The sequence below is a fragment of the Nipponia nippon genome, unplaced genomic scaffold, assembly GCF_047370975.1.
Source record: "Nipponia nippon isolate SJK-2023a ecotype South Korea unplaced genomic scaffold, ASM4737097v1 scaffold_1, whole genome shotgun sequence".
NCBI lineage: Eukaryota > Metazoa > Chordata > Aves > Pelecaniformes > Threskiornithidae > Nipponia > Nipponia nippon.
Genome location: NW_028262290.1, coordinates 65,518,444 through 65,799,813, shown reverse-complemented (window position 1 = coordinate 65,799,813; position 281,370 = coordinate 65,518,444). Strand labels below are relative to the sequence as shown.

Here is a 281,370-nt window from a genome sequence, read left to right as displayed (position 1 = left end):
CATCAATGTGCCACTCTTTACAGTCACTTCTTGGACGGGGGCTGGAATAACCCTTTTTAACCTGAACCCTTCAGAAGGTTAACTGCCACAGGCGGAGGGAGGAAGACAAGGGCTATCAGAAACATTTGCACAGCAATAGCAATATCCAGCCTACTAACAATTGTTAAAGCCAGCTGGCAGAGCAACTCACGGTGTTAGGCCAGCCTGCCAATCTGGAGTTTACCTACCCAAGATAGGTGCAAACAGATAGCTTTACAGCTCAAATAGGGTACGTGTTTTCCACCTTGTAAGCACTTCAGGAATGTCCCAGGTAGGGGACACGCATCCGTTTAGCCATCACCTTGACTTTTGATAACAAAGTCCAAAGTATTTTCTTAATTCTGCAGAGTGGTTTCTGATTTCAGGGGTTTGGAAAGCCAAAATAAAAGCAATTCTCCATTAGCACCCCCAGTGGGTGAGGACCTGCAGCCTGCATTTCAATACCTCTCCCTGGTATGGGAATGAGAGGTCAATCCCTCGCTGTAGCTCAGCCATGTCAGGAAAAGCACCTATGGACAGACGGCAAACTCTCCAGGTAGCTTCTGCTTTTGAACACCTGTGCAATCATAATGGTTTCAACAGGGAATTACATATTTAAGGACAGAAAGCACCGTCAGAGCTGACATGCTGAATAACACAGACCATCCCATCCCATCCCATCCCATCCCATCCCATCCCATCCCATCCCATCCCATCCCATCCCATCCCATCCCGTTATTCTTCTGCTGAGCCAACTAGTGCAGGTTAGGGTGGTTCAGCTCTAAATTAGAGCTTATTATCAAGGCATGCAGACTGACTGTATTCACTAGCTATTAATTGCTTGGGCAAAATCCAACATCGAATATTTACATTTAAAAATAAACTGGAAAATGTTCCGTTTAGGGAAACGATGAATTAAAAGTAAGGAGGAACTGGTCAGTAGGTGGCACAAGAACAGCACAGGACTGCGCTGCAGTATGAGAGCTGAGCCGCCGGGGTTGTAGCCTAAGCCATCAATGCTGACTTTTTTCCCCCCCTACAGTATTTATAAACCCTGTTACCCAGTGATTTAACTGACTGAATCATTGCACTGAAGCGCACGGAGTGAGTGGCTTAAGTGGAAGTTCTCCTCGAAACGGTAGTTACTCCATAATTGAGTGCACCGTGTGCTCTTGACATCCACTAACATCACTATACCTTATCAACTGCTTTCAATAAGATTGACTTCCGCTGTACATCAAAATAGACTTCTGACATGTTGAAGTACAATGCTCCGACGTTTAGCAGGCTTGTGGCTTGCTAACTTGAAAAATTGTTGCTTATATTGCAATCAGGGCATCTCGAAGCCTTTAAGAGACACGGGGGGAACATAGCCCCACAACAGATCCCCTCTGCTGATGGAAAAAGTTCATTAACTGTGTTTATTTATCAGCAGCATGCTAGGGAAAAAACTAGTAGAGCTACATGTCCGGGCTTGAGGCGCCAATCTGTGGCCATCACTCTATGTGGGAGGTCTCTGTCTTTCTAGAGAAATAGCAGCAGCCTCTAGAAAACCACATTGCGCTGGAAGGTCAGTGGCGAGCATCAGATTGAGGGCTTATATTTAACCTTGGAAACTCTGCGATAACTGAAGGCTGTTGCCTTCGTTGGCTGTTGCCAAGGTTTTTCTTGCTGGTTGGAGTTACAGGAGCAACATGACTGGGTGTGAACTGGCTCAGTGGTTCCTATTTCTACTGCGCAACTGCACGTCTCTTCCTCTCCACCGAGATTTTGAAGTAAAATGCAGAAAGACACATGTACTGGGTGCCCTGCCTTATGACTCTGACATGTCATCATTCATTTACAGAAATTAAATGGAGGAAAACTGAAGGGGGGGTGTAGAAAATGACATGCATAATTAAGCTTTTCTGAACGTCTCCTTTGCACTTTGGTGTCAGATGACTGCATACAAATCACCCAGAGTGTTATGAAGAAAATAATAATGAATTGGAAGAAACAAAATGTAAAAATGATGACTTCTGCCTACTCTAAGGTAAAAATATATCTACAAACACCTTATTCTAAGCTTAGGTGTGTTTGTGTTCAAAAAAAGGACAAAAAAGGAGGAGGGCAAACATCAAATGCTGAAGAAAACAGCTATCATCAGCACAAATATACTTGTCGTCATAATGTATTTTCCTTAAACAAGCAAAATTGAATGCTACATAGCTAATCTCTTACATTATTCTTATTTATTTGTCTGTACGATTCTAAAAAGACAATTATAAGCTCTATTTAACCATAAAATACACCAAAGCTGTCATACTTTTCTCATTTCAGATCTAATTTCTACTTCCAGCCCACACATACCTGCTGTTATATCTCATTTATTGCTGTAAATTATGTGCATCAGAGTCACTGCAAGTAACTGGTGACACTGAGATCCCAGCTGTGCTGAATTCTAATCAAACAGCGACTCTTCACCACTTAAAGTTCCCTCAACCCGTATTTCCTTATTCCTCAAGTAAAAGAGGGGAGGAAGCCTAATTCTGAGATATAATTTATTAAAGACTGGAAATATACTGCAATTGCCTAAGGCAGCTGGAGACTGGATGTGGTGACCCAGGAATCCCTTCTAGTCTGGTACAGCAATGGTTTCAGCGGACCCAAAGCATCATACGATGGGTCCTTCTTGATAGAAACAGAAATAGGTGACGGTGCCCGTTCACGTACCAGAAGCATGTCGGTGGAGAAAAAAACATGAGTTAACTGCTCCCTGTTACGCCAGCAGTGCTGTCCACCACAGTATGTGGCTAATTCACTCTGGTCTCAGAATGAAGTTATTGCACAATGACTCAAGACTCAAAGCAAATTCTTCGTGTTTTTCGAAGTGTTTCTTCACCACCCATTACTTTCATTTCTGATCAGCCCCAAATGAATAATCTGACATGACTGATGTCTGGCAAAATGTCATGGGGGTCTGTGGAAGTTCATACCTTCCCTTGACAGTGATTTGTGGGTTTGGTTTTAAATTTCCAGACTGCTTGGCGTTGTTATACTGAATATTGTGTGAATTCCCAGTGTGGATGAGCTACACATGGGCTTTAACACAAACTTCAGGGGCAAATGTCACTGAGTTTTTTACATTCCCAGTAAGGATTCAAAATACTACTCTTAGCCCAGACTGGGATGAATCCAACAAACTTTAAAATGAAGCTCAAATGCATCTGCTGGGTTTTATGTATCATTACAATGAGAGCGCCAAGATCTACCTGCCTACATCAGACCAAAAAAATCGAGGACGGCCCTTTGGATGACCCTACTGTGAGATTCAAATGGCAAGGGAACCCGAAACCCTGCCAGCCACCGCTCTCCAGTTACGCTGGTGCATGTGGTAGGGCTCGTCGCCCTCCTGTCCAGCCTTCAGTGGTCTCCCAGCAGGACCTGCCGTAGGGAAGGGCTTCGGGGGTCCTGCCGGGCAGCATGCTGCCTGTGGGTGTGCAACACAGCTCATGTGCTCCAGACCCACTTCTTAGCTTTGCTCTTGCCTGGTAAAGGGTGTGCTGGGGTGGTGGGGGTGTGTACGGTAACTTCTTTCCTGAGAGGCAGGGAATATTTAAGGTAAGAAATACAAATGTATTTGCTGAGGCAAAGCTTATAGGTGTATGATCCGGTGCCTAAATTGTCAGCTCAGTGGTGGAGAGGCCATTTTGTCACGTTACAGAACAAGTGCCTCGCACAGCAGTGACAGAATTATAAGTGGCACTCTGCAGATTACCGTAATACCAGAAGTGAAATTAGAATATAAGAAATGCCAGCCACCCCTACCAGGGCAGTACTGACATGGACACGCTACAGCTTTATTGCGCTCAAACACTCTCAGCACCCCTGTTTCCTCACATTGCAGCAGCGGGGCTGGGTTTTGAAACACAGGCCATGGTTTTGTGACTGGAGTGCACATGGGTTTCTACAGAGCATCCTAATAGTCTTGAACCTCTTCCCGCTCTGGGATCCACACGGAGCGCAGCACCTGTAGACGTGCAGATGGATGAACTTCAGCCAATACCACAGAGGCTGAAAAAGGCCCTGTTTCTCCGACGGGCGCCTTCCCCCGCCACAGGAGCACTGCACGCTCCTTGCCTCCCCCTGAGCTCGCTCTCTCCAGGGACCGATGGCGTGGCTCCTTCACGTCGCAGGAGCTCACGTACACACCGGGCGCGGGGAATCAGGATGAAATTACGCACCGTCACCTTCATGCATAAAACATGGCATGGAGACGGAGGGACGGCAGGGCCTCGGCAGCCGCCCGCCGCATCTTCCCGGCGGCCCGGGGTTGCCGCGGGTTTGCCCAGTGGGGAGCAGGGCGTCCTGGGTGGCCCCAGGGACGGGCAGCCCCTCGAGCCATGGACCTGTCCCCGTGCCTGCACTGGCTGCGGACACGGCTCTGGCGACACGGTGCCAGGCGGCGGCGGTTCTGCAGTAAGTGTTGCGTCCGATCCCCCTGCACCCCTTCCCCCTTTCCCACCCCTGTGCCCTCGCCAGCTTGTACCCATCCCGCCACATGGATGAGGCCAGCACGGACGGGGGCCCCGCAACCCCCCAGCACCCACCCTGGCTCCAGGGCTCTTTGCTTGGCCTCTGAGGGCACTGCAGGAGGGCAGGGGCACTGCCATGGCTGTCTGTCTGTCCCCTACAGCCCCAAGACGGGGGAGCCCCTGCTGAGCAAAGCCCTGCAGCCGTGTACCACCTTTGGGAGAGGCTGGTCTGAAAGGGTCCCTTCCTGACACGCCTAGGCACTTTTTCTTGATTCTAATAGGGTTTTAAGAGGGAGTGGTTTGTGTGTTGGAAGGGGAATATGGAAAAATGCAGAATAATACCCGCCCCTCTTTTTTTGACCAGCTGCCTGAATCAAAAAAGTTTGATTGAAAGAAACATAACCAAATGGGTGGCTTGTGAAACATCACAGTGCAGACAATGTCCTGAGCCTTCCGGCTTTTTTGACTGGTAGGAGCTGTGTATATCACTGAGCCTTATATATATATATAAGCATATATATAAGCATATATATAGCCTTGCTGAAAGTTGCTGGGGTATGTTATTCACCATTTCACCATGGTTTTACTGGAGGGAGTTCGCTCGCCTTCCATGACGGAGCTTATATACTGCAGCGGGTGCCGCTGTATGAAGATCCAGCCACTTCTAGCTGATTTATTCAGGCTCCCTTTCAGCTGGCATCTTGGAGAGAAATGGTGCCAGTGGTTCTGCAGAGACTCAACAAGGGTAACGCATCTATGACAAACTGGGGAAACAGAGGGGATTTCTTTGGTTCAGGCAACTATAGCATCTAATCACTCCTGAGGAGATGCAACACAGTGGCTTGGGAGGATGGGCTGGGTTGGCTGGCAAACTGAAGCATTCCTCTCCCCTATCAAGGGGGTGATATATTGTAAAAGGGATCTTGGAATGAGAATGCCGTTCAGACTACACTGCAAAAGGATAAATATGATAAAATGAGCATGCTGTCTGTCAACACCTCTGCCCAGAGCTCACGTCATTTCACTATCCGAGTTTATACATGGAGATACCAAGGTCTGTTTGAATTTTTCTAACTCATAGCGTTGCAGCATAGACACCCAGCTCTCACATTTACCTTCTTAAATATTGTTTTGTCATGAATTCAACTCCGGTTTGCCTTTCAGGTTCAAAATATTACTGGTAGATGTCAGAAAGTCTGATTTTCCTAGTTGTCGGTTGACTGTGCTCAGTTGCTCACTGGTTTTTGATGCTTGCAGCTTTGTGAGTATTTTGGTGTGCCACAGCTTTAGGATCAATTTTCTAGTTGTTAATGAAGTAGAAAAAAAGAAGCAGTTCTGTTTCATGTCTACTTAGGATTACATTTACCTTTTACATTTGAAGCTCCCTACAACATGCATGTGGCAGATAGTTTGGGAATATATATGGAAACTTCTTACCACAACATTCACTTTAGACATTAATTATCCTATGAATACATATATTCCTTACTTGGGCTGTCCTCTGAGTTAATAAGAACTACTGCCAAATGCATGCAGCAGCACTTAGCTCAAGCTGTAAGAATGGGAAATTCGAGAACAGCAGATACTCTGAATAATTGAAGGAGGTTTCTTTGGTTGACAATGGTGCTGTTTTTGCACATCCTTCCCAGCCTTTTTATTATGCCTCTGGCTTAGGGAAGCATTGCAGAAAAAAGAAAAAGAGGGATAAAGATTTTTTTTTTTTAATGAGTCTGAAAAATACTAATTGGTTAGAAGAGTGTTTGTTGGCTTTGTTACTAGAAATAACTTCTGGCATCTTTAATTAGATTGCTTTAGCCTGCGTTGGTGAAGGAGCACGGCTTTCTGTGACCTGGCGTGGCCGGTGCTGAGGCCAGTCGTGAGGGTCTGCTCCTTGCAAGTTCCTCGTGTCCAGACTCAGCTTGTCCTCCCTAGCTGCCTTCTGCTGAGGCACTGCAGCAAAACTACTGCTATTACTGGAGACGTGCTACTCTTCTGTTGAGAAATGTGCCGCTTAGAATTAAAGGAAGAAAAAAAAATCTAGCAAGGAAACTACTGCTGGCTGGTTTCCGAAGTCGCTGTGAGCATAGGCTGTCACTGTACTTTCTTGTTAAAGCAGTCATTCAAAGGAACAGCCAGGGGACTTCGCAGTCCTTCTGTGCCTGCCCTTGTGGGCCGATTTTACAGCCGAGCCCCTGAAGGAAGCTCCCTGCAGGCACGTGTGCTTATGGCTAAAATGCTGCTTTGAACAAAGGCACGTTTTCAAACGGAGCACAACGCTCTCCTCGCTGCCTCGCTGGATGTGGCTGTCCCTCTGGCCGAGGGAAAGCAACTGCAGCTCACGCCGGAGAAGCCCTCTGAGAAGCTTTCGACATCATTTGCAAAATAGACTCTCCGTTTTCACCTCGCAGTGAGGGCTGGTTCCAATACTGTGGGAGACACTGGACAGAGATCATAAGTTCATGATACTGCTGTAAAAACTGATAGTGGAACTAATGAAATCTTCTTTCCTGCTGGATGCTCCCGTGTCCACGCAGATGAAAACCGTTGTGAAGCTTTCCTGGAGCAGGGTATCCACAGCATCTCCCTCTCCCTGAGCTCTCTGGGGTCTCATACAGGTTGACCTGCTTCTTTTGTTTCCCTTGGCCCAGACACGTATGGTTCATGAACCTTGTAGGAACTTGGGGTCTCCAAGACTGCTGCCTGGCTGCTACATTTGATTGAAGCTGGCCAGTGGGTTCAAAAATACTAACGGAAAGACTGATCAGAGCATCGTCACATGTACAATGTTTCCTTAGGATAGCAGGCTAAAAGGTCCTGCTCATGCCAGGGTTGGAAGCTGAGTTTGAATCATGCTAATAACAACTAACTGCATGGAGCAAGTCTTAAACCTGCATCAGGAAGAGTCTGAAAAGCAGCTGTTTGCTGCTACTCCCCAAAATGTACTTGGCTTCTGGCCACCAACACATGTTAAAGCCCTGGGGATCTGTGCGGAGGAGGTTTCACTGGGTTCTCCTGAAATTTAACAGATGGGGTTTGCACAAAAAAGGTAAGACTTCACATGGAGAAAAAGGATTGTATGTCCCAGATGCAGGACAGCAAATTGGGAAATTCCGCTGGCTGTGTGGCTGAGGAGTGTTTTGGATGGCTTTTGCTGGCTTGCCATGCCAGCCTGGTGCTCAGAGGTTGCGAGGTCCCTGGTCTTGGGAGGTCTCTGAAGCTATTCTGCTGGGTTGGACCCATCCGTACCACTCCATGTATCACTAAGCATTTGGTGAAAGGGAAGAGGTGGGGAAGCTGCAGCAGAAACATTAAGCGACTTGTTTAGAGCCATAATCCCAGCTGGGCCTGTGAGGCAAGACACAGGGTGCCCATCCACACGCTTGTCCCATGAGCACCGGCCACCTGCGGCACTGTGCTGGGGCTGGGGCTGGGTCTGGCTTTGGGTCCAGGTCTGGCTCCAGCCCTTGGCAGCACTGCCTGGCACCACCACAAATCCATCCTGGGGCATTGCCAGGTATCAGGGGTCTGGCTGTAGCGTTTGCCCAGCAAGGGTGGGCCTAAAAAGCTGTATCCTTCTGGTGCTAATGTAGCTTTCACAACCTGTAATCTTTGGGACAAGGAATCAATGGTGAGCTTTGAGCAAATCTCATTAAGTATTCATCATTAGGCACTGTTTCTCCTCACCAGCAAGACCTACTAGAGTAATGTTGTGAGCAGCCTTTTATTATTTCTGCTCCAAACTGGCTGTGCAATTTAGACAGGAAAATGTCTGCTGTGTATTTCAATTTCTTTCCAAGTGAAAAAAAAAAATCCATTGCCACCAAAAGTCAGAGAAAAGCAAGAAACCAGGAGCAAAAATGTCACCTGGAAAAGAAAAATGGCAAAAGCACAATTTGTACATGAACCGCATAGCCTCATACAATATCAAAACCTACCTCATTTCATGGTACATGTAACAGGTTCATAGGGAAAAAAAAAATTATACAAGTCACTGGTGTTAGGGAAAGCCATACAGAAATATTGTTTGTATTTGTAAATGGAAATAATCTTCTATAAGCTAATAGATGGCTTTACCCTTAAATGGCAGTAAAAAAGAGTGCGCTGTTTGTCCTACTCATTCTTGGTAATAATGTAGTTTTAAATGGTGGTTTTGTTTTGGGAAGGGAGGATGAGATTGCTTTACTGCAGAGGAGTAGACTTTATGCAATATCCGATACAAGAGCTATATTTTGCTTCTTACCTCAGGGAAATGTTCTTTGGAAAACATACTGTAACGTACCCGGAGGCATGACGCCCCGTGCAGCGCTGTGATACTTGCGTGGGCAAAAAGCCTTTCCACTCAGAGGGGTCCATTCAGGACCGATGGAGATTGATGGATCTCAAAACCATCCAAGGCACGGCTCTTTGTCTTCTCAGACCTTTGACGTGTGGAAAGAAGAATATGCAAGTATGACTAATGTTCACCCATTGCTATGCAAAACTTCTTCTCACCGAGCCTTTGTTAGCACTGTACCTGTGTGATGCTTAGACTCGATCCTTCAGTGACTGGAAAATCATAATGGGTTTCTAGGTACATTTTGAATACCAATTAAAATACTGAGAATTTCACATCAATAAGTCTTTGAAAACAACCTCAAGAACATTTGCATGCCTCGTTTTGTTTTTCTTAATATCAGCCCCCAACCATTCATTTTTAGGCGCGTTTCAGAGAAGCTGGAACTGCTTTGTCATTACTCATTACAACCAGGGTACCTGACAGCTTAATGATGAGGCTGCAGCAGACCCCTGGCAGGGCAGTTGGCGATGAAAATGTAGTAGATATGTTTGTATAACATGCAATGATTCACAGGTGCCAATATTAAGAATTGCTAGGAAACAGGTGATAATTGCAATTGCCTAAGCAAGACAGACAAAAACTTTTGTAACTTAAACCAGTAGCAATAGTTATTTTGTTTGTTATGTTTTTCCTCCTCCTTTGGAGGGCTACACTCTGCTTTATAATTATAGACTTAGCATATAAACCCTCCTCCATTTCATCCTTTTGGATACAACAAAACTTTAGCAATTTTCAGCTGAATTATCAGCAAATCTGATAACTCTCACGCAGAGTGATAGCAGTCTCATGCTCAGCATCAGGTAAAAAGTATCGTGCTGATGCAATAGCCCTTGTTGAGACAGCACTACTGCTCCTCACTCTCGTACAACACAAGCTTACAGGTATCCTGTGAAGCCTTGTCAAAGATGCCTTGATCTTAGGAGACAACTGCTGAATGAAAGGAAGGTGTTCGGCCACCAAACTTCTCCCAGCACTTGTGGGACTTACGATGAATTTCATCTGGGCATAAAAGAATACTTGCCAAACACTAGGGGCAGTGTAAGGAAATAACTCTGTCCAACAGCCAAATGTTTCCCTTTTCTTTTGCATTAAAACTCTTATGTTCATAAAGTGAGGACTTCACCGTTCTGCTGAACATTTGGAAAACCCACAAGCCCTACATCTTCAGAGCAGGCTACATTACCTTGTGCGAAATAGCTTTGGTAAATGCTTACATAAAATCCAAAGGAATTAAATCCCCAAGTGGGCCTAGGGCCAATCTCACTTAAATCCCGCTTAGACCGTACTTTGAGGAGGTGCGTGAGCCTTGCACTACACAGGGGAGACGGGAACTGCCCCACAGCATCTTCTCCCAAGCAGAGGGCGTAGCATAGCCTCCGGGTCTGAGCGTAACACCCTCAGCTCCTGCTCTGAAGACAAAGGGAATGGAGCAACATAGACATTTTGTATTGCTATACCACTGCCTCCTGCTGAATTACCCTGCTGCTGATCCTCAGTTCCTCCTCTCTCCTCCCCAAGAACAGTATGGGCTTAAGCTAGTCCCAAAACTTTTAGGTGGATAAAATTAGTCAAGATAAATCCCACTTGTAGTGATCTTCTAAAGAGGGCTTCCACCCTAACTTTTTTTCAAAATAGGTAAGGATTTAAGCAGTCAGCTGAAAAAAATAATGAGCTGGTCCAAAGCTGGTCATTTAAACAGAGTGGTTACAGCGTCCACAGCATAGGCACTAGCAAACCTGTGCCAAATATAATGACTGCTTTACTTAAGCTTTTTAGCTCTGTTAATCCTTTTGATCTGAGTAAGGAGTGACATGTTGGAAAACTAAGCTGGAAAGCAAAGAGAAAGTCATGGAAAGGAACAGCAGATTATGGCTGCGCAGAGTGAAGGACACCAGGGCTAAAGAAATGCAAAAGACACATAAAAGCCTTAAAAGCATTAGTACAGTCACCAGGCATGGAGTGATCACTACCCTGAGCATCTGGTTTGAGAAGTCCAGATAAAAGCATGTAACTTGTATTTTAAAAGATGAGAAAGAACCAAATTTAGGTCTTGTCAGATGAAGACTTAAACCCAAGCAGGATAAATATGTCATTGGGGTAGACGCTATGGCACAGTGTTTATGATGAAATGGTTTTTAATCCCTTGATTACAATCCTGTGCCATAGGCAGCAGTTGCATTTGTCAAAGCTTCCAAGTGCTGGTGGCAGCTTTCCATCAAAGCCACCAGACTCTGAAGTCCTTTTTGCAAGTCACCTCAAAAGCCGGCGTGGGCTGTAGTCGCCCACAGCTGAGCAAAAGCTGGGTGTTTCTCTTAAGGAGAAACCGAATTACAGAAGCATTTGTAAAGCATCTGTACTAAATAACGGAAAGCAGCTCCTTTCCAAGTGATGGACAGCTATAGGGAATATCAGTATGCATCACACAAATTCTGGGGGGAATACAGACCTCCAGTGAAATATTACCATTGCGCTATTAAAATTGAAAAATACTTTTTGTTTTACTGAGAGTTGTCAAGTGTTTTGAAGTGAGCTCTTCACTTCTAATTTTCATATCAGTTATTCTCCCACATACCCACCAAAAGGTGCTTTCATGTTTGCGACAAGCAAAACTCTCCACTTTCAAAAATGTTACACCACTTGCTCTGATGCAGAAGTCAAATTGCTGGGGTAAATTATCTGGATGCAAACTAGCATATTCAAAAACGACAAAGAAAGTAAGCTGAAATTTCCAATTTTGTTTTTTGTTGTTTAAATACAGATTTTAGACCACTAAGACAAAACTGAAAAAAGATTAACATATTCCAAGTATTAAGGAAACAGTGTGCAGTAAAATAATAGCAATAAGCTTGTCACCAAGCAACTTTTGCACCAATTTTGCAAAACTGCTTAGCAGGAGCATCTGTTACAGACTTTTGCATAAGATGAACAGCCTTATAATGGTTTCACACAACCATGCTTCAGTGAAACTAGGCGCTCTTATTTAATATCAAATCTGAGATAAAACTTGAACCCTTGTATTAAAACAATTCACCAAATCTTGGCACAGTAGTGGATAGACCCACAGGTATGGAGGAGAGCTCTGCAATGCAGAAGTGTCTCCGTTTGCTGCCCCTGATCATCCACCGAGTGTGAGGAGATTGGCCTTTCCCAGCAGGAGAAAACACAGCCAGGGACCTGAGAGCCCAGCCAGGTCAGAGGAATCGTCTGATGGAAAATATGGAAGATAAAGTAGCTCCCACAACCAGCTTTACCCTACTTATCCTTTCTATTTAAAGCCTGTGCTGAAGAGAGTTCAGGATCTGAGAGGGTTTAGTTTTGGGAAGGGGTGGGCTGATGCATAATTGAATTGTTTCTTGTTTGGAGCGGCAGTACAAAGCCAGGCTCCCACACTGAGTTCCTAAAGTCTAACCCAAAAATGTCAAATCACCTTGAAGTGGAAAAAAACTTCTAAGAAGAACAGAGACGGAGCAATTCAGTTTGCCTGTAATTGCTTCTATTTCCTTTGTGTTCCTAGTACAAGAGTGCTGGATAAATCCAGTATGGTTTAAAACTTAAGTAATTAATATTTTACCTACACATGCATATGGGGTCTTTTTAATATACCCAGATGCTCTTTAGAAACACCAAAGTATTTCAGCAAGTTTTTCAGCAGGAACGGAGAAACTGCAGCATCTTCTTGATGCTGAGATGAACATTAGCTGATGATATCTCTCTAATGAAAATTGGCATTGTATTAGAAACCCACTCCTTTTTAAGCACATGAGGTAAGCCCACAGCTCTTGAGTGAACTAATTATTGCTCATTAACACTCTGCTTGTGGTAATAAGCTTGGTTAAGCCATTTCTGATTGCCCTGTGTACAATTTCATGAACGTGTCTGACTGCTAACAGGGACTAACTTAGGAGCTGTAAGCTGTTGGGGGGAGAGGATAAGGAGAAAAGCATCACGGAGTTTTGCCAGCTATGTGGACCCCCCTGCACAGTGACCAACAGCCACAGGGAAAGGCAGGAGATGTGCAGGGAGGAGTCCCTGGGAGAGATGCTTGGTTCCCAGTCCGGAGCGGTCCTATGTGAGCCTGCCATGCTGCCCTTCCCTCCTGGCCGATGGGCCAGCTGGTGAAGGGGAAGGATGAAATTCTCCAGGAGGTACCACTCCTTGCTCCAAAGTGAAATGCCGTCTCCTTAGGTCATTTGCTAGGAAACGTTTTTAGCTGCATACAAGGTGATCCTCTCCCCTTCTTTGCTATGCATTTCTGCAGGCTGTGGGGCAGGGGCAAGAGGACCACTCGGTGCTTGCCAGGAACGTCTGTACTGACACCTCCTCAAGCAGCTCATAGCTTGGGCAGATGTTGCTTGGTTACACTCTGTGAATAATTTTCACAGTTTATGTTACAGTCACAAGAGTAAGAGATTTTGAATACATATATAAATAAGAGTTGAGATTGCAGAGACCAAGTTGGTAAATTTTGAGACAAACAAATGCATATGAAACTAAGTCCCAGCCAGCTTGAATAAGTCCCAACTGTGATATATGAATAAACACTTGTAACTTGTTTAGTGAAATTTTCTGCAGTTCCAGGCCTGATGGCACAGGTGACAATACAGCTGAGCTGATCAAAGCCAGCCACTACTCGAAGCTGTGAAGAGAAACCACATTAGCAGGTTTAGACCCTCAACAGATGTCAAAGTACCAAAGTCCCTTTGCAAATACCAGCAGAAGGTACCTAAATACCTTTGATGAGCACGAGTTTGCATGCTTCCCCTTCTTGCAGCACTCGGTAATCTAGGCAGGTCCCACCAAGCACAAGTAAACCATGTATTTAACATCATATCGGGGATGTCCAGAAGCAGAAAGGCTGCCTTCCCTCTCAAACTGAGGGCCAGTTGTGTCCTGCCTACCCTACTGAGCCCTCAACTGCTCAACTGCCCCTGCAGATGTCCATGTGTGGAATCCATGTCACCCCCACAGCCCCGACTCAGGACAGGGGCCCAGGGAAGCCAAAAAGCTTCCAAAAAGCCATAAGTTCATCAAGAAGAGGTTTCCTTCAGGGCAGGAGACAGTGGTGATCCCCCTCCCATGGAGCGAGGGGCTCCTTCACAGCCACTCCCTGCCTCCTCTGCTGTCAGCACATCAATATTTCACATGAATACTCTGGAAGCACAAATGAAATGGTAATTTCTAAAATCATGCACCATGTTCAAGCATTATCCTGCTGAAGAAAGGGCAGTAAAACCACCTCTCTCTGCAGCAGGTCTGCATGGCTTCTGAATGTGGGCCAGAGATGGAGCGGGAACTTGCCCAAGCCAAGCCTGGAGGATCAAGCACCTACAAACAGTCCTTCTTGTTTCTCATTTCGGTATTTCATAATTGTATGTCTTCAGTGCAGCCATCACCTGCCCCCCAAACTCCAGCTGAGCAACAGAAATATCGGTTCATGTCACTAACATTTTCTATGTTGATTGGCAAAGTAAGGGCAGCTTAAGTTTAAGTAAGCATTGGTAACATACATGCCCTTGGTTTGGTTTGCAAAGGCTGTATCAAATCCAGCTAAAACAGGAAACTAACTTGATGACTTCAAAAAATTCTACTCTTGTGGTTTTATTTACCCTTTCTAATAGTCCTTATCGCTGTGTTTGTTACGCCTCATCATTGTCTAAGGAGAACATAGCCACCTATTATTTGTCAATATCAGATCAGTCATTTGAGATCAGTCATTACTACTGGGACTAATGTCACTATTTGAAAGATACATTTTTAAAAAAATGCTTTGGTCTTTGGAGCATCTTTAACCTGTTGCAGTCAATTTGATACATGAAAATGATGGGAAAACTTCGCTTTAAAGAATTTGGGTGCTATTGTCATATTGCCATTTGTATTCAAATTTGTCCATTCAAGTACCGATCAACAGAGTCTCTGAAAAGGTCAGAGGGACGTCTGGTAGACTAAAATCAATCATTGCCACTGTGCTACCCTGCTGAATTAATCAATTAGAAGTGTTTTCCAGGATCTTTTGTGCCACTTCCAACACTTGTGTATTGCTAGACTATAAATTCAAAGTCATGCTGGATGAATTAGCTTTCTTTTATTCTTAAAAAAAGACTATTTAGTTGGTTGCAGGAAATCAGTCTTGTCCGATGAGTGCTTCCCTGAGTAAATGGTCGAAGATGTATCTATATGAAGGCACTAGGCAAAGGAAACCCATACCAACAGAATTACAAATTTTGTTTTAAAATACAAGGAAGATTTGAAAAACAAAAGAAAGCGAGGAATGTGAGATCACTTGAAGCTGATTCTTTGGCCAATTGTGTTGCAACTCTAAGAAAAGGGACTGTTGCGATCTCTCTCTGCATCGTTATTTGACATACATAGTGTCCTGCACCATACATCAAAAGCTACACAGTTCTCTCACATATGCACGTTGAATTAAGCCCTGTAAACGTATTAGTAAAGCATTCTGGAGCTATGACTGGAGGTCATAATCTTATTTTTCTGGCACGGAGAAATATGTGCATTATTTTTGTACTATGACACAATTATTTTGGTATTGCTTTAATTAGCAGCCATCATTGCTAATTAAAATGAAAACAAGGTACTTTGTGTCTCAGGTATTTTCATTAAATGTAATTTACTTTAAAAAAAAAACCTAACAGTGGCAACAACAGATTTCATGTATCTTCTATGCTTAAGTTTTCTTCCAGCGTGGGCTTGGTCTGTATGTATGACAGTAACGTGAGCGAGGTGGACGTGCTGGCAGCAGGCACTGTGTGTGCTGGGGGGCTGGCAGGGTGCTCCGGTGGCTGCACGCATGGGAAGGGGTGCTCTGGGAGGGCGCTATACCCCCCACAGGAGAGGAACGGGAGAGCTGCCCTTCTGCACAGCCCCAAAGAGCCCCTCTCCTGAAATTGCTCTCTACTCTGTAAAATAGCCCACCCTGCAGCCCACGCACCCGTGGAAGGCTTTCACTCTGATTTTCCTCCTTTTCCAGGTTTTTCTCTTGCTGTTGTTGAAAAGCAGAAGCTTAAAACACTCTTGCTGTGGTGGCAGATGGCATTTGGGGGGCATTTATTCCTTGAAGGCAAAAATGTGTGTCCAACTTATGATTTCGTTCGTATTGTAACCTTACAATGTGGCTGGAACAGAGATGCTGAGTTGATTATGCCAGCCTCCTCTAATCAAGCTCTTCATAGAAAGAAAGTGCCAAAAATAAGGGGCAATTTTTTTTTCTCCATTACTTCATGAGGGTTGTTCAGTCACATAGAAACAAAGTATGTCTGAACAGAAGTATTCAGGTTGGTATTGCAAATATCCAATTGGAGGCAGGATAAGGCTCAATAAATGCAAATAAATTGCATGCCTGATAAATCTATATGTGCTGCTAAATTCACTTGCATTACTAACACAATACAGAGCAAGGCCAGTGGTCACAGCTCTTTGGTGGCACATTTTTGATACAGCAAACACTTAATCAGGGGTTTGAGTGGTCCATGCCCCTGCCCTGTCAGATAAACCTGTCTCCTCTTCCTTCCAGACCCCGTGGGTCCCACCAGAGACTGTGACTGCTTATTTTCCCCAGGAAGGGGTGCAGAGCAAATACCTGCAGCCTGTCCTGCCCTCCCTGCAGCCATGCAACCCCCTATACAGTGCCCAAGTCTCCTTTCCCAGCTGCTGGGCGTGAGGACCACTGATGGACTTGCAATCAGTTCAACAAAGATGCAGCACAAAGTCCTAAAATCTCCAAAGGGAAAGCTTCCCTCTAGATCTCCTGAAGAGAAGACAGTACTCTGGAGGCTGGGGCTTTCAGCGAGGTACCTCTGATACTCAGCTGCCCCCAAATTATGCAGAATTAGGTACAATTTGTCAGGCATTTATGTCCTTTAAAGGGAAACAACCCAAAACAAAAAAACACCCTGTAAAGCTGAGGAAGAGCGGTGTAGTTCTCCTGCCCTTCGTTTAGATGAGACCATAAAAGGACTAAGGACTAAAACATCCTTCTCTGGCTGCTGAAGGCTAAGTTGCTGTGGCCTCCTTAGTGATGATCACAGTCATCCCCTTTGAGGGAGTCTGTGCATCGAGCCCACCGACAGCAGAACCAGATCTTTGCTGAGACGAAGTCCTGTCTTCAGTCTATTATTGCCAAGGTCTCTGCACTCCGTTGGGTGTATCTCCTGTGCAGCCACATGAAATAACAAATTAAAAGGAAACAACCCCTCTCTCAAAACTCACATAGACTGTCCTTTCAGCTGTAGGTCTCTAAGAGAGATCACCGAAGTTTGGCTCCTACAGAGAGCACTTTCATTACAGGCTCACCCCCTGTTGGGCTCAAAACACGTGCCCACCTCCTCACAGATGGCGTGTCCTCCCACCCGCTAATTCAAAGGGACAAGTTTGTCTCTGTGACACCCTTCCCAAGCCGTTATGTTGGGTCTAGAGAAACAGGTTTTGGGAAAACAAGAGGACAAGCCATCAGCAGCCTTACCAACAGTAAGCCTCTGAGCTACTCTGCCTGGGCGGACTGACTCCAGCTCCCTCCACCGAAGTTTCCTGATTCTGCAGAGAAAAAAGTCCTGCCACATTCCCAGTGCCTTCATATTTGCTTGCTGCAAGAAAGGCAGCTGACCATCATCGCAAAAGCATTTCCGCATAGTATTTATTCAATGTTTCTGTAATACACATCATAATGCGACTGCTTTCTGCTCCTAAGCATTATGTGGTCTAATTTAGATGGAAAAATTAGCACAATTATCAACTGAAGCCGAAAAAGCCATGCTGAGATGCTGCAGCTCATAAAATTAAAATGCAAGATAAGATAAATGAATACATTTTTATTCAGATAATGCGGCAGCCTGTAAGGAAGGCATTTCTCATCTCATATGAGATGTTTTTCCGAGAGCTGTGATTTTTACAAGATAACAGCTCCCCGCTGGAGCAGAAGCATGACTACTCCTGGTAGCTGCAGCATGGATGCTCTGTGCTGGCCCCATACCCATGCAGGCAGGCAGGCAGCTACCCCCTGCCCAGGGACTGCTCATGTCCAGGCAATACTCATTTTCAGAAGGCGAAAAAGCATGAGGGAAGCAAAGCAGATTGCTTGGAGCAGTGAACAGCACTGGGTACCGGGGAAGGGTCACTGGTCTCCTGTTAGCACTGGCCTGATCCTGCACAGGGAAGAGCTTTCTGCAGAGGTTGGAAAGTAAGTGCACCAAGCTATGCAGCTGGAGGGTTATTTGCACTAGTGCTCCTCCACATGTGTTTGATTTGTGCCTCCTTATTACTGTGGTCAAGCTTTGGCATGATCTGGAGGAAGCTGACTTTGGTCTCATTACCTTCAGTTCCTGATTTCATGCTAATTAGCCACAATAGTTTCAGGCAAGTTTTAAATGGTCTACCCTCCTCCTTTTCCTGTCTTTTTTTGTTATTAACTTACCACTGTTGTCCCTTTGTTAAATATTCAGAGATGTTATAAATAGAGATGTCGAAAGAAATTAATTCTTTAGTGTGTTTGAGTGATGCTAAGTATCCATGACACACATTAACACCCAGCTACATTCCTCTTTACAGATGGGGCTGCCGGCACCATCCAGCATTGTCTGCAGGCACCTATAGCTATCGTCTAGAAGCACTGAAAGTTATTTTGAACTTGTTGCTAATTAAAGCCCAGAGCTACAAGAGGATTTAGGTGTGGCCAGCATCCCTGACAATCATAAATGTTGAATAATAAAGTGACACAGCTGTTTTGTGCTGTGCCAAACCACACGCTGGTGCGTATGTCAGGAGCACCACGAGCACACCCAGAAGACCCAGCTGCTCAGGGGAATTTTTTTGTAGGTTAGCTTCTCCTGACTGAGCTCCATCAAAGGGCTCATGGTGGGAGTAGAGGAGTGCTGGTGTCAACAGCAGGGTGGATGGGACCACCACAAGGCCCACATAAATGCCTTTATCCTGTGAAGGAGCTGCCTCCTGCTGCCAGGGGACACTGGGCTGCTGCCCTGAAAATGGTCTCAGGTCTGAGAGGTGCTGAGATATTTGGTACCCTCCCTGGGAGTCAGCAGTGAAACTTTGGGGGTGTGTGCTTACTGGTGAAAATTTTTATGCTTATGACCTTTGAGGAGCTTTGGCTAGTTTGGGTCTCAATGCCGCCGGTGGACTGAGGTGGACAGGTTCCACTAAAGTTGCACTGTGGCTGCAAACATGCTTTTTTCTTTATTGCTTGGGTTTGGAGTTGGGCTTTTTTTAGCCTGTCCATTATGCACAAGCACACAGGACCACACAAGAAAGCAGTTGAAATTCTGGTTTCACAACACTTTCTGAGATCTTTGTGATAGGTTTCCACTGCGCTTCACTCACTGTCTTTTTATGTGTCCAAACTTATGTTTGTAACAACTCTTGTAATTCTGGAAAATATTGTCCCTCCTCTTCGTTCCCTCTGCAACTTCATTAGCATTGCAACAATAGTCATGAGGGCTTCAGGACTGGTAAAACTAACTTTGGAGCCTCTTTCTCTTTGGAGGATGATATAAGACCAAAGGTTTGTTTTGGATTGGAAGGCATCCTGCTGGAATATCAATTACATGTGAGTAGTTTTACTTGCTAACTAACTGCTGGCTTTTAATATTTAGCAATAGGAATACTTAGGAAGGAGAACCTGGAAAAGCTATGAAGCTGTGGTACACTACTGGAGTCCGTGGAACAGCCAGATGCCAGATACAAAGTACTAAATTTGTCTTTATGTCTAATTATATAAACTGTATAATGGAGGGGTCAGGAATATAACCCAGTTCTGAATTCCAGCATCTTCTAAGTCTGTTCTCTCACTGTGAGGTAGTCGCTCTGTCTGAAGTAAGATTCCTCACAGGAGATATGGACACACACTCACTCACCAGTTTCCACATTAAAACTGTTCAGAGCTAGCAATGATGCTAGTCAACAGGTTCAAAAACCTCTGAGGTTAGTGAGAGAAAGTAACAGATTAATAGTTGCAGGGAGACAAGACTGAAAGGGACCTTCTCTGGGTCAACCTACAGACATAACTGAAACTGCAAAGACATGCCTTTGGCCACAGAAGCTCTTCTTCAGGTTGGAAGCAGCAGACTTTCATGCCAAGTCACGTGTACTGGGAGTTAAGTAATAGCTTCAGAAAACTGCAGAGTTTGTCCTAACAATGCTAATCATTTGGATACCTGAAGAGAAGAGGTTGGCTTGTAACTGTGGAGTAATGGGGAATGCTAGACAGAAAAAGGGTGATGAAGTCATTAGCCCCCATCATACGGACAAGAGAGAGGTAATTATCACAGTAAGGCATTAGCTGGGATAAGACACAGATGAATTATTATGTGCCATGAAATCAATTTCTCTGTTGTATTTATTACTTTTTAATATTAGTAGAGTTAGGAATTTTAGTTCCCAGTCTAGTCTTTAGAAATATTTTGTGGCTCTACCTTAATTTTTTAGATTTAGGGTATGTCGTGACATGCAGGAAGAAAGACCCTGCAGGATGAAAGCAGAACTCAAAAGCAGAGAGTGATGATATTGCAGTGTTGGAAAGAATAACACACCACCTTTCTTCTGTGCCCTGGGCAGACACAAGGCCTTTGGGAAACTTCTCGATTTTAGGTGATGTGGTGGGCACTCACAAGAGAGGAACTGATAGTGCTAACTAACACCCAGCAACCTGGTTTCAAGAACAAGCCAGCCCACAAAGCAAGAATAGTTCCTGCTACGGCTGCATCTTAAACATCAGCCTCAAATGTCCTCAACTCCAAAACTATCAGAAGTAGATCATTAAAACCAAGTTGTCCTCTCCAAACTTGAAGAGGTCACTGCATGTCACTGTCTGAGAGCCCAGAACCAGTGAAAGGTGTGTGCTAAATTAATGGGATTGACTAGGAATGAAGAATACTGAGAATTTACATAAAAGCAATGGAGGAAAGCCTGTCAGACTAGTTAGAGCCCAAAGAAACCATCACTGGCTGTGACAGTCTTGAAGAGAAGTTTTTCTAGTTGGCTACAACTGGGTTTCTGTAAACACAGATTGTTGTTTGATGGGTTCAGAGAGGAAAATGGTGGTAAGGGAAGGAGTGCTTGTCTCCGAGTATTGAATTCTACCCTTATGTATCTTTAAGCAACACAAAGATTTCCTTTTTCCCCCCCTTTTTTTTCCCTTTTCTGTAAAGAGGGTGTTGCCAAGGGGTGTGCTATAACAGCAGCATCCTGCAGTATGTTATTTGCTTCCTTCCTAATCAAAATATTATGGAGTTGTTATTGCATATCCCTGCTGTAATTTTGGAAATGTAATCCCCAGCATTTGGGGGATCACACTCCTCCCTGCCATGTAAAATTCCTAAGCAAATTCTCTGCCTAGCTTTCAAGTGTTCCAATTTCAAGTTATTTTGATCTTATCTTCGTTGTGTTTCCTTATGGTATCTTATCATTAAAGATCATAAAAAATTACATACAATTACACTCAGGCTCTGCGAGCACAGGGCATGCAGTCTGGAGGTCCCACATTTAATGAAGACGGAGCAGAAAGTTACCTGGCCTGCTCCAGTAACTCGGTTTGAGGAGAGGTACAGACTTCTAGGTTCAGTTTGAACTGCTGGAATTTGGCTCACCTAACTTTAACAGACCATGTGTTACACGTCTAGATGGCCCCTCTAACTTCAGCTAGTTTGGAGTATAAATCTTACTAAAGATTGCTAGATTTTTCTAGTCTAAAAGCTGCAAAGTTCTGCCAATAGAGCTGTGCTGGCACAGATAAGAAAAATGAAGAAGTTTGGAGTTGTGACTAGTGTCCCTGGCACAGGTTGCCCAGAGAGGTGGTAGATGCCCCATCCCTGGAAACACTCAAGGTCAGGTTGGACAGGGCTCTGAGCAACCTGATCTAGTTGATGTCCCTGCTCATTGCAGGGGGGTTGGACTAGATGACCTTTAAAGGTCCCTTCCATCCCAAGCTATTCTATGATTCTATGAATAACACAAACAGGTAACAAATGTCCCTTCCTGATTCCTAAAAGCTTTCTGTAGAGGTAGGGTGGCCTGAGGGAATTCCCCCGGCAGCTGCTTTTCAGCAGTTGTTGAAATGCCTGCCATGCGTAGCAAGGGCGTTGATGGTTTGAACTCCCTTCACACAAACTTGCCCGTCAGTCATCAGCTGCGCTGCTAAAGATGGCTCCCGTTGGTGCCTCCCAGCCGTGCGGCTTGGAAGCACCAGCAGCAGCTCTGGCACAGCTGTGCTGCCTTCACTGCTTGCACACAGATTAATTCAGAGCCAGAGAAGAGCATGTAACACCCCCAATCTTTATGCTGATCCTGGGGCTGTTCTTCCTTAATGGGAAAGAACTTTGTGTAGTTTCGGATGGTTCCATATTTGATGATTTTTTTTTTTTAAAACATCTTTCCTGAACCGCCTGCTGTTCTGACCTCTTTTGTGGATATGAGGCTCTCGCACCCTGATGCTCCTGCAGCAGTACAGAGCATTGAGTGGCACTGGGAAGCACACTCATCTTGGTGAGACTCAGGCGGTGTAACCCAGGTATTCATTTGCACTCACACACTTGGAGACTTATTTTCACAGTCTCTGCTAAATTCAGGGATTGGCATACTTGTTAGGAAGCATACCTTCTAGTATGGCTGTTTAGAAGCATTCATGGCATATCTCAGGTCAATGAAACACTTCTCACACCAAAATGATGTATTATGCACAAAGTGCATTTGCGCAGATGTGTTCAGGTAGACAGAGGCAAAAACTATAACCAAGAAACTTATGGAAAATTGGCTTTAGGAGAAGAGCTTTGGCACCTCTGACCATCCCACAGAGCAGGTAGGAATGGGGGGTGCTAAGGTCCCAGACAAAAGCACACAGTAAAAGCAGAGTGCTTCATTTATCTACCTTGGAAGCATTTCAGCTTGCTGCTCCAGAGTGCTGATGGCACTTGGCCGTGGCAAGGTGAGCACCACATGCTCAGCCAGACACTGAACGAGAGGCTGAAGAAAATATTCATACGCAGTAGGACATCTGTAGCTCCACTGTACCACACGCTAGTGAGGAAAAACTACTCACATCCCTCACAAAAACTGGGCATCACACCCTCATGAAGCAAGCAGCAGCAGAAACATCCACATAGTTGTTCTGAGTCCTGCCTCTTATTGCCATACAGGAATGGCTTTTCAATGTTCTAACAAACGTTTTACATCAGCTACAATCTTGATAATGCACAGAAAGACTCTGTTTGTGTCAAAACCTCCCTGTGATACTGAGGAGGCAAGCAAAACATTCATTTAGGAGAGTTTTTCTTCCCTGGGGGCTGCTGGGGTTGCTGGACCATACTTTGCAATTCGTGGGTGAGCGTTCCCTTGTTTACGCCATCCTCCCTGGGATTTCAAACCCTGTGCAAAACAGCGTTCTCCTGCTGGGACTGTCACGCAAATAAACAACTCGCTGCTATTTTATAACTTTCCTTGATTTTCTCAGTGAGACATTTCTAAGCAGCAATTAAAGAAAGAAATACCACATAGCATCATCTATTTGCGCTGTTGGCTGGAGTGCTGTAGTGCTTACAGCTGGGCACTGCACATTCCTGAATGTGTGCTGACTTAGATATGAACCTCTCTGCTTTTCATTTTCTCTATTACTGGTTTTAAGAAGCCTTTACTTACGTAAAGTATTTTGTTTGCTTGTGAAAGCTACCAGCGACAGATGATGTGTGATGCTATTTAGAAAACTACCAGCGACAGATGATGTGTGATGCTATTCAGCTGAATCAACCCATTCATTCCCCACCACAAGTAACACATTTTTTGCCCCTCTTTGTCATGTACAAAAAGAGCTTTCACACCAAGACCAACTCAAAGCTGCTTCACCCAGACACGGCTGCTCTCCATCTCTCCCTGTACCTCACAGCAGCTTGCATCCCTGTTATACCTCATGTACGGTGCGATACCAGATGCTCGCTAGCATGAGTGGCCAGCAACAAGCAGAGCTGGACCAGTGCCAAGTACGAGGGCTGCAGCAACGCTTAAGCATCTGAAACCTCCCCTCCTGGCAGCAACAAGTATCAGGTGTGGTTCAGTCTTCTCATTCAAACCCAGCTGTGAGGTCAGGGCAGGACAGTGCGGGAGGAGCCCCTGGCAGGGCATGTAGAGGCGCTGGGGACGGGGAGAGGTGCTTGTGGGGTGCCAGGCAGCTCGGGGCTGGGGGACCGGGAGCAGCCGTGCCTTGGTTTCAGCAAGGGGTCCACTCACCCACAGGAATCATCCTGCTGCCCACCTGGTTGGGGTCCCAGAGCCAGCCACCCCGCAGCAAGCCTGGCCGGCCAACCCATCGCATCCACCCCTTGGCAAAAGCCCAGCTGTTTCTGCTCTGCAGCCCGTTAGTAGTGTAAAGTTGATGGTGTGATATGAAACCGCAGCATTCATTTCACTTCAGAAAGGGGATGTTTGACTCAAAACCATAACTCTTTTTGAAATGTGAATATTTTTGTTTCCTGAATCCATTTTTGCTCTTGTGTCATCCCTTTGACAAGTGACTGCCAACAAGGAATTCAGGGGAAAGGCCTGAGATTATTGTGAATAAAGGCTTCCTAAATATCTTGCTCAAGAAAAGTAAAGAAAAAATCCCTAATCAATATATTTCCTTTAAAACGCACATAAATTTGACGTATTTGCTAAACAGTAAATATTGCATTGATGTTTCGTCTTAAACTGCAGCAGGACAGAGCTAGGTTAGACTTTAGGCAACGTCTTCTTGGGTGGAGACTGTGGAGCAGTGGGACAGGCTGCCAAGGAAGGCTCAGATCCCCGTCACCCGAGGTTTTAGGGAACAATTTAGCCAATATCTGTCTAGAGTGGTCTTGCCTTAGGGCAGGAGAATGAACTTCTGCAGGTCTTTTCCAGCCCTATTTTAATTTTCTACACTTCTAGATTTTTCCTCTGTACCGCTGTCCTTAGCTGATGTCCCCAGTCAGCGTTGGGTGGCAGCCACCAGCAGCTCCTGGCCCGGTGCCGAGGGGGGAGGCGGGTGCCCTGCAGGGCATGGGGGGAGCCAGGAGGGGAGCTCCCAGGTGCTCACCTCCTCCTTGAGCCACAGGGATGGCGATGGGCACAGAAACACCATCTCCCGCTGGGGAGACGCGGCTGGTCTGCACCACGCATCGCAGGCTGGGAGCCCACCCCAGCCAGCACCGAGCGGTGTCTTCACCGCCTGGCTGGGCTGCTTTTATAATCAGTCATTTGTTGTGCTAAAAAATGAACACAAATACAAAACCATTCTCCTTTTAAGTTATTCCATGAATAAGATGGTCAGCTTTTAGTGGCACTTTATTTTCCTTGGCTGCCAAAAATCTGCTGACAAGGAAAAGAGCTGAGGGTTTATTTTGTGACGAGAGTGCACACAATGTAGAACACACTCTGGGATTTTCATAAGGTGGCTGAGCACATGCTGCAATAATTTGTAATTATTTTACTGTGTCATCTTTCAATATTTTTCCTGCTCATTAAAGACTGACTGACTGTCAGGAGGAGTAAAGTGTTTTCCATGAGGCAGAGGACTTGTTGTCTGACAGGGGCCTCCTGGCAATTGTGCTACCAGAGATGACTCTCGGCCATGGTCAGGTTCTGCCCTGAAAGGACATTTTGCCAAGTAGCTTCAGCAAGAAATCATTCTCTTCCATTTGCTACCATGGATTTGTCTGATGACTGTGGGTAAACATTTTCCTGGTCTGTGCCTGAGTTTTCTCAAGTCTCAAATGTTCACAAGAGAGTTATGTGGCTGCTGAGTGTTTGCTGGTGAAATGGGCCCTACCAACTCCACACACGACCACAATTTTCATATTGAGTGGAAATTATACCTGATGGTCATTTTGGCTCTACCAGAAGCTGCTTAACTTCACTGAGATGGTTTTGCAAGATACAAAATTTCCTGTCAGACAGTTACTGGGGATCTTCTCCAAGAAAGAGATTTTCAACTTCAGGTTAACTTTAACTTTCATTTAGGATTTCAGCATCTCTTTCTGGCAGGAGTTGGCTCTCTGAGGTCTCCTACCCAGCTGCCAGCTCTCAGCTGGGCCAGAGTCTTTATATTTAGCTGATGCTACATGACTAGTTCTCCAAATTCATTCCTTCCTTGTCCCTTTTCTCTTCCTCCTTTCCTTCAGGGGAAAAATCTGGCACAGATGTACCCACGGCTTAGCTGGGGTACCCATGGGTCTCACCCACTCTCCTTGTGTCATTCTGTAACCCCATCACTTATCTATAAATTATGAATTGTTTTCTTGACAGCCATGTTTCCAGCCCATCATCAGATTAAGTGATTGCATAGCCAGTACGGGCTGGTGTTTGGCTAACGAGAGCGCGCTAACACAAGAAGCTGCGCTCACAGTTTTCCTCTGCTGGGACGCTCCCCTTGCCCACAAGCCTGCCAGAGCTGTCGGCAGGGCTCATAGCCTCCCTCCGAGGTGCCGTCGCTCATAAAGCTGCACAGCTGGGGCATTAGCAAAGCTCTGCCAGACTCCCAACTGTGAGAGCAGGGCACAGTGATTTAATGGGATTTCATGGGATTTGCATTCGCTCTCCAGCACAGTGGATTTGTTTTAGTTCTGTCACAGGCAGAAACAAAACCCTGAGTGAGAACGTTCCCAAACCAGGCGATTTTGAACTCTACATTGCCTGTACCCAAACGTAATGTCTTCTAACACTTCATTTGGATTTGGGCAGTAGATAGTAGACAGGAAAACAAACCCAGGTCTTTAAGGTAAGGATCAGATTAAATCTTTCATTTTATATTCTGTGCAGATTTTATCTCCTAAATATTTGATTTTATCCCTTAAATGCATACTTCTTGGCTCTTCATTTTGCAAGGGATGAGAACAGAGCTAGTCTAGCAACTGTATATCTTCTGAACAGATCACACTGTATGCTTGCGCTGGCAGTCATTGCTTCCTGGATGGAGGAAATGAAAGAAATCAAGTTTTTCTCCATCTTGGTGATAAGAGAAATTCAATACCTTCATTGCCTACGCAAGCAGAGAGTTTCTTTTTAATCACATAGTACTAAAAGCAAATGAGTCTACCTCCAGATCTCCTACCATGGATTCATAACACCTTTCACATTCATCACATAGAATGATGAATAAATAATGTATGAAAAATGCCTCCTAGCTATGAGTGGCATCCTTATTACAGGAACACATAGCATTTCAGACTGGGGAAGTCTGAGGAAACTCACTGAGATGAGTTCTAAAATAGCTGCCATAAAAATTCACAGAAGGCTGGTATGAAATAGAGATGGCTTTTTCCCACTAGAAACATTGCCGGGCTATTAGCAACGTGGAGAAAAGCTATTATAACTATCACAGAAATAGCAGGAGTAAGAGCCAGCCAGTGCTGTGAGAGCACCTCGGCTGCCGCTTCGCTCCCGGCACTGCCGGTGGATTCACTGGGTGAGGGGTACGAGTTCACCCTGTTCCTGCAGCTGCTTCAGTCCTTGCTGGGAGGCAGCAACCTGGCCACTGGCTGTCAGTCATGCAGTACTTAAACCCTTTATTACTACATTTTAATTACAGTATTCTCTGTAAAGGGGAACCTCCCCATCTCTAATTTCCACACCCTCTGGATAAAGCGGTGAAGAGATGCCAACCTCACGTGAAATCTTCCTGGCTTTAACCTCAACAGTGGCACCAGGAGCTGGTGCACCTGGCTTTTATTGGTATTTTTAGGTTGTGGCCTGGGTGCTAGGCAGCTGTTGCAGCTTTCTTTTGCCTCTCTCCAGCCCCTTAGACAACAAGGGGGTCTGCCCTTCTCCAAGTACTGCCGACAGCTGGTCTGGTGGGGCAGAGCCAAGGAAGGGAGCTGCAAGGAGATGCTGTGGGCACAAGGAAAGGCTGCCCTGTGGGCTGCGCCTCTCAACCCACTGCTGAGCTACTGCCTTGGCAGGGTTTGCTAGGAATGACAAAAAAAACCCAGTCGCAAAAGAAAGCTACATTAATGCGCTGCTTAGGGTTATTCATTTATCTGCTGTTGGGTTTTGAGCAGTGAAATTAATAAAGGTAACAAATGAAGAGTAAAATGTAGTATAGGTGGTTTATAGGTCATTCAGTCAGAATCCTATACACTGTTGTATGCGGAAAAGTACTCATAGTAACGAGTCTTGTAGCACTTTCCTTGTTCGTGAAGTTTGTGTGTTTCTTTAGAAAATAGCTCCTCTTTTGTTGGTTCATCTCTTAAACTAGCTATGCCATATAGGCATCTTATGTTCCTGACACAAGCATAACTGCCTTGCTGCCGTCTGCCACCCACAGTGCTCATGAAAAGAGTGATTTGTCCCCAGCTAGAGTTATTTATTTGTCCGAAGACTGAGTCCTTCATGAGCTTCTATTTGTATTTTGGTAATTCATCAAAGAAATTATTTAGCTGTTCACAATACATGAAAAGTAGCATCAATACAATATATCAACCCTTCCTGCCTTAATACACTTTAACTACTCAATTTCCCAACTACCAGCTGGCTGCATATGAGAAGGGAGTGACACCACAAATGAGCAAAGAGCTCACTGCTGATGGAAACGAGTGGGATGATCCTCTGGGCTGCTGCAATTCTGACACTTTGGCAGACCATTTCTAATTGCAAAATAAGACAAAAGGACTGAAAAGGGATCTGCTGCTTGGTGAAGTCTGTGCTACTGTTACTGAGAAATAGCACTGAAAATTGCCTTTGCTCCCAAACGGAGTCAGGATGTCACTGCATGGGGATCAGCTCGTGTTGGCTGAGCCTCTTTCACAACAGCCTTTGGACTGAATGGTCTCAGCTTTTCACTGACATACTGTGAGAATCCAAAAGGCTTTTTTATGTTGTTCTGGTTGAAACAAAATCTTCTCCTTGCTGAAAATTAATTATTGAGCCTTCTGCTGCTTTATAATATATTTATGTGCTCTTGGGAACCTCTTCCTTTTAGAGCACAGAAAGCATCATCTTAAGCACTGTTCAGGCAAGAGAAGTGCTCAGCTCTGCCTTGCGATGCCTTTCCTCCAAGCAGTTCAGGAGATAATGCTATCCACAGACAGTGCTGTTATGCCCGGTACCAGAGCTTCTGAGCGTTGGCTATGAAATGGAAGATAACCCTGATGTTCAGGATGGGCTGCTACTCTTATGCAAAGCGCTTTGCTCAAAGGGCTTTCCTCAAATTCAGGTTAAGCGAGCACTGTGCAAGCCTGCAAGGAGCTATATTCCATTTTCTGCTGAGGTTCACGGCTGGGCTCGTGCCCACGGCGAGTGTGCCTTTCCAGGGGCGTGCCAGGCGGCGTGACTGGCATCTGCCATAGCTCCCTTATTCTCTTTTCCTGTCCCCAAAGGGGCAAGCGTGTGCAGTGGAGCGTTTTGTTTTGGTGACCTGTTTGCTTCCGGCTGTGAGGGTTTTTTAAATGAATGTAATTATACTGTTACGTGCGTGTTAGGAAAGGCCAGCTAATGATGAGCACTTCAGGCGGGCGACTGGGTCAAGAAAGCTCGCCAGCTCTTGCAGTAGTCCTCTCGGTCGGCGTGGGGCAGCCGCTGAGGAACCTGCGTCTCTGTCTCAGACAGGTTCTGCTCCGCTCATTGGGCTGTGGAGCAAGCAACGGAGGGGTGGCAGCTCACCCACAGTCAGGTCTGAGGGGTGGAGGCTGTCCTGCGCAGCCCAGCTCTGCTCTGCCTTCCCTGTTCTCAGAAAACAGGGCTTGAGCAAGCAAGGGTTGCTCACTCTTGCTTGCTCAAGCTCACTAGGGCCAGGCGGAGTCACTTGGCTGTGACTGAGGGTGCGACTGAGATGAAGGAACAGGAGAGCATGGGCTAAAAGCTCAGTGTATTGCTGTTCTGGTAGCTCCCAAGAGAGAGAAAAGCAATTAAGAAAGTAAAACCCATAAATTCACAGGGCTGGGTCAGTCCTTCTGTTGCTGTTACGCCGTTAACATATTTTGTGATCCTCCTACACTGAGTTACTCTCTTCTCATACTTAACCTTGACCACTAAGGAAAAAAAAATCTGGCAGCTTCAAATTTGGTGATTCATTCGACAAGTTATTGCATCTTCTAAAATGCAATCTACTCTAAAAGCTTAATTGCAGGCTTATTGCCTGCCTCAGAAGTTTAATTTTGGCCTTGAAAATGGAAGCAACCTTACTCCGGCATCCTTACGGAGCTAGGCCTGCAAGCGCAGCAGTGATGGATTGCTGACCTAACTGCTGACGTAAGTGGGGACTAGGGGGGATTTCATTACAACCGTCAAGACAAGACCATTTGCCTTGCTTTAATGGATCACAAGTCCCCAGATGGTGCAGGGACAAGCGGGCACTCTGCAAAGAGGTGTTTGGATGAGTTGACGTCAGGCAGCGTCCCAGCCGTGGGGAGCAAGGAGAGAAGAAAAAGAGTCAGGCTGTCAGTCGGACAAGGCACTCGGAGGGCAAATCTCAGTAAACGTGGAGAAATGAAGAGGAAAAACTCTTTGGAGACTTCAGTTTCCTAAGCCCTTGTGTGAGGAGGCCCACAGGTGTCTCCTTCCCACCTCCAGCTTCCCTGCCGCCCCCAGTGACATCCTCCCCGCACGGCGATACCTCGCCTTGTCTGCTCTGTTCGTCGGCTGTGAGTTGGAACAGCAAACTTTTTGGGTGGTGATAACATTGCTTGGATGCTAAGAGGAAAAAAAGCCATCGTCATTTGCTCCTAGGACGGAAAATACAGCAAAAGCAGAGGGCTTGGACTCACTTGATTCTTTATTCAAGACACAAGCCCGGAATATCAGCTCCTGAGTGTAACCAGGTTTGGTTCCTGGCCAGCTATGTACGCCTGGCTGTGTTCCAGCAGGGGGGCTTTGCCTGCTCAGCCCAGGTGTGAGCCCCACACAGGAGGTCTGTGGGGCTGGAGGGGATCACCCCACGTTTCCCACAGCAGCCTCCAGTTTCACAAACAGCTTCCCAGGCACCACTGGCCACACCTGGAAACCCTAACATAAATTTGTCTGCCTAACATCTTTCTTTAGCCTCTTCTAAGTCTTAAATTTACCGGAAAACTTGCTGGCAAGTTTCAGAGACCAGATTGAGATTAATTTAAAATTTGGCCGACGAAAGAAGGCTCAGACGGAGCCAGCGCTGCACTGAATATGTCACCAGCTGCCTTTCTTCTCTGCTCCGCTCCGCTCTGCTCCAGAAGACAGTCTATCTACTTCAAACAGGCAGCCTTCATTTTCCACCTTTCTCAGATGTTTTTGAGCAACCTATTTTCACTGGAGAGCAGTCCATGGGGGTTGGGGTTTTCTCACTTTGAAAATGTGAAACCTTCTGGGCATCAGCTACCAGGAGCGCGCCAGTCACCAAAAGCAGGCAGTTTTGGACAGTTACCAAAGCTGCTGCGGAGGCAATTCTCCATGGGGAGGAGAAAGGTTCACAAATTGTTCTCAGCCAGCTTGGTCCACACGGTGAAACCCTTGCGAAAAGGAAACGGGCTTCCTACGTGTCAGTTTTGACATCGCCATCCTGTTTCTTGCCTGTATTTCAGCATGCTAATTGCTTGGAAAGGTGGGGGGTAAAAGATCTTATACTTAGATCTTCGTGTAGGTGCTGTTGCTAAGATGCACGATGAAAAAAAAAACCATAAAACCTTTTTTCTTTTGACTTTGTATTTTATTCCCATCCTGGCCAGCCCCTGCAGAGGAGCAGGGAGGAGGGGTACCTCCCCTGTCCCCCACCAGCTCGGGGTCCAGCGGGAGGGCAAGGGTGCCATGGCGGGGGGCAGCCATCCGCTGAGAGGTGGGGAGAGGTTCTCCCCGGGGCTCTGCCTCACACCTCAGTGATGGCAAAGGAGCCCGTGCCCGGGCTCCTCCATCCCTGCCGCCCTCCCCGAGCGGTAACACCACTCTGCCTGTCTCCAGAACTGGGTGGGCAGCACGAAGTCAACTGGAGACAAAATATACTCTTCTCCCCAACTCCTCCAAAGCTTTTTCACAGACTGTAGCACTGTCTGTGCAGAGAGCATGAAGTAGGGCATGCTGGTGTGTCTTCCACAATAGCTGCTTTGTCGCTCACTGTAAGTCGCCACTTTGCTGTCACCAATTTCTTGTCCCTTCTGCAACAGCGAAGCCTGTACCGAGGCTGTTAGATCAACCACAGCACCGTTCCATACTAGAGCAAAGAGTCTGTCCACGGAGATACGCTAGTTTGTTTCTGATTTTCCTTTTGGCCAGCTCATGTTATTTTCTATCAACCAGCCATGAATATTATTTCTGAACTGCCTGTTACGTAAAATACTATAACTCATTAACACTTGTACTTCAGACTGAACCATTTTTTGTTTACTTTGAGAAGCTAACTGTTCCACTGCTGTTTAGGAGAGCCTTTCACTAGCCTCAATATGTGTGTGTGGGGGGGTGGTCTCTACACAAGAGTTAGGCTTGCTACAGAAAGAAAATTCAGGAGATGCAGACAGGAAAAAAGTAATAGCACAGAGTGCCACATTTTGCTGAAACTCTTGTTGCTATTTTTGTTTTTCTGTGTTGTTAGGCTCCCTCTGAAGTAGCTCTCTCAGCAAACAAGGCCAGGATGAAAGACAGGCTGATTAACAAAATCAAGGCTGCTGAAGAAACACTGATGCAGTGGGTGGTGATCTTTTCCTGAGCCAGCTAAGTATTAGTGCAGCAATGCAGCAGGACGGAACCAAAATCCTCGCCACGTACAGTCAGTGGAAGGCTTTAGGTGCACTTTACAAGTGAAATTTGTTCAGGATACCATGGTCAATAGCAGCCGACTTACGTACATGCTGATCCATCATTTGAAGGTGGGAAAGCTGTTCTTCCCTTCCTATCTTAAACTACTATGCCTTTGTGGGGTTGAGAATTGCAGATGCATGTAAATGTTTGCAGGGATTTCCACATTCTAAGATCCTCTACAAGTATTATCATTGCTTGTTCACCCAGCTGCCAGAATTTCTTCCTGGAAGGTATGAATCTACATTCATTTCACTTCTTTCTTTTCATGGGCCCCAAATCCACGTCCCTTCTTTTGACCCTCTGTGCTTTGCAGGGGAGGGAGGGAGGAGGGAGAAGTGTTACTCTTCAGTTAAAAGCAAGCAAAAACACAAATGCCAAATCATTCTGCTGTGGTCATTACACAGTTTCTGAGCTGCTAATCACTTCAACAAATCGCAGAAAGTGAGACCCTGTGCTAGGAAAAAAAAAAAAAAATCCTCTTTCCCCTACTTTGTAGGAGTAAAAATGAAGCAATCCCTCCAGGAGAGCTATTACCAGCCCTGTGCACATCCAGTCCCCGTGCATGCCCTGTGTCGCTTGCTCAAGGAGGAAGGCAAGCAGGGTGGGGATCCCTTGCGGTGAGATTTCCTTTACCACAGGTTCCGTTCTCAGCTATGCTTTTATTCTAGGGCTTCAGAAAAAGGAGAAGTAAATCCTGCTGTTGCAATTATTTGGAGAACTCGATCCCAGAGTGGCATCGATGTACCAAGAGGTTGCAAATACAAAGCGGGGACATTTTTCAGAAAAAGTTCTCGAAACTTTGCCTGAAAACCAGAAGAGAATAGGCCCATCTCAGCTCTGCATCCTTAATAAAAAAGCTCTCCTCTGCTATGACATGCAAAACAGGCAATATAAGACAGTTTTTCCATCATTCAGAACTGTTTGTTTATTTTTCTATAACCAGGATGCTCTGGTTTTAATGCAACCTCACAACTAACTGTGCCATGGTCACCTGCAGTGCATAGGTCGGAAAAAGCAACTGGGGAAGGATCAAAAGCTTGAGTGTTGGCATTGCCGTTAAGTTTGGACTTAAATGCTCAGACCCCCCCTGGGACGTTGGCACCAGATGTGAGTGACATATGGCCTGGGAGAGAGCACTTAAGTCAGGACCGGTATCAGCAAAGGTTTCAGAGAAACAAGGCTGGGCTAGAAACCAAACTACCTCACTGGCGTCTCCAGCCTGTGGTGAAGCTGGTGTCACATCAGCTTTGCAGTTACCTGTGTGAGCTAGACTGAAATGGTGCCTTTCTGCAATGCAGAGGAGGTTCAAGGTTTAGGGTTGTTCCAGCTCTTGCAAATAGAGAGCCTGACAGAGGAAACCCTGCCAGAGAGGACCTGTGGTGTTTGAGCCCTCTCTGTAATGTGGTTTGGAAGCAGAGGCATGGCCTGAATTTCGTACTTCTGCCTGGAACATTATTTGCAGCAGCAATTCCTGATGTCTGCCAGGCCCTGCTAAGTGGTGCTCTGCAAGAGAACTGCAGAATCGCATTAAACAGGAATTTATAGCATTTCAGGGACTGAAGAAAAGAATGCATTGTGGGTGCAGGGGAAATGCTGAGACTTGACAGTGTCCTGGTGATGGAAGTGGCTGAGTCAGGCTGTCTTAGAGAAATGTACGCCTGCTCCTTTTGCAGCTGCCCCAGGCAGGGTCTGAGCCATCTCACAACTGAAGCTGCCCATCTTACCCACAGTTTGTGGGAATATGGGAGAATGTCTTCAAAAATTCCTTTGGCAGAGAAAAAAAACCCCCATCATTGTCTTGCAAAATGCCTGGGGTCAGTACTGTCAAGAACCATCTCACACCATCAGAACGAACACTGTGCTGGTTGGAGCTGGAAGAAGCAGAGGAGACAGGGGGAGAAGGCCGACTCCTGAACTCCTACCAGCAGCTGGAGAAATTGGAAACGGTGTACACAGCGAAGAGCCCCAAAACTGCATAGTCTACAAGCAGAATTAATTTAATGTGAAGGAGAGGCATTCATCTACAGGCACCATTTGTTTGACAGTGTGACCTGGGAGTCTAAAATAAATGACCCAGAGCTCTCACTCCATTTCTAATAGTCTACCTAGAGGGAAAGAAAGGGAACTCACATCTTTATGGAAATATTACTGAAATATTGCTGTGAATCAGCTTGCAATATACTTTGGCTGGGATGGAAGACGTACAGCTGAACAATGAGATGAGTTTCTTCCCTGTATTTCCTCCAACACCCAAGAAAAATACTATAGGGGAAAAAATGTTTGATTAACAAATGCTATGGTAGAGAAAACTGGGAAGGTCTTGCAGCTTTGGCATAGGCATTAGGAGATGGCATAGACCTCTTTTGTCAATTTTAGAATTTGTTCAAGTTGGTAAAAAGATCATATAATTGATGTGTAGCCCTTAAGGGTACAAAGGTAACCCTTAAGACATAAGGTTTTGATGCTTAGCAGGATTGAGCGTATTTGTTGGTTATGCTGGGGATAGCATCAGCTAGTTTGTATGTATGCAGACTGCTTCTCTGTAACAATTTATGGAGACAATCTGAAATACTTCTGAGAGAAACCCATGGGATTTAATCATCAAAGGATGAAAAATCCATCATCTGTTCTTTGCTGATGACAATGACCTCACTGGATCACAGAGGAATAGGTGTGAAAATAACTAAGAAGAAAGAATGAAGGCAAAAGCAACCAGATGTGAAGATTTCTTACAGAAGGACAGAGGTGGTAGGGATACTTAAATTGGTTGAAACAGCGGAGATATTCCCATCGCAGCCAAGAGCCACTGGAATGTGCTGAACCCCTCAAGCAGTGGGACAACTTAGCACTCAGCTAAGTGTCACTAAGAAATAAATCCAACAAGTAGAAATCCAGCATTACTCAATAGCTGCTCTAGCAAAATAGCATTGAACCTAACCTCAAGAGATCCCCTACTCCCACCACCCTTCCCTAAGGCAAAATCTTCTATTCTTATATTATTCCCAATAGCTACTTGTCTGCTCTGTTCTTCAAAAGCTCTACAGATGCTTTGTAAGTCAAAGCAGCACTCTGATTCACTCAGCACTGACTCACCCAAGTACTCACTTTTGCTGCTTCACTGTCTTGACTTTCTGACGAAAGTTTTTTTCCTAACTTGCTTCTTCCTAGTTTCTGCTAGTTTGCTACTTAATTTGTTTCCTAATTTGCTTCCTCCATTCTGCAGCCTAAGTCTTGTGCACCACAGAGGTGGAGAAGAAGGCTTGATGGCTGCTTTTATCTCCTGTCTTGATCTTGTCTCCCTCAAACAAAGTGGTTCCACTTCCTCCTACCTTTTCCTTAATTTCTTGTTTGCTAGCCTTCTGAACAGTCTTGTTGCTCCTCTCAGGACTGTCACCAAATGGTCTCTATCCTCCTTGAACTGAGATGCCTGAAAGCTGTGTCCTGCCTTGGCAGAGGCCTTGCTAACCCCCACCACAGTGAGAGAATTACCTGGGGTCTCTGCCTTCAATCACACCTGATGGCATGTTGTCTGCTGTTTTCAGGTGTTGTTGCTGACTCACATTTGGCTGCCTCCAGCCTCTTTTCTGAAAAAAGTGCTACTTAGGCAGCCATCCCTCAGCCTGCATTTAGGAGGTTGATTGTTCTTGCTTGAGCACAGTACTTCACAGCTCGCTCTTTTGAACTGCATTTAATTTTTTCCAGACCACTTCTACAGTTCGTCAATATTATTAGCTTGAATTTTCATTCTGTCCTCCAGTGCAGGTACACTCCTAGGCAGCCTGATATCTGCAAATGTAATGAGTGTGATCATATCCATCTAGGATATTAAAGGATATATTGAATAATACCAGATCCAAGGCTAAGCCCTGCAAAATCACACATCATAGAATCATAGAACATCTGAAGTTGGAAGGGACCCATAAGGATCGTCAAGTCCAACTCCCTGCTCCTCGCAGCACTACCTAAAACTCTTTTGATAATGAACCACTGGGAACTACTTACTGAACGCAGTTTTCCAGATTATGTTCATTCTGTAAGGATTTCATCTAGGCTGGTTTGCTTCTTCCCTTTGAATTGAAACAGTATTTTGGTATTAGAAGGTAATGATTTACTTTCATAGGCCAAGTGATATTGGAATGAAAGATGATGTAAGAGAGTAGAAGAAAAAAGCCAAAGTGACCTCTGATGGGCCTGGTAGGATGTGCTAGGTATTGTGGATTCCAGTGACACACCTGAATTGACACACATAACACTCACCTCCAGGGTATGTGATGGGTTCACGGCATACAATATGGCGGGGAACGTGAAGGGAGACAGTACACAACCAACAACACGTGTGTCATCGTTCCTGCTCACTGCAATGTGCACGTCTGCTGCGGCATCGACTGTAAGGCCACCCGCAAACCTCTCCCCAGGCCCCCAAACTGAGGTGTCCAAGATGGGTGTGGGCACCAGCTGGGCTAGTGGAGCCAGCCTGCAGTTCTTCAGCCACCATGGCTTTTGCATAGCTCAAGTGCATTGAGCTACATCCCAAACTGGCACCATAACCTCCCTGGCACAAGAGTTCAGTTTTCCCAGAGGCCAGCTCATACACCCTGCTCATCTCCACCGTCTAACGCAGTACAGGGTCCTCGGGAACCACTGTCCTCTCCTCTGGGTGAACGGTTCCTGGACCCTGCCCTTTTTCAGCTCTCCAAAATACACAGCGTGTATTTTATAGCCTCACAAAGATTGTGCACAGGGCTCCTAAGGTCTGTGAAGCTGTGTGGAGTGAGTCATGTCTTCTACCATCCTGGCCTGCTGATTCTCCTCCCAGACAGTAAGAAGGAGAATTTCTCCCACGTTTTCTCTGGAACTGACTATCCCTGTCAGCCTAGTTTTTGGGGAAAAAAGTGCAAAAAGTTTCAAGAGTCTGGCGAAGAAAAAATTATACTAAGCTCAGTCAGTCACTGACACAGACTGTATAAACATAATCTAAGTCCCTGGAGTCCCTGCAACTTGCAAATGAGTTAACAACTAGACAAGCTATTATAACTCTATCCTTCAGGTTTCTGAGGAAGATGTTTACCGGGAGAGCTGAAACTGCAGCAATATCCAGAACAAAACTTTTACAAGTGCTCCAAATCCATGTGAACACTCCCTTTCCCAAACTGACCAGTAACTGGTGTCAACCACCTTTTCCTAAGTCCTTCATACTGTATCCACCTTAGGGTCATCTGCCCTTCCTTTATCTCTTTTTTTTCCTCCTTGTTTTCCATGTAGGTTATCCCCCAAATGCAATCTTCACCCCCAAAATAGCCACAGAACAAAGCAGGGCACTAACTAACCCTCTGACACACAACTCTCTGTATCCTGGGAATCCTCCTTGTGCTGGAGCAGGAGGAGACGTCAACAGAGCAGAAGCTAAGACACCTCCCTTCTGCACCAGCACAGCAAGGCAGAAAATTGCCAGCTTGTCTCTCCTGCTGCTTGTGGAGGTGTTGATAATTTAAGGTAGGGATGAATTTAAAAAACCCCATCCAACACTGCTAAATGGCACAATTTTTTACACTTCTTTTTCATAAAGAGTGTCTTGGCTTTTAGTCCTGTATCTGAAAACACCAGAACACTTGATTTTTCTCCTGGGTCAAAAATTCTAATAAAGTAAGTTGCAGGGGAAGAAGAGTAAGGTTGGGGTGATTTAAAGGAGCTGTTCTAAAAGCTGCCTCTTCTTGCTTGATCCGCCCTTGTTTTTGACGTTTCCTCAGTCTCCCCCACTTTTTGTTGACAGGTTCTTAGAGGATGGGTGGTGGCTTTTTCTGAGAGCAGCATCAGATGTGGTTACAGGAAAAACACACGTGAGAGCTTTGCAGTGACTGAAAAAGTGATTTGGGGTTTGTTTTTGGTGTGGAGTGGGGCTTGATTAGCCAACAGGTGAAAAGAAAGGTTACTGTGTTTTGGAACAGCTCAAGAAGAATGAGATAAAAGTACTTCTTGTGGGTACAGAGGGCAAAAAAAAGCTGAGATGCTGCAAAATAAAGCAGGGAGGAAGTCACTTGGCTAGGCTGGATGGTTGAGATCAGTAAACAGCAAAGACACAGGCAGGCAAACTGGCAGGGCAAAGTTATGCTGTCCCAAATACAAAGATGGGGCAGGGAGAAGGGGGGCCCAGGCATCCATTCGAGGTGGGATGTTTTTGTCCGTGTTAACTTACCCTGTTTAGAGAAAAGATCACCGTGCTCCCCTGGGGGACAGATTTCTAGAGGAACGTCTCATGCTGCGGGCGATGTAGGTAAGGCTGCCGTCAAGGGACGATGGGGCAAGCGGGAACGAATCAAAGCGACTCCTCTTTGTGCATCTGCAATGGAGGCTGAGTCATTACCATTCATCACCAGCCCAGCTGGTGTGTTCATTCTGGTGACAGTTGCTTTCAGGAGAGAGGGCAGCTTTTGATGCCTTTTAATTCCCGAAAATAAAAAGAAAAAAGGGCTGTGAAGGTAACAGGCATCCGGAGATGCTGACTGAAAACAGCGGGTAAGGAAATAACTTTAAGTCCCAGGGAAATGCTGTACAAAAGGGAGCTGCCACAATAACCAGGACAGCGTGGCTTGCTCCTTCGTGTTTCTGAAGGAAGCGGTAAATGGCTAAAACTTCACATGCTTGATTTACAAATGAGCTCCCATTGCAGGGCAACACAGGAAAGTTAGCATTGCTGTTGCAGGGTATTTTCTCCGGGTTTCTTCCTGCTAGGCTGGCTATGAATTTTCAGTCATTCACCTCTGTATGTGTAGCATTGCTAATCTTACATCTGACTCAAATCAAGACCAAAAAACCTCCTCGGCAGGAACAGCAAAGCCTCTTTTGGCCCATGCCAGCAAAGCCTCTTTTGGCCCATGCCAGTCGTCAGAGACTGATGTGCTCCACAGCACCCATTGACTTTACAAAGAGCTCAAGATTTCTCCCATCCACCTCCTGCTATTTCAAGGAAACAATACAGCAGCAGCTGCCCATTGCCAGGAGCCCCTCTTGCCGGGAAGTTTTCACACGAGGTACGCCCTGTGGCTGCCTTTCTTTCAGCACTTCTCCTTTCCCTCACCCCCGGCAACCTTCTCACATGTTGGCCCTGCCAGGCTCTGCAAGCTCAGCGGTTTCCATCTCTGGCCCTGGGTGTGCTTTAGGAGGTAGCACCCAGGGAGGTGCCGTCCCCCTGCGTCAGCATCCGCTCCCTCCAGATCAATGCTTTTCCTCTGCAGCTTTCATGTCTCCATCTTGTTATTCCTCTTCTCACACCTCTCTCCTTTTCCTTACTGATCCCCTCTTCTGCTCTGTTTCCCCTCATCACCCCGTAATGGTGTTTCTCTCTTTTTACCACTGTCTTCATCTACTCACCACCATGGCAGGAGGGCCTTACTGAGGCAGAGGGACTCTCCCGTTTAGTGCAATAGGGTGCAGCTACCACCTAATCAGAGATGGTCCTCGCCTGAAGAAATCACTTCAAATAAGCAGGGCAGAAAAAGGGGCGAGGGGGAAAATCTAGAAAGGGGAAGTGACTTCCCCAAGCCTGTCCAGTGGGGCCAGAAACAATTCCTCTCTCTTACCCCTTGGGCCAAACTGTTGTCTTTACTCCACAGGGACTTAAGCAAGTGTAATTTTAAAGCAAAGCAAAGCAACAGAGGTGCCTCCTAGGAGCAGAGTTCCTCAAGGAGTCTTGCTGCTGCGGCAGAGGAACAACCAGGCAGTCAAGCCCCACCGCCCCACCAAAAACCAGTCCTAGGAGGCTCTTGGTGTCAGCCACATCCACCTAGCAAAACACAGCTTCCCAGCTCCGGCAAGGCAGCAGCCCCCAGGTTGTGCAGCCGAGACCCCTGAGGTGAGAGCAAGGGAGAGGCATGAGCTCCGTGGGATGCAGTGCCACTTTCCATGGACCAGGAGGCACCTTACCCTGCATCCACGGGAAGGCTGTGCTTGAGCTGGGAAGGGGATTTTCAACTTCCTACGGTGACCAAAGTGCTGCCACAGGATTTGCTACAGGAGCTAATGAACACAGCTCTAAGGCCTGGGCCGGGATTAGGTCAGGTGCTCCAAATGGACCTGTCCTGTCTTCTGTCTTGTCTTCTCCATCTGGACTAGTTCAAGTTGTGCACTGCCTAGGAGACTAGCTGTCTTCTTTTTTCAGCCCTGCAGAAACCCACTGGTAAAGCTCTATAAAAAAACCCGCAGTAATTAGAGATGAGCTCATTATATCTGCTTGTGACTCATCTACTAGAAGCCGTAGTGAACACCGCTGCTGGGCTGGGAGTCTCGCTTTCAAGGGTGTGGCGACACATGCAATTACTAGACTGAGTAATCAAAACTCGGTACAGGTTTGCTGTCATTACACACTAATTTCTGGTAACAGAGATGTGAGGAACTACCGGTGTTAGGCCCCACACCTGTATGTGCACATGAATATTGCCCGAGTGGTCCAATGAAGTCAGCAGGACTATGCAAGGCTCAGGCATGACCTGAAGCCCAAATGTATTTTTGTGCAAGTCTAGAGTCAGTTAGTCTGTAGGCGTGGTCCTCTCATAAACTGAGAGACCTGGCAGAAGGGAGTCGACTTGCTTTATCCAATTCAGAAAATGCAGTCGCTGAAGGGACCAGTGTGATGCAGAATCAGTAGTGACAGGGATACTAAAATAATATGCCTATTAGTGACGGAAAGCAAGTTTTACTTTGATGTTCTTATATTGTTCACCTGATCATCAGGAAGGTACTTTGGTTTGGTAACGCACCAGACGGTGACTCAGGAAAGCTTAACTGCAAGGATCATGTCCCTGCTAGTGCACCTGCCCATGAGACAACTCGTGCCACCTATGGCTTTCCAGCTTGTCCACATGTCCCTTGTCATGGGTCACCCCAGCGCGGGTGAGAACGTGCTGTCACTGCTGCCGTGCTAAGTTAAAAAAAAGTCCTGTGAATACATGACACTGAAAGAGCCCTGGGGGGTGACTCTGGTCAATCTGTTCCTCGGCTGAAAGCGAGCTGCTCTGCAGAGGAGAAGGGCGAGTTGTTCCCCGGCTCTACCTCTGCCACCAGAAAGGATTCACATTCATATGCAAAAACCCTACACCCCAGGCTGACAGGGCTGCCGCTGCGCTGTGGCATTCGAGGCAACAGGGCAGGGTGCATTTCGAGCCTGTCCTGCCTTCCTCTGCTCTCAAAATCAACTTCCCTCTCAGCAGTAAGAACACCCCACCTCCAAAACTCATCTCAAAGGCAGTCCGTAAAAACAAGAAGCGGTATTCATATGAATGAGACTATTTTCATAAGTGCAGATGCGGAAGCTGTTACCACCACAATGTTTAGGAAACCGGTGAAAGGAAATAGTCGAGCTGTAGCGTAGGAACCAGTTCAAGCACTTGGCTCTGGCTGCTCCCCGAGCTGCGTCCTCACCATGATGCAGCACACCCAAGAAGATCCGACTGCACCCGGAGAAGAAGATGATGCCTTTGGGGAAGGTAAAGCCATCTTTTATTAAACTAATCCTTCTCCTACTCAGACTAGAGACTGATTTCTAGCTTGGGTGGTATTTCTTGGGTAAATCTGAAGTTGTCTATGGGCTCCAAGGTCACAGGGTGACCAGACTTCCTTTTTTTCCTAAGAGAATGGAGAACAAAAGCACCCCAGATACAATAAAAATAACTTTCACAGTGGTTCAGCAGCTTTCTTCCTCAGCAGGGAGGTTACTGCAGAAGAAGAAAGCTGGGGGGACACCAAGTGTGTTTTCTACAGTGGCTGCACCACGCAAAGTAGCATGTTGGGCATTCAACACTGCCAGTGCAGCTGTCGTTAAAGTAGTAGGGGCTCTTTACAGGGGCAAAAGGCGACTTGCTACTTAAATTATCTGAGCAAAATTAGCTACCTCCTCTCTGACTGCCACAACCCAGGGCACAGAGGCAGTGCCATAGCTTCTTGTCCCTAAAACTTTCTGCCGGAGCTTGATTCCTCGCTGTTTGCATCCTGTGCCGTTGTTTATGCATGTACTGAGAGCTACCTGGTCAAAATAGCAGAGAGGCAGATGAGATGACCCAAAGGAGGAGGAAGAATCTGGCCCGTGGTGTCTAATTTCTGCCATTGCTCACTGCTCCCCTTTGCACTCGAGCAGGGGCCAGGGGGGAGAACTTGCTCATGCAAATCTTCTCCCGGCCCCCAGCCCTCCACAGTTTCCAAGGGAGTTGAAGGCACAAAGAGCTGCCTGGATCCGCTCCAAAGACCGTGAACCTTTAAACTCACTTTCAACACAGCTTCAGCAAACCTCATTTAAACAAAGCTCAGCTGCGGTTGGTATGGAAAACTTAGCAGTGAATAGTGCCAAATCGAGTTATCTGAGCCTCAGTGAAAGCCATCAACACAGGAAAGAAAGCAGCTTCAGTGATGTACTGTCTGTATGCAAATACATTTCTCACATATATACGCCCCCAGTCCTCACCCTGTGTCCAGTAGGGCTCAGAAGGGCAATGGATTTGCAGAAAGGAGAGGTCAGAGTGTTTGCGTTCAGGAAAAAATCCTGATAGTCCAGGGAAGACCTGATACCACTGGGCAAATCACCTGGCATTGAAAGTACCCTGTTGCGTTCCCTGCATCCTGCCCTCAGACAGGTGGATGCTGCTTCTCAGGATAACCGCCTCGATACGGACATTTTTGAGTGCTCTGAAGAGCCAGTGGGCTTTAGGCTTCCTTGCTGTTTCTGAAACCTCTAGCCTATGTTCTTAATCAGAAACGTAGGAGGGAAGGAGAGGAACGTGTGCAGGTTATTCGACATTTATATTGAATTATCTGAAGGGAAAGATACAGAAATCCTTTCCAGCTTCTCAGCTAAGTTGTTTCTGGCAGGGCTGATCCAGCAACGGCTAGAGGAGGCTGGCTTTTCAAAGGCAGGAATGTTTTAAAAACCTCTCCATGACCCTCCTTGGAGCAGGAGGTTGGACTAGATGACCTCCTGATGTCCCTTCCCACCTGCGTTATCCTATGAGCCTATGAGTTGGTGACAGCCTCTTCAATTCATCTGCGTATAACCGGGAACAAATCTACCCCAGCTGCTCTCTTGGCCAGAGGGTCTGTTGGCTCCCAAACCTGCCAGCTGGAAAGCCCAAACAACATAGGCACAGTCCTAGCCTTCCCCTTCAGCCGCCTCTCCTCTGTCTTGAATGGGTTAGCCGGGAAGCATTAACTTTTTGGCTGCTATTTCTGGAGCAGTGTTGACCCTGGACAACCCAGCGCACTCCCCGGGGCTGGGTGGGATGCGAGCGGGGAGGAGCAGCTCCTGTCTCGGTCTCAGGGCAGCTCCCACCCCGCTCACGCTGCAGAGACCCAGGCGCCGGCCAAAACCGAGCTGCAGATTTTCAGGCCAGATGGAGGCGTGTGTCAGGTGCTGAACTCCAACTCCCAGCTCCGCACAGAGCACAGCTCTCAGGGCGTGGGCTTTTTTGGGTTTGTTTTCTACATGGGGCTTGATTTGGAAAGCGGTGATGGCAGATCTCCCGTCCACCTTTTTAACTTGTCGCAACGGTTAGCTGCTCTCACAGTTGAAGACAGCTACATCTGACTTCTTCTAGTGTTGCTTGTCCAGTTTTTATTGGAGTTTGTTGCCCTCTTGTCCAGGAGAGCAAAGAACTCACTATTGCTTTTACATATATATGTATGTCTCATATAACTATCCACAGACTGTATTCAGACCGCTCTTACCCTTTGCCAAGCAGACTGTTACTAATGACTGTTTCTTTATAAAATGTGAGGTTTAATCTTTTAAGCATTTTCATGGTTCTTCTTGGGACCATCCCCCTGGAGATGTGGACACCAGCATGGAGCCCTCCTCTCGAAAACTTATACCAGCAACAAAGCCAGAAGTTATATGATCTGTTCACTCATAGATATATATATATATCTCAGGATCAGTTCAAGGATCAGCTAATATGTACAAAGACTGCTTGAGTCCTTTTGGGTCCCAGCATCACATGAGGGTCTCCTCTTCATCAGATTTTCCTCTGTAATCCTCAAGTCTTTCAGCGGCAAAATTTCTCAGAGCAGGGTCAACACTATCCCATAATTATGGCCCATCATCTCCTTTGCTCCCAGCTATGCCTATACTAAAACCAGATAAATCAGCCCACTTTCTCAAGTATCCTGTTCTTGGAGTGATTTACCACTTCCCCAGACATTGTGCCATCTGCATAGTCAGTCACTATTTGAAGTTCCCTTTCAGGTCACTGACAGAAAGAGTTAAATCCCATAGGGACGGAACCAATCTGTGCAGGTCCTCACTAGAAACTGTCATCCCTGATGATTCCTCAGCTGGGTTACCTCTGTTATTTGGACTTAGTGTGGACTCATTCAGCATGTCCCAAACTGATCTACTCCATTTCAAGTTTCTTAGTCAAGGTCTCATGCAGTACCAAGTCTTATTTCTTACAAAAGTCCAAGTACACTATCAACACAATTACTTTCTATAAAACCCTAATGAGTGCCGCTGATTGCATTCCATCGCCTTTAATTTTGCTTATATGAGTCCTACATCAGCTATTCCGTAACGAGGCCAGGACCACTGCCGGGCTATCACACCATTAGTGACACAACATTAACTCATAGCTCTCTGGAAATCCTCTGGTGTTTCAAGTTTTTCGAAAAAATCAACAAAGAGCTCCTTGGAAACCTCTTTTGAAAGCTATCGTTTAAAATCCTCCTTTGGGAAAGATAAAGGGAAAAAATATTTTCCCATTGATACAGACCGTAAGCTGGCACTGATATTTTCCCCCATGTAAACAAAAACATTTGTTGAAAAAATCAGTTTTCTGCACCTTTATTGATAATTCCACCATTTTCATCTACTTATGCTCCAATAGCATCATTTTTCCTTATTGTGCATTGAAAACCCAGGTCACAGAGCTGGGTGTGACAACCTATAGTATACATACCTTCACAAAAAATCAGGCTGACTCTTGCAATAGCTATTCAAAGCCTGAAAGTGTTCGTCCTCAAAGGAAATCTATTAGTTCACTTTCTTGTTTTCTGACAAGAACCTTGCACTTACATTGTGCCATCTCCTTCAGAGGATCTGCGGAGACTTTGCGAATGACTGGTTTCCTGAAGCACAACTCCCTCTCCTCTGCAGCGTGGCCACCATTTAACAGGGCACAGCTGTAGTATGCGAAAGTTTAGAGAAGGAACTATTTTAGCCTCTTGAAAGTACAGGCAGTGTTATGTTTTGTTTCTTTTGTGGCCTTACTCACTGTGTTAATTCAAGGCAAGTGACTTCAGTTAGTCTTACACTTTTGTTAGGTCGAAGCACCTACTTTGGGGAAAATGCTTTTTAATTTTTAGTGACTTTGAGTGCCTGAGATTCTGACGTTATGTTTTGTTAAAAAGAAATCACTTCCACCAGCACAAGGCTTCCCCTCATCACTGCAGCCAAACAGGCGTGGGTTTTCCTTGGCTGTGTCTAAGCTGAAGATCCAGGAAGGCTCCTGCAGCTCCCAGGCCCAGGGAGGGAGGGAGATTTGGGCACGAGTCAGCTCTCTTGGCAGACCCTGGTTTCCCCCGGGAGGAGAGCTGAGCGCTCACACGGAGGCATGACGCCACTGCCCCAGCACAGCCTTGGACTGGGGCCGGGGGCTTGGCACAGCAGGAGCTGCCAGATCGATGCAGACACATCCACGCACAGAGTTTGCAAGCGCTCAGCAAACACAGCAAGCATATGGGTCCAGGCATTTCGTTAGCAGTGATCAACATATCCAAACTGGGAATGCACAGGAGAAATAGAAATTAGACTGTGATTTATTGCAGACCTTTTCATACAGCTGATCCATGCCAACCTCTCCTCACATCTCCATCCCTGCGGTTGTACCCGCGGTAACCATGACCAGAGGCCAGAGCTGACACAAAATCCCATCCGTGTTGCCAAAGTATGGGGGAAAAAAGCAAAGCTGTCTTTTTCATAACATTCCATAAGTAAGTGGGTGCTCCAGTTCAGTAGACCAGAGCCCGGCTGTAGATGGTGCACAGCACGGTGTCAGAGTCCCAGGGCCCTTCTCCTTGCCCAGGACTGACACGCTGCCAGGGCACACAGACACGCTCCAGCACTGCCACCCATCGAGGCTCCCAGCAGAACGGTAACGGCATCAAACTTTTAAGGCATGCTTCAAAAAAGTACCAGATGCCTTTACATCCCTGTAAAGCCTGCCTGTCCTTTTTAAGAGAGAAAAGAGTTTTAGCTCTGGGGTTTGGGATCAGCTCTGAGGCTTAGCTGAAATGAAAGGTAGCTACTGTTCATGGTTATGTGCACCGCCTGGTGTATTGTAACATCGCTGCTGATGTTAGAGAAAAATGAGGATAAAGTCTTGGATGTTAATTTAAAGTTGAGACATGCTCTTTATTCAGCAACAACTCATGTTAGGCAACCATTCTCTTCCCCTAAAGCCATACAAGACACTATGCTTTCCTTGGACATAGAGCTGCAGTGACTTGTCTAAAAGTCACACGGGAACATCACCCGCCACCGCCAGCCCCGCTTTGGTGAGAGCCAGCTCATGTATGTCCCCTCCCCACGGAGCGCATTAAACTGATGCAACTTTAAGCAAATTAGTCTTCTAAGGATATTTATGTGTACATATCAGTACGGTATTCCAGCAGATGTGTAGCTCAGAGATATACAGAGATACCATTTGTCCTATGTTTTCACCCCAAACAGAGTTTGACATATCTACTTTTTCCAGCATACGAGTGCCTAATTATCTGCGAAGGCTGTAGTAAAGATGAGCAGCCTTGCAATGGGAGCTTCTCCTCCCCGACTGCTGGGAGACCACGGATCGTTGTCCTGAAAACATTCACAGGTCTCGCCAGCCCTACCTGTCTTTTCAGTTTATCTTGCGTTCCCCGAGACGGAGAATGCGAGTGCCATACTCACTGCAGCCCAGAGTAAGAGAAGTCTCATCACTTCATCACCAAGGCAACAGTGTCTGCCTCAACCAGATAGACAGATCGTAGTAAGAGATGTTTGGCCTATAAACTCAGATTGAAGCACCTTTCTCCAAGAGCATGGGCAGACCCACTTAGCAGGCTGGACAAGGGCGGCGTGGAAAACAGGGTGTGCTTTTATGGAGCATTTTTGCTTATTCCTGTTTATGTTAAATGCTTTGCTCACCTGCTTCTCGCAGCTGCTTCTTTTTGATTGCGGTCCGTGGGCAGATACAGAGTTAGGCAGATGGGTGAGAGAGCTTTTTGTGGTCGGAGGAGGCAGTGCGAGGCACCCGTCCCCACCCTGGGCACCCCCGCACCGACCCACCCGCAGTGCTCCGGCCCCTCGGCTCTTCCAGCTGTCCTGGGCAGCTGGAGGGCTATTTTTAACAGGGCATCATGCTCCATAGTTGAAGCAGAAATGATTGAGTCCATGAGGCCTGAAATTAAAAAAAAATTGAAATGAGAGACACTTTATGCTTTGTTGTCTCCCTGTTTTTTAATTAAAGATCTTTGATCTTTTTGTTTTTTCCTTCTCCGTGTCTTGAAGGCAACATGTTTGGTTTGTATTTGTCTACAGTATTTCTAGATCACTAATAATAACAACAGCGAGTGGAAAAAACAGGTCAAATAAACAAGTGGCATTTAACCAGCCCTCAGAGAAAAGAGGAAGGTATGTACAAGCCGGAGAGAAACCACTGATTAGGTGTGCTCAGGCCACCTTCTAGGCTTTCAAAACAAGTGTCTCACCAAAGGCTGAAGCAAAACTTCCTTCTTTTGCCCCCTCTTTCCCCCTCCTGTTTTTAGACAGTGTCTTTACAAAGTTCCATGAAACACAAGCTTCTTGTCGTCTGGTCCCATCATTAAAGTCACAAAATAAATGTGGCTTGGCTAGCATGAGCTGGTGGCATAAACAACTTCACCCCTTTAACAATTCGAGGCACGGCTCAGCTGCCTCTGAAATGAGCTTCCGCTTGCCTGGATGCTAAAACCAAAGCCTTGTGGTTGGTGTATCAAGGGTGTGACAGTCGCAAAACAACCACGTCAGGAAGTGCAGAGTTCAAAGGCGAGGAGTGAAAACAGCCTGAGAACATGAATTAAAGAGAGAGAGGAGAGTAGTCAAGCACTTGACAATGTCACAGAGGCACTAAAAAGTCGATGGTGGGATGATTTCCCCGTGGTAGGATTTCTCCTACATCTCACCATCGCTCGTGGGGTAAGGGGTGTTGTCAGGCCCCATGGAATTTTAAGTCTTGATCCGGCATCTAAGAGCAGGGAAATGGTTTGAAGAGGGGTCCCCCTCTGGCTGCCACCTAAGCAACCCTTCCTCGCTGCTGAAATTCACAGCTTGACCTACAGACCTTCTGCTAAGGGGGGGGTGTGCATTCGCACACCCAAAAAAGATCGGGTAGGAAGGGTGCAGGAAAACATTTATGGTGCGAAGAGCCACTGATATTCCTGTGTCTTTGGCAACTGGATAACAGGTGAAGCAAAACCGCTATGGAAATCCAGAGCACAATAGGCTTAACACTGCATAACTTAGGGGGGCTGACGTTGACTTACTCTGGTTTAATTGCAAGTAGTCTGGGAATTGGAAAGTTCAGAGACCCAGAGCTTGGAATTGATGCCTAGAGTTTAAATAGTTGGTGAAAAGATGGAAAGACAAAAAGTGAGGTGGAAAGAAAGGAAGCCACAGAGAGAGAGAGAGAAAAAATAAAGTGGGATGTGGGGGAAAGTCCCACTGAGACCCAGCCCCTGCCTGAACAAATGGCAGGGGATAAACACAGCTAGCTGCACCCAAATTGGGGCAGTTCGAATCACCTCTATTCCAACCTTCTCAGATAGTTAGGGTCCTAAGTCCTCAAGCTGGCTTCCTTAAGTTCCCCTTATAGTCAATAGTAAGTGCATGTGTTGTGTGTGTGAGAAGGAGGGAGGGCAGGGGCGAGAAACAAGAAGCCCTGCTAGGTGCCAATTCAGAGTATGGAAATGGGGATCCTTTCTTTAATTACCTGCTAGAAGAGCCTGGCTCTTTCCCTGCCCGTGGCAGTCCCCTGCTGCTAGCCTGGCAGCACTGGGCACAAGCATGGCTGGTGCCCATATGGCAGCATGCATGTCCATAGGGGTGGCTGGTCCCCAGGCAGGGCAACGGAAGGCAGATCCACTGCAGGAGCCAGGTAGCCTCATTTTTGTGGTAGCACGTCCCAGCTAGGAAGCCCTGCGGCAACCGCTTACGATTAAGGTGATGCTCTACTTGTAGTTTGCCTCTAAATGGGGCTCAGTAGCTAGGGTATTGCCTATACAGGTCCAGGGTTAGGTTCCCCCAGTGCACAGCAGTGCTTTTAGTTTCACCCCACGAACTGCTGGGAAAACTGCCTGCGCTTGGTGCTGCCTTGTGGCACTGCCGTGGGGGAGCTCATCGCCCAGGTTGCTCTTGCACCATCACTCACCAGACCTGCGCCAGGGCATCGCCTGGCCTTTGCTGCCCATGTCACGGCATCACATGAGCCTGCCTATAAGTAATAACAATCCATCCCACAGAGAAGAAAAGACACTGAAAATACCTCAGCCCCACAAATATTTAAGCCCACAATACCCTCCCCGACCTAGGTGAAATGACCGCCCTGGGAAGCAAAACCCAAAACTGCCCCAAAAACTCAAGACGAAACTGTAGCACGTGTAGCATCGCACACAGAGGCTTGCAACACCTCCCCTTTCATCACCCCAGGCTCCTCGCAGGGCCAGCCCTGCCTTCCTGCCCGCCCCACGCCCGGCCGAGGGGAAGTCGCCCGCAGTGACGAGCTTTTGTGCAAGTGATCCTCTCTTCATGCCATGCAACACCGGAGGGAGAAGCTCCCTGGGCTCCCCGCAGGAGCACACCTATGGGTCAGGAGCAGTGGTGACCGAGCAGTGATCCAGGAGCTTCCCTGGAGGGGTGTCAGAGCTGCCCGCGGCAGAAGAGAGAGGGACAGCCTCTCTGAGGGGCTCGGCAGGATGGCTAAAAGCTCTGTGAATATATCGTCATTACCATAGACATTAAGTTTTCAAGGACTCCTCCTCCTCCCTCTTGAAGATGAGCTTATAACATCTTACATCTTTGCCCTACGGCTCTCTGAAGTTTGTGATTAAGATGCCGGTGGCTAATGAGGCTGGCCAGCATTCAGGCTCCACGGCACAAATGGAGCTTCATTCGCATCCTTCTCACTTCGTGGTAGCTCGGGGCAGTGGAAGAGCTCTGCTGTGAACGTGGATGTGACCTAAAAGGCACCGTGTTCATTTTAGCAGGGTGGTTGTGACTATAGAAGTGCAGTTTGCCAACCGAGAGCTCCCTCTAAGTCTTGGAGTCCCGCTTGCTGGGTTTTCTCACTCAAGAAGGAAAAAGAAAAAGACAGGACAGGGCCCAGGTCGCGTCACGGAGCTAACAGAGGTAGCACCGAGCAAGTGAGATCTTTTTCTGTCTCAAATATTACCCGCCAACCAGAGGTCACTGCAGTTTCTTAATGGTGGTGATGTAAAGAGCAGAGAGAGCACAACCTGCTTCCTCTAGGGATTTCTTGAGTTACGGGGGTGGCATCTGGAGAATCTGCCTGGTTTGTAAACTGGGTGATTTGGGGAGTTTGGGTTACATCAGGACTGATGGATCAGGTCATAACGTGCAGCCCTCACACTGAACTAACAGATTTCCTTCTCCTGAGTGTCTTGGAGAAAGGAGAGATTTTATAGATGTAGATAGATTTGAAGCTAGATAGCGTCTCTGAGATCCTCCTACAAACACATGCACGGAGTGCCACGCTAGCAATACTAGCATACAGTTAACAAGCGAAGCTCTTTTTTATTGAGAGGGGTGGGGATGTTGAAGAGGGTCCATATAAAAACATTCTCAAAGTGAAACAAAGCCACACGAGGAGCAGAGCCCTCCAGCACTGCTGAGCTCAGCTCTGGAGTTGGATGGCTATAGCGTTTTTTTAATTTTCCCATGGAAAAGCCGGCAGCTCGGGAGGTCCCGATCTGCTCTGCCTCTCCTGTCACTCTGGGGAGCTTCCTGCCCTTTCTATTCCTGATGCCTGTTGTGAGCCAAGGAAGAGTTAGCTTAATCAGCAACGCCAGCCACCGATTAGTGCCAAGCTGTTATCATTAATCACTTCAAAAATCACTGCACTGAAAATAGTACCCAGGGTCAGATGTTCAAAAACCGGCGTGGCTTAAGCGGTGTCATTTCACCTCAGCCACACCCCTAACGAAACACTATTTCTTTGCTTTACATTACATATACATTTGTGATTTTTTAATTCAAATCCACTCACAGCCCCGGCGACGTGGCACAAAAAGCTGCTCTTCACCTTTCCTAGAGGAAATTACTGCTGCGAGTGGTTAAACACCTCCAGGTGAAAGGCAGGATGGACCAGCAAAGCAACCTGTATCCCCCCAAAAAGATGCATAAGGGTCCTGGCCTGAGGGTTTGGTCGTGACCTTCTCCATGCTGCAGACCCCCCCCTCTCCTTTGGAACCTCCATCCAAATATTTGGCAGATGCACTTGGGGCTCATCACGTTACAGAGGCAGCAAGTTGGTTGCACTCCCCCGAATGGCATTTCGTGTGCGCTGCACTTGTTTTCTATTTGCTACATTTAAGCCACAGAAATATGCGCTGATGAGGAAAAGAGGGCTGCGGCGGTGTCTTGGAGGCAGGAAGGGAATGAAAATCATTTCTCAAAGCTGCAGTCCTCTGTGCAGAACGGTGGCCCAGGAGAAGTAAAGAGGAGCGCGGTCAGCTCGGGTCGCTGGCCACACTGAGGACCCGGCTGGGTCACCCATACTGCTGTCCCTCTGGAAATGATTTCAGGGCAACTCTGGTTTTATACTAGCGTAACTGAGGATGGAAATTGCTTGGAGCCTTTGCCCCAGGGGACTCGTCCTGGGTTTCTATTATGAAACCACCATGTTAGGAACATGCAGGAATGTGCAGCACTGCAGGGTTCGTACATGGCACTTGATTTTGAAACATGTCTGGTGTTATTTGCTCCTTTCCCTCCACCCCAGCCTTTGCATCCTTCTCCTACCTGACCATCCTTTTCTCCAGACCATGCTCTTCATCCCTGCAGCTCCTCCCCTTCTTGCCGTGACCTGTGGGACACGCGGAGCAGGAGGAAGGCAGAGGCTGTCTCTACGCTGCTGCTGGAGGGCACAGCAAGGCAGGCCAAAGCCCTGGGTGCTCCTGACCTGCTCTTTCAATCATGGACCTAGGATACCTTTGGTGGTGACTAACATGTCCCACAGTGTCTCGCCCCATATAATAACTGTCCTTTGTGATCCTTGGTCCTTCCAGGCCAATTGCCTGCTTCATAGCATGGGGTGGACGAGGATGGGGCTGGCCCAGCCATGCCGGGACTGCTGATCAGAGTGTGCTTGGGGCATGTACAAAGAAAGGCTTTCTCCTCCTCTGTGCTTCAGAGCTTGCCTAAAATTTGCCTCTCAAGTGCAGGTGAGGCTGCAAGGGGAGTCTGGAGGTGAACATGGGCTGGGTCCACATTTGTCCTGCAGTCCTGATGCAGCGAGCAAGTTTCAGCAGCAGGCATTACTGCCTGGTCACGTGGGTAGAGATGGCATCAGTCCCTAAGAGACACCCAAACACAGCCTGCTGTTGTGATGGGAGGTGAAGTTTGTGGCAGGGAGACAGGTCTGGGCACTTGAGAGCCAAGAAACAGGAAAGAGCCAAAAGATTACTTAATCAAGAGGATCCCAATGAGGAAGCTGGGATCAGATCGACTTTCCGTCTACAAAGCCGAATCCTTTCCTAGAGATGGTCTAACAGGGCCTTCTTGATCTTATACATATTGGTTGTACTGGGAAGGGCAGCCCCAAGCAGGTATCTCACATGCTGCAGACCTGTGGGAAGCACTGCGTCCCACTCTCTGCACTCATCCGGGCAAGGCGGGAGAGAGGGATTTGAGGCTGTCCAGCAGCGGGACTTCAAGCCAGCCCATCACCAACAGCATGGAAGAGGCTGTCTGACAGCCATGCTCCCAAAAAGCAGGCTGACAGAGCCATACCTGTCACTTCAGATCTCTGATCACTACCATAGCTTTGATCATCACATTGCGTAGCTGACTCCCAGCTGTCCAGGAAAGCAAAAATAAGTTTCCAGCAGTTTTTCAGGCGCCTTAATTAGAAAACAAGGAATGCTTTTCAAAAACAGGAGAGGGGAAAAAAACAAGGCTAGAGCTGCCGTACTAGACATGCCATCCACACACTTGGCGCGCACTTAAGAGCGGCTCAGCTGGCCCTCGTTGCTAAGCAGTCTGAGAAACTGGAATGTGGTGCTCCCTCCAACCCTCCATGAACGTTGCCACCCAAAACCTGCCCAGAAGAGGCATCAGGGCTGATTTTGAAATGGGGACAGTTCTGGGGGAAAAAAATGCAATCAGTGGCTCCTTTGTCCTGCTCCTCAAGTTATATACGTGAGGGCAGGTAGGGTGTATGCTTGTGCATGTGCCTCCTGAAGTTGCTATCTTCAAATGCTGCCAGAGACACAGGCTATCGGTGGGAAGCGTTCTTGCTCTGACGGCAGGTATCTCAGATCACCACAAATGCAGCAAGGTGGGACAAAGAAGAGATAAAAGAAGGATTACCTATGGAAAGCATTCTCTCTTGCAGTACATTAAAAGCTAAAGGCAACTCCCCTTTCTGTCTCTAGCCCTCTCCCTCGACACCCATAGCTGTTCCTTGGTATACCAAGTATGTCCTGACCACCATGACACAGGGCACAGCCATTGCATTATACTTCAGTCCTTCCCAAAGATCCAGCTGTGCTGAGCATCTGGCCAGAAGTCACAGAAGATTGAGTCTGTTCCTGAATCACTGCAGAAGATGAGCTCAAGTAACTTTTTCCCACAGAGTGCCCCAAGAGCTGCAGGTGGAAAGCTTTGCAAAAGCGACATCAAGAGAAATGAGGAACTTGAGGGTGGAGCAGCAACACAGTGATGGGAAGTAAAAGGGGGGAAATGGTTGCACAGTGCTTAGAGGATGTCAGCAGTGAAAAACAAGTGGGTATGAAACTCTCTCAGAAGGAGAGCAAGAAGTGTTACAGGACGACGATGAGCGCAAGCCAGATGTACTGGGCCGGCTCAGCTGACAGAGAAGGTATAAATATCGGAACAGAGTCAACCCCAAGAGCAGCATAGGCAGGGTATAGAGAGTAGGAGAGTTGTGGTAACACTTTAATATGTTTAGCTGGAAAGAGTATTGGTGAACTTGCATACGGTCGGCAAGTTAAAGCTTGCGTCTTGCCAGTTGCTCATGGCAGGGGTCAGGCTCCTGTCTTTTACCTCTCCCCTAAAAGCCTTTCCAAGGGATGGTTCTGGCACCCGCCATGCTCCCCACTCTCAAATATGATCATTCACCTCTTTTTTTGGACCAAGGTCCCCAGGTAAGAGCACTCAGGTTTGCTACTTGTGTTCCCGCAGAAGGCTTGCCTGGGTGTGATACCTGCTGGAGACACCCTATGAGGTGTCCGTCAGCGATATGAAGATGCTACGTGCTCCCAGGCACCCCCTTCTGAGCAAGGGAGTTCCACAGAAACACAGCAAAGAGGAATTACAATGGAAAAAGCCCATCTTCAAATTGTCTTCCTTAAGGCTAGGGCAGGCCTGATCTACCTCACACAACCAAAGCTCAAAGCCATGGTCTGCCCACCTGTCCCCCCGCCTCTGTTGGCCTCTTGCTGATCAGAACATGCTAACGAGAGACCTCCATGCGAATTGCTACCTGCATGGTCTGCTGAGCATCGCCACCCACCATCAACCCTTGCTTTCAGGTGAATGAAGTCACCCAGGACTGGGCTAAGTCTTTGTATCTGCGTAACAGACATACATTCCCACAGTCAGCAGGGAAATTGCAGTAATATCCCACATTTTCACAGGGGTCCTCACAGAGTCCTCTCGCGGAGCATCTTATGGGGAAAGAGGGTTCCCCCCAGACCTCTGTCCAGACTACCGGGTCCTGCTCCCGCTTTCCAGGTTTCTCTAGACACATCTGCAACGGACCTGAAAGCCAGGTGGTCCTCATGCTCTGCTGATCCGGGGGATTCAGCGGGCTGGAGCCTGTAGGGCGATGGGAAAAGTGAAGTACTTCTCATTATATCCACCCCCCAGAGCGATGTGTAACTGATGCATATCAGCCAGAAAATCCTGCTCAGCCCTTGTGAGAAGCCTTCCAGGTGCCTGGGAGGAGCAGAGCATTTAGGTATTCTCAGACTATAATCTTTTCTCTGATAATCCTGATTTACTCTTTGGCCTGGGAGCAAAGGCTAACAGAAAGCAAAGTGCTCTGGCAAAGCCCAGCAGGTAATTTAGGAACTCTGGCTTAGTTGTCTCAAGTATAATGTGGGGTTACCATTGCTGGGAATTAGTGTTTGTGAAGGTGCACTGGAGCTGGCATGGAGATGGAAGTGCAGCATAACTGGCAATTACTGGTTCGGAAAGGTCACTGTTTTCTGGAGACAAAGCTAGAATCAGCTGTTGTCACTTAGAAATTTCACTGGGGACATTCATGCTGACCTATTTTTAACGTAACAGCAGATTACACTGCAATACAGTGAATAATTTATAGGAGTAGTAGCATGATCACAGCCACAGTACAACGGCAGCTTTGGTTCCTGCCTAATTATGGACGGAGGCAGAGCTCTCTGGTGTTTTCCACTGAATTAGCAAAACAAGACACAGGTGGAATGACCGAACGGAGCCTTTCAAAAGGATGTGTGTCAGGATGAATACATGTCCGGAAGGACTAAGTGGGGCAAAGATTTTTATCTAGAGCCTCCGTAAACCTATTCAGTCTCCGGGCAGTTTCAGCAAGCTACAGCACTGGGAGCAGGGAAGTGGGAATGTGTGTAGGGTTGGGGATGATGGAGAGGAGGAAATTAGCTTTCTGCCTTTACTATGCAAAACTATATTGAGAAACCAAGAGAAACAGCTCATACATCCCTGGCACATGTATTTGCATAGGATAGAGAATATTTCCTTGAAAGAGAAGGCTGCAAATGAATGAGCTATTTGCATCTGCAACCTTAAGTTCAAAAAATCTTCTGCAAGATAAGGCCAAAAGGGCCAGAGGGAATTTGTAACAGGGGTTACACATCGAGTAATTGCCAAGAACTACTGTAGGAGGCCCAAGGTTGAAGTAAGATGCTGCAATTAGTATATGGCACTGAAAACCTTTAACAAATTAACCAGGCTTCCACAGTGAGAGCTGCCACCCCCTAAAAGGCTGAAATGGACTCAAAAGCATATTAAGTATGCATGATGAGACATTTATAGCTTTCAGCATTGCCACAAATATTCCCTCTCCTCTTCCCCTGGCATTCCATAGCCTGAAGCGCACAGCTGCTTTTTCCAGAAAGCAACTTCTCCGCCTTGGCCTCTGAGTTCACATCCTATGTGAAACACATGAAACAGGGGCGTAGTCGATTCAGTCAGAGACACAGAAAGGTCACCCTAAAAATTTCGCCTCACAGCTACAGCGCTAGCACTGTGTCGGCAGCAGTCCCTACATTTTTTCCAGCGCAGAAGTGGGTGCCTCTGGAAAAGCCACTGCCGTGATTGCTGTAGAGCCCATCTGAACTCAGAAACCTCGGGGGCAGCCCTTAGGCCCCAGAGCTCTGCACGCCAGCGTGAAGAGCATCCTTTTTCTGCTTTTACTGAATCTGGAGTCGTTCTCTCTCATTTCTACTTCTTAAGGCTACAGGGTGCTGTTTATTTTCAGCATACAATATAAATAACACATGTTCGTTATTACTGCTGAAAATTACTTAAGATGATAGGTCAGCTGGAATTGGCAGCTTGGATTTTTTATTCAGTGAGGGGTTTTTTTTCCACGCACAATGCTCTGTGAAACCCCAACTGTTATTCTTCATTGTCGTTTCCTAAACTGCTCCATACAGTATCATCCTACAGGTGACAGGTCTGTGTGCTCCATGAAAAACATTTGCATTTGAAAGGGTGAGTCTTCCTATCCTGACCCAAACAGGGAAAGATACAGGCATGTAGGGAGAGTATCAGTATTGCCTCCCCAAGCTCCCTTCCAAATTGTGTCCATTTACCAAACCCATGGACTTGCCAGGGGTTCCCTCTGCCCCCCAAAAAGGAGCACTTCCAGCTGTTTCAGAGCCACAAGGGAGAGCTGGTTGAAGGAGCTTTAAATGTTGGAAGAGGGACAGCAAATCATATAGAAAATACAACATGGGCGATGGCTGAAGGAAAGTCCAGCATGAAAAAAACCTGCAGAAGAGAAATGGAGAAGTCCTAAGGCCAGCAATAAATATATGCAGAGTCCTGACCTCTATAGAGAGATGTATTTATAATAACTAGGACTACATATTTTGGAAGGAAGACTGAATTTGAAGGAAATACCCCACAATCCCTGGGAAAATACAGCTTTCCTGCCTTTTTATCCTGCTCAGGGTAATACAGGAAAGATGCTCAAAGGAAGAAACGTAAGCTCCATTCATTGCAGTGTTCGTTCATTTATATTCATCTTTAACTGCTGTCTTCAGCCCTCCCAATATCCCAATTTAGAGCCTGCTTTCGCACACGCTACGGAAGGCAACGGAGGCTACAGCGAGTAGCCCGCTGGCCACGGGGAAGGGGAGCGGCAGTGGCAGCCCATTCCCTGCACCCTTCCCCCGGGGTATTTTGCGGATGTCCCATCTTTCGGCCAAACCGCAACAAGCGTCGAATGAAAAATGGCAGAGCCCCGCCGCCAACGCCGCTCCCAAAAAAGGTGCGGAGCCACCGGCAGCGCCGGCTCCACTGCTTCCCGTCGGGGCGGGCTTGGGGGGCCGCCCGCGGGGGTCCCGCACCCCTCCGCACCCCTCCGCACGCCTCTGCACCCCTCCACCCCGCACCGCCCGCGGGGGTCCCGCACCCCTCCGCGCCCCTCCGCCCGCGGGGGTCCCGCACCCCTCCGCACCGCTCCGCCCCCCACCCCCCCCTCCGCCCGCGGGGGTCCCGCACCCCTCCGCCCCCCTCCGCCCGCGGGGGTCCGCACCCCTCCGCACCCCTCCGCACCCCTCCGCCCGCGGGGGTCCCGCACCCCTCCGCCCCCCATCGCGCCGCACCGCCCGCGGGGGTCCCGCACCCCTCTGCACCCCTCCGCACCCCTCCGACCCCCTCCGCCCGCGGGGGTCCCGCACCCCTCCGCCCCCCTCTGCCCGCGGGGGTCCCGCACCTCCCCGCACCGCCCGCGGGGGCGGGCCGCGGCCGCGCAGCGCCGCGCAGCAGCAGCACCAGCACCACCAGCAGCAGCAGCGCCTCCTCCTCTGCCTTCTCCTCCTCCTCCTCTGCCTCCTCCTCCTCCCTCCCGCAGCTCCGCAAGGAAAAGCCGGCAGCGGCTGCGCTGGCTGCCAGAGCGGCGGTGCGCTGCGATCGGGGACGGGCTGCCTCCCCCCTCCTCCTTGTTTTGTTTGTTTGTTTGTTTTTAATTTCAAAATTTTCAATTGCTATTTTTTCGATTATTACTAGCTACTATTAGTTTTCCGGCTGCCGCCGGGGATGGGGGGCCGCGGGGCCCGAGGAGCGCTGGGCAGCGGCGGCGGCGGCGGGCGAGCGGCGTCCCGGGGCGGGCTGTGAGCCGCGGCGGCCGCGGGCAGCCCCGCCGGCAGCAACAGGTACCCGGCCGCGCTCGGGGGGGCCAGAAACACGCGTGGGGGGGAAGGGGGGGCTCCCTGCTCCCCCGGCGGGACGTGGCCCAGCTGAGCCCCAGGGCTGCGGGGCTGAGGAGCCGCTGCCACGGCGGGGGAGGCTCCCGTCCCCTCTCCTCTGCCGGCGCTCCAGGTGTTTGAGGAGGGAAAAGGGGCTTCTGGGGGGCTGCTTGCGTATGGTTTTTAGGCTGGGAATGTGAAGGAAATCTTGGTTGCGGGTGTTCGCTGAGGGATATGAAAAGCTGTGTGGGGGGAACTGGTTTAATGTTTTCTCATAGCGCGTGGAAGTGTTTAGCCTAGTTTCCATAAAAAAAAAAAAAAAATCTCGGCGTTTCCTTAGGTCTTGTCTTTCTATTTCCAGTGAGCTTTTATGGTATTACTGGTTGGAGGAAAGCTTAGACCCTCTTAAGTTCTCCTTTCAGGCTCTGGCTCATTCCCAAGAACTGATGCAAACATATTACACGCTGGCATTGCACTGCAGTTTACCTTTGAATGCCCTAGTTACAAAAGGTCATCCTAATCCTATGACTGATCTTTCTGTTGCTGTGTTAACTGAGCATTTCGCTGTCTCCCATTCAAACTTTCAAAAAGCTTTCTGGAAACTGTGTGTGTGTGCGCGTTTGTGTGCATGTGGCCATTCTGCCTTCGCTCCCTTTTCATACATCTCGCTGAGAAGAGCTGAATGTATTTTCAGCGTAATTTCTGCGTTCATCAAGCTGGCCGTGCATTCTGCCACGCTCATCTTAATTACCGTCTTTGAGCTGCTGTCACGCAGCTGGAGCCCGGGGCAGGGAACACGCTCCCAAACAGAAACATTAGCTTCATCTTCTCCAGTGGCTAATTAGCTTTCAAAAGCATCCCTCTCCTTCTGAATAAACGAAAACCGGGAGCAAACAGGGGGCTTGAGGAAGGAGGCAAGAGGAAGGTGTCTTTCCTGGAAGATTTCTCTGCTCGCTGGGCAGCCGTCTCTGAGATCTTCACACACTGGGAAGAGAGATGATGGGATCTGGTTTATTGTGGCCAGATTCGAGGAAGGTATCCACTGGGATGGGTTAGGAGCCCTGCTTTATAACCATAAGGGGCAAACATGACAGGTTGCTCCACACTTAAGTAAGTATGGGTGGGTATGTATTAGACAGTGGGAGTCTAAAAGCAGCAAAATCGATCTTTCCTTCCGTAAATACAGAATTTTCTCAGCCACTTAAGATGGTGTCTGTGCTGCTTGTAAATGCAGATAAGCACGTGTGCAGTGGGGACTTTTAAAATCCCGGCATCAGTAACCTCATGCTGGTTTAACTTTTGACACCCAAGCAGCACTTCTTGACAAGGCGTGGGCTTTGGGGCCGGTCGGTTGGTTTGTTTGTTTTTCTTTTTAAGATGCAACAGGTTGAATTTCTTTCCAGATCCTACCTAAGGAACAGAGCAATTAGCTTTTCCATGTCTCTCTACTCCTGTCTAGAATGACAGTACGGTTATATCCTAGAGGTATTTCTGTAGCAGAATTAATATTTCTTAAACACTTGGGAATGTGTAAGGGGAGAAGTGTATGGTTTGTGCAGGAGCATCCCTAAGTGAGAAGGTTGCTTTACCTCCTTGTGGTCTCAAGGCACATGACCATGTTATTCATCTGTATCACAGAGCAAACACTCAAGGTAAGAGCGGTACAAAGCACGGCCTCAAAACTCACAGCATCACGTTCACATGCCGTGCGGGGTTACCTTTCGCTCTTTGATATTTTTAAACCCAAGCAAGAGAAAGGTAACTTCCAGACAAGGCATGTGGCTGGGAAAGGTCTGGTTCTGGGGGAAGCTGCCTTGCTTCCCTACTGGGAAGAAGTGGGAGCAAGAACTAAAGGCAGCATTGGCTTTTTCCAAAAAAGGGATGGCTGGTCTGGCTTTTTTTTTTTTTTTTTTCTCATGCTATGCATGTGGCAGTGACAAGCTGCTCATGGACAACCCACTTATTGGGGTAGTTTTCATCAGTCAAGCTAAGCTGCAAGCGGGGGGAGATCGGCAGCTCATGTCTGAGGCCATTCAAGCAGCGCGGAGCATCGGCTGAAAGCAGACAGGGAAGGAAGCGAGGAGAGCGATGCCTGAACGCACGCTCCTGGCACGGGCTCATTAGGGCCGGGACGTGAATTAGTATCGCATAGGGGCCTGTGGCATCACTTCCAAGCTATGTGATTCCTGGATGACTCTATTAACAAAATGGGAAGAAACCTGGTTATTTTCCCACTTGGCAGGAGCTTGGAGGTCACTGTTTTGTTCGCTCAGCTTCCAGTGCTCACTGCTCTTCTGGTGGCAGGGTTATTAAAGTTTCTCAGTAAGAGATTTCAAAATTAATCAGCAAGAGCATGCACTGAATATTTTTTTTCCCTGCCAGTTTTGCACAGGTTGTGTCACTCACCCCAAGATGTGCTTGCCCTTTTAGAAGGCAGAGAGAAAGAATTGGGCCCATTGTGAATTTAAAATAAAATTTCAAGTCTTTTGACAGCAGAAGCAATTTTGCCTAGGGGGACTTCGCAACCCGTGGTGGCTCCACTTTGTATGTGCAACAGTGTAAACAAGAATTTAATTTCTTCCCTGTAGCAGTTGCCAACATCTTCATTTCCCTCGCTGTCCTTCAGAAAATTTAGTTTTGCCAGAGAAAGGCAGGAGGGCCGTCTGTGTGCAGAAGAGCTGCGCCGCTGCCAGAGGAGGAATGGCGGGATGGCCTTTGCCAACCCCTGTTAGAAGACGGGGAGGAGAGCGGCAGCGGGAGCCAACCCTGGATGCAATAAACCAGATCATGTTATAGCTCTCTGCGTAACATCAGGCATGGCTTAGCTCAGGCTGGGCAGCCAGCTCACTTAGAGCCCCACGACCATCCTTCCCTGCATACCCTGGATGAGAGCAGCAGCAGCGGCATTCTCCTGCCGCATCTGCTCAGCAGCTTCATTTCTGCTCCTCGGTGCAAACGCTGCTCTTGGCCTTCGCTTACCTGCACCCGGGTGGGCTGCGCGGCTGGGCTAGGGCTGGCTCGCCCCTGTCCCGTCCCGCCCCGCAAAGCTGGTGCTCTGGTTCCCGCTTCAGGCAGGTATTTCAAGGGGAAAGAAAGCAGCGGGTACTGGGTAGTCCTCTCCCGGAGCTGGTTTTACCCCCCATTTGGCAACCTAGAGACAGCTGCCATGCCAAAACCTGCTCGAGCATCCTCCTGCAGGCGAACACCACTTGTTTGCTCCCCGGAGCACCTTGTGCTCTTGCTTTATTGCGAGTGGGCAGCAGTTTTATCTCGACTTTGTGCCCATACAGCCTAGGGCTGCATCCAGGGGATTTGGGTTCAATCCCCTGAGTTTTGGCTCTCCAACCCTAGCTTTTAAATATCTTTGCTGCTGGGTCTGGTGCTACTGGGAAGAAAGAGGACCTCCCTCTCCGACCAGGTCCCAGTTAATTAGGAAGCGACAGTGATGCTCCAGGAACCGGCTGTATCCCAGCTGTGATCAAAAAGCAGGTCCCAGTACGCGCTGCCCTGCTCACTGGAAGGCACGGAGAAGAGCAGGCTTCTTGGTGCTCTTGAGTTGCTTTTTGGCAGCCACAAGCACAGATCTTGCCTTGGTCTTCGCATGCAGGCTCTGCACCTGGTGGCCTCAACAGGAAGCGAGTCCTCTAAGTGTGACGCAAAAACTAACTGGGTTTTTTTTTCCTAAAGTTGCCTTTTTCTACTGTGTTTTTATATTACAAGGATATCCTGTAATTTTTACCCCCCAACCAGCACAAAAGAAACGAGGGATTAGCACAGAAGTATGCAAGCATCTTTCTTCTTTTCAACAGGAGGAACAAATTGAAGCTGACAGTTCCCTGGAACCAGCGCAATACATGAAGTAGTCACAATAACACATTTTCTCTTCCAGCCCTTTTAAAGCATCAGAAGCTCTCCGGTCTCTGATGCCTCCAGTAAGCTGACCTTGGCTGGCAGAGCCAGCCACCTCATTACTGCTGTCCCACTGCTCACAGCCTGCCCTCTCTCCCGGCCCTCCAACAGCCCGATTAGCTGCAGCAGCTAGAGCTTCCCAGGTCAAGCAGCCTGCTGGTAACCCTTCACTGACACCAGATCTGTTTCAAATAATCTCTTCTGCAAGAAACCACTTTTTTTTTTTTTTTTTAATTCAAAAAAACCCATTTAACTGCAACACCCAGAGATTTGTCAGACTAGATTTTGTCCTGAAAACATCACTGACAGGAAAACTTCAAGCCATCCATCAACTCCAAAAAGCTTATGGACTTGCAGCAGAGAAAATCTATCTAGTCGTCATTGAGGTTCTGGTTTTAGCTTGTGCCTTCATGTCTACAAAAGACCAAGCTAGACTGACCCTATTTATTACTATTTAAACTTTTCTATTTGAGCTGACCAAAGGAAGGAACTCAATTACAGCAAAATCTGTTGGAGATAGACAGGCAAATAAGCACCTGTAAATAGCTGCAGGAGGTTTGTGTTTCAACAGACTGGGCAAGGTTGAGCACCGCAGCTTCCTTTCTCTTTCCCCAAATTATCGTCCCGCTGTCTGAGCAGCCAAAACAGCTTGATTTCTCCCTCAATGAGGCGTCTTTCTTCTTTGTCGAATTTATCTTGCATTTGCTAGAAGTCTGAGGCAAAACAGAGGTAATAAACATGGTTTGTAGTGAAGGTACGCCTTGAAGTTGCCTCAGAAGCCTTGGGGACTGGGTCTTGTGCTTGGGACGGAGACGGTGGCGCTGGGCCATGGTGCTGCCTCAGGTGGGACGGTCGATGTAGCTCTGCGTTCAAAGTCCGACTGGCATTTTCTAATCGTGTAACATGGGGGAAAGGGCCTTTTCCATAATTAAGCAACTTGACATCCTCTGTTGTTATTTAATTTAAAATTGTTTAGTTTTAAAACTTTAATTGTGGCACAGAAGTAGGGACATATGTTACATCTTTGTGCAATAACATCCCCGCAAGTAGTCTTTGGCCAGGGAGTCTCCCCAGGTGTGGAGACACCTTTTTCTCCACTCATTCCTGCAAGCATCACTGGATTATGGTAGCAACACCTATCCCTGTGCACTTTCCCAGCCATACAGGCATGTCTGTGGGTGACGATGCTGTTGAAAAAATGTCACTGCTCAATTAAGTGTATAATGTGTCAAGTCCTGCATGAGTGACTGTCCTTTCCTTGTCTCATTCGGTACATCCGCAAAATACCATTTTGTTAGTTCAAAGGAGGACTTGGGTTTTTGCACAGGGATGATTGTGGGATAGGAAGCAATTGGCTGTGAGATGCTCTTTGAACCATGAGGCATTTTCCTGAATTCAGTGTAACAACTCTCGCAGGCCATATCTACTTAGATATACACAGAATCTTATTAATAAGAATAGACGTCTGCTAAAGTAAACAGAGATGATTGTTTAGTTTATTAGATGTTCAGGTTAATAAAACCAAGAGCTGGAAATGCTCACTAAGTCTTCTGTGCTACACAAAGCCAAATCGAAGCCATATTAAAAATGCTAAGACTTCAGCTGAGGCTGGAGAATAATCAGCTTAAAATCCTGCCTGCATATACTAAGGTTTTACTTTCTTTGAAATCAGAGGGAGATGTTGCCATCATCTCCCCAGATGGCAGCTGGACCACAAAGCCTTGTTTCCATGCACGCAGGTGCTGGACTGGAAGTGCTTGCAATATATTTGATTTCCATGCCCTATGCTGAAAGCAGAAGCTCCCTGAAGGTTAAATGGCTTTTCATCTGCAGTTATCCAACAAGGGGTTGCTTTTTCCCCGTTCTTTCCTAGCTCTACCTTTAAAAAGAAAATAATCCTCCTTCTCCCTGGTAGAGAACAAGGCACCGCTTGATCCAGCGTAACAGCTCCTATGTGAGCATAAACCGAACGCTGTATGCATGCTTTCTCCAGTATTTCTTGTGGACGTGTCGTGCTGCCGCCAGGGGAGGAAGACAATTGCTTCCCTTGGCAAAAGGACAAAACAGTTTTCCATCATCATATAAAACCATTATATCCTCCTTTTCCTATACCCAGAATGACGGTCCATTACTATTATGTGAATCAGAAAATGCAGAAACCTCAACAGTGAAGGAAAGGAGAAAAGAGTGGGAGGGCAGCGGAGGACAAACTGTGGGGTCATTCCTATAAGCTGTTCATTAGCCTGCGATGGCCCCAGTGGGTTTTTCCTCTAAATGGCAGGCTGTGCAAAAGCAGGGCTGTGCCGAGATGTGTGCAGCCTTAATTTGTGCAATGAAAAGTTACGCAAGATAATTACCTTGTAGTTCAGCGACAATAAACGCTGTCAGATCTGTTTAATCCACGCTCGGTTTATCCGTAATGTCTCTGTATCTAAAAGACTCAGGTGGTAACTAATCCTATAGCATTGCTGGAGCGTATGACATTTTAAACTCAAGATCTCTTTTTTTAACATTCACTACAGATTAAATTTACCAATTTAACCTGACTAGATCTACTTACCATCTATTTAAGTGTTTCATCAGGTTTGCATTGGCTGTGTCTTTGACAGTAAACTACGGGCGCTGGGGATTGATCTCAGGCAGTAATGGCAACAGGCACAGACCAGCCTGTATCTGTGGCAGTAAACTCCCTTGTCCTCCAAAAGAGGGAAGCACATGGAGACTGCTTTGGGAATGGTCCTTGGCCCACACCACTTCCCAAACCATGCCCAGCTAATTGACCCAAGTCAAAATCATGCCAGCGATTGCTCAGACAGTGTAACCTCCTTTGCCCCAAGGGGCAGAAAGCCCTTGCAGATTCGAGAGGGAACAGCTTCTCTATAGAGTCTTCAAAGTCTTCTGAGACATTTGACAGCTACTGAAATTAAACATGGTTTCAGAAAGTGGGGACAAGGAGAGCGGTTCCCCATAAAATTCTAGATATTTTTTCAAGCGGTTCCTTTAAACACTTGGGTGTCTATAAAGCTGTCCTGCTTTTTGCGCTGGTGGGCTGCGACTGCTCCATGTAAAACAGCAGCATGGGGACAAGGAGCTGGGATACCTGAGCCTTCTGGCAGTCCGCACATAGCAGTAACCTTCCTGGTTTTGCTCAGCTGCCCCCGTTAGTCGCCAGATCTCTTCTCCAGTACCAGCCTCATTAACACAAGCTTTTCCATCCGGTACTCTTTACCTAACACAGACTCCCCTTAACCCTTTATCCTGCATCAAATCTCTTTCAGCTGCTTTTCACAGCTCCTTTAATGATCCTGGCTAGAGAAGATCGTGGTGTTAGATGTGCACTGTTGTCTCCTACACCTTTGAGAGTTTTTAAAAGTGAAAAGATTTCAGCCAGAAGAATAATAACCTCTGCCATAACTTTAAATAAAAGTTTTAGAAGTCATATATGTACGATCTTCTCTAGCACAAGATTCAAGTTTTGAATTTAAATCAACTGAAGCCAAGAGACAAGAGAGTTACATGAGAGCACGCAGCCTCTCTTGATTGCGCATGGACGGCATTCATCCACTTCATGTACTAGAAGAAAGCTTCAGACACATGCTATTGCCAAATATAAATGAAGTAACGCAGGACTTTTATGGCAATGCTCTTGAAATGGCCACACTTGTGAAGTGTCAAAAAGATTAAATAAATATGTTGCTGCAATATTCGTATCTGGGACAAGAATGTCCAGCTTTAAAGATGTTCTGTCCTAAAACATGTAGCGATGTGTCTTCAACAATATTTTAGTAAGCAATGTGCCATTAAGACACACCTTGAAATAGAAGGATCGTATAAACATGCAAGGCATTTTAAGTCACCCTAATCCCACTATTTAAAGAGGAGCAGCAAAGCCTTTGTATCTCATTAGCAACTGAAAGGATTTGACAACAATGATGTTTTACTTTCCTTTCAGGGATGAAATGCCTGCCTTATTTGTTTAATTTAGCTCACTCCTGCTTATATTAGAGTGTACCTGGAGTGGATACCCAGTACAGCTACAGTTTGTCTGTCTTGGCCAAAGCAAAACAACTAATCTCTAGAGCAGCCCACTGGTTACCCAAACCATCCTACACGTGTTTACTTGATGCATTTACTTTCCTGCAGATGCAAAGAGGTAGTAGCCTCGGCTCGCTGTCCTTGCCTGTGCTGCTGCCATCTGCATGAAAGGAGGGTTGTAAACAGCAGAAATACTGGTGCAAAGTAATAAAAGAAAGCAGCGTTCTTAAGGATGATTTTATATGAAACACTGCTGGGTCATTGCTCTTCTTTCCTGCCAGTGAGAAGGTTTTCATGTTCATTGCTTACACAGTCTAAGAAAGTGAAGTCACTCTACTGCTTACACTTGACACACAAATCTAGGTCACTGCTCACAGTCTCATGGATTTTGCCAAGAGACTGCCACCAGAGTTGCATCTATTGCCATCAGGGCTGACTTACCCCACGTGTTCTCAGATCTTACTCATGGGCTCATCCAAATGTTACTGTTGGTCAGCAAGGGACAAGGGACACCACCAGCACCACTCATGGTTTCCTAGGCTTCCCCTACTGCTGATGCTTGCAAAAGTGCAGAACAGGTTGATCACTTTTTGTGATCTGAGCTGAGAAATTGAAATTCCATCCAACGCGTGTGGAACCCAACAGGGCAGTGTTCAGTAGCATATGCCGAAGGAGGTAGAGAAGTAGCCAGGCTGCTGCTGCTGGACAGAGTAATTCCCACAGCCCGTTTTGCACCCTGCTAGTCTTACTACTTCTCGCAAGATTGCTCCTTGTAGTTTATCTCCTAATATAGGGATAGATAACAGAGCTGCGTGGTCTTCCACGTTTACTCCCGTGTAGCGCTGCCGAAATGACAGCGTGATTCGTTATGTGCGCAGGTCACTCACGCTGAACCGCTGTTACGGATTTGGTGCACGGTGGGTTTAAAGCACGAGACGATCGTTCTCAGTTGATTTTCAGAAATGCTTTTTCTTTAGATTATTTGCTGGCACTTGAACAGCAGGGGGGCTTTGTTTTTAATTAATTCTTTAATTGATATAAAGAATAATCAATGATGAGTAGAATTAGAGTTGACTTCTAATCAGAGATAATTCTGCATACCGGGGTGGGTTTGAAATTAATAGAAGTCAACTCTAATTAGACGGCCGGATTCTGATTCTTCAGCCACGCTCATAGGTGCTGTTACAGACCAAATTTTGCTTATCCACAGTAATACCAGCTGAATACGATTGCTCTGTATTCCTAGTGCTGTAAGGGAACGGCATTAGGGAGGGCACCGCGTGGGGTTCATACGCACGCTCACTCCAGCTGCCAGCGCAAGACAAATGGTGGAACTGAAAAAAATGAGGTCAGCTACCACGAACCCATCTGTTGTGTGCGGGAGCCATTTAAGATCAAATTTATTTTCCTTGGGTTTATTACAGTGAAATAACTCATTTGCATTTCCCTCTCCTTATGTTTTCGGCACGTGCTATACCAAGGGTAAGGAGCGGTGCTGTAGGTGTTTCTCTGAGGGGAGGTTAAGCAGAGGAAAGGGCACTTTGTGACTCCCCGGCCAGGGAAACGGGGCAGGTACCAAGAGCTCTGGTGAAAGGGTAGCTACAAAAAGGGCAGGAAGAAAACTATTTGTGGTACAAGACAGAAGGGTGCTGCTTTTGCCTTAGCCACCGTCAGTCAGTATTTTTGTGCTAGTGAGGCGATGAGAGTTAGAGCCAAAGGCACGTTTTACAGTAAAAATAAAAGATGAAGTTAAAAGTCCCCACCTTGACTTTGGCACCTAGACTGGTGTGAAAGACGGACGATGCTTACTGAATTTATGGAGCTATATTGCGGTGGGATCAAGTATCAGGTCCTATATCTGTGACTGTATACAGTCACAGATCCCTTTACCATTTTGCTATTGACCTGGATTGTTAGCTTTCTTCTTATTACTATTATTATTGCTTTTTGGTTTATGTACTTCATGCAGTTTGGGTAGGAGGAGCAGAACAAACAGCATGAGCTATTCCAGATGGTAGACAACTTGTGTTTCTGCTTAGGGTGTCTAGTGATGAACTAGCAAATACTGTAACATTTGAGTTGAAAATGTCCTTACATCCAACATAAAAAATGTTCTTAGGGATATGAGACCATAAAGTACAAGTCTTGCTATTAGTACCAAGTCTTGGGAAAAATATTATTTGAAACAAAAGCTAAAATTTGGTACGGAAGTACCCAAAGCTAACATTTTCATTTATTAGAAACAGTAACAGCGCCTTGTGCTCACTCGCAGGGATTTCTGCATGACAAAGTAAAGCTCCCAGCTACGGGCTTAAGTAGAGCTATAAAAGATGCATGACTTACATAAACACTTCTTTGTGCATTGTAAAAACTGAATCCACCCAAACTGAAGGTATTGAAATATGACTAATAAAAGAAGGAATCACTGCAGGTGGCACTGACGCAGATAAAGCCGTCAGTGAAGAGAGAGCATGAGCCTTCAGAGAGATCCCACTGGATAGTCGATGGCATGAGAGGCGAGGCTTGGATGTCCATGATGGGGGAAGAGACCCATCTCAGGCTGCCAGCGAGGGCAGCACGAGCTGCCGTGGGTTAAACTAAGATTCTTGTTGCTGCAAGAGATGGGGCATAAGTTTGCCTCCATGTTCTGGGGCAGGAATACGTGGGTACCAACGGCTTTGATGCCCACCCAAGCAGGACCTGGCTGCTCCCACCTCTCCCATTTGAAGGAGAGGGAGCCCTCTCCGGTATAGCTCCTTCTCTGTGCAATACTGCTCTCCGCAGCCATGCTGGTAAGCCCACGTGGCTCTTTTTCTGTACGCTAAAATTAACGTTTGAAGCTCACAGATCTGCTGGCCTTTCACCGGCTGATGTAGGCTTGGGAAGTGTGCTTGGCAGTATAGCCATATGCTGCTATTTAGGAATATCTTGGACTTCGATGGAACGAATGCACATGATTTTGTTCTGGCAACCAAGAATAGTTCTTCAGATGGAGCTCACATGTCTGTGCAACTCTGGCAAATGCTACCTCTCACAAGGAAGGAGCAGCCCAATCACTGGGAGCATAAAATGGGCCATGAAAGTCTTAATTCATGTAATCCAATGACCAACAGAAGACACCCTTCTACAGGTGCTTCCAGGAGATCCCATCCCATGGAAGTGTTCCTGGCGCATTCAGGAATTATGAGCCTGTGCACTAATGCCTAAGAGTTTTTGTCCTAAAAGTGTAAAAACTCTTGTGAGAGAATTAAATTTCTTGTGAAAGTTTTTATAATGCTCCTGAGCGCTCTTACCCATATATTATTCTCAATTTTTTATATTAAAAAAACATCCACAAGAATGTCTACATTATCATCCAAGATGCATACCTCTGTGCCTTCTAGGAGTCTAGGGAACATGGAAACCATAAATTCCAGGTGCTTATTTGGGCTACTGGCCATGCTGGCCTCATATCGCCAGGGCGATTCAATTAAGTCAGAAAGAAGAAGTTGGAAAGTGAATATTAAAAAATGACTACACTTTAAGCTACAAAAGCAAGTGACACCAGCTGAAGGTGTACTGAATGAGCTTAGAATTGAACTGAGCTTGAGTAAGTTTAGAACTGAATTGTGCTTTTTGGATTTATAAGTGCAAAGCAGAAAGAATTGTCTGGCTGGGAGGAGGACGTGACTTCTCGTGTATCATCAGTTTCTTCCATTATTGGATTTATTCTTTTGGAGATGCATGCTTCTAGATGGATCTTATTGCAATAAAAAGTTTTTACCTTTGTAAGTTGGCCAGCTAGTCTGATAAGCAGAACATAGACCTTGCCATAGATGAGAGATGAACATATTCTTTTCTTTCATTATTCAAGAAGATACTAGTTCATTTGTTAGACATACCCCAGGTTTGCAGGTGAGAAATGTTCCTAGCATGCAAAACAGAATCAGTTGACTTCTGTAGCCGTCCACTCGCATCAGTTTAGTGGACGCCCTCAGCTTACCTTAACCTAAATAATTATCACCAACTTTTAGCGGACAGCCTTCAGACCACAAATCAGCAGAAGGAACAACATACAAACCATCTCACTATAAGGATTGCAGCTCCTCAGATTCAGAATGGACCTTGAAACATGTGTCACACAAAAAAATAATATAGGAACAAAGGATTATCAAGGGTCCCTTCAGTCCTACCCCCCATTCCCATTTCATCAAGGGTTACACATAATCCCAAAGTGTCCTTGAAGCCTCTATTCCATGAACCCGCAGCTGCAGACTGCTCCCTAACACCCTACAGCAAACCCTAGGCCCAGAGCCATAACCGTAGCTGCTACAAGGAGAGAACAGGAGGAATCAAGGGCCCCATCACCACTGGTACATTTATTGCAGCTTTACATGGTTGCTAGCACATGTATAGCAAAACCAACTTCTCCTCATAATGTGGTGAACAAAAAATATTGGTCATGGGGAAAAAGCAAACAAAAAAGGACCGTGCAAAAGTCAGTCTAGATTTAGCAAATGTGTTTCTGACTGAATTTCCCCTCTCTTAGCTTGGATTGAAGTCCACACTGTTTATGAAATATTGCAGCATTATGGGAGGTGGAGGTCCATGGTGAGGGTGATGAAGAGAGGGCAGCCCTGTGGAAGTGATGGGCTCAACGGTCCCTTCCCCTCTCATTAGCTCAGGCTCAGCTGTTTCCCTGTTTCCAGACTGAAAGGAGAGCTGGGAGAGGGGACTTTTATTTCCCTGGGGACAGAGACATTGTCAATTATATGCCAGTCCCTGCTGCAAGCTGTCAGTGAATAGGGCAGAGAAAGAGTACTGATGGGATTTCACCTTATCCCTCGATTCTGCTGATGGGCTCATCATTCAACTGCCGTGCACTTAGCACGGGCAATACTAATTATATTACTTATGCTCCTACACAGCGCGTGCTTATATTATTAGCATTAAGCAGACTGGTGACTTTTTAAAATGAAACACCAGTGGTTCATTAGCTATATAGATTTAAAAATGGAAGCGTACTCATTGCATCCACTGCTGAGGTGGATCTCTTGGAGCTGAAAAGCATTTAATACCATTTTAGATGTGCAATATGCTTTATATTGAGAGCAAAATGCATACTGTATCTAGAAGACAGTAGCATTGTATTAGGTAACTACTAAATGCAGACTTAGAAACTTAGTCACTGCATTGGAGTAGCACCAAAATCCCCTTAGTAGTGTTCATCTGTAGGGATACTGGTCAGGCAACAAGAGATCTGGGTAAGTCCCTGTGGCCTGAGCCTTGTTGAAATTATACTAGTGACTACATCTATGTGTATAATCAGAATACAACTGTATTATTAAATTCAGAGGTAGATTTATTTAGTCGATAGCACAGAGGCCTGTGAATGGTTTAAAAGACAGGAAAATAAATCACCCTCTACAAAGTATATGACAACAAACCGTGACAAATACTCATCACTCGAAGTGTGTTTCCTAGATGTAGATATCATAAATAATCCATTGATGTGGTGCCCATATGCAGCCACTGTCTGTGAATCTGGGCTATGGGGCTGCTGCTGCTAGGCAGAGTCGGTACGATTTTGAGAGGTCAGTTGGAAGTATCTGAGACGTCAGCAATGTAAGTTTAAATCTCGAGAACAGTGTGTGTTTGTACAACGAGTCAAGCTCTAACCTAACAAACTGAAAAGTAACTGAACAGAACTGGGAGATTTCATCAGTTCTGATTCTGTTACCTCCTTTTATCACAGTTTTCTTCTGTACAGAAATGAAACATACATTAATCACCAAGATTACATATAATACATATAGAGAGAGCACAAGCCTATCTGACCTCTGAGTTCTGACCATTTTATGCAAAAGCAAAGCAAAAGTAGCTCCAGGCAGGTCTTCAATTTGCGTTTCAATTGCACTTCTTCCACATTTCCTTCTGATATCTTGAGGAAAGTCGTAGCTACTAAAGCATTACAAAGCCATCTGAGTGCTTGAGCAAAATAAATAAGTAAATCCTTTTTCCAAAAATTACTGGTTTTTTAAGTAAGTTTCCCCAAAGCAAAAGAAAACCTAAGCACTTCCACTATGTGTGCACATGGTCACACATGGACATAAAGATTTTGTTTAGAGCAAAACCCATTCATCTTTCATTCACATTAATACAGAAGATATTCATTGTGTGGAAGTTGTTAGCATTTTGACATGAGTTTTGAATCTAAAATAATTATGTTTTTATAGCCAATGTGGTCATGACTAGGACCCAACGTCAAGTTTGTTTTTATTCCTCTTATGTTTTGAGGAATGGCTGAAGTTTATGCAGTTAAACCTCCTCTGACTGTCAGTGTTGTTTAGCTTCTGCCCTCACAGGTCTCCAGATGCTGTCAGTGGGGGTGTTAATCAGGGCAAGTGCTGAACACTTGCAAGGCATTTTCTGCTCCTTGGCACTCTGGACCCAACTTCTAATGCAAATCCTTGTATGCAAATGGGAGCATACAGCACGCAGCGTAACCGTCTTAAGGTTATTTGCAAAACCAAAGGGAACTTGCTGTGCGGCCCCCCAGAGTACTGTGATCGGGTGGTTTCCACTTTGTCTCTTGGGAGCTGGTTCTCAGTGGGGTTTGAAGTGTTAGACGGCAGCTGGCATGGGTAGACGCTGTACCATCTACTGGGATGCAGGGTTTGACCCTGGAAGCTGCAAAGTGGCTTCTGCCAAGAGCTGGGTATCGGCAGGCCTGAGCAGAGCTCAGCCCTGCAGAGGTGTGCTGAGAGCCTTGGGGAGCTAGGGGTGAGTGTAGGGCCAAATTTGGGCTCTCATTGACTGAAGACTCAAGTATCTCCAGCTATGGCTGGAGCATGTTTATCCCTGTGCGAGTTAGCCGAAGCGAATCCTCACTGCAGTTTCTCCTGAGCCTTCAAGGAGCAGATGCTCCCGAACCCCTCCTGCTCCCACCCTCTCCCTTTCCCCCATCTCTCCTGGCCGTGGGTTTCTGCCCAGCATGGGTGCTCATGGCCCTGGTCTGGCCGAGAACAACTTCTGCGTCCCAAGGGTTTGTACTTGATGTGGTTAAACTGGCTCAGTCCTGAGCTGGCCACGCTGCATCCAGGCTCAGCTGGGGACATGAATGGTAGGGCACTGTTATCTGCTGGCCACAGCGGAGGAGAAAACTGGCCTTAATTGCAGCCCAGGTGGTATCTCTGAGGGCTGTCCAGACACAGGGGGCAGCCCTCCTTCCGAAACAGAAAGATGTACACTGTTTTGGTTGTGCAATAGAGAAAACTTCACATTACCAGTAGTGCTGGGACTGGAAGAAGTATTTCTGGCAGAGCTCTTGCAGAAATATTCCTGACAAAGCAGCTCCTCAGGCAATGCAGTCCTCTCCATGGAGAAGCAATAGCTCGCCATGACATCTACTGCCACCTCAGAGTATTTGCCCAGCTTAGCACTACAAATTAAATATAACTGGACGGCGCACAACGTTTCCCCACGTATTTGCTTTCTCCAGTGAGTGTTTGCCGTGCCGGCACCATGTAGCTCTGGTGCTTATCTTTAATAAATATGTTTGGTTGCTAAGGCTTACATTGCAAATCTGTGGCCTTCACAAGTGGCTGCTTTTTTGGGCGCTCGTGATCATTCCTCATCTGTGGGGATGAGAGGGTGGTTTAGACTCACTGTCACCCCCTCAGCCCCATAGGTCACGGTTTCACAGAGCATCAGCTCCGTCGCCTGCAGGCAGCTCCAGTCCCTGCCACGCCGTCCTGCCTTGGCACCAAACTCACCCCTCAGCCCAGCTGTTTGAGTGAAATGAACTGGGGGCATGGGGCATGCCAGGTCCAGCTTTTAAAATAAATGGGGAAAAAAGTATTAAAAAAATCCCTTTTTCATTTTTTGTCAGGTTATTTTTAAGCTGGCCTAGTTTCTCAGTCCGCTTCGCAGCACAGCGGTGTTAGCAGCCGTGCTGGCACCCCGGGAAGGAAGGAGGCGGTGAGAGGACAGGTCCTGCGGGGTGGGGGAGCTGGTCCCTGGCAGCATCCGCTGACCAGTGCCCTCTTCTCCAGCATCCCGCTTCCCCTCCCGCTCCCTGCCCTGCTCTCTGGTCTCAGCTGGCCGTGATACTCAGATGGCTCGGTGAGGCTATTCACCTCGCCAGAGCAGCACAAAACCAAGGCCGCGGAAAAATCTGCTTTGTTGTCTGCCGAGGGCAGCAAGTGCTGGGCGCGAGACAAGTAAAACAGCTGATCAAAGAAGAAAGGAAGAAAGAAGTGTCCCCCTTTCCGCTCATGGCAGCAGCAAGCTGATGGAGCTGTTGTGAACCACGGCACTTGTTCGCTATTTCTTTGTGGGTGGGTTGAAATCATCTTAGTTGGGTGCAGATGCCGAGCTGAGCATTGAAAATGAGCACACAGGCAGAGCAAGGGCTTCTTCCCGGGGTGCTGAGGCCACCCCTGGACACATGAAATGCACAGCATATGGTGCCTGGAGCTTGTTTACTCATCTCTTGTCATGGTGGGGAGCATCCCTCTCTCATCACGGCATGCCGTGGCTGCACGTACACCCACCGCATCTCCTTCTCAGCAGCCAGGTGGGAACAGCCATGGGGAAAACGAGCAAGGATCAAAGGGGAGCTGCAGAACTTGATTCATGAACCCTCTTTTTTTTATTTTATTATACATAATAACACTCTGCGGTCATGGTGAGTGCCCCCTAAGAGCTTTGCACACTCCCAAAATAATCTCCGGGGCACCCTGATGTAGCAGATGGGGACACCAGGGCTGGGGGAGAAGCATGCCAGGCATGGCAGAAATCAGGGATGGCATTGGGATTATCATGCTGAAGCATCTGGTTTCTAGTCCCACATCCAGACCCTCTGTGTCTCTGGCACATTTTCAGTAGACCCTGGGCCATAAGTCAGAAGTGAAAATAGGGCCATTTTATTTTTGAGGCGGGACAATTTGGCAACACAAACAGATTCATGCCCTGGCTCGCGGCCCCTCATGGGGTTCAGTTGCCCCTTACCATGACTGACGGACACCAGACAGTCCCTGCCTCACCGCTTGTCTCTTACCCTCCATCATCACTGACCTGCTTTCTGTTGTTTTTCAGGAATATCTTACAGGCTCCCTGAAATCATGTCAATAGGATCACATTCATTCTCTCCAGGAGGTCCTAATGGGATTATTAGAAGCCAGTCCTTTGCTGGCTTCAGCGGGCTTCAGGAGAGACGCTCCAGGCAAGTGCTGTGCTCTCTAATGGGAATTTCCAAACCAGACCCTAAGGGAGCCCTGGGCTTTAGGGGGTGAAGGTGGAAAAGAGGCGAGAGAGGACTGCCTTTTCTCTGACTTGTCAAAGAAAGCTTTCTGGGCTAAAATCTCTCTATGTATTGTTTGTATAACTAAGCTGTTACCCTCTGCCTTAGCTACCAAGTGCCTGTTTGCCTCTCCCCCATTAATGCAGGGCTTCCTCACATGCTTCAGAGCTGTGAGAGAATTTCAGAGAATCATTTTAATTTACTAACTTATGCAGTGATCTTTTCAACATGTGAAATGTGCAGGAACATGTTACACTTCCCACCGCCCCCAGTTTAAGACTGTTGCTACCTAAAAGACAGTTTTCTCACTGCCACGCTGCTATGAATTCAAAACAACTCTGTTTCCCTTGCAGGGCTGCCTTCATGTCCTGCTGGAGACAGGGCAGAGCTTGGCTGCAGAGCCTTTCCTTGCACAGCCCTTTAGCTAGGCAGGACTGAGGGCTTTGAGTCAGGCACTTACCAAGTCATCCAGTCCCTGATGCCCCCAGAGGCTACGTTACAATTAATTTTAACTTGTGTAAAGTCTCCAAGTACCAGACCACCAGATGACAATCGAGGAGGAACGGCAGGCAAAGGGTCGCCTTCCATCATCAGCTCAAGTCAGTGATGGTTGTGAGATGCTGACCTACCCCCAGCAGAGCCACCAAAGAGGCACCTGTATGCAGCACAACCATCCTCCCTTTGCCATACAGAGCTACCTATGGTCCCTGCTCAAGACCAGCAGCGTGATGCTGTCCTCCTGACATGCTCTTAACCGAGCCCCAGTCTTCCTTAGGAACCCCCAGGCTTTATGCCTGAGATTAGCTGGGCTCCCCTTTGTTTTTAGCACCTGGATGTGGCTCAGCCCTTTCATGGCTGTGGCTGAGCAACATGAGGCAGGGCAGGCATGGTACATAAGACAGAGAAACGTCTGATGAACCTCAGACTCAGCCCGGTGTTTCCAGACCAGCATTCGTATCTCGGCAAGGCAGCTGGCACATCAAAAGCTGACAGCGCATGTCCCAGGCTGCTCAGACCTCTTAACCTGTAAACAAACGCAGTCCTTTAACGGGCAGGCACAGAAGCAGATTCGTTTCTGCTAGCAAAGATAATATCAGAAGATTTCTTCAAGCTACAAGCTATGCTCCTTTGAGATCATTGTGATTTATAGGGGTTTCCTCTCTTTAATGTTCATTTTGCAGGTGTAACTCCTTTATTGAAAATTCCTCTGCCCTCAAGAAGCCCCAAGCAAAGGTGAAGAAAACGCATAATTTGGGCCATAAGAACAGCACCACGCCCAAAGAGCCCCAGCCTAAAAGGATGGAAGAGGTTTACCGAGCCCTGAAGAGTGGCCTGGAGTAAGAGCCTTTATCCTGCTTGCTGATTGAAGCTTTCTGTGACATTTTAGAGCCTAGAGAAACATCTCTCACAGGAACAGGGATCCTTAATGATTGGAGAGGAAAATATACCTCTTGGAACCTGGATTGTAACACCTAGGATCTGAAATATTTGTACAGGAAACAGGGCAGAATCTCATTTCCATTCAGATTGCTAGGAAAGCTCCCAAAGTCTGGGATTTCAACATCAGATTTTTTTTTTCCTCTGAATTTCCTAGTGTTCTGTCATCGCCCTTAAGATAACGTCGCAGACGATAATGGGCTTTTACCAGCCAGATACAGGAGCAGCGATTGGAAGGCACCAGCCCCCAAACTAAGCAGCAGATTAGCTTCCTTGAAACTGGTTGTTCAGTGTAAGGAGAACACCGAGCTGTTACACACAGCTAAATAAGTGGTTCCTATTTATTCCCCAAAAGGCAGCAGGGAGCTGCTTTTAGGACAGATCAATGTAAATGACTGTTTGTCTGAAAACAGATCCAATGAGGAAAGCCATTTGTTGTCCAGATTTTCTTTTAGGATGGTCAGCAGCCAGCTCGGTATGTGCTACTGAGCTCATGCATCCCTTCTCTGGTTTGTGTTTACAGCGAGTATCTGGAAGTTCACCAGACAGAGCTGGATAAGTTGACTGCTCAGTTAAAAGACATGAAAAGAAACTCACGCCTGGTACGTGTCACACTTTATCATCGTGCAGATGCACAGTAACCTTCTCGAGGTGCAGGGGCAGCCACGGGGTGGGAGCGGGATGCAGGGAATTGGCATAGATGCTCTTCTTCCCTTCCAGCCCTGGTCCTGTTTATGATTTCTATTGACTGACACACATTACTTTCTCGTGGTGCTGTTATGTTGCAAAATTAATCACAGTTTTATCTTCTCTGTTGCAGGGAGTCCTGTATGATTTAGATAAGGTACGTTACCTCCTTTGACACTGGTTTTGGAAGGAAGCGTTAGTATCCGTATGGTGTACGTAGCTGGCATGGGAAACCTCTCTCAGCCGGATCTACTACCCAGGCCAACACCATCGAGGGAGAAGTTACCTGACAATTTGCACTTGCAAAGGAAGAAGTCCTGCTCCCCTCCTCTTCCCAGGGGCTCTGGTATTGCCCAGCGCCTCCGCCAGCCAGCTGTGCTCACTAACCCGGCATCAGACGTACCCCATCAGCCCTTCCCCAGGGGCTGTTGAGTTAAACTGGCTCTGGGACAGGCACAGGGAAGGAGGCAGACCCCTGCCAGGGGTGGAGGGAGGCGGAGGAGGGAGACCTCCTATTTCTGTCAGCTGCCAGCCGGTGAATCCATCGCCTTGTGCGACGTCGCCCTGCCAGCTCCAGGCGGGTGGCAGGCTGGCAGGGGCACGCTGGGGGTGGCTGTGGGAGCCAGGTCAAACCCCAGCTCATCCCTGCTCCTGCCGGTTCTGGGGAAGAAAAAATTGAAAATATTTTTCCCTGCAGGAAAATTTGGGTGAAAGAAAAGGAAAGCTTTCAAAAACGTTTCCTGAACAAGTCTGGCTTTTTTTCAGTCAAAATGCCAAGCTTGGTTTTGCTTTCAAAAACAGTTTGCTGAGGAAGAGAATGGATTTTGAAATGCAAAACCCCATCAATTTTAATAGGGGTTTTCAGAGTACTGGGAGTACTATATTGTGAAATAAAAAAGCTCAGATCCTTTTTTTTTCCTTAAGAATTCAAAAAACCAGAGAAATCCCATCAAAGCAAAACTTTTTTTTGTTCAAAAATACATTAGGTACAGAAGTCAGTGAGCTCCATTGTCAGCAGCAGATTAATGGTAGTAAGGTGGGACAGCTAACTCCAGATTCACGGGCAACAAAACCCTGCATGTTTTAAGGAGGAGGTTCTCAGCCTCATGGGGACCTGAAGACCCGAGCAGAGCTAGCGTGGTGATGACTTACTGATTTATTTAAATCTGCCTCACCCTCTGCCTCTTGCTTTCCTTCAGCAAATCAAAGCGGTTGAAAGATACATGAGAAGGCTGGAGTTCCACATTAGCAAGGTAATGAGTGCTCCTATCATCTTTCTTCTGCATCTGCTCCTATGTTATTAGGAAAACAAACCCTTGGCCTCCTGCTACCCCTCCACTCTGGGGAGGCCGCCTTGATGAAGCCTCTCCCAGATTCAGTATTTTTACTGCGATGGGCTGGTGTTGGAGCCAAAGAAAGGGTTTCCATGTGTTTTGTAGCGCCTGAGGTCCAGCTGTGCCACAAGACACTCCCGCCTGGCTTTTAGGTACAGAGAGAACACAGGGTCAGGCGCTTGCTGGGAAACATCTATCTCATTGCATGCTTATTGTTAAACTATAGGTAGAGAGAGAGTTGCATCTGAAAGTAATTTAATTCGGCAGTTGTCTCTGCTGTATGCAGCAGCTAGATTGGATCTGTTCCTGGATTTCACTGCTAACGCTTCTGCTGCGCGGTTTGGGGCCCACATCCACTTGATTACATTGGTGAGAATAGTCAGTAGAGGTACTTGTGATTTATACTAATACATTTTAGAGCTGGACAAAATCCATGGCATGTATTCTCTTACTTATAAACATATCTGCTAGCGATTAGTTGCTTTTCTGAGCCTCACAAAAGAATGAATTATTTTTGACGGATGAAATGTCTTTTGAGTGTCATTTGAAAAGCGTTCACGCAGCTTGAACTGCTCCAATTATGACAACCCATCCAAACCTTTTAATTTCAGTCTTCTCTTACTCTTGGAGCTGAAAAAAGAAATATAAATCATCAGGCGATAGACTGAAATTTTGTTCCCCAAACGACCTCCTCTCTTGCTGGCAACATGAATGGCAAAATTAGTGCTTAAAGAACATTTCCATTCAAGTCCTTCCCACTCCATCCTGCTCAGAGCTAATGGTTTCAGGGCTTATAATAGGACTGAAAAGCACCGAACACAAGAGGTAATGCTGGTCAGTATTACTCAAGCTTGCAGAGTACATTAGTTCATTTTCCGTAACCCACAGCAACAGAGACAAAAGGAACCGAGCTGTGCTGCATTAAAAGGTACGGGCTTGGGCAGGTAAAGAAACATCTTTGTTTCCCATGATAGAGAACGTCTTTTTCAGCTGTAGCAAATCAGGGCTGTAGCGATGCCTTCTGCCGACTACCCGCCGGTGCTCTGTAGAGGAAGCAGAGCAAGGAAAATAAGACACGCAGCAGCAGACCCCACGTATTTAGGAGGGCAGATGAGTGTGCCCTAGCCGCGCTCGCATGGGCAGGGGCAGGACATCAACCCTGGGCTAACGCTCCACCCGGATGGCAGAAGTAAATACCAAGTGACAGCTATTTATAGTAGCTGTCTTTAGCTTGCTGACTTGCAAGAGAAATAGGAGTGGATATGACTCCAAGAAGCTTTTTTTGTAACTTTGAAATGGCAAAATGCTACCTGTGCCTCCATTACCCTTTGCTGAACTCTCTCACTTTGCAAAGCAGTCCCTGTTTTGGTTAGGGATCCCTCAAGTCAGAGGCTTCGGCCACTGGGTATCCAAGCTGGCCTTGTAAAAGTCAGCCTAACTCTTTGAAGCTGTCAGGAAGAACAGTCCAGCTCCAGGCAAATAAGCAACAGCAAGCATTTTGTTAGAGGTTAAGCAGGCTTGGAAAATGGGATTTGGAACACACCTGGATTGTCACATCAGGCTCATCTCTAATGCAGCAACACAAAGCTGTAGATTGAGGAAGCCAAGGTGCTGGAAGCTTTCATAGAGAGAAACTCTGCTGTGAAAATCCACTACTGAGCAATAAGCACCATGGGGCACAGGGTGATGGCTTGATGTCAGAGATGATAACAAAGGAAAAAATTTATTCTAGGTAAAAAACAAATATCGTTGTATCTTAGCAAGGACTTTAGAAGCAGAACGAAGAGACCGCTTCCTCTATTCCTTTCCTTCTCCTCACCCTGATAAAGTCAGATTAGAAAACCTACATCTCCTGTATCTGGCAGATTAAGTTTATGTAAATATATACCACTATATATAGCTGGTATATATACATAAATATACGCACCAGCTATACCACTGTAGACTCCCACCAAACAGCTCAGATGGAGTAAATGTATGCATTCAGTGCGGGGATCAGAGGGAAAAGGGAAACCAAAGCATGAGACACACGTAAACCCGTTGCACTCTGAAGCTAGATCCGGGTGAGACTTTAAACTGTGTGTGAGTAGGTTTTGCAAAACTGCCAGAGTGCTTACGAAATGTTGGGTGCCTGAGTAGCGCTGAAGGACTTTAAGAAGATGACTAGGAAATTATGTGAACACCTGTGGAGCTGGAGTTCAAAACTCTCTTAATTTGACATCAGCTGTTTCTAAGTCCTTTACTTGTGCTGATTCTGACTATGACTCCCAGTTTCTGGAGGACGGGCAGTGAGAATTAAAAAAAAATCACTCCCTGCTTCCAATATTACCTATTAGTCAAATATTGCAACAGCCTTGATCCACAACTGGCATTAGCCATACAGGAGATATTGCTGGCCCTGTTAAATGTGCCATTTATGGCCAGTCCCCTTTGGCAGTGTGGATGTTGCAGTTGCCTTTGAAAGAGCTCTTCCACACCGATGTATTTGACAAGCTTGCTGCGTGCCTGCCCTACCGTTATGATTGTATGTAGCCCGGACAGGGGGGAAAGGGAGTAGCAATGGTTAAAAACATGCAGGGCAGGCAGGTGAATTGCTGGCGGCATCTGGTGTTGCTGTCATGAGATTTTTACAGTGCAAGTTATTTTTAGCTTGTGTTTCTTTTTCATAGACTGTAACAGTATCGCAGCTTCATTTGCTCACCCCTTCCAATGGATCTAACAGTTTGGCTTAGTTTTCTTGTAATGCAAATGACTTCATTGTTTGTTAGTTTTATTTCGTTGGGTTTTCTCAGGTTTTTTTCAATGCACCCTCATTGTTCCCACTAGGTGGATGAGCTTTATGAAGCCTATTGTATCCAAAGACGTCTCTGTGATGGTGCCAGCAAAATGAAGCAAGCCTTTGCAACATCTCCTGCCAGCAAAGCAGCTCGAGAGAGTTTAACCGAAATCAACAGGAGTTACAAGGAGTACACAGAGGTACATCCTCATCAGTTTAGTCTTTCGCTCTCACACTGTTTGAAGGCCATGGGAACTTTGCCACTGATTTCAGGGAGAACTTCATCCAAGTAAAAGAATTAAAAGCAAACTCAGCAAAGAAGAATTATTATTTATTTGTTTGTCTTCAGGTGAATACCTGATGACTTACAAAGACAGGTTACATGGGCCCAAAGAGTTCCTTGAAATAATGTTTATGTTCGACAAGAGCAGGGTTATACCCAGGAACTGCTGCACATGAAAAAAGCCTAAATCTGCCCCAAACCTATATGTATTCTAACTATGTCTTTCCTACCCTGCAGATTTTGGGATGGTAGGTTGGCTGGAACCCATATGTCTACAGACATCTGCTGCACCCTATCCAGTTTTACGTGCTGTGATCAGCATCTATGTTATTAAACAGGCAGTAGATGAAGAAAGGTCTAATAGTGTTGCAAACATCCCAGCACACAAGCTGTGATGGCCTTCTGAAATCTGAAGGAAGAACTAGAGAGGGTCTGGTACCTGTCTCCCACAGTCTTTTTTTTCTTAACGTAGTCCATGTTTCTTGAGAGATGGAAAACATACTGGGAGCCGCTTTGGCATGGAGCTGCTGCTGGCACATGTCCCGACTGGAGAGGACTGGGACAGTGACCAGGTTATGCTTCAAGGGCCACAACTGCCCTCTGCCAACAGGAGGATTAGAGCACAAAGAAGAAGAGCACGGGGTTACATTCAGCTTCGGTGCGAGCAGGCATAGCTCAGCTGCCGTTTTTAGGGCCAGACCTAGCTAAACAGCAAGGATGGCTCTGGCAGATTGATTTCATTGCAAAATATCTTTCATCTGCATAACAGAATCTTTCCTTCCAAATAGACCTTAAAAAAAAAAAAAAAAAAAGAAAGAAAAGAAAAAAGAAAGGCAGAAAGAGAGTTTGTCTGACCTCACTGTTCTCTTTTCCGACACAGAACATGTGTACCATAGAAGCAGAGCTGGAAAACCTATTGGGGGAGTTTTGCATCAAGATGAAAGGTAATTGCCTTTTCACCTTGCTCTTCTTTCTCCTGAACAGCAGCAGTTGCTGCACACCTTAGTGAGGGCATTGAGACATGCTAGCGTGACGTGTATTTATGATAGGTGTGGGTTTCCCCTACCACACCCATTGCTGAGCCTTCAAACCCCCAACTTACACCCCTGCCCAGTGGAAACGATCACAGAGCCAGGAACATCAAAGCTTACAGAGAGACTTTCTGAGATACTGCTTCTTGTTTTCAAGGCTAATTACCTCCCTCAAACGCTCCTCCCAACAGCCAAAGCAATTCCATTTCGAAGGCTGCTGTACCTTTTGCCTCTATGACCATAATCCTTTAAGAAGATGACTGGGAAATTATGTGAATGCCCACGGAGCTGAAGTTCAAAATACTTTCTTAATTTGACATTAGCCTTTTCCAATTCCTTTACTTTTGCTGATTCTGACTGCTACTATGTTTGAACAAATGTAAAAAAGCAAAGAGCTGGGGGTAGTTTACCATTTAAACACCTAGATAACGCAGTGGTGGCATTCACCTTTCCATTTTATTCCTTGTCTTTATGACAGGGAACTTTATGGGTTTGAATACAATGGAATCAATTTTACCTGAAGCCTCAGTGAATCACCAGGCATTGCAAATACTGTTATCCCTTTAAGACTCAATGTCTTAAAGAAGAGATTGTGGGGGGATATCTTTTTTGGATCTTCAATCACTGGCATGAAAATAGTTCTATAAAACAAAATCAGCATCTGAATATTCATGCACTCTTAAGTCTTCACTTGAAATCTTGCCATTTAAAAAATCCACAGTATTGCTGGTGGGGTTTTTAGAGCTCACAAATCTCATACAGGGTTTGGAGTCTGCCTGCCTGTGAGTTAGTTGTGTCCCGTGGTGGCACTGCATAAGGCATGATCTATCTTAGATTAAGTTAAAATAGTTACTCCATGCTCCCATATTAGAGAAAACAAGTGCAGCAGCTGTTAGGGTTCACCTAGCTGCATCCCATAGCACCAAACCTCAGGTTTTGAAGCCCCCACTCTTCAGTACTGGAAAGGCAGCCCAAGATGCATAGATGTAAAGTTACAAGATGGACACACAGAGCCTGAGCCAGATATTTCTATACAAAAACCCACAGCAGAACCACAGCGTGGACATGCTGAAGGAAACACGAGGTCATGCAGTGTAGAAAGGGAATTGCATCAGGCCAGGTCCCTCGAAGTGTTTCCTTACTTGCTGTAAATGCAGTGCAATGTACAGTTCCTGACAGCAGGACATGTTGCAAAGGTGTCCGGGCATCACAAATGACTGGGCTGAAAAGGTCTGGCCCCTTCTTTTTTGTATGCCCAAATCCTCCAGCAAAGCTCAAGGACTGGAGGAGCCAGGTGCGGCACTCACATGTGGGAGCAGAGCACAAACCCCAAACAAAAGCTACTTCTGAACACAGTTCTCATAACGTAAAGAAGCCCAAATTAGAAAATTGCTAAGAGAAATGGTGTATCATTAAGTATTCTCTAATTAGGACAGCTAAGATTTCTATCGAGATAGTTTTCCCTAGGAATAGGAATCCAATAGGACAATCCAGCCATTGCTATTGCTAAAGCTCACAACAGCTCTAGCACAAAAGCCTACAGATACATGCAGCAAGCTTCCCTCTTATGTTATACTGCAGCATATCCAGCTAACTTTAGGATCTAATTTAAAATCAAAGCATTCTTCTCCCCAAAGCTTATCTGTTCCTAGCCATTCCAGTGAAAGTTATTTTTATTTTGTGCCCTCTGTCACTTACACTGAAAGCAAGCCAACCTACACAGTGCTGTCAGGAAGCAGGGGACCCACACTGTGCTTTTATGACTGATATTTTTAAAAAAAAAAAAAAACCTAATCATTTTTCAAAATAAAGATAATAAACTTGCCAGCAGGCTTTGATTACTGCTCAGGATTAATCAGCTGTTGAAATGAAACAGGGAAACCCAGTGTGGAAATTTAGGAGTCCCTGTATGGAATCTGCATGTCCTCTTATGATGTATAGGGAAGTGCCCCTATACCTGTTGGAAGTGCCAGGACAGCAGGAGGTAAAATGCTCAGCTGTTTCACCTGGGGAGAGCGATAGGCTGACCTGACGTACCAGGGGCTCTGCAACATGGAGCCCAGCACCAGCAATCACCATCCACGTGTCCAGCATCCTGCACCCGAGCAGAGGTGTACATGTTGCATGAACTTCAGGTGGCCCTCCCAGTGAAGAACGCTAGTGTCCTGCCACCTTACCACAGCCACGCAATGACCCTATCCCCTAATTACTTACGCTGACACCCCAGGAGCAACCTCCCATCTGACCTGCTTTACAAGCCCAGGACAGTGCTTTTACAAAGGCGTGACATTTGAAATGGCATGATAGAGCCATTGGCTGCTGCCATACATTTAGTCCCTGAGAGCCATTCAGTTACCAAAAAGTTGTTTCCTCTGGAAGTACCTATCCCCTGTAATCAAGTCAGCACTTAGCCCCCTCTTCATCAGGCTGAAGAGGCTGGACCAGTGCCTACCACTGCAGGAGCTCCGTTCCAGCTTCACCTCTCCGTGTTGCTGCTTCCTTCCGTGTCCCTTGGCCCAAAGCGGTGCCTGCTTGGGCCAGTAGCTGCTCACAGCACTCGACTCCGGACAAGGTCCGTGTGGCGTTTTAAGCCGTGTTCCCCCTCCCACCCCATCCACTGAGCGAAGAAAGGACCTTTTATTTTCCTCAGATACTTTCAGAGATGTCCCAGCAGAGATCAAATTCACTTATAAAAGCGTGCCTGGGGAGAGAGAAGCAGCAGCGGAGTGCTAGTAAGCTTAAATTATTTATAAACAGTAAATAAATTAGAAAGGAAATGGTAATATGAGCTCTGCGCAAGGACCTCTCTGTTCTGCTAAACAGTAAGATGAGTGAAGAAAATGCTTTTCTGGTCAAAGAAATGGAAGAGGAGGATCAGCAGATCACAGGGACAGGCCATGACTGCATGCAGGGGCCTCGTTGCTCCTACAGTCCAGCTAGCAGAACTAATTCAGCCCAGTAGATAAAGCCAACATTAGGGTTTGTCTTACTTGCCTTGATTTTAACACACCCATGTATGTTCAACCACGGCATTTTAGGATAAATGCAGCCCAAAGACCCTGGAAAGTTTGTTTTCATCCCTTTCTCTGCCGCAGGCTTTGTATGTGTCCTCAGACTGGTTTCTTTGGGCGTTGCAACACTAGAGGCATAGTTTTAGGCTTACCCAGGCAAAGCTGAGTAAATTTTTGTACCAAAACAAGTGCAATAGCTAACTACTGAGGAGATCTGTGAGAAAGGGGAGGTTCCCTCTGTGGAAGCAGAGGGCTAGATTAGTGAAAACCAACCAGTTGCATCCAGTAGAAGAAGAGATCACAAGGCCAGGAGAGGGATGGTAATGTTCTTGGGATTTCAGGATGGTCACAAGCGTCAGGAAACTTTCCATTTCATATGCACGGTGCCAATATAGAAATAGCATCATCAATTTAAAAAAAAAAGAAAATCAAGCCAACATATACCACAAGTGCTTTGCTGCACTACTTCTCCCCCTCTGGGGAAAGATGGGATAAATCTCATATTACAGGTGTCAAGTCTTTTTCCTTGATGCACTTACTAGGATTGTATGGGAGCGATAATGTTATGGAAACGCCAAACAGAAGGAGCCCCTCCTGTGTTTCTATTAAGATGTACTAAAAAGGAATCTGTGTTAAAATGTGTAGCTTGGTCTGATTAGTGTTAAGCAGCAAGAACTACATGATAATCAGCAGCTCGCCTACACATCATGATAGTGAGGGTGCTAAGCACGGTTTCTGAAGCCAGATGACGTCAGGAAGCTGTTTCTTCTTTTTCTATAATTATTATAGAGTAATTCGTGCTGTTGTGGCAAAAAAAGCTAGAAAGTTCAAATCTTTGATATGCTGGAAACCACAACCCACCTAATTGTATACAAAAAAAAAAAGAAATGAAAGAGAAAGAAAATTAATATTGGGGGGGGGGGGGTTAGTCTTGGTTTGGAGGGCCCTAAGGCAGCAGCAAGAGGGGGGTCAAAAACACCTCCCGGGGGCGGCCCCGGGGCACCCCACTGCCCTCAGCTGCCCAGGCCCTCCCACAGCCCCTCTGTTTCTTTCCTTCTCAGGTCTGGCTGGCTTCGCTCGGCTCTGCCCAGGAGATCAATATGAGGTATGTCTGGGTTGGTTTATGGTTTGTTTAATAGCAAAAGAATCAAAAGGAAGGCAGATTTCTGCTGCTTTTTACATTGCAATGAATAAAGCCTTTTCACATCAGCACCCCAAGAAACAGCTATTATTTTTCCTGTATATGCTCTGAAAAACCTTGAAGTTCTCTTTATGTCTGCCTATGTCAGGGCATCTGTCAGAAGCTGCCAGAAGACCTGAAAATTATATTCAGAGCACTGGATGATATCTATTCAAAGAACTACAAGCTATTTTTTTTATTATTTTAAAAATTTAAATTAAAAAAAAACCCACAAGCAAAACCCCCTTATTTTTAAGTGTCTCCTAGAATGAGGGCATGCTTCTCCCTGTCTTATTCGTGAAAAACATTTCTAATTCCCCTAGAAAAAAGCATATGTCCCATCCCATGCATGCAGAGCAAGTCAAAGAAGTCCTTGAGAGCATCCTTTACGGAATGTTTAGACTTTACATCATCATAAAGCAGAGTAGCAGAAAGGCACAGGATAACCATTTCTTGAGACCCAGATGTTACCTGCTGTAAGGCTGTGTCTGGATCTCCAGTCACTGTGGTCTGCCAGTGGAGAACATCAAGAGCAGGTTAATTGGAGATGGATTAAAATAAAAGCCTCCAGCTCTATCCAGAACAGAGCTAACCCTCCAAGAAATTCACAGTGATAACGGATCCCCCCAACCTGTGCTTCCCAGCTGTCTTGATCATCAATTCATTTGTTCCCACTCTCATTCCCTGTGACAAATCTCTTCTGCTGCTTTCACACCTGCAAGCAGCGTATGCTTCCTCTGCGGGGGCGATGCAGGTCTCTCCTAGCCGGCCCTGCAGCCCAAAATGGGCTTGCTGCTCTTACCACTTCAAATTGTGTTACTGCACTGTGGGTCTCATTCATTTCCATCACCGGCCAGCCAAAGTCTTGCAGCTGGGGAGGCCTCTGATGGGAGATGGCCAAAAGCTCACCTACCCTCTTCCCTGCCTGGGAAGGCAGCAGAGCCAGCAAGCTGTAGGTGTTAGGAAAGGCCATGGGGGCTTTCATCCTGCCCTCCCAACTCTTTCCCCTGCCCCCCACTGCCGCTTTCCCTGTAATTAGAGTTAAAACTCCTGCAGCTTCTTTGTTATGAGTCATCCAGTTATCTGAAGGCGAAAGCTGGGGTGAGGGGTGCCTTACCAAAAGGAGCGATGAGGAGAGCAGAGAGGCAGAGATCCTGCAGGACAGACCTTTTCCTTCTGGAAGCAGAAGGGCAGCACCTACACCACTAACTCTTCCAACCTACTTCAGACCCTGTCCCCAATTCTGTTTCTAATATTTGTGCATCAAGAGAGCAGACTTCTCAAGAAAATAAGAGGATTTTTCTTTTTCAGATTTTCATGCGTTATGGTCGCCAGCGATGGAAACTGAAAGGCAAAATAGAAATGAATGGCAAGCAAAGCTGGGACGGAGAAGAAATGGTTTTCCTCCCTCTCATTGTTGGACTGATCTCCATTAAGGTATGCATGCTAACTCCTTTGCCTGCAAGCAAGGCAGGAGTCAAGAAGCTGCCTTCTCATGCACCATCAGCAAAAACGCAGCAGCAGATCATTAAACTCTTTGGAAATGAGCCATCATTAGTATTTCCAACACACCTACTAGAATGAAGTGCTATAGTATTGTCCAGTCTAGATGCTACAAGACTGTAATCAGTTTGGGAGTCCTGTGGGAGCGGTTGTCCTAACTCTCCCCAGACTGGCGGCATAGCCATACGAACACGACCCTTGCCTCACATCGCTCTCCAGCAACTCAGATGATTTGCACCAAAGCAAGGGAATGGTAGACACCTGTTTGCTAACAGTATTCAGGAAAACAACAGCAATGAAAAACCCCAAACCAAAAAATCACATTACTGATGAGTAATAAGAGAGATAAGAGAGCAGCATCTGCTGATCTGGAGAAATACATAGGGCTCTCATTTGAACACACACAGGGCCATCTGGGCGTAAGCTGGAAGAGTCCTGAGGTCCAGTGTCACCACCCTGCGCAGCACAGCAGTGCTATGCTGTCAGGTAGCAGCGCTGTGAGGTTTCTGCTCACAGTGAGATGAGGGTGCATAGAAAAACCACTCCGACTTTTTGGCAGCTTCCTAGAGCACAGCAGTTCCCAAAATTTCATAATGAAAATCCCTCTGACTCCATGCCCTGTCCCCCAGGGAAAGAACAACTTTTGCAACTCCTAGCAATCAGCAGCAATCCTCCTAAACCGGAGTCTTTCCATCACTGCTCCATCCCCTCGTTGCCCCAGAGTTACACGAGACAAATACATAGTATAGGGCTCCCTTGGGAATTACTAAGTAGGCCAGCTACATCAGGAGATTGCCTGACATGAAAATTGTCAATTGCTGAGAGAATATTAGACAGGAAAACATTCAATATACTCTCCCTGTTCCTACTCTTCCTTTGGGATCTGCTTATGGTCACTGCAAAAGACCACATACAAGGTCAGATAGCCCCTTGGTCTCAGCCAGTATGGTTGTTCTCTTCTGACACCCATAAAAACATAAAGAAAACATAGAAGCATATCATATGCAATTATGCATTTATTAAAAAAAAATTATGAATCTGAATTTTCCCCTAAGTTATGAAGGTGCAACAAACACAGTCATACTTCAGAAGCCTTTTAGGAAGGGGTCCAGGCCAGAAAATCAAAACCATTGCCTTGTAATTAAGGATTTCAATGCCTCGTGTGGTCCTAGATATCCTGTTCTTGTCTCTTACAGGTCACAGAAGTTAAAGGACTTGCTACTCACATCCTTGTGGGAAGTGTTACCTGTGAGACAAAAGACCTGTTTGCAGCTCGGCCCCAGGTGGTTGCAGTAGACATTAACGACCTTGGCACAATAAAGCTGAACCTTGAAATCACCTGGTAGTAAGTAGAGTTGGTCGGTCGGTCATGCCCGCACGCACGCACGCACGCACGCACGCAGTTGTAAAAATTCAACCAAAGAGAAAAGGTCCACATGATCTTTCCTCTCCTTTTTTGCTCCCTGCTGAGGCAGATGGGGAAGGAATTGTGGCCCAAGTTTGGGAGATGAGAAATAGTTCATGGTCAGCCACAGTATTCCTGTATTACCTGTGGCGAATGGGGTTGTACCCAGTTTCTTAGTTGTGCCTATTTCAGCTGATACAGTAGGCCTGGTGAGCACTGACATTATGAGACATATGAAACAGATCGTGATGAGAGATCATGGAATTGACTAAAGTGTATAATTCTTCCCCAAGCTCAAGAAAAAGATATGACTGAGTCCATACATATTCATTAATTTTTTTTAATATTAGTGTCAAGTTCAGTGGGGTTGCCCTGGATTTATGCTACCCTAGCCAAGATCAGAAGTTGGCCCACCTTTAAAAGCTGGCTTTTATGGGCTTTGTACATGGCCTGAGGGTGGTGGGAAATCTCCTAGCGTTGTCCATCTGTATTGCTGAGCATAGGTAAGCTGGTGGCATTAGGATTCAAACCCAATTCTCACAGCACTTTAATAAAATCGGTAACTGTCATTTCTGAAGAAGCATTGATGCTTTTAGCTTTTACAGTCATGTATGCTCTTTCTTGTAATGCAACAAACGTGAAGCCAGCAATAACAGCTACTGGTTTCCTTTATATGCAACAGTTCTATTAATAGTAGAGCACCTTTCTCATTAGTATGTGTGACACTTGCCAGCTCAAATCCAAGAATACTTTTCATGTGAGAAGAATAACATCAGACTACGCTACATAAATGATTTCTGACAGTAGAATACTTTTATCAGAACCGAAAACCACACTTCTGAGCCTGCTGTCTAATTAACAACATTTTCCTTCAAACACTTCTGTTAAAAAACTTGCTACCTCTGGGTTTTGATGTGCTAATAAACCACCTTTTCAAAAATCCTTTACATGGACCTGAAATTCCTTCTTGCTCAGCCTAACAACCATTTTTTTTTCCTGCTTGTGTGTCTGTAGTCCCTTTGATGTTGAAGACTTGACCCCATCCACTGGAAATGTGAGCAAGGCATCTGCTCTCCAGAGGAGAATGTCCATGTACAGCCAAGGCACTCCAGAAACGCCAACCTTCAAGGACCACTCATTCTTTGTAAGCTCTCTTTGGCTTCATGTTTATGTAATGAGAAGCCCTAGAGCAGTTCAAACACTGCAAACGCTTCATTGCCTTACATGTCTAAGCTTTTTTTCCCTGGTTCCAGCAGGTTAGCCTTACAAATACTTATAAAGCAAGTGCATTCCTAGCTGCTAATCCTAAAAGGTGACTATGATCCTGGCATCTTTGAAACTACGTGGCCAATTATTGCATACCTATTCTTCTTGCCTGACTGCTATAATACTTGAATAATCATTACGGAATGTGTGTTCATTTTGTAACAGTAACAACCATTATAGCACTAGTATTTTTAATGCATCCCATGGTCAAATTTGCCACTGTACCGAAGATATTCACAGGCTGCTCTTCACATTTTGCATGAATCAAATTCTGAATGCTTAATCAGGACTGTGTATTAAGCTGAATAGGCCATCTGTACAGATATGAATTTTACAAGTGCTGCATCCCATGCCTGTAATTTAGTACTCTGCTACAAAGCATTCCTTTAACTTGCCCTTCCTCACACCCTGTTTGCTTTAACTGTTGAAGAAATGGCTGCATCCCCTGCAAGACAGGCCAAAGTTGACAATCTTAGATGCTCTACAAGACACTTTCTTTGACAAGCTTCGTCGCAGTCGCTCTTTTAGTGACCTGCCATCGCACAGGCTAAGCCCAAAAGCAGGGCTAGAGCTATATGTGAGTCCTGGTTTTCGTCTGGTGAAGGATTTTTTTCAGTCCCTGTGTGGCATCTCCATTCCCATGCATGCTTCATGTGTTGCTCTCTGTTGCAACTCACTCGTTTTGCTGACTGTTTAGAGGGGAGAACATGACTGTGAGAGTCCATGCTGCTCACATTAAATCAAAGTTCCTCTTGGTTTCTACAGGGATAATGATCAGAAGCCAGTGATCTGTGGGTGGAGAGCAGGGCAGGAATACAAGCCAACATGGTATTCTTAAAAGCGGCCTGCTACACTGATTGATGTTATACATTTGCCTAGTAACGTGACTTTGAGATGCTAAAAGTACACCCATGTCGGGGGAAAGAAGAAATGAACCTTTCAATAAATTATGTTTAGAGAAAAAAGCAGCTAATTGTGCTGGGAAAAAAAGATGCAAGTTTTGGACACTTTAACCTTATGCACCTTACCAACATGTGAATGCCTACAGTTCTTTCCAGGAAATTGTCAGCAAAATAGTGGTTGCCTTTCATCTGTGCTGTGCATTTCCATGAGCTGACCACATAACAAAGCAAGATTTGTAGGTCAGATAGGCAGGTTGTGACTCCTGCAACGATTTTTCCCCATAGGTCAGTCAGAGTGATGAACATATGTATATGCTGTGATCATTTTTGCATCTGTGTACACTGGTTTTGCTTCCTAAATGATCAATGTCCCGGTCAATACACCACTACACAAATTCTTCTGTTTCATTTTTGCAGAAACTCGTGTTGAACAGGACTCCTATGTAACTTGTGTTCAACAATTATTAGAGATATCCATGCCACATGCAGAACATATACTTTCAGCAGAAAAGAAATAGCATAGCAATATCACCATTAAAATGCCATAACACTAGAGAAACTTTTGGGGCAAACTGTGTTAAATTTTAGGGATTTCTATTTTAGAAGTCAGAAAATAAACACAACGGAAATCTATAATGGGTATGAAAATGCAGCCAAGGTGGCTTAAGTACAACCCCATTAAAAAGAGACATGCCGCAGGAACTAGAGCAGTGCAGTGGAAATGCTGTCTGAGGGAATCTGGTAGGACGAGCAAAATTCAGGTCTCTGTTCTGCGACTCGCTTCCTAGAGCTCTCTGCTTACCAAAGAGATGCTGAGCCCAAGTTTTCCAGCAGTTTTCCCAGCAGGGAAAAATCAGGAGCCATGCCAGATGAAAGCAGAAGTTGGATTTGAAATATTTTCCCCATCTCTCAAGTCTTGAATGCTTCTTTAATCTTTTTCCTTGCATTTTTCTTTCCTGGGCACATACTGTATTTTTTTTCTCTTTCCAGTGCTACATGAAAAACATTTTCTCTCTTTCACTATTATCTTTTCAGTCAAATTTGCCAGATGACGTCTTTGAAAATGGAACAGCAACTACCGAGAAGCGACCTCTTTCTTTCACTTTTGGCGACCTGCCTTACGAAGACCGCACGCCCCCTGCCAACGCAGCAAAGCCCTCTTCTGCTCATGTCAGCTCCAGCCCTGAGATCACCGCGACCCCCACCCAGCACCGAGCTCTCAAGTCCTCCAAGAGCTCAAGCCTGGACTGTAGCAGCAGTGACTCCCGCAGAGACTCTGTCGCTGAGCCGAAGGACCTGCCATCCCAGGGAGAGGGAGCAGCGGTTGAGAACAAGGCCACCCCAAGGGCAGCTCCTGAAGTTTGCCAAAGAAACTCCGATGCTGGGAGCGATCGTGTCTTTATAGAAACAAGCGTCCCGGTGTCTCTCCTGCAGGACACAGATGAAGGTTCAGAGCTCAAGCCTGTGGAGCTGGATACCTATGAGGGCAACATCACGAAGCAGCTGGTAAAAAGGCTAACGTCAGCAGAGGCACCCATGACCCCAGAGAGGCTGCAGTGTGAGGGATCGATCAGTGGGGAATCAGAAGGATATAAGTCTTATCTCGATGGAAGCATTGAAGAAGCCTTGCAAGGGCTTCTCTTAGCTCTTGAGCCACATAAAGAGCAGTATAAAGAGTTTCAGGACCTGGACCAAGAAGTGATGCATCTGGATGACATCCTAAAAGTGAGTACGTTTTTGGAAAATACTACCCTAAAGAAAATCTAGCAGGTAGAATCTCCTCCCCTGCCTCACAAACATCAAAGCAGTGTTTTTGGAGCTCAGTAAAATTCCTTAGTAGCAGTCGATTTGCTCCTGCTTGGAGCATCCTTTCACAGTGTTGCATTTTTAAACTTGTCTGGAATGCACTTACCGTAGCCTTGTACCCTCAAGCAATGGATCTTTTAATCTATTTGAAACCTGGGGGAAAGAGAAAAAGGTGCAGTGACAGAGGGGTAATTAAATTATACCATTCTGTGAAGAAACCACTTGTGAACCCGTTGCTTGTGCCATACTGGAGATCAGATTGTATCTAGCCTTGTGTCTTTAAAATCTGTGGGTCACATCCTCAGTGGGTGTGCTTTAGCATACTACCCCTGCACTCCGTGGAGCTGTGCAAAACTATGCCAGCTGAGGATCAGGCCTTGTAGCCATACAAGCTGAATTTTCTAAATTGCCAAAGAGATTTAGAAGCACAAGTCTCACTGAAGGTTGCCATCCCCATATCGCCTAAGCTTTTTCCAAACCTTTTCCGTTTCCCCCATCCATTTTAAAAAATGAGAGACATCCTGTCATTACACCAGGATGGACATAACGTTGAAAATTAGAAAGAAGAAAAGGGTTTTGCATGTGTGTTGTTAATACGTTTACTGCCGATCACTGTGACTCATGTCTCTCCCATGAATAATAACTCATGATGCATTACTGTGCAAAGAGTGTTATATGGGAAATAATCATTTCAAATGCTTCATATTCATATGCAAGTTGGTCTGCTAGTTGTTTAAGCCTCATCATTTAAAAACATGGCTGAGGAGGAAGGAGGGAAGCATTTATACTTCAGCATTAGCTTTTTACAAAGAAACTTTGTTAACATCTGTGTTTCCATTGGTGTTTGCAGCTGCATGATATTTTCCCAAATTAAGTGTTTTTTGACAGCCTGCAGCCCCTGTTTCTTGCGCTGTTTCCCAAGGAGGTTCAAGCAGGCAAAGCTACTATTACTATTATTTTTTAAGTTCTTGGCTGCTCCGCAGCTTGTACAAAAGAGGTCAACTATCCAAACAGCAGAGGGACAATGGAGACTGTTTATTTACACTCCTTTTATCAGAAGTCACAAAGGGACAGACGTGGGATGGGGGGAAGAAAGAGGACGGACGTGTGCAGACAGGATTCCTGCACACTGGAGAAGGACGCCTTTTCCAGATCTCCTTTATGTCTGTGTGCCGCTTATTGATCAGCTTGCAGACCAACGCTCAGCATCGCCAGCAGCCGTGCCGGGCTCCCCGTGCAAAAAGGTTGAGCTGGAATCCAACTGTGGCTAAAGAAATCTCTCTTGGCAATATCAGACGGGCACAGAAAAGGAGAAGCCCACGTGCTGCTGTTTGCTTTTGCCTGAAGAAACTGCACTACCAGCCCTGAAAGAAATGGTTGCTAAAACCATTGGCGCCGCAGAGGAAGCAAGATACAGCAGCCACGTCTGTCACAGAGGTGTTGGGAAGTGTGTTTGATGAGCTAATGACTGTACGATCAGTTTAAGGTGTCAAGCATCATAAGTGCTAACATATGACCATTATAGCATTCATACTGTGTGCAAATGAATTGGAAACAAAACTCCAAGCCTCCTTAGCTCTAGAGGAGCTGGTACTGAGTCTGAACTTGGAGGCCAATGCATTTCTTCCTACAAACCGAGACAAAGTCCTGGCTCCTGCCTGGGACTGGACGATGTGGCTTGTGGAACAGCACCGGTGGCTCTTGGCTGTTCTGGTCAAATAATGACATAGTGTTAAAGGTGTTGAAGAAGTCATTGCACAAACCAACGGAGGTGATCCCTCAAGTTACATCTGATCCTGCAAGGTGACTCTGGAAACAACTCTATGAGCGCATCTGGATGAATGGGCACATGGGACCAGGGCCTTTGATACGTCCTACAGCAACAGCAGGGCTTCAGTTGCATTTCTTCCCAGTGGTGAGACAGGATGGTTTCCCCCATCTCTAGCACTGTTAATTTTCGAGTTACAATACTGCCTTTCTCTGTCACCTAGGAATGTGATGCCTGATCAGCTTTTCCTTGATAAGCCATGTGGCTTCAAAGGCCACAAACGTCCCCTCATCCCGTGAATAAATCTGCAGATACGGCACCAAATTTATTCCTGGCTAAGGTCCGTTGGAGTTACATCTGGAATAAATCCGATTGTGCCATTGGATATGTATAATTTGGCTTCTGTAGCTAGAACAGAGATTACAGAACGTGCCTTCCCCTTTCAACTTCCAGTGTGTGAATTGCCGTCTCTCCTTTTGGAGGATGCTGAAAGCTGCATCATTTGGATTCAAGATGTACTTCTCGTTTCTATAAAACACATCGAATTTTGCCTTTGAGGGTTTTCCTTTGGGGAAGAGAAGGGGTAGGATGGGGAGGGGAAGAGGAAGGGAAGGGTTTTTCCAGTTCTCAGGCTTTGATTGTATATGCTATGAATATGAAGGTTTGAAATGAAACAGCCAATAAAATGAAGTTTTAAAAATAAAATTAAGAATTTGAAAGTTTAAAGCTTTATCCTTTTTTTCTTTTCTTTCAGTAGTAGCTAATATCTGGGGTTTTCATTGGTTCGTTCTGCCTTTGCAGTGCAAGCCAGCAGTAAGCCGAAGCAGGTCCTCCAGTTTAAGTCTAACAGTTGAAAGTGCTTTAGAAAGCTTTGATTTCCTGAACACCTCTGACTTTGATGATGAGGATGGTGGTGGTGTGGAGGTTTGTAATGGTGGAGGAGGTGCAGACTCAGTATTTTCAGACACTGAGATTGAGAAGAATAGGTAAGTTTGTAGTAACTGCCAGCTGTGCTTACGCCAAACTGATACCCTAGCTCTGTGTCGCTAACAGGGGATCCCGGTGCACACATTATTCAAGGAAGACTGAGTAATCCTTGATGAGTTTTATAGGGTCAGAGTGTTCCCCGTGGCTGCTGCATACAAAATCTTTAGCTTCCAGGATCATTTTTTTCCTGTTATATACGCAATCTGTCCTCCAAAGGAGAAGGGTAAATTAAATTAAGTTGACATCAATACTGGCAGAGCCTCTTCCTTGACATAGGTTTGGACCTGGCTTTCCTTGGATGTAATTACTAAATCCTCTGTTGTTTTTCCCCCCCCTCCCTTTGTCTTTTCTCTCTAGCCAAATGAGTCTTTGCAGTGGATTAAGCTTGTCAGTAACAGTAACACAGGGCCAGATTTAAGCAGCATGGTGTAGGTTTCCTTTGGAATGTAAGAGTGATGACTGGTACTCTGTTCATGGCCCTGCGTGTTACCTGCCGTTCTTTCATCACTTTTGGTCTTTCTGAGAGGAAAAAAAAAAAAAAAAAAAAGCAAGCTGTGGTGTTTGTGCCATGGTCTGTCATTGTCGTGTGACCTTAAGATGCTGTGTTTCAATCATTAGATCCTAAAAGCATGTTTGCATCCTCGGAGCTGACACGATGCCCGGCAGGCATGTAAGCGGCTCAAGAGCTGGGAAAAAAGAAAAGAACATGGTTCCCTCGCACCCCATGCTTTCCAACCAGGGAGCTGTCCTTCTTGCAGCTTATCATGGCCTGTTTAAAACAATTTTGAGTGCAAATAAGCAACCACCATGCAGTTCCCATCGTCTCACTGCATATCCTCTTTACAGAATAAGACTTGGTGGGAAGAAAAACTTGGAGAATTGTGTTGCTTGCTAAATTGGCACTCTGAGCTCAGTTCAGTCTGCATTGATTTAAGGATCTGGCTTTAACCAGGCACGTTTGCATAAATTTAAGTTAGTTATAAGGTAACTTAGAAAGCAACTAAAATCTTTTAAGTTAAAGTAGAAGTTAAAATTTCCTTTTTTCCCCTCTGGCTCATCCCCAGACAGTGTAGATCCCCGCTTCCATTTTTAGATGTGTAAGTAAGTGTGTGACTCAGTGTAAAGATTGCAAGTGTTGAAACTTCCGAACTTGCAGCCAAATACACTTGCCATCTGGGGACTGACCTCGGCCTTTGCATTTAAACACAGGGAGGACCATTTGGACAACAAGACAATGTTGGAAATAATGATTTAAAACACAGTGAGACTAGCTTTACGCTCTTACAGAAATGATTGGCAAAGTAAGCTGTACACATTGTGCCTAAAACAGCGTATGAAAACATCATGTCTCTTACTCCAGCAGTGGTTTTCGTCTCCTCTGCGATGAGCATTAAAGCTGGCGGCAGGAGGACACCAGAAGCACTGAGCTGTTCCTAGCAGCTCGGTGCTTGGGATGGCACAAATTTTAAGGGGGCTTAATCCAGAGCGACTGGGGAGATGATTTACCAAGAGATGGGAGAAAACACTGTCACCACCAAGCGACAGTAACGGGGGGTTAAAAAGGCTTGCTGGTGAGGGCATCGCATCGCTCAAGGCAAACCAGTCAGGGGCCAGGGGGCTGTACCCACCGAGGGGACAGCCCAGCCAGGGCAGCACTGCTCCTTTGCGATATGATGTATTCATCGCGAGGTTTCTGGCTGCTTTCAGCTCTTCTGCCGTGCTCGTTGCTCGTCACCCTGAGTGAGCTTGTGTGCGTGTGTCTGCCGGGTCGGCAGTCGGCCCCGCACTGACCTCCCTCCCTCATCCCTCCCCAGTTACAGGACGGAGCACCCAGAAGCCAGAGGCCACCTGAGCGAAGCTCTCACCGAGGACACGGGTGTGGGCACCAGCGTGGCCGGCAGCCCTCTGCCCCTGACCACAGGGAACGACAGCCTCGATATAACCATAGTTAAGCACTTGCAGTATTGCACACAGCTCATTCAGGTACCGGGCCTAGCTCATTTAGGGAGTGTGAGCTGGAGAGATTGTCTGCAACACGCACAGGGAACGCAGTGCATGACAGCCCCCCCGGACATCAAAATTCTCTGTTTGTGCTCACAGCTAACTAGCACAATCTTTTAGAGGTTTTTTTTCAGAGCCCAAGCACAGCAAATGTGATTTTAAACCTCCAGCAAGCCACCCGAGCAATGGAGGGCATCAGGGTTTTCCTGATGAGTCAAATCATACTGCAGCTTCCTCTTTGCAATTACTTGGCTTTTCCATCTTAGATGTAATTAGCTTTATTTTCCCAAAGGCCCACTGAAGCAATACAGAGCGAGTCTGATTCCAGCACCCTTAGTGCTGAGCTGGACACTTTGCTGACTCACAAGTATGAGAAAAAGGAAGGTTTTTGGCTTAAGTATAAGAGTACACAGTAAATGTGCAGCTGGGGGAAGCGAGCTCGAACTGTGTCCGCACACGGAGCAGATTTGACATGAACAATATTTATGTGGACTGCTGAAGAAAATGCAGCAGCAGGGAGTATTATCAAGGAAAAAGCACCAAATTAATAAAGACAACTGAGGAGTTGATCAGAGCTGAAACGGAGTGGAGAAAGAGTGACCTGTGGTCTGCCTCCAGGCAGGCATGTCCTGGAAGTCCGCGGCCTGTGTTATGTGAAAGTCAGACTAATATTCTTTTCTGGCTTAAATGCTTATGATGACGGATTCCTTTAACTTTGCAGAGTGTATAAATCAGAAATTACTTATGCTAATGGCTGCTTGGATACTCAAGTGCCTGGATCTGGGTGTAGATCTAAAAATATAAGCAACAGTGCATATCAACCAGGATCATAAAATATCCCAGAGACAAAAAGCTTTTGAAGTTAAGGAGATCCCATGGTTCCAGGCAATGAATTTGCCATTGCACTTCTTCAGATGCCAGGTGTTTTGGAGGTTTTTTGTTTTCTTCCGAGGTTTTTTTTTTTTTTGCTCAATGACTCCTTTTCCTCTCTTCCCATTTTTCTTCACCAGCAAATTGTGTTCTCCAGTAAAACACCGTTCGTGGCAAGAGACCTCCTGGATAAGCTGTCCAGGCAGATCCTCGTGATGGAGAATATCGCAGAGATCAGCACTGAGAACTTGGGAAACATCACCTCCCTTACTGATGGTAAGAGGCAAGTTAGAGGGTTTCCTTCTGAAAAGGGTTTGTTTGGGCATGTGTGCCTGCTGAAATAATCGCTGTGCAGAGCTCACCACCACTGCAGGAGATGCCACCGTAGTAAGGTCGACCCACAGTTACCAGCAGATGTAGCAGTCACCAGGGTTGGTCAGGGGCCTTGTTCTATCTTCATTGCTGACATCCAGAAATAAGCAGGTGAGAAGAGAAAGGACTTATCCTTGTCCTGCTTGATGTGCAGAAGATGCACAGAGGTCGTTGCTGTGGTGGGGTGGGGATGCTGCCACTTCTGAAGAGCCAAAATCTTCTACTTCTCTTACCTCAGGAAAGAGGGGATCTGCCTTATACTATCAGAGGCATAATACATCTCCTTGAATGGTTTATCCCAAAATACTATTTTTTGTCATCTCTGTGGAGAGCTATTTAAATATTTGTGTTGTTGTTGTGTCTATTTTAATACCTTGGAAGAGTTTGACAAACACTTAGTTACTCACCCTTGTGAACACTCTGGCAGGATAGGCAAATATACCATGGTGTATTTACTTTGGTTATCAGAAAACTGAGGCAAAATTGAGTGACTTACCCAAGGCCACAGAGCAGTGCTAGGACAGGGACCAGTCTTGTGCGGACCATTTGCAGTATTCCCCTAGTATTTCGTGGTATTTAAAAGGATGAGACATCAGTGTCCAGAACTGAATCAGGAGCAAATTTTCTCACATTCTACCATGGGAAACAGAAAAAAACACGTTACAAGCTTAGGGTGCGCACATGATCATGCTCTGTGAAGGTAATGGCACAGGGCGACCCACCAAACAGTAGTTGTCCATCAGTGGGCTGGGTGAGATTTCCTCCACTTTTACCATCTTTTGTCTTCTGGAAGTCGATGCTTCCAGCACAGCTTTGTTTCATTGTTCATTTTGTTTTCTCCTCCAGCAATTCCAGAGTTCCACAAGAAGCTGTCGCTGCTGGCTTTCTGGATGAAGTGTACTGGCTCTTCGGGAGTGTATCACACATCTGCAGACAAGATGATGAAGCAGCTGGATATCAATTTTGCCACCACAGTGAATGAGGAGTGTCCAGGACTTGCAGAAACAGGTACGAACTGATGCAAAAAAATTGTGTCAGTCATCAAAATAGAGAACGGTGGTATACTGGGCTTTACTCAACCTTCATTGCTTTGTTTTCCAACCCCTTGGAGGTCTGTTTGGCCATGGCTCCAAGATCTCATGTGAAAATTAATGCTACAACTCTTGAACCAGTTTTGGTCCAAAATAATCAGATCAGAATAGGAGAAAAGGTGAGGTGAGCAGAAAAGAAAATATTGTTTTAAAGTTTATGAGCTAATGGGAAAGTAAGTCTATTCCCATATACAGGTTTGTGAGTGATTCAGTGAAGTAGGAATCCTCTCACTTAATTTTATGTGTCCGTATAATGTCTGTACCCCATTACGGTTCACTGGGATGGAATTAATATGCAGCCAAGTGAGTCTATCTGAATATAAGTTCCTATTTGAAGTGAGATGTACCACATTGACTAGCTCTCCCTGGGCTAGAACGGGGATGTAGTGTGACTTGCTCAGATGTGGGCACCCGCATTGCAGATGCCTACCCAGGGCAGTGTTTTTCCTCCTGCTCCACGCTACAGCTCTCACAGACAGTGCCTCAAACTAGCTTTCTGCAGGCCATGTGCTCACGCAGGAACATGAAAACAAGCAAAGCCAAATCCTGCTTCTGTGCGCATCCCCCTTACTTCCGTGGCATCGCAGAGATGCAGCTGCCAGTGCATATGGATATGTGTTTAGCAATGCAGGGTATCGTTTGGGTAGAAAGAATGCTGTATCGGGTAGGAAACTGCACTAGCCATCCGTAAACTGGCAGAGGTTCATCATTAAAAAGATATCCTCTGGTGATGACAGCTAAACAGGGAGAAGGTCTGTCTAGCTTCTAACCAAACCACAGTTGAGGAGGTTGGGAAGTATCTGGCTTTGCAAATAGGTTTCTTTCTTTCTGGCTTTGAAGTGGACTGCAGCATTTTGCCCACAGCTTCTGCTCCCACTAACGCATCCCTTTGTTTGTGGCTGCCTGCAGTCTTCAGGATCCTGGTGTCTCAGATCCTGGACCGGACGGAGCCTGTCCTCTACTCCAGCATGTCCTCCGAGATCATTACCGTCTTTCAGTATTACAACTATTTTGCCAGCCACAGTGTTAATGACCTCGGAAGCTATTTGCTGCAGCTTGCAAAAGAAGGTAGGGTATATAAATTCTGGTGGCTAACGGGGGAGTACATTGGTGTCCTTCTGAGCTCAGCACTAAACAGTTCAGCCCTGAAGCTGATTTTACAAAAGAAGGGAGGAAAGGAGACAAATAAGTGCCTTGGATACTAAGTCTGAATGCACCTGAACAGTTGTACATATCAAGGGAAAGGAGCTGATGCAGATACACCCTCAGTCATTTCTATTTCCAGATTTGAATGGGAAAGAAATATGTTGAAAGAATTAGTTTTTAGGAAATGGCTGATGGTGGTGGGCTGGGCCTAAGGTCTGGGAAGTTTTCTGTGCCTGCAGCTTGGATGATGTTCTGGTCTTTCATCATCCTTTATGGAAAGACCTTCTGAAGTGCTGAGATCTTCTCAGGAGCAAGGGATCACAGCTCCTCGGTGTTTGGCAGGCTCTGCCACTGAGAGCTAAAGAGAGAAGCAGATGCTCCGCAGAGTGTGCTAGACTGCAATCCCTGGCAAGCCAAGTTTTCTTCTTCTCTATTTGAGAGGGAGTTTGAGAAACCTTGCCTAGTTTTCATTTTTATTTGGGCATACTGGGGAGCTTTTACTCAAAAACCTGGAAGGAAAAAGGCATTTCAGCCCACCTCTGAAACACATTAGCCCTGGCTCTTGGTGGCAGACATCAGTCTGCCTAGAAAAAGCTCTCACAAAGATGCCCTGGAAGGCAATACACTGACAATATTAGATTTCACTTGTTATAGGGAGGATTTACATGTTCCAGCAGAAAGTGAAGTTTTGACAGGTAGGCCCTTAACTCTGGGTGGGCGTAAGTGCCGCAGTGTCCCACCTAGCCCATCTACTCATCTCCTCCTTTGGTAGAACATCCGAGACACTGGCCCAACTTAAAGCCCAGTCAATTCTCCATGCAGACACACCGCAATACGGATCCATAGCAATTGCTCAGATGGGGATTTTTCCTGTCCTTTGTGTGTTTAGTAAAAATTGAGGACTGCTAGCAGGGAAATGAGCAATCTGAAATATCGAGAAGATAAAATAAGTAACAAGAACCTTCCTTTTGCACTTCTAGCGTCTGTGGTTCAGGTGCTGCAGTCAGTGAAAGATGGAAAACTGCAGCAAAATGTGGCCAAAATAAACTCCAATAACCTTCCACCACAGCAAGAAGTTTTGAGAGCTTTGGCTTTACTTCTCAATGAAAATAAAAATGAAGTCAGTGAGACTGTGGCATCACTTCTGACAGCTACTGCAGAAAACAGGCACTTCAGGGAGAAGGTAAGTGGCAGAAAATCACCTATCGCATAAGAAACCTGTATCATCATGACATTTTTTCCGCCTGTATGTCTCAAATGTCTATGTGTATAAAATAGTTGCTCCAAGCTTGGTTTAAACTGATCCTGAGGGATTTCCTATCTAATTTTTCTGCAAACACCCAGATCTGTTTCTGTCGTTACGCCAGTCTGCTTCTACCTGTCATTACACTAAACAGGTACTAACCAAAACTCTGCAAATACTTAGTCAGTGCTGTGCTCTCCAGCTATCTTCCACACTTCAGCATTTCTGCTGGCCTGTCTCAGACTTGGCTTCAGCCCAGGGCTTCAAGGCAACAGTCCCTGTCATCGTCAACATGCAAAGATGTAGGTCTGAGATTTTTACATTTTTCCCAAAGGAGGCTGGCATCTATGGGACCTCTCACCATTCCTGGAGGGGATGGACTGCCTTGGGCCACCACAGCTCAGCTGTGAGATGTAAGATTTGAGTCAGTCACAGATACCAAAGGCAACAAGCAGGGCCAGATTAAACACAGAAATTAAAGAGAAGGGAGAAGAGGAATAAGAAGAAATTAGGGGTTGGCTTCTACCCTTTCATGGCAGACCTTTCCCTACTATCCTTCTTGTTCCCTGTCAGGAGAGAGTGAAAGAAAAGGCAGCTGGAAGAGGAAGAGTGGTAGAAGGAAGGCAGAGGGAGGAGAAAAAGGAGCTCACTCTTTGCTGTTCTTCTCTGTCGATCCAGTCCCCTCTTTGCTTGCCCTCTCGCTTCATCTTCCATTTTTGCAGCCTCTTGGTACCTCACACCATCCTCCCCCCTCCCCAGCTTCATGGAGGCAGCATCTCAGGCAAAACACAACCTTTTCCTGGAACCGGTGTGTGTAGCTGATACCTGGTTCACTACCTGCGGGAAGGACCACAAGGTGCCTTGTACGAGGGCTTTATGCAGCCTTATGCTGCAGATAAGTTCGTTGCACAGCCGACTGCCACCAAGATTTGCTGCTCACACTGGCTTTGTTTGCTCAGTAATAGCTACTAATTTCTAGGACCAAGCAGTAAACTGGTCTAGCAGCTCAGGCTAACCTTGTAATAGTTTGTAATATTTGCAGTCCCTCTGAGGTCCATCCCAGCCCATTCATTACTATCCCTACATTAGAGAGACCATCTCAAGGGTCAACCCTTGAGCTATTTAGACTCTAAGGCCCGTTTAAAGCTCTTTTGCAATTTATGCAGAAAGGCCTTCAAGGGTGCCGGATCGTGCTTCTCACTTTACCGTGAACTTTTCCTCACCAAAAGCTGGCCTGAGCCTACAGACTCCCACTGAGCTGTAACTAGTGGCCTGGCCTGGATCTGCTATAGGGAATTATCCCACCACATTACCTGTAGCAGGGGCTGTCCCTCTCTGTCCCACGTGCTCGCTGCCAGGGAGGCCGGCGGCAGTCCCTCTCTCTTTAGTAGGGTAGCAATGCCTCCACGGTCACCTTTCTGCTCCACACAGGCACAGACATTTTCATTGCTACTCTTCTTTATCTGTTTTCAGGCCTTGATTTATTACTGTGAAGCACTAACCCAGCCCAACCTCCAGCTGCAGAAGGCAGCTTGCTTGGCTCTAAGATACCTCAAGGTAAGAGACAAGGAATTCAGTTGTGGCACTTGGCTTTACTCTAAAGAAAGGACATCTGAGAGGTACAAACAACAAAACACAAATTGCGATAGCAGCAGCAGCAGTGCTTTTGTTTTGCATTACTGCACTGCATCCTTGTACAGATACCATGATGTTTGGGAATGGTTTAGAAGCTTCATTTCAAAAACAGACAGGCTCTGTGATGATGATGAAGTTTATGTTTTCCTCCCTCTCAGACTGATTTTAGGAGACTTACTTCCACATCACAGAGAAAAAAAATTATTCCTCTGCGGAGTACTGACTGGCAGGGGAAAAAAAATCATCCTCTCCCAGGATACAATTAGCTGTAATGCACGTGGGTTGCAGTGGGAGAAGAGAAAGGGAGAGACAGGTCACAGCTCATTTTGTGACACCACACAGAGCAGCTGTAAGTAGCAAGTACAAACCACACGGACAAACAGCTGGTACATCTGGGTGCTACAGCGTCAGCTAGTGTCTGTACCATTTCTGCACTCCCATGCCGGGAAGGAAAAATGCTGCTTTTGTTTTGGCTATACAGAGCCATGGGAAACAGCAGCCGCCTAAGCCCGACTGGTACAGGACACTGAGCCAAAAAAAACGTTTCCATCAGACAGACCCACCACAGACTGATTATTTCTCCCTCAAAACTGTCCCCTGGAGAAGACAGCTCTAAAATGTAACTTCATCCCAGCCAGAACTGATACCATCCAATACATAATCCACTATTGTTTAAATAGGGAAAAAATGTTTTCCCCTGAACAAGATGCTGGCAGGGATCTCTGAGAAGCAACGGTGAGGGGCATTACACCTTTGCTGCATGCAGGGCGCAGTGGGGTTTTTGATCTCTCAGGAAAGGGCAGACTAGGAACCAGCGATGGGAACCAGCAGTGTGGCTCCGATGCATCTTGAACAGTAAGAATGGCAATTGCTGGGAAAAAAAAACTACTAAGGAAAAGGACCTCTGTCATTTGGGATCTTCAACTAAAAAGCTGAAGCCTTTCTGGCAGATATTATTTCACGGATGGGAATGCTCCAGCTGATAGGTGACTGTGGATAAGCTGACCCAATGGCACTCACCCACATCAAACCATGTCAGCTGCACCAGGTCCCATCTGTGTTGCTGTGGCCCCATCACTCACGTCAGTGTTTGAGCTGTAGTCGCCAGTATGCACCCACTGCAGACTTGCCCCGAGTCAAGCACAAGCGACCACATTCGAGATGGGGTGGTGAGATTTAATGGCTGCAGTAGCTAAGCGCTGATTCAGAGCATTGTAGATGAGACCCGTGCCCCCCCGGATCGACAAGGCTCATAACAAATCCTGTCTCTGTGGCTCAGAGCATCTTCCATGCGTCACACCGGGGCAGTACCTGCCCTTCCTCTCACTCATCTCTCTTACCATATTAAACAGCCTGCCAGAGACACTATGACAGCTGCCCTCCCCAAATGTCTTGACATTTTTGTAGCAGAGAACAGGATTATTCCTTGCTTTCTTCCCAAAATAGGAGAGGCAAGGCAAAAATGTGGACATGTTGGTGAGTGCAGGTGTCAGTGAGGAGCCTGCGGTGAAGCGACTGGCCTGGCCAGCCAACGTGCCCCTGTAGACACAGTTAGCCTGGCAAGAGCAACCTTCTCAAACCTACCAGGCTGGACACGCTCAGTGTGAAACTCATTCCCTCGCCGCCTGTCTCCTGTTCTTTTCCCTGCCATACCTGTGCCTTGGCACGTTTGTTGCCTTGTCCCATGGCCCATCACCCAGCCTACGGTCAGAAGTGGCTGATCAGCCAGATTCATGCATGTAGCACATAGGGTAGGAAAATTAGAAAGGGTCCATGCTGACAGCAGAAAATATGCCTTGTCCTAGGTGCTCCCCCTCAGGGAAAACCCATTCCTCATGTCCCCACCAAGGCCGTCCCCCTGGAGTAGGAAGGGCAATGCAGAGGATGGCCACTGTTTCCAGACAGGGCTGTGAAATAAAACTGTGGTGTACTGTGCGGTGCTAATGCGGTTCTTTTTACGCTTCCCAGGCTCCTGAGAGCATTAAAATGCTGGTCACGCTCTGCCAGTCTGACAACGAAGAGATCAGAAAAGTGGCGTCCGAAACCCTGCTCTCACTTGGTGAGTTGCCTGTTTCACAGCAGCATGTAAGACACCTGAGTTATACAAATGCGAGACTCTTAACTGAAGCAAAATTTTATATGTAGAGACTCAAACACATTAGAAAATATATATTAGAAACGATTCATTTTGAAAATGATGAAAATGGACCAAAGAGGAACTGAATTGTGTGAGTCTGGAGGGGGAAGTAGAAAAGGGAAAATTAGCGAAGGAGAAGTTGACAAACAGAAATAATTCATAATGAATTTGAACACCGAGCAGCCTTGAGGAGGCAGGACTGGCACACTGCCTGCTGCATATCCTACACCCTTCTCTTGGGGATCCCCTCCCGTCACCCCTGTAGTGCCATTGTCACACTCTCAAGTGCCATTAGCACTGCCAAGTGTTCATTGAATCTAAATTATCTCTATATGCTTATTTGCACGGACCCTAGCCTGCCAGTCCTCCTTCACTCAGTACCTCAGGCACCTTGCACTGACCTTTGTTTGTCCTTGAGACAACAGATACCCTGTTCATGAACCTGTAATCTGGCTGCATAGCAGTACGTGACTGCAAGTGCGGCTGCACAGTTTCAGGGCCCCAGTACTTCAGTGGCACAGAAAAACTGTATTTATCTGGCCTTTAGGCTAAGCACGAATTTCCACTCCATGGGTGTGTGTCCATTTGTAATCGTCGTTCGGCAGACTCTCCAAAGGTACTCTCTTTCATTCACCAGTTCAGCAGGAATTCACTCTGCTGAGGTTAGAAACCAACTAGCCCAGGGACACTTTTGAAAACACTGGGAGATTTGTACGGCCATTCTTCTAGATGACAGACAGAGAACATTTTGATTCCTAATGGTCAATTCAACACACTAGGCTCAATGCTATCTTCAGGTGCGTGTAGATGACAGTACCTAAAAGGGTTTGACAGAGACAAATAGTTAAATTCAGCCAACCTACTGCTTCCTCTTTTTCAGCAGTATATAAGTAAAGATGTAGGTACACTCACTTCTTTGAAGTGCTAGGAAGTGAGAAGTGGGTAAACTTTATATTGTCCAAAGTAGAAGTGGATAAACATAATCTACCTCGAGTGTATCACAGCTGCAGCTGAGACCTCGACAAGCACCACAGGTGATTTGGTAAGACAAGTGTACAGATCCTGTCATCTAATCATACAAGCCATGTCTGCTTCTGTTTTGTTCTAGATAAAACCAGCAAATTACATGAGAAAAAAAAAAATAATTTGAACATTCAGAGCATGCTTAATTTTTCCAAGTAATTTCTGAAGTTGCCTTCAACAAAATAAATTTTAAGAATGGGAAGAAGTTACTGGCATATCAGTACTTTCTAACAGCAGAGAATCCAGTATTTTAAATGTTGTAGGGCAATGATATAATACGTTATTATGCTTTAACATTTTGCATTCAGGTGAAGATGGGAGACTGGCATACGAACAGCTGGACAAATTTCCCCGGGAATTTGTTAAGGTTGGAAGCCGCCGTGGAACTGAAGCTGCCACAGCTTTTTAGGTGGAAAAGAACCTGCCGACATTTAACAGTCATTAAAGTAGGATGGAGCTGCACATCAGTGTGGGGAGCAGAAGGAAGGCTTTGAAGAATTCCATAAGAATGTCCCAAAATGTAGCAATTTACAGACTTTTTACAGAAAAGCAAAATCTAAAATCCAGCTTAAGAGTTCCTATCGGCTCCTCTTTGCAGCTCATGATGGAACAGTTGGATGCTAAGGAAGAATACTTTCTTGACTGATTTGCAACAAATAACGTAATTGCAGTTATTCAGCCTCAACAAACTGCTGTGAGTTTTCAGAATTTGGCATCTTCATATATTTTACTATTACATTTACTTCCTTGAAGTTGTTGTGAAAGCTTGAGATACTGTACCTAAGAAGGACAAGTAGGCCACCTGGGCAGGACTGCAGAGCAGCTTTCTCTTCAACCCTGAGCGAAGCATCTGCTGCCACGTAGTGTCCCCCGCAGTGCTCCAGCGGCAGGGTACACCACTCGGCTTTCTCCGTGTTGTCTCAGCAATGAAATATAGAGCAAGTTTCTTCAAGTTGTGCCTCCAGAAGCAGCATGATATAAACCCTGGGAGGTGTCACTTGGATGACTCACTCTAAATGCCTCCGCTGGTCTTTTATTTCCTTTCTCTTGCCCTCCAGCAATGAACCATCATTAATCCAGAGATTTGTGAGGGGGATCAAACAATCACGTAGGTTTCCGAAAACTAAATGAAAAGGTAAAGCACATTTATTTATTCCGAGAAGGAGTGAATACAGCTAATTGCACGAGTCCCCAAAGCCATTTGGTCCTGTAAGTTGCAGGCGGGATTGGATTTCATACACGCTAATTAGTGGATCGTAGCTTCTATGGAGTGATTTCAACATAAAGAACTAGGACAAACTGAAGTGGACCTCGGAGGCAGTAATAAACAGAGGGTGAAGTGAATGCGCCCCCCCCCCCCCCCCCCCCCCCGCAAGGATGAAAGACAGCGAGTGCTTCAAGCCGTTGATTATGAGCCTTACGTTAACAGAGGAGGTGAATAGAATTTAACAGAAGAGTGTTCTTGTACTGTGTTCATTATGCATGAAATGCTATTTAGATGTCAGTTAAAGTATCCAAATTTGCATAGACTACATAGAAAAGATTGCAAACAATTCACATCAAAAGGAAGCCTCGTGCGCCAAACACATTGGCATGTTTGGGTTTTTTTTACTGTGAATGTTACAACAATGTACATATCTGTATATTTACAAAGATATATATTCTTCCTTTAATTAAAAAAGTACATTTTGTACAGTTCAAAATGCTTACTTGTTTACTGAGGAATATAGACTCTTTTTGCAGAAGGTGAAATAGCCACGTTATGGTTTTTATACCATGCCTATCCCATCAGCTGAATTCTTCCAAGGTGTCCTTTTGTATTGACTGCTGCTTTTTTTTTTTAATTTTTTTTCTTTTAGTTTTGTGGCATTTGTACTCACCATGTTTCCTAGCACATTTAAGTTATAATAAATATTATTTTTTAATTACTAAGCATATCAGTCCATGTGTATAGTCACTCTTTCTATCAGCAGCCTCTCCACTGAGAGGCCCATCCAACCTTCAAACATCATGCAGGTCAGCTGCCAGTACCGTAAGCGGCTCAGTAAGAGCCACCTACTTGCAGCTGGATTTGCGGCAAACCATTAGGGAGTTGCTTAATCCTGTTAAGGGAAAAGGCTGGTAGGGAATATTTGTTTTTTCAAGCCTGGTCACCAGGACAAGGCTTTATGACAATCTCAAAAAGTTTAGCTAAATTATATGAAGTCATCTGCTAGATTTCTAGCAGAAATAATTTGCGTTTCATACCATATCAACTTTGTTAAGACTTAGAAGAACATTAAGATCTCACAAAAACATCTAAATTAGAGCAAATGAATAATGTACCAAGGACTACTGCCTGAGGGCAGACAGAGAACTGCAACTTCTTGTGCAGGGGGAGAAATGGTGCAACACTAGCTTGTGTCCTAACACGCACAACTCGCATTTTCATCTTTCTGCTGGCCAAGGCGGGGTACGTGGCAGACTGTTTTACTGATTGAAATAAACACAAACCACAAAAGCAGGAAAAGTAGAGAAGGGATGAAACTATAGTGAAAACGACTGCTCCTAGTTGTACCTCTGTGAGGTGAACCACAGCACGTTTTAAAAAAGCCAGTTTTAAGCTAAAATGCTATTTTGGAAGCAAGGGGAGGACTGTGCCCTCTCAGCGTTCCTGCCCTGGTTGCTTCAATGTGTGTGTGTGCAGGCCCTTGCTCCCATCCCAGAGCATCAGCAAGAGGCATACGCTATTTAAAAATAAGACGAGAATATTCTTATACTCCCACATCTGTCAAAAGCTCCCACCTGTACTACATACTATCTGTCAAAAGGTTGCTGGTAGTTTGTGTATCACTGCATGGAACACGATTTTGTTAAAGCAAAAGCTATGATGCCATCGGGTTGTAGGTGCTACATTCTGAACTGTCACTTAGGAACGAGTGAGATGTTTACTTCCAAGCAAGCACTACTACCCTACGTTTCTAGCTACTCCTAGTTTAAGTTCAGAGCAAACCAGCTTTGTGTATCACTCAAGATACTTACCAAGCCAGGCTCCGCAAGGACTAGCGGAAAATATACTGAAGAGGCTCCCGCACTGCTACCAAACTTTCACCGATTGCTTCTTCCCTTCTGCGAAGACAGGCTCATCTCAGACAGAAGGCACTCCTTGTCACACCATGTACCACGTCACACGGAGCTTATATCTACTTACATCTCCTTTCATCTCATCGTAGTTTAAATCCACCGTTTGAGAAGTTTATTAACTGATCTGCTCACCATTATAACCATTAAAAAAGCACGTATACAGCTCATATGAACCAGATAGGAGCAAATCCTGCTCTCAATAAAGTCAATGAGGAAATTCACAGGGATTTTAGTGGGAACAGTTCGACCAAATTTCATTCCTGTTGTGGTATCCGAGACTGACAAGCTTGAACCTGGGATATAGACGTATAGAGGCTAAATTTCACTTTGAGCATTAATACTGTTTTATAGAAGTAAATAAAACAATCACATCCGAACATGATTCATGACAACATATGAAAAAAATCACACTCTTAATTTAAGAACAAAACCAAACAAAATCCCATAACAAACCCTTGAAAAAGTGAATGAACCTGAAAGCTTCCAAAACCAGAAGGCAAATAAAAAGGAACAAACCATGCATTTGTCTCATAACTTACACATTTTTATGCTTGCAGAGCCGACAACGCTGCCCTTTCCTACCACGTTAATGCAAGAGCTCTCCTTTGTGGAGTAGGCAAAAACCAGATGCACAGAGGTGAATGTAACAAGACAGATGCTTACTAGCTAGCAAAGCAGGAACCAGCAGGCAGTAATTATAAAACCTCTTTTCTTAGGGCCGCAGCAGGTTGACTAGAACAAATTTAAAGGCCTGGGCCACCCCAGAAAAATATGTTAGGAAAAAGTTCCTGTACCTGCAGCAGTGGAGACTGAAGAGATAAGGATTTCGCCAGGAAAACTGTGCTCTGGAAAGGGGTTTGCCTGGTGGTTTTGGTGGTGGCTTATTCTTACCTCATGCTTTTCACGAGCTACGGTGGTTTTCCCTACCTCTGCCACGCTGTTATCGTCTCCTTGTGTTCTGCTGGGTAGATACAAACCTGTAGCGCCTCTGTACTACTCTAGCTACAGCAGCAGCTTAAGTTAGGCTGCCCAGAGTTTCACACTGCTATTAGTAGGACTCCTCCTGTACCTGGTATACCTTCAGAAAAGCTATCTACTATAGCTTTACCCTATGCTGCTGTCTGTTATATACTGATTATTGCTGACTTTAAGCATTCAAAATTAGGAGGTCAGTACAACTGCCAGACTGTATATCTTAAGTATGGACCGCTGCTTTGCTGATTTGCAATGGAATTATCCTGATGATGGGATCCACAGCACCCCCCTTCAAACGACTGAAGTGCCCCGAGGGTACGACAGAGGTATCGTCGTACCCAAGGGTTTGACCTTCAACACGGCCGATCACGTTTCATTACAGGCGGTTGTTGGCAGATCAACAAACCAGGAGCAAATTAAAGTTTCTCAGAACACCATTATCATTCACTGAACTACTTGGTGTTATTACAAGAATGAAAAGAGAAAATAACAATAAACATTTTCTGTTGAAGAAAATGTTGATAACAATGCAGTTCAGTCTCAAGAACAGAGCCCTGGAAACACACGGCCTTGGCAGATTTGCAAACCTTCTGCTCAAAATCTCAAATCCAGTTCTGAAAAGGAAACAACCTCAGATGGCCCTTAAGGAAAAGTAAATGAATACGCAGTGTGCTTCCTTGCAAAAATCAATGCCCAACTTAGGCACAGGCTGCAACATAAGCTCCAACACATGACGATGCTGTAGGCCCTCATGTAAGCAATACGATGCCAAACACCAAGTGGTTTCAGTTGCCCAGCCAAGTAGTTATTATTCACTTCTCCTCCACGCGTTCTCCTAAATACAATGGGTGTTTCCACCAAAATTGATATTTTTGCTAAACCAAATAAAAGGTTTTCCTCACACAAACCATCCACCCTCCCCAGTTTGCTTGCCTCTGCTAGTCCCTGCGCAGCTGCTCCTTCTTGAAACATCTGACACCTGCAAATGGCCTGTCTCCCCACACTCGAGTCTTACATATCTGAAATTCTGTCCTGTTAGGACATGCACATTTTATGGGAGAAGTGCTAGTAGACATATCGCACTTCTGAGCAGCCTTAGGATACTTCAGTGAAAGAAGAGATTGTGGCCATGGCCTCTGCAACGAAAAGGAGTCAGCATGTCGGTCAAGTTGGTGCACAGAAGCATTTATGACTTCTTGGGAAGAAAAAAAAAAAAAATCAAATCACATTCTGCAGTTAGGTTCCAGAACTAATAATTTTACTCTTCTAGACAGAATGTTCTCTGTGATTTAGCTGGGTGTGAAATTTGTCTTTAGTGATGCTGATTTTCAGCTGTTACATAGCTATGTTTCATTGGTAACTATTTTCCGTACACACTTGAACAAAAATAAAAAGGTCAGATGGTTGTAAAAACTAATTACACAGCTCTCTAATTTCTACACATTTGACAAGCCTTTCACACATGCATACAAAGTTCCTATGCTTACTATGGAAGATAGTCCTACTGCATCCATGTTTTAAAAAGTACTCAGGAATTTTCAGGACAATAAATGAAACTTGACCCTTTTAGAACATTTTTAAACAGCAATTAATGCTGCAGCATAAAACTTTGGACAATGTTTTCATACATTAATATTTCTCATATAATAGGCATAGGGAGATTGTTTGACAAAGGTCCAACACATCTGTGACAGAGACAGAGCATGTATATGGTTTTTATTCCTATGCCACAATTCAGCTCTCATACCCAGTCTTCTCCGGCAGCATGTTTTTTCAAGAGTTTATACAGCAAACTATTCTCTCTGCTAATGAATTAGAGTTAATAAAACCATAGTAGCCTTGGTTTGAAGACTTCTGGTGCAAGTGTATGTATTACTGAGTGGCCCATGTCTTTTTCATGTAAAAATTTCTATTACAGGTGGGCCAAATGCTGCAATAGGTCCATCAGCTGGAATGAAGAACTTACATGATTTACTCTGTACACAATCCATTTCAACAGAAGCAAGCATCCAGCTACTCAAGGGACTGTTGTCTTCGTTGTTTAAATAAAATCAATCAAGAAAAAGCACAAGATTTAAATCTAATAAGCATTCTTCTTGACCATCTTGATGAAAATAAGGAAGAGCCAGATGCAGATAATGCACACAAATTCTGGATTTGTTACTTTCCAGCAGTTCTAACAGCAGCACCTGTATTACAGCAGGAGGTGAAATGGTGGAAAAAAAGTTGCACTTGCCACCTCAGTTGCATTGGTCTGCCTGGCCAGCTAATTACGCAACAGTGCTTTCTTCCCTGCTACAGTCTGCAAATGCAAAATACTCCCGATGTTTAAAAATAAAGCCACCTTTGAGGAATGACTGTTAACTATGAATAACTTCAACTAAATTGCACTGCATGAAGACTACTATAACAAGTTAAATTTTATGTGTTTCCTTGTTCACTATTGTTGAAGAACTACTTTGACATGAAAATTGCTTAGAATCTGAGATAGGAGAGGTTTAAGTCACTTGACAATATTACTTATTTCTTTTGAACAGAAAGGTTACTTTACAAAGCAGTTATCCAGCATCTACTTGTTTGTTTTTTCTTAAACACAGCATCAGTGCAAGTTAAAGGACACACCTTTGTCACCATTGCTGCACTGTGATGGAAAGGATTATGTCTCAACACCCTCTGGAGCACAAATTGGAAGGTGTGGTCTTTTGTTTACAAAGTTCCCAGGAAATACAATGCCTCACCTTGTGGTTACCAGATTCAAGCCAGAAGGAATATTACTTCCTACAGTGGTTCTGACATTCCCCAAATGTCACAACTGAAATCAGTTATGAAACATCTGTTCGCTTACTGACACCCCCAGGGAGAGAATAAGATATGAAAGCAATCTAAAGGTGCCAGTCTGATAGCTCCACAGATGTGTTCACGTGTACCCTGAAGCACCCCTTTTGGCAAGGCCCGATAGATCCATAAACCAGAATCCCCCTCCCTCCTGAAAGCCACTCAACTTTAAGCTCTTCACAAGATAGTGCAATGGCCACCATCTTTTAAAGCCTATCCTGGGAAGACCTCTTTACTTACAGAACAACTGCCGAGTTCACTCAGGACTGGAAAACCTGTATTCAACTTATTCTCCCCCTTCTACCTCAGTGCTTTCAACTGCAAGCATCTCTCCTCACCCCCCCATATGGGTGCCAGATAAGGTGCTCAAAGTCTTAAAGAGTGCTTTTTATTCCTGTAAACCCTCCAGAACATTACTATCTTGGTAAAAAGGTGCCTCATCTCTTGGTAAATACCAAAGCAGTACTTTGAAAACAGGTATTTCCTTTCAGAACAGCTCTGAAGTGTAGGCTGCTTTGTCTCCATCTCATTTTCAGTACAGCTGCTATTAGGAACAAGAACACCCCACCTTTTCTTTATAAGCTAGTAAGTGTATTTCTAAAAGAGATTGTCTAGTACTTCCTACTTAAGCTCTCATCTATACATCTTGGAAAAAGCTCCCTTAAGAGACAAAGGCAGTTATTTAAAAAACCCCGAGAAGCATAAATCTAACTGAACTTTAGATCTTGACTGTTATTACCCATTCTTGACTCTCTGAAGTCTCACCAAGAGCACACAACTTTTATTTTCGCTTTTCCTATCCACCAAAACCACTCTGTTCTCCAGAATTCTGCAAGCCTAACAAGTTAAAAACTGCCCAGGCACTCCCTAAAAAACTTCAAAGCTTCCATTCACAGTAGTCACAACTGACTTAAACCTAGAACTAGCCATTCCCCACTCAAATAAGAGGCTGTTTTGGTAAGGCAAAGATTTATTTATCAACTTTCATGTATCATGTCAGACCAACTGGTAAGATATTTACACAACAGTTTGAAATACACAGTATTTGCATTTTATACAAGCAACTAAGTGCAGCCTGTAGTAAGTTTTCTACGCAGTATCCAGATACTCCCACTGCTACATAATTCCAGTTAAAAAACAACATCTGTCATGCTTCCACAAGAGTTTCTATACCTGAGAAGTTTCAGTATATCCTTTCAAGAGGAAGTCTGCAATTAAAAGCCACATACATAAGCCTATTTAAAGGATGTCATTCCAGCTGCAAATGATTTACTTCCTCTGAAGCGAGATCTGATATACTCTCCCTTAAGTCACATGATACTTGTGATGGCCCTTCTTCAGAAGGGCTGTCTGCATCATCTCCACAGCTGAGCTCTTCATTTTCTTGTTTGGATTCCTCTAGAGCCAGACTCTCCAGTGTCTCAAGATTGTCAGGTGCTTGCCCAGTTAGCCTCTATAAAGAAACAGAAGACAATGAACTTCATACTTTTGCTACTTCATAGCCAATGGAATAAGACTGTGCATATTAAGCAAACTAATTATCTTCATTTGGAGATTGTTGATATAATTAAAACATTCCGCAGTCACAACAATCTTAGACACTTGAGTTCAACTCAAATTGCTACCTAACTCACAGACCACATCTGCTTTGTTAAGTCTTACTTAGGTTCTTCAGTAGGACAGGTTTTATCTTAGGCAACCTGAAATATGGGAAACAGCTTCCCAATTTAAATATTACTATAGTACTATATAGGTTTAATTTTAGAAAAGTTACTATACAGATTAAGTTCATAATTTTTAATCAGAGATAATGAAGCTACATTAAGTCTAGACGAACTGGAAGACCCAGCAGTTTCTAGCACTTGATGATCAGACTAAAAGTTCCTCATCTAACCTGATCTAAGGAAGAACAGGACTGTTAGAGGCTGCTTTTGAGGCTTCTGGTTGTTTGATGTATCACTTAAGGCTCATTAAAGCCTCAGAAGTGAGCAGCTTACAACTAATAAGTGAACTTAACTGTTGAGGAACTGCAGTTTCCAACTACATTAGTTCTTTAAGTCCTTAAATCATTTCATTTCTGCCTGTGGGTTTGTCACTAACAGGCAGCACTCTGAATAAAAAAAAAATTCAAGTGTAGCAAATTAGTGGAGTCTTTCAAGACTGGTCTAAATAACTGCACTAAGTGAAAATTAACTTGACCAAGTTTGCTTCTTGATTAATCAAGTTGCTTGCAATAGTCTTCCATTTTGTTTCCACTTCCCCAGTCTAATCAGACAATCAAAATATTTGCCAGGCACCGAGCCTCATATCCTAGTTGAAAGCTCAATCCCTACAAAAACAACGTAGGGATAACTTTAGTACCAAGGTTCCATGGCTATATATTTATCACAGCTTCAGAGGCTGTCACAATCTGCTCCTGGTAGAGGACTCATGGAATCAGTGACACAACTACCTGTCCCCCCAAGGACTTCTCAGAGGAAGCTGTTTTGAAATCCACAAGTTTATGAAAGTTTGACTTTGGGCATTAGCCCCTTCTGGGCCACAAAACTGGCAATTCCTCAGTAAAACCTTGACTTTAAAGGGCATAGGTTCTCCATTGTCCTTTCTCCCTCTCACTGCTCCACTTTGTGTCCCTGTTTCAAGTTTAGTTCCTCAAAGGACACAGCTAGTACAAACACTTCATTTAGCCTGCAGCCTCACACAACCTATTACACATTTGAACATAAGTCACCTCAGAAAAGTGAAAATGAACCCTTCCTTCCCTTGTCACCATCTAACATGCAAAGCCTGTTCTGTTAAGACAATAGGTTGAATCTCTCTTTCAGAGAACACCACTCTTAGGACTTCCTCATTACTCCTGCGGGTTCTAAGGTAGAAAAACTCATCCCCTAGAAGGGGCTTTATGCCTCTGGATTAGAGCAATCCTGCAGGAAACAGGTCAAACAGTAATTTAAAATGAAGAGTTTTGTGAGCACACAAAACAAGTCATAATTCATTAAAAATCTTTGCTGGTTTCTCACTTTTTCATTCTACAATATTAACTGAAAATTCCTTTAAGTACCTCAATCATGCTGGTCATATAATGCACATGTTCAGCAAGGGACATTAGCTCTTCATTTTCTTCTTTTAGACGGGCAATTTCACCATCTTTCTGTTCGATTTCTTTGTGCAACTGAGTTCAAACAACAAAATGTTAGAACAGGAAGACAACAGTCAGTGGTAAAGAAGTTAACTTTTACTAGCTACCTTTTCATTTTCTTGAAGCACTTCATACAGAGCCTTCCTCCTTTCTTCAGCCACTTCTTTCCAATATTGAGATGAAGGGCTTCCTGAAGCAAGAAGCTACAGTAAGTCTGTGCTTAGACTGAATTCTTGATCACCTTGAAATACCCAACTTGTATACAAGTGTTCTATACACTGTGACAATAAGAACTTACTCCATATATTGTCTTCCCAGAGATTAGTTGTAAATTTACAACTAGAGACATAAGCTTACAGAAAACAGAGATCCTACATTGCATTAATGGCTATACAGGCAGAGTCTTCAAGAAGCTGCAGTCTGCTGCCATGCTTGAGGCAAGATGGTCACATTTGCAAATGTCAGTCTTAATGTATACTTCATGGAAGACAGAAGTATTATTCCCAAGTCACTGTTTATATGGGGCTTAATGGTTCTGAGAAACTGCACACAGAGCACACTATGCCAAAACAGGGTTTCATTTCAGCTTAATTATTAGCCACTTGAAAGCTCATAGCCAAGCCAAAGTAGCAGACTACAGGACTTCTTAACACTGCTGCACACCATGGTTCTCAGCTACTGGTTACCAAACACTCATTCTTAGGTATCTATACTGTATTTACTATACTACAGAGGATAAGCATCATTAATTCCTGCCAGGCATTACAAAAAAGCACAAAGCCATTATCTAACTGACAAACAAACCATGTTTCAAGTTATATTCCAATGGGAGCACAGCATTTTAAATGCAAGAAAACATTTCAGGAATTACTACATACCTTTTATCATGAGATCTACAGCTTGAACGACATCATTCATATTCTCATTTTCTTGCTCCTTGTCCACAGACACCTCAGCTTTACAAGCCTTTGAGGTGATCTTGTTATTCCAGAGTTTCCTTTTGACCAAAGATTTCTTCTGCATGAAACACAGGCAGGTTTAACTTCAGAGGAACATTTCAGCTTTTTTAAAAATACAAACTTGTAAGTCTGCTCACTCATGACTGCAAAAAAGTCTTTTAAGCCTCGCTTTCTCCACATGACACTTCTAGTTTACAGACATCTTCCTTGATCCCCATATGTTTAACAAAAGAAAAATCATGAACATTTTCCTGAAGTACTTGGAAATTGCTAGGTTTTAATATTGTTTGTTACTAAAATAGTAAGCTTAAGTTGTGTCACACTACTTAGCAGATTATGTGTTTTTTCAAACATATTAGTTTTCAGTTAAAAGCTCAAAAGCATTTCACTATGAGTAGAAATAATTACAAATCTACAGGTTATCTTTTAATTCATACCTCATTACGTCTGCCAACCAGGCAACCTGTTGCTGAAGGCTGAATCATTTTAAGAGTCCGTCTTGGGGCAGCACTACACGTGGTGTCTGTGAGGTACTTCTAAAAAGACAAATATGACTTCAGACAGTTACCACTCTTCTCTACATAAACTGAAACAGGAATTTGTCATGCCTCCATTAAGGTAACCCATGGTTCATTTTTTCAAGACAAAAAGATGATACTTCAGTCTATGTTAAGGCTTCTGTAAAGAAAAGGATCTAGTTATTTGTAACAGAGATGGATCTTAATCACATGAAGCTATGCTCAGACCCTGCCTCTTAGAAAACCCTTACCCTTCATAAAGGAACTTGAACAGGTCTTACAGCAGAAATGTTCTGACTAGATTTCAAGGCCAGTTACAGTGCAGTGACACATCTAAAGCTTAGCTGAAGCTCTCAAAGTTGTATTTGACAACAGCGGTATTAGACTTTGGGGGACAGAGACAAAAGTGACTGCAATTGCAAGTTTATGTGGTAAAGTCACATCATTTCAGGCAGCACCTTTTTTTGTTACCCGTGAACACACCCTCAAGTGGTATTCATTTAAAGATATGTGTTGCTTGATTATCCATTAAAATGGATCTAAAGCTTCCTTGCTTCGATCCAGACAGGCTATTGTTTTGCATAAACAGTATGTTTATCACCTCTCCTGTCATGCATAAATACCTATTTCCTGCATTACAGCTTTCTGATTGGGTTGGTTACAGTGCCACCATGGGATAGCAAACAATGGCAGACTACCAAGCAAGAACAGCCAAAATACCATGCCACACCGGCGTGAGAAAGTTACCGATTCACACTATACTTCATATGACGAGAGTTCGCCTTTCCCACGGTAGTTTCTGCCACCAATTATCCTACTGTTGAACTAAAGGACAAACACTAACTCCTGTGGGAACAAGAATCACACCGTGTGTCAGACACTGCTTGCTGCTATTGAAGGTTAGAGGTAAAGTTTACATTGCCAAGAGCTTATTGACTAATACTTGAGTTAACCCACTGAAAGTGCAAAAAGCCACACTGAGGAATTTATATCCCAGAGTCACTACAGGAGCAGATTACCATGTGTATAAGTCAGACTTATCAATTAGCTATTTTCATTAATACCAGAAGTTTTCATTACAATCACTCTGTCCTTCATGATAGAGGCTACTAGCCTCTATTTTTTATGGTGTTTGTACAATTCCAGTTAGGGCCTACATTAAAAGGTTTAACAAAAGAGTCTTGTAACAAGACTGGAATAGGTATAAACCTCAGTAACTTCTTACCAGTCACCTCTTGAAAACTTAAATCCTTTAAGCATTTCCACGAATTCCAAGACAACTATGGTTCATGAGGGTGACTTCAGAAACAGAACTGCCTATGTGAATACTTCAATTAAAGCATGCTCAAGTCAAGACAGATTTAACTTTTATTAAGTTCATCCCTATAAAGGGCAGGCTACACAACCTACTCTACAACCCCTTAGCAGCCAGACTGATTCAGTAACTGAACTAAGGCAGGTATCCAGCACCTAAAAAAAGAATCACATGGAAAGACAGCAAGCTCAGTGTCAAAGTAAAAAGGACTTGCTGAGCAATAAAAGTATTCACATAAGCACATATGCCCAAGCAGGACAGGGTGTTCCCCAGCCACACTGCCTGCCAGGAGGTTACTCAAGCCAACAGGACATAAGCCAGGTGGAAGCACATTGCAACAGATCCCTTTGTATTCCATCAATGGATATAAAACTTGTGTCAGGCAGAGGGACCATTTCTCAGAGAACTGAGCACAAGCCTCAGAACAAAGCAAATTCTGTCTTTGATATACTCTTGATATATTTCATCTTCTATTTTCTGTCCCTTATCTGCTGCCATATTCTAGCTCCCAGACTTTAAAGCCTATACCTGCAAAGATCCTGATGATTTTTCCGCATTCGGTTTCTGTTTCATTTTGGGATTCATAGGATCACTGCAAAAAAACAAGTAAAAATTAATAACATCCGCCTGCAACTGAAGTTCAGGGACACCAGTTACGGACTACTACGACTTCAGTTTATCAACTTTTATGGCAGCATTAAAACCTCAGTCACGAGCCGCGTGGCCAGCAAGCTCCTCCAGAGCCCGCCCCCCCCCCCCCCCCGGGGGGTTCCTCCCCGAGACACGAGCGCGCCAGAGACGCGCAGGCCTGAGCGGAGCCCCGCGCCGCTGACACCCGAGCTGCCGCCCCAGCCCGCCGGGGAGCACAGCCCCGTCGCGCCTTTCCACGGGGACGGCGGCGGTGGGGTGACGCAGACCCACACTCAAGATGGCGGGGGGGGGGGGGGGGGGCGGCACCCTCCGGCTCCCGCCAGCCGCGCCCCTCCTCGCTCGCCGCCGCGGCCAATGGGGAAGCGAGGCAGGAGCCCGCCAAGACCCAAACCCGGCCACGAAAGCCTGCGGCCCCCGCGCCCCCAACGGCTCAAGCGAGACGGAGCGCATCCGCATCCCCCTCCCTTAAACCCACCGCCCCGCTCACCGGCAGCCGCCCCCGTACGGCTCCCCTCCACGTACGGCTCCCCTCCACATACGGCTCCCCTCCACGAACGGCTCCCCTCCGAACGCCTTCTCCCGCCCGCCCGCCGTGCGGCTATAAGGAGCGCGGAGGGCGGGGGCAGAGACACGTGACTCGCCGGCCGCTCTCCGAGCCAATCGCAAGCCGCGCTCCCCCATCCCGTCGGCGGAGCCACGCCCCGCTGGGCCGCTGGCGGGAGGACGGGGGCCTGAGGGGGCCGAGGGGGCCTGAGGGGGCCTGAGGGGGCCGAGGGGGCCTGAGGGGGCCGGGAGCCGCAGGAGGTAGGGCACGGCTGGGCGAGTGCCTCTGCAGGTGGTCCGGGGAGAGCCTTTCATCTCGAGGAAGGTGAGAGGAGTACAGCCCTGGGATATGAGACACCCCAGCTGTGAACCACACACCCTGGCCCTGCCGGTGCCTCGGGCGGGGGCGGTGGCGGGTCTGCCCCTGAGCCGGCGTCACCCGAACTGCAGCTGTAGGAAATGAAGCACGCAAGCATTGCCTGGTGCTCTTCTTGGCCATTACAACGTGTCGTTCATCGACGTTTAGATACGACGCTAGTTTACTGGTGCCATATTCAAAATCTCCCTGTAGCTTGAAACTAGACACAAGGTCTCCCTGACTGCTTTCCCACGCCCATTATTTGTTGTATTTTATAAAGACATTGTACCCAAACAAATTTAAATCACGTATCTGCTTTATTGTCATCACTCCTATCTAAATACAGTACAATCTGCAAAACCGGGGAAGAAAATTAACATGGTTAAGCCACAACAACTGATACACAACAATAAATTTAACATATGATACAGACTACAACTCTCCATTAATTATGTGTAAGGTATGCTGTTAGGTTTGTTAGAGGCCACTTTACAATTATGTTCTTGCAAATATTTGCACATTTATCTTTATTTATGCTAATAGTATCTTCTGCTGACTTGTGAGTACATGTTTGTAGAGTTAAGGACACATTCCTTGCAATCAAGGTCTCATACCTAGCTTAGAGCAGCTATCAACATTTTTTTCCAGGCAATATGATGGAGCTATTAGAAATTAGGATAATTACAGAGAGAAGTATTTATTTAGCATGCCACTCTGTCAGTCTTCCGTTTGGAAATAAACTGTGTGGCACTTACGAGAGTGTCTTAAGGGGAATGTCATGGTCCGATGAAAGAAAGAAAGGCAGGACCTAAGAAATGATGAATTAGGAAATCTTTAAACAAGGATAAGGAAATAAAGCTGATCTCTCTTGCATAAACTTGTTCAGTCTCCCGTTGACCCATTGAAACTTTTATTGTCCTCAACATCCTTTGGCAAGTACTTATAGAGCTTAAATAGCCGTTTTCTGAAGAACCCCCTCTTTTTTCTTTTTTTTTTTTTTTTTTTTTTTTCTTTTTAACCCAATTCCTATAGCTTCATTTGATGTCCCCAGTCCTTGTACTGGAAAAGCAGCAAACAATTGGTCCTCAGCCACTGTCACACAGATTCCCGTCCAGTTCTTTCTCCCAGGTCTACTTAGCCATCCCTTACATGAAAGCTGTTCCATCTTTCTGCTTTTTTGTGAACTGTATGCCGTTCAATTTGCCTTTTTAACCACTGCTGAATATCGGGCTGACATTTCTGTGGAAATGTTTGTCATAACTCTGAGATCTTACTCTTGAATGATGGTCAGTTCAAAGTCTGTTATTTGATATGTGAAATTAAGTTTTTTTCCTATGTATGTTCTTTTACGTTTATCTACATTGAATTTCATTGACTGCTGTATTTGCCAGTTACTCAATTCCATACTGCCCTTCTGCAGTTTTTCAGTCAGCCGAGTTTCTATTATCTCAAATAATATAGTGTCATCAATAAGCTGTCACATCAGTAAGCTTCATTTTCTATCAAGAAAATAAAAACAACATGGACAGAAATGTCTATCTAAATTACTGTTGTTCTGTTACGGTAGTAAAAAAAAAGTGTTCATGCTTTTAAGTTAATTTAATTCTTGTTGATTCTAGAAGAAAAGTTGAAATTTCCATATTCCAAAACACTAGCAGATATGCTAAAGTCTGATCAAACATACACATAAATCTTACCAGCATTAAATCTCCTTTCAGAAAAGCCTGGATACAGATAATGTGTACATAAACACAATATCAGAACATTCCTATTTTTATGTTTTATGTATTGTTATATAGCAATAGAAATACGCAATATAAAAATACATTATACAAAACATTTAAATTATATGCATCCATAGATTTATAGACATAAAAGGCAATGTGTGTATTTTATGGTTGTGGTACAATTTTTTGTAATATTCATGTTTTCAAGTAAAACCTTCTCAAAAATTACCTTTTTAAAATTCAGTTTTAATTTCTAAAAAGTTTTCAGGTCGACTTACAGTTCAGAAGTGGAACAACTGCTTTTGGAAATGTTTATAATTGGAAAGGGCCTGAGGTAATGGGAGATGGTTCTGATGTGACAGTTCTGTTTGGTTTTCCTTTTAATTTGTTCCTTGCTGGAGGCATATGATCCGGAGGTTTATTACAAAGGTGCCACTCCTTCAATTTATCCAGCTAAAGAACATGTCCTATTATGAACCACCGTGTCTCAGAGTTTTCCTTCAGTTCAGTTTCTTCAGTTTGAAAGGTTTGTAAAGAATCCCTTCACCGCGTCAGCAAGAACACTAAGAGCTTATTATCAGGAGCTTACTCATAGTTTTTAACTGTGGGAAACCAGTATAATTATATAAAAATCTCACAAAAAGGTTTCAGGTTACTTTATTGTAATAATTCCCATTTTTGTGGCTGAAGGTTAAATTTAAATAGGGGTTATGGCCTTTTTACATGTAGAAATCTGTCAACCCACTACTAGCAGAATGTATGTCTTCAGACTGAGTGCAATATAATGTATTTCAGCTTGTTTGTTTCATAAAAAATAAAACTTTCTGTCATGAATGACTATTTGCGCTTCAAGTGAGCCTAAGCAAACACGCCGAGGTTTCCCACAGAGCTCAGCCAATTTGTTAGATTATTCATGGCAGTAGACAATATGTACTTGTTAGAGCTTTTATACTCCATTGCTATTGATAAATGTTATCAGTTTTTACAGGAGATGACAACAGGAAAAAAGCTTCTTGGAGGACTTCATGGGCCTGGGAATGTGGGAATAGGTGGGAAGGCACCACCCGGTCTCCAGTGACCCTGGGGTCCAGTCTTGCTTGGACTCCTGCGTGGGGAAACGTCCTAAGCATTAGACAGAGGGAGTTTGGACTTGGCTGTCTGAATCAAGTACTGGCAAAACGGTATTTCTACTTGACAGTCACATCGTGCCTTTTGTCAAGGCCTTCACTGTAATCCACAGATAATTATCTAGCTCTGGGGTGCTTAAGGACTCTTTATTTCTGCCTGCTACATTAAGTGCAGGTAAATTACGGCGGTATTTTGTATTTTGTAAATGACATTATTAAGTCAATATCATTACGAATAACGTAAATATCATTCCTTCCCGGGAAGAGAAGCCCCGAGGCTGGGTTTGGGATCTCGGAATCAGTGAACAGTGGCTCTCGGTGTCCCTTGCTGCTGTTCTCGTGGCCCTTCTGTCCAGTAAAAAGACCACTTGTCGAAGGGCTACCACCGGCTCCCCGCCATCCGCCGGGTGACACTAGGTGGCAGCGTGGCATCACGTTGCCTAACGCTTCCCCTCCCTCCGCGTCGTGTTTCTGGGGTATTACGTTGTACAGAGGAGCGTTTCGACAAGAAGTTCATGGTTTGTCTTCTTTTCCCTAGGTTCATCAGCACGGAAGGCTGCAGGCTAATGAAACTCTGCCCAAAGAACGGATTACAGACACAGCACGATCCAGGTATAATTCATAACGCAAGCCGGTTTTCAATGATGGCCACTGCTATTAATTAAATCTCTCTAGAGAGTCTGCGGTTTTCGTGTATTAGAACAGGAGATTGTCCTGTGAATAGTGATCCTTAGTGCTTCGGTGGTGAAAGGTTAAAAGAAAAATCTACATCTCACCACCTGGATTTTTCCCTAGTTAAGTACTGTGTGAGTCACTAGGACATCCCTTAAACCAGTTAGGTCCTAACCTTCTCAGCTATGGATTTGCCTTGAAAAAAAACATAATTTGTGTAGAGCTTTTAGATTTAAAAATGAAACTTTCTCTGTAAAGGCTAGGAATTGCTAATCTAAAGCTACTTCTAATTCTGTTGACTACAAGTATTTAGAATACTTTTTGCAGACTGAATAAATAAAACACGTTGTTTCAAATTTTACTCTTATTCTTGCCAGCACCTGTTGAGCAAACAAAAAACCTACATTGGAACATGACTGTCTCTGGTTTTGATAGATCAGACAAGTCTACTAAAGACAAATGCATTTGCACAGCATTAACCGAGAACATAAAGATGAAGCAGCATCCCAGTGACAAAGAGTCAATAGTCTTTCAGACACCAAAACGCTTTGTCCAATGGAATTTGAATTGCAGGTTTACGTACAAATTGCAGGCGATGTGCATTTCAGACATTTTCAGAATAAATGCAAAGTTTTAGAGACAGGATGTGCGTTTGTTATACAAAACAAAGGGCCGAGCTGTTTAACAAATCATGACTACCGTACTCAAAGAGGCAATTGATTGGGTGTCAGTGTCTGGGGAAGCTGTCTTCTCAGAGAGGGCACTGAGAACCTTTCGTTATTTTTCACACCATAACTGCACATACTCGGCACTCCTAAATGAGTCAGGAAACCACAAACTGGACAAGCAAAAAATGAAACCACACATAATCATGGGTATTTAAATATATATATACACACACAAATTATTAAGATGGAACAAACCCAGCAAGATAGCAGCTATAGTTCAGCCAAAGCGTAGGATCAATACCTCATGTGCCAAAGAACGTATGGTCCATTTTATGGCCACAGCCCTACAACTAGAAAGCAGGACATAGGGAAGTGACGAATGAAGCTTAATATTGTAGCAATAGCTGTGCACTGGTGGTATAGTTGTCCCAGCATGATGTAAGGAATGTTTTCTGCATCAAACATTGCTATTTCTCTACGCAAAAGCATTCCTCTTATGCGTTGGAAACTAATGTTTGCTCTAAAGGCAGAAAGAGTGAATCCTCTGAAGTGCATGAAAGAGTTTTAATTGCCACCAAATTTGTCTTGTTTGAATTTAGAAAGGAATGCTAATTTATTTTTGTCTGATGCATAAACATTTGACACTGAATTAATCATAGTTCTGTTTTTGAAGCAAGTAGCTTCAGGGCTGATACTACTTCTAACATACACAGCCAGTACAGTATGCATGGGAAGTATAAACATAAAGATAACAGACTCCACCTCTTCTCTTCCTAACTACATCTGTAACATGTATCTATTTGCTACAATCTTTTAAAAACTGATTATTTGTTAGAAATGATTAAGTTTTAAGTAACTAATTATTAAGCTGGAAATTAAGAACAGAGGTATTAGAGTACAATTTTGCCCACATGCTTATGAGTATGTAAAATTGTGAAATGTGAAAACACAAAATTCTGAAAACAGAAGTTAGAATCTGAAATCACATAAATTTGGGGGAAAAAAATAACCAAGGTGTTTCTATAAAGTTATCGATCCTTTTTAATTTACAGAAACCCCCACAATTTATCATGCAACGTGAAAAAAAACTACAGTGCTTAACTTCACTGAAAACAGCAAGGGAATCATAAAATGGCGAATAGAAAATACAGGTTTTTCAGAGCAGAAAAGGAAAAAATATACCAGCAGACATTCCAAACTTGCAGTGATTCTCGAAACTACATTACGCACTTTCCCTCCTAAGGAATATATTTTTGTGACAAGGTCTTTCCCACCTTCACATGGGCTATTGCCCACGCTGCCTGACTCTGTATTTCTCCAGGATGACGGCTGAACAGCGTCACCCCCCCACTGCAGGGACCGACTAGGGATGCGCGTGCATTTGATTCCCCAAAGACTACAGGATGGCAGCTACAGGGTAACGTACAAAGTCCTCCTCACTTTGAGCGGGGGAAAGACTAAAGGCCACCAGCTTATTTGCCTGTGCTGCATTAACCAAGCAGAAGCTGACCGACTCTACTGACTGTTTTGCCGAGCCTGGATTTAACATGCACAAGAAACACTATTTTTGCTGTGCTAATGGGATTAAAGCCTAAAAAAAGAACTTATATGTATTTTGCATATATTGCCACAATCTATTTGTCGGGTTTGTTTATATACCAGCCACAATTCTTTCTCCTTAATGATAAAGTTTATATTGTTTTAAACTAGATTTGAAGAGAGGCAGTCTGTCATTAGACCAAGTATTATAATTGTAAAACACACATCAGCTTTCAGGCACACAAGCCTCTCTTATAAATGATACAACGTTGCATAACCAGTAAGCAGCATAACAATAATATACAGTTATCTGGTTAAGAGAATTATGGATCAATAGCATACAAATATTTGTTTTGCCAAGTCTTAACTCTCCATTCAGTAAGAGACGTTACTTAATACATATTCTAATTAAGATGCTGCTATTTTTCTACTATATGAGCTTCATCATTGTGCATGATGGAGGAAAAGAAGCACAATTATATAAAAGTAGGACAAGACTCAGCTGTTACTCATGGCTAAAGCATGGCTAAATAGTGCAGATATTTCTGTACATATATATGTAATAAACATACTTCGGTTGGTTGATGCACTCTTTTGTGTAAATGTCGTCAGGATATCTTTACTAGCCAATGGGCGAAAAGAAAAAAATCTTCTCTGAGTTTGGTAAGGGAGACAGCTGCCTGTATAAGGAGGAGCAGCAATCCATACATAAGGAACCTGGAATGATTTCAGTTCCCCATCCCCTTCTGAAATGTTGTGAAAGGATTTGAGCAGCCTGAGCTTGCAGAAGACAGCTGGTGGCTGCTTAACACATAATACTCTGTACCCGATCTCCCGTTTCCTCTAAGTATATATATATATATATTTCCTCTAAGTAGATATTTTCCTCCTCTCATAGCTCTTCTAGAAAGTCCTCCAGAAGAAAAACTGTTCTCATGCCAGCACTACATTTGACAAAACTGTTTGGATGCGTTCCTCAACCTGGGGCTGGGCAGCTGCCCTGTCCCGTGTGACAAAGGGCAGCGGCCGTGGCTGCATCCCTGCACTCGAGAGGGCAGCTGGAGTTACTGGCCTGGAAGAAAACTCCTTCCTTTCTCCTCCGCAGGCAGGCAAGGCGCCAGCTCCCTCGGAGGGCCTTCTGTGCCGGGCAATCCCCGCAAGCAGTGCTGCTGCGCCGGGCCTCCTGTGCATCGGCTGTGCCGGCACAAAGAGGGTCACAGGCCAAGTGTGAGTCACGGCTTAAAATAGCAGCGGGCACAAGAAGGAATTTCAGACTGCAGCACAAAATGCCATACAGGGCAGCACGGCAAACAAGATCGCTTTGACTGAAAAAGTGGGTATCTAAACACAGCTCTCGTTAAGGCCAGACTGATATTGTAGTTAAAAAATGTTGGCATTCTGAAATAGTCCCAGCAATGCAGAGCTAATGTAATACTCCTGTTTAGATGCCTTGCTTTCTGCCTCCAAATACAGGGTTATTTTCACTAGGCACTGCCATTAGAGTGAACAGCAGTCTGTAAGTGAGTAAAAATTCTGTTTCTGCTCTGTTCCTGTTCAAACAAGTACTCTGTGACAGGGAAGGCAAGATGGAGTGTTTGCATCAGAGGGCCTGACTAGGTGGGGGTTGGACTAGGTGACCTTTAAAGGTCCCTTCCAACCCAAATCATTCTCTGATTCTGTGACAAACGCCAGGTGAAGGCAGTGAGGTCTGAGGGCTGCGACATGGCAGCTGCCTACAACGGGCAGGCAGGAGGAAAGTCGACAAGGTGTCCAAGGCAAAGCATGTAGAAGAGAGGTGTGCTAAACGCAAATAACTAATCATAGAATCATAAAGGTTGGAAAAGACCCTTAAGATCATCGAGTCCAACCATTAACCTAGCACTGCCAAGTCCACCACTAAACCATGTCCTCAAGCACCACCTCTACCCATCTTCTAAATACCTCCAGGGATGGAGACTCAACCACTTCCCTGGGCACCCTGTTCCAGTGCCTGACTACCCTTTCAGTGAAGAAGTTTTTCCTAATATCCAACCTAAACTTCCCCTGGTGCAGCTTGAGGCCGTTTCCTCTCGTCCTATCGCTTGTTACTTGGCAGAAGAGACTGACCCCCACCTCGCTACAACCTCCTTTCAGGTAGTTGTAGAGAGCAAGAAGGTCTCCCCTCAGCCTCCTCTTCTCCAGGCTAAACAACCCCAGCTCCCTCAGCCGCTCCTCCTAAGACTTGTGCTCTAGACCCCTCACCAGCTTCGTTGCCCTTCTTTGGACACACTCCAGCACCTCCATGTCCTTCTTGTAGTGAGGGGCCCAAAACTGAACACAGTACTCGAGGTGCGGCCTCACCAGTGCCGAGTACAGGGGCACTATCACCTCCCTGGTCCTGCTGGCCACACTATTCCTGATACAAGCCAGGATGCCATTGGCCCTCTTGGCCACCTGGGCACACTGCTGACTTATGTTCAGCTGGCTGTTGACCAACACCCCCAGGTCCTTTTCTGGCAGGCAGCTCTCCAGCCGCTCTTCCCCCAGCCTGTAGCGTTGCATGGGGTTGTTGTGACCCAAGTGCAGGACCCGGCACTCAGCCTTGTTGAACCTCATACAGCTGGCCCCGGCCCAACGATCCAGCCTTTCCAGATCCCTCTGTAGAGCCTTCCTGCCCTCCAGCAGATCAACCTTCCAGCCCAACTTGGTGTCATCTGCAGACTTACTGAGGGTGCACTCGATCCCCTCATCCAGATCATCAATGAAGATATTGAACAGGACCGGCCCCAACACTGAGCCCTGGGGAACACCACTCGTGACCGGCCACCAACTGGATTTGACTCTGAACCAGGGAAACCAGGAGAGAAAACTAAGAGCAGAGACCAGGGAAAAAATACTCTGAAATCTACTGGAGTTTATTGGAGAGTGCCATCGCCATGCTGTGCGGGCTCTGAAACACACCTCAGCGAGATGGACGGTGCCCGCACTTGTCTTCCACTTGTAACCTTTGCAATATCGTTGCTCTTCTGGTCAGTGACAGGCACCAGCTTCCTGAGGGAAGGCAGGAGAAATGCCCTCACCCAGCCCGGCGGCCTGTCTCGCAGCAGCACAGCCCGGCGAGCCGCCATCCCCGTAGCGCGGCGCAGCACCGGCCCGCGCTGCCGGGCGTTTTGGAAGCACCGCGGGTCTGGGTAGGTGCGGGTGGCGAGGCTTTCCCTGGCAGGCCGAGGGGAGAGAGGAGGGGAGGGAGGGCCATCGAGTGCCGGGGCCTGGTGCTGAAGATGGCGATTCTTCCTCCTTGCCTCCGGCCTCCCGGTGTAGAGAATCCAGCTGCAAGTAAGCCGTGTCCTCGCTTCTCTCCCGCTGCAGGGAAGGTGAAAGGTGGGGGGCACGAGCCTTCCCTTTTGGCGTAGAGATAAAAACGCTTGCTTTTCTCCAAGGATTAGGTTCACGTCTCTGGAATAGCAGTGACTTAGGGGTGAAGCTTAGCCGGTCTCCTCAGGAAGCATTGCGGGCAGCGCGCAGGAGCGCACAGAGTCACACGCGGGCCGCAGCAAGATCGGGAGGCAGACCATCACCCTGCAATCTTTTAGTCAAGTGCTGGATTATTATTTATTTATTTATTTACAGTTTGCTTCAGGTATGTGTGCTGGGCTGGATACAAACCCCAACGAACGGAATTAAACAAAACGCGCCACTACAAGGCTTAAAATCTGTTATTTCCCAATAACACCACGACGCTTAAGGCTGAAACAAGTGTTCCCCTTCCCGTACGGCGGGGCCCCGGCAGGGGACGGAGGGGCTGATTAGGGGACGGGGCCGTTTGCCGGGGGCCGCCCCGGGCAGACGCCACCTCAGGCGGCGGCCCCTTCCCGCCCTACGCCCCCCCCCGCCCCCGGGCACGGCGTTGAGCAACTCCATCCGGGCCCTTGTCCCGCGGGCCCTGCCCGATCACCATCACGTGGGGCACGCGGGCGGCGCCACGAGGCGTGGCAGTGCGGGGGGGGGGGAGCAGCAGGTACGTGCGACCGGGATTTTTGGTGTGGCGGCGGCTCGGAGGCGCTCTGCCGCCGCTGTTCTCGGCGACGTTCGTCGCCAAAACGGGAGTGCCCGTGGCTACCGACGTTACCGCTGAGCCTCCCTGCCTGGAGGAAAAGATTGCGTCGTCCCCCCCCGGGGCCAGAGCGCTTGGTAGGCGCCGCCGGAGCACGCTTGCGCGGTGCGCGCAGGGCGGTGCCTGTGTGACTCAGGCGCTGCCATTTTGAGCGGTGGGTGCCGAGCGCGCAGCTCCTTTCCGCCCTCGCTCCCGTGCCGAGGCACAGGCGCAGACCCAGGCGCTTCCGCTCGCTCCTGCCGTCGCCTTCGGGACGTCCCGGCACCGCCTGGGCGAAGAGAGGCTCTCCTCAGCCCTTCCGTCCTTCTCCCGCCCGTCCTCCTCTGCCGCCGCCGCTCCGGGACCTCTATGCCCGCCGCCCTCCGTAGGAGCCACTAGCGCAGGGACCCGCCGCCGTCTCCTCCTCCTTCCGCTGCTGCCACCGCCGTCGCCTCTTCCTCCTTCTCCTCCTCCTCTCTCCGCCACCATTTCCCCACTCCCCGGCACCGGGGCGCTGAGCTAGACTATGGGGACCAGGTTGGGGCTGAGCAGCGGCAGAGCGGGCGGCCCGGTCACCGTGTCCACTGCGGCAGGGATGGGGGGGCTCCGCGGCTTCGTGGCTTTATCTTGACATGGCTCCTCTCCGTGCTGCTAGCAGCGCCGCCGCCTCCACTGCTCCTCCTGCGCCCGCCGGCTGCGGGTAGCGAGCGGGCCACGGTCTCGGTCTCTTGTCTGAGTCTCTCAGTCTCTTGCTTAAGTGGGGGGGAAGTTTTGGGAGGGGTTCCTTTTTTTTTTGGTTTTGTTTTCCTTTCTTTTTTTCTCTTTTTTTTTTGTCAAGAGAGGAGGGGGGAATACTTTTCCCCCTCTTCTTAACCTGGTCCGACAGATTTGCTAACCTAAAAACTTTTAACCCCAACTAATCAAACACCTGGGGGGGAAAATGTCTGGAGAGAGGAAGAAAATAACCTGATAATTGGGGATTTGCTTTGGGGGGGGAGGGTGTTTTAGAGGTTTAAAATTGCAACCTAGACTTGCAATTAAAAAACCTCGCAAAAAAAAAATCTGACACCGAAAGCCTGTTTTGCGAGAAAAGCAGGAGCAAAACTCCCCATGTTTTCCAAGTCGTGACCATGAAGTGAGAGGGGAGACGCCGTGCTACTGTGGGTGTCCCGCTGCCCTGGGCACAGGCCGCCCGCTGCAGCCTCTGCTGTCTTGTGTAGAGAGAGGCCTCAGGAGAAGCAAAAAGTGTTGGCCATGCACAGCCTGGGCTAACCGTGCTCGCTGTGGAGCGCAGCAGCAGAGAGAGAAGGATTCCCGGGGGATCAGCAGCCCAGGGAGCGTGTGAGGTTTTGGGGGATGTAGGGCTCTCCCGCTGGTAAGGAGCCCGGGTTTGGGGCACTGATTTGGGTTTTAGTCTCTAGGTGAGAGAATACTGTCCCTTGAACCCTTGCCCGCCCCTCGTCTGTGGCCATCATGATCCCTCTTCTCTTTGGCGGTAGTAGCCTCAGGGCAATGATGTGCCTGATGATGAGCAGGATGAAGTTAGAAATGACTCCGCTGTTTTTTCTCTTTGCTCCCCTGCAAACCAGCACTGTGTTGTCTGTAGTTGATTTTGTTGTTGTTGGCAGAGAAATGTCATACCTCCCAGGATGTGCACTCCTCCTTTGCACCCTTTTCTCTGCTCTCCACCAAGTGTAATAATTCTAAAGAAAAAAAAAAAAAAAAGGGCAACATAGCAATAGTGGAAAGCTGAGAATAATAATCAGTAGAGTCATGAATCTGGCTGGGGTAAAACGCAATCTGTAATTTCAGCTTCATTTTTTTTTTTGTAAGCAGAGCAAAAGTACCCCCCCATGGATTGGGCTTGTGCCAGTTGCTTTTTATTGTACACATAAATTGTGATAAGATTTGTTCTTTTTTTTTTTTCATTCTTACCCACTTATTCCTGCGGCTAAACTGTTCAAATTTTTGTCTTCAAAATTCTTAGGGTTTTTTTCTTGGTTTATTGTAAAACCTCTTGTCCAGCCATGGCTGGACAACTACTTACTTTGTTTCTTGACCCCTCCAATACGACATTCTCGTAAAATATTGCCTGAGGTGCGATTTTGGGTTACATTTGCGTTTTATCTATTCAGTCGTATTAGCAGGAATAAAACGACTTGTTTCTGTTGTACTTGAGTCTTACGAAAAGGTGCCCATAGTTTAGTGACAGTTTCCAAAGGCTTTAGTACCACCTGTATTACAAAATGGGGGACCCAAACTCCCGGAAGAGACAAGCTCTGAACAGACTTCGTGCTCAGCTTAGAAAGAAAAAAGAATCTTTAGCTGACCAGTTTGACTTCAAGATGTACATTGCCTTTGTGTTCAAAGACAAGGTAACTTGGTTTTAATGTTTCTCTCTTAACTGTGTTGCCTGTTGCGATGCATGTTAACGATGCTGTGCAAAGTCATGCTGTCTGATTGCATGTTATGGTTTATCCCTCATAGATTCCATTGACTTCTTAACTTTTTTTAGTTGCTAATTGCTACGATATTTACTTAGTTCATGTTTGTCATTCTGGCTTTTCGTATGTTTGTAGTTTTGCAATGCAGAGGGTGCCAGTGCTGCATTAAATGATTACTTGGTAACTTCTGTATTGGGTAAATATTTTTTCAAAGTTAATACTGCAATTTGTTAAGCCTGAATGGGGTCTGAATTGCATAATTGTTGGCTGGGAACAGTTGAGTTGAAAAGGGAGACCTGGCTGGAGCCATTGCCAAACTTACTGTATTTTATCTGGTTAAAGCAGAAGGGAGAACCTGGCAGTTGGAGGGAGGAGTTGCGAAATGCAATATTGAGATGACCCAAGCATGCAGGCATCTGTGAAACTGCTGCTAGCATTTTGAAAGGGAGTGGGTAGGGAAAAGAGGAAGTCTTCATTTGCTTGGCCGGGGTGGGGAGCCTGGTGGTATTTCTAAAGCTAACTATAGACCCAGAATTGTAGTAGAGTTTTCATCCACAGAAGGTGAAGACAAGCAGGTGCTTATAGTAAGTGAATGTGCTGAACAAATGATGAGGAAGTGAAGATAGAAGCAAACGGCAAGAGAGTACATAATGCAGGAAATGAATGTAGATGAGCACTGATACCGTTTAATCCCCTCAAATGTATAGTTTTTGCATTTGCTTAATAGTTACGTGTTTTTTAATGCAGAGACTGTTCTTTGAACTTTAACTGAAAAGTTTCCTTAAAATTCCAAAATTCAGTTTGCTTTTGTTCATCAGTTCTTGACAGAGATGGATATAGTGGAATGTAATTTCTTGGTGCTGTCTCATAGTAATAAACAGAAATATGAATGTTTAAGCAGTGATAACAATTAGATTTTCTTAGATGATATGACTTTAATGCTTTTAGTTGCAGCATTCATACTACTTTCTGGTTGCTTTGTAGAAATTTGTTGCAAATGAATTTTAAATATTAAATATTTTAAATCCTATAAAATTTGCTTATATCACAGTGAACTGAAGATGTCCATCCAGTACCAGTTTGCTTAAAGTAGGAGCTTAGCTCAGCCTAGCTTGATCAGCAACTAGTTGCCTGTTATGCATGTTCTGGCTGAGGGTGTGGAGGGTTATTTGATAAAATATGCTTTGTCATGTAGCTCTTAAATAGGTCAAGACTTCTCATGAGCTGTAAGAAAGCTGTTAGAAGCAGACATATAACTTCGAGTGATTTTTACATACAGCAAAAACTGTTCTTCCAAATTACCCATAATGTTTTGGCCTTGCTTGAGAGATATTGAAATATTTATAGTGAGTATAAAAAGTTATTTAGCAAATTAAAATAGTCCTTCTTTGAGAAGGTTATGACTTGTAGCTAACTTCAGATTGGGTCTTGATCACCCAGTTACCAAATGTGACACTGAAAGGCTTCACTTTTCATAAAAGGCCAGCTTTGACATATTGCAAAGGGGAAAAAAGTTTTGATTTGCAAAGAGAAGCTTGCAGAGCGATCTTGGTCAGCCCGAAGTCATGTATTCTGCATGATGAAAGGGCAGTTCTGTTAATGTTTAGATACAGCTTTAATGTTTGCAAGATTGGCATGTAAGTCCACATCTTTGGAGACTACAAAAACATGTTCAATTTTTTATGAAAGTTGTTGGACTGGTTCTGTTTAATTTGTGAAATTTTGCATGTAAATTTTAGTGTGGCTTGTGTCAAAGTCCTAACTTACGTGCTGTGTACTTTATACATGAATGCTAACAAAATCACAAATTCTGAAATAAACTGTTACCTATAATTGCCTAAAAGGATTGTAATCTTAATGTAACCTGTGCTTTTTTTAGAAGAAGAAGTCAGCGCTTTTTGAAGTGTCTGAAGTGATACCAGTCATGACCAATAATTATGAAGAAAATATCCTGAAAGGTGTGCGGGATTCCAGCTATTCTTTGGAAAGTTCCTTAGAGCTTCTGCAGAAGGACGTAGTACAGCTTCATGCACCCCGCTACCAGTCTATGCGCAGGGTAAAATTCCTCTTTACACTTGCTGAATTTTAGTTTTTCAGCACTTGTGCTTTTCTTTGTGACTCTTGAGACTAATTATGCTTTTTTCTCAGCTGTTCTGCTGCAGGTGGGTTCTGTGGGCATGTGTTCGTGGGTTCTAGTTTGACGGGCAACAGCATATGTATTCTGGAATTCTGTTTAAATACGTAGTTCTCAAGCTTTACCTTTCATCTCTCATTCAAATATGCCTTGGGAATTACATCTTCTTGCCATCCTTGTCCTTTAGTAGGCATGTGTTAATTCTTGCAACAACTCTTACTGTACAACTAAGTGGTTTTGCTTTATGAATATTGGAAGATAGCCTATCTTTGCAAATGTTCTCTTAAAGTTGGAGTTTATATTAACTGGATACTGATATTAAAACTCAATGGAAGGCAAGGAAGACTTTAGTTGTGCTATGAGTAATACAAATGGAAAATTACACAAATGTGCTAATAAGTACCACCTTTAAATTATGTGCCTGTATGGATAAGTTGCTTATCTGTATCTTTGACTAATGGAGGGAATATAAGTACAGAACTTTACTGCTTACAGGATGTGATTGGCTGTACCCAGGAGATGGACTTCATTCTTTGGCCTCGTAATGATATTGAGAAGATAGTCTGTCTCCTGTTTTCTCGGTGGAAGGGATCTGATGAACCCTTTAGGCCTGTTCAGGTATTTGGTTTTGGTTTTTTTAACTTCAATAAGTAACTCACACCTGGGGGGGGAGAATAAGTACTCTCTTAACCAGTAAGTTGGTAAAGTGTGTGACTTCTGTGGATGTTAGATAGTATGCTGTCTGTTTTTATTTATAAAGCACTCAATGTTTTGAATGCCAAATTCTGCTTCCTATCTTTATGCACTGTTACATTAGCACTTCCAAAATTTAAGCGTGTGAAGGACCTTTGCAAATGACGTGTATGTATAAATATGTATATCGTGTTAATATTTGTAGAAGTGGATTAGATGTGGCTCTTAGTACAATGGAATCTTTGTCTAAATATGATGGTGGTGTTAAGGTTCTGTGAGTATCCCAAGTTGCTGTACTTTGTTAGATGAAAGAGGGTCTGAGATAGTTGGAATTTTTGCACTATAATTTTACCTTGAAATAAATTTCAAACATTTTAGACTATTTTTTCAGTAGCGAGCTTTAGCTCTTTACATTCAGATTTTTGAACAATGTTATATATTTTCTGTGCTGGTTCTGCAATAATAGTAAGTTATTGGAAGAAATGTGCTGTATTGTTAATGCACAGGGATGTTCTGCCACAACAAGTTAAATCTGTTTTCATATATGCAGTAAAGTTGTGCCTTTGGATTGTTAATACGTCATTGCAATGACTAATGTTAGTGTTGGCAGAATGAAACCAGGGAATTCTTTAAATTGTGCCACGACTCAAGTGTGTCATTGGTGCCGTGGTCCCCAATTTCTGCTTGTCATAGATGAGAAAAGGAAAGAGACAAAAGTGGTTGTAAAGCCCCATGTTGACAGAAATGAATTGGTTAAATGTGAGCTTAGCTTAATAAATTTTTTATTATACTCCCTCGCACAATGCAGGCCAAGTTTGAGTTTCATCACGGTGACTATGAAAAACAGTTTCTGCATGTTCTGAGCCGAAAGGACAAGACTGGAATTGTTGTCAACAACCCTAACCAGTCAGTGTTTCTCTTCATTGACAGACAGCACTTGCAGGTAAGCTTATTTGGTCCCTCTTTAACAAGTGTGTTTTCATCATAAAATGCTCTTTCCTAGGAATATTAGTGACTTTACTGCAAAATACTCAAGTAGAAAAATGGATCATGCATTCGTGCTTGCATTTCAGCAATTTCAGAGGAAACTTATGGTATAAATAGGATTCATACATGTAAAAACTAGCTATGGGCCACAGATGTGTTCAGGTAGAATTAATTTAGTGTTCTAGTATTAAAAATAAGGTGTAAAATAGACTTAACGTTGTTTTGGAAAAATTAAAACATTGGCTTAATTTGGGTGATACTACAGAAATTATTCAAGTGAAGAATGACCAGAATAGTGAAAATATTTTAGGCATTAGAGGTCGCAGACTAATCTTGAGTTCAGGCTGTTTATAAGGATGAAATAGTGGCTTCTAAATGTCTGTTGTTCCTCCACAATCAGCAGCAAGCTAATAATTGGGCTGGATCTGCCGGGGGTCCGCCTATTAGTCTTGAGTTAACTTTCATGTTTAATAGCTTTTCTTTGGGTTTTCTTTGCCTCTAGACTCCCAAAAACAAAGCTACAATCTTCAAGTTATGCAGCATCTGCCTGTACCTGCCACAGGAGCAGCTCACTCACTGGACGGTTGGTACCATAGAGGATCACCTCCGTCCTTACATGCCAGAGTAAGGTACTGGCCAGCAAAATGGGGAAGATCACAGAATGCAGCAGTGGATTTTCACTTTCCTCACCACTTTATTCTTTCAGAATTTAGAAGAAAATGGACTCATGTTCAGAACACTATACATTGTGAAACTTGATCATCCTGGATTTTTTTTTATCATTTGTATCTCAGAACTTTACAATTTTTTTTAGATGTTTTCTGCATGGACCTTGTGAAAGAGAGGATGCTCTGCACACTTCTGCACTGCATCAGCATCTTACTAAAATGTGAAATGAAGGGACTGTACACTGAAACAAATGTATCTGAAAGCACAAGGTGATCATTTGTGGTGGTGTTCCCATTTGTGCTGGTCATGCCCCCTAACATCTATAATGTTAACCATCAGTATTTGGAGGGTGAGAAGTGAATGTAATGGGTATAAAAGCCTTATAGCTTTGCTGTTAACGATTGTATCAAAGAGCACTATCATTCATTTTAATGAACAGAAAAAGTGGCTATTACAATAGGAAGTAAATGCGGGAAAGAAATCTTTTTTTTTTTTTAAAAAGGCATCTCATTTAATGTGTAGGCATTTTTTGCCTCTGTTATTTTGCTGGGCCATGTCTAAGTTTACTGGCACTTTCGTTTTGGATCTCTTTCCCCAAGTTGCTGTATAACTGTATGAAAGTATTCTTTTGAGTTGGATGCATTTATACAGATGAGGCAGACCTGGAGTCTGAAGTTGCTAAAGCAGCTAAAAATAAAGTAAAATAATAGCTGCAGAAACAATGTTGGTAGAGGATTATTTTTTCTTGAGAGTTGAGACTTGTAAACTTGCAGGTGAACTGTGCAGGAAATACTGGTTTCTAAAAAATTTCTTATGGAAAACCTATTGAGGTTTTTTTCTTTTGGAATAGACATTATAAAACAATGTAAAATAGTGTTTGGCGTGTCAAAAGTTGGTTCTGACAGAACATTTTTAAGATTGTGCAATGATAAAAGGAAGACTACTGTATAGTTTTGATGACAAAGAAGGCTCTGCTTAAGGGTTGAGTACTTTACTGGAGTAAAACTGCATAAGCCTGCTCCCTTTGGATAAAACTAGTGCTTACCTGTTTAAAACTTGTATTTAGCTTTTGTTTGGAATTGGAAAAAATTGGAACTTAAATAAATTAGGTGAAAGATGACTGGTTTTATTTATGGAAATCCTATGATTTGAATTCTAGTAGTCTTACATCTTGACAGTGTCACCCATTACAAACATTGAAAATAGACTGTAAAATGGTATTAAGATTAACAAAGATTAGTGGCAAAGTGGTTTTTACATATGTGGGCAATATGTTTGTTTTGAAAAGTAGCTGTCAGAAATAATCGAATTACTAGCATACTATTGTATTGGTACGTGGATGTTTTTAGTTCTTTGCTCATAAGGTCCTACAGGTTAAACTGGAGCACCCTAGAGAAACACCACCTGAAAGCTGCAACTTCACATTAATAAATGCCTTAAGTTACAAAGAAATATCTTGAAAATGCTGCTCTACAGAATGCAAAGACATTCTAGAATGTTTAGTAACCACCATACCTGCTAATAGTACTTAGAATTTCCCAGCTTTAAGAGCCCCTTCTTTGAATGGCCTGTAAGACATAATACCAATTGTCCACATGAAGCTTAAGATCGGTTTTGTAGGGTCTTGAACATTTGCGTTTCATGAGTTTTGATTTTGCTTCCTAAGTGCAGTCCCTTTGTTTCTTAATTTGTCATTTTGGACATCATCTCACAGCAGTGAGAATATGGCCATGGTTATCTTGGTTAGCAAAGCAAATTACTTAGAATTTCTTGCATTAGGAATTTTGGTTTTCTTCATTCTAGTTTCTCTTGAAGAAGCCTCAAGATGTTGGCCCGAGTGGCTGGGTACAATGTGTTTTAAGTGTCAGAATTGGTATGATCCTTAACTTTAATTTTCTCTATTACAGGGAACAACCTGTTCAGTGTAATCGCTTTTAGTTTTGTATGGGATGCATAAGATGCACAGGCTACTCGCTTGCTCTTTGTGACAGTGATCCCAGAGTTAAATAATACTGTGCTTTCTTGGGCGAACATGGTTGTATAATGCTCATTTTGTTAATTGTGGTCTGTTCTACCCAGCTAACAAATGTTACGCTTTTGCTGTGCTGTCGGATTGAGTTGATGGCCATCTGCAATGTCTAGGTAGTGGAAGAAAGATAAAGGGGAACAACAGGCGTCAAGAGCATGAGAATCTCGGAGTGTATGAGAGCTTGTTCTTAAATCATTTGGCATCTTTGAAAGGTGTCTCTTCCTCCACTTAAAGAGGATGACTTTTGAGGGAAAAGATTGAACTTGAAATTGTCCCACTCTTTCCCAGCGGAGCTTCTAGTTCAATCTCAGAATATTCTCTTGTTAAGTTACTTCAGCAAAGTGCCCTTCAGAAGTGAATAGAAGCAGTTCCCAATATCTGGGTTTTGATTTCAGGCCCTCTCTTTATGAGCTTAGTGGCTTTTTGGTAGGCTTTCTTAACTTCAAAGTGTAGGTTTTATCTCTCAAAACTAAGGTTTACAAAGTACAGTTTGTGACTGTGTAAACCTAATTAAGTTTGTTCAGTGGAGCTTTTTGTGAATACAAAAAGGGCTCTTTAAGACAAGCATTTTGGTTACTACCTGCTGTCAACTGCTTGTGTGACTCCTTTGGATATGCTGTTACCAAGAATTGAAATACGCTCAGTATCTCACCTGAATATGGGAGTTTTACCAGGCTATTGCTTGAGGATTTGTCATGTGAACTTGGCATGTGCAAATGAGGCAGGGATAAATGTGGAGGCAGCAAAATTAAGTAGAGAGACGCTCATTAAATCTCTTGCATCTAAATGAAGTGTCTGGTGAAGGGATGCTTGTGTCAGGTGCTCCCCAGGTGATGAGGAGAAGCTTCTTAAGTGTCACGGCCTGTACATGGCTGTATAGTTTCCCTTTTCAAGCTGCTTCAGCTGCACAAGGGTTACCAATAGTGTAAGATGGACAGAACTGCTTGTACAAGCAGTGCCCAGATGTAATAGGCCTGTAGCTAGTTTGCAGTTGATGCCCTTTGTCGCATCTGTCTCAAAGCATAAATTGCTTCTTGAAAGCTATTTTGTTACACTGGAATCGTTGTGTTAAGTGATACATCGGGTTGTGTAGAAACACCCTGGGATTAGTCAGTGTTTCTCTTAAGAAAAAACTGGTTATTCTAAACTAATCTTTGAGCATTGAAGGCTTTAGATCAAGGTACCGATCTGCTGCAAGCTGATTTTTTTTGCATAGCAAAATGTTAAGCCTATTAGAAACAAAGCTGGTGGAAAGGTGGTAATTTTGCCAGTTTCAATGTTCTAGACTTTTTAAAAAATTATATCTCTGAAAGACCTACTTGATCTGTATTTACAAAATACAAAGCAAGCAGAGGATCAGTCTTCACTACAGGTAGGTGCTCTGGTCCTTGTGGATGACTGTATCTTTTTGTTCATGTGGTAAGGCATAATGTATTAGTTTTAATTACTTTAAAACCTGATACAAGTGCCATAAACTCCTGCTCCTTGTACGTACTCCCAGCTTATGAGCTCTACAGGCGTCCTTCCCTGCCTGTTTCTGGCTTGCTGCAGGGAGAACGCTGCATTTTCTTGCGCTTGTCAGGTGCTGAGTCATCAGGTTACTTGCAGTTAATGAATGCCATCTCAAGTTAAATCTGGATCTCGGGGGGCTGAACAGTGAGAACGGTGGCTTCAGGGTTTTCTGCTCCTTAAGCGTGAGATTATTCTAATGCACTGTTACAGGCTTCATTTAAGATTACATTAAGGTTCCTGCCACTAGTGTGGTAGTTGCTAAAGTCAAGAATTACTAGACTACATTTACATCCACTGGGCAGATGGACATGTGGTGTGAGTTTATTTAATTGCTATTTGCTTTTCAGCCTGGAAAAGCTTCTGCTGTTTTTACTTTTGCATTTATTGCAGCAGCAAATTCAGAAGCTGTATAAGCCTACAGATTCTGGAACAGCTTTCTGGAATGAAATAATGAGATAAAGGGCTTTAATAGTCTTTTACAAAAGGAAAAAAAAAGGGTTAGCATGCATGTTTGAGGGACGGTACTAGCCCGAATGGTGTTTATTCTAGAATTCCTTTTGTGGAAGAAATCTACTTTTTCATTCTGGTAACCTTTACATACAGACCACTCTTTCCCAAACCATAAGGCCAATGCTGCTACTTGTCCCTTAGTGTCATCAGCACACAAAAAGGACATTTCTGTGTATTGGCGTCCGTTTGCACCAGTACTACTCGATGCCATGCTGGTGTTGCGAGAGCAAGGCCTCAGCTTGTAGGTGTCTTCCATACCTGCAAGGCTCCTTCACTTGGCTGCAGGAGCTCAGCGCGGCTGTGAGTTAAAAGGCTCGGACAGAGAGGGCTTCTCGCGCTGCAACTGGAAGTTCCCTTTGCTCTTTCCCTGCTGTAGTGCAGAGGGGCTGGGTGCTTTGTATTGGTTTGGTGTTTAAATCTTCCCTGTTGTGGCGGTGGTGGAGCACGGGTGGACTCCGCAGTCAGGAATAGGGAGAAGGAAACGGCAGTTCCAGCTACAGTAGCCGGTACTGCTTGCTGATCTGCGCGCCGCCGCTGGGAGCTCACTGGGCCGGCTGGGTGCATCGGCTCCGCAGGTTAACTGAAGCAAGCGAAGTGGTAAGCGTGGTTTCTCTGTTGCACTGCTGGCTGAAATGCTTTTCAGGGCTGAAGACACCGATGACCTACTTCTGCTTGGAAAGGGTTTACGTATGGAAAGGTCCCTTAATTTGAGCACAGTTACTGTACGCTAGAGCACCCACTCTACAAGCTGCTTTTCTGCACTCTCCATCTATTCGAGCAGCTACTGCTTTTAAGCAAAAGAAATCAAAGATCCAGAATCTTCCTACAGTGATACAGCCCCAGGTACTCTTTTGGTGAACAGAAGCAGTTTGTATTTATTTTTTTTCCTGGAGGATAGCCCATGTGTCTTGTTTGAATAGAGCTTGCAGGTAATTTGCTTCGTTTTAGGCGAGAACTGTATATGCTGCGGTGTTCCGCAACCATGGCAGCTTGGCACCAGGGGATCTGGTAACAGCAGTCAGTCAGTGCATGCATTACAGAATCACAAAGGTAATAACTGTCATCGTGTTGCCCCTGAACTATTCAGTAGCAAAATAGGAACCGAAGTGCTTTTTTCTTTATTCCTGTGGAGAGTGAGGTAAGGGAGAGGTTTGGGGCTGTCTTTCCACTGGCTAAATGGTTTCTGCAGATAGAGAATTCGAAAATGGTCAGTGATAAAACGCAGTTGGGAATTCTTCCGTGTGCCCTGGCAGTGGCTCGGAGCCAGTCAATGAAGCTGAACAGAATTGAACTGCTGTTCAGAACAGATACTTAACAGCCTAATTCTCCCCACCCCCACCTCCCCTTTAGGTGGTAATGCTTGCCAATTTGAGAATTGTAAACCAACTAGCTCGTAATCAAATTGGGCAGCGTAACCTGGGTGAAGCACCTCAGCCATGAGACCCCTGTGACAGGCAGCTCACCCCGAAAGACTGACAAGGAGTCCTGATAGATAAACACCTGTTTCAGCAGTGGCATCCTTCCTTACCCTCTCCTCTCCCCAGTTTATCACTGACAAGTTGCTTCTTCCCGAGAGCTGGAATCCTTGATGACTAAATCCCTCCTCACAGCACCTTCATCTGTGATCGGTATTTGTCCTGATTAGCAGCTGGACTCTTGGTTTTAAATGCCAGTGGGATTCTGTTCTGATTCCTCATTTTCTCAAGGGATCTGTAATGCACAGTTCTACCGCGGTGCCAAGACCTGGCTGTCAGTCTGAATGCATTGGGGCCCTAGTAGTGATGTGAAACCAGCGTGAAACGCTTGGCTGACCAATACATGGCGTGAAGTGGGAAGCTGCAGTTACTTTCACTGATGGAGACAAGCTGTTCCACAACACATCGCATACCACTATGTGAAAAGCGTGGCCCTCCGTAAGGACAGACCTCTAGACATCAAGGAGTATGGTGTAGGTGTTTAGATTATATTTAAAAAAAAAAAAGGAAAAAAAAAAATCACAATATGGGAAGGATGGTCTCATTTGCAGCTGCAAGATATGGAGCTTACAGATGTCTGTCAGTTTTTAGTATACCAGATTACGTATCCAATAAGACTCACAAGATGATCTCATCAACTCACTTCATTTGCTTGCTTGTAAGGGAATTATGCTTAAATCGGCAGTGATGGAACCAGGTCAACCCCACAGGAGATCTGTTTGTCCTGATGCCAGGTGGAACCATGTGCTGTTTGTCCTTAGTACGGCGATTGCTTGCTGTTACTTCCTTTCAGGCTTGGCTAAGGTAAGATACAGATTTTTCAAAATGTAGGTTAGGGTGAAATCGGTAAAGAACACTTCCAAATATTAAATCTGATGTTTGACAGTTTACTCCCAAAGCTAAGCAAGCTCAATGGTGACAATTCCTTCTAAGATCATCTCCAAGCCTAAGTGAAGTTGTGAAAAAAATTCCAAGGTCAACACGCTGCTGCTGGTGGAGGGATAACAGACAAGGTTGTCTTAAAATAATCAGTTTAATGAACTGCTTCTAAAATAACTGGCCTGCATATTAATGATGTCCCTCTTTCTTGTTAATTAGGCAGCACTAAAATACTCTTAGTCTGTTACAAGGGAGAAGAGAATTCACTTGTTACTTCAGGAAGGGTTTTTTTCTGTTTCCCTCTCAGCCTGCAACAGTCCTTGCCAGGCTGGAATGGGAACAGGAAGATACTGTTGTTTCCATGTTGAGGCTTGCCACTCTTAATTTGCCTGGATGCTTCTCAATTGTAATTATGTAGATATGATGAATGCTAAGTGATAGAATGAGACCACTTAACTATGGTAGGCTCCTGAGGCAGCCAGCTTTGATTGAGGGAAGTCACGTTAAGCTGCAGTGGGACAGTTACACAAGGACAGAGTTGCCCCAGCACACAGAGCTGGGAGCGTTCTGAATCTTTTGGCACATATTGAGTTCAGCACCTCCTTCATTCTCACCCTCTGCCTTTTATTTCAGATAATAGTCAAAATCACTCATGTTCCAGTGAGGGGGGGTGGGTTTATAGTAGTTGGGGGAGCAGTTTCAATCCTCACTTCTATTTCCCTGCACTCTACTACATGGCTAACCTATGGAAGAAAACAGGTATACTTAAGAATGAGAAAACAGATGATTAGAGATGCCAGAACCTGTTAATAGGAAGACAACCACAACAGCAATTGCTAAACCCACTAGGTGCATCCACATGCTATGATGGATCCTCTCTATCTGCTCATCCTAGTAATTGTAGAGGAGCTGGAGATGCTTAAGACTCATAATAGAGCTCCAGGCAGAGGAAGCTGTAAAGTGAGAAACAATTTAATACAGTGAAGCATATAGTTCTGCTGAGCAAAGATTTAGGGGGGGGGGGGGGGGAAAAGGTTGCTCCTGTAATAAGTATCTTCACAGAACTGCTTTAGCAAAGCATTGTGTTTCTACACATGGGATTCAGGGATGATTCTGAGCATGAGTGCAAGTACTGGGGAAAAAATAATTATGAATGTACTGCTGAAGAGAGGATGCTACTATTAAAAGTTCAACTAGCCACAGGTGTGTAAGCCACATACGCTTCTGAGACAGCCTCAGAGAAAAAGCTGTTGTTGAGAACGTATATACCATGAACAACTCTTCTGAACTTGCAGCAAGAATACATGCTGATAGCCTGAGCCCACTGTAGGTATTTTTTTAGAGAACTTCCACTGAAGGGTAAGTTATCAGCTATATCACTTGTTTGAAAGTTATTTTGGCTGATATATTAGTAAACTTGTTCATATGGAAAATCAGTCTGCATGAACAGGTCACTTAACTCATCGGAAGTTATTTCTTTAGGTTTAAGAATGCGCAAAAAAAGCCCTGACTGCACATTTAATCACAAAATTCAAATCACTGAAGATGAGTCAACTTCCATGACAAAAAGAATTATGTATGCCCGTTGCAAGTGTAGATTTACCTTTTCAAATCTCCTACTAGAGAAGAAAAACTAAGGTCATGGTTTATGTAAACTTGCACTGCACATGTAGCGTCGCTGCTTTTATTACAGTGCGATAGCCCTCCCAAGGATCATTTGTCATCAGTTTGAAGAAAGCAGTTAAACCTGCCTGCAACAGTGCATGAGGAGACAAGCCTTCAGCTCATGAATAGCAGCTTAACTTTACCACATTCAACCCAAGTCAGACAACCTACAGCCTTAGCCCCATGAAAGGCTCACCAAATTTATTGTGATATAGCTCTAACTTTCAGCTGATGATTTTTAAACAAATATAGCCAGAACTTCAGGTAGGTAGAGGTGAAAAGCCCTAATGATGCATTTTCACGTTCAGGAATTGCAGGGAGATGATGAAATCTCAGGTGAATTCGTGTACAAGGGTTCCACCACACCCTCTCTCAACCACTCCATGCTGGCAAGCTTTTACTCAGTGCAAAGAGATTACAAAACTGTTAAATAATCTTTAAAAAGCTTTATTGAATACTTCTGAATTTTTACAGCATCAGTAAATTACATTTTTGTATTAGCCTGCTTTACACTTTCAAACCAGTTTCACACTATATTATAGGAACTCTGTACTACCATCTTACGGAACAAGTAGTTTAGTTTGTAAGCATATAGTGGTGATGTTTGAATGTGACTGTGACAGGCCTGAAGACAGGGTTGCTTTGTCACACAACGGCACCACAGGCAAAGGAAACAGAGATCTTTTAAAACGCTGTCATGCTGGTAAACCATACGGCTAGTCCAAAGGCTCTTTCCTTCTGCTATCTTGACCAGAAAAAGCCAGATGCATCCCCACGCTGTCACACTCCGTTGTTCATCCCAAAATAGGCACTAATTTTAGGCTTGTAGCAATTCTGGTGGTAATTAAGAAATTTGTTCGTTTATTATGGCAGTGAGACTAATTCACTTTATATAGACTATTACAACTTTGTGCAGATGATGTCTTATTGCATAAATGAGAAAATCATTCTATATGGGATTCTGAAGCCCAACATTATTATTTTTTAAATTACTTTCTTATATTAACTTCCTAGATACTTTGTATGTCTACCTTGTGCAATTAACTTCCCTGTCGCCTTATTTGTTAAATCCACGCTGGCAAACGCAATATTTCTTCCTTGCTTCAAAATCTCAGCTGTAATCAGTATCTCTTCTCCAATCTTAGCAGCAGAAGTATATCTTAAATGAACAAAATGAACAGGTAAGAGGCTGTACAGAGCACAAATCCAAGAATATTCCTGCATTTTAGATTATCATGAAGGGAATTAGCAAAAGTAAGTAACTGTTGTGGTTTAACCCCAGTCGGCAACTAAGCACCACGCAGCCACTCGCTCACCCTCCCCTGCCCCGGTGGGATGGGGGAGAGAATCGGGAGAAAAAAAAAGTAAAACCTGTGGGTTGAGATAAAGACAGTTTAATAGGACTGCAGAGGAAGAGAAAATAATAATAAAAGATATACAAAACAAGTGATGCATGATGCAACTGCTCACCACCCGCTGACCGATGCCCAGCCCGTCCCCGAGCAGCGATCGCTGCCCCCCAGCCAGCTCCCCCAGTTTATAAGCTGAGCATGAGGTCACACGGCATGGAACAGCCCTTGGGCCAGTCGGGGTCGGCTGCTCTGGCTGTGCCCCCCCAGCTTCTCGTGCACCGGGCAGAGCATGGGAAGCTGAGAAAGTCCTTGGCTAGTGTAAGCGCTGCTTAGCAACAACTACGACATCAGTGTGTTATCAACATTATTCTCATCCTAAATCCAGAACACAGCACTATACCAGCTACTAGGAAGAAAATTAACACTCTCCCAGCCAAAACCAGGACAGCAGTGAGGACACATCTCTCTCTAACTGCCTGCTTGCAAATCCCCACTTCTTAAAAGTCCTTGAGATCCTCTAAGTACTGCAGTGGTAATTCAGTATGAGAGTTCTCTGAGAAAATGGAGGAGAGACAGAAACCATTGGCTTGGTTCTGAGGAACCAAGTTCTGTTCCATTTTGGAACAGAAACAATTGGGTATCAAAGATCTCAGTTTTAAGTTCAGCTCCAAGTCCTGTTCCATCCACTGCTGGCTCCCTACAGCCTTTCTAAACCAGTCTGGCTGGTTCAGCTGCAAAAAGTCTCTGTTACAAAGGCTCCAGAAGGTCATTTCTGTATGGAACCTAAGCGTAGGTTAACTGCTTCCCATACCCTGGTCAGAGAAAAGTCATGGAAATCTGGAAGGCCTTCAAACTTCCCAGGTTTAATACTGTTTCCATTAATTAGATAACGCTTTGTTTTTATTGACATGAGTAGGAGGGTGTGCTTTTAAAATACTCTGCAGGGAACAGGAAGAAATTCCCCCACAAAACGCCTGGAGATAATTAGGAGGAACATGATCCAACCATGATCTGAGGTAAGGGAACAATATTCAAATGTTAGAGTTAGAGGAAAACGTACAATTGCTGGATATAAATCTTACTGAGATAAATTTCATCAACCAGTCCATTTTTATACATGACACCACGTCAAAAGTATGTCAGTCACGCCTAATGCTGATGTAGCACAAACCCCATTAGCTGACAGGGAGCAGGGTTTTAGTCTTGGTTCATTCTCAGAGGCTGCTGCTGATCCTTTTGTGATTTAAAATAAAAAAAAAAGTTTCTCTGTTTCCCTCTGTTCTTTCCATTACTGAAATAGCTTCCTCGTGACAACCCTTTAAAAAGCTCCTTCCCAAAAAAGGAAAAAGTTGTATTATAGCCATATTCGATATCCATTATCACTTGTTCAATGAAAGCAGTAGTCTGGGTTAAACAAAGCTATTAATACTGCTTCACATAACATTTCCTAAAGGTTATGCTACTCAATCATCTTGGATCACCTCCAGAGACAGCACTTTTCTTAAGGTTTTAGCCCTTATGTAATTGGGTAGGCATACTTGATAGTGTAAATAATTCAGATCTTGCCCTCTTGTTATACTACTGTAGGGAAAAAACATAATCATAGGAGAATTTCAGGTTTTCATTTCCAGTAATTTCCTGGTCATCGCAGTGGTAATATAAAGCTTAAATAGATGCTCCAGTCCCACCCCCCCCAGAGGAGAAATCAGAGGGTGCTGGGGGGGAAAGGAGGGAACCTGGTAAAGATACAGATGACTCCCCACACACTTCTGAAGTTGTTTTTTTTTTAAGACAGTTTTGATGAGGGGTTACTTTTCCAAGATTTTTAATGCAGTGTGTTAGTTATTCCAAGTAGGATTACTTTAGCATCAATCAGTCATAATCTCTTCATTAAAAATAATGAAGCAAAGCTGACAAGCTGTAATAGTATGATCAAAGGTTTCAGAACAACTTTTTTTAAAAAAAAAAACAGACTGTGCTTTAAATTGGCATTACAGGAAGAACTATTCTCAATATAAAACAACCTTTAAATGACCTAGAGCAAAGGAATCTTCCTCCAGTGAGAAACTCTGATTCAAATTCACCCTCTATGTGAGCATACAACAGAGCTAAACTGTTTCCTGTTTTAATATTTTTCCTGTTTTAACATTTTGTGGACTAATACTAAAAAAGGGTTTACAGAAAGCTGCTTACCCTGGATTTTGGTGTTTAAGGACACACTGTAACATGTCTTCACAAGAGAAGACAGAGGCTAAGTCAATTTCGTAAGACTAAAATTTAGCACATATCAACATCCCTTTACATTTTATGAATGAACGAGTACTGTCTCTTAAATGCGTATAAGAAATAAAAGCTTAAAAAAGTCCACCTTGAATTTTGCAACCAAATGGTGATATCCCCAAATACAGCCCCCCCTTAATTTATCAAAGCAAGACTTCTGAAACCAAAGAAAACACCTTTTTAAAGTAAGTACTACAGCATAGAAATGATGTACAATGGGAAGCCAAGTTAGTATGTTCTGGTAAACATGGTGGATGATACCTACGTGATGTTCATGTCCACACTGACCCCAGGCACTGCTCTTTCTGTGTACAGCAACGCTGTGGTTGACACCACATCCACAAGCGTGGCTGTCAAACCTCCATGCAAGGTGCCGCCTCTGTTTGTATGCTCCTCCTCTACTTTCATTTCACAAACAATTTTTCCAGGAGTTGCAGAAAGAAGTTTCATCTGTATAAGCAAAAACAGGAATAAAAAGCTTACAGACTGTAACAGTACCAACACCTGATACTGCCCTGAATCAAACTGAAAGTAAATCTTGTTTAATTCTGGACTCCTGAGACAAATTAAAAGATGGAAAATGTAGTAATTCAACAGTCACATTAGGTATTTCAATAAATTTTGAGCAGAAGATTGTTGCCTTAGAAAAATGTGTATTTCTAGTGCAGATAAATATTTAAACTGACAGCTTAAGAAAACTTCAATACTTGCTATGCTCTCAGGAACTGCTTAGGAGACAACATTCTTCTTCAATTTTCCTTTTGCTTTAATCTGTGACTGAAAAACCAGATTAGAGGGAAGACAAAACTACTCTGACTGTGTGTACCATAGTTGTGAAGGCTTATTTGTTAGCTCACAAAATGGAAATGGGTCTGACAGTAATTCATTAATCATTATACGAGAGCAACCTCAGTAAAAATCAGTATTTTGAAATGAGCACTGGAAACGCTAATCAAATTGGCCTCCCTGAACTGAAATTCATACTTCTGGGTAGAAATATCCAAGGCTGTATCACACTATATTACTGCATCATGACTTGCATACACACTTTTATTCCAGCCTATAGGTGTTAAACAGAAAAATTACAGTACATCTATGGTATCATGCTTCCCCCTGTAACCAACACAAGAAGCTGGATTTTTGAGACCAAGAAGTTACTACAATTCAGTATTTTAAAATCCTTTTTTCACGTTTCTTCAGTTAACAGCAGTATATTCAAAATCTGAAAGCAGATGCAAAACTGGTGTAAGTTCAGCATATGTATTTACACCTACAACTAAGACTTTGAAGTACCTTTAGACTGTCACAAGTGAAATGTGGGCATAATACTTATTATAATTCCTACTAATTTTCTGATTTTTTACAAAGTTTTTTTTAACTTGTATGTTTCCATACCGTATCAGCTGAGTTGACTCAAATCTCCTTAATCTTAAAAGGAATTAAGATTGAACTGTCTCCAGTTTCACTATTCCTTATTTATAATGCAGTGTAAGAGCTCAGTTTCAGCCAATGTCCCTTTCTGATAGGCCAAAGTTTACCCAAATTTTGCAGAGAAATGATACTAAGATAAATGATGATGTAGCACACAGTCCATTTACAAATGGAAAAAGCTGGAATTAGGCAGAGGGGAAAATCACTGAGGCAGTGTCCAAATGTAGAAATAGCACCTTGATCAATGAAAATCCCAAGTCCTAAACGAGGCGTGCTGCGCTGCGCTGACTGGAGGACTAAGTTTCTGACAGAATCTCTAACGAGGACTTTACTGACGCTTGACACTGGGAGCAGATGGCTTCCACTGCTGTCGGGGAGTGCTCCAATCCATCAGCCAGGCAAGGAAAGCATCTGGTTTCATTTGTCATTGCTCTGATCTGGCACTAACTGCCTGCTCTCCTTGGACAAAAATAGTTCAGTATTTGAACGCTTCCAGGACTCACAGCCAGAGCTGCTGGTTTGTACTTCGCTTCTCCAGCCCTTCTGTGCCTGTCCTCCCATGTGTCTGTCTCAGTGAGTGGAATGCTGCTTTGGCTTCCAGCCACCACTGCGATGCACTACTTCTTTGGGGAAAGGGCTTTAAAACCCACAGTCGTTAGGCCTTGTGTAGGTACCATAGAATCATAGAATCGTTAAGGTTGGAAAAGACCCTCAAGATCATCGAGTCCAACCATTAACCTAGCACTGCCAAGTCCACCACTAAACCATGTCCTCAAGCACCACCTCTACCCATCTTCTAAATACCTCCAGGGATGGAGACTCAACCACTTTCCTTGGCAGCCTGTTCCAGTGCCTGACTACCTTTTCGGTGAAGAAGTTTTTCCTAATATCCAACCTAAACTTCCCCTGGTGCAGCTTGAGGCCGTTTCCTCTTGTCCTATTGCTTGTTACTTGGCAGAAGAGACTGACCCCCACCTCGCTACAACCTCCTTTCAGGCAGTTGTAGAGAGCAAGAAGGTCTCCCCTCAGCCTCCTCTTCTCCAGGCTAAACAACCCCAGTTCCCTCAGCCACTCCTCATAAGACTTGTGCTCTAGACCCTTCACCAGCTTTGTTGCCCTTCTTTGGACACGCTCCAGCACCTCCATGTCCTTCTTGTAGTGAGGGGCCCAAAACTGAACACAGTACTCGAGGTGCGCCCTCACCAGTGCCGAGTACAGGGGCACTATCACCTCCCTGGTCCTGCTGGCCACACTATTCCTGATACAAGCCAGGATGCCATTGGCCCTCTTGGCCACCTGGGCACACTGCTGGCTTATGTTCAGCTGGCTGTTGACCAACACCCCCAGGTCCTTTTCTGGCAGGCAGCTCTCCAGCCACTCCTCCCCCAGCCTGTAGCGTTGCATGGGGTTGTTGTGACCCAAGTGCAGGACCCGGCACTCAGCCTTGTTGAACTTCATACAGCTGGCCCCGGCCCAACGATCCAGCCTGTCCGGGTCCCTCTGCAGGCCCCTCCTACCCTCCAGCAGATCGACACTTCCACCCAACTTGGTGTCATCTGCAAACTTACTGAGGGTGCACTCGATCCCCTCATCCAGATCATCAATGAAGATATTGAACAGGACTGGCCCCAACACTGAGCCCTGGGGAACACCACTCATGACTGGCCGCCAACTGGATTTGACTCCGTTAACCACCACTCTCTGGGCTCAGCCATCCAGCCAGTTTTTAACCCAGCGCAGAGTGCACTTATCCAAGCCATGAGCAGCCAGCTTCTCCAGGAGAATGCTGTGGGAAATGGTGTCAAAGGCCTTACTAAAGTCCAAGTAGACAACATCCACAGCCTTCCCCTCATCCACCAAGCGGGTCACCTTGTCATAGAAGGAGGTCAGGTTAGTGAAGCAGGACCTCCCTTTCATAAACCCATGCTGGCTGAGCCTGATCCCCCAGTTGTCCCGCATGTGCCGCGTAATGGCACTCAAAATGATCTGTTCCATGACCTTGCCCGGCACCAAGGTCAGGCTGACAGGCCTGTAATTCCCCAGATCCTCCTTCTGACCCTTCTTGTAGAGGGGCAGCACATTTGCTAGCTTCCAGTCATCTGGGACCTCCCTGGTTGACCAGGACTGCTGATAAATGATGGAAAGTGGCTTGGCAAGCTCCTCTGCCAGCTCCCTCAGTATCCTCGGGTGGATCCCCTCTGGCCCGATGGACTTGTGAACATCCAGGTGGAGAAGCAGGTCCGTGACTGCCACCTTTTCAACAACCGGGGCTTCATTCTGCATCCTATCTCCATCTCCCAGCACAGGGGCCTGAAAACCCCAAGGATGACCAGTCTGACTATTAAAGACTGAGGCAAAGAAGGCATTAAGTACCTCTGCCTTTTCCTTATTCTTCGTGGCAATGTTTCCCTCCGCATCCAACAAAGGAAGGAGATTCTCCCTGGCCCTCCTTTTGTCGCTGCTCTATTTGTAAAAACATTTTCTGTTATCTTTAACGGTGGTGGCCAGTTTTAAGTTCTAGCTGGGCCTTTGCCTTTCTGATCTTCTCCCTGCATAACCTCACAACATCCTTGTAGTCCTCCTGAGTCGCCTGCCCCTTCTTCCAAGGGCGGTAGGCTCTCCTTTTTTTCCCGAGTTCCAGCCAAAGCTCCCTGTCCAGCCAGGCCGGTCTTCTCCCCCGCCTGCTCAACTTACGGCACGTGGGGACGGCCTGCTCCTGTGCCTTTAAGGCTTCCTTCTTGAATAACATCCAGCCTTCCTGGGCTCCTTTGCTCTTCAGGACTGCCTCCCAAGGGACTCTGTTAACCAGAATCCTAAACAGTCCAAAGTCCGCCCTTCTAAAGTTCAGGGTAGCGGTCTTGCTAACCCCCTTCTTCACCTCTCCTAGAATTGAAAACTCTATCATGTCATGGTCACTGAGCCCAAGACAGCCTCCGACCACCACATCGCCCACTAGACCCTCTCTGTCCGTAAACAGCAGGTCCAGCGGGGCAACCCCCTGGTTGGCTTGCTTACCAGCTGCATCAGGAAGTTATCTCCCACACACTCCAGGAACCTCCTAGACTGCTTTCTCTCTGCTGTGTTGTATTTCCAGCGGATACCTGGTAAGTTGAAGTCTCCCACGAGAACAAGGGCTAGAGATTGTGAGACTTCAGCCAGCCGCTTGTAGAATACTTCGTCTGTTTCCTCGTCCTGGCTGGGTGGTCTATAACAGACTCCCACCAGGATATCTGCCTTGTTAGCCTTCCCTCTGATCTTTACCCATAAGCACTCAACCTTATCATTACCTTCGTTGAGTTCTAGACAATCAAAGCACTCTCTAACATACAAGGCTACCCCACCACCTCTCCTTCCTTGCCTGTCCCTTCTAAAGAGCTTGTAGCCGTCCATTGCAGCACTCCAGTTGTGTGAGGCATCCCACCATGCTTCCGTGATGGCGACCATATCATAGTTTTCCTGCTGCGCAATGGCTTCCAGCTCCTCCTGTTTATTGCCCATGCTGCGTGCATTGGTGTAAATGTACTTCAGTTGGGCTACAGATCTCTTCTCCAACACAGGCATGCCGCCCCTAGGCTCATCCCTAGCAAGCCTGGTTTTATCCCCTTCCCCCTCCGCATCTAGTTTCAAGCTCTCTCAACGAGGCCAGCTAACTCCTGGGCCAGGATCCTTTTCCCCCTTTGTGACAGGTGAACCCCATCTGACTCCAGCAGGCCTGGTGCCATGTAAACTGTCCCATGATCGAAAAACCCAAAATTCCACCACTGGCACCAGCCTCTGAGCCACGTGTTAATGAGATGGGTCTTCCTTGTCTACCACACTGGAATTAAACCAGAAATTAAGTGTGATGCTGGAGCTAAAAAGTTTCAGACTAAAATCTGTCTTCTCCAGAACAGGAAAAATCTTGAGTCATATTTAGTTATGGTAAGAAAGGCTTCAGGCGTCTCCTAGAAAAACGGCAGATACTTTAAATTTAAACAAAACTGTACTTTTATGGTCATTTTGATTATGTTCATAGCATCATACTTCTAGAAGGAGATTGCAGAAAACGTCAAAAAGTATTCCAGAGCAAGGTAAGAAGCCTGTCTCCCAAGGCTCACTTCCAGCCTGTTACCTTTACGAGCTGAAATACTGCATTTGTTCTCCACTTAGTAGCATTTTAAGGTAAAGGACAGTAAAGTTATCACAGCAAAGAGGTAACTAAGAACTAATTGGACTCTTTCTAACTAAATGAACTTTGTAAACTTAAAGCTTTATACTTTTCATATACAAGATGAAAATGTCTTGGGGAAACAAGACAATAAGAGTTGTTTTGCAAATAGTTACTTTCTATTAAATGTACTGGATCATGGAGCTGTCAATGAAAGCACTGCTTGCTTCTCTACAATGCAAAACACATAAATTTTAAAATGGTTGGTTTTCTTAGATATGTTTACTGCTTCTCTCCATGCCATGGTTACACAGATAAATAGAAATCAAATGCATAATTCAGGCATTGTGAAACTTAATGAGAACACTGAAACTGCTTCACAGGACCACCCCACACAGGAGCTCAAGAACACATCAGCTACACTACAAAATTTAAGACGACACAGTAATGTCATTTCAACTTTTTTTGATCATAACGTACCAGTCAAATACATTTCTTTATGCTGAGCCTTGTTAAAAGCTCACAGAGCACTTAAACGCTTGTGGTTTTGGTCCGACTTCAATGTGAAATGTCAGATGTTATAACTAGCTACTCTTTGTTTTTAAACAGAGAAGAATAATCATTTATTTCATAATTTCACAGTCCTGAATGTTAGCTTAGTCACAGGTACTACGAAGGGATGAATCCTAGTTACTAAATAACTCATGGAAAGTTATTCAGCACAATCCTTGTCTTCAGAGAGGCAGTGGAAGGCAGCTCCAGTATTTGAGTTACTGAATAACAGTTGTGTATTCCACCGTGTGTTACCATCACGGCCATACCCAGCCCCCTTTGGAGATCCTGAACCCGGAGAAAAAAAACAGCAGGCCTGTACAACCGGCCTCCTGAAGTGCCCGCAGCCATACCACCGCCGTCGGGGCCCAGCTAACCCACCACAGGCCCCGGCCTCCCGCCAGCTCCGGCGGCCCAGCGGCACCGCTTGCCACGCCGCTGCCCACCCGAGGCAGCGCCTGAGGCGGGTGCTGCCCCGGCGGGGCGGGGCGGGACAGGACAGGACGGCTCCACCAGACCTCGGCCGACACCGTGACAGCGAAACACACCTCATCCCGGTTCAGCCTTTTATTCTGGAAGGGGAACAAACGGCTTTTAAACGCGCAGCCCCGCCTCAGGCGAACCGCCGCCTCTCCAGTCAGAGGCTGCCGTTAACGGCCAGCTGCCGGCGGGACGCCCTCCCTGTGCCCCGGCTAGGGGCCGCGCCGCCCGCGGCCCTCTCCCCGCGGCCCGCCCGTACCTTGCGGAGCACCCGGTCGAAGCCTTGCGACTCCACCATGTACTTCATGGCCTCCCTCAGGGTCTCCACCGTGAACCCCATGCTGCCCGCCCTGCCGACGGCCACCCGCCCGCGCCCCGGAACGCCAACCCCGCCGGGCGGGGCTTCCCCCCCGGCTTCCGCCCGCAGCGCCCCGCCGCCGGGGAGCCATGGAGACGGGGGCGGAGGAGCGGCGGGAGGAGGACGGGGCGGACCGGTGCCCGCGGGCGGGGGAGCCGCTGCCGGAGGAGGAGGATGAGGATGAGGAGGCGTTACACCTCGCCAAGCGGAGGAAGCTGCTGTGCTCCGAGTTCGCCGCCATCACCAGCAGCGACGCGGCGGTGGCGCGCAGCTTCTTGGCCGGCAACGACTGGCACATGGAGGTACGCCCGGGGGCGGCGGCGGGGCCGCGGGGTTGCCCCGGCGGCGGCCCCTTCCCTGCCATCTGCTTCTGTGTTTCAGAGGGCGCTGAACGCCTATTTCGAGCCACCGCTGGAGGAGAAGGCGGCGGAGGAGGCGGCGGCAGGCGGGGTGCCGCCGGCCTGCGCGGGGCCCGGGAGCTGGTAGGTGACCCCCGCTGCCCCCGCTAGTTCTCCTTGTTTCCCAAGGCTGCCCCCTTCGAGGGGAATAGCCAGCTCCTCTTGAGAGGCTGTCAGGCTTGTGGGCTGCACTTTCCCTCTGTGAGTGCTTCAGCTGCCTTCCTCTGGGCTAGTAGATGGTGAGCCTTTCGGAGAAGGGACAAGGTAATTTTCTTTTCATTGTCTTGTCTTGTGCAGCAATACATATGCAGGTTTTACTGTACACACACACATTTGTATATGTATAAACTGTGCATGTATGTCATATGCTAGCTCTTGTGAGGCCCCGCCTGGAGTACTGTGTTCAGTTCTGGGGCCCCCAACGTAAGAAGGACAAGGACCTGTTGGAGCGAGTCCAGAGGAGGGCCACCAAGATGGTCAGAGCACTGGAGCACCTCTCCAATGAAGACAAGCTGAGAGAGTTGGGCTTGTTCAGCCTGGAGTAGAGAAGGCTCTGGGGAGACCTTAGAGCAGCCTTCCAGTACCTGAATGGGGCCTACAACAAAGCGGGAGAGGGACTTTTTACAAGGGCACACAGCGCTAGGATAAGGGGTAATGGCTCTAAACTGAAAGAGGGTAGATTTAGATCAGGTATAAGGAAGAAGTTGTTTACTATGAGGGTGGTCAGGCACTGGAACAGGTGGCCCAGAGTTGTGCGTGCCCCATCCCTGGAAGTGTTCAAGGCCAGGTTGGATGGGGCTTTGAGCAAGCTGGTCTAGTGGAAGGTGTCTGCCCATGGCAGGGGCGTTGGAACCAGACGACCTTTAAGGTCCCTTCCAACTCAAACCATTCTATGATTCTATGATTTATATTTTTATAAATAAAATTGACATGTACATGCACACCTTGTTAAATGTACCAGTGGAAGTTAGGATCTAAGATCTGTGTGTCACACACACTGACGATCTCACAGCGTACCTGTAGGGCATACCAAGGGTATTGAACTGCATGTGGAATTGAACTTTTACAGATCCCTGCCACTCACAGTCCTGAGGGAAGCTTTTTTTCCTATAGATTTATTTATTACGGACTTGCATGTTACATAGAAGAGCCCTTATGATCTTTGTAGTTATGAATAAGATGTATTTGATAACAGCATACCTGTTTTTGCTTGATATGTATGTATGAAAAAATGCAAGCCTACTGAACATTCGCACTGGTCTCTAGGTAGTCCACAATGAGTCAGAACTGGCAGCACCTTTTTCTTTTCTAGCATCTGTCTGACTTTGCACTGCGGCTTCTGTCTTGAGCTGTTGTATGCAGGGTGTGTTGGGAGGGAGGACTATTTGGAGACCTCCCAGTCGGGGGAAGATCACTGCAGACCATGCAGACTTACATATTTCATCTCATAGTACTTCAGGTTACAGTATAAATATAAAAAGTCGTCATGGAAATATTTGAGGCATATACCACATTATTTACCTACTGAAATATCCCTTAACTTCCTCTCCTTTGTCTGCTTTTCTTTTTCTGTTCAGTTTAGATTACGTATGCATGGTAGTGTTATCTTACATTTTTTTGTGAAGCACCAAGAACAAAACCAGTACTAAATTCTAGGGAATAGATTTGTTTTGGTTCCAGGCCTTATTTTCTTGTGCGCATACAAATTCTGTGTTTAAAAACAAAACTCTAGTATCCCAACTTTGCCAAAATACAGTTTGTCTAGTCTTAGCTATACTTTTTAATGTATTTTGTTACAGACTTTCCTTTTACTCAAGCAATTTACATTGTATCAGTGTTGTGGTTTAACCAGGGTGAGCAGCTCAGCCCCACACAGCCACTTACTGACTTCTCCGGGGTGGGATGGGGGAGAGAATTGGAAGGGTAAAAGTGTGAAAACTCGTGGGTTGAGATAAAGACAGTTTAACAGGTAAAACAAAAGCCGTGCACACAAGCAGAGCAAGACAAGGAATTCATTCACTACTTCCCATGGGCAGGCAGGTGTTCAGCCGTCTCCAGGAAAGCAGGGCTCCACCACGCGTAATGGCTACCTGGGAAGACAAGTGCTGTAACCCTGAACGTTCCCCCGTCCTCCTCCTTTCCCCCAGCTTTTATTGCCGAGCACAGTGTCATATGGCATGGGATATCCCTTTGGTCGGCTGCGGTTGGGGTCGGCTGTCCCAGCTGTGTCCCCTCCCAACCTGCTGCCCACCTCCAGCCTACTTGCTGGTGGGGCAGTAGGAGAAGCAGAGGAGGCCCTGCTCAGCAACAGCTAACACATCCCTGTGATACCAACACTGTTTTGGTCACAGGTCCAAAACACAGCACCATCTGAGATGCTATGAAGAAAATTAACTCTATCCCAGCCAAAACCGGTACAATCATGTGATAGCAGGTAGAGTCTGGTTCTCTTTAGCAACACAGTCCCCAAACAGTTACTAGACTGGGCACTCAGACTTTGACAGTGGTGTTTAGCCTTTATCAAATCCACAGGGTAAACAGGGCCTGTGTTTTTGATGTGGGATATGGGGTGCATATTCCCAAAGAAAAGGACTATCAATTTGTCATAGAGTGAGTCTGCACATGTACCTCCCCAGGGGGTTCAGCAATTGGAAGAATCTCAGCTGTATTACAAAGATCGGCACATAAAAGCGAGTCCTGGTTGCAGTTCTTTGTTTCTGATATGCTGAGAAGTGTCTGAAAAACTAATGTACACAGCCTGCCTCTAGCATGGGGAAAGACTTCAGTTACTCAAGTGCTTTGGATTACATTGATCGCCATCTGATTAACTTAAATCGGAATGGTAAATGTTATCTTGTGTCTATCTTATGTCTCTAACGAGGAAGATAAACCACTTACTTCACCTGTGTTCTAAGGCTCTGTATGACTATGGTCTGTATGTTTTAGTTACCATGCTTTTAAATTATGTTGAGATCAATACATGTTAACTTATTTGTGGGGAAAGTTTTAGATGGCCACCTGTAAGTTGTGATGGGTCTAAAACATTTTCCTTTAGAAGATAAGGGAGATAATTGCAGGAAGAATAGTATTATGCATGTTGACAAACAAGTAAACTCTCTCTTTAGTATTGACCTGACAGCAGATGCAACTACTAGTAATGCCGGTGTCAATAGTGCAGACTTGAGGCAAGAAGAAGATGACAGCAGCTTCTCACTGATAACCTGGAACATTGATGGGCTGGACCTAGGAAATCTAAAAGAACGAGCTAGAGGAATCTGTTCTTACCTGGCGTTGTAAGTATAGCTTCATCTTTATATTGTCATGTACCCAGCTTTAAAGGAAAAAGCAAGCTTCTTGTTTTAGATATTTATGAATCTTCATGCCCAAATTATCTTAACGTTAGGTGCAACAATACAAACACTTTATAAATCCTAAATAGCTGAATAAAAGTTGATATACTGGTTGGAAGAGGTGTGAACTTATGCAGCATCCCAAAGGTTAAATATTTTGCGATGCTTACTTCAAAAAGCTTTTTTTATAATGAACAATATTGTTCAAGTTGCAGTCATACATCAAGAGCGTGCTTCATGCTTCCATCCTGTAGATGAGAGAAGGGTAAAACTACAAGAAACTTGTTTGTCTCATTCCAGTAGTTTGAATTAACCTCATGCTAGAGCAAACTGTTTGAAACAACAACAAAGATTTTTGTAGTGAAATGTGAGAAGTGACTCTCTTGCCATTACTGGTACTTGTCTATCGAAAAAGAAAATGTGCAAGGTAAAATAAAAACAATAGAATCTGTGATACCTTTTATAGTTCCACCAGTGGAAGCCTCCCATGAATATATTTATGAGCAATTTAACAATTACATAAGTTGATTTATCTTAATACAGTAACTTAGTGTAAATGAAATGATTTAAACAAGTAATAATTTAAGTTCCTCTTAAAACAGCAGAAACCCCTTAAATAAGTCAGTTTTCACTTGATTTTGTTAATCTGGGGTGACAATATTTTTCTTCTGTAAATAAGGCCTTAGGTTTGTCCTTCACCTGCTTAAAGCAGGGCTATTCAGCAGTGTAGCAAAAGTAGGGACAGCTGTAAAGTCATGTCTAAATCAGCATTTTCAGGACTGCTGCCCCACATGAACTGTTACTTTAAGAAATAAAAGAGCTTGGCATCAATGAGACTGGAGAGAATGAGTGGCAGGTTACCTGAGGGGATCTGATGTAAGGGTAGCAGCTGGAATCTTCTGGAGAACTTAGATGTTGCAGAATATGTTCCAAAGCTGCTTTGCAGCTGCTTAAGTTGAATTCCTCATGTATGTAGTATATGAAACCTGTGCAAACGTTTGCAAGATCAAGGTATAAGGAAGTCGTGCATTTTATTACCATGTAAGTTCCATGTCCATAATAATCATTGTTTCCTCCCTTTTAGCAATGGTGATGTGTCTACATGCTACTAAATGTGATGGAGAGAGTTTTTTTCTTTTTTTAAAAACCAGATTCTTACAATATCTAGGAAGACAAGGTGCACCTGAAATCCCTGACCCTGTTCCATTTGGCCTCGGAGTGTAACAGTACTACCTTTCAGTAGTTAATTTAAAATCTTGTCTTGCTGATTTCAGATACAGTCCAGATGTCGTGTTTTTACAAGAGGTCATCCCACCACATCTCTCTCTTCTACAGATGAAAGCAGGCAGTTACACTATTATTCCAGGTAAGAAATAACCCTGTTTCTGAAGACAGAAACCAGAAAAAGTAAGTTTGATTTTATTCCGTCTACCGTGCCAAAATCTCTGACCATTTGTAGGAATGAAAAGAGTAAAGTGAAGAAGCACTTAAATTACTTTCTGTGTTTTGATATCAGGATATAGTTTGATGCAAATTGTGCATGTGAAAAGCTTGCTTGCCTGGTGGTTTCCTTTGTATTTTTTCCTGCATTTTGAAAGACTGCTAGGAAGGGTAGCCAAAAAAGTGCCATAGATAAGTAATTTCTTAAATATCTGCATTTAAAAAATCTGAAAAATTCACACCGCTCTTATGAAAGTTTTAACTAATGACTTTGTACATCTTACAAATTAACGTGATTCTCCCAGATCATGGTAAAAAGGTCTCTTTCAGAACCTTAACTTTATGGCAGAAGATATCCGCGACCATTTCTTTCCCCATTCCTCTTTAGGTAACATAGATGGCTATTTCACTGTCATAATGTTGAAGAAATCAAGAGTGAAGCTACTGAAACATGAGATAATACCTTTCCCAACAACCTCCATGATGAGGAACCTTTTGGTTGTGCATGTGAGTGAGTCAGTATGTACTAAACAGCTGTATTTCTGCCTTCAAAACAAAAAGTCCCAGGAAAGTCTAGACTGGCTTTACTCTATGACAGTCTCAAACAGCAGAAAAACTTCTTCTCCAAAAATACAAACCCCGTTGCATTTGATGCTAACAAACTTAAATCTTTTATATAACTTACTGGCCGTACTTTGTTTTCAAGTCTCATAACCTCTGAAAGCAAAACTAAAAGCCTGTTATCCTCCTGTAAGCTACTTTTCTTCAGTGTAAAACTAATATTAACCAGAGCTCTGTCATTCAGTAATTTACTTTGTGATTAGATTTTGTCTTTGACCTTCTTATCACGGTGTGGATAGTAACATTGCCTCTTTGTTTCACACACAGGTGAGCATATCTGGTAATGAAATTTGCCTTATGACCTCTCATCTGGAAAGCACTAAAAATCACTCTAAGGAGCGTGTGAAGCAACTGCAAATAGTGTTAAACAAAATGCAGAAGGAGTCCGAATCCGCCACTGTTATATTTGGAGGGGATACAAACCTCCGAGACAGCGAGGTAAATAGAAATAAACAACCTTGTTATTTTGAGAAGGTATTCTGACAAAGTCTTCTCAGGCTTTTCAGTTGTCTTTATGAGAAACGACCTGCTTAGGCAGAACAGAGGTATGCAACATTTATTCTTAAAAAGTGGAAATGTGACTAAGTTGAAGCTGTGGCATTGCTAGGCTGAGGCATTGTTGCAGCTGAGGTGATATATATGAAGAGCTTCCCCCCTGCCAATAAAATGCTTTATTGGCAATATTTATAGCTGAGAAGATGCAGGGATAGTCGATGAAGTTTCGACTTCAAAAGCGTGTTCTCATTTTGAGAACCTGATCTTTACTTGCTCAACTCTGTGATTCTCAGACTTAATGCTTGTAGAATCAATGAAAGAAGAGGGTGCTCTGGAGAAATAAATCTTGGGAGTTTAAACTTAATCCCCCATCATTGAGACATTCAAAATTAGAAGTAGTTTTTGGCTGATGATATTAAAAGTGAAATTTGTGCATTATTACTAAAAGGTCAGTGTTTCGTCTTTCCCTATCATGAAATTCCATTGCTATGAACTGGAATGACATCGTTTCAGAGAACACGGTGTTGATGCCCATACCTCAGAATTTCAGAGCTGAATGTTTATTTTGTAACATGTTTTGGATTTAGAAAGTACTACAGGAATTGGTCATGCTTTAGAGTATCCTGAGAAATACCACAATTTAGAAACTTCTCCAATATATTTGTTTTTAACAACTCATATTTTGCAGAAAAAAGTGATATTGTGACAACTCAGTTCTGTTTTTGAAGGTAAAATTTGTGAATTCAGTATCTCATGGATTCCCCCCACCTCTATTTTCAGGTTACTAAACTAGGTAACTTACCTAACAACATTACGGATGTCTGGGAGTTTTTGGGTAAACCTCAACACTGCCGCTATACTTGGGACACCCACTCCAATACCAATCTGGGTGCAGAGTACAAGTGCAAGATGAGGTTTGACCGCATTTACTTTCGGCCTGCAGCAGATGGGGGACATATTATTCCACGAAGTATGGACTTAATTGGATTGGAAAAACTAGACTGTGGCAGATTCCCTAGTGATCACTGGGGTCTTCTGTGTAACTTTGATGTGATATTGTAAAAAAGAAAAAAGGCTTGCATTGTTAGTTTTTAGGTGATCTGTTCTTGTTTTTACAAAATTTTACCCTCTCAGTTTAAGTAGGATGTATTTAAATCTTCAACCCTAACACATTCTCCGCTCTTGACTTATGCTGGAATGGCTTCATTTCAAGCCGGGGTCCCCTTTTCCTCATTGTATGCATCTGTTCTTGAATCACGTTTTTTAAATATTTATTTTTAACAATGTATGCAAATATAAAAACAAATTCTAGTTTTAAGATGGGAGGAAAAACCTGTAAATAAAATTCATAAACATACTTGGTGGCTTAAAAGATGCTTTTATTTTGGCATGTGTTATAATCTCATAATAAATGCTTTTCTTATTTTAAGAATACTTTTATTATGCCTGCTTTGTTTCTTTTGTAACCATTTCCATCATCCTTTACAACTGTCTTTTGTAGAATGTTTTGTATTAGCTTCTGAAGTTTGTGTTGTACCTATGTATGCCTTCAGGCAAGACAATAAAGGAGCTGAGGAAAGAATGACTAGATTATCACAGAATAAGGGTTTCTTAAGTAAGGATTAAACTAATATTGAACAGATTTAAGAATGATATGCCTTCTATTCGACAAGAAAAGCATGTAGAGAGATGCACACAAGTTGTTCACTTGGGATGGTGTATACCTTGCTTTGTATTTATTAACCGGAATATGAGTTGCAGATTAAATTGTGTTATCTTTCCAGTGAACCTCTAGAAACAATGCTCTTAAACTGCTGTGCAAAGCCTGAACAGCTCAGGGTCTCGCTGAGTAAGAAAGCCTGTTTGATCTTTTGCAAAGAACTGTGTAATCAATCTCATAGAAGCTGTCGTTTTATAGATGTGCAAAGTACTGAGCTGATTTAAAATGGGAAGGCTTCTAACTTTCTAACGTGAAGTTCAGTGCACAGGCATGGAGAGGAAGTACAGACGACGGGTGTCAGTGATGCAAAGTGAACATAGAGACAGCCTAAATTCCTTTACCTCTTTGTTGTTGTTGTTTGTCTTTGGTCTTAACCCCAAAGCTTACAAACAACTTGTGTTTTGCTGGACTTCTGTGGTGGGTTGGCCCTGGCTGGTAGCCAAGCTCCCACCCAGCCGCTTGCTCAGTCCTCCTTTCCCTAGTGAAATGGGAGGAGGAAATAGGAAAAACAAACAAGAAAGCTCATGGGTCAAGATAAAGACAGGGAGATCACTTACCAATTACCCTCATGGGCAAAACAGACTCTATTTGGGGGAAATTAATTTATGGCCAATTAATATAGATAATTAATTACTGATTTGGGTATTGGGAAGCAAGAAGATGAACACTAAAATACACCTTTTTCTCTGCCCTTTCCTTGGCTTGATGTCACTCCAGGCTCCTCTCCTGCCCCTTGTTGTCGCTGCAGGTTGCACTCTGTCCCTGCAGCAAGGTCAGGAGCAGCGCAAGAGGGGTTTGTGGTCGGCTGTGTCCTCCCTCTCCTGCTTCTCTGCTCCGGGGTGCGTCCTCCACAGGCTCTGGCAGTATGTGCTCTGCCATGGAGCACCTCCTCCTCTGACCTTGGTGCTGCCTCTGCTGTTTCTCAACTCTTCTTTTTTCCCTCCTCCTCTGCCTGCCCAGCATTTTCTGCCCTTTCTTACACACTTTCCTGGAGGCACCACTGCAGTGCCCAGCTGTGCCCTGTGGTGGGTCCGCTGGAGCCAGCTGTGTCCGGCACGGGGCAGCCCTGGCCTCTCCTCACAGAGGCCACCCCGCAGCCCCTGCTGCCAGCGCCTGGGCACCTGCGCCCACCGCAACTTTAAAAAAAAGAAAAGCATCTTCTCACACAGGCAAGCAGTGGTGGCACCCCGCTGCAGCCCTTCCCACCCAGCAAGGAAAACTCCACTGACTCTGTTATTGCTTAGCCTAACACGCCTGCCTGCGTGCTCCAACCAGCCAAGCGCGGGGCAAGAATTATGTCTGAACATCTGAACATTGCCCTTCCCTCCTCTGTCTTGGACCCTGAAAACACAGCGAGTGGGGCTTGGTGTGATACCAGGCAGCAGAAGACAAATTAGTGGATCCCTACCCTGAAATAATCAGGATCCTCAGCCAGCTCCTCCTTGTCCCAGGAATGGGGAGGCCTGAGGTAGATGTGGTTTTCCGTTGATTCAAGAAGAGGCCTAGGTGACTTTACTAAACAAGCAAATAAACCCCAGGAGATGATAGATTTATTCATCTCCACAGAGATCAGCTGCAGAAATCTCCAGTTCTGCTTTCTCTTCTTTAAATGTCAAACCCTGAATTCCTTTTAGTAAAGGTAAAAGAGGCCAGCCTTTTTTGGGAAGGATGTCCAAATCCTTGTGTCCTGATCACACTCAACCCATTATTTTGTAGTTACCCAGCTTCAAAAACAAGGAGGCCGAAGTCACCAATACTTCTTTTAACTCATCAGGCCCGTGATCTCTTCTTTCTATTCCCAGATAAATAGTTCTATACAAAAGTAAAAAATATCTACAACTGCCAGGATTTTCCTTCCGGGTTTGAAATGGGGCTGGCGCAATCACACCTTCTGACTTGCTGCGCGCTCTCTTCTTCCTCACCAGGAGCCTTCAAAGAAATGTCATGGGGTTTGTTTTCACCACTTACGCCTCCTTCCCCTCCCCGGTGGTTGCAGCCAAAGGATTTGTGGGGAAGGTGAAGGCAGGGGATAACGGCTTAACTTTCCTAAAGGCGTTGGAGAAGGGGAAAGCACAATGCTGTCATGCTTCGCCACAAGAAACACCAGTCTTTGTGGCCTTCTGTATTATGGCTGCTTTTGTTTATGTGGCTGCACCTTCTGGGCCATTTTGGAAGATACGAAAAAGGCTGATTGCTGTTTTTCTAGAACAGGTCGTTAATTTGGGGAAAAAAGAACAGGGAAAAAAAAAGGATTCAGAGCAATGTGTGACTTAGCTTGATGCCTAAACTCCAGACCCATCTCTAGCATTGACTAACTGATCCCTCCTCTGGTCAGCAGTCTTTCTTAAGCTTTTAAATAGATAGTGAGTGGGGACATAATATTTTTATTAGGAACAAGCAAAGACATAACACTTTGTAAGGGCCAATTCATTTTTCTAATTATAAAAGATAGGCAAGAGGAAGACTATATTCAGTGCAATGAGTGGTTAGTCATTCTTTCAGAATGAGGAAATTATGCAAACAGCCTTTAAAACTCTTCTTGAACTACAGAAAAAGTGATAATAATTAAATAAATTTAAGAAGACCTAAATGCTAAATGTTTTACTGACTATTGGATGTGAAGCAATACATCGTTAATTAAATGTACTTTAAACCACTTAATAAGCACCCAAATTGCTGACAATCAAGAGCAGTCAGAGCCCTTAAATTAATTTGCCTCTTAATTTACTCAGTGATGTAAAAGGTAAAATATCTGCTGAATACGGCAACTAAAACTTAAAGGGACAGAAACAACAAAGTTAAACCAAGCAAAAGATTTCTTGGCCTACGATTTGTAATTTGATTTGTTTTCCTGATTCAGTCACATAATATTATGGCATCGATACACCCCAAAGGTCTTATACAAACATGTGAATGTGAGAAAATGCAATAATTCTCCCCTATTAATAATAAACAGCAACAATGGACCTTGCGGAAATCATCTACTGTTGGAGGCATTAGTTTATTAATACTTTGATTCGGGTATCAAGAGAAGCAATTTCTTCTGAGGATCCAGCCAGTCTTAAATATTTGTACATTAAAAGAGCTTGAACTTACTAAGAGAGAAGAGATATGCACAGAACAAAATAAAGAACTGTTAAACATCTAAGGAAGTAAATAATAAATAGATGGATTAAAAAAATGGCAAAAATAGTAGCAGGCAAAACCACAGTAACAGCAGAAAACTATGTTATCATGATTGAAAGTATATACCTAAGGAATATGGATGCTCTTGACTGTAGGGAGTAATCTGAAACTATAACTAATAAATTGTTTTACAAGGAGGAAGTGCATGGAAGATTAAAGCCATAAACATCACACATCATATGCAGGTTTGGAAGTCAATTTGATACAAGAACAGACAAGACATATCTAAAATTACCAGATCAAAATACAAACATGATAACCCGTATTATGGCAACACCTGCAGAACCTATTGTTATGGTTGCTGTACAAAATAAAAGATGAGAATAATTACACAGAAACAGATGGGCTGTGTTTTGATGAGCAAATAGCATGATTTTCCATTGTATCAGCTCAGCATGTTTGAAAAACTCCACAAAGGTCGTGTTATCACTTCGGCATATCTTAATGTGTTTTTACCCAGTGGCAGGCAATCCGGTACAAAATCCTGCTGAAGACACAGTGCCTGTGGCTGCTGTCTTGAAATACCCAGCGCAGGTAAACCCCACGCAGGGGTTACAGAGTGACTTCGCCTAACTTCATTAAGGTAAATTTCCCAGGTTTTTGTTCACTGAGAGCATAATAAGGACTCATTAATGACAATTCATAAATAGCATCTCTTTTTTTCTTGGAGACAAGACTTGTGTAACATCAGCTCAGAGGAAAGAGAATCCCAGCGACTCAGAAGCCATCAGTGTAACACTGCCATTTTGGTAACAGCTGAGAAAATAAGAAGCTTGAACAGGAGGTGCAGCAGGCAGAAATGTTGCTAAATTACAACAATTGAAATGAAAGTAATACTGTATCTGCAACAACCCACAGTAAAATCACTAGTGTTATCTTTATTTATGTATTTATGCACATATGACAAGACATTGGCCTACTAACACAAGGAGATATAGTAGATCTACAATTTTGACAAAGGAAAAGGATAAGAGTATTTGTCTGCCTTGATCAAGGATAACATTTTGATGAAAGAAAGGAAGGATTACACCATGTCATTCTAACATTTTGCACTATTAGATTTCCTGATACTGTTGCTGGTGTTGCAGAGAAGCTAACAAAAACCTTGTTGAGGCAGAAGCCTTACCTGGACGTGGTAGCAGATATTGCATGCGAGTACAACTGACAATGCTGGACAACTATAGCCAAGAAAGGGAACTCACCTCATTGTGGCTTTCAAAAATTCTCCCAGTTATTGAAGAATCAGAAAAAAATATCTCTCTCATGCCCCGGAGGTGAATACAACCCTCTTTTTCAGTGTTGGCAGACACTTCTTTGAACTGAAACAGGTCAAGATTTTTACCCATTTAAGATGGGAGGTGGGGAAAAAGGGTATTTCTGGAAAAGCACAACACAATCTAACAAAGGTTTGGTAATCAAACTAGTGCATCTCCCTGACCTCTTTGGAATATATTTCACGTGAAAAACTTCAAAGCAGCTGGTTTAGCTGTGAGCAAGCTAGGTGAGAGCGGTCGGGAGAGCAGGGTGCAGGGTCCCCAGGGTGCTGTGCCAGTCCCCAGCAATGGGAGGAACCTCCCTACAGCCTGCAGTAATGTCATGCCTCCAGTCAGGGCTTCCCTGCCACCAGCACCAAGTGGTTGGCAGAAGGGCCGTTTGGTGGTGACAGGGTTTAGTCAGAGGTATCCAAACTACCTCTGGATGTCTGGCAGCGAGTTAGCTGTCCTGGCTGACGACAGCTTCACAGGGCTTTTGTCTGACCAACTGAATGCACCTACAGTGGCAAGGAGCTGGATGTAACCAGATCAACATTTACCTAGTAGGCTATGTTTTGAAGCTTTAGTGGTCTTTAGATAGCATTACAGCACACTCAGCCTATTGTTTCATCAGTGTTTAGCCTATTATTTCATCAGTGTTTTGAAAGGCAAGAATTGGCTCAGCATGAAAATACCATCTTAGCCTCAGCCATCTGTGGGAATCCTGCTTTCTTGGTCTGTTCCTCCATTTCATAGTGTTTCTGGAGTTCGCAGACAGTGAGTAGGCAATAGGTGCTGCTGCTAGGTTTCTCGAGTGGGAGCTGTCGGCTCTGACGCCTTTGTGTTTGCGTGGGACTAGCTGCATCCTGAGTATGCAACGAGGAAGGAATTCTGTGTGCGAGAAAGTCAAGGGCACTGGACCAGCTACTGCTGTGCAGAGAAAGGAAGCAGGGGCAGTTGCTGCTCTCATGCTTTCCCGCCTGCTTTCACTAAGATGGTGGGAGGTACCTCCTAACAGGACGAGCAGAGGGCTTATCTCCTTAAGCCTGTGCTGCCCTAAGGATCCTTTTGCGTACTTGCACAGATGGTTCAAAAAGTGCTAGCATTGAGTACACAAGTGAATATTCTTTCCTGCAGAAGAAATTAAAAAATTTGTGCAGCTGTATCTGGTGCTTTTACAGTCAGTAAAATTAGGAACTCACAACCATGCAAAGCGTTGGGAGGAAAATCATCTTCCCCCATGGGATCTGTAAATCAGCCCTCAGGGCTGCCAGGAAGGCTGTGAGGCATGAGAAATGGGGCTGCCTCGCAAAGGAAAGATAGCCAGGCTTCCTCTTTCTGCACACACTTACTCTTCAAAGCCAAGCAGTCTTGGTCAACATCAGAAAAAATAGAATCATAGAATCACAGAATGCTTTGGGATGGAAGGGACCTTTAAAGGTCATCTAGTCCATCCCCCTTGCAAACATGTTTCCACAACTAGAGTACAAGTGATTTTGTGCTTTTGCTTTTGAGGAAAATCCCACCTTATTGATGTCTTTCTTTTGGGGCTGCCCATAAGCACAGGGAAAGGGTCAGGCCTGTGAAAACCTGGGAAGCAGGTTTTGGATCAGGGCTGGAGAAAAGCCCTTCTGCAAGGAATGGGTTACAACTTGTCACTGCAAGGCTGTCGCTTTTCTGGTGTTTGGAGAGTGGAGGAACCATTATTCTCACCTTTCCTTCCTTTACAGAAAAGTAACTGGTAAAGTAATAGGGATCATTCACACTATACGTGCAATATGTTTTCCACAGACCACCTGCTCCACTGATTTGCAGTCTGGGATGGATGTTTAAAACTTACTCATCTATCTAAAAGTTCCCTTACATCTGGGTGGTTTAGCTGGGCACTAGACGTGTTCCATAACGTAGTATTATCTGCTGTTACAAAACATTCTAGGGAGAACATGGGCACCGAATGAGGTGCAACGTTTTTGATTTCATTGCAAGGAAGGGGAGTTTATCAATCAGGACCGTAAGGTCAGGCTGGCAAAAATAACTTTCTGTGAGAGACTTTTGTTATTAAACTTTGCATGCTTTGTCCCCTCCTGAGCATGAGGGAGGGACCCTTTTTGTTACAGTTATTTGCAATCTAATTTCCCAGGCCAAAAGATGGACTGAACGACCTAATTCTCAATATACTACAGGACGAAGGTGAAGTACAAATCATTGTAGAGGATCCAATAATTCTGTTTCAAAGGATCAGCTTCTCAGGTAGTATCCTTTGGTTGAGACTTTTCAGATAAGTAAAGTAAACTAGGCTGAAAACAAAATGCTACTTTCTAAAATGTACATTTCACAATGTATTTTTGGTGCGATCGATAGGAGCTTGGTAGCTTTTTTCTGTCTGCTTGAGGCCTACTGAGCTTCATGTGCTGTACTCTCAAAGCTTGGTTATTTGCAGCTCTGAGAGTAAAATACTGCAGTTTTTCCCACTGATTGACTGAAATAAAATAATCTATGATGCATGAACAAGTCTAAATGAAATAATAATATCCTTAGCAGTGAAAACCGGATTAGTAATACAATAATTGAGCAGATTTATTGCCATCTCCTTGGACTAGCCTGCTGAAACAGCCTGCTATTTTATTTAATCTCATATCAGAGGAATTACTGGCTGGTAATCCATTGTTAAACATCATTTAGAATGATGGATGAAAATGTCAGCTTTTCCAACATAATCAATCCATATCTCATTAGCACATATTATTTATGATTCTTATAACAGGACCTACAGGCATTTCCAGGGGAAATGGAGACATCAGCTGTTGTTGAAATGAGATGAGATACACTGTAGCTTATGAGTTAATAACTGCATATAAAAGAATACTTGCCCACAGTATCGATTGTCCTTTACCATTTTACAAATGAATCGAGTGCCTTGGCTTTCCCTCTTGCTGGGTATAGCAGGTCTTCCTTCTATGCATTTTGTTACTAATAATTCAATGAGAAACATATTAAAAAGCATATAAGAAAGACCATTTTACAAATTATTTCTAAGACACAGTGTGGGGAAAAGCCTTTGAATGTAAACTAATAAGAAACACTTTACTGCTCTGTTGCTGTTTGCTGAAGGCTTCAGGAACTTTTCCCCCCCCCCAGTCCCTGTGCAGACAAATTGATATATTTTTTCAACTACAGGACAGTTGCATTTTAAGGACACTTTCTACTGTATGCTGCCTCAAAGACGAATAAAAAGCAAACCTTGATTCATGGACTTGGTGCAGCAGTAGTCATGGTCACAATGTCAACTGTTGCCTCAGTTAAACTACATTTGAGAACCATTTTATGCTTCAGCTCATAAACATCAATAAAGGAAAATGAGTAGTAAATGACTGTCTAGAGTATAAAAGATGAACTCATATTTCAGATGAAAACGAAGACAAAATGTAGCTTTGATTTGCCTGTGGAATTCCCATTAACTGCACCACTGGCAGAAGGGAGTTGGATCAATATTCGGCTGGCTGCAGAAAACAGTTTCTGTCTGTTCAGCAGCCAATGCAAAAGAAAAACTGTCATAGTGTGATCTTTATCAGGTTATCTTCATTACACCAGCCCAATGATAAATGTATATGCTGGGCAGCTAGGGGCACTTCGAATTCCTGGTCCTATTTGTTTATAGCCATGAAACACCTTCAGTGTTAATCTCTCTTATTCTTTTTATAGGTAATCCATAACCGGGAACTTTCACTTAAGTCTACTTTACTCACTCAGAATTTTTTAAGAAAGGGCTGTATCAAAACTTATCTTTCTTCCTGCTGAAGAAGAATCTGCTAGCGCCTTTTGTGGTTGTTGTTATAGCTTGACTGAAAGATTTACTGCGTATCCTTCAGTAAGTTCTTGGAGGGTATTTCCACTTTATTACAAACATTTCTGGTCTTATTTGATCAAAGACAACTGCTGGCTGTGAGGGAAAACAAACACTCTCTATAAGCTCTTAGCTTTCCAGGTGGCAGCTTGTAGGTATAGCTAACGATATATAAAACACAGTGAGCTCATATTTTTCCCCACCCTAAACCTGCAGAGCAGAGTTGTTTTCCTTCTTTTCAGTGTTCTGTAATTCATATAGCTTCACCTCAGTGTATGTGAGGTGAAGATCTGTATACACAAGACAGCATTTTTGCCTTGGTTGGTGCGTGGCTCTTGGAAGAATAGGTTTTCAGAGCACAGCACTTATTTTAAAAATATTACTACTTACAAATCTAAAATAGGAGGAAAAAAAATCACTTCTTCAAGCAATGATAACATAAATTACATTATCAAATCCTCTAGCCTAATCCTAAGAGTAACCACATTTTTTTAGACTTATTCGGAACTCTATCAGTGAGCTACTACAAAACTGGTTTTGCATAATGTATCTCTTTAGAAATTACAACAATGTTGTCTTCAGATTAAACAAAGGTACATTTTATGGCAGCTGAAGGAGTCACACATTGGAAGGTGGAAAAGTTGTCTATGAACTGTTTACAATTTTTAAAATTCCAGAAAACAAATATTTTCATATTACTAAAATATTATCAATATTTTAATATCATTATAGCCCCAGAAGTTTTAAATTATGTAAATCTTCCCATATATTATTATTATTGCACTACATTTCAACATAGTGAAGTCTCAGTTTTCCCTAACAGAATGTGGAGATTTGGTTGAGGAATGTCTGCCCAGTTGAAGTTATCTGTGATAACACTACCTCAAAGATTTAGTCTCATGTAAAGCAAAAGGACTGCTTTTTGTATATGCTTACACTGATAAAGAGATAACATTTTGAGCAAACTTCCAGACTGGAAAAAAAGTTCATAGATACATTAACACATTTGACTGTAGCTTAAGACTCCTACAAAATGAACTTTTTAAAGATAGTATTTCACTTTCTGTCCAAATCTCAGCAGTGAACTCCAGAACAGAAATGGGGATATATATTATTGAAAAATTATGGAAGTCAGAAAACAATGTTGGTTTCTCTGAATAAACCAGAAAATGCGCATGTATCTTGTTTAATGCCTGTCTCTAAAATGCACGCACACATCACAAAAAGTCTGAAAGTGACATTGGGAGAATTTTTCTTATTCATCTTTCTCAGGGGAGGGAAAATAGAATAAAAGGCTGTATTTTATATTATGTTCTCTCCCACATAACCAGAGTTTTCTGAAAAAAAAAAAAAATGTTAAGATTAATCCCTAAGGATTTGTTCAATGAGCTTTATGGCAACAATGTGAGAGATACTGCCCTTGGCAGCCCATATAAGATGGTTGTAAAAACATTAGATGAGGCCATCTTGCTTAGCCAGCGTTTTTCAGCAAGGCTACCACTGGGGCCTATTTGCTTTTCCTACCAGTTAAGAAATACAATAGCAAGAGGAGATGCATAACCTATTTTTTCTAACAATCAGAATATTTTTCCACAAATACTCAGATTTTTTTAAAAGGAATGTTTTTCATTACTCTGAGTTTAATTTTGACAATATTGTAAAGACTTCTAAGCAACCTGATGATTCAGTAAAGTTGTTCCTGGCTCTTTAGCACTATTGTGCTTTGCCAGCAAATGAGTCACTTTCAAGAGATATGTAATTCAACTTCAACAAGATATGGAATAATTTTAGTCTGATCCTTTCAGTTGAACTTTGTTTTAGTAGCCTAAGCACAGGGCAAATAAAAAAGCATGAGCAGCGTGTGGCTTTTGGAAAGAAAAATCTGGGCAGCACCAATCACAGTGAGATGATCATTAAAGCCAAATTTCATTCTGCTGCAAAGAGGAGAAAAGTTTTAAATTACTACAAATTGAAAACATATGGCAATCAAAAACTATGTCTGAAATGACAAAAAAACAGGTTGAGAATCAGCAGGCATCAATGGCCTTTTTTAATATGTTAAGATTTTGCTTTTAGTGAGTGAGAATTATCTGTTTAGGTAAGCAAAATGCATTCTTGAGAAAAGATGGCACTGAGAAAGAGAAGTTTTCGTGTCCGTTGTTATGAAACTAGGTAGGGTTTTTTCATAGTCCTAAAAAAATGAAAAGTCAGAACTTTTCTGACTGAAAAACAGCAAAGAGGAAGTAGGACAGAGGCTCCAAGGAGCAGAGAGGTTGCAACATGTTTGGGGTGAGGGTGGGGGGTCCGCCAGATGCGATTAGATAACGTATTATTCCTCTGTGGGATGTTATTCTGTGATAAATACTTCAGGGCATTGCTGTTTTTCATAATTTGCTATATATGGCTTATAATTAATGCCAGGTTGCTACTTTATCATTAGACTACAGAAATAAAGGCATGTCCTTCTTCTTTTATAGTAATGACTGATGCTTTAATTAACTTTTGAAAAAGTGGATGGTAAAAGAAGAACTGGATGGTGAGCTTTGAGAATACTAAACCACTGCCACAGACATATCCAGTGCACAGCTAAGACACAGATGAGTATCATTTTAAGGCACAGTTAATGTGGTACAGCTTTTATAAATATTTTCTAGGTGGTTGGAGAATTTAGTATCATTCCACTAAATATTTGTGCTAAAATATTATTTTCTGCAGTAAGATAAACAAACAATATAGCACCCACTTTGATAATTCATTACATGCATTTTCTGTATGAGCCCATTATATTTCAGATACAGTGTAGGATGAGTGTCTTTTATATCACTGATTTTACAAATAAACATTCTAAGTAAAAATATTAAAATATTAATATACTACCCTTTACTCTCTATACATATTAGTTTCTGGCTTCTTTTGCTAGGAAGAAACCATCCTTTTTTGCACTTAGTGGGTACGTAGTTTGTTATATTGAATGAAAGCACCAGTATGCACTGTTTTATGCTAGGAGCTATCAACAGTATGTACCTAATATATTGTATTGAATGAAAGACTTCATAAATCAGTTATGCAAGGGATCATACAATGCTTTTAGTGAATTTCCAGAGTCATAAAACCTATAAATCAATGTATTTTTGATTAATCAACTCACAATGTCAATGTTTTAATTCAATTTGCCTGTACAAGATTACAGTAATGATGTGGTTTTAACGTTTCTTTGAAAACTTCAGAATTACCTCTCTTATGTGTATAATGGTGAAAGGTAACTACTAGTGATACTGTACATCCACAATGTGCCAAGATAGTTGGATTTAAAGCTAAAGTCTCTGGAATTGAATTGTTCCAGAGTAAGGGGAGTAAGGGGAGATTAAGACACCAGAGTACACTGAAGGATGATTTCTACAGAGTAAATTACGCTGGGTATACTTTTCAGATCATTACCAGCGACAGTTTGAGGAATATCATTCTTAACTGTGGTGGGTTGACCCTGCCTGGATGCCAGGTGCCCACCAAGCCACTCTATCACTCCCCCTCCTCAGCAGGACAGGGAGGGGAGAAAATAAGATGGGAAAGAGCTCACGGGTCAAGACAAAAGCAGTTTAATAAAGCAAAAGCAAAGGCCATGCGCGGAAGCAAAGGAAAACAAAAGATTTATTCTCTGCTTCCCATCAGTAGGCAATGTCCAGCCACTTCCCGGGAAGCAGGGCTTCAGTAGGTGTAGCGGTTGCTCCGGAAGACAAATGTTGTAATAACAAAAGCCCCCCGCCCCCAGCTCTTCTTTCTCTTAGCTTTTATTGCTCAGCAGACATCATATGGTGGGGAATATCCCTCTGGGCAGATTGGGTCAGCTGTCCTGGCTATGTCCCCTCACAAGATCAATGCCCCCCCCCCCCCAAGTCTACTGGCTTTTGGGGGTGAGGGGGTGGGAAATGTTGGAGAGACAGCCTTGATGCTATGTGAGCACTGCTTAGCAGTAGCCAAAATGCTGGTGTGTTATCAACACCTTTCTAGCTACCAGTACATAGCACAGCACTATGAGGGCTGCTATGGGGAAAATTAACTCCGTCTCACCCAGACCCAATACAATAAGACAGTATGGAAATGGAAGAGATAATAAAATATTTCTACCATAGCTTCTATGAACAAAATTCTTGAAACATTCTCGTTTCTTGTGTGGTTTTGTGGCATAAAAAATACTTGTTATCTTTAGGTATATATTGCAGAATATTTGCTAATAGAAAGTCTTCATCAGTCTTTAACTGTCTTTGCTAAATGCGTCTACCAATTCTGTTTTCCCTCAAAGAGCCATTTTAGGGGGGTCAGGATATTTGTAGTTGAAGAGGAAGAAAACAGCAGTATTCAAATTCTGTAGCTCAACTCAGCGCTGTAGGCAAAGGTAGCACCACTTTCACTTTGGTACACCATAACATCCATCCTCAAAGGATTGCTTTAAATAAATCTCCAAGAAAAGTCAATCAGTTCTGACTTTCACTAAACCAGCTTGTAGGTCTTTGTGCACTGTCTCTGCTTTAACACAGTGCATTGTGACGAGCACATAGACCCCCTGCCTTCGACAGTTTTTAAGAAGCCTCTGCAACAATGAGTTATGGGAACACACAAAGTTAGGAGTTACAGATTTGAAGAGGAAGTTACACAAACCTCTATAGCACTCTGCATGAAACCACTGTTGCCTGTACAGAAATTAAGCATGCAGCTTCTCTTCCTGAAAATATTGTGTAAGAAAGTCTCATGGGAATGTCATATGCTTCCAGTCTTCCAGGCATTCAAAGTAAGTTTTAAGTATTGCTTTTCCATTCTTGCCTTTCACAACCTGATTGGTAGTTATCAGATGCTATGACACTGTTAACACGGTCGGTCTTGCCAAGTTTATAAGATGTTTAGAAAAATGCTTGTAATTTTAGCAGTTTAAAAGCCTTGACTGTTACTGTAAGTACCACTCTTGGACTAAATCTGGTAACACTTTTTCAAAATAAATATTTTGAGCAGGCCCTCCAGTGGAGTGCATCATTCTGGTTAATTTATGCAAGAATGAGGTAGCCTTTTTAATTGATGGCGATTAGCAAACTTTCTAAATCTGTAAAACCTCAGCAGGCTTAAGCTTCCAATAAATACCAGTGTCTATTTTTACACCCCAGCTGCCATTTATCAGAAAAGGAGATACCTCAGCCTGAAGCTGCTGATGATGCAAACACCAAAAAAAGGGCTTTTATTTCACCTACAGTGCAGCAGGAGTGTCTCCTCACATCAGTTTTTATCTGATCTGCTCCCACCAGGCAGCAAAACCTATGACCTTTTATCAGAGCGTTATCTAGAAATCAACAATTTACCTGTTGCTACAATCTTGACCCAAACTTATCTTAAGATTGATGATTTAACCAGACAAGAAGTGAGGTTAAGTGACTAGAAGTAAGTTTAACTTTATCCTTTCATTGTCTACTGTCTGATTATGATCACTGCTTGTTTTGTTCTTAAATTTGATTAAACATTGCCTGTGTAAGGTACAGCAACTTTACCAGTTTCTTAGCACAAGCTCTGGAAATTTGAAAATGAAATACATACAAATTATGTGACAGCCCTGTGGTCTCAGCTGGAGCTCCTCTGCTAAGCTGTGTGTAAATGCACTGGAATGCGCAGGGGGGAGCTGGTATGACACCGGTGTAAAAGGCAGGAGAATTAGAGCTTTTTGGTTAAAGCACTTTCATATTCTGACCGTAGCCTTGCCTCCTCATACCTGCTCTGCATCGCCTCTTTTTCTGAGCAAACTTGGGTCATCGTCAGCCACATGGTGATCTCTTCAGACCTAGATCAGAGCCTTCTCCAGCTGTTTTGAATAGGACTGAGCTTCCAGTCTCCCTGGGCAAATTGTTCCACTGTGTAACCACTCTTAACATGGAGACATGCTAGCTTAATCCAGGTGGAATTTCCCTTGCTGCAACTTGTGTCCGTTGTTTGTCCTATCACTGTGCAGCTGGTTTTGGCAAGGGATCCAGTTGTTGGGATAAAAATAATCTCAACAAAAGAGAAAGAGTAGCAACTTCCAAAGGAAGAAATCTAATAAAATTTAAGTGTGATAGACACTTCGAACTGGACGATCTGAGCTAATAAGTTATTAGCAGGGAATCATTACTCCTCATGCATTTTTTTTTATTGGTAAGGCATTGTCTTTTTGTCAAGATTAGTGGATTATGAAATATTTGTGCTACACAATATAAATGATCCGACCTACTCATAAGTCTTTGCAAAGATATGCTAAAACTGAATTGCATTAAGAAGAAAAGTGCCAACAGAAAATTAGGCATAATTAATGGGAACACATAAATAAACCAGAGACAGAGAGAAAAGGACTTTCTCTCCATTGATCATTTTGAGGATTAATTGCTGATATGCTTTAAGGACATGCCAACTATTACTGTTTTTATAAGGACCATTTCACAGAAGATGAAATTGATGTAACTATGAATATGTATTGCAATTTATTGCCAGAAGATAATTACACTGTTCGCATACCTCTAATTAGTCATTATAATTTTGAAGAGTAGAAGATAGAGCTTGAAATGTAATACACAACAAAGACTTTTTAAAGTCTGCCAGTAAGATAGATAGATACGTATTTCTTTTACTGGTATTCAACTACTCCGTCTTCTCTGCATGTTTACAGTGCAATGGCCCAGGACAAGCCACACTGAAAGTCAGGAGGTGGGCAACATCACTACTACTGTTTTCCAGGGGTTAGGGCCTTGGAGGTGCAGGAAATTATTTTTCACATCTCATTGACGTAATGGACAAAGTGAGTAGAGTTACACAGTGAATGAGCACTCTGGTCTTCTCCATTTCCCAACATATATAATGTTTCCTTGGGTCTCACAGCACTGCCTCCAGGGCATGTAGCTACGTTCTGGTTTTCACAGACTTACAGAAACTTTCAAAAACTTTCAAAGGCTTTCACTATTAATCGGGAATGTAAATATGAAGCTTTATTGCTGAATCTTTTAAACAATATATTAGATAGTAAATAGAAAAATTATTTTGTTCACAAAGTAAAGTCCTCTCTTCTGGGCAGAAGAAGAGAAAGAAGACCCATTCATTAGAAATATCCTTGTAAGAATGATATCTTACAGTGGTCTTTTTAAACTGAAAGCAAGGTACATCAGGGCTTCTCTATTTGGGTAGTTGTTGTTCTTTGATCTTTCAGTTATATTTACCAGATTGAAAAGAGAGCAAAATAAAATTCGAGTGGTGATGCTGATGCACAGTAGCAATTACTAAAAAAGCACAGTTCTTCTAAAAAAAAAAGTCTGGAGTCTCCTCTCCTGGCCTTAGGAAGCAGATTATTGTAACTCAGATTTTCTGCAGAACCTCAAGATTTCTCTCTTCCACAGGCTCCACTGTAATTAGAAAAAACCAAAGGGGAGTACTGTAAAGCTTGAAAGGAAAGCTGTCGCCAGAAGAGTGACACACACCTACAAGAGAACAAATAACGGCCTGCATAGGAAGCAAATGTTTCATCATCAAGTTTGTTATATTAGCAGGTGAAAAATCCTTCTAAACTGCTTGGAGAGTTCAAAGCCATATTCTCCAGTGCTGTATTTGGTGAGCTCCAGAGTCTTTATGTGTTATCACTGGATAAGCTGAACTCAAAACCTGTTTGCTAATCAATTGCTCGAAATTAGTTGGGGTTGTTGCAGTTGCTTTTCAGGTTTCTCCAGCCAAATGGAGCTGGTCAGCGTCACGCACCCCTCACAAGGCAGTTAGCAAAGAAGAATTTGAAAAACCTGTTCACATCCCTAAAGGAGATTACTCTTGAGTTAATGACAACTTCACTTTCACCCACAACATTGAACTCCTAATCATCTATAAATGTAGTTTGGTGTGCCCAAAATATATTCTTTCTTTCTCTTTTCAGTTTGTCAGAAGATAGCAAACTTGTGTCCCATACAAAACATCTGAAGTCCATCTAGGAAAAATCTTTGTAGATACTACTTCAGCTCTGCCTTATTCCTATAGCTTGCAATACTCATAACATAAACCCATGTAAAATAATACCACGTCCGAGTTATTTCTATGTCTTTTGCCCTCTAGTGGCTAGGATAAGAAAAAACATGAAGCTGTGAGAAGTTTCATGAGCTTATTGCTTGTATCTGAAGCATTACAGTCCCCAGAAGAGCTACTTAAAAAAACTATATTACTGAATCGTGATTTACACACGAATGTTACTGTAACTAGAAGAGGAAGCTATTAATTGAAAAAAAAGTGCAGAAGTAGTGAGCAATAAGGACAATGCTTCCATTTAACTTTTTTTATTACAAAAGATGTGATATGCCAACAACACTCAAATTCTATTTGTGTACATGACCCAATCAAGGGTAGTTTGTCTCTCACAGATTAACTCTTTTAGTCTGTTGCACATGGATCAGGAACTTGGATTTGGGTATGGTAGAAGAGTTTCCAAAAATGTAAGTAGTTTCGAGTTTAAATCTTGAGTATTCTGAATAAAACTTTGTTCTAAAACATAAAGAGCAGGCAAGTGGAAACCAAGTTATTGTTTTAGCTGTTAGCATTAAGAACATTACAGAAATATCTAAGAACTTAGCAGCTATGGGAAAAAGCAAAGAAACTAGGGACCATGCTAAGACCATGGCTGCTGTGTGATTACTCATAGAGGCTGAAAAGACACAAGTGCATGAAGACCACAACAGATGAAGAAGCTAAAATACTTTTTTATTGTAGATTTTATGCCTCACTCTGATTATAATGAATAAGGGAGTGATTAATGCTGCAAAGCAATGACTGAAGTTCAGTGTTGACAACACATCGGCGTGTGAATCGCTGACTCTGTCAATGAAGGATGTGGTAAGATACAAGCTATTGAATTGATTGAAATAATTAAAATATAATAAAACTGAAAAATGCGAATCAAAAGTAAAATCTGTGATAGTATACAGGTTTATTACACTGTGCTTTTGAATAGACCTTCTTATGGCTCATCTCTACTCCATAGCAGGTTCATCGGATTGGTTGGGGAGATTTTCATATACACTGTGGGATTTATGTTTCATTGCATGTATTTCACAGAATATTGGCAAGTAACAATTCAGGAACTAGTACTATATTTGGGGTAAGAAGACTCATTTTTATAGAATTTACTTAATGTCAGACTTCATAGACTGTCTCTTAAAAGCCTATGTCCCAAAAGATGAATAACCAAAATTCTAATTTCTTTAACTAAAAGCTTTGTGATTCTTCAAATTAATTCTATCTCTCGTTCCCAAGTTTACACAGATTTCTTCTCATTCTTTCCTTTTCCTTCCAGGATCAATTCCTGTTTCTCACCCACCTGTCCTTTCTACTGGTTTGTCTTTTCAAGATTCTTGTGGGACTTTTTCCTGGATGCTAATGAGCATCTCTATTCCCTTTTATTCTTAGATCAGTAGTGATCCTTGAGTAAAAGCCACCTTCGGGTTGTGCAATTCTATAACAGTTTATACTCTCTCAACATTGGTTGTTACTTTTTCCTGAAATTCCTGCATCGCAGTTGATGTTTTCATCTTGTTTCATTCATTTACAGGCTCTAAGCTATTTGATTTGTTCAGAATAAGTCTCACCCTAAAAGAAACCTGGATATTGCCGACATACCTGTTGTAGACAGGTATGAACTATGAAGATGTATGTTAAGACATTTGATGAAACTGTACATAGTGATCTGAAAATCACAATGCAGCAAATCCTTGTAAAATCTTGTGGTTTCTGTTGGAAACTCAACAATGTCAACAGCTTGCTGAAATCTTAAAAAAGAGCCACTAGAGCTCAATAATTATATGGCTCTCATTGCCATAAAAAATCTCCCTACTGTGTCTTTCTATAAGTAACAGTGAAAAAAACTGTAGCCTATTTTAAACTGTAGCTCTTTTTCTTCCATCTTGACTTTCCTTACTTCTCAGCCTAAACTGTAAACTCTTGGGACACCCCGTTTACACGGTGTCCCAGCGCAGGGTCCTAGCCCTCAGTACCAGAAATAACAGTGTTCCAGAAATAACAAAAAAACATTTAAAATATTGTTCTTCCTCTGGCTGCATGGTACACTTCAATTTCTCAAGTTATACCTTTCAGCTGCTAGTACATACCGCAAGTATTACTTTGGTTGTCTTTAGTGCCATCAGCATTTAAAACCATTTTTGAATAATACAGTGTGCAAGAAGCACGCATAATTTCAATAACTCATGACAAAATAAGTATTCTTCCTCCCTTCCTCCTCACTGGCTTCCCTCAGGCATCACTCCCTCATCCTACGCCTTACCCCTTCCAGTTACCAGAGGTGCCTCCAGCCACCAGTGCCAACTGGGCTTGCTGGATTGCAGCAGAAAAGCTGTCCCAGCTCCTGTGCTTGCAGTAGGCCCTATAGATTGCTATCATTAGCTAACGATGGATACTTATCCATTTCTAGTGGCAGGGATTCATATTCTACAGGAATATGGTTGTATTCAGACAGCCCATTCTGGGAAATGTTAATAAACCAAAAGCCTGCATTTCCTCAGCAAGAAAAAAACAGAAGAGAAAGCGGCCACGTAACACCCAAGTAAGGAATTATCTTGGGAGTTCATGCGTCTGTGCACAGAAACCACCATATAACCAGTGCATAGAGATAATAAAAAAAATTACTCACAGTCAGTCTTGGATATCTATGCGCTCCAGATTTTTATGTCACCAACAAGGGGATATCTTCTCAGGATCCCTGCTTTTGCAACATTTGCTGTGACCGAAAATTCCTCTGTATCCCTTAAGGTCGTAATCTGTGCATAATAAAAAACATTTCCTAAGTGCAAAGCTCTGACCTACCTTCAGGCTGTTTGCCGGGTGCAGGCTGTCTGTGACTCCGCAAATTTGCACTGGCAATCTTTTAGTGCTGTACATAGTTGTAGGTCTCTTTTAGGAGAATATTATCAGTTTGCTAACTGAGAATGAGAAGAAATTTTGTGGGAGGAGGACATCTAGTGATCCGATATGTATTTACATGCTTAGCTGTTTCCTCGCACAGCTGAGCCAGCCGGCTAGGAAGTTACAGGATGTTTTGAAGGGGAGTGAAGAGGGGGGCAGGTATGCTTTGCTATAAAGCAGTAGTCTTGGGGTTTTGCTAAGACACCATCCAAAACAACAGCAGTCATTTAACCACTTAATTTTCAAATCAAGCTTTTTGAAATTAAATGTTGCATAGAATTAGTGATTATTGCTACACTTCTCATCTAAAGCTATGCCATCTCTCAGTCTGTATTTCACTAACCTTAATGACCACTTACACAATTCTTGCAGAGTAACCATTAAAATCCTGACACATTTAATCTCAAAAGCTTTTCATTGAACTACGCAATGGCTCAGCATAGCAGCACCTCTGAAATACAATGATAGTTCTTTTAAAATTCTTTTTAAAATAGTTCTTTTTTTAAAAATTCTCCTGAAAGCATGATTTATTACATCTCAGACTGATGAAAATTAGTTATTCAGCATTGTAACTTTCCTGAACTAGGTTTTATCAGAGAAACATTGGAAATTTGTAACTATAAAAACCTCAGACAAATACAGTAACGATCCATGACACACAATAGTCATTGTTCTTGAACTGCATATCACTTGGAGACAAAAATACCAGATTTCACTAATACTAAATAAATAGCAGTAACAAAGACAGACATGTGAAACCATTAGCATCTCTATTTATACCATTTTCAGAGATATCAAAATATCACATTCATATTTCTAAAAATAAAACAAAGCTATATAAAATAGATGTTAAAATACTAAAATAATTAAGGAAAACAGTCAATAAGTTAACCACTGACAACAAAAAATATATTATAAAAGCTGTTGGTCTAAAAAGGACCTCTATATTTTCATAGCCATAGAGAAAGTCCAAGAAGACATACATTTCCTTATATATACTTGTCTGTTGCTTTGTAAAGCAGGGGCTAAACCCAGATGCACTAGTAAATCTGTAGGTGCACTGTGAGCATACTTTTTTCCTACTGTACTAGCAGTATGATTAACGTGTCCCATAAAATCTTGTTCCACGATTGATGGAGAAGGATTATCTCAGAAGGATATTGTCAAAAATGCCCTTGCATTGTGGGGGAAGCAAGACTTGATCAATGAGTTGGCTCCCTTCCATGAGATGTATAACAAAGAAACCCCCCACATGGATGCAGCTTCTGATTTAGGCTTTTGTATGTGTGGGCTTGGGAGAATATCTCTATAGTTCATATTATTAGCCCCTGGGAGACTGGATTTCTCCTGCACAAATTCAACTTGGAAAAAAATCTGTTAATAACATACAGCTTTTCATGACTGTGTTTGCAATGAACTGGTAACTGGCTGGGCTGAAGCTCTGTGTGTACGTTACAGGCAAACACCAATACAAGCAATTCTCAAAGTCACAAGGCTCATCCAGAGGGGTTAAAAAACCTGTTCAAACCATGTTAAGAAATCACATCCCTGATTCTGGACTGAAACCCACCCATTCATACTAGAACAAAATCCAAACTCAGAAAGGACTTTTTAAAGAATAGCTTATACTGGTAAATCCAATATAGTATGGAAATTCTAGATCTGCTTCGACTTTGACAGGGATCAGTCCTGCCCTACATAATCGTAGACTTGTTATGCTGTATGATGCTTTTAGGTGGTGTCCTCTCACCTTCCTCACAGCAGAGCACAAAGTTGATGCTCTTATGACACCATGACAGCATCAACAACTAAATTTGTGAATTTGCATTGCCTACATTTACCATGATGATAAAAGATTAGTTTGAGAACATGCAGAAATGGCGAACTTTGGAGGGTTTGCATAATAAAGTGAATAAATATGAAGTAGTTTGATTTTCAACATGCTCTTTATCTGTTGTTTTTACTGCTTTTAATTCCTCTTCTTCATATAGTCTTCATATTCAGAAACCTTCTGTTTCCATTAATAGCAAAATTTTAACTGGAACAGAAAAATTTGTTGTACTTTATTTCAGGTCATACACTGATAAAGAATTAGGAAATATATGTTCAGTGAAAATAAAGTTAGATTAAAAGGAAACCCTTCTTTCACCTCACTGCAGAGCCCAAAGCAAGAATCTGAAGTCATTTTTAAGGAAATAGATTGAATTCTGTACTATTGTTTATTGTAGCTTTTCCTCAATTATTGATACTGGTATACAAAGCATATGACCATTTTATATGTAGAGAAAAAGACTTAATCTTTTATTTTAGTCAACACAACCCACTGAAGTTGGCAGCAGCAAGAATACTGAGTAACTTTTTAAGGAAAAATAATGCTGGATGCTTTTCAGCCTTATTACCATAACTTGTTCTTAAACTCCATTGAATATTGAACTAAAAATTCAATTTCCCCTGCACATGGACCATGTCTTTCAGGGAGAGGGAAGGTTTCTTTGTCGTGCAGAAAATTTTCATTCCAAAGTTTGCTAAACAAAATTGGCATTGACATTGCTGTGATTATTACAGTCAAGCTTCTGATTTTTACTATTTTCAACCTGACAGACTTATTTCTTCTCAAATAAAGAAAAATCCTTCTCAGAATAAAAATATATGTAGCTTCCTTATATTTCCTGATGCTGAAAATTACCAGGTGCCAAGCTGTGAATGTAAGGAAATTGAAGACCCTTGAGGGTGACCTGAAGTACCACAATGGTGAGGAATTGTGATACAGTGGTTTAGGCAATTTCATTGCAGCTGCTTGGCACTAGAAAAATGAGAAATAAGTTTTCTGTTGCTAAATATAATGAATTCCCTTTCTGTCCTGTCACAAATTGTCAGACTTCATTAATGAGAAGAAAGATGTGGTGTATGCACATATAAAGGGTAATAAGGGGGAATATACATATTTTAAATGGAGAAATGCTGCATATTGCCACAGAAGGATTTTTTCGCTGCATCAGATATTGCATAATCCCTCTAAATAAGATATTTCAAAATTAGCAGATATAGCAATATAACACAACTTCTATATCTTCAGAGCAATTTGCTATTATTTGCAAAAATGGCTACGTTTTCAAGTGCGTAGACACAGCTCAGTGGGTTCATTGCAGGATAACATTTAAGCCACATTTCCTTTAAATCTGTGGGTATGCAATATAACAAGGCAAGCACACTTAGTTAGAATTAGGTTTAAATACCTTGCTGAATCAGAGCATAAAACACTTCATCATTTAATAGTAACACAACTTACACTTTTAATTGTCTTTGCAATTGTATTAAATTCAGCGTGGCTCAGCTTGATTTTGAGGACAGCAATGGCTGTCTTTTATTGTTTTGTGCAATATATAAATCAATGTACTCTCAATAAGAGATGGTCACCATAAAATACTCATAATTACCATGTCATTTGGAGTTATGACAATAACAAAAGTGGAGGAACCCACCTCAGGCAAATTTCAATTTACCTCCAGCTTTTAGCCTAGGTTTTTGCTAGTCAGACTGATCTGGGGATACAGTACAGGTCACTGGAGTCACCCAGGACCCTACACCTGCATATTCTATAGTGCTCTTTTAACCCAGCAGATGTCCTGAGGGACATTATGAGTTTACGATTAGGATAAGTTTCCCTGCAATCCAAAACCCTTGCTGGCACAAGACCCAATTTACATTTCCCAACTCTAGTGAGAACAAATTATGCCTAAACTTTCCAGAATGTATAAGTAGTATTTAGACATTTGGTAAAGGTAAGACTTCTGCAACTACAGAAGTGAAGTATGTGTCACGTGCTTTTACGGTCCTTGTTGGCAAGTGAAACACAATGGATTTCTTCTGTACAAAACTGAAGGAATGCTGGAAGTCATCGAGCATGACAGCATCTACTGTCATGGTAGAACAAGTGCTTCATGGTAATTCAAAATATCCTACTGATTTGAAACCTGAAACTGCAAGCTTTGAAACAGAGGTAGCAGAGAAGTCTGACCAGATTCCATCTGCATGAGGACTTGTTTCTTTTTGAGCTGTTCTGCAATCACAAACTCCACAGGAGGTTGTGCCCCTGTACCTAGCCTCTTCACTCAGTACCCACAGCACTTTTAGATTGATGCAATATAAGAAAAGATTTTTTTTTCTTTTCTTCTCTTTTCTTTTCTCTTCTCTTCTCTTCTCTTCTCTTCTCTTCTCTTCTCTTCTCTTCTCTTCTCTTCTCTTCTCTTCTCTTCTCTTCTCTTCTCTTCTCTTCTTTCTCTTCTCTTCTCTTCTCTTCTCTTCTCTTCTCTTCTCTTCTCTTCTCTTCTTTCTCTTCTCTTCTCTTCTCTTCTCTTCTCTTCTCTTCTCTTCTCTTCTCTTCTCTTCTTCTCTCTTCTCCTCTCTTCTCTTCTCTTCTCTTCTCTTCTCTTCTCTTCTCTTCTCTTCTCTTCTCTTCTCTTCTCTTCTCTTCTCTTCTCTTCTCTTCTCTTCTCTTCTCTTCTCTTCTCTTCTCTTCTCTTCTCTTCTCTTGCCTCAGAACTGTCAAAAGCTACATCAGACCTGATCACTGCATATACTCCAGCTCCACAGTCTCCCTCAGGGCTCCCAAGGTCCATCCATCCTCAGCCTAGACATCCAGCCTTCCCTCCAGTGGAAACCAAGACAGCAGAGAGATGGCAGGAGGTAGTTCACATGCACACAGGTTTTAGCCATGTGCAAAGTCATTGCAACGGTGTTCTGGTTTAAACAGAGGCAAAGAGTTTTTGCAAATGACTTATCCCTCTGAAAATTTGCTCAAGTACTTTTTCCTCTGTTTATGCTTAGAGCATTGTTCTGTCCCACTTATGTAGAATATGCTTGTTTCTGCTGTTTACTTAGTAGTCCTGAATTTGAGACACAGACTAGAGAATTTGGTAAAATATGGAGTTCTGGAAATTAAAACAGAAATGGTATATCTACATACAATAATAAATAGGAAATCTAAATTTCAGTTCTGCAAAGAAAGGTGATTCCATCTTCTTGGAGTTTGCAAGAGCCTATTGCTGTTCATGCTGAAAGGGCTTTGCCGAAAGGGCTTCACCAAAAGGGTAGTCAGGCACTGGAACAGGCTGCCCAGGGAAGTGGTTAAGTCCCCATCCCTAGACGTATTTAAAAGACGGGTAGATGTGGTGCTTGGGGACATGGTTTAGTGGTGGACTTGACAGTGCTAGGTTAATGATGGGACTCGATGATCTTAAAGGTCTTTACCAACCTAAACGATTCTATGATTCTATGCCCATATTTGACCTTATAATGATGCTCTTTCAAGCAGAGCTTAAGACTTAGTTATCTAAATATGTGTGCATGAAGTCAGAGTGTGTATGTCAGGTAGTCACATGTAGTTAGCCATATCAGAGACTTCACCCAAACAAATGCAGCTGCACAGGTCTGAGAAAGGGATGTCCCCCAGTAAATCCTGTTCAAGTCACGAGTAACTTCACTAAAATGAACAGGATTAAATAGTAGTGCAATCAAGACCTGCTGAGGATAAAGGACATGTTCTGAAAGTGAGAGGTTTCTCCCTCCTCCCCGCACAGACCTCTAGTGGAGAAAGAGCAGCAGGGCTTTGAATTCTTTGGAAACCATGAAATTGAATTTAAATTTCATTTTTTTTTAACCGATCTGGTAATCCATCAGTGCTCTAAACAGATCACTGCTTTTTCCCATAATGTGTTCAAGAGAGCAGTGAAGGAGAAGACAGTGCAGACTGCGCTGATCAGGCACAGGGCATGGCCAGACAAGTGTACTGACAAGCCAACTATTGACGCACGACCAGCCTTTTTAATCCCCTTACCCCTCTATTTTCCCCACACTTGTTCCTCCCCAAATCACCTAAATCCCTCCTTTCTCTCCCCTTTTGTTTCTCTCCTAAACATCCCATAATAAGGCCTATGCTTAGGCTCTTCCAAAATGCTCTTCCCCTGCACCCCACCAAGTGTCCCACACCCCTTGGCAGCAGCCCCGCTCAGTCCAGAAGGTGCTCCAGATTTGCCTCGCAGTGATGGGTGTCACCCCTGGGCCCTGGGGCTGAGGTTGTCCTGGGACAGCCCTGAGAGTCCTCTGAGTCCTTGATTTGGGTTCCCGCCTGCCTTGTGCCCCTCTGGGCTTGTGGAGGTGGGTGATGGCTCCTGCCATGGGCCTGGGAGCAGCCAGGGCAAGGTATCATTTGGGCTCTCCCTCCTGACATTGTCTCTCCATGCTCCTTTGAGGGTGTGCGCAGGAGCTTTTACCACATTACCTAAAAGACAATACATTTGTATTTTGACTATATTTAGAATGGCTTATGAATATGATGTCTCATTAATTTTTTTTCAGAAGTATTAAAATAGACTTTGTCAAAACTTCCCTCACTTAAAAAAATACTCTACATTAAAGTCAAATAAAAATTTGTTTTTAATCTGTTAAAAATAAAAAAAGAACTTTATTTAAAGTATTCCACATTTCCTAAATGGACTATTTTGCTTATTTCAAAATACCTTGTTCAAAAAAAATACCTTGGTTGGAAACTTAGCAGATATGCAAGTCTGAAAAAAACCCCATTATACCTATTCCCCACCCCCTTCCATTTTCCTTGATTTTTTTTTTCTTTCAAGCAAGTAAATCAAGTGTAGGAGTTGTTTGCAGAACACTGCCTTCAGTATTTGGGGGGAGAAGACCTTGCAGCGTTCCCTGAGCATGACCGATCTCGGCTGCATGGTAACCTCTCGTGACAGTGAGGTGCTCTGTTGGGAAACATCCTAGAAGAGCAGCTCAGGCTCCATCAGCTGAACCGTCCCTGTCGAGCACCACTGCTTTTCTAGGGCAGCAGACAACCAAAGGGTGGCACGCCGGAGGATTTGCTGCTTCTGGGCTACTCCTAACTATTCAGTAAATTTTAATGAATTGGCTTGCCAGTTCCAGTATCCTTTTCCAGTTATACAAAACTGAATAAAAGGAAGACCACACACATTTCTCTACTACAGCACTAAATGTGCATCTCAGCATTTTTAGCACACAGAAGGTTTTCTATGAGCAGGCCTATTTTTATGCATACTTGTGCTATGCACTATGCTCTTACGAACAGCTCAAAGGTCATATTTAAATGATCTTATGGACTGTGCGTCTTCCACTTGGAAACAGAACCAGAGTGAGAAATAACTTTGCTTTGCAAAGACAAGAGAAGGTGTTGGGACAGCCTGAAGCAATAAAACCCCCTCCTCACTGTAAATACCAATGGTGCTAAAATAGTTGTAGCTGTTCTAAATATTAATACTAGAACGTAGAGAACAGTTTTGCATAAGACTCAAAGGTAACAAGTCAATAAAACATTTACACTGCCACACTTATTTAAATTTTATTTCATGTTTCCTAGGGACATGACATATCTTGGATAGCACTTATGACAGAAGACAGATTGTCTCAATAGTTTTATGGAAACTCAGCTCTGCAAAATATTGTTCACTACCAGCAAAAGCGGTGCTTAGCATAAGAACGGATGGAAACCTTTTAATTTCTCTTTTTGTCAAGGTTTTTATGTTAAACTGTCCCAGTTCAACATAGTTAAAAATGGAGCAAGTAATATAAATCTAGTATTATAAATATTAAACAAAATTTCTACTCAATCATGTGCCAAAAGGACAAGCATGTAACTAAGATTTTGTTTTCTGTGGATTGTCATAGTAAGGGATATCACATGAAAGAATTTTATGTTATAGAAACTACATCATGTAACTAATAAACTACCTCGCTCAGAACTGCCAGTTTGTGTCTCGCTTTAGTTGGTATAATAAAGTAAAGAAATGTGCTGGGATTTTTAACAGTTAAATATTAAATATTTAATTTTTATTATGGAGTGGTGTATTTCACTTGCCATTTATCATAAACTTACCCCCACATTACCTGAAGACTGTGTAACAGCTTTCCTCCGCTGTCTTACCTGAGCATGGGGGACTTCTTCAAGACATGGGGTTATTTCTGCTGAGCCAACAGGCTGATACTCTTAGCTGCGCTGAGAGTATAAAATCGTCTTTTATGAGTGAGAGGCAATGAAGGGGTAGAAGTAAAGCAGGTTCTTATAGGAGCAGTCAGCCTCAGGAGGAACAAGATTGATGGCCAGTATTAACAGCGAAGATAAACCCAAGGCAGGGTGCCAAGTATTATACAACTGGCATGACATACATTTGGTAGCCCTGTCCCAAAGGGCACCCGAGATCCCATATGTCTTGCCAGGCTGTGGGCAGATGGCTGCAGTTTTCTTCCTGCCACACACCCCTGGAAGGCAGAGCTTTTGAACAGGTAACGTTTTGTCTTTCCTTGTGTTGTCCTGCAAAAAAAAAAGCCCAGGAGTCAACTGTAATTTCAGGCTAGGAGACATCCAACACGAATTGGAGAGAGATTAGGAAGAAACTGGTAAAACAAATAAAAACATCCCAAGTTTATTTATGCCACAGGCTAATATTTAAGAGGGTAGTAGAAGTGTTATATTCCTTCAGTATCAGGTGTATGCATTGAACAGCTTAATCCAGTAGGTGGCTGTTCAAGACCTTAAGGCTGGGCAGGAGTTGCTGTGTTGAAAAGGAGCAATGTACCACTCAGGGAGAATAAAGAGTCCTATTTATTTACTTTCTTTTTATTCATTATTTATCTATTATTAAGCACTTATTTCCTGCAGTCCTAAAGTCTAACCTGTCCCTGAGAAGCCTGGTGCTATGCAAGTCTTTTTACTTGCCTCCTGACCATGAACTATGCTCCTATCATGAAACACCAAACAGTTCTTTGTTGTCATCCATGACAAAAGCACTCATAGCTTATTGAGTGAGTGTTGAACTCCTATGAAAAACTTTCCTGTTCACAATCAATCTGTGGGATAAACAAGCACATGGAACACACTGTCGGTTAAAAAAAAAAAAAAAGAATAAATGTATCATGTATCCAACTCTCTCACTGCCTGGAGTCCTTCCCAAAGTAGAAAAAGCCTGAAATATGCAATAAAGTTCCTGCAAAATGCATCACACATACATACATCTACTGAATTATACGTTTGTATAACATGTAACAGTACTTCAGCAAGCCCTATTCATGAACCATGACAGGCCGCTCTGATCCATATGATATAACTGAAAAAACTGACACTATTCCCGTGCAATCACTCTGAGAAAGCTCTCAGAAGTAGAATGCAACAAGTGCTTACAGCTGCCTTCCCCGCAACTAAAATTAAAGGAGTGTTATTTTGCTGTGCTTATGAAATGATGTTAACCTAGTTTTTAGGAGTCAAACACATAAATGGTGAGGAACTGGAATATGATGTGTACAAGGAACCATGGGCAAATGAGTCAGCCCTCAAGAATTCTGCTTATTCTTATCTCAAAACCTAAACCTCTTCTCTTCTTGCAAGTGAAAGTATTTCGTTTAGTATTGACGTGCCTTCGTTTCATGGCCCAGAAGATGGCAGTAGCCCCACAGTATTTCATGGATATAGCGCACCTCTTTCCTCTCCAGACTGGCTGTGGGTTTTTCAGTTAACTTTCTCTATTTTACCACTTAAGGGGTAAGCATTCATTAGCATTACTTTAGGGCTAACATCCAGTTTGTACCTGGCATTTTTTTAGCACCTATTCACAGGTTTTTTTTTAAATTCTAAATGAAACTAAAATGAAAATAAAAATATTTGTATTAAAATGCCTTATTAAAGGCCATCTGAAAAGACGTGCAATACTATATATTTACTACTTGGCTCTAGGGAGATATTAAAATCTGTTCTGTCTCAGATTGGAAAGCAGAAATTTGTGCTGTCAGTTCAAGCTTGAGCTAAGGCATTTCTAAGCCATTGATAGTTAAAGCTAGTTTAATCGCAGCCCAGAACAGTGAGGAAACTTAACCATTTGAGCAAATGTTATCTATGCCTGCTGTTGCATAAACTGTGGTACAGAGGAAAGCTTTTCTGTCTTCATGTTTGTGTTACTAATTCTCCATTTCATTAGAAATCTTGTATTTGGCATTTTCTTAGACCCTATAAAGTGGAACTGTAACACAGTAAAAGCCTTAGCTTCTCTTTTTGAAAAAAGTCTATCATACCATGGTTGCAGAGGAAAAGGAAGATATGAAGCTTCAGAACTTGACACTAGATGGCAACTCCAAAGATGGTATCTGTGTATCTATATAGGCAGCAGCATCATATTTTGGAGATCACTGCCGTGGCTTGAGGTTTAGTGTGACGACAAATCCCATATGAGAGAGCACAAGAACATGGATGGATTCTTTCCAGCAGACACTGCCTGCTGCATTTATGGCCTCCTGCCTACTGAAGAAGTTCCTGAGTTGCGTATGCATTACCAAGTTCAAAGTGCTGTATCTGGTGTCTCAGAACCTCAGCGACACCTGCCTGGGTGTGTTTCACTGAGACTGTGCCCTGTCTCTTTGTCTGCATCTTCTCAGTACTTTACGCAAGAAAGACTTGAGTTTGATTGGGACTTTTGGCTCTTATTTGATTAAAAGTAATACATTAATACCATCTTCAGTATTTCTGAAGGTCAGTTTCTCCCCCAGTGTCTTTCAGAGTCTCTATTTTTTTAATCTAGGAGCCAGCAATTAATTGCATTGTTAATACCTTTTCCCCCTGCTCGCTCTGTGAACTGTAGAGTACATTAGAGCTATTTTGATGACAATAGATAAATTGTAAAGCAGCATTTGTGAAATTACCATGGTGAAATCCTAGCAAGTTCTTCCTTGACTTCTTCTCCTCCTTTTTCTCTGTTCTCTGAACTCAGTCAAGTTCCTATTGTGATGACTTGAGACTACTTCAAGGATGAATAAAGAACGATTTAGTAAAACAATAATGTCTCTTGACCTTGTTTCTGAGGGAAAAAGAAAAATGTGTTCAGAATAATTCCAAATCCTTCCCCTGTACTTCAGCTGCCAGGAGCTGAATACATCTCCATTATCTTAGGAAAAACGACTGAAAGACCCAATTTCCCTCTCCGAATCCTCTTGAATGTCTACCACTGTACTGAACTACAATGAGGACAATACAAGGCATTAGAGACTTGTGCAAGATCATGAGGAGCCCTTTTAGAGCCCAGTTTCAATAGTCTAAAAGCTTCAGGTCCCTAAGCTATTACTAAAGGGTGAGGATGGTCTGGTGGACGATGAGTTTGCACCTTGTGCCTATCACAACCTATAATTAACTTCATCAATCACCATTTTTAAAGTAAGCCCAAACTTAAATGATTCAGGGTGAGAAGATGATGGTGACTGGTTTAACTGGGACTTGAAACCACCTGCAATGCAATTGAATGTGGCCCTGTGACTCTGGCATGAAGAGACCTGCTGCATGTGTAAGGTGGCAGTTTAGACGACAGTATGGGCATTGCCTCCTATTACAAAGCTGCTTAAGAAAGAAATGAGTACAACAAGATTGCAGCAAGGGAAAAAAAATTAAGTGTTCACCCATATACTTAGAAGAACTAATGAAGGCTCTACAGCAGCACAAGACTTGATCTAATCATTTTCACGTAGTGTTGCTCTACAACAGAAGAGACTGCTGAGGTCCAGATTCACACCCGTCAGGCTGTTATCAGGCAGAGCGAAGTTCAGCTCCAACAGACCTGGCAGCGGGAAGGGACAAACGGAGTCAGGCTGCAATCTTGGCAAATACAGAGCCAGAGCATTAAGCCCTTGTTCCCAGGGGTGAACATATGCATACGTTATCCGCTGCACTGTGCCTCAATGCAGAGTGGGTGGAGCAAGTAGTAAAACAATAAGGTTTCTTATGCATTTGCTGCTAGTATAACAGGTGAATAATAGCTGAAGTTTCCTTTAGTGCCTTATGAACAGAAAAAGGATGCAGGGAGCTACAGAGCAGTTTTGGTCTGCAGGAAGGTTATGGAGAAAATCCTCCTGGAAGCCATGTACAAGCACAGGAAGGAAAAGAAAATGATTGGGAACATCCAGCTTGCATTCACTAAAGGCAAGTTGGATCTAATCAACCTGATGACCTTCTATGAAGATGTGACTGGTTCTGTTTTGACTAGATGACAGGAGTAGCTGCTTTCTCACTTTAACTATGCCAATGGTTTTTACAGATTCACACAGTAACCTTACAATCAAATTGCTGAAATATGGTTTTGATAGGTGGATGGAAAATTGGCTGGCCTGCCAGCCTCCAAGGGTTGCAGCCGGTGGTATGAAGTCCCGTCGGCAGCCAGGCCCTAGTGGCATCCCTCAGGGGTTAATACTGGCACCAGTACTTTAAACATCTTTTTACGAACCTGGACAATGGGATATAGCGCAACCTCAGCATATTCACAGATACCAAACTGCAGGTAGCAGTTGATAGGCAGGAGAGCAAGGCTGATGTATAAAGAGACAAATCTCATGAGAAATCTCCAAAGCTAATGCAAGGTCCTGCATCTGGGATGGACTAATCCCACGCACCAGAACAGGCTGGGGGCAGCTGGCTGGAAAGTGATTTCACAGAAGAGGTCCTGGCTGACAGCAAGTTGAACATGAGCCAAGCATGCCCTTGTAGCAATGAAAGCCAGCTGCATCCTGGGCTGTGTCAGCAAGGGCATAGCCCTTGTTGCTTGCTAGCTTGTTGATAGCCCTTGCTATCACTTCCCAAGAGGGGAAGTGGTTCTTCCCCTCTATTAGGCATTTGAGGCCACCTCTGAAGTACTGTCTCCATTTTAGGCTCCCCACACCAAGAAAAACATTGATATACTGGAGCAAGTCTGGTAGGTAGGTGCATTTGATATGACTCCTGTGCAATTTCATTTTTATCTAAAATAAATGGATTATGTGGAAGTGCAGGAGAGGCCACTTTGAAACCCTGTGGGAATTAACAGCTAACACCTACCTTTGAATCTAGTTCTATAAGGGAAGAATGCTCAGCTCTTTTTAACCGTCCTCTAACATGTAGAAACTCCAGCATTCTCTGTTGAACACCTAGGTCTTATTCTTTTTATTGAAAATTCAAGTGCAGTCAAGAATACACCAGCCCAGTCAGTAAGGAAATACGGGGACTCTCAGTTCCTCCTCCAGAGGAGACGTTTAGAGTTTGAAGGTGAAAACCCACACAGTAATATGAGCACAGCACAAGGATAAGGGGAAAGAGAGACACATGAAAGCAAGACGCTTTCACCAGCAGCAAGCCAGAGGGCACGCCGTGCCTGTTAGGTAGAGTCAAACACCGCGTCGCTGTCTGAAGAGTAATGCAATGGCACAGTCATAACTAAAAGCAAAGTGTTTGCAATACACACTTGGGAAGAAATTATAGATATTTACGGTGATGGCTATTATTAAATGCTTTAGTACACATCAAATCAAATTCCTCAAGCGTGCCTACAAAAATCCAGCGTTGTGTTTTGTAAATGTGGCCGTTTGGTTAAATGGTTCCACTTGTACTGCCTTGGCTCGTGAAGCTGGGGAAGGGCTAATAGAGGCTTTGTGAAACTCCCATGGGCAAACTAATCTTCTTGCTTGCACATGCCAGTACCTTAGTGCTATTTGCTCATCTTAAGCAATTTACATTCTGTTTCCCCAGCTATTCCATCGAGGTTTAACAGAATCCTAAGAGAACTATGAAGAAATAGAAATAAAGAAAACATTTTCCAATAAAGAAACCATTTTCTCAGATTTGCAGTCAAAGAGCATGTACTTTGTTTAAACAAAGCTCTTTTTTTTACTTTAAGGAGCAATAGTTTACATTAACAATCAACATATATTAAAACAATGATTACACTTTTCATATGATGATAGCGGGAATGAAATGTTCATACCATGTTTAATCTGTAAGTAATTATGATGGTTTTAGCATTATTTATATTTTGTCGGTGCTAAATGGGACACACTGAATGCTATAGAAGTGCAGTCTCATGACAGTCTGATGTCCTGAAATGCCTAGCTGAGAGGCCAGACTGACAACAGAAACTGATGGAGCCCAGGGCTGTATACGGATTTAGAGACTGGAACAATAACTCCTAACAAGTCCTAATTTCATAATCCTGTATTAATTCCACAGCCCTGTCTAGGATCTCTTCTAAAAATCTGTTCTTTGGTTTCATAAGGAGCCTTAAACCCACCTTGGAAGGCTCTGGACACAAACTCAAGACTGAGGGAGCCTCCTAGCATGCTCTGAAGGTTATCTGTAAGAACTGAATGAAGCTAAAAAAGTGAAGAGAAAGGTGGAAACAGACAGTTTATGTACCTGAAAGCTCAGTCCTTACTCACAACCAGTCAGGAAGAAGTCAGATAGCAATGGTTGCCATTTTTAGTGTGTAAAAACGGATTCTCACAATGTTTTCTTCGTACACACCGAATATTTTAGAGCAACACACTTTTGATTATTTAAGGAAGGTTCTGGCCTATGGAAGTGCAGAGAAGGGTTGAAAAAGGTGTCCTAGAGAAAGGTTTAAGTAAAGCTAAAAGGCAGCCTCTGCTGTGTTCTGGCATCTCAGCATTTTTAGGTGACTTGTGATATTGGGGATCTGACTAGCAATTTTGAAAGCTTGAACTTGGCAGCACTGAACGAAGAAATATGAGTTCATGTTTGGGACTGAAACTAAAACTTTGGATTTTAATCTTACGGTGCTTATCTCATTTTTCTTCTACTCATCTTCATTTAGAGAACTTGGAGTGAATAAGAAACAACTGATCAAAATCTAACAAGTTTTAACATATGCTTTCAGCTTTCCGCTTAATTTCATAACTTCCCGTAATACCCACCAGGGCTTTTTTGAGAGCCCCGATTCCTGAAATCTGTAGTAGATGTGAGGAACACTAAATATCGATGCTATTTCCTTCCTAGCACTCCATTCTTTCCCTTAAATGAGCTGGCATCAGTGATAAGTGACAAAACATATTCCCCTTAAAACACATTCACAATAATGCTACAGAAAGTTAGGAAAACTCTTTTCCCCTTTCACTTTTAGCAATCTGTAGTTAATTTAGAGGTGAAAAAGCCCAATTTAAATAATCATGTTTTCCCATCTTGCCTTGGATACTTTCTTTGATCTCGCAGAGTAGCCTTCATAAAGCGATGAACTAAGATAATGAGATGATAAGAGTTGAATTTACACTTATTTTCTGGTTATAAGCACATGTAGCTTTTTTACATTGCATACATACTGGAGTTAACAATTACAATATTTTGTTTTTCATAAACAAGAACCTGCCAAGGGAATGCTTCTTTCTCATCCTTTCCATCACACTCCCAGATGAAAAACATATTTATAGCAATGAAACAAAAATTATGTGGGCAGCCATGTCAGGTGCAGAAATCAGAGTGAGTTAGATTGGCCACAAATCTGAAGGGACTGAAGGTTTCTACTTAACAGCTACTCCAAACCAGCCATTTGCACACTTGGTGCATGGGCGTTTGTACCGGAAGAAGATTTTTATTAAGGAAAGTACACACAAGTGGGTCTGAAACTCATTGACATATGTCCTTCAAAACGATTTTCATTTTTCTCTTCTGAAAGCAATTTTCACAGTGCATGCTAAATTGCTGCAGATAAATATTTCTCTTGAGCCATTTCATTTTTATCTTTGCTTTCACTCTGCTCAAGAAAATGAAGTAAGGCTGACTCATACCATCTACACTCTCCCAAGCAAAGAGTTTGTTCTCCACATTTGCCTACCTAATTAAAGCAGCAAAGCAGGTTTAGAGGTGAGGAAAAAGGGGGGATTATCTGGGGCTTCAGACAAGGCAAGTTATCAAGTAGCAGCTAGGACATGGGAAAAGGATATTTCATAATTTGAGGCAGCCTTTCCTTTTTTATCAGCTTAATGCCACCTGTGGCTTTCAATTTTCTTAGCATTGCATCTGTGGTTCAAGGAAAGCAGTGTAGGACTGGATCTGGCACAATAAACCTTGCAATATTTTTTTGCTATGAAGTGACATCAAAGCGGACTGATGTTTTCAGACACTCATGAGGTTATATTAGCTGTATAATATATGCTCAAAGCAAAAATGTAAATCTTAATAGTCAACTGATACTTGGAATTTGTCAGACTAGGAAGGAAAATGTCCCCTAAAGAATACATCATAAAGTGCCACGCAAGCCTGCTGCAGTACAGTGCTGTTGTGAAAGCAATGCCAACACACCAGGGCACAGGACCTCAAACCTGAATTGTTACCTCCTTCTAATCCTGATCTGACTGCATGGCTCTTCATAAATCATTTCACCTCCATTTCTCCCTCTTTGTCTGCATTACCTACAGAGGTTGTAAATTTTCTTTTAAGTGAAGGAGCTTATTAGAAGGAAGATACACTTTTTCTGTAAATTTTTATGGAAAGACAAGTAGCTGATGAAGCTGTCATCGCTGATGGGAATTAACTATTTTATGGAGACAAACAACAGAGAGGGTGAAGTGAGAACAGAGCCAAGAGAAGACCTGAAGGGGATGACAAGTGTTTTATATTTGACATCATGCATCATGAGACTGCTTACAAGCTTCTATTTCAAGGTGCACTTGGGTGAATTATGGGAATGACGCTTCAGTTTCAGGTTGGATCAGTTACTGAGCAGTGTTGATTAAAACACAGGAAAATGATGGGAGCTGGATACTCTAGGAGCCTGGTATCCATCAAGGCTAAGAGCAGTCCTTTTTGCTTATTATCAGCTCTGCTCCTTCTGACTATCTTCTAGCTTGCAAGTTATACAAATGGGAATCTTGGACTTGTAACCAGAATCCTCAGACACACTCATCTTTGTCATCTATTTTCATTCTTTTATCCAAATTGTTTTCTATTAAGCAACAAAGTCTCTCATTTTACCTGCATTTACAACTGTGGAAACAAATCTTTCAGTAATTTCCCTGGACTTGGGTGTTTCATCAATGCAATGCTAATATTCTCCCCTGAATCGATCCAAGTTAAGTCTTTAGAGAGACCACTTTTAATCTGTGTAATACATGGCAAGCTCTCAGTACAGCAGATTTCAAATAAACCAAAAAATAAACAGTTTGTTGTTTAAATGAATGTACCAATGTGAAGATAGGTTCCTTGATGAAGTTGCGACAAGGAAGGGTCTTCTATCACAGACTCAGGCAGAAGTAGACCAAGGCAATCCCAGCACAAAAGGAGCTGATCAGCAGGCTGACTAAACCCATATGAGATACACACATTTTCCATGCCACTAATGCCACATGTGCATGCTAAAGTAATCCTAACTTTCTTCTTCCTAGTATGATGTAAGATGCTTTTACTCATAAGTAAATGGGGTTTATTTCAAATAAGTTAAAAAGAGAAAGCCACCAAGTGGGTATAATTGTCAAGACAACCCAGAAGCTGTTGATGTGCTAGGTACAACTCCAGCAATATTCTCAAGCTTTAAGGAGAACCTGTTAAACCCTACTTTTAGTGCTCATGGACTTTGAAGCTTGAGAATTTCTAGAGTGGTACCTAACATTTCAAGCTGTGCTCACCTGTCAGTAACTAACCTTAGGCACAAGCATCACAACTCATTTACTACAGATAAAAACATGACATTGAAAAAGTTGCTAAGTGTTGCTTCAACAAAAATATATGTTTAAAAAAGCTTTGTAGTAAAAATAAATTCAGAGTTTATCATAAATTCTCGATGGCTAGATCACATATTGCATACAGCTTTATAATGTTTTAGGATCAATTAGATCTAGCAGCAGTTCTCAGCTCCCAAGTCAGAGTGAAAACTCAATCCACACCTTGACTGCCTTTATGCCTTCCTTAAAGGCAAGTCCTAGATTTGGAAATAAGTCGGAGAATCAGGGTATATCAGACCCTTATCCTAGGCAGTCTGTAATAGCTGTATTATCTCTGCCTGGCTCTGCATTGTTACAAGTAGACTCTTTTATCAGGAATTACATCCAAATCTCTTAATGTGTCTCCTGTGTGCTTTGTGGTGTGCCATGGCATGAGGAGCCATTTTATCCCTCTCTAACAGGACCTCCAACTTCAGAACAACACCACCTTGTGCTGGTTAAACCCTCCCCGCATGCCTTGCCCCTGGTCACATCCACTTTTCATTTCAGAAAATTGAAGATTATTGCTGTAACTGCATGCCAGACCAGGTTACTGCCATCAGGGTTTCTGATGAGTTCTGCATTTCAAAAAAGAATTTTTTGTATTTGGTTATTGCAATTCCTTCACCAAATGGAAATTCACAACCAATTACCATTCCCAAATACATATGCAGCACTTGCTGAAACACAAGAGAGCAGATATACTGGAGAGTGCAACCACACAGAAATACTTAATGAAATAGTAATTTTGCAGAACAAATAGAAATTAAATAATCATCAGGCATAATTTAAATAATCCTCTGCCTTTTATCTGAAAGGAGGAGTACAGATGTGGGCTGTGTTTCTGAAGGAAGAGTGCCTGCACCCCACAGATGAAGGTCTCTGCTTTAAAGCTTGCCTCCTTTCGTCCCGTGACTGCTCCACCATCATCCTGCTTCCCATGTGGCTGGGTACCATGACAGCGTGGTGAATTGGCAGAAAGGCAACTGTAAGTTTTGTGTGATCACTGAGGTAAAATTTGAAGTGCCTAAAAAACATGCAGTTCTTTTCTAGACCTTTGTGTGAATTTTTATACCAGCATCAATGAATTTCTAGCTTAAAATTGCATTATTCCTCATAAGAAACAGAGAAACAGATATCTCCTAGACATAAATATACTGGTAGATCAAACATAGGGATGATGTTTGCATGGTGTTCATTGCACATTTACTGGCTCATTTCTGACATTCTGTCAGATCTAAGGCACTTAAATACTTTTGACATCACCATGAGTGCCATAGAATGACACAATGATAATAGATTGCAAGTAGCAAAGATTGCTGGCTAGAAAGTGGCCCAAATGCCCGTGTTGCCTGGCTTGAGCTTAGGTAAAAGGAAAATGATGCCTGAAGATTATTATCAAATGGTAAAAACAGAATCATAGAATCATAGAATCGTTAAGGTTGGAAAAGACCCTTAAGATCATCGAGTCCAACTGTTAACCTACCACTGCCAAGTCCACTACTAAACCATCTCCTTAAGCACCACGTCTACCCATCTTTTAAATACCTCCAGGGATGGCGGCTCAACCATATTAAATAAAAGATATTTAACTGAAGGTAATATTGTAGTCCATTATCATAATTACTCTTGAATGTTAAAAAAAGTGTAGTTCTATTACATTATAATCCAACAGACGCTTGCATTTTCAGTTCTGATGAGTAACTGTAGCAAGATGAGCCAACTATATGAAAAGGTGATGAAAGCTTATGTTATGGTTGCAAAATTTGAGTAATTTTGTGCACACCCAGCAATTTATATCTAATAGACTAAATGGTAGAGTTTGGCAAGGGGGAGAGGGTGTGGGTATAAAACTGAATGCTGCTCAGTTAAAGTTTACGAGGCTGGATTTTTCTAACTTCCCCCACTCTGAAAGGATCCCTTGAATGTCTCAGCTGTGTCCTAGCACCAGGCACTGTCAGCATCTCTGCACACCCGCTCCTGAGTTAGCTGAGGCTGAGCTAGGTGTATGCTGCAGATCCAGTCTTTCCTCCATCAAATTCATCCCAAATGCAGCAAAGCCCAGTTAAAGCAGGGGACCAGCCTCCTGGCCCTCCTTGAATCTTGCTGTGGCCAGTGCCCACAAGGTTGATGCCACGCTCGTCCAGCAGCTCTCCAGGAAATTTGAAGCTTGGTGGCATGTACCCGCAAAAGCCAGGTGATGACTGGGGCCCTCAGCAGAGCCCAGCCTCGGGCCAAGGCTTCTTCAGTCCTGAAGGGCTTGATAAGCCTCTCAGCCCCAGCCTGGGCTCAGAGGCTTGGGCTCCCCTCAAAAGTGGGAGGCCAGGCTTAAGCTCTGCCTTTAGTGAGCAATTATTTATTTTTACTTACAATAACCTCTGGCATCCTCAGGCTTACTTAGAGTTTGACATTGTAGCTCTGTAGATTTTAGTATCTTGAAAAGACTGTCAGTATTAGAGGGTGGTTCATGCAAGGGAAGAGAGATTAGATTTATTTTGATTCAGGATATAAACTGAAGTTGAAAGCCTCATTTAAAAGCGACAAAGTAGGATATGAATCAGTGGGTTTGTAGGGGCATGACAGTAGTCAAACAATATCCACTGCACAGGTATTTCTGCTTGTGGGAAGAGTTTTCTTGACAATTAAGAGGCCAGGGAGAGGCAACAGACATCTTAGCAATGTTTTGTGCTTTGCTTTAAGTTTGGAAGTTATTTTTTCAAAGATTACTTTTTCTCACATGCAAGGTTTCAGCCTAGCCTAGCCTAATTAATGTACCATTACTAGAATTCAGTGCTCTATCAGCTTTCACGATGTTAAAAAAGCATCATCTGTGTAATTTTTCTACTTCTAGCATTTTTATGCATGCAATGCTGTCTGGCCTCTTTTTTGTTTGATTTTCTAAGTGACAGTCACTCAAAAAAATTGGATAATAGCCATATCATCATATCTGTAGTCTTAAATTATGTCTAATACCATCTCTCTTGATTATTCTGCATTTTATTAAGAAGGACATTTCCTCCCAAGAACTTGGGAGTCACTGAATATCCAAATAAGGAAAACAGCTTTTTGTTCACACACTTTAATTAATTTTTTATAACTCACACAATTAACAGAATAAATATACTTTTGTTTCCAAAAAATAGCAGTGACATGATATGTTATATAGCTGTAAATTTACATCTGCTTCATAACAGGTAGTTCTCTCCATAGAACGTGCTTTTGCAAAACAGGTCAATACATTATTTGAATACCAAATATTCACTATTAAAACCCATTATCTGGTATAGCATTATATATGTGACTGTGGCTACTTTAGAATCATAGAATCATTTAGGTTGCAAAAGACCTTTAAGATCATCAAGTCCAACCATTAACCTAGAACCGCCAAGTCCACCAAACATTTAGAAGATGTTTACAAGCTGTTAAAGTAAATTCTAGCTAACTCACTAAGATACTAGAACCAAACACACTAGAAAAATGAGCATGAAAGACAGCAAATTTGGATTAAATATCTCGTGATTAATGATCTCAAAAAATGACAAATCCTTTTAACCACTGTTTTTCACTATTTCTACTATGTAGGAACAGCATTTAATTTCAAGGGGCCTCACGCAGAACAGACATGTTCTTAAATGTTCCTGCATGGGCCTACATTCGGGGTTGTGCAGAGCAAATGGTGGCCCTAGTCTTTTCTTCAAGGCTGGGATGTGCTACAGCTATGCCAGGACTTCCTTCTCACAGCTTAGAAACGAAACAAGGGTAATAAAAAATGATAACAGCAATGTTATCTAGAGCTGTCCTGAAGCCATAAACTGAACAGAAATCAGAGAATCCGTTTTTGGAAGAGGCAAGGTATGATTTAGTGTTCTGCACATGTTAATAAGATTGAAGAGATTAATAAGCAAAGCATTCATTTTTAGTCTTGTTGGGAGAGTGAATATATTTCATTTACATGAAGTTTACAGAGTATTTTTTGGTATTGTACGTTGCAAATAATTCAAAAGTTATTAGATCATATGGTTATCTTTTTAAATTTCTCTAATATTGATTTTAGAAACTTTAATGCTTCTATTTAACTCAGTTAGGAATATTGACCTTAATGTAATAGACTTTAGGCATTATCTTAAGATGAATACGGTATCAGACAGAAAGAGCTCCAACTAGCTGCATCAGTAAAGCCACATCTTAACAATGAAGGATGCAAATCCCTTAATGGAAAGATGTACGATATCATTGCTGCAGTGCATTGGAATGATGTAATATAGTCTAGATTGCTCGTGTCTTAAATATTCTGTGATTCATTCTGGGTTTCATGAAATCTTTTCATTAGGTGTTTGTGTTTCATCATGATGTTGTTGTATTCGTTTCAAAGAAAAGTAAAGAATAAAGTGAACATTAAAATGAATGACTGGATTCATTAAGGAATAAATCAAGTGAATTTGATATCAGAAATGGAGTCTAGCTATTATGATGGAAATAAAACTGAAATTGGATAAAATCCTGCCCTTATTTGAGACAAAGGTAAAGTTCTAATTGTGTTTTAAAACCAACAGACTAAATTCTTCTTTCATTAACCAGGGCAACAGGGTGTAGAAAGCAGGATTTCAGTAGAATTATTAGGGATTTATCAGTATTAATCAGAGTAGAATTTGGCTTAATAGCTCCACGTTATGTTGGAGAATGCTTACATTTACCATTTTTTATGTCTTGTTACATCCTCCTATACAGCTCCAGCAGCATCTCCAGAGAAGTAGAACGAAAATTGTTAACAGGATTTTAACGCATCATGAATAAAAAAGTATAAACCTGGAATTTGGAAACAGAAATGTAAGGAAATGTGTATTTGGATTCATTGTGCCCAGTCATGGTAATGAGTTAGGAAAAACAAAATGGAAAGAAAGTGGTCATAGTAAGTAGCAAAGAGGAGATGCAGTTTGGCTCCATTTATGAAGTGCAGGAAAACTGGCATGGAAAATAAAGGAGTCTCAAAAAGGGGTCACATCAAACAAAGGCAATGTGGTCTTCAGAAATCTCTTTGTAGCAATGCCTCTTAGTAGTCCAGCTGAAAACACGATTTCTGCTTCAAATATTGTGTAAGATTTAATTTCAATCAACAGATATATGGTTATAAATCTATATTTGTAGAAGGCTGCAGGTCTAAATGGCAGGGGTGAGGAGCAATAGCTCCTTTTGTGGCCACATTAACATCAACATGCCTTCCTTGTAAAATGATCTTAAAGCTTACTTTTTTTCCCCTAATTTTTGTTTTCTGTCTTGGGGGAGAGAGTTCAATCTTCTATGTCTGAGTTACTCTTTATCCTCCCAATGCCTCCTACCCAACAGGTGGAAACAACCAACTGCTCCAAGTTATCACATGCATTTTACAAGGTAATAACCTTTCACCAGATCTTTAAACTCAGCAGGGAACGTGAGCTTGTAATAGTCTAGGCCAAATCATAAAATTAAGTGCTGTGGAAAGGTAAGAAAGCAAGGGATGAGGACTCCTCATTACAAAATGCTTAAAGCATACAACGCAGCCTGGACAATAAGCATGTCAAAGGTTTTCTGCTAAAGGTGAGCAGGGTTTCAGCTGTTGTCCTACGACTGGCTTTCTCATGCTGTAGGTGAAGTCTATGGCCCTGAAGTCACGGGAGGCTGACAGGTAAGAGAAAACAGAAGTTAGATAAACCTAGAAGAATTTTTCCTGTGCCCAACTGTAGATAAGAACATGTATGTTTGTGCAGTGAGAGTAAATGACCACAGGGATATAGTATATCCCTGGGTGAGTTATTCAGATGGTCTCAGAGCTCTCTCAGAAAGCTACACAGCAGAGCTGGATGTCCTTGCACATTTACCCAATACACAATCTGTGCATGCTTTCAGTTACTCAGGTAGGAAAGGTTTGTAAGGAGTTGGTGATATCTTTAATTAATTTTAGTCATACAGGTTGGTAGAAACGGGAGCTTTCAGCATATCAGCCTTTCTCCCAGCCTGAAAAAGACATTTCCTGCTTCTATTTTAGACCACAAAACCAACTTGTGCCCCTCTCCCCAGACCTCATCTGTGTTTTTTTTCCAAGCTGCAATAATTTAATTTAAAAAATGCTTTTCCTATATCCTTAGACCATCATAGTAACCACAGCATTGCTACCAACACTGTAAGAGAAGTAGAAGGAGATTTTGAACCCAGAGTATCTGCAGAGGGCAGTATTAACTCGTCATTTAAACCCCACAGTGCCAGGGAATATCAATGTCCCTTGACAATCCAAAATTATATTTTATATGTAAATAACACAGGGCTTTGATAAACAAGTTCAGCATGTATTGCCAAGAGCAAATATGGGAGAATTTTGTGATACATGATTTGTTGAAAAAGTAAATATCTATATTGCATTAAATTTTTCAGATTCTAAATAGATGGAATAGGATGTGTTTTCTGTAAGTACCTAATTTGTTTATGCTTTATTATAATATGTTACAATAGAGAGGCATTCATCAACAGCTAGTCTTTTTTTACAATATGAACAAAACCACAAAAGAAAGATTGGCAGGAAAACAAGTTTGATAACACTGTTCTTGTTTCTCCCTGGTGCATTTCAAGTTAATAAGACTTACTACAACTAGGAACTAATTCACCTTAATGTGATGCTTATTTACATGGATGTCCAGTTTTTAGTAGTAGTGAAGTTATTGTTTTCTTTATAATTCCTGGGACTATAAGACAATTTTTCAAAGAATAGGGCAAACATAAATCTTTGGTCATGGATAGGTAATCTTGTAAGTGCACTCTCCAAGAAAAAGAGTTCAAACTATGTTTCCCCCTTGTATACAAAATAAGATCCAGACTTTTCCTCATTTTCTAATATTCATCCAGAAGTCACTAATAATATTTCCCTATTTGCGAGTATCTGGTTTTATGGGTCTCAAAATTTTGTGGGAGGTCCACAGCAAAGTTTCAGTGCAGAAAAGGAGCAATAATGCACACTCCATTCAGATAGGCACCTACTGTATTTCTCCGTCTTGCTCAGTAGATCATTATTTTTCCAGAGTCTGCTACTCCTTCTAGACTCCTGCCAGAGTTTGGAGAGCTCATCCAACAAACCTGACCTTCTGGTCTTCTGGTACTGTTTATTCAGTTTAATCTGACCTTGACTTCTCCCTTTCATTACTGCCTGACCCTGTGTGTGGACTAGGTATTCTCTGGTTAATATTATTAGAATATGTAGTTGCACATTTTTCAGTGCCATACCTATGTGAATTTGATCTTCCGTTTCAGCAAAATTAAATGTTTTTGTTTGTGTATGTACAGGGGGTGGTGTGTGTCTACACATCGTGGCCCAGCTGAAAAAGCTCTGAAGCTCACTCCTCTGGCTGCTCGTCTCTGTGGATTCAGAAGATTATAAGAGTCTGAGGGGAAATTACCTTTTCTTCTGAGGACACTTCACAACAGCTACTTGCAGCTGCCATATCTGCTCCATTTTTAAGTTTTTCACCAAGAAATTTAAATTTTAGTTTATGCCGTCCATTTGAAAAACCAGAAAGCAGACACCGATCTTGCCACTAAGGTACTGTTTAAAAAACATAAACTGCACCAAGAAAGATGGGTCTTCCCTCCATCAGGAAGGTCTCCAGTCTTCCCTGTTTCACTTGCAGCACAAAGTGGGATGTCTTTAACCTGTGACAATATTTGCCAAAAAATTTATGGCCCTCCCCATCTGTTTTTTCTACTTCATGGTGTGTGTGTGTGTATATATATATATATGCATATATATTCCTCCTAGCATTTATTTTAATAGAAAAGCTCACTGTTTAAAATAGATGAGGGTTAATATGGAGGCTTATTTAGAATTTATAATCTAGAAAGACTCCACAGACGCAAGTGGATGCTAACTGCCTGCTGCTATAAAAATTCATCCTCCATCCTGAATAATATGCTTAATCATGCCGTAACAACAACAGCCAGCAGCATGTTGACTAACACTGCTTCAGCCTGCACGCTGTGTAGAGACTGATTGCGTTGGTGCATGAAAATAGGCATGGGAATGGATTTAAACAGCAGCCAGAAACTTTATCAACATATCCCTGGGAAAGAAGCTCTGGCTTTTTTACTTCCTAAAGTTGTGGCGTATCAGTTATTAAAGTGCAGATAACATGGAAGTTAAAATAATACAGATGGCAGTACTATGATATTTGTTGTAATTTTCAAAGCCTTTTGTCACAATGGATATGGAAATAGATTTTAGGATTTGAGAGGATTAGCTTGGTGGTTTGTAATAACAGATATAAGAGTATTTGGAATCTTGGATGTCAGAATGAGTTAAGTCTGTATCAATATATTATGTATGTAGATCATATATATATAAAGAAAGGTTATATGATTCACGCTAATAGCATAACAATAGCACTACAGCACTGGATATTCATGTTAGGTTTGAAATACATGCAAACCAGGTAATGAATCTGTTTCAACACTGAGGGTCCTTATAGACACTTAAGGTGCCTTCAAAGTTATTATTCAATGGTGCTGTGATCCTGATGACATAATAAGGAAGGTTCAAGTGCATTTTTTTTCAATAGAAGAAGGTATGTTCTGTGTTTCATTAGGTAAAAACCAATTCTTTGTACATAGATAAGTGAATTGGATGGTTTATGGGTTAAAAACTGCAACTTTGAGCCATTTATTCTGATGAAGGAATGGCTCTTTTGCTAAGAGCAGGTAGCTGTTTTCCATTTGGTCCATTTTCCACAAAGCCAGATAGACTCTAAGCATGGTATGCAACTGTTAGGATAGTGTGATCACCGTAATGTTCTAACAAACCGATAGCTGCAATGTTGTAAGAAGGAATGTTAAAATGTATCTTGCTGTTTTTACTGTACAGTATCCCGACATGATTTTGCCCAGTTTCATCTGACTGCTTCGAAAGATGAACCTAATGAAGGAAAGGCTGATTAAACAGCTGGTACAACTTGTGGCCCGAAGGAGCATCCCTCCACAGCTTCCCTGGCAATCAGCTCATACTTTAGAAATTTCTCAGCACCTTCTTTGTGAATTCCCTCTCCGGCGGTCACCTGCCCTGACCAGGCTGAGACCACTGGGGCTGTGGGAGCACCAGTGTGATACCTCTTTGGGCAAAACCTTCCTGCAGGGTATAGCATATGGAGCTCTTTGGGATCTTCTCTGAGATGTGTGGTCACTGCCACTACAGTAATCCAGCTACAGGTGAAGGTGTAAAAGGCTCTGATGCATAGATTAGGATTTGCATCAAAAATGAGCCAGTATTTTGGAGCAACTGTCAATAAATTAATCTGTAGCAATGGTGCTGATGGAGTGTGTCTCACACTGATGAGAGGCAATAGTGAAGCAGCAGCAGTGTGAGGGGCTCTTCTTTGTGTGAGGAAGGTGAGGGAGTCGTGGTCTGAGGCAGAGCCTCGGCACTGCTGCTGGGTGGGAGTCTGACCTCTCCAGCGCTAGAAGAGGAAAACAGATACCGCGTTCATATCAAACAACAACTCTGTGCATTGTTCTGCTCCAAAACCTACTCTGTGAGATAACAGAACGAAGCCTGTAAATAATTTCCCCTGTGGCATCGCTGGATGCCTCGCTATTACCGTTGCAATGGGATATACCTTTTGTTGATGTGAGTACAGACATTGAACATTTTGCTGCAATTCTATTCACCACACACAACTCTATTGGCAAGATAAACTTGGAAGATTTCAGCAATGCTGGAAGGTCTACGTACTCCTTAGAGACCAAATAAAATACTATGCTCTTTGTAGATATGGTAACAGGTTACTAAATAAAGAATGTGAATAAGAAATAGGCAAAGCATATGAAAAAATATTAGCTGTATTTGGGTTGATCAAATAGCTCACACCTCTGAACAGCCTGTAAGTAGCTCATATTTTTACAGCATGATTTCTGAGCCCAGAGGACATTTCAGTATCACCTGTGTGAGACAGGCCTTTTAGAGTGCTATTACTGCACTTCACAGGCCATTATCATCCATTAGGTAGGGGAAATAGTCTCAGCACTGCTAAGTTGTACCCAGTCATGCCTCTGCTGCTTGCTTTGTAACAAACCAGCAAATAGTTGCAACCTTCTTATTGCAGGCTTAAAGCAGAAATGTTATGCTGGGAAAAAGGGCATCTGGCTTTAGTTTAGTGGTTAGTGGATGGATTTTCAGTGAAACATAAATGATTAAAGACATACGCAACATGTTTACTTCTGTTAATCTCCTTTATGTCTTCTGGAAGTCTCCCCCCTCTCCTTCCTCCTGTTGCTTTCTTTAAACGGGAGGGAGCACTGCAAAACTGCAGATATCTCTCATTCCTAAGCATTTCGCGTGCCTCATTTACCTTCTATGAAGTAATGATTTTCAAAGTGGTTTAGCCAAATTTTTCTGATGTACAAATGATCCATCCAAAGATGCCAAAAAAAAAGTTTAAACTTAGGCCGTTTCAGTCAGTATTTCAGCTACCAAGCTATTCTTTTCTGGATAGTGCCGTTCCAGTTTTTTAAAGTGAATGTCTATGACACCAGCAAACATCAGGATGGATTAACAAGCAGAAGATGTTGGAAAAATAAATATATATTAGAAAGTCACTTAGTAACAAGTCATCAGCAATCTTCTGAAATGTACCTTCACAATTTGCCATTCCACGTAGACATTAATTGTTCATTTTGAAACGTAAAACGGGTAGATTTAAATCTGTTGTGTAACCTCAGAATTGCTATGCAGAAGGTAGAGACGTGAATACATATATATTAAAGCGTGTTAGTATCTAATATTTCAATGGACAGGAATACCATGCCTCTGTTACTGCTTTTTAAATGCCATCGGTAAGTAGAGCTAGTTGAATAAATGATTGCAGGTATAATATTGTTAAGGAAAGATGGCATGGAAAGATTTCATCATTGGGAAGGTGAGACAAGAACGCTGTCACTTAAGAGTGCCAGGTGTCCCTATGGGCATTGTTTTAAATGTTGGAGCTGTATAAGCAAGGAAAGTGGAATACCTGCCTTGGCAGAAATGAATGCAAATTCAGCATCATTTGGAGAAGGGAGGAAACAATCATGATGACAACAAATTCAGTCAAACACACCCAGTATGTAAAACCAACCCTAGTGCAAGCCCTTAATGTCTTCAGGTTGTTTTGGTGGTGTGTTGTTAGATCCATCACGTGGCACAGACTGGCACTTCAGATACGATGCAGCATGTCAGGATGTGACGCAGCGCTGCAGAGCACCGCAGACAGGAATGCAAAATCAGAGGGCACTTTGACACTGCTAAGCTTTGTAGAGCCAAACACTGAAGGTCCAAGATAAGTCGGGACATCATCCAGGTTTTTCTTTCCTGGTTCCAGGAAATTAACTTTGGAGTTCTGTTATAGACACTGAAGGAGATAATTTATAAATTGTCATGTATATATACAGATAATTGATAACAGGGGAGAATTTACAGATATTTTATAGTCCTTGAGCAGCGTGATAGAGTATATGCAAGATCCTCACTGGTGGTTGATTAGCTTTATCTCTGTCATTCTCCAGATATCTGATAAATAGCCAACATTTGTTTGATCAGCTGGTATGGCAACAAAATGTGGCATTTCAGTTTATGCTTATTTTCTGTAGCAGGTGCTGCTATGAAATACCCATATAACTGGAACTGTCACTGGTTAGTTGCTGTCATCCAGGTGTAAAAATGTCCAGGAACACAAAGGACAAGCCAAAGAATTTTCTTATTTTCATCATTTTCATTGCTAAAACAAGCAGCAGGATTCAATGGATTAGTTGTAGTTATTGAAATAAAAAACACCAAAATGTAAAATAGGAGGAGAACTGACCCTATTTAGTGTGCCCACCATACCACAAATCAGGATTCTTGTTCTGGATATTACTGATGATACTAAGACTTCAGGCATAAGCAAAGCATCACATCATAAATTTTTATATTCCTCATAATGTGGATAGTTCCCTTTATTAATGCATGCTTGATAACAAATATTTTAGTCAATCTGCAGGTGAATATAGAGCCACCCTTAGTTAGGACTAAGGATTGAACTTGACAGGAGAGGTAATCAGGGTAGAAGGAAGCACTGTAAGAGCAGAAGCAAGTCCAGTTGGCTATCCGAGAGAGACAGGCATGCGTGCCATATGGCAATGCCTGAGAGCTTTGAAAACTCCCAAATAGATGTCACCCTCAGCAGGAATTTACAGTCCCTAGGCAGCCTAAAGTCAATATAATGTGTTAAGGGAAAAAGACCATCATTTTACCCCTCAGCATGTAGCATGTTGAGCATTTCTTGGGAAATAGTAATGTGCAGATTGCTAATCTGATTTCTCTAGGACCATGTCATCAGTGTGGCAGTGGCCAGTGTGGGAACATGATTTTCAAACATAGTCTTGTGCTTTACTAGCTGTGAATGAACGTGCTGGTGCAAGAGGAAAGAAAAAGGAATTACAAATTTTTAAAATTTATTTAAAAAATAAAATTACACATGGTGATAGCAGCAGGCTCCACAACGGCAGCAGCAGGTTACCATTCATCCAGCTGAGCTCTTCAGATTACCAGTGCCCCTGTCAGTGTTGACTATTCCCTGGGAAGGATGCTGTATGGGGCTAGCAGGGCAACGGTGCTGCTGCTGCCACCACCACCTTCGTGTCTTTGCATTGGCAGCTGCAGCAGCATCACAGGGAAATATCCTTGGCGGGCTAACCTTGCCTTCTGATGCTCCCCACTCTTTAGCAAATAAAGGTTTCTCTCACGTAAAAATTTCACATGTAGCTGGTTGCCAGGTGCCTCACAATGACTGACTGGTAAGAACACTTCTGCTAGCTGGATACAGCTGACATGGGGCTGAAATCTCAAAACGCCTTCATGGTTCACTGGTGTTTTCAACACACTGTGACACTCCAGTGAAACTTGACCTAGTTCCCGTGGTGGCTGCTGCTGCTGGTTCTCCCGGATCCTTGTTGCTGAGTGCAGGAAGAAACACAGGGGCTACATACGGCGGTTGTTCGCCTTTCCCGGACCTCTTTTTGTAGATGATGTCAACAAGATTAAGCAACATCGGCCCCAGCTGCTTGGTGTTTATGATTTTTGAAGCAAATGAAGGAAAGGGGTGACCATGAATTGTCACAGACATCAGACTTGGATCTTTCTCAGCCAGTAAATGATGAAGGTGAGCCGTAAAATAGCAGTTCCAGTATCTCTCCTAAAATGACAGATAATCCAGGGTTGGATCAAAACACAGATAAGCCCATTATACAAAGCTGCCTCTGGTAGGTATCTGAGCCAAGAAACTTGCATCTCATTTAAATGCCAGAGGTGTTAGGATGTTATTTATAAGCAGTTACACAGTCTTCAGCCATTTCCAGCTCACTTCCTTGAACTTCAAACCTTTGAGTCCTCCAGCAGAAGCAAGCTGACAGCAATGGAGGCAGAAGCCAGGCTTGCTTTCCCAATTTCATGAATAATAGCAACCCAAATGCAGCTGCTGCTGAGATTGGGATTAAAATAATGTCCTTGGTCTATTCTATACCCCAGGCCTCTGGAGACTTCATTCCTCCTCAGGTTATTTTACTCAAGTTCAAACACAGTAATAACATGCACAGAATGGAGTTGGCAGGAGGTAAACCTACGACAAACTGACAAAAGGGATGTCTCTTTTTTTTGGGAGTCAAACAAGAAATATCTAAAGGTCTGATTATTCTCAGTGGGAACCAACTCTTCTGAAAATCCCTCCTCTTTCTCAGTGCCTCTGAAATACCTGTGCTTTCTGTGAACTTCTAAAATTAAGTTTGAATATGCTGATTTAGATGTCTAAAGACAGGCACCAAGCAATGGGATCAACTTCCTGAAGACCTTCATCTGACACAGAAGAGTGAACTACCACCATCTACTCCTACAAACTAGTTTTAAGCAAAAAAAGTTGCCCAGCTGGCTCTGCTAGCTCACATGTAAATAACTAGTCCTCTCTGATTTCCCCTTCTTTTCTGCTAGTGATTTCTACTATTTAGAAAGAGAGTGCAGTATAGAGAACCATGAAAACTCCTTGCTGCCTAAATAAAACATTTTATACAAATTCTCTTTTCCTTTTCTTCTCCTACGCTCCTGATTTGTGCAAGGTTGTAAGCTCTTGCCTCAGGTTAGGTTGACCATTTGCTTCAAACTTTCACCTCTGTCTATCTGGACTTCCTCACGCTATCTTAACTCTGCACTTTCTTCCTTCTATGGTACACTCATGACCTTTCTATAGAAATACCATCCTATATGAAAAAGCACAGCGTGCAGCACTCCTTCTGTCCCTCCCTTTTCTCTCCTCTGTATATCAGCACAATGCTCCTCCTTGTCTGGACTTTCCTGGACAGTTTCTTTCTCCTCATAGGCCTTAAATACCAAGTCTATGTATAGTTATTGCAAAAAGGAGCCCCAAACTCAATAAAAGTTAACATGAGATGCTACTAGCCCTAGAAAAATATTTTTGTACAAGTAAAAAAATATGTAAAAGGATAAAGAGCTCTAAAATGTATCTCAAAATTGAATAACAAACCCACAAAAGGAACAGGGAGGAAAACTAATCTGTAGAGACTTTGGTGTCTGCCTAAAATAAACAGAAACAAACAGAAAAACAGAATCAGAGGATATCCAAGCTCAAAATGTATCCGAAACTAATAACAATGACCAACAAGAATGAAATAAAAAAGTAGTCATAAAATTCATCCATAAGATGCAAAAGTCAGAGTGAATTAATAAAGCATTTGTTTTAATAAAAATAAAGCCATTGGACTGGGGCTTTCCCAATGTTCAGTCTTTCCTGTTCCAGTTTGTCATTTATTTTTGATAAATTCAGAGACACACATCTGGGAACAAGGATGGTTACCCTGTCACATTGCTGAAGTTGCTTTTGCGATTCCAATTCTATGGTGAATATAAAAAGGACAATAAGGTTCCATATACATAATTGTTGAGTTTAATATTCATACTACGAGTTTTTAAAATACTCAGAGGAAATAAGAAATTTGCCTTTGTTTGTCTATTATCCCAGAGACCACGATTTATTCACTTTGAAGACAGTCACAGAGACAAATAAGGAACAGCTATTTGCACAAAGCTTTGAATAAATAAATAGATTCAGTGAATTTATATACTGGAGACTTGGGTCTTACACTGCTATCTATCCCATGGAAATAAAGATTTGCTGGTTGCCTGCCCGAGCAAAAAAGCCAGTCCCTTTCCCCAGTTTTCACTCCCAACAAGTTTCACTTGTTCTGGTGTACAGAGTGAGGTGCTGGACTGGGAGGTTCTTCTTCCAAGTCTCGGTGACGAAAGCAACCCTCCCAGTCTGCAGTTCAGAAGAAGGATGCCCTAAAAGTGAGTGACCCAGCAGAGACACTGCTCTGCTGCAGATTACTCAAGTGCTTTGGAAAACAATGTTGTAATACTCCTTTTCAGATAAAAATCACCCTCACTGTGAAATTTGAGTTTCTTTCTGTGTCCTCTGTGTATCACATTCTGGGTATGAGCATGCGAGACATGTTTTTCAGCCAATCTAAGCTGGTTCTGAAACCATGTTGCTGCCAAAGATCTCGCACTTTCCTGGTCATGACTGTATATTCCCATACGATGGCATAGTCCCATGAGTTTGACCAGTTTATTAATCTGACTGAACACAAATCCTTTTTTTGTATATAAAGTTTGCTTCCAGTCATTGCTCAGCTATGTCGAGTTCTTTAATGGACAGAAGAGTAAGTGAGGGAACACGGGACTGAAGTGTGGGTGGGGACACCAGCATCTCCTTCCCCCCTTTTGGTGGTACCATGCCCTTAGATTGGCTGGAAGGGATACTGAAACTAGACTGCTATCTCCAGTTCTCGTTTGTTTAGCAACTGGGTTACTATCTGGTGGTTTTCAACTGCAGCTAGCATTTAAACTATGTAAAATGAGACTCAAAGTCTGGTGTTTAGTTCAAACACTTAGCTTTTACAGATTTGGTCTTCCTCCCAGCAGTCTGATGCATCAAATTTCATTCCTTCTCTTCTTGCCATGCAAGACTGCCTTTTCATCTCTTCCACCCCTCAAATTCCTTCCACTCTGGATTTCACCAGTGAAATCACCTTAGGTTTACCCTAAAATAATTTAGGAGTATTTAACAGACTGTGAATTGAAATTCAGGTCTCATGTGTTCTTGCTTTGCATTGCAAATTATCCTGGAAAACATAGCAGAAAACTGCAGAAACTGGAAACTGAAGGCAGTTGTTAGAAGAATCTGTGCTCAGGAATATCACAATAATATACGGAGAAAATGTACAACCAAGCTGAAAATAAAGAACGAATTGGTCTCATGGGTCAATCATTCAGCTGCAGTGCCTGCACCACACGTGAGGACAAATGTCTTTCATAAGAACATAATTTGACAGGTCTTTGGAGGGCAAACCCTGTTACTGCTGCTGTAACGCCAGTAAATTCTCCCCTAGACTCTTCCTGACAAGTGTGTTGCTCATTCTCACACACTCCAGCTGAGAAACAGGGAGCCTGCCGGCGAGGGTCACCACGTACTTTCGTGAACCAGAGGACCAACAGCTAAAAGCTGTGTGCACATCTGTCCTCAGACCCATTGAACCCCTCCGGATGCTGTCTTCAAAGAGATCAAAAATAATTGGGAAAGGGACTCCTGTGGATGCTGTCTTAAAGGAGATCAAAAAGAATTGGGAAAAGGCTGTCCCTGATAAAGTCTCTTGTGGACATGGCAGGTGGTTGCTTCTGGATGAACACTTACAAGATGTGAACAGTGCTATTGGGGAGGGGATTTGAGGGCAAGCAGAGAAGATTTAAGTGCAGACGGGTGTTTGAGACGAGTTGTGTGAGCCGTGGGGGTTGCAGCAGGACTCCTGGCTGACTTCACCAGAATTTCTTCTGATTACTGGGGGAGCGTGTGATTGATGTTAAGGACTGAACTGGCTCCATCCATGTCATTTTGCCTATCTCTGTCAATAGATGTGAACAAAATTGGCAGCTAGTATTATTCTCTTGTATTGCCCTAGCTCTCTTTAATGAAGCAGCCTGAGTGCAACCCTTTCTTTTTGCTGCCCCACCAGCTAATCCCTGGGCTGGGATAACAGCCCTCGCCTTTCTCTTGGCCACACGCTGTAGTTCTCTATAATTTTGTTTTGAGGCTAGAACTATTTAATTTGCTCTCTAACCTTTTAATTTTGATTCCTGCTGGGGGTTTTTTCTTCATGTGTCAAACTCCTAAGAGAACAGCCTTCAAAATGTTAAATGTGAAAGCATTAGGAGAGCTGTAACAGCACAATGTGTTATTCTCCTGCATGTAATCTGAATAAGTTGTTAGCAGCAAAGTCCAAGAGTGAGTTTCAAATTTGCCATTCTCCCTTTTTGCAGAAACCACCTTTTTTTGAGCCGAAGCCAGTTATTGGTTTGATGGCATTAAAGGGTGCTTTTGTAGCTAATGACTCGAGAGAAACTCCGGTTGTCTTTGCAGTTCAAATGACCAGATACCCCGTTATCACTTGGTTAGATGCAGGCAGCCTTGGGGCCAAGTCTGAAAGTCCACTTGATTCATGCAAAGACATCATAAGTATGCAGGTGCCACAGAGCTATGAGATATTTCAGTCATGTATCACACACATTGATTTCTCCAGCATGGTCTGTTATTGCCAGGAATGGGAACTAGTGGGACAGTAGATATGTGACTACCGATGGGTGGGAAAACCAGCGGTGTGTTTATATTATGTCAATTTTGGTAAACGTATCCCTGCTGATATTTTTCATTTGCAGAGTTTAAGAACCTCGGAAATTACATTGGGAAATAAAAAAACCCCACATCTCTGACATAGCAACATCCATAAGCATTGGTGTGGTTAGATTATAGGAAGAGTAGATAATTGTACATTTACCTGCGAAGAATTACAGCATCATTTGGATAGCTATTTGTGGAACATTTGGAAATCAGCCATTCTTGCAATTACATGCCGGACCAAGAAACAAAAATGGTAAATAGCATCAAAGAAGATTACCCCTGAATTTATGCCTACCCAAAGGCACTGGATACAGAGTCAGGAGAGTCCTGCCTTCTGCGTAGCCATTTTAATAGTTCTGAGGACATCTAGCTATAGTCTGTGCAGCATGCACACAGGTAAAAGCAAGCAATGCAAGATCAGGTTCAGTATTCCTTCTTTCAGGGCTAATGCATAGATAGCTCTTGAATTAAAACAGCTTTCTATTTGTTGTATCTTTGTTTGCTTAAGCATAATTGTAGGAGAAGGAGGCATGGATGTAACGAGTTACTGTAGGAGTTAAGTTGTTATGGAATAAACAAATACTAGGTTACTACTGGCAACTTTTACTGTTCCAGTGACAAAAAAAATCATAGATTCATACTTGGAGTAATTTGTCTATAATAATGTTGATTAATACTTTCTATAAAAATTAACAGGATTTCTCAGTCAATTTTTACATTAATAATAAAGTAATTTATACATGCTTGGGCTGGGAAATACTGTTTAATTATTTCTATTATAGTGACATATTAGTCATCACAAAGTGTTATTATTTGAAATCGAGTTCTAAAGCTTTAGTTGCCTTTTTGTCACTGCAAAACAGCAAGCTGGCTGTACTAGCCATTTGTAATCCCAGTGGGGCATGTTTGCTGCTTGTATAACCATCATGTTCTTGCTTTCAGTTCTTTGCTTTAATTTTTAATAGCAGAAATCACAGACTTTATCTGGTACAGATTTACAGTCACAGACTTCTGCAAACATTCCTCTGAGAATAAGTATTTCTCCATTGTCTTATTACTTTCTTTCAAATCAGCTCATTAAGCATCAAAGGATTATTCACACCAGATAAAAAAGCATTGTAAAGCATGGCTGAACACTTACCATCTTACATCTCAAACATAAAATGTAAGCAAGAAGTTTTGTGCTTAGTTCAGGTAAGACAGAAAATAAACACACCTGCCAGGGTGGCAAGCTGGATCTGCTCCCTCCCCATCAGGCACCTTTTAGGGAGGGATGGGACTGCACACCTGGGGGAAACAGAGAAATGGAGAGAAGAGGAGAAGGAGAAGGAGGAGAAGGAGGAGAAGGAGGAGAAGGAGAAGGAGAAGGAGAAGGAGAAGGAGAAGGAGAAGGAGAAGGAGAAGGAGAAGGAGAAGAAGGAGGAGAGGGCAGACCCCCGTCTTTCAAAAGGAGCAAGCTGGAAGCTTGGATCAGCCCATCTCATGGTTGAGATGTGGTTGCACAGTGCAGGACTTCAGCCTATGAGTCTTCTGGTTAATATCTCCTACCTTTAAAAGGATTGTCCTACACCCTTTAGGATCAGTTCTGGGTAAAGAAAGATCTTCATTTGACAACGTATTTGACACAACTGAAATATAAAATGAAAGCAAAATAAACAATATATCTAAACACCCAATACCGTGAGAATCTTGCCCTAGAAATACATAATGATTCCTAAGTTCAGGCTTCCACCTGCATGCCTGTAATTCAGTAAAAGTGTGATGATACAAATATAAATGTTGTGATTTCTGTTTATGCTTTAGTTACAAAATGTGTTTGTAGTTGTTGTTACCTATCCAGGATGTTTTAAGAGTCTGTAAGCTTAATCTTTCTAATATTGTTTGAAAATCTAGATGACAGAATATCCATACTGTTGTTTCTTTGTGAAAATATATATATATATATATGTATGTATATATATAAAAGGAAGCAGAGAAAACATGTTCTGTGATACTGAAAATTGTTCTAAGGTAAGTCATTGCTCTGCTATGAAACTTTTTACTTTTTGAACACACTAAATATTGATTTTAACAATTCTCCCTTATCTCCCCAGTCACCACTGAGTTACTAAGGCAAGTCCAAAGGACAAGTGACAAGAAGAAAAAACTGAAATGATCATCATCTATTAGTTGCTGAGGTAGATTCAATTTTATTAATACAAGTTGTTTATCTTTGAAGAAGATACATGCCCTTTATCTTTAGTCTTTCTCATTCAGAAAGTGTAAATATTTTGCCATTTTACAAGCAGTCAGAAAAAAATTCCATACTTCTTTGTGAAACCACATAACATTAGATACATTTTCAACACACAGAAATATTTGCCAGTTAGATCATAGCAATCTTACTTATTTATCGCTTAGAAATGCTGACATCCTGATACATTAAAATTTTACTTCACTAATTGATATAATTAAAATATCACAGTGAGGGGGCTTAATCTGAAATGTCTCTGTGAGCTAAATTAATTGAGTATTCTCAGACTGAAAGTCACAGGATTTATTCTGTACCGATCTTGTCTGAAATTAATTCTGTATTGAAAGTACCTTGCAAGTGATTAATTTAAGAGAGAGTAGGGCAATGTTCCTGCTTTGAAGTGGGTAACATCTCTACTTTAAAGCAGAAGGATATGATGAGGATGCAGATCATTTATAACAGCTAAATATTAATTTTAACACACAAAAGCCATTGTACTATTACTAAGCAGAGATATCACGAAAACAATGGACAAAATATCTTTAAAACTGCAAAAGCACATAGACACTGTCCTTTTATCACGTTTCCTTTGCCAGCAAAGTCAGCTTGTGAAGTTTCTGCTCCTCGGTTGTCTCAGTCCCATCTTTCCTGACTCCTGCAGAAGCCCTTTCCCTATCAGACATGCTGGTACAACCTTTTGTGGAACACTATGTCATTGCGATGATCTCCATTAAAGTAATCAATCCTGCTATTTTCACCTGGTCTTTTCACCAGTCTTCGGTACAAAACCTAGTAGAATTGGTGCAAATGAGGGACAGCAAAAGAGTGTAGGAGCCAGTACAACAGGAAAGTTAGGAACTCTAAAAATGACTTTTCTGCAAAAGAAAGCATGCCATGTAGCTCTAACTAATAGGTCATATTACCTTATCAGTGAGGGACAGAACCACCTTTCATGCAGTCTCTTTTCTCGGGGAATAGCTCCAATGAAGCCAAGATAGTTGAACTGGTGTGAAAATGGAACCATTTAAAAAATCAAGTGAGATTAGCTTCTAAACAGGATCATAATCAAGCTCCTCTGGCTTAATTATCTTAGGCCACATGCTCAGCTGTAGCCCTGTACAAGGGAAAAAACAGGCCCCCTGAGGAATGTCATGTAAGCAGGTTGTGACCCTGTGTGCCGTGATTCAATGTGACAGGTCTCTGTCCTCCGGTGACACTAGCTAGCAGAGCTCCGGAGCTGCAAACAGGGGAACAAACAGAAATTTCTAGGGACTGAAGACACCTCTTGAAACCTTGCTAGCATCCTCTAATGGACTGTGTCACAGGCCACTGTGCCATATTTGCAGTCACACTCCAGACTGAGCCCATGCTCTTGACTTTGCTTTCAAGTGAGAGCTGGCTTAGTTCTGCATGCGTATATTGCATGCATTTATTCCCACAAGTAAATAAAATAGAATTATGAGGCTATCTGTTTTATATTGTGGAGACGGTTTTGAGGAACTTTCTGGGAAAAGACAATTTCACAGGAGCCATGGTTTTTGGTCACCATGGTCCTGCCCTTCCCAGAACCCCTTTTCTCTGCCATGTTTTCACCCTGCCCTCTTCATGCTGGCTCCAGCACTCATCAGCCTGCAGTAAGCCCTATCAGATCATTAACCAAGCAGAAAACAATTCATTATTCTTTGTAGCTAGATTTACAGTGCTTAGAGATGGAAAAAGAATTGAAATGAACTTCAGAGCTTCAAGCACAATACCCACAGTTTCGCCTCAACCATAGCAGAAATCTAATTTTAAACCATCCTTTATAGAACTGCAGGGAGCAACCCAGTGCTCTGTCTGATTTTAGCTGTTGATAGACTGCATTCCACAGCACTTGCAGAAACAGGGAGCTGTTGTAAATACATGTTCCCTTCAAAACCAAAACCCCTCTAATTCAACACTTAATTTTCCAGCTTAGCTGCAAACTTCATCACTGATACTTGACTTTCTTTCAGAACACGGATAAAATCATTAAGTGTCAAAGGCCAAAGAACTGATCTCTGCAGGGTCTCATGAGAAACAAAATCACTCAGTAATGATTCCTTATGTATAATTACTATTTGGACTTGTCATTTAATCTGTCCTAAATTCATTAGTGCCATGTTGATACTGTACCACCCTGGATAATTGATCAAGATGTCATGCAACACTTGGTCAAATGCCTTACAGGAACAAGTCTGCTACATCAAAAATATTATCTTTATCAACCAAACTTGCAATCTCATCAAGAAGTGACTCCACTAGCAGCAGAGAAAAACATGTTTTTAAAACTGTGAAAGCACATAGGTGCTGTACTTTTATCATGTTTCCTTTGCCAGCAAAGTCAGCTTGTGAAGTTTCTGCTCCTCAGTCTTCTCAGCCCCATTTTTCCTGACTCCTGCAGCAGCCATTCTATCACTTTGTCCAGCATCAATGCCATGGCTCATGGACTAATCACTTTTTACCTTATCTTATTCAATTTTGTTGACTAGCAGTGCAATGCTAGTCTTCTGCTAGCTCCGGGAGATTCTTGGCCAGCTGCTGGATGAAGCCCTCTGGAGCTGCTGGTTTAGGAACCTTTATCTTTATTGATTAACCTGTTCTGAGTGACAGTTTAGTTAGCATATATTTATTCATCATTTTTCTTCAACAGGAATACATCATCTGTTTGTTTGCTTTTTCCCAAATGCGGAACATAAACTCCACTAAAAAATCCGAGCCTCTCTGAAATATTCTCAAGATCTCCGCAATACCTACCTAATGACGGGCTAGTACTACTAGTCCATTGTTTTTTTTCTTAATCATTGACAGTTTCTTTGTACTGTCCTTAATGCTTCTGATTTGTAATTCCTTTTTGCTTCACTTATCAATTTTCTCTTATTCTCTGCATATAACTCACAGCTTTTGGTATCAGTGTACAAATTTTTCCATTTGAATAGTGATGGTGGTCTTGTGGATAAGATTATGAAAGCTGCTATTTAACATCGGCCTTACTTGAGGTTGAAAATAGGCCAGCCAAAGCATTTTTAATTAGCATGGTGGAGCGAGAAGATTAAACATTAAATTGTGGTTTTAGAGCATCTCATTTTTCTTGGAGAAGTGTTGTTTGCTTTTTTAGTGTTGGCTCTTATGAAAAGGAGGTTTATGCAATCATGACAAGCATTTATTTGTGTGCATGTGCATCCAACTTTCCTTCCTCTATATCCCCACTTATATTTGAACCTACAGTTCAATTTCTCCTCAGTTTGCCGGGGGTAAGATACCCCCAAATTGCCAATAAATTAATGAAAAATCCACAGCCAGAAAAGCTATACTGCAGGGGTGACTGCCATCATAATTCCTGCCCCAGAAGATCTATATGGCATTACACTTGCCACAGCCGTAAGCAGCGCTGCAGCTAGTGTTCGTGCATTGTCAGACAGAGATCTGTGGGAAACCAAGCTTCCTTATTTCCTGTAGTCATGCATGAAAACCACATAGTTTGTTCAAAAATTACTTCTCCTACTTGATTTGATCATAATTGCTTTCAACATTGTGAATTGGCCATGAAAAGCACTGAGAATTTCTATGACCCCCTGCCATGTTTACTAGGAAGTTGCTTATTTAAACCCTAGCAGCTCGGTTATTAAGCTAAACCAACATATGCATGTAATAAACACTTCTGTAAAATAAGCCAGATGAATCACCCTCAAGAAGTGCCTTTCTCTCTGCTGAATACTAAGGAAGCTTAGAGAGCTAGCTTAGATCAGACACCTAATTTTTAGACAGCTAAAATCAGTGAGATGAATCTGGGCAAAAGGCCTGGACTGGGTCACTGCAACATTCATTGTATGTGTCTGCTTATTTTAGCTTAATGACAAAATTGTCAGAGTCCTGAGGCAGACTGATGTGTTATGTGCTGTCCTTTCCCCCTCTACTAACATTAGGTTTACTAGCTTAATAATTGTCAAACTTAAGCTTGAATCTAATAGCATGATTTATGAAGTCCATCAATCCTGGAATCCCCTCCAGGATTTATGATCTCTTACAGATCAGTCCCATACCCTTAACACCTATTGGTATGCAGAGAAGCTCCATACAAAAATAGAGAAAAAGACCCTGGTGTGCACGGTAGTGCTTTACCATAAACTATAATATACAATACACCTTTCTTTGACTGTGGGATCTAGGCAGGAGTTAAGACTGGAAAGAAACACTATAGACACCAGAGAACAAAAAACAATGGAAACTGGTGTGGTTCCTGCCTCTTTACAGCACCTTCCATAATGAAAAAAAAAAAAAAATGTTATATATGTCAAGGGCATAGCTTGATCCAATCTCTTCTCGACCAGAAAAAAAAATATATGGATCAGAGCATATAGGCTGTGAGATTTTACCTATCCTTGACCATAGACAGGCACTATATATGCAGTATATAGTACAGCAGCAGCACCCTTGCATATATATATATATATGTATGTAGGGGAGCAGTCATTCAGAACTGGGCATGTAGTAATAATAAGTCATATGGATTATGTCAAAAAAAAATGTATTTCTTTCTATAAACCCAGGAGGCCAACTATTGTAGTTCTCAATTACAAAAAAATGGGCAGGCTGTAGGATTTTTGCCTTCTAGGGCCACTTTGGGCTTTTCTGTTGAAAAATACAATGGCTTAGAGCGCTAAAAAGATTTATGGATACATTTTAGTTGATTAGCTTGTATGGTACCAGGAATTCACTGGACGCCTAACTATGTATTATGTTTACTATTATACATCTTGCTGTGATTTGTTCATCTATACTAGCCAGAAATTATTATTGTTTGAAATAGCACATTGATCAGCAAACAATGTATTTTCTAATTACTTGTTTATGCAAGTCATCAATTCTGGGAAGTTTTAACTCTTATAAATTTAACTCATAAGTAAAATGTCTGATTAATATTTTTCCTAAATGGGTTAATAATTTTTACAGGAAAGAGGAAAGCAAAGTTGCGGAAAAAATGATTTGAAGCAACTTAATTCCTACTCAATATATAGCTTGATAAGAATCTGTCAACATGAGCAAGATAGGATTCAGTGAAAGGCTTCCTAAAGTGGAAAAATGAGTTAATGATCTTCTCCAAAATTTGAAAAATATTACTCTACTTAATGATTGTTCACTAACTTCTGCCACACAGAACTTGCAGAATTGCGCTACTGAATTGTTACACCTAGTCCAGTATCTCAGAAAAAAACAAATAAGATTTTATCTAAAAATGTAACAAAATATAGAAATTAGAAGAAATGTATGGCCTTCAAAATACAGCCAACAGTCAATTGTTCAAACCAATTTTTTTCAAGCCTCCATAATTAGTGACTGCCTTATTCCATGAGGTCTGAAAGTTTGTATTCCTTGTCCATTTAATGTGGTAATGACTAATGTAATTGTATACACTTATCAGCCATAGCAGAAAGATTTCATTTACACAGAAGGCACTTGACATTACCCAACAGTACCTTATTGTGTGTGCCAACATAATTCATATCTGCTTTTCAATCCCTTTTACACTTTTTAGGGGTGTAAAATGATCTAATATATATGAAAATTTGACACTACCTAGCCTTAACTACCTTGTAGGAATGAGTACTTTAGGTAAGTAGTGTTATTTTAAGTTTTCATAATTTTTTTTATTAGTTTTAAATGTCTTCATGAAAGTAAAGAGGGATGTCTAATTTATTCCTTAAATTCTACATAGACCTCCCATTAATTGCATTGAAAGGATGAGCCTCCTACCCCTTCCCTCCTACCTGGCTCAATGACATTCATTCAGTTTTGCTGGGTAAATTCTCTGCTGGGTTGGCAAGTTGAGCGGGCTCCCTCAGCAGTCAGACAAGCGCCAGCGTCAGTGTAGGCAGATTATTTCAGGTTGCTTTTCTTTCAACTCTTCTCAGTTTTACTACACTGACTGAGGGGACCAGAACTGCACACTCAAGATGTGGGCAAACCATGGATCCAAATGGTGGCATCACGCCACTTGTTTTGCTACCTGTTCTCTACCTGAGAATTACTAATATTTTATTTCCCTCTTTGACCCCTGTCGAACACTGACCTGACCTTTTCTTGCAAATCCTTACTCCAAAAAACTAATAGTCAACTCAGACACCGTTGTTTAGCACACAGAGTTGGGATGGTGGTTTTTTCTTTCTCATATACTTCACATTTATCCACAATGAATTTTGAGCCATTTTATTGTCCTGTGATTTAGTCTTCTAAAGCCCATCTCAAATTCTTTATTGCCCTTATGATCCTGGATAACTATGCATCATCATAAAATGTTTTTACTTCGCTGCTCATCCCATTGCCCAGGTCTTTCACAGAGCTGTTAACCAGCAGATATCGCAGGACAGATGTCTGTGACATGTCACTGATTAACTCTTGGGAGTGCTGTCCCTTCCATCTCACTCTCTGTTTCTTAACTTTTAGGCAAATATTTATCTGTGCAAGAGCTCTCCCTTTTCAGCTATGGATACTCGGTTTCCTTAAAGCTGTTGTGGCCAGTCTTTGACCAGAACTTTTTTACAAACCTGCCTCAACCATACCTACTCTTCACCCACATGCTTCTTTACTCTGAATTTCAAATATATTCAACAGACTTACAGGACTGCTTACAAAAAAACCCCACAAACCCAAAACAAAACACCACAGACACACATACAAAAATCAACAAAAAACCTGTGTTGACCCTTCCAGTGGATCATGTTTTTCAAGTATTTATTAATCTTAGTTTTCACTATGGTTTCTTCTGATTTTCCCAGTACAGATATGAGGTTTGTGGGACTGTAATTCCTTAGATAAGCACTGGAAGTTGTTTCGGCAATATACTAGGGTGCACAGAGCACCTTTCAGGCTACAGGTACTAAGGCAGCTCTAAGCAAGAGATAAGCCACCTGCATTAGCAATTCAAGTTCTTCATCCTTGAGTTGTCATTGGACTCCCAGGTAAGTTCAGTTTGGCCCAGGCTATTTGTTACCACTGATTTTGTTAAATTGCTCCATAACGTCTTCTTAAGTCAGTTTAAGTTGAGACAAATCCTCTGAAGAGCCCTGCAAAGAAGGGCTCTGATGTGGAAATGTGTTTATCTTCTCTGCAGTGACCTAATGCCATTTCCATCTCAGATCTTTGTTCTCTCAAAACTAAGCCATGATAGTATTTAGAAATTTGCCTTTCCTACATTTCTAATAATTTTATGATCTCTTTCTGGAAACAGGCAATGAGAATTAAGAACTCAATCTATATGTCACTCTAACATTTTTGGTACTTCTTTTATTCTTTTCTTAAAGAAATAGTTTTGTTTGCTTCATTCTTTGGGTTTTTTTTTTTATTGAGCTGTCAAAAGTAAGTGCCATATTTGTTTTTGCTAATGGATATAGCCTATTGAAAACTCATAAATGCCTGAGTGGTTTATCTTATTTCTTTCCAATGGGATTTTAATGCTTCATGTGGCAAAATAAATTTAATTCTCTATTGTGCTTTCAAATATTTCTTTCTTGCTTGCTGGCTTCCTTGTTTTCTGTCTGTCTGTCTGTCTTTTTTTTTCAGGTTATCGGCAAATTTAGCAGTTCACTTAAACTGCCAGATAGACATTGTTTAAACCGTGTTGCTGTGATTTAAAACTGAAGGCACCTTGTTATAGAGTGATGGAAAATTCTTCAACAAAAAACTGAGGAAAATAAATAGTTCCTTTTTTTAGAATTCTTTCTTATTTAATGGCATATAATGTGTATATATTAACTCTGAGGTTCTAATCTTTGAAATAGATTTTAAATTCATTATACTACATTTTAGCATCCATCAATGAATGTAATGGTTATTCAAGTCAACAGGAGTTATGCCTGCTTCAGTAAGGTGGGAGAACAATCTCAGTTCTCCCCTTTGATGATACGACCAACCACAAAATGTCTGAAGTGAAGCCCAGGCAGGCATCACCAGGACCAGAAGTGGTTGTACTGCATCACCTTTCTCCAGCAAAATATTACAGGGAAATTTTACGTGCAGGAATCAAAGGGCTGTTGATTCATGTAAGATTTTTTCACATACTGCACAGTTACGCTGATGAACGTGGGAGTGCTTCTGACTTTAAAGACTCAGGCAGAACTCCCTGTTATACTCTCATATATTTAGGGAAAAAAAAAGACCTGGGATGTATGCCCTAGTCTAATCAATATCTTGGAGAAAGATTCAGCCACCCAGCAGCCCTCTTGCTATTTGCTTTCCATGGTATGGAAACCTGAGCATTCAGGCTGTATGTGAACCACAGGTCACTCCAGCACATAACCTATATAGAATAAGGGGAAGCAAAAGCTGGATTTCAGCAGGTAAGTAAAAACTGCATAGTTACCATTTAATCTTCTGCCTGTGTCTGAACAAACACTATTTGCCTTGATTGACATGGAGATCCCCTTTCCAAGCAAAAATCTTTCAAATGTCAGTGTTTCTGACATTTAAGCTTGATCAATGTTTTGCACGGTCTGAAGATCTCTGATTTTTCCAGCTGTATGTGTTGGTCTAATGCAAGATATTATTTCTCCTCACAACTCTGTCTTGATTTCAGAACATTTATGGTACTCTGGTGAAAGCAAGTAAATGTTTTTCTTAGAACTACAGGGTCAGAACAAAAGACACCATTGAAATGTGAATATAAAAACATTTTTCATGAAAAGTCAGTGAAATCCACTTCTCTGCAATGAATGGCAATTTCATTTGACTGCTACTGTGATTTTCAATGTTTAATGCCTATTTTTCATATTTAAAGCATCTCGTTGTTAGCATTGAGTCTTTTCTTAGGGAAGATCTATTTTTTCTTTTCCTTGGCCTACACAATAATATATCTAAAAATTCAGAAGGCCTCAAAGAACTATCATGTGTAACTAACCTGGACAACAACAGCAGCAAATGCAAACTTGTTAGGATTTTTTTCCAGATTACTACACAGTGATGACTGAGATTTACTTGCCTCTGTGTGTGTCTTGTATTTCTCAAAAGACGTTACCTGCCTTTTAATTTGGTTTCTTTTTGGAATATTTTTCCTTAGAAGATTTAGCAGAAAGTTGATAAGCTTGATTGTATAAATGAAAAGTTTTAAAATCTTTATACTGTAACAGAAACAGTGTTTTGACGATTTTTGATTTAAAAACAGTAATAAAAATTTCTGTCCAAGAAATAGGTCTATTTTTTTTCCCTACTATCATTAATGTTTATTATCTTGATTAATGGAGGGCAAGAAAGAGGAGTAGGAACTGAAATAAGAATTTCAATTGAAGAAGCCTCAGGCTCTCACAGAAGAAAGGGAGAACTTAATTAGCTAATTATTATAAGGCAGAAAAGCAGATTTGATTTGAAACAAAAGGAATCAATTTAATAATAGACTTTTTTTCTCTTAGGTAGTTAGAAGGTTATAAACTAAAAAGAAAACCACCCTAAATAATTTGGAATGTTCAAATTCTCAAATTATGTAAGCTTGAATTTCCCAAAATTCCCCCTTCATTTTTAATGCCTTTATATACACCCTGTTGATCTGAAGCAAAGAAATATAGGAAAATATACAAATTAGTATATTTTTTCTGACTGTCACAAAATAAGTAGAAGCAGAAGTAGTTAAGAATATTATTTTTATATCAAATGCAACCATGAAATGTAACATTATTAGAATTTTGTACAAGGCAACAAGTTAAGTAAGCTGACTCAATAAGCTACTTGAGAAACACCACTTTAAAACATTGACTACTGGAAGATGAAGAGAAATCAACAAAAGGACTCCATAAGTGAAAATTAAGTTACATATTTAATTCAAGAGTAGTAAAATTTGTGTTGCTGTCTCAAGGTGTTTTTTTGTTTCAATTTCCAGATGTTGACTTGAGCTATGCCCTTTGTTGCCACAGTACAAAAACCTCTCCAGTAGTCTAAAAATGGCAATTTTAAAAAATTTGTTTTTCTTTTATTCCTTTCCCAGTGTTTCACAGCAGGGCCACTTATCACATCCAGAGAAAAAGGTGCTCAGGACACACCTTGCAAAGCTTTAAAAGGTTTTGTCCTCCCAGCTGGTTCATTACACGCACATGGTCTCATGCAATATTGTGCCAGAGGAAAAAAATTCATGGAAAGAAGTTCTCATACCACAAAGTACATTTTGGGACACAAAAAATGTGCTTCTCATAACTTTTCTAATGCAGATAGCAAACCTGCAGGGCTCTGAATGCTTTTGCTTCTGGTCACACACAGGAAACAAGAGGTTTGGATGCATAGTCCCACGGTCGTCTCTGCACTGCACTGCTTGCACTGACGTATACTTGCTGGTCTGCTGGCATACACCAGCCTGGTGTTCATTTTCAGTTATTTCCTTCACCTATTATACAAAAATTGGAGACAAGATAATTCACCTTTGTGATAAACCAGTGTTTGACGGGTAGTATAATGAAAAAAAAAAGACGACGACCTGAAAGCAATCCCGAAACATCACTACGTGTTTCTGTGACATTGCCACAAAATAGGCTGCACAAAAGAAAGTACAGATTCACTTCTTGTAACTGCAAGTCCCCGCTGGTCCATTATGAGACAAACACAACTAGATAAATGAAGGAATTGAGATGTTATACCTTGAATTCACCCTGTAGGCTTGATCGCTAATTTTTCTAATGTTCTCCCATGTATAGAAAAGGGCAGAGGTAGAATAAATGATTCCATTTCCAGGTATTTTATGAGCCTGTTCCAAGACGTTAATGTTTTCTTTTGGCTTCAGGTCAGATTGCATGCACACACACACATGCGCGCAGACTCCTAGACATTATGCTGAATCAAGTCCGAAGGTGATTTTTTCATCTTAGAGTCTTCAGACTATCACTGAACTCGGTATATAGTAAGTCTTACTGGGTATGCTTCACTTACTAGAGAGGGCCAGGGAACAAATGTGAGGACTAAATCCCGGTTACACATGCCACTTGCTCCATGGCTCTGCTTTGTAATGTTCCTACAACCTTTGTCTCCAGAAAAACCTGGAAGCAGTTTTGGAGATAGATACAGTTTACTGCAGCAAGCACTTACCTAGAGCATAGTGGATGTGACTGCACCCTCCACTACTGCCCTAGCAGCCTGTGCACCTCCAAGCATCCCCAGGTGCCCTCCAGCCCCAACACACACAGTGTACAGCCTGCTATAAAAGTTTCAGCTAGTGAAATACAAGACAATCCTCCGACACTCTGAAATACTTTGAACTGAAGGAGAAAAAAAAAGAAAGAAAGTAAAAGCATGAGGAAGATATTGAGAAATAACATACTGAAGGAGATGATAATACATATTTTCAAGGAACTTCTAGTATATTCTAATATGCACTTTAGGTTTAAGTTGGGTGTATAAGAGTTTTTTTGCTTTCTATATAGCAAGTTTAACTAAGACTGCTCCACTCCTACTAATTATAACATGAACACAACCACATTGTTTCTATGATAAGACGTTGATAGCTGTTACAATGGCATATTATCCAAAACATGTATTTATTTATTTAAAATAAATGTGAACGATTAAGTGACAGAACTGGTAAGCAGAGGTGCATCGATGGTCAAAATTTCTACATTTCTTTCAAATTGAATGGAAGCGGTGTCACACCAGCTTTATTTTAAAATTTAACCAGTTAACTACTACAGCCTTTAAGTGTCAGGTTTCTTTGCTTGCATACACTAATGATCAAGTTCCATTTCAAGGCGCCTGGTTCTACTTTCTGCAACGTGCTTTTGGCTGGGCAGGCACTGCATTGCCAGTGACCTGGTCTTCACTACTGTCCCAGCAGGAGAGAAGCCTCTACCCAAATCAAACCAAACACAAGTTAACACGAGAGGGAGACAGGTGTCCTTGTAAGCTGCACTGACCAGGGTTTAGGCAGTGACATCAGTACTGTGATTAACATAGAAGTTTTAATATAAAAGTATACTTTCCATTCTAACCCTAAGTCTAAAATATGCTGTATTTCATCCAAGAATGTGTTTCAGCTAAGTGAGAGTAAAACAACCACTTCAAAGTACTGGTTTTAGGAACAGAAGAAAACAAAAGGAAATTAAAACCACAAGAGGAGCCCACGCAGTTGGAATGTTTTTAATAATACCAAATACCAACAGCCTCAAGCAACAGAAAATAGGCCTCAGTTTGACCTCTCTTTGGAAAGAGAGAGGTTGCATGGTTCAGGGCTCACAGCAACCTGGAAAGGCACAAGAAATGCTGAGAGGTCCCTGTGGCCTGGGCTTGCCTTGTGGTCTCCTCTGGAAGTCACGGTGTTTCCTGGCAAGTCCAAAGCAGGATTCGTGTCAAGCTCCAATCCCAAGCATAGCTCCACTAAGTCAAGGGTTATTTCTTTCTAATTTCTTCAATCAGCAATGTAACTAAGGCAGAGGACTAGTACTGGCTCCGTATTATTAACCCTGAATGATTATATTCCCTCATAGTTTTCTTGGTGTCATCCTAATATGGTTCCATATTAGTAGAAGGTGCATTATTGTTTTCTTGTTGACATTCACAAGTCCATCAAAAAATTCATACATCATCTTCTCTGCCAAATTTTGTCATTTTAGATTTGCAGTTTTTCATGCTTAACTTTGGTTCCCATAATGATCAACTACAAAATAGCCATTAAGAGCTAAGACCCTCAAAATCACTTAATGTAAATTCAGTGTCTTACCATTACACCTATTAAATATAAATTTATCTTAGAGTGTGTTTGGCAGAAAAAAAGGAAGTTTCTCATCTCTCTCTCAGACCTATCCCTTTTATGAAATACTGTATAGATATTAAAAAGTTCTTGGTTAAAATGAATTTTTGCCCATTTATTGCCTTGTACCAGCATAGAAAAATATTCTTGCGTAGCCTTTACAGTCTTCCTTGCAGGATACCAAGGTCCTATATCACTTCAAACAACGTATTGTCTCACAACTTGCACAGAGTCATAGACAAGGCTTATAGGAATTCACGTAGGTGAAAATGAATAATGGGATTCATCCTTTCCCTCTGTGTTTCCACGGACTTTTTCTGAGTGTTGTTACAGTGATGCATCACTCTCAGCGTTCTCTGATATGGTGTCAAAAAGAGCAAGAGCACAATCCTACTGGCGTAAAATAAAAAAAATTTTCCATGGTATTTCCAACATTTTTAGCAATGAAATCTCTTCACAACAGATTTTATCAGAATAATAAACTATATGCCAATGCCACAGATATAGCAAAAAAGGATATGATCATAATAAGACACTCACATAAATACTAAAGTTTACTTCAAATTTTTGCTTCAGTGTAAGTATCTAGTAATTTGATTGACCCTCATAAGTAGTACAAGTTTTTCTTTACTGCAAAACCATTTTAGCTTCTTCCCTTAAGGGAACTGAAATGTTACATCTTTTTCCCTCAAAAGATAATGTGAGTTGCCCATTTGTTCCATAAATTACCTAATGGTAGCAAACCCAGCTTAGTTTTAACATCAAAGAAATTTTTTATGCACTTAAGAGACTGTGTTTGCCTGGCCATATGCTCAGCATTGTACAAGGACCAAAGAAAAACCATCCCTTGGTCAGGAAATGACTATCTGCAAACACAGGTGGGATAGGAGATGCTTAGGTTAATGACTTGGAAGAATGTTGCTCCAAAACCACATCCATGTCTGTCTTCTTACTTTTGTGAGGCTCTTAAAACCACATTGCAGGTGTTATTTTTCAGTCTAGGGTGAAAACTCAGTCATAATATTGTATATAACTATCAGAAACGCTTATTTTTGTTTGTCCAGAGTTAATTTCATATGGGAAGGTTTGCTAGAAGTACAGACAAAGACGTCACTACTGGTTCTTTGTGGAAACAAAAAACTTGTTTTCCTTTGAACACATCTGTCTTTGGGGAGCTGGCATGCTTCTGCAAAGCTTACCAACTCCAAACCACCAACAATGGAGGGTTATTCAACCAAAAGCTCTGGGTACTCCATACAAAATTAATCTTCTTATGAAATCCCAAGCCTGTTGGACCTTGCTACTGCAAACACGTTGGAGTACCAGCCTGCTTTCTGTGGTATGTTCAGTCTTCAAAAAGTGGTAGAAAAATACGCAGTGCAATAGCCAGAAATGAAGTAGGTGTGACAATAACATTTTCATCATGTTTCTAATTTGAGCACCTGATATTCCCTCCCTTTGAGGTCCACTGGCTTTTTGATTAATTTTTGTTTGAGCCCAGATCCTCATCCCTTCAAAACCAATGAGCCTTCCTCTGTATCATACAAGACACTGCAGCATAAAATCTTTTGCCTTTTATTATCCTTTAGCAGTATTTATGTCTGTCATGTTTCTAAATGTAATGACCAATTTTTTAGGAATGAAGACACCAAAGAGATTTCCTGTTATCTGTCTAATGCATGGCTTACTCCTAAAAGTAGAGTTTTTGAAGAGAAAGAACCTGATGGGTATGTTAATTTAATACCCTTTTCTCTTTCCTATTTTAAGAGAAATTTGCATAACTAAACTCTGAAACTCTAGAGTCCTTTTTGCTGTGTGTCATAAAATGCATCTATTATAAAAGTACAGATACACCTCAGAACTTTGGCATATTTTAAAGATTTCAAAAGATACAATACCATAAAGTGTACCAGATTGCGAAAACCTGTACTATAAAAATTGCCAAGTTCATCATTAATAAAATTTATTGTTGAATCTGTTAAGGAATGTAGTTGAGAAAAGTTCGTTCACAAAAAAATGTTGTGTACAAAAAGGTAAGTTATACAGTTTTATTTTAATTAAAAAAAAAAAAACTAGTGAGGCGAAGGTCTCCTTAGGGTTCTTAGGCCAGATCTGAAACCTTGTAAAGTGAATAAGAACTGTGGTGAGCTTTGGATTGGATCTCTGAAGAGGAATTTTACTTGAATAATTGTGTAAAAATGCTGTCTTTTTCATGTGACTTGCTTCTCTGTGTAGTCACACCCTGCTGACTGTAACAAAGAAAATAAGTTCCTTATTTTCCTTAAGGCTGAGTGACACTGCACATGTATGTGTATATTCATGTGTTTAACTGAGAGAATAATTGAGTTTCCAACCTCTAATACTGATAAATCAAAGAGAGGATTTAGAATTTATTGATATAAAACATCCATACAAAATTGAAGTGAATTCAGATGACAGAATTAATGGAAGACCACAGAGAGAGACAGCTCTACTGTCTTTTCCCTGTATCAATTTTTTAGAATTGAACCTTATATAAAACTGTGTTTCACTTTGATGAAAAAGGGCCATAGTTTTTAATATTTTATTTTCTAAGCCAGAAGGCTTAGTGGAAACTTTCTGTTGCACCATTGGAAAAATAAAATATACTACTACCTAAACAGATATTGCTCATCCTTGTCTGCCTGAAACTCCTACAGAAGAACAAACCTGAGGAGTCTTCTGTATTAAATATGTTCTTGCGAAGCTGAGAGACACCTAAAGCTTCTGTTATTTTATTCCAAAGACACAGAAAAGGAAGTCTGGATACAGCAGAGATTTAAGGAAACTCTCTTTCTGCAGGTGTAGTGCTTATCTGAGGCACTCTGGCGTTCAGGATTCAGCCTCTAAAGAAACTGAGATTAGTAGGATCTGCGTATCTACGCATAAATCTGGGCCCAGCCTGAGTTATCCAGGTTTACATCTTGCTAGGTTTTTCAAACAAGTTATTTGTTTCCCTTAACAAAAAAATAGATCTTCTTCATTTAAAAAAAAAGGATTTAAAGCTTGACATTCTCTTAGCAAGGCAGACTAGGATAAAGGTTGTTTTTTTGTTTTTTTTTTCCTCAATTGTACTATATTCTTTCTTCTGTAGTACTTTCTCTGAGGATGGTAAAAGACATGCTTATAAACCCACAGATGTCACAAAAAAGTGACAGATAAGTATTTTTGAGGACAAGATTAGAGTTGGAACCACCTGAATATCATTTCATCTCAACAGAAACTAGCATGATTTTCACATATAAGTAGAAATAATCAGCAGCACATGTATACATTGGGGAACGATCAAGCAGACAGTATTTCTACAAAAATGAATCTGAAGAATATACTGTATCACAATCTTATGTAGTATGTTTCAATGATAAAAAAGGTTAAGTGCTATACCTGGAGGTTAGAATGCTACGAGAGACGATGGGCCTGTTAGGTGAGGTGGGGTAAAGTAGGTGATCTCTCAGACGCCCTCTTCACTTTATTATATATACTTTCTACACAAGAATGTACGAGCTATTTCTCATTTATGAATTATATTACCCGTTCCTTACACTGACCTGTCCAGTGAATTATTCTGCACTGTATGTGATGGTTCTCTTCAGCTGTGACACCATGAGCTAAGGAAGCACCATCTTCCTGTTGCACTCCTCTAGAAAGCCAAAGCACTGGAGTCACATGAGATTTAATCAAAGACGTAAATGGCTATAGAGAATACTGAGGTTTGTATTGTTTCCCTATTTTAATTTTTTTTTAAATGAAGATGAGAAAACATTTGAAATATTCAATACGATAAAAACAAAATGGAAGCTCTTCTTGGCTGCAGGAAAATTTGTAGGAACCAAAAATTACCTGAGAGATTTGTATGCCTGAACAACTTCCTCTAGCCAGGGAAAGTATTTACAGGTTGAGTTGCATTCTCTCTCTGCAGATCTCGGAAGTACTTGTAAGATTATTTTTGAACATGTAATATTTAGCTCTTGGCTTTGCTATTCCTCTTCTTTTTCTATGTAGTTCTAAACTGTACCTTCTTCCTTTTACATTTTTGTAATTTGACATGTTGTTTGCAGATTCTTATCATTGTTTATTCTGAAGTTTTTCCTACATTTGGAAAACCAACCTTTTTTCCTTATACTATTTATTTGTTTATCTAGCCTGTTTAGCAGTGGATAATTTTAATATAGGGACAAGAAGCAGGGCTGGTGGTTTCCTCCAGGAGTTCATGTTTTAAAAGCAGAGACTAGTTTATACTTGAATATGAATACAATTTTGACTTTAACAGTTTTTTTCCATATGTTGCAATCTGTGTTTTGACAGTAAAGACATGAACACACAAAATTAAAATTCTAAGATTATAAAAATCTTTGCAAGCAGAGCACATATATAACACTATAGTGAATATCAGTTCTATTGCGTTGCTCATTTCACATCCTCTACAGTTAAGTTCAAAACATTGTTCTTAGATTATTTTTTCCAGTTTTCTATAGACAGAAAAATGTTGACATTTGATTTTCAAATAAAAACCTATTTGATTAAATTTTAATAATTAATTAGGAAAGTTATCACAAGTAGAATATATATATTTAAAATTGCCTAACTTATCCTTGCATTAAAAAGGGGATATTCAGATAATGGTGCAGAAAAGATGGTTAGCACTGTGATTATAATGACTAATTAAGACATACAATATAGCTGGAAAAATCATTTTTGAAGAGTGACAACAATACATGATGTAAAAGAGTCATAAGAATAGTTGGCCGCTCAACACAAAGTACTTCAATTTCATGTATTCCAGGGCATTTATTTTTTTTCTTTTTTTTAAAAATTGCATTTATTTAAGCTATGGTAAACGTATCTCATGATGCAAACCAACTTTGCATAGGCACTATTACTTTGTAATAGGAAGTTTTGCATTTTATTCTTCTGCTGCTGAGAAGGAGATTCATGAAATCATGTAACCGCTTCTACTAACATTCCCAAAGTTTGTATCATGATTGTATATGAAGGCAAATAAATTGCCCCAAGATATCACACAGAGTGCAGTAATTTTTGAATTGGTGTGAAACTCCTTTGAAAGTCTGTATTAGGATCTGCCCCACAACGGTCTAAAAAATACTGAAAAGCTACGTATTCTTCCCTCATGTCTTTTGATGTATTTTTACACAAACTGCAAATCAGCCATAGAATTTTAGTAGAATTCAAACGAACCAGAGTGAGAGAAGACTTGCATTCATTCTCTAAGGAATGCCTGATCATCCTGTGCTACAAAGCAATTCTTTGTTAATACAGGATGATTCAAATCATGCAGTTGACCTCAACATAAGGAACAGGGGTAAACAAATGAAGTCTGCGAGTTGCTGGCCATATGCTTTTATTGCTTTAGAACGTAAAACAACTCCCACCACATCTAGTCCTAAAAATCCAATTCTTGCTTAAAAACAATTTTTACTGCTGATTCTCTGGGTTTTTTTTACAGAGCTGTGACTGCAGACAGTCTTGTTCACAGTGATGGCCTGCAATATATCTGACTGATCACACAATCAGACTCATGTCACTGTCATCTTCTGGCATGGATTTCAAGTGCCCAGTCTGAAAGAGCAAATAGGAGGAGAACCCAAGTATAACTATATGGTCTAAAACACTGCATATAGTTTGGATTGTATTCTACCAAGTGCAGCTGTATTTATATGAGACCAAGAAACACTACAGTCCCATGCTGTTGTCACAAAGTGCCCTCTATGTAACACAGCACTTTGCAAATCTTTCGCTAAGTCCCTGAGTGATATTTGAAAAACAGTTGTCAGTAATGGAGCTGTTTATTTCAACAGTGCAGTTGTGTTTAAACATAAAAGGGATGGTATTTCTATAGCTTTTGAGAATGCAACAATTAAAATCAGCTCCCTTTGGTTGGCTCCATGAAGTCACAACAGAGAAAAAAAGCTACTCATGAAAACCACCTCATGTCCTAAAAAAGAATTTTAAAATGTTGATGCACAAGAACATTATTATTTAATTATCACGAGAATTAATAAAAGGACATGATAATCCCATCAGAAAAAGTTGTTCTAGTTTGAAGATAGAGCCTTTTTTCCTTAAAGTCGTAGCTAAGCTACTTTTAATTTATTCATTGTTACACAAAACAATGCATATAGATATTATATTCACTGTATTCTATCCTGAGTCTGCACTGGCAGCAACAAAAATACTGTAAAAAACTGTTGCACAGTATAAATATAGGAACTATGCAGTGGTGGGAAGGAATTTTGTAAAAACATTAATAAATAAACATAAACATAAGCATAAACATAATCAAAAATATACAACACATAATTTAGGCATATTTATATTATTTTAACTTGCACATTGTAAATGTATATGTATGATATAGCACATAAATAAATGGTTTGAAATAAGACTTCATTGTTCTGAAAAATGTAGGTATAAATTACACTGCAGCTCAAAACCTTTGTGTATCTATCTGAGGGCTACATTTGAAATCTGGATATGCATAGTTTCACTGACAACCCGGTCCCATTATGTTGCTTTGTGTGCCTTCATTTGTAATGAAGGCAACATAAAGAATTAATAAGAGATGTTATAAAAATATACTCCTTATGGAGTTTGCCAAATAATATTCTGATAGATCTAAGTTCTGTAACAGATAAAATAAAATTAATGGATAGTCCTACAATATGAAAAATTCAGAAAAGGATTGAAATTCTTGCTTCGGCTCTAGTTATGGAACCAATCCTAGGATGCACTAGAGCAGTCTTAATGGAAGATAACGCTGAAGAAAGGAGACAAGATGAACCCTAATATCATCCAGAAAGTAGGAATGATGAGAAAGGAAGAAAGTATGCTACTGACCATGAATTTATAGATGGGTCTGAGTTGTTAAGCACGAATGTGACTTTTCCCCAAATTCACATCTCTTTGGAAGAGAAATTTTGGTTTCGTTTTCCACCTAAATCTAATAATAACAACAAAACCATGCAGGACATCCAAGAAAAAAGTGTAACTGTGAGGCAATATGAAAATTTTGTCAGATAGAAATTTGTCTTCCACAAAACAGCTGAGTAAATGAAAAAAGGAAGGAAAGCATTAGAAGTACTTTGCTCCTATGTGCTATTACGTCATATAAAAAGCTACTATTTGCTCATTCTGCATCATATTATGGCCATTGCCGTGCAGAATGGGTTTCCCACAACAATAACTTATGGGCTATAATGGTTGTGTGAGATCATGTTGTAAAGTTCACAGGTTCCTGTGAACAGGCACTACATTAAGAGGTCAGTGAGTGTACACTTGTCTGTGGACCAAGAGGGTTCTTGGCAACTACATACCGTCAGGCTGCTTTCACGCTCCACTCCATATTTTTGCAACTCAGGATGTTTTTGCTCCTTGAGTTTCAGTGTGAACCGCACTCGTATTCTATGGCAACTTTGTGGGTTTGGGGTTTTTTTGCCTATTAATTTGTTTAGTTTGTTTTTCTTAAATGTGTGTTATCAGTCAGAATTATTAGTCATCTGTTTTTTCTCTAATGTTTTACATGAATAGTAGGTTTCATCAGTTCCGCTGTGTGGAATAGCAATCATTCACTTTAGCAGTGATTGTAATCTTTCTCATTTTGAGAATTTATGTTTAGCTTTCACACGACGAAATTTCAAAAGTTTTTATTATAAAAAATGGCACAGAAGAAAGCTTTTTTTTCTTTGCGACATTGTTGGTTAACACTGTTATGTAGCAACACTTCTTGATGAGACAGCAATGAAACTCATATCATGTAAATAACAAAATTTTCACCCTGAGAAGAGTTCTAATTGTCCAAGAACTACTGCTTCATGGCCTGTTCTTCAACAAACTTGAGGAGGCACAATTTGTTCTTTCTGCATGTTAGAATAGGGAAAGAACCAAGAAAAGACTTACTCTGCTGATTTTGTGAGAAGAAAATCTACCGGAAAATGACCTGAGAAGTGATAAGTCATGAGAAATGACTGTGATAACTGCAGCACTTCTTTCATTTCATTCTTCACTAAAAGGAATAAGCCGAGTTAAGAGAATGAAACTCACTAAAATACGGTAGAGAAGGGGGAAAACGGTAAGAAGGTAAAGAATAAAGTTGATAAAGTTGGTGCTAGTAAGCTTAAAGAATTGGTTGAAGTGATGTCTGACAACTTGTGAAGCATAAGGTTTACAGAGGTGAAAATAATGGCTGTCTTTGAAAGGGATTAAGGGAGATCCAGAAGATGCTATATTTTATGCTATGATATCTGCAAAAATAACCCAATGCACTATTGGTAAAGATATGGAAGAAAAAATGAAGAGTAATATAAAAAGAATGTACTTGGCAAAAAAACTCTCCTAATAACATCGAATCTGAATCAGGCTGGATCGTTGGGCCAGGGCCAACTGCATGAGGTTCAACAAGGCTGAGTGCTCGGTCCTGCACTTGGGTCACAACAACCCCATGCAACGCTACGGGCTGGGGGAGGAGTGGCTGGAGAGCTGCCTGGCAGAAAAGGACCTGGGGGTGTTGGTCAACAGCCAGCTGAACATGAGCCAGCAGTGTGCCCAGGTGGCCAAGAGGGCCAATGGCATCTTGGCTTGTATCAGGAATAGTGTGTCCAGCAGGACTAGGGAGGTGATAGTGCCCCTGTACTCGGCACTGGTGAGGCCGCACCTCGAGTACTGTGTTCAGTTTTGGGCCCCTCACTACAAGAAGGACATGGAGGTGCTGGAGTGTGTCCAAAGAAGGGCAACGAAGCTGGTGAAGGGTCTAGAGCACAAGTCTTATGAGGAGCGGCTGAGGGAGCTGGGGTTGTTTAGTTTGGAGAAGAGGAGGCTGAGGGGAGACCTTCTTGCTCTCTACAACTACCTGAAAGGAGGCTGTAGCGAGGTGGGGGTCGGTCTCTTCTCACAAGTAACAAGTGATAGGATGAGAGGAAATGGCCTCAAGCTGCGCCAGGTGAAGTTTAGGTTAGATATTAGGAAAAACTTCTTCACTGAAAGGGTGGTCAAGTATTGGAACAGGGTGCCCAGGGAAGTGGTTGAGTCTTCATCCCTGGAGGTGTTTAAAGGATGGATAGACGTGGTGCTTGAGGACATGGTATAGTGATGGAGTTGGCAGTGCTAGGTTATTGGTTGGACTCGATGATCTTAAGGGTCTTTTCCAGCCTTAACGATTCTATGATTCTATGATTCTATGAAATCACCTCCCCTGACAGGATAAAAGACCTGAGGATGGATTAGCTGTAGATATGCATATCCAAACTCTGATTCAAGCCTTTAACATTTAATCAGATCTTCTCTGACAGTGTCTCATAAGTAAGCTTTTAGATCTCAAGAAGGTAGGAGTACAGGGTGGGTGCAAAACTCTGAACTGGGAGATGCTGCAATACCACTGATGAACTGCATCAAGTAGATTTGTATGAACTGAAGGAATTAGCTTCGAGTTAGGACATGTACAGGCTTCTGCATTTAAGAAGGAACAATCATCTGCACAACGGCAGAATGGGGAACGACTGGCCAGGGGGATGTTTTGTGGAAGAGGGGTTGTTGATTCTAATATCTTGAAAGCTGAACATGCATCAACATCACCATGTCCCTCTGTGATCATAATGCCAAGTGGAAGAAGCGGCAGAGCTTTAGGCCATCCAATGGACTCCTGCTATAAAGCAGATAGCACCAAGATGGTGTATTATATCCAGCTATGAGGACCACATTGATAGTGAAGATGTTGCAAAACGACAGCAAAAAGAATAATTACACGTCCTTAAGAAGGATCCACAAAAGAAGGCTGAAACACAATTGAGACTCTAGAGCTGAAAAACTGAAGGACACTCCAGAATTTGACAATTAAGTGGAAGGTTTGTTTGTTAGAAAAATCACCTCCATGTCTAAACTGAAAAAGGAAGAAGCAAGGGACTTAAATTTGGAGAAGGGATACTTAGGTTAGACACTAAGAAAAGGTTTACAATATTGAGAATTTTTGGCACCAGAGTTGACTGCATAGACTGAGATCAAGCAGTTTCTAATAAGAAGTTAGACAAAAAGACCTGGAATGACTTGAGTATAACTTAATACTATGCTGTAATAATACTATTTATTGCTAACTTCAAATCCTCGACTTTGACATATAAATATATGTATATAAAAAAGGTGGATATTTTTAATAATTTAGAAAGAAAAGTAGTTCAAGACCACAGACAGATTATTTTTGTGAGCCTGTTTTCCTTCTCCAAAGTGAAACCAATTTAGGCTACACAGTCTGAAATTGCAGATAATATGGTGCAATCAGTTAAGCATTGATGAGGCAATTTTGAAACAAAAGATGAAACGTTCCTCCCTAAGCTCCCCCCCTCCGCCCCCCGAGCAGTGGGTACATGGCTCAGCTGCTTGACAACCCAGACCGGGCAGGCTAACGATCTTTACTTAAGAAATTTTTCAGTCTAATTGCCTTGTTTGGAGAATTTGTACAGAGAGACCTCATTAATCCACGTTTGTTTGAACCAAGCTCTTTATAACCTTCTAGAAACATTACCTCTCTCTACCAATCTCTCAGCAAATATTGACCAGCATTTGCTCTAATGAGAAATCATGAAAACCCTTATCTGAGCATTGGTGATGCAAAGACATGGGCTGAACAGCACATCAAGTACAGACACAAGAAGACTGCAGAGCTGAAAGGAACCTATCTGTGCACGAAATCGTTGGTGCAGGTGCACTCGTAGAGGCGACTATACCCAGAGGATGCTAGTGTCCTCCCATGCCCACATTTCACCTAATCAACACCGGCTAGTTTGAGCCTCTCCATAACTTCATGAGCATTTTTTGCTGGCTAATGCCAAACCTCTTAACCAGCTTTTGAGTCCTGCCGTTAGGACTTAATGTTTCTTGTACTTAACTGAATTCTCTACCGAGATATACATGTTTACATTTTTTGAGGTAGTACATTAAAAGCACGAATATCTTTTCTGCTTCTAAATTTGAGCAGTGCTGATCTCAGGCACAGCAGAATATTTGGTCAGAAGGCCTCTGACTACAATTCTAGTAAGGCAGTACAGCTTTACAGCAATTGAGCAGCTTATTCCAAAGGAAGAATAACCAGATCCAGCAATATTCTATCCCAGCAGAGTGAGATATTAAAACACCTTAGTGTCCAGTCACTCCAAGATTCATTTCCCTTCTAAACTGCAGTTTGATAAAAGGGTTTGCAGGATATTTCTCCCCTCACAGTAGAGATTAAAGATCGCCAGTGTTGATTTTCACGATGCCCTCCCAAAACCAGAGGAAGGTTTTGCTTTTTTTGTCTTGCTGCTTTTTTATCATTGTATTTTCCAAAGAGATAGAAAAAGGGTATTTAAACTAAAAGATAGTGCTAGCAGCAGAACAATGGGCAGAAACTGGCTGTGACTGAATTTAGGCTAGAGATTAGGAAACACTTTCCAATCATCATGCAGTGAGGTCCTAAAACAGTTTCCCAGTAGGAGAGAAACACATTTCCTCCTTACTCTTAAAAAGGATTTCAATAAGTTTGCCAATCTTATTATATGAGGCAATTGCACCGCTGGTAGGATTTTTTGTGTCTTTGCTCTTACTCTAATTCTTCCCAAATGTGTACCCAGGAGGGATCAGAAAGAAAGTTAAGCAAGGCGTGAGATATGTGGGAGTCTGCACAGGGAAATGTCCCTTTATACGCTCTCTGACACCAGCTCCAACTCCTGCTGCTCAGTGATTTTTAGGATACCACTGACAGACTAGTCTTTTCCATAAAACGTCTGTGTGCACCACAAAGGATGTGATGGACCCTGCTAATTAAGAACTTTATTATGGACTACGGTAACTTTCAGGTTTTTGAGATAAACTCATTTCAAAATCCCTTGTGGCTTTCACTCTTAGTTTATTGTCTACATCAATACCATACCATTCTTGGTAAGCTATGAATATGAATTTCATAATTATTGGCCTGAACTAGCTAGGTTTCAGATTTGTTTTTATATATTTATATATCCATTGGGAAACAACCAAGCCTTAGCGAATATTGTGACTTGACTGAGACGGTAAACCACAAGACTACTAGAGTTCTGACTCCTTAAGTCCCTGGGTTATGCTATGCTGCCATAGCATAGTGATGAGAAACAGTCAAGCAGTTCTAACTTGTATTAATTTAAAGCAAACGATTCAGAGAGCACGTATACTAATCCTGCAAGTTGCTGCATTTGAAAACCCTTAGTTTCTCAGTGAAGAGACAAGACGTATGGACATTGGCTGAAACTGATATTACTGAATAAACAATGTTTTAGAATACAACCTTAGTTTTCTATGAACCTATTATTCTCAGGTGGTAAGATGAGTTACCAAGAGAATTACAAGAAGTTCAATCATCAGATAAAGAGGAAACAGAACAAGTGAAATGAACCATGCTGCCTTATGCACTCCGATACCTTGATGGAGTTGAATCATGGAATAAATGACCTGCTATGAAAATTTCCATTTCTCAGAACATCAAAGGTACCCTAACAGAACTGCAGAGTTTTAAATATCAGATCTGTCTTAAAAAAACAAACAAACAAACAAAATACCCAGAACATTACTTACTAGCATCTCTTTATCTTGGTACTGTGAACATAGCTTATGTCATAATGAAATAGGAATGTTTACATATTTATCTAGAACATATTTTTGACTGTTTTTCCCACCAACAATAACTGCTAGTAAGAAATTGCAAAGATAAATCAGATGGGAACTGTGTTTACCAACAGAACACATTGCAGATATGTTTTCTAAAATACATTCCATCTATTTTATGTTCTGATTCTCATTTGTATCTATTTCCAATCAGAGCATGAATCCCACGAGACAGAGCCTAGATGCTGCACAAAATAAGTTGAGAGTGATATACAGTAAAGCCACAAAATAGACTGGGTTAAAACGTGCAAACATATCAGAGAGCAATACAGATACAGGTAAGGTCACGCAGTCCTTGCAAATGCATAAATAATTAACCATGTTGATAATTTGCATCTGCAACTTAAACATATTTTGTTGCAGAAAGCTTTGTCTATAACATTAAATATTTTGGGGCTTTGAGGAAGGAGAGGAGGTTGAAGGGCTTCCTAGGAACCTCACAGAATTGTTTTTTTGGAGGTTTTGGTTTTCCTTTTTTTAAAGGAAAACCAAAAGCTAATGTATTTAAGATATTGTTACATCATGCATCCATCATGCCTCACATTTGGATATTGCCTCTAGCATTTCCTTTCACAGACTGCAATGCCATTTTTCTCTTGGAACTCTGATTGTCTCTTCATTTTTCAAGTAAGCATTATCTCATCAGAGCTATTTCTTTGCAAGAATAAACAGCTCTTCTGTTCTTTCTAAATTCAGGGCAGGAAAAAAGTGCTTTTTAAAAAATGAATATTTGTACATTTGCAACATTGTGTCAGTTACTATTACTTCACGATTTTGAAATCTCAAGGTCTTTGCTTTGGAGTCATCCCCTGTAAAGCCCTTATGTTATTTAACATTTTGTTAGTCATGCTAACATAATTATCAGAAATTATTTTCTTCAGGCATTTCAGAACACTGAATACATGAGGAAGACAATCTTCATGTAATCCGATGCACTCATAAGGACAATGGCATTTACAGACATATTAGAGATATTAACTTGTTATGAACAACCCTACAGCAGTATTCCCAATTTAAACAGAAACACAGCTTTTAAAGATAATGTCTGGAGTCTTCTCTGCCCCCCAGATTATAAAGTATGTACGTATCAATTCCCAAAACTATATGTTTCTACTCTTTGTACAACGTGCAATACATGAAGAAGGCTTTCAAGAAGTAATTAATCTTTCTCCTGGCAATCTTGGTGGATTTTTTCCTGGAGTTCTCCATTTTGGGAAAACTTCTGATTTTTAGAGGGTCCTGTTAGATTTTGCAGAGTTAAATCAAAAAAGGAATGATTTCTTTTAGTATTTTTAAATTAAATAATTGCCTTTAAAATTGGATTTGGATTAAAATACATTGAAAAAGCCATGTTTCCCTACTAGTGATTTTAAGACTAAGGTTGCTTGAAACAACTATACACAAAACAGGAAAAAAAAAAATCAACCCCTTTTTTGTCAGCTAGATTGCTGAGAAACATTATATTCTACATCAGCACTGATACTGAACTTTCTCAGAAATTAATTACATTCTTTCCTAATAGATCTTTTGTCATGTAATTATAGGGGGGGGGAAAAAAGCTCTAGAGGTAGTGCTACTTGCCATTTTAAAAAGAAGATAACTAATTACTTCCTTCTGAATGTGTGTATATGCTCTTATAATCTTCATGCTAAATTAAAACACAGAAATAGGTTTTAAATATGAGGAATTTAAAATACCACTTCTTGGAAAAGAATCACTACAGAGGTGAAAGACTCCATATAAATCAGAGACACAAATTTTTGTTTATAATTGAACATAGATACAACTAGATAGATAGTTCTGAAGGAGAAGTACTGTCTTCTCTGCCTCATTTTTTTAAGAGAAGAGCATCGTGGACTTAAAAAAATATTGAGATGCCTGCCTTCCCCAGTCCTGACAAAGTGTGCAATGAAAGAGCAGAAATCTCAAGGGAACATCTTTACTTTTATGAGACTTTTTTTCCAATCAATGTAACAGGATCTCACAACCTCAGCTAATCTTTGCCAGCACTACCACTTGAGCATGTAATCTAGAAGTATCTGCATGGTTATGATAGCAGCATGAATCTGAACAAAACCATTAGCCCCAGTTCAGCCTTGAAGAGGAATACAATATTGAAGCAAGACTTAATCCAGAACTAAACTGTGCATCTTTTTTTGTGTAGCATTTGCAGTTCTCCAAACCCAAGAGTGTTTATTTTTCCCCTTAGGCAAGTAACGGCTTTTCACTTTATGTCCTTAAACAGACACTTTTGTCTAAGGAAAAGCCTCTCTTTAGCCACAGAGGGGTGAAGGTTGGAAAAGCATTCAAGTAACTATTTTTTAAAACACCGCTTTTCCTTTTCATTTTCAAAGATCTTTCTTCACTAGGCTCCTGATTTTTCCAGTATCAGTGAAAGACCATTAGGCTAGACCTTCTGTGAGATCCACTATGGCCTTTTTAACAGTCCTTATTTTCCTGTATCGCCATAATCTTCTGCAACATGTATGCAGTAATCCATTGCATTGAACAGATTAAAGCAAAACCTCTTCAATTTTTAGGAAGAAACAGGCTGTGCTTTTTTCACCTTCTTGAAAATGGACGTATACCAATTTCATTTTTGTCCTCAGTGATATGAAGCACTCATGCTGGAAGACCCCATGACATCTTGTGGAAAACAAAAAGATCGCAGAAGCATTTTCTCAGCAGACACATTCGACCCTCTGTACACAAGTTACTGTACTTTGTGAAGCGAGATGTACCATTACATACCATGAACATCTGAAAATAGTAAGTATTCTAACACCTCCAATATAAAGGCCAGCTGGAGATGCATATAAATATCTGTGGTAGGTTAACCCTAAACTGTGAATGAGGTGTTGCTGCAGGCTGAGGGAAGTGAAGACCTGGCTCAGCTCTCACCTCCCTAGGGCACCCAAGCTGATACAGGTGCACAGGCATTATAATGCCTGTTTATCTGCCCTGCTGGTTTATCTTTTCCGCCCTTGTGTATCTAGCCAACATGTCTGCAAGTTGGGAGGATCAGATAATGTTCCCCAGGTAGCTGGCTGAGTAAATGTTTTACAGAGATTCCTAAAATTTGAACCTGCCCTTCTTGTTGCCAATTAAAGCCTAAAAAGGAGTTGAATTAATAGTTTAGTGCTTTAGAATTGTTTTCTTTAATTGCCTTTTCCCCCCTTTTCCCTATTTTCTTTTTTCTGCTAGGGTTCAATTTTCTTCCTATTGAAGTTAATGACAAAATTAAATTGATTTAATCTGTACGAGCTCAAACTCCCAGTGAACATAAATGAAGCTCAGACTTCACAACTTCTCATCACACTTTTTAATATCATTCATGGAAAACAATCTTTTTTCTGGATTCACACAAATACTTCTGCCCACCAATGTACTGCTACTGAATTCATCAATTAATTTGCCTGCTCAGTGACTTGAAGTCAAGCATAGATGAAGGAGCATATATGAGAAGCAGAATGATCATAATCTTCTATGAAAGATCATGGAATTCACAACTCTGGGATACAGTGAAATAATGATCTTGATATATGCTATTATCTATATTTATGCTAGCCTGTGGCATTTACAGTTATGAGTACGCTGTGTTTTCTAAGTATTTATTTAATGCAAAAAAGAGTCATAATTTTATAAAAATGAAACATGCCTGTAAGACAGATCAGATACAATGAGCAATAAATAAACTTCCCTGCCAAAATCAAGAAGGCCCAAGGGAATGGCTTTCAGGACTAAGCCCTAGCACAGGAAAATGTTTCTCTAGGGGAAAAAAAAAAACCAACAGTGCAAGATAAAGAAAAAAATCCTAGGAAGTTGGTCTGAAGAAAGCCATCTCAGAAAAGAAGATGAGATTGCCTCATGTTTTAACACAAAGTGAAGTTTCTGCAGTTTTTAGCAGAAGACAAATACTCCTTGATTAATTTTATCTTCTATTAATCTTCCCAGAAATAAGTTCAAAAGGATCTTTCATGTAAGTGAAAGTAACTCCATTCAAGCTGTAAGCCAATAATCCGTTCATTTCGTTAAGACAGTTAAGACTGTTAATACAGTACGAGAAACACATTAAAGCTGAAGATTTGTCATGTAATTGCAGTAAAGCTTTTTACACAAATATTTAAAAATACTTAACAAATAAATACTTGTTATAAAAGTAAAATGACCATTTTTGCACCTTCTTCACTCTCACATTCTCTTACATCTGAAAAAAACAAAACTGATTTTCAAGCAGTTGGGACAAAGTAAGATCAAGTGGGAATTGCCACATAAAACCCAAAGGTTTATTAAATGTACAAAAAGGACTGCATTTAGAATTCAAACTTACAAATAGCAAACCAATTAGAAGTGCAAAGCTGACATGCATTAAAGCATCATCTGCATACTTTTCTGCAGAATTATAATGGCTTTATTTCACTTAAAGAGAAGGCAAAGTGTTTTAGTTTTTATTGTCCCGTTCCAGGACAATCCAACAGCATTTGGATGTGCATAGCATCCACAGTCCAGCAGAGCTGTTGGAAGGAAGAATTCTGATTTAAAAACTCAACTAGCCAAAATTTGTGAAAAAAATGGCCTTAAATGGCCAGACACTTTACGACGGGTCCTAATGTATATCAAAAGCACTGTGAATAAAAAACACAGACCATCCCCATATGAAATTCTAATGGATGGAGCCATAAAGTTACTGAATACCCCACTGAAGCCTCTGCATCAATCCAATTTACATATAACTTATGATGATATGTTAAATTATTGCAAGGCTCTAATGACATGTCTGGGGACTATTCACTCATAGGTAAAAGAAGCCTGTCCAGAACCTGCCTCTGAACTGTGCCACTCTTGGGAACCTGCAGACTGGGTCTACATGAAGGTCCATCAACGAAGGAAAAAAAAAAAAAGAAAAAAAGCACTCCAGCCTAGATGGAAAGGACCAAATGACAGTATCAAATCACTCTGACTACTCACACAGCTATAAAATGTCAAGGCCTTTCAGCTTGGATACCTGCTTCTCATTGTAAGACTTTGATGGTTCCATTAAGCTCCAACCCACTGCTGTTTGCCCTGTCTGAAAACTCCAATGCAGAAAAAAAATCAGTCAAGTCTTGAAAAACAAGATTTGAGTCCAGTAGAGGATTAAGCATCTACCAGTGAACAGAGCAAAGAAAACCTGCTACAACAAAGTTGCTATGCGCTCCAGAAAATAAACTAACTCCTGGTTTCCAAGATGGACATGGCTAGTCGTTCTCTGGTTATTTTCAATGACACTAGTCTGAATCATTTTGTTCTGGCCAAGTAACACACCATTAACACAAGATCAACAGAAGAGAACACATAAAGACACCATGTCCTCCAAAAGTCGAAGGTCTTTATATCACCACATAAACCATAAAAATACATTTCCTCAATTGGCCTACCGTTACGCTGAAGACTTAAATGTTTCAAAATGTTCTGTGTGTTCCCATATACCCTCCTCACTCTAGTGAAGGTGTCCCCATGCTTCCTATGGCATGTAACTAGTAGGTAAAAAGACCAGTCTGGTATCCCCAGAGGACAGAGATTCAAGATTATCCTTGATGACAATAAATTGGAATTGATCCAAGTTGATCTGATACCGACATGCGTGAAGCTCCAGCTCCTGCCCTCCATCTGGGATTGGGGGCCCCTGGGAACACTTGTTACTTGATAGCAAATGGAACATATCACATGGAGGACAGTAACTGTACCAAAACTATTAATTGTCAGAATACTACTAGATGTTTCGTTAATAACTTACAAAATTATGAGTTCACATAATCTTCTCTACATACTTCCTTAGGAGCCTATGTAATTTGTGATACATATGCACATCTGTGGCTCCCATGGGATTGGTTTGGGTCATATATAACCCCAGCTATTCAACATTTGTTGTGTCCCCGCTGAATATTATCAGGAAAGGCAAGCTATCTCAGAGCATGAAAGACTTGGGGCTGTTATGTTCCCCATGAAAGAAACTGGTTTATTAGATATTACTTTAGAGCAAATTAGTAATGACACTGAAGATTCTTTTGATCAAGTAGCAACTGAAATAACCACTATCCATACAGTCACCCCTCAAAGCAGGTTAGCACTTGACTTTATATTTGCTTATAAGGATGGAGTATGTGCCTTAATTGGGAAAGAATGTTGTAGCTATATCCCAGACAATTCTGAAACTATTTATGATTGGAGTGAGCACATTAAAAAAGAGGCAGCCAAAGCAAAATGTCTCAATAATTGGCATTTGTGGAGCTGATTTGAAAATATAATTGAAAATTTAGGGTTGTTAGGTAAAAAGATGGTGTATAATATTTTATTCATATTACTGTTGTTATTCATACTGTATGTGCACTTGGGGCTTATTCCCAACATGTGATCTCCCAAGAGCCCATGGTTAACAGAGGTGCAGAAGAACTTTGCCAAAGGGGAGGCCTTTCTGAGCCCTGGCTATGGCAGTGCCCTGTTTCCTACATGACCTGCAGGATTCGGGGCTTGTTTCACTCTTCCTCATCCCATTCCTGCCCCAAGCCATAACCATGAGTGGGATTCTCCAATGTAAAAGCTGTCTGGCAGGGCCTGGACTGTGGGAAACAGGGCTTTGACAGAGGTGTCCAACACTACTGGGAGGTACCTCTTCCTCCCCTTTAATGTTGCAGGGATCACAGGCTGCTGACTTCTGTTGGGTGTGCACCTTTGACAGCTGAAGTGATTTTGCTGTGATCGACAGGAGGATTGTCTGAAAGGGAAAGGTTGAAAATGCCCATTTTTTTTCTCACTGTATTTGAACTTACTAATCAGAGAGCAGGACCTCATGTGTTTGTGTGTGTTTTTGTCCTCGTGGTCCAGAATTACAACAGCTGGTGATCTGGGATTTTTTTTTTTCTCATTGTTTTCTTTTTTTCCCCTCTCACCTGTTATCTCAGAGGTGCTGTATGCTCTTCTCTTTGATTTGTTTTTGGCATGTGGTGGGTCCATTTTGTCCACTGCCAGAACCAGCTGTGAGCAGCATGTCTTCCTCCGGCACAGGCCACCCTGCAACCCACCCCCACTACCAACGCCCTGCCGGTTACACCCAATTCACCAGCCCTGCATGAAGCACTCCTGGCCATATGAATAATACTGACAGCTTGTTCTCAAGGAGAAACAGCTTTATGAAAACTCAGGTATCACCTGAAGAAATATTTGCCTCCCTCCCACCTCCTGGGCTGGGGGCCCTGTCTCCTCCAGATAAGCAATGTTAGTGCCTCCTCCTCATCATCTCTTCTTCTCATGCCCTTGCTATGGCCTTTGGACCCACTGACCTTTGTTGCTAGTTGGGCTTGCTCGGGGTTTGCTGGTGTCCCTCTGCCTTGCCCTGCCCTTCTTCTCTGGGTTTCTGGAGGGCCTGGCTGTGCCCACTGGCTCCCTGCTAGTGCTGGAGCCGTGACTGCCTCCTGCAGGGCCAGGCAGGGTGCTCACTTGTGAGAGTGACCTGCTGAAAGTGTAATTGGCTTCTTCATTAGAGAAACGTAAAACAACAGAGTCACAGCTAGAAGTAAGGCTCTTGAGGAGAATTGCAGTAGCTTGTAACTTGAAAGACCACTGTTTGTTTTTAAATAAAGCCAATATTATAATAGGAGTAAATTAACATCATGTAAGACGAAGCTTCTTGTGTAGTCTGTTGAGCTGAAGCACAGATCATGGTACTTCTGAATAAGAACATCTGTGTTGACCCGGTTCTAACTTGACACCCCTTAGTAATTCATCTCAGCTTTTTACTGATGGAAACTACATAAAAGGGGGACCTCTGAACTGAAAGACCTTGAGAATTACAAAGCTGACCGAAATAAGGTGCTAAAGCAATGAAAAATGTTGCAATTATTTTTTTGCCTGTCATGCTTCCTCTGAGAGTAGAATGGTGTAGTCCCCTTCCCAACAATTGATTAACATCAAGGGTAGTAAAAGCATTGCAAATTAAAATAAGCTACTTCAGTAATTAAAATACTTACAGGGTATGAGCCCCAGTAAATCATAAAAGAAAATAATTATTTTTCCTTGGAATTATGAGGCAAAGAAATAAAAATTCAACAGTTTGGTCTAATTTCTCACAACTATAGCTCAGGTTTCCCTCCTAGTTAAAGTTCCCAGCACAATCCATTATAAACTTAAGTTTATGTAAGAGAAAAAGAACTGGAAGCAGACAGAAAAGACAAGCAGCCCCAAGGGAAAACAGAGACCAACTGAGTTACGAGACTCATTTTCAGCGGGATTGGCAGGGTTGGCCAGTTTTAGACAGTAGATTATGAGTTGAAAATGAAAATAGGAACAAAACCCCACGTGGAGATACAAGACCTAACTGTCACAACAGGAAACTAAAACAAGGTCAGAATATGTCTGTGCAACTCGACCACATGCAAGTACTAAATATCGAGAAACTTGAGGTCTTCTCAACTGGGTCTTCATTAGATCACAGATCGCATCTGCTTATCTCTTCCCAAGCTTTTTTTAACAAGAGAAACGAGAGAAATTAGGGCTGGAACAGGCCCAAGATTTTCAGCCTGTGCCTCCAAAGCAGGATCACTGTATCTGAACCATCCCTGGCAGACATGGTACACACTGTTCTCAAAAACTTCCAATGATGGGTGCTCCGCAGGCACCCTAGGCATGATTTTGGAGGTTTTGATACAATGGGATAAGATGCCCATGAAGTAAGATGCCCCTAGACATTTGATAAAAGGTAGAAGAATGCCTATGGAGAAGTTAATAATTTTTCCTCTAGAGTAAGGCTTGAATAAGCTGAAAAAAAAAGAAGAAATTATTAAAAACAAAGAAAAACAAGATATGGATTATTATGATCTATTCCATACATTGCATAAAGCAACAATTCTTAGGGAAAAAATACTAAATAATAACATAATTAAAGACATGTATGCCAGCTTGCATACAAGCACCAAGATGGGATTGGCGCCACTAAACCTGTTTGCAGCTTTAATATTCTTTTTGTTGCGTTTATCTGATATCTATCATAAAAAAATACATTGTACTAAACTGAAGGCAAAAAATCTGTTAAGCAGGTAACACACACATGAAACATACGTATCTCCATTTTGCTGGTATGAAAATATATTTTGGGCATCAATGTTTTTAGTTTAGAACAACATCTGCTGTTATTGCTGCTATAATTGCTTGGACACCCTAAGTGTATTAACTGATAGAACACACAATGCTTCCATTAAAACATAACACATGTAAAACTCCATTTTATTCAACCCTTATTAAATAAGTTACATTGTGTGTAGTTTTGAAAATGGTGTGTAATTAACTTCATGTCTAACCATTACAAACTGTGTAAGTTGTACCCAGTTTCTTCTAGACCTCTCTTGAAGACAATTTTCAAGCAGTTTTCTTGCATGTTACCAGGATGCCAGATTATAGAATAGGATTTCTTTCCTGAAAAAATATTTCTACCATTTTGGTTTCCCTTGCCTTAAGTCCCCTTGTCCTCTTCTTCTGTTATTTTACTTACTATAAATTATTATCTTATTCCCTGCCTTGACTGCAATGGGGCTTGGCATAATCATTCTCCCTTTACATAAGTCAAGAGAATTTCTTAACTGAATAGACTCTAATTTGTTAATTAATTTACTTGTTTACACTGGAAAGGTTTACTATATATTGAAAATTGAAAATGTAATACTAAGACACAAAATGAAGGAATTTAACTGTAGCAAGAGGAACTAGAAGCTTTTTACCCTGAAATGAAAAGGTAAATTCAAGGGATAATAAAATAATTTCTATTTAAAATCTACGATTGCCTTATGAGTCATCAAGCAAATGAAAAGCATTTCACCAGAATTTTCTGACAAAGTCTTTATCTTTATATAAGGAGTATTTTTCTACTGTGAAAACACTGAAATGCTAGCAAGTCTGGTAAAGTGTTGTACAACTGTAGTTATTTACTTGCAAGTGGTTACTTTAACAGCTTAATACTTTCAAATTTCAAGGACCATGTAAATTGCCTATTGAATTGTTGTCTGATGGTTAGAAAGACTTTGTAATTCCTCCTCAGTAGTCTTATTTCTTATAGCTGGCCTTTGTAATCTTGGTGAATTTAAAGTAATTTGAAGGCTTGCTATTATTTGGTTTTAAGTTGTCAGTAACTGCGCTTACTGCAGAGGACATCTACTTAGGGCAAACTACGCTCTCTGTTACACTCATTTAATTCCCATCAATTTTAATGAATATAAAGCATGATCAAAAATCAGTCTTCCAAATGATGACTCATGTGGCTTCAATCCACTGGAGCAATGGTTTTGTACAGCCATCAGCTTCTGTGAGTATAAGCTTTATTATAAGGGAAACTTTTCTAACTCTTTTCGTAGGAAATGGGCGTATCATTTATCCTATCTGTGCTGATACAGCCTGCAAGTGTAGCTAAACAATTAAGGACATGAAATTAAGTTACTATATTCATTATTAGAAGGTATCTATAGCCTTTGATAACTTCACTGAGCACCAGTTATGAAAAATCATGGGATTTGGAGAATGCTTTAACTACAGTGAGAATCTGATGAAGGGGAAAAATTTTGGAAAGCTTTCTCATATCAGTGTCATCAAAATAAATATTTCAAATATTTTGTTTGTACCTGAAAAAACATGCATAGCATATTACTAATTCTCAAACAGTTTCCCTCATGCAAATGTGTGTGCTAATACAGTTGATGATGCATCAGGTCAGTTTTGCTATTCATCTAAAAGCTGTGTATTTCATTTTGCAGACACAAAATTACATTTAATTATTGAAGAGTAGTTTAAATTAACACCATTACTAATGGTTTTTGTGTCATTTAACAAACACACTTGAACAACTTTGCTAGCGCAGAAGTACATGGCAAGCAGCTGAAGAACTGTTTTATGTTATTTTCTGAATAATAATAAAAAAATTACAAGCCACTTAAATTTCTAAAACACCACCAAAAGAAAAGCTTAGAAACACCACCAAAAAAAGGCATAATTTTTCCTCCTATTGCATCATGCTTCCAGAAGCAAATGAACAGGAAGGCACAAAATATTCCAGAACGTGAAGCCTTGTTCTAATGGTATGCAAACACTTGCCCTCTGCCACACAAAATATACACTGCTTCCTGTTGGCTGGCTTAGCCAAATCACAGAGGACATTACAGCCAGTTTATCCAGTTTACTTTCAATGTCATGGTATGGAAGCAAAAGTAAAAGTTTGTTTCAGGAAGAACAAAATATTTCATACAGCAATCTTCAGTTTACATTGCCATTTTCTCATGAGATATATTCAAGAAACTTTGAGTGATAAACATTTAAAGATGTAATTTTCTCTTCCAGTAAATATAAATGCTATTAAGTTATCACTTTAGAATCACTTTTTAGTAATCACCTCAGTTTGTCAGTAAATACTATGGCATAAAAATTAATCATAAAAATTTTTCAGGAATCACAAATCCAGAAAAGCAATAATCCCCTGAAGCAACATACTTCCTGAATTAAAAAAAATTAATCAATGCCATTCCTTATATAGCTGTTATTAGGTAAGGCAATAATAAGATAGAAAATCATAACAAGGAATTAAAGGAATTGTAACTTTTAGAAAGATGTAACCACAACTGTAAAACTCGACATATTAATTTGTTATTAAGGCCCCTGTTCTTTAATGAATTCTTCTCTAGGCAGACTCCTAATTCCTTAGGAGAACAGGGATATGCCATGCAGACCTTTGTGCAGGACTAGGTATGAGCTTTTTTAGTTTAAAAAATCAAGAATCTAGTTTACAAGTAAAATTAATGTTGTTAACCATGCCCTTTATAGGTATGCAATTTTTTGTGCTACAAACTATATATATAGAAGAGTTGTTATACATATGTATACTGTTATGTCACACTTCCTTACTTAAATGACTTTTGACTTCAATTTTGGAACAAAAATTTAACACCAGAACTAAGGATTATTGTAGCATCCAAGTCTGCCACACATAGCTAGATAATTATTATTACATTTCATGGCAAAATTCAGGTTATCTAGGGCTTTTCACTGGGAAATGGAAAAAGAATAATTCCCCAATTCACTATGATATGGATACTCCTTTATTATCCTTCCCTAACTTGCTGGGGTTGGCTTTCTCTGTGTAAAAGGTATGGGTATTTTTTCTTTAATGACATTGGCTATATAGTCTTTCTTTTATACACACTGAGCTACAATTTTAGAAAAGTAAGGGGTGCTGGAGTTGGGTAGTCACGTAGTGTTTTGTCAAGGGATGTCACATTTGACCGCATCCTCAAGGAAAGATTCAAGGAAGACTTACTGAAGACTACAAAAGCAGTATAAATACAGTATTTGAAAAATTATAAATTTTTACGTGCATGATGAATTATTATAAGGAAAATAAATATTGCTTATTGCCTGTATGAAAAATATTAACAGGGTGCTTTGCTCATTCAATGTGAGAGAAATCTGTTTGGGATGTTACTACACAATAAGCATACATTCATAGAAATAACCTGAAGAAACTACGGGAAAAATTCAAATCCTTGGTAACAATCAGTACTGAAGGGAAAATTAGGTGGTCTGTCTTCTTTGGGTATAAAACATGTTAAATGTTCCAAACAGTAATTGCCCTGGTGCCTAAAAAAATTATTACCCATAAAGCTCTGAAACAATGCTTTTGGATGTGATTTTCCAGATAAGTTTTGTAACTGATAAGAAAGTAAATCCAGCAAATCTTATCTAAAGAAATGAAACCAATTTTCCCTTCTTAAGTAACATGAAAGGTTATTACATTATAGCCCTTATAAAAGCACTTTCAAACTTGTTGTATCATGATTGATCAGGCTGGCTTGGAAGATGCACAACAGGCAATAGTTAGATACTTCTACATGTCATCTGTTATTTCAAAATCTTTAAAATTTATGCTCATTTATTTTCCCATAATTACAGCCAAAGTAGTCAAATGTTACTTTGTGAAAAAACAGATTAAAAACCAAACCAGTGCTGAGGTCCTTTAAAAGGTATAATTGCTCTGCATGAAACCAGTAGTAACTTCCTTCCACAGAGTGACACCCTCTGAAAGGACCAGAAGAGAGATGCCTTTCATTTGATAGGATTATGGAACTTCTGACATTAGCCATATGCTCTCTTCCACTGAAATGAGGAGCCTATTAGTCTGGGATAAGAAAGGCTGAACAGTCATATGTGCAAATGATTTATGGGCATACTTACAGACCTAGAAACTTCAATGTTCTGCTTGATGAAAATCACAAAGAGATTCAGCAGAAAATCTCCATAGTGGATTAACTTTAATAAATTACAGATAATGCATTGTGGATTTGTAATATCTCCAGAGTGTCCTTATGTTACATTAAGTTAGCTTCAGAGCAAGCACAGAATAATGATATGAAATCTCCTGAGGCACTGGGGAAGATCATGGAATATACCTGGATTCAATCTAGACCATTGTCAAGGGTGATCAAGTCAACTTTTTTCCGTAACTAATTGCCTGACTTCTATAAAATGTCTCTGAAAAAAAGGTTATAATGTCTTAAAAAATGATACCCAGTGGTAATTCCAGAGGAAAATATATGTCAGAATAAAAGACCTTAATTTGCTTCCGGGAAAATTAATTCATAACATCAGACAATGACAGGGTAAAACTGTATTAATTCTAAATTCATATATATTTTTAAAAGGGAATATTTTCATTGAACAGGTTATCCGTCAGTACCAAAGTTTTGATAATTATCCAAATGTTTTTGTTCATTACATTAAGCACTTTTTTCCTACCTGCTAAATCTGTCTTTAATTACATATTTTAGTAAACAAACAGATTTTGGGGGCATTAAGATTTTGATTTTTTTTCAGTATCTTATTTAGTAGTCCTACTTTCGTTGCTGTCATGGTTTAACTCCAGCCAGCAACTAAGCACCACACAGCCACTCGCTCACTCCCCTCCAGTGGGATGGGGGAGAGAATCAGAAGAGCAAAAGTGAGAAAACTCATGGGTTGGGATAAAGACAGTTTAATAGGTAAAGCAAAAGCCATGCTCACAAGCAAAACAAAACAAGGAATTCATTCACTACTTCCCATGGGCAGGCAGGTGTTCAGCCATCTCCAGGAAAGCAGGGCTCCATCATACGTAATGGTAGCTTGGGAAGACAAACACCATCACTCCAAACGTCCCCCCTTCTTCATCCCCCAGCTTTCTATGCTGAGCATGACGTCACATGGTGTAGGATATCCCTTTGGTCAGTTAGGGGTCAGCTGTCCCGGCTGTGACCCCTCCCAGCTTCTTGTGCAGCCCCAGCCTGCTCTCTGGTGGGGTGGGGTGAGAAGCAGAAGAAGCCTTGACTCTGTGTAAGCACTGCTCAGCCATAGCTAACACATCCCCATGTTATTATCAACAGTTTCCAGCACAAATCCAAAACATAGCCCCATACTAGATACTATGAAGAAAATTAACTCTATCCCAGCCAAAACCAGCACAATTGCTCACAGGACCATACAATCCAAAAGCTGCCCACGGGTTTGTGAACTTAATGAGGCTGTCATTTCATGATGCGCACAACCAACACTGAGGTCTGCTTGGACTCCTTTTCTCTCTTGGTTGTCCTGCGAAGTCCTTTACACAAGTACTAGGTCAGATCAGCTTGCTGGGACCTGGTTTGATGATGATGTATCTGGTTGGGGGGGGTGGGGAGGGTGGGCAGTCTGCTCAGGTTGTTTTCAGTTATGAGCTTCTCAAGGATTGAAAGAGATAAAAAAAAAAAAAGATCAGAGTATGCGACAGAAGGATGGGTTTTGCCCTTTTCAGTAATAGCTGATCATGAAACTGTGCCCTCTTTCAAGGCAATTTTACTCTTTATTTCCTTTTATGGGGACCAGGACTTTGTATCTTTGCATCACGTTCATTGTTTTGAATCTTTCCTGATCTCAGAACATAAGCTTTGTAATTTACACTAGCAAATTAAAGGAGAAACCAAATAGAGCAAAAATACTTAGGAAGTGGTAACTAAGAGTGAATTTAGAAAGTAGAGGGGAAAAAAACCAAAGGGGAAAAAAAAATATCCCAACTAGACAAAACATATAATACAATACAAAGGTTACTTTTTTATATATAACCTGAAATAAATTATTTTACTTTTTTGTAACTGTAAAGCATTTTCTATGTGATAAGGATATATGCAGTAAATTCTACTGCATAGCAGGTTACCAGAGGAATGAGCTACTTTTACACACCCACATATCATTTACTTTCAAATAATTACCAAAAATTTAATTTGTCTCCACTTACGGTGTATGGCGTAGTTTTTTTAGTGTTCTAGCATGCTCATGGTTCATGAGTCATGCAGACTAAAACATGATAAGAAGCAGGTCTAAAAGATTAAATTTGAGTAATTAAATTAATGCAGTGTAATTACAACTCTGACCTTAAAAATCTAGCAAACTATTCATACTCTTCAATTTTTATGTGGAAGACAGTGTCCTAGTATCAAAGTCTGTCATACGTTAACTTTCATTATAAGCATAATTAATGACAGTCATATTGCTGAAGATCAAGTTGACAGGAAATTGCCTGCACCAGCTGAGCATGAACTGTCTTTGAAGATATGACCAGCTTAGCCATGCTTTTCTTCTAATGGCATTTTACATCATTCTTATTATTGATGCTTTAAGCAGAGACTGAAATCTCCTTTATATCAGCACAAGAATGAGCAACGAAGAAAAAGAGGTAGGACATATTCCTGAGAAACTCTGCAATGACACCCCCAGCCTCTATGGCTGCAGCACTGAGGTATGCTCTGGACGCGCTAGCCAAGAATAAAATAGAATAGAACAGAACAGAACATTTTCAGTTGGAAGGGACATACAACTATTATTTAGTCCACCTACCTGACCACTTCAGGGCTCACCAGAAGTAAAGCATGTTATTAGGGGCATTGTCCAAATGTCTCTTAAACATTGATGGGCTTGGGGCAACGACCACCTCTCTAGGAAGCCTGTTGCAGTGTTTGACCGCCCTCTCAGTAAAGAAATGCTTCCTAATGTCCAGTCTAAACCTCCCCTGGCACAGCTTTGAATGATTCCCACACGTCCTATCACAGGATACCAGGGAGAAGAGATCAGCACCTCCCTTTCCACTTCCCCTCCTCAGGAAGCTGTAGAGAGCAATGAGGTCACCCCTCAGCCTCCTTTTCTCCAAACTAGACAAACGCAGAGTCATTTGCCGCTCCTCATAGGACATGCCTTCCAGCCCTGTCACCAGTTTTGTTGCCCTTCTCTGGATGCATTCAAGGACCTTAACATCCTTCTTAAATTGTAGGGCCCAGAACCGCAAACAGTACTTGCAGTGAGGCTTCACTAATGCTGAATACAGCGGGATAATCACCTCTTCTGACTGGCTGGTTATGCTGTGTTTGATGCACCCCAGGATGCGCTTTGCCCTCTTGGCTGCCAGGGCACACTGCTGGCTCCTATTGAGCCTGCTGCCAACCAGCACCCCCAGATCCCTTTCTGCAGGGCTGCTCTCCAGCCACTCCTCTCACAGTTTATACTTGTGTCCGGCATTACTCCATCCCAGGTGCAGAATCCAGCATTTGTTCTTGTTAAATTTCATCCCATTAATCATTGCCCAATGCTCCAATCTGTCTAGATCCCTCTGCAAGGCATCTTGTCCCTCAAGAGAGTCAACAGCACCTCCCAGTTTGGTATCATCAACAAACTTGCTAATGGTGCATTGAACTCCTGCATCCAGATCATTGATAAACAATATATTGAACAGAACTGGCTCTAGAATTGAACCCTGAAGAACACCGCTGTTGACTGGTTGCCAGCCAGATGTAGCCACCATTTACAACAACCCTTTGAGCTCTGCCCTTCAGCCAGTTCTTCACCCAGTGCACCGTGAACCCACTCATCCCACAGTTGGACACCTTGGCCAGGAGGATGCTGTGAGGGACAGTATCAAAAGCCTTACTAAAATCCAGAAATACTACATCCACTGCCATCCCTTCATTCACTAGGTGGGTGACCTTACCATAGAAGGATATCAAATTAGTTAAACAGGACTGTCCCTTTGTGAACCCATGTTGACTGTGCCTGATGATTGCATTGTTCTTTAAAAGCCTTTCAACAGTACCCAGTATAATCTTCTCCATAATTTTTCCAGGAACTGAGGTTAGACTAACAAGTCTGTAGTTTCCTGGGTCTTCCCTCATGCCCTTCTTGTAAACTGGAATAACGCTGGCTAGCTTCCAGTCAGCAGGGACCTCCCCAGACTCCCAAGACCTTTGGTAGATGATTGAGAGGGGTCCTGCCATAACATCTGCTAGCTCCTTCAGTACTCTTGGATAAATCCCATTAGGCCCCATGGACTTGTGAACGTTCACCTGATACAGCTGGTCCCTTGCAATTTCAGTGTCCACAAATAGAAAGTCACTGTTCCCACAGAACACACACATCTCTCTCTAGACAGCAGCACCCAGGCCCTAGGTGGATGGTTCAAGTTGACCACCACCCTAACTGTCCCACACATCTGGCTGCCCAGGAGCCTCGTTCAACAGCCTGCTAGCATTCGCTTTTTGCCACCCTCTTCTTTATGCAACCAAGATACTGAACAGGTATTTGTCATAGTTTCTCAGCTTTAGCTGTGACCTACATTCAGAGGTGATGACTACAGTTAGTGAGATGCCCAAGCTCTACCCACATCCTCCATAAGATGATTAGACCAACTAAAGCATGTGTTTCCTGGATCCCTACTGCAGTTCTGTAATACAAGGAATTTTAGCTAGCTTGTCTGAGAGGCTGTATATTTATGATGGAGTAGAATGGCCTGTAGCAATATTTCTTACTATAATCTGTAATTAAACAGCCAGATTTTTTTGCTAGAGAAATAGGAATAATTTACATACAGCCAAAGTTAACCAAAAACCCCACAAATAAACAAACCAAAAAACCCCAACTGTTGTATAAATGCAAAGATTGCCCTTATGCCTCAGAAAGTCCCAGGGAAATAGGCATTTATCTCATTCCTAGTCATACTTTACTGGCCAGCTTTTGATATCAGACCCAGGTCAGTCCCTCTTCTGTTCATTCTCAAATGCAGCTCTTATTTCATCATAGCCACCTCAACAGCTGGTCTGCGTGGCTGTGGCTGGGAATGGCGTCTTGTGTCAGATATCTGTCAAAGTGTAATTTCTTCAAGAGGCAGGTAGGCTGCACGGTGAGGAGGTCATACATGCTGTGCTCAGGCTGCACTGGCCCAGGCTGGGATATGCTTTGCTGTCCTGCTGAGTTTCTAGCCTGACGTATCTGGCTGTTGCTGTGCCTACACAGCACATCTGACCATGTTTGTGACCAGGATGAGATTCCCATGTCTCCCTGGGAGAGGGACAGAGCAGGAGGAGGGAAAGAGGGTATACCTAGGACTTCCCACACACCTCTACCCTTCCCCATGTGCCCCTCAAGCAGAGCTTATGTGCTCCCCACACCTAAATCCTGACTCCCAGGTTCCCAACAGATTTCTGCTCCTGCAGTTGCTGGTGTTTGAGCAGATGTAAAAAGTCCCTCCAATGGATCCTGAGATGCTGATAGCTGTACAACAACACAGGGTGGGCCTTTCTTGTTACCAGTGGTGTGACCTGTGAGAAAAGTCCTTCCCTTATTTCCTCAGCTTCCCCTGGCTGAGGCTGTGGATAATGAGGCTTAACACAACAATGGCAAAGGGTGAGGACAGACTACTAATTCTGACCAGAAACTTTCATGGATTACCAGAACATAGGTGGCAGCCTCTATATATCTCACTGCAATCTTTACATTAGCAAAGCATTTTACAATTCTAGTGGGCCACCATCAAGTTTTTTAACTATAACTTGAACTTCTTTCCAAGAGCAGTGAAGCCATCTCTGGTGACCTAACCATGCATTACCACAAAATTACCCCTAAACTACCCTTTAAATATACTGGTAAGATTTACTTAGCAAAGGCCAAGCCAGACCACCAGCACACAGAGCTGTAGAGGATTTATACAAATAATGGGTGGGCTACTTTGATGCCTTTTATTAGGGGATGGCAAAGCAGGGATTGCTTGGGTTTTGGTTTCATGGGAAGCTACAAAAGTATAGGGTTGATGGGAAACCTTCAGAGGACTGAGAGAGAAGCTGAAGTATCCATCAGATGGCAGAATGCAACTTCTCAGCAGCCATTTCTCTGCATTTGAGTTTCCCCACCGAAAGAGCTGGAGTGTACCTCTGAGCCGTCACTGAGCAAATGGGGAACTACACACAGGATTAGTTCCAGCCACATTTTCAAAGTTGCTTTCTTACAGCTTTCATTTTTCTAGGCGCAATTTATAAAATATAATTATCATTGTAGTTATGTCACAGTATAGAAATAAGTGAGGTCCATGTGTGAACATACAATTATTTGAGGTAAAAACTGACCTTCTTTTTTAAGATACTGTCCTGGTTTCAGCTGGGATAGAGGCAATTTTCTTCCTAGTAGCTGGTATAATGCTGTGTTTTGGATTTAGTGTGATAACGTTGGTAACACACCGATGTTTTAGTTGTTGCTAAGTAGTGCTTACACTAGTCAAGGACTTTTCAGCTTCTCATGCCCTGGCAGCAAGAAGCTGGGAGGAGGCACAGCCAGGACAGCTGACCCAAACTGGCCAAAGGGCTATTCTATACCATATGACGTCATGCTCAGTATATAAACTGGGGGAGCTGACTGGGAGACGGTGACCGCTGCTCGGGAACTGGCTGGGCATCGGTCGGTAGGTGGTGAGCAATTGCATTGTGCATCGCTTATTTTGCGTATTCTTTTATCATCGCTATTATTATTACTATTATTATTGTTTTCCCTTCCTTTTCTGTCTTATTAAACTGTATTTATCTCAACCCACAAATTTTACTTTATTTTTTTCCAGTTCTCTCCCCCCTCCCACTGGCAGGAGGAGTGAGCAAATGGCTGTGTGGTGTTTAGCTGCCTGCTGGGTTAAACCACAACAGATAGGTTGTCAGTTTGAATCTAATAAATCGTGAGTTGTACTTAGTGAAGAGATTTTTATAGCAGTGAGCTACAGTACCCTTTGTTCATATTTCACTTCTCTAAAATGCATTTTATAAATTATGTTAAGTTTCCCTTGCAGTAGAACTGCTTAACTTATCATAGAATCAATCATAGAACGGTTTGGGTTGGAAGGGACCTTAAAGGTCGTCTGGTTCCAACGCCCCTGCCATGGGCAGACACCTTCCACTAGACCAGGTTGCTCAAAGCTCCATCCAACCTGACCTTGAACACTTCCAGGGATGGGGTACCCACAACTTCTCTGGGCCACCTGTTCCAGTGCCTCACCACCCTCATAGTGAAGAATTTCTTCCTTACATGTAATCTAAATCTACCCTCTTTCAGTTTAAAGCCATTACCCCTTGTCCTAGCGCTGTGTGCCCTTGTAAAAAGTCCCTCTCACGCTTTGTTGTAGGCCCCTTTCAGGTACTGGAAGGCTGCTATAAGGAATCTCCAGAGTCTTCTTTTCTCCAGGCTGAACAACCCCAACTCTCTCAGCCTGTCCTCATAGGAGAGGCGCCCCAGCCCACTGATCATCTTTGTGGCCCTCCTCTGGACTCGCTCCAACAGGTCCATGTCCTTCTTATGTTAGAGACCTCTACTTCTACTGATGAAGTTAATTATTTTTCCCCATTACTTATCCCTGTTACATGAGATTATCTGATAACTTCTCTGGCAATAACAAAATAATTACCCTATTATTAATAGCTATTTACTTGTACATATAATATCATTATGTCATTATTAAATAATTATGCTATTATTATTTACTGCTTCATTTAAAGCTACTTTGTTTGGACAGGAACAATAACAGACCACAGTACATTTTTCATTTTCTAAGGAGTTAAACACATCTCAATCATAAAAGGATCTACTTTATTATATTTTTAAAATTATTTTTAAACTTCAAAAATAATTTTTCATTTACTGACCTGGAGGTCTGAAAGAAGATAAGAAAAATGGGATTCTGAAAAGATTAGAATATTGGCAAGAAAGTTTGCCAGAATTTGTGAATCTCCTTTCCCAGGGATATCCTACCATTTCAACCTCACTCATTAAGACTTTGCATATAAAAAAAATACTGTGGGGAAAAATAGATACTGAAGAAAAGTTCTTTAATCCTGAAAGTAAGCCTATTTAAATAAAAAGCTTCATTTAGTATCACTTGTTGAATAATGATATAAACATCTGAAAGGCTTATATTCTATTATGAATGTAAATTTTAAGAAATCTAGAGTTTCAAAATATTCTAATGAGACAACAATAATTCCTCAGCTTTCCACTTCATGTATAAACATATAGCTTAAGATTCACCAGATCCATGTGTTTCTCAGGAAAGAAAAAAAGAAAAATTTCTCAGCTTTGCCATATAAGAGAGGACTTTTGGCTAAGTTTCAAAATCCGTTCTACTTGTATTTCCGTATAAATTTTAAAATCACAATCATAGATGAAAGCATTAGTAACTGTAAGATATGAGATGTCAACAGATCCAGTAGTCTATCCAGCTTGTAATTTTTACTTTTTGTAGAAGGAATGTGAATCCAGAGACAGGAGCAGGTTTTTTTTTGCATAGCCACCCATACCTACCTTCGTACCTCTGACTAGTTTGAATGTATCATATATTTCAACGTTGTCCTTATGTATTTCTCATGTTAAATACGGCCTTTTTCTTCTCAGGCTCTGAGGATCAAAATGCTTATGAAACACATCATATTTGTGTTAGATATTCGGAGACATCCGCTTGATTCTGACTACCAAGCTGGTCATTAGCTATTCCTTACTAGGAGTGACCACTACTAGGAGGGAACTTTGGTTCTTGACTTGACCCCACTCGTGCTTATGTCTTCATTTAACACAAAGATTTTATTTATACATATATATACATATATATATATGCTTTGATGGGGAAATTAAATGCAATATTTTCAAGGAAACTATGTGGCAGAATTATTTAGTCAGACTAAAGGGTATAGAAAGCCATTTGTAGCCATTGCATTGATCATAGCACTTTTTCATTAATGAGCAGTTTAGAATGATGAAGCTGTTATGGTCCTGATTAGTCAACTGATTCAAGTATTGGTTCTGCAAAACATCCTCTGGTTTTTTTTAGAACATGAATATTTTTCTCAAACTAGACTCACACAGAAACACCACTGCTATTTTCAAGTGCAACAAAGGTACAAGGTTAAATCTAAAGGCTGACTTGCAGCCACAGTAGCAGCCACAAGACTTCGGTCAGTAAGATGAAGTCTTGAAGAAAAGGGATAAACATTAAAAAAAGACACACAGATATTAAAGATCAAATACCCAAAGGCTTTTGGTTCAAAATAAAACTATGTTTCCTTCTGGATCTGTAAATTCTTCTCAGAAAGTTAGGACCCTAAATCCCATTGAAAGCAAAATCTACTGCCTAAATCCCACTGAATGTAACCTGTTTAGTGACTTTAAAAATACCTATTATGTGATTGGCATACTTAAATATCAGGAACAGATATGGAAATCTGGACCTCCAAAGATTGCAGAAATTATTGTGTGTGTATGGTTGACTAGAGAAGGAAAGAAAGATTTAACATGTTTAAGGTCACAAAAACAAAATAGCACACTGCAAGAAAAAGTCACTATTCCCACATCTTTTAGTGCCTGAAGGAATACAGTTAGGAATACAGCAGGACCACTCTTCAATGCAGCTGATGATATCAGTCAAACAATCAGGTTTGCTTCCACTGCCTAAGAAATAAAAACAGGCTGCGTAGCATCAGAAGGCAAGTCGAGGATTTTTTTAAAGGCAAGAAATTCTGATATTCAAGAGCGTATTGAAAATCTGTCAGCACTAAAAAGATAATTTCATGTGAGAAGAACCGGACTACATTCATCTCTGTCATAACTCCATTTCAATCAGTAAGTTGCCCTAGGATGAGTTTAGGCTGCCCATAAAGAAAGATACAAACCACGAGACAGGATCAGAGTTAACTGAGTCAATCTTACTTAGAAATTTAAAAAAATGAAATAAAGACAAAAATAGACTATTTCCTTTAATAAACTGAGATTTTGTAATAGCTATGGTTCCAGTTAGATTAAAAAGTAAAATCTGAATAGCGGGTTTGTTTTTCTTTATTTTCAAAATTAGAATCTGTTACCATCAGTGCTCAGTTTACAGCCACAAGTGAAAATAAGAAAACCCTAAAAAATTTAATTACTTATTGAATTACTTACCCTCTATTTATACTAATTAGAAGAAAACACTTTAAAGGAATTACACTTCAGTCAATAAAATAGTTACCAATGTAATTGGAAACAAGACAAATGAAAACGTTGAATTAAGAGAAATCTGAACTGCTTACAGCCACCCAAAGGCTAGTCCTATAAAAGCAAGTGAACCATGCTGTGGTTATAAGAAAAACAAGAAGTATGACTGTCCATAACATAATAATAATTAAACCATGATAAAACAGATCCTGGTACATACACTGTTGCTGAAAAATATTTACAACTTTGTGACATCAAAGATAAAACCATTCAAGGAAAGAGAGTTTTTTAACCTGTAGGCTGTCAGTTTCCTTAAGAATAAGTTAAAGGAAGTAAGGGGTTTTTGTGTCCGTATATATTCATATCCAAAGAAATACTGGCTTACTTGGCAGACAAAGCCCAGTCTTTCAACATTTGGGTAGACAATCAAGAGTAAACACATCTGGAGACAGTAATGAAGCTCTGACATGGAGTTCTCATTCGTTAGGGCAGAGTAAAATATGCATCATACAGTTGGCTGATTGCCTTATGGTGGTAAGGTAGGAGGACGAAGAAAGTGAAGAGGAATGGGTTCTTAAGCCAAAGAGGCTGAAAGCTGTTACTGCCTCCCTCATCGCTATCAGTGCTACCTGAGTAGCTCCTGACTGGGAAACCAAGACCAGGTCTTCAGAAAGGCTAACAGAGGCAAAGGAGATTCATTCTTGAGACTATTTATCACTTTTTCTCAATCCTTTCAGCTCTGACAGCAGTTACCATGGAATTTTCTTTTTTCTACTTTGTAAGTTTTCTCCTATAGTGCAGCTGTAAAAAGACAGTTTTCCTCAGTGGAAAGTAGCAGAAGCTCTTTCCTGTTACTGTTTTTTTCCTGCCTGTGTGTATAATGTCACATTATTGAGACAATTCTAAGAGTCCTGTGAGGTACCAGATCAAGTTCCCTAAAGAATAAAGGAAATTTTCACTTTTCCAAAGAATGCGAAACAAAAATGGAAGTAGAACCAGCCTGCTAATTTGTCAGGCTGCCCCAGTGCTGAAAGTATCCCATATAGTCTCTTGTTAATTTTAGAACTCCAGGAAGCAGTTACACCTGGCTGTGCAGAGGTACGAACTTGGCCCTGAAAAACATTCCCTGCCATGATGCTTGCTACATGCTTGTTTTTACCAGCAGCAGTGACGCCTTCTGTGAGGCACTTAATATCAGTCTGAAGGAAAACAATTACAGGATTTTAGTTGTACTGAATGTGGTCCTCAAGAGAGACTGATGGTGTTGCACGTGCAATTCTAGACAGAATTTCTTCACCTGTTTTCCCACTGTAGTGATTTAGAGAGTATCTGCTAGTTTAGGAACAAATAGCATTGAAAGTCACTCTCCAGCTTTAATGATCTCATACTGTATACCCACAGTGCATTTATAAGTGCATGGGAAAATATTTAAATATTTAGATTGATATGCATATTACTCTTTTTTTCTAATCTAAGATAAGTATTTTTAACCACAGAAAATAATGCAAAATGCATACTGAGTTAACCAATTGCAAGTGTTTCTATTGTAACTCTTCTAACTCAAGTCATGGTTTTATTATTCAAGGGAAGTAGCACTTTGACTTTCTCGGGATCTGAACATGAAGACAAAATACACAGAAAGAGTACAGCCTACAGACACATAAACGCACAGACATTTACACTTCTAGCTTTTCCTGAAATGAATCTGAAAGCCCCAGTTTTGTCTAAGTCCATCCATGGTGCCCAAGATAGATTTCTAAGAAAGGAGCTTTTTTTCTGGAATAAGTGTGAGAGAGAGATAGATAAATAGATATGGATACTTCTTCAAGAAAAACTAATAATGAGACAATTTGTTTCATAAGGATCTATTCTATTCTATGAGCGCCACTTAGCCCATGAAGTGGATCACAGTAGAAAACTAGTTTTTCAATGAAAAGGCTGTTGAGTAATTTCTTTTGAAGGCTATCAAGAATAAGGAGGTTGCATTATTTATCCATACAAGATTTGATTGAATTCACTTTATCAGCTGCTATGCAAAAAAAAGTTGTATCTTAGTAGTAAATCACCTGCAATGGGCAAGAAAGATTGTATGTGTATAACAATGTTGAAGTAAAATATATCATTGGACTAATACAGACACATTGCAATTATTTCTGTTCATCAGATCTCTTATATGAAAGGAGAACCGTTTGCCTTTCCTTTCCAGTGATGATATTCAGGTTAGCTGATGTGTTTAATCAGTCAATAGAAAGGAAAGGAGGATAGAAAATCTGATTTACATTCATTTTACATTTGTCAACATTTACAAATAATTAAAGCTAACATTCTATAATGGTACTGCTCTAATAACATTTTACATAATCATAGACATATTTTCCCCTGTCCCGGCAGAATTTTTCCTTTAAACTTTTTTTTTTTTTTCATAAAAAATGATCTATCTTGATACTTTTCAGTGGCAGGTATTGTTCACAATCAGGCAAAAAGCAGTTTTATTTATCTGACCAGCTGTCATTATCTCTAGGTATGATCACCTACTTCTAAAGTACCTACTTTATGCTTCTTCTATAGGGGAGGACAGAAAGAGGAACATTAGGACATCATTCATCTAATCTTAAGGTTAATGTTTAGAATTACCCAGATGAATGCTGTAGAACAGCCCTTTTTTCCTCTTCTGGGTATAAAGGGAGCACAGCACACCTAATTCAAATGTGTGATAGTTTCTGAACTTAATGTGGTGAATACCACAGCAGGTGTCCCCAGTTGGATTCATATTCCCTTAGTGTCCCAGTCAGGATCTAATCCTTAGGGTATTCTGTATTGCCACTCCAAATTAGTTCAAGGTTTTTTGACTTTGACAGAAAGTCTCTTATAGTTCCACAGAGATATAGAGTGGTAGCTAATAAAAATGAACATACTGTCAAAAAGGTGGCTAGTGTTCACCTAGGAGCACAAAGGCAATAAGTTCTTAATTTCTGTTTGAATATTCATTTGAATGCTTAATAGAATATACGTATCCCTTCATATATGTCTCTGTATCCCAATCAAATGTCATTCACAATGAAAGCCTCATGGACAGTGTCTAGCAAAAAAGTTCTGGTGAGTTGACTGAACTCACATGTTTCTTTGAAAAGCCTGTATTTAAGGAATAGTCCTAAAAGAGGTTATTGATCATGCATTTTATGCATATTATTATTATCTTTTACTTTCAAGACATAAAATCTATTTTACAGTATACAGGATGCATTTGACATTCAAAGGTTCTAACTGTTAGCTTTGGCAGAAATATAAAATCAGGATTAGTTGCAGAATGAGATAACAGCCTTGGAAGATAATGAGTAAAAAATAATTTTCAACAAAAGATTATACAATTTACTGCTCCTGTTCAAACCTTATCAGCTCATTTTCAATTTATCATGGGTTGTACAAGATGGACATAATGACTTGACAATTATGCAATTTTGTGTCATGACACTGCACATATTTTGCTTTTGACTATATGAAATGACCTAATACAACCAATTTGATAAAACCCCTCACAGGGGGAGTAGCATGCAGAAACGTTCTGAGAATATTTTGGCACCTGTTGAAAGCCCTCCCCATATACCAGGCTACCATGAAATTAAGCTAAATTTAGGGAATGCCAGTACCTCATCAGTGAGTAGACGAGCTGGCAAGCTGCAGCGGCTCCCTGCATTCCGAAAGCTCTTGCTTTCCTTCCATAGGTGCTGAATACCCTGAGAGCTGGGCTATAGCTGAGTTGGTGTGACAATCATCGGTGTTTTCAATCATCCTTCACAGTGCAAACATACTACAGATATTTGCACTTGCGGGCTTCCTGCAAACAAAAGAGAATAATTATAAATTAAGTTGGGGAAAAGATGTTAGACAGAGGTAACTTGAGTTACATAGTTACAAAGTGCAGGAATGGCAAGCTTACTCTCACTTACACAGAAAAAATGTAGTAATGGTGAGTTCTGTTTTTTCCGTGAAAGAGTTTTCTGAGAAGATGTTATAAATTTTCTATGAAACAAGGTTAAAACGCAGGGAGCCATCCAGTAGTGGGAGTACAGCTTGATTATGCTATGTGGTGCCCTATTGATCTCAGGCAGGTTGTCTCTTGCCAGAATATGTGATTTGAATAAAAATGTTTATCATGCTTCACAGCTATATGTCATTTCATCCAAGAAGTGATTTGAGCAACAAGACTTTCAGATGCACTTGTCCAGAACACTACATCACCTTAACAATGGAAATAATTCATTTTTTAGCAGGAGTTTGATACCCATCAAATGAGTAAGAAAGCAACAGCATAAGAGGCACTAGGTTTTTTTGTAATGTTGGCTTTAAAGACATTGGTTTATTCTTGCTGGAGAGAAATCCCACTACATGAAGAATTTTGTCAGGAAAAACAGTTTCAAATTAACATGAAGGGATACAGACTTTCTCTGATTAAATTCTCTCTCTTTTTTTTTTTTTTTTTAAATAGGTAACAAGGTAATATGTGTCCATGTATTTGGACAACTAAAATTTTTGAACTTTGGGTATATAGTGATCTCTATTCAGTTGACTCCAACTAGTAGCATCAAACAAAAACATTTTCTTCCTCCACTTTCAAAGTTTCTGAATGTTTCCATTTGACCCTAGGATATTATCAATGCAGATTATGGGTATATAAACAATATCGCCCCTGAATTTCTAAGAATTGTATCTTGAGCTTTCACAGATCAGATGCAATACCTGCATATACATCATTAAAGCTGCTGCTATCCTTTATGCAATGTCAATCATTTCTATGAATAATAGCATTTTACTTTCTTCTTATACTTCATTCAGAGTTTATACTTTTCTTTCACTTCCCACATTTCCTCTCTCGCGAGCTTACCTGTCAGTCTCCATATTATTGTGCCTATCACTGTCTAGATTTCACTGTGATAAAATCTTTCCCCACATCAACACTTCTGATTTTTTCATTCTGATTTCAGCCTGTTCTGTGGCTTCCAAAAATCCCAGATCTCTAAACTCTGGTACATGCAGTAAAGTGCAGTCCTTCCTTTCATTTCTCCGCTGTCTCAAATCAATTCAAAAGAACTATCTTATCCTCTTGAAATGTCTGCTAGCTGGTAAAATACTCAAAAGACTAGAGATATGTGTGCCTGGCATAAACCTGGAAGATGAGTTTGGGCTTTTAACTACAGCTCCCACAGTGAACAGGTCAAATGCTGCCATATCCTTTAAAAGATCCACAGGCACCTGCTTAATCTTGGAAATGCTTAAGTCTTCATGGTGGTAACATTAACAGCAAATTGGCATCTGCCAAAATAATTTCTGACCCGGTATTTAGCTAGTAAGGTGGTCAGAGCCCAACTTATGTCAAAGCTAAAATAACCCAAAGAGAGATTTTGAGACTAAAGAGTAGACACCAGTCCCACAGCAAGGCATAGCACACACGTCTATGTATTTTATATGTACTTTACATACGCTTGCTAAAGGCTTGCTGAAGACAAACTATTACAATCTGAAGAAATGATTTCATGAAAAGAAAGTCAGAAGGCATAGACAAATCTGGACAAGCATCAAACAGATATTGATTCTGAGACAAGAGACAGCTTTCCCAGAGGGTACTGGGATGAGTAAGCAATCTGGCAAGACTTATTCAAGGATCCTCAGAAAAAGTACTGCTTGCTTTTTTTTCCCTTTTTTTTTTTTTTTTTTTTTTTCTTCTCTCCAAAGGAAAGTCTCTGAGAGGCTCCTAAGTCCCCCAGGAGGGACAGTACCACAGAATGTTGGCATTGCCACAGCTGCATATAGAAGCAGCCAGCTGAACACTGAGCCCCACTCCACTCCTGCCTCTGGCAGCTGCCCAGTCGCTCCAAGACACCACAGTAGTGCCAGAACCTGTCCCTCAGCATCCTTTCTTTTTTTCCCAAGTAATTTCAAAAATTATCCTCAGACTGACAAATTACTTACCAATGTCTCCATCATCCTATCATTGGGAACATGTTGCTTACCTTTGAAACAGATCTTTAACTGTGTGAGAACACATGTTGCTGTCCTGACACCCTATCTGTGCAGATGAATCTGTTGACTGGCATGGAGTAAAATTATTTTAGTTTTTCACAAAAATCTGTGTGAATTCCACATATTGATTATAGATTATAAGATTATAAGGCTATATGATACATACAATCTATATATGACATATAAATAGCATACGACATAAAATTGTATTTGCACTACTGCTAGGGTCTCCTTTGTCATGGTCTCTTGTTTTTGTACGAGCCTCTATACTGAGTGGTGTCCAGTATCCCTCCTATTTCATAAAGCCTATGAACAGAATCAGGTCCATTCATCAAATTATTTTTTCTAAGGAGCTTTTTTGAAGAAGTCATAATATTTTTTCAAGCATTTTGTTGTGTTAGCAGTATGAAAGCTGTCATTACCAAACTTATTAATAGAAAAAGCTTGCTGAAAGTTGATTTACCAGGATCTCTATTTAATTGCAATATCTTATTACATGTAGATGGCAACCTTCTTTCTCCAGAGAGAAAGCTACAAGCCTAACTCTAGAGAAGGGTCATGCTTAATGAGCCTGGGCTTTTGCCACTTTGCTGTGTAAGATTTCTCCATTAAATAAAGCAATAGCATAAATACTTATTTCTCTTTTAAAAGCAGAGGAAATAAGTTACCACAGTAGTTATGGCTGGCTTAGCTTACTTGTTTCTTTGCTCTTGACTCAACAGGACTTTGAACTTCCTCACAGACACTTACAGGAGAAAGAGAAATGTCCAGATGGTCTATAATTACTAAAAATGGGCACATGATTTTGTAACAGAAGCAGAACTGGTTGGATTTACCTCTGCAGTTTCAGGAGCACTCTGATAAATATCCTAATTTGACCTAGAGTATTTCCTAAAGACTGAGACTGACAGGAAGGTAACTTACAGTTTCAGAAAAAAGCTTTTAATTTGACTTAGTGGTGATTGCATGGAGCAGTAGGTATGTGTTGGAAATGACAAGGCAATTGCATAGAATGCAATCTGGAAGTAGGCACCTGAACAGCTATGTCTGATGGTTATTCAGCCCTTTGTGTTATAGCCTCCTTGCCTCTGAACTTTGTCTATCATCAGACTAGGGAGGGGGTAAAGCTAATTTTTTGTTAGCTGTGTGACTCCTGCATCATAGCTCCAGCCCTGGCTCTTATCAGAGGAACCAGGGGAGCCTTAGTCTGTTCTAATTTATGTTCATTTGCAACATCCCCGTTGTGAACATTTTCCTGATGGGGAATAACTGGAAAACAGCAGGACTGGGCTATACTCCAGCCTTTTCCCAGCATTCGCCCCAAGTTGGAGACCATGTTTGCAGTCACCCTGCCAGGTCTACACCTCAGCGAGGAATTCACAAAACTATAGTCTGCCTTCAGATCAGGGGTGCTGTTGTCAGCACAATTAGGGACATAGAAATTGCCATATCAAATCAGAATAATGGACTGTCTAACACAATAGGCCAGTAACAGATTCTTCGGAGAAAAATGTTTAAAAAGAATCAGCGGTAGGTAAATGTGGAATAATCTGCTGTTAGAGAAGGTTTTTCTTACCCGCTTGTGGAAAATTAGATATTACACATTATTTTGCATGACATGCACATCTGCTTACCTGTGATATTAATCTTGCCTTACAAGTGTTAAGCTGAGGGAGACTAATAAGGAAAACCCAATGAGTAACAAAATAATGGCAAAGAGGAAAGGCTGGCATAGGGAATACCAAGGGTTCTTAATGAAGCTGTCACTGAGAAATAAACCCTAGCCTGCAGCACGCTCAGATGGCAATGCTGACTCTTTCTTGCCCAAACTTAAGATCAAGTTATATATCAGACTTGAGAAATAATGATTTCAAAGGATGGGAAGAGAACTTGATTGAGAGGCTTGTCAGTAACACAAGTTGAACATGGAATAAAGCACCCCAAGAACATGTTGCAAAAACTGAGACATTTCTCTAAGATTTATGGGAGCACCTGACTGGGGACAGCTTTGCAGTCTCCACTGTTTGGGGTGAGCTGCAGAAGCTTTTAGGTATATCAATATTGCAAAATGTTTGCATGTTAGATTCAGCTCTAGTTTACAGTGTGCCTCTGTCTTTCATGTTTATGTTGTAGGGTAATTCATCACTGGTGACAGAACCACTGTGGATGCAACAGTGCAACACAGCAAGTTTCAAATCCAATTCAAATAAAACAGAAAGGCTTTAATTCATGGTATGGTGACATCTGGAAACATAGACACAAGCAAAGTGAAGGTGGTACATTTTCCTGGTTGCTAACTGGCACGTACGAGATATTCCAATTTTCCATATACAGGCTACTTCCAATTTTTGTGAATAAAAGCCTAAGGAAGACCAGGACTGGTCACAAATTCAAGAGCAAGATCCCATTTCAGGCCTTAGAAAGCAATAAGAAAGTGCTCCATCTGCTTTTCTGTCAATGTAGTATCATTGGTCTCTGTGTATCTTCACAACTGACCCAGAGAAAATAGAATCTTAGGGCAAAAACATTTGCCTTTACAGAAATGGATTTTACCACATCTTCTTTGGGCTTCCCATAAGCAAGCCCCAATCCTGTAGTAGCCTTGCCTGCTGGGTTTCCATGGGGCATGGCACCGAGGCC

General features: G+C 42.5%; 5 protein-coding genes and 1 long non-coding RNA gene across 10 annotated transcripts; 4 read left to right on the top strand and 2 right to left on the bottom strand.

Moving 5' to 3' along the window:
* The first annotated feature begins 41,866 nt into the window (after window positions 1-41,866).
* On the top strand, window positions 41,867-111,074 carry RIPOR2 (RHO family interacting cell polarization regulator 2). Of its 3 annotated transcripts, XM_009471286.2 has the most exons (23): window positions 41,867-42,068; window positions 76,273-76,399; window positions 77,659-77,814; window positions 78,438-78,516; window positions 78,735-78,758; window positions 79,801-79,854; window positions 82,762-82,911; window positions 83,875-83,938; window positions 88,098-88,141; window positions 89,528-89,653; window positions 90,916-91,064; window positions 92,139-92,268; window positions 92,821-92,967; window positions 94,328-95,017; window positions 97,668-97,852; window positions 99,668-99,836; window positions 100,865-101,000; window positions 101,943-102,104; window positions 103,097-103,255; window positions 104,314-104,516; window positions 106,050-106,133; window positions 108,180-108,270; window positions 109,680-111,074. In XM_009471286.2, exons 1-23 carry the CDS (start codon window positions 42,005-42,007, stop codon window positions 109,778-109,780), a joined length of 3,294 nt encoding a protein of 1,097 aa, XP_009469561.2. In that variant the 5' UTR covers window positions 41,867-42,004; the 3' UTR covers window positions 109,781-111,074. The 3 variants fall into 3 exon arrangements, with proteins under 3 accessions (XP_009469561.2, XP_087614254.1, XP_009469562.2); XM_009471287.2 differs by lacking the exon at window positions 92,821-92,967 and having other exon boundaries at window positions 41,869-42,068; XM_087758128.1 differs by lacking the exons at window positions 92,821-92,967; window positions 97,668-97,852; window positions 99,668-99,836 and having other exon boundaries at window positions 41,868-42,068.
* Window positions 111,075-112,381: 1,307 nt separating this feature from the next.
* On the bottom strand, window positions 112,382-123,497 carry GMNN (geminin DNA replication inhibitor). 2 transcript variants are annotated; one of them, XM_087758108.1, is made up of 7 exons: window positions 123,374-123,497; window positions 122,764-122,827; window positions 120,840-120,938; window positions 120,322-120,460; window positions 119,551-119,633; window positions 119,366-119,476; window positions 112,382-117,757 (listed from the first exon to the last, which is right to left on the bottom strand). In XM_087758108.1, the coding sequence occupies exons 1-7, from the start codon at window positions 123,421-123,423 to the stop codon at window positions 117,554-117,556; spliced, it is 750 nt and encodes a 249-aa protein (XP_087614234.1). In that variant the 5' UTR covers window positions 123,424-123,497; the 3' UTR covers window positions 112,382-117,553. The 2 variants fall into 2 exon arrangements, with proteins under 2 accessions (XP_087614234.1, XP_087614241.1); XM_087758115.1 differs by having other exon boundaries at window positions 123,392-123,415.
* A 10,236-nt stretch (window positions 123,498-133,733) lies between these two features.
* CUNH6orf62 (chromosome unknown C6orf62 homolog) lies at window positions 133,734-141,639 on the top strand. Of its 2 annotated transcripts, none has more exons than XM_087758077.1 (5): window positions 133,734-135,967; window positions 137,916-138,092; window positions 138,666-138,788; window positions 139,672-139,806; window positions 140,665-141,639. In XM_087758077.1, the coding sequence occupies exons 1-5, from the start codon at window positions 135,839-135,841 to the stop codon at window positions 140,686-140,688; spliced, it is 588 nt and encodes a 195-aa protein (XP_087614203.1). In that variant the 5' UTR covers window positions 133,734-135,838; the 3' UTR covers window positions 140,689-141,639. The 2 variants fall into 2 exon arrangements, with proteins under 2 accessions (XP_087614203.1, XP_009469565.1); XM_009471290.2 differs by having other exon boundaries at window positions 133,735-135,967; window positions 140,353-141,639.
* Window positions 141,640-149,020: 7,381 nt separating this feature from the next.
* On the bottom strand, window positions 149,021-159,224 carry ACOT13 (acyl-CoA thioesterase 13). Its single transcript, XM_087758086.1, has 3 exons — window positions 159,091-159,224; window positions 152,487-152,671; window positions 149,021-149,748 (listed from the first exon to the last, which is right to left on the bottom strand). The coding sequence occupies exons 1-3, from the start codon at window positions 159,169-159,171 to the stop codon at window positions 149,592-149,594; spliced, it is 423 nt and encodes a 140-aa protein (XP_087614212.1). The 5' UTR covers window positions 159,172-159,224; the 3' UTR covers window positions 149,021-149,591.
* A 54-nt stretch (window positions 159,225-159,278) lies between these two features.
* TDP2 (tyrosyl-DNA phosphodiesterase 2) lies at window positions 159,279-166,927 on the top strand. Its single transcript, XM_009471330.2, has 7 exons — window positions 159,279-159,491; window positions 159,571-159,671; window positions 162,713-162,880; window positions 164,212-164,303; window positions 164,766-164,884; window positions 165,266-165,436; window positions 166,274-166,927. The coding sequence occupies exons 1-7, from the start codon at window positions 159,279-159,281 to the stop codon at window positions 166,553-166,555; spliced, it is 1,146 nt and encodes a 381-aa protein (XP_009469605.2). The 3' UTR covers window positions 166,556-166,927.
* LOC148057405 (uncharacterized) lies at window positions 159,681-161,357 on the top strand. Its single transcript, XR_015704832.1, has 2 exons — window positions 159,681-159,851; window positions 159,960-161,357. It is a non-coding gene; the product is annotated as an uncharacterized LOC148057405 (long non-coding RNA).
* Window positions 166,928-281,370: the final 114,443 nt, after the last annotated feature.

Excerpts from the sequence above, each read along its gene's own strand:
- TDP2 (XM_009471330.2), top strand. The coding sequence starts at position 159,279 with ATGGAGACGGGGGCGGAGGAGCGGCGGGAGGAGGACGGGGCGGACCGG. Across the intron at positions 162,881-164,211 it reads ATCTGTTCTTACCTGGCGTT|ATACAGTCCAGATGTCGTGT; the intron begins GTAAGTATAGCT and ends TGCTGATTTCAG. Across the intron at positions 164,885-165,265 it reads GGAACCTTTTGGTTGTGCAT|GTGAGCATATCTGGTAATGA; the intron begins GTGAGTGAGTCA and ends TTTCACACACAG.
- GMNN (XM_087758108.1), bottom strand. The coding sequence starts at position 123,423 with ATGTGGAGGGGAGCCGTACGTGGAGGGGAGCCGTACGGGGGCGGCTGC. Across the intron at positions 122,828-123,373 it reads CCGTACGGGGGCGGCTGCCG|TGATCCTATGAATCCCAAAA; the intron begins GTGAGCGGGGCG and ends GTTTTTTTGCAG. Across the intron at positions 120,939-122,763 it reads AATCATCAGGATCTTTGCAG|AAGTACCTCACAGACACCAC; the intron begins GTATAGGCTTTA and ends TTGTCTTTTTAG.
- CUNH6orf62 (XM_009471290.2), top strand. The coding sequence starts at position 135,839 with ATGGGGGACCCAAACTCCCGGAAGAGACAAGCTCTGAACAGACTTCGT. Across the intron at positions 138,093-138,665 it reads GCTACCAGTCTATGCGCAGG|GATGTGATTGGCTGTACCCA; the intron begins GTAAAATTCCTC and ends TACTGCTTACAG. Across the intron at positions 139,807-140,352 it reads TTGACAGACAGCACTTGCAG|ACTCCCAAAAACAAAGCTAC; the intron begins GTAAGCTTATTT and ends CTTTGCCTCTAG.
- ACOT13 (XM_087758086.1), bottom strand. The coding sequence starts at position 159,171 with ATGGGGTTCACGGTGGAGACCCTGAGGGAGGCCATGAAGTACATGGTG. Across the intron at positions 152,672-159,090 it reads TCGACCGGGTGCTCCGCAAG|ATGAAACTTCTTTCTGCAAC; the intron begins GTACGGGCGGGC and ends TTGCTTATACAG. Across the intron at positions 149,749-152,486 it reads AGTGTGGACATGAACATCAC|ATATACTTCTGCTGCTAAGA; the intron begins GTAGGTATCATC and ends TGTTCATTTAAG.
- RIPOR2 (XM_009471286.2), top strand. The coding sequence starts at position 42,005 with ATGATGCAGCACACCCAAGAAGATCCGACTGCACCCGGAGAAGAAGAT. Across the intron at positions 101,001-101,942 it reads CATCACCTCCCTTACTGATG|CAATTCCAGAGTTCCACAAG; the intron begins GTAAGAGGCAAG and ends TTTCTCCTCCAG. Across the intron at positions 108,271-109,679 it reads CGAAACCCTGCTCTCACTTG|GTGAAGATGGGAGACTGGCA; the intron begins GTGAGTTGCCTG and ends TTTTGCATTCAG.